The sequence below is a fragment of the Chiloscyllium plagiosum genome, unplaced genomic scaffold (assembly GCF_037043375.1).
Source record: "Chiloscyllium plagiosum isolate Xiang-an unplaced genomic scaffold, Cpla_swu_hap1 HiC_scaffold_17, whole genome shotgun sequence".
Lineage (NCBI taxonomy): Eukaryota > Metazoa > Chordata > Chondrichthyes > Orectolobiformes > Hemiscylliidae > Chiloscyllium > Chiloscyllium plagiosum.
The window spans coordinates 29,621,121-29,884,846 of record NW_028270155.1 but is presented as its reverse complement, the minus strand read 5'-3'; the positions used below and the strand labels follow the sequence as shown (position 1 = coordinate 29,884,846).

Here is a 263,726-nt window from a genome sequence, read left to right as displayed (position 1 = left end):
CATGACAATCTTTGGGGAATAGTGTTGCTTGTGGAATTCCCAACCTTGGAATTATTCTTACAAACAATGTAATTATATGGCCTGTCCAGTTCATTTTCTCGTCAGTGCTAACCAGATGTTGAACTTGGGTTTAGCAATGGTAATGCTGTTGAATGTTAAGAGAAGTTGGGGGGAAGTGAAGGGGAGTGGAATTGGTGGGGAGGGAGTGGGGGGAGGGGAATGAGGGTGCCAGGAGTGGAGGGGGAGGGAAAGGCTGCAGGGGGAAAACGGGGGAAGGGAGTTAGGGGAGGGGATTTGGATCTTAGATTACATTACAGTGTGGAAACAGGCCCTTCGGCCCAACAAGTCCACACCGACCCGCCGAAGTGCAACCCACCCATACCCCTACATTTACCCCTTACCTAACACTACAGGCAATTTAGCATGGCCAATTCACCTGACCTGCACATCTTTGGACTGTGGGAGGAAACCGGAGCACCCGGAGGAAACCCACGCAGACACAGGGAGAACGTGCAAGCTCCACACAGTCAGTCGACTGAGGCGGGAATTGAACCCGGGTCTCTGGCGCTGTGAGGCAGCAGTGCTAACCACTGTGCCACCGTGCCACCCATCATCATCTGTTGGAGATGATGAATTAATGCCACTGTCCGGAATTCAGCTCTCTTGTCCATGTTTGGACCAAGGCTATAACTGCCACTCTAACCTTTATGAAATGGGCTTCTAAATTTAAAAGCAATAGCTTTTGATTAAACTTCTTCATTTTTCTTAAGTCAAATATTTCAAATGCTGTGACACCTGTCTATCCTTTCTGCACTCAAACTTGTGTTAGATAATTTTAGTGACCACATGCAGCTTAGATTTGGTATAAGTATTAATATTTGAATGAAATATAGCATTTTTCAACCCTGTTGACCTCACCTCCAATGAAAATTGTTATCATGGTTTCCTGGAGTTTGTTCCTTGACCTATATCAACTGTAGGTTCAAGTGTATACATTGTATAGCGCACTTAGAAAATCTGATGAAATTAGATATCTTACCTAATTCTAATGGTGACTTTCCAATATATGATTTCCTACTTTTTAATTCTTTTTGGTGGGGTAATCACTTTCAGCATATAATCATTACAGGAACCTGCCTTAGCTCTTCCTTCAACTTATTCACTAACTCTCTTAATCTAGCCTTATTCAAATAATCTAAAGTAAAAACAATGACTGCAGATGCTGGACATTGATAGTGGGAGATTCATTGATGGAAATACCACTGAATGTCAAGGGACAATGCTTAGATTATTTGATTCTCGATTAGAGTGATGCTGGAAAAGCACAGCAGTTCAGGCAGCATCCGAGGAACAGGAAAATCGACGTTTCGGGCAAAAGCCCTTCATCAGGAATAGAGGCAGAGTGCCTGCACTGTGGAGAGATAAATGAGAGGGGGGGGGGGGGGGGTGGGTGGGGAGAAAGTAGCATAGAGTATAATAGGTGAATGGGGGTGGGGATGGAGGTGATAGGTGGGGGAAGATAGCAAAGAGTACAATGGGTGAATGGGGGTGGGGGTGAAGGTGATAGGTCAGAGAGGAGAGTGGAGTGGATCGGTGGAAAGGAAGATAGGCAGGTAGGACAAGTCATGGGGACAGTGCTGAGCTGGAAGTTTGGAATTGGGTGAGGTGGGGAAGGGGAAATGAGGAAACTGGTGAAGTCCACATTGATGCCCTGGGGTTGAAGTGTTCTGAGGCAGAAGATGAGGCGTTCTTCCTCCAGGCATCGGGTAGTGAGGGAGTGGCGGTGAAGGAGGCCCAGGACTCCATGTCTTCGGCTGAGGGGGAGTTGAAATGTTGGGCCACAGAGTGGTTGATTGGTGCGGATGTCCCAGAGATGGTCCCTACAGTGCTCTGCGAAGAGACGCCCAGTGTCCCCAATGTAGAGGAGACTGCATCGGGAGCAACGGATACAATAAAGATATTGGTGGATGTGCAGGTAAAACTTTAATAGATGTGGAAGGCTCCTTTGGGGCCTTGGATGGAGGTGAGGGAGGAGGCGTGGGCGCAGGTTTTGCAATTCCTGCGGTGGCAGGGGAAGGTGCCAGAACAGGATTTCCAGCACCACTCTAATCTAGAATCAAATAATCTAAGCATTGTCCCTTGACATTCAGTGGTATTTCCATCAATGAATCTCCCACTATCAATGTCCTTGGGGCGAACATTGACCATAAACTGAGCTGGAATAGCCATATAATAACCGTGTGGCTCCAACAGCAGGTCAGAGGCTAGGAAGCTTGCAGTGAATAACTCACCGCCTGACTCCCTCAAGACTGTCCAATATCTCTTAAGACATGAGTCAGGAGTGTGATGAAGTCCCCACTTGACTTGAACTCAGCTCCAACAACATTCTTCAAGCTGGGCACCATCGAGGACATAATCACTTGCTCGTTTGGCACCACATCCATAATGTTCATTCCCTTCACCATTGACTATCCATATTAGCTGTACAGTCTACAAGGTGCCCTGCAGAAATTCTCCAAGGCTTCTGAGGCAGCATCTTCCAAGACCATGAACCCAAAAGGACAGGTGTAGCAGATACATGGGAACACCAACATTGCAAGTTTCTGTCTAAGCTGCACACCAGCCTGAATTAGAAGTATATTGTCACTTCAGTGTGGCTGGGTCAAACTCCTTTCCTAATGTCAATTTGGGTTTCCCTACAGCAAGAAAATATTTGAGAAAGAAAACTAAAGCAATGCTGACCTTTATATCTAGAGGACTGCGGTACAGATGCAGATGTATTGCTGCAGTTATACAAAACCCTGATTGGATCCCACTTGGAGTACTGGGAGCATATATGGACTATGCACCTTAAGGATATATTGGCCTATGATGGAGTATAACGTAGTTTACAAGAATGATACCTGGACTTAAGGTGTTAAGTTATGAGAAGAGGTTATATAAATTTAGGCCTGTTTTCTCTAGGATTTTGAAGTTTAAAGGGTGATCTGAGTAATGTGTTCAAGATATTAGCAAGACAGGGCAGCTAAAGAGAAAATATTTCCCCTGGTCAGCGTTTCTTGACTTAAGGAGATGTCAGGAAGCACGTCAACAAAGGGTTGTATATGTTTTGAACTTTTTTCAATCAGTGACGAATTATTAATTTTAAGTCTGAGACTTTTGTTAAGCAAAAATATTAAGAAATATGAGCCAAAGGCCGGTTTGTGGAGTTAGGCCACAGTTTAGCCATGATCTCATTGAGTGGTAGAACAAGCTTGAAATGCCCATTCTTGTTCTCACTTTCCTAAATGGATTGCAGGAGTTCAAAAAGACAGCTCACTATCATCATCATAAGGGCAATAAATGCTGGCCCAGTCAGCGAAGTCTACATCCTAGGAATGAATTTATTTTTAAATTACAAACTGATATTTTTCACTCTGTACCCTAAGGTTCTGTAGACCTGATTGTGAACTCTACCCAAAAGGGTATTAGTGAGCTTGATGAGTTTTATGGTTCCAATTACAGGCAATAAAATTTAATATTTAAATTTGGTTATTTAATTAATCACATTTAAATTCTTCAACAATATTCACATTTGAACTCATGTCTTCACATCATTAGCTTAATCAGCATGATGCTACAATATTATCAAACTGTGATGCTAGTGAATGGAACTGTTTTCTTCAATTTTTGTATTTGTAAATAAAAGATTGAAATTTATGATAGAGCATATGTGACTAATATATTAGAGAACCAAACATGAATTTATGGTGATGACAATTTATCCTCATTAAATCAAATCTCTTTTAATAAAATTAAGCTATGAAGTGTGAGTAATATAAAATTAGGACAAAAAAAACTTTCAGACTTGTTTTAGTTTATAAATTGGGCTTTTTTTTTTAGTTTTCAACAAAAGATTTATGATGGATCTGAAAATGAAGAAATCTTGCCCTCTACTGGATCAAGTTTATTCAGTGTTCTCCGCATTGAAAGGTACAGTTGACTGCAGTGACAAATTGAGAACATCCCCATCCTAGAGCTCTCAAATAGAGAATTCTTACACATTATGAATGTAACATTTTGATAGATTGAAAGCAATGGATGTTGTATGCTAGTTTCAAGTGCTATGTTTCATAAGACCATGAGGTACAGAAGCAATATTAAGTCAGTCAGCTGTCACAGAGCTATTCCCTTGTTTTTTCTAAAAGCTGTTCCTTGGCTCAAGGAGACCTTGTCCTTGATTTTTCTCAGGGGGGCAATAAACTGGGCTGGGCTCCAATCAGTCTGGTTTGGTACAAGAGATGAAAAGGATTTTGAGAGGCCTTTTCTTTCTATGTAAGCAGATGAGACTTCAGGCCAAAGTGGTTATGTTTTGGAAGTGACCTGTATAAAGAAAGGGGAGTGGTCAACTCTATCTAATCTATCTCCGGATAATGTTCACTGTACACATATTCAGACAAATTGCAAGTCCTGGTCTGGTGCTGCCTGTTTAAGAATGTTTTGAGTCATCTGGCCGACTCCATAACATAGCCCATCAAGTTTGTTGCACCATTGATCAAGACTGATGTTTATCAGCCCCTTTCCCCGCCTTCTCCTTGTAACACTTGATCCTGTTACTAATCAATATCCTATCTATCTCTGTTAAATACTTTCAGTGACTTGGCTTCCGCAGCCCTCTGCAGCCATGAGTTCCATAGTCACCATCTTCTGGCTGAAGATATTCTGCCTCATCTCAGTTTGAGAGGGTTGGCCCTTCAGCCTGAGGCTGTGCCTTCTAGTACCTCCACGAGTGGTAACATTTTCTCTTCATCCACACTATCAAGGCTTCTCGGTATCCTGTAAGTTTCAATCAGATCAACCCTCATCCTTTTAAATTCCATCGAGTACAGACCTGGAGTCCTCAACAGCACCTCATATGACAAGCCCTTCATCTTGCGATCATTCTTGTAAACCTCCTCTGGATCTCCTCAAACCGCAGCACATCTTTCCTTACATACAGGACCCAAATTGCTCACAATATTCCCAATATGGTCTGGCCAAAGCCATATACAGCCTTATCAGTACATCTCTGCTCTTGTTACCCAGTTCTTTTGAAATGACTATTAACAGTGCATTTGCCTTCCTAACAGCCAACTGAACCTGCATATTAACGCTAAGAATTCTGAACAAGGACTCCCAAATCCCTTTGTGCTTCAGACTTCCAAAGCCTTTCCTGGTTTAGAAAATAGTCTGCACCTCTTTTTTTTTCCCTACTTTGCATTTTGCCACATTGTAATCCATCTGCTTGTTTGCTTACACCTCTCATGTCCTGGTACTTCTGTAGACTCCCTACTTCCTCAACACTGCCTGTCCCTCCACCTATCTTTGTGTCATCAGCAAACTTAGCAACAATGCCCTCAGTTCCTTCATCCAGATCATGAATGTGTAGCATGAATAATTGTGGTCCCAACACCAATCCCTGTGGAACTCTACTAGTCATCAGCTGCCATCCTGAAAAAGACCTGTTTATCCCCACACTCTGCCTTCTGCCAGTCAGCTAATGCTCTATCCATGCCAGTGCCTTGCTCCTAACGCCAAGGGTTCTTAGCTTATTTAGCATCCTCTTGTTCAGCAGTTTGTCAAAGGCCTTTTGGAAATTCAAATAGACCACATCCACTGGTTGTTTTTGTCCAGCTTGCTCATTTCCTCAAAGAATTTTAACAGATTTGCCAGGCATGACCTCCCCTTGTGAAGTTGTGCTGACGCCATCCAGTTTTACTATGCATTCTCTAATAATGAACTCTCAAATCTTAGAAACAACAGAGGTCATGCTAACCAGCCTTTAATTTCCTGTCTTCTGCTTTCCTCCCTCCCTTAAACATAGGTGTTACATTAGCCACTTTCGGTCCTCTCGGACACTCCCCGACTCCAGTGATTCCTAAAAGATCACCACCAATGCCTCAAAATTTCTTCAGTTGTGTCTTTCAGAACATTGGGTTCTAGTTTGGGTTATTTATCTGCATTCAGATGTTTCAGCTTCACCAGCAACTTCTCATTAGTGATAACCACTGCACTCACTTCTGCCCCTGAATCTCTTGTGTGTTTCTGGTGTCTTCCACTGTGAAAACTGATGCAAAGTACCTATTCAGTTCCTCTGCCATTTCTTTGTTTCCCGTTGCTACTTCTCCAGCTTCATTTTTCCAGCAGTTCAAAGCACCTCATACATTTTAAATCTCTAAAACAGAAATCCTCATTGTTTTTCCCGTCAACTGTGGCCTTGCCGAAACCTGTATTACTAATACAAAATAAGTCATTAGTTCCAATCCCCCACTTCTAAAAATAAACGAATTGTAGATTCCACACCCTTTCCATTAGGTTTTCTGGAAGTAAACTACAATGTGCCTATTGAGCACTAAAGTGAAAAGGAAAATTAGGTGCAATCCCTCAAATTGATTTGTGCTCATCCACTCCATTCTAAAAACCCTTATCACCTCCATGGAACCAACTTCCCTGATCACCACTTCATCTTGGAGTCACAGAAGTTCTTTGACACATTGAGTCTGCACCAGTCAAAAACAACCACTGAACTATTCTAACCCCTTTTCTTTCCTCTTTCTGCACTTTGACGAGGAGGTGCCAGTGTTGGACTGAGGTGAACAAAGTTAAAATAATAGCACTAGGTGATAGTCCTGGAACTTTTGGACTGCTCAGATTTAACAGCAATCTGGTTTTGTTCAATACATTGCATCAGTTGTATGACACTTTGATCTTTTGCTATAAATTATGTGTCCTATGATTCTCCTCCACTGGCTACCTGATCAAGGAGCAGCACTCTGAAAGCTTGTACAGTACTTGCAAATAAACCTGTTAGACTATAACCTGGTGGTGTGATTTTTAACTTTCTGCACTTTGTCATCTTTACACCTTCTCTTCCACCCACACACTCCCTCCTTCCTTCCTTTCCAATCTGATCCCTTCTCCATCCTTTCTTCTGCCTATTTCCCTTGCCTTTTACTGTTTTTCTCCATTCTCCTTCCACTGGCTGGTTTCCACTTACTCTCCTTTCTCCCCAGCCCTCCCTTCCCCCGCTCTCTCACAATTATTTATTTATTTCTCTCTCTCTCTCTCTCTCTCTCTCTCTCTCTCTCTCTCTCTCTCTCTCTCTCTCTCTCTCTCTCTCTCTCTCCCCCTCTTTGTTTCCTCCTTTTCTCTTTTCCCCTTTTTCATTGGTTTTTCTGCACTCATTTTCTTTCCATCTCCCTTGAAAATATTCATTTGTGTAGAGTTCATAGTCTATACATAGGCCTGTCATCTCATTCAAGTAACTAAACTGCTTGTGTGACTCTCCAAACTGTTGGAATGGCCTCACTTCAAACAAAATCAAATGGAACTTCACGACCGAGATTAATTTGAGAATTCTATGGTGGGAATGTTAATTGGTCACTGGGGTCAGTTGTACCTTTCCATATGTACAATGCTGAACAAATGCAGTCCAGCAGAGGGCAAGATTGTTCACTTTTCAGATATGAAACTTTATTGCTGGAACAGCACAGCAGGTCAGGCAGCATCTAGGGAACAGAAGATTCGACGTTTCGGGCACATGCCCTTCTTCAGGAATCCTGAAGAAGGGCATGTGCCCGAAACGTTGAATCTTCTGTTCCCTAGATGCTGCCTGACCTGCTGTGCTGTTCCAGCAATAAAGTTTCAGCTTTGATCTCCAGCGTCTGCAGACCTCACTTTCTCCTCCACTTTTCAGATATGTCATACACATTTTTCTAGAAAACTACAGTGAAGCCAAACTTATGAACCAAAAGCCATTTCAGTTACCTGATGACAGTATCAGGTATTTTATTGTCCCCACAATGAGTTGAAGCTAATGTAATTGATATGCATTTGGGGGAGCATTTGATATTCCATCAAACTATGACTATAGTCAAGGATAGTAGTGGGAAGTTGCGGCCGCACCAGAGTCTTATACAACTGCAACATGACCTCAGGACTCCGGAACTCAATTCCTCTACCAATAAAAGCCAGTACGCCATATGCCTTCTTCACCGCACTATTTACCTGGGTGGCAACTTTCAAAGGAGGCTGAAGAGATTGGGGAGACACTGAATGAATACTTTTCGTCAGTATTCAATCAGGAACAGGACATTGTTGTCAACGTGAGTACTGAGTCACAATTAAGTAGAATGGATGGCTTTGAGGTATGTAGAGAAGAGGTGTTGGAAATTCTGGAAAGGGTGAAAATAGATAAGTCCCCTGGACCTGATGGCATTTATCCTAGAATTCTCTGGGAAGCAAGGGAGGAGATTGCAGAGCCATTGGCCTTGATTTTTATGTCCTCGTTGTCTACAGGAGTAGTGCCAGAAGATTGGAGGCTAGCAAATGTGGTTCCCTTGTTCAAGAAGGGGAGTAGGGATAACCCTAGTAACTATAGGCTGGTGAGTCTCACTTCTGTTGTGGGCAAAATCTTAGAGAGAATTGTAAGGGATAGGATTTATGAACATCTGGATCGGAATAATGTGATCAAGGATAGTCAGCATGGTTTTGTGAAGGGCAGGTCGTGCCTCACAAACCTTATTGAATTCTTTGAGAAGGTGACTAAGGAGGTGGACAAGGGGAAAGCGGTAGATGTGGTGTATATGGATTTTAGTAAGGCGTTTGATAAGGTTCCCCATGGTAGACTACTGCAAAAAATACGGAGGTATGGCATTGAGGGTGAGTTGGAGGTTTGGATTAGGAGTTGGCTGGCTGGAAGACGACAGAGGGTAGTAGTTGATGGTAAAGGTTCATCTTGGAGTGCCGTCACTAGCGGTGTTCCGCAAGGATCTGTTTTGGGACCATTGCTGTTTGTCATTTTTATAAATGACCTGGAGGAGGGGTTAGAAGGTTGGGTGAGCAAGTTTGCGGATGATACGAAAGTCGGAGGAGTTGTAGACAGTGAGGAAGGATATGGCAGGTTACAGCGGGATATAGATAAGCTGCAGAACTGGGCAGAAAGGTGGCAAATGGAGTTCAATGTAGCTAAGTGTGAGGTGATTCACTTTGGTAAGAGTAATAAAAAGATGGGGTACTGGGCTAATGGTCGGATACTTGGTAGTGTGGATGAGCAGAGGGATCTTGGTGTCCATGTACACAGATCTTTGAAAGTTGCCACCCAGGTAAATAGTGCGGTGAAGAAGGCATATGGCGTACTGGCTTTTATTGGTAGAGGAATTGAGTTCCGGAGTCCTGAGGTCATGTTGCAGTTGTATAAGACTCTGGTGCGGCCGCATCTGGAGTATTGTGTGCAGTTTTGGTCGCCATATTATAGGAAGGATGTGGAGGCACTGGAACGGGTGCAGAGGAGGTTTACCAGGATGTTGCCTGGTATGGTGGGAAGATCGTATGAGGAAAGGCTGAGGCACTTGGGGTTGTTTTCATTGGAGAAAAGAAGGTTTCGGGGTGACTTGATAGAGGTGTACAAGATGATTAGGGGTTTCGATAGGGTCGACAGTGAGAATCTTTTTTCCACGTATGGAGTCAGCTATTACAAGGAGGCATAGCTTTAAATTAAGGGTGGGTAGGTATAGGACAGATATTAGGGGTAGGTTCTTTACTCAGCGAGTCGTGAGTTCATGGAATGCCCTGCCAGTAGCAGTGATGGACTCTCCCTCATTATGGGCATTTAAGCGGGCATTGGATAGGCATATGGAGGATAGTGGGCTAGTGTAGGTTAGGTGGGCTTGGATCGGCGCAACATCGAGGGCCGAAGGGCTTGTACTGCGCTGTATTCTTCTATGTTCTATGTTCTATCCTCCGAAATGACTTGATTTGAAGTCACGTCATGAGGCTGGCAAGTTTTGGAGCTGTTATGACTCTTCTGTTAATATGGTGAGAGGTGACCAATAAGCAGCTGGCAAGGCTACTTGATTTTAAATAACTTCTCAGGAATGTGTGAGGCCTGTCTAGCATTGACTGCAGGGAAATCATAAAATCAGCTGTCTGACTTTCTGATTTATGAAGATAGTTTTCGTATTCTATGTTTTTTTTTACCCTCAGATAATGTGTCCACATTCCAGTAAAAGTTACAGGCATGTGTCGTGGCCATAACAAGGTCCATAAGATTATATTGTAAAGCAAGACCTCCCCGACCACCCCCAAAAATATACTGACACCAGCTCTCCCCTAGATTCAAGTACAAATTAAATATAATTGCAATGTGCAGTCTGCTTTATAATATGTTCAGAAGGCTTTGCTTTTCATTTACCATCATTAATGTAGCCATTGAGTACCATTTATAAAATTGACGCTTCTTTTCAAGCACAGAGGAGGCTAAAGATAACAATCTTTTCTTCAATCAGCTCATAGAGTAACATGAAGATATAAGTCATGCTTCTCAATGGATTGCATAATTTCTAGTTCAGCAATAGGATCTTTTTGAATGATGTTTGTTTAAAATGTGTATTTTACAGGTGCAAAAGACATTGAGTAGGATTAATATGCAGCAAAGATGAGATAAAAAGTTAATAATTTCTTAAGTTGTAAGTTTTCTGCTTGTGGGAATTCTCTATACATCACTGCAGTAAAATGTCTGCGCAAGGTGCTACATTTATGTCCGTGTGTATTGTTCTGCTTGTAAGTGGAACATCACAAAATACCAAGCCAATAAGTGGTTCCAGTGAATCTGGTACTTTTCGTGGTGCTGATCAATATGACTTTTCCATCGTTATCTCAGGAGGTGAGCAGGAATGTTTCTGGCATTATGCAGACAAGGCAGGCTATTTTTACTTCAATTATGAGGTAGGATCTTACCTTCCTGATTTTGTTGTTACTTTCAAATAAGACTTGGTTGAAGTAAATTTTAAGAATTCTTGTGATGATTAGGTTAAAAGGTATGATGTTAAATATTCCAACGTATTGAAATTTTAAAGTAAGATCTTGCAAATGCTGGAAATCTGAAATAAAAGCAGAAAATACTGGGCAGGTCAGGCAACACTGTAGTATTGGTGGCTAAACATTCCAAGCACCGTTATGGAGATAAGACCTTAGAGTTTAAAATCTGGAGATTTTATTACCTTTTGGCTCTTTTTATAATTTTTTCTGTTTTTATTTAATACTAGTTTTGTAACCTAGATGGTGTCAGAGAATGGCACCTTTGTACACTTTTCACTGTACTCATGTATTCCTATACTTGAGTACATGTGGCAATGAAATCTAATTAAAGCAACATTTCAGATTGATGAACGTTTATTTGCAGTTCTGATGGAATGTTCTCATCCTTACATATGAACTTGATATTTCATTCCACAGTTGCTCTCTGACCTGTTGAGTATTTCCAGCATTTTCTATTTATTTTGAATGAATATAATTTAATGGAGATCATTTGAATCTATTGTTGTGATTATTAAGTTATTCTGTTTAAATAATTTTGTTACTGACAAATTAGAACTTTATTTCTGACATCCAAATAGCGTTGATACATAAAAAAGACAAAAGAAAGTTACAAAATGAAAAACAAGCTGTGTCAATAATTACCCTCTACATCAGTAAGTCATTTGAATCCCATTTACCTACCCTGTTTCCTTGTTCATCAATTTCTTTTAGGAAAACCAATCTGTATCCTGACCCAGACTGGCTGACATGTGACTGCAGATACACAGCAATGTGTTTGAAATTTATTTGCCTTCTGAAATTGCTTCGCGAGCCACTCTGCTCTACTGAAGCAATACAGAAACATTAAAAATAAAACTGAAGTTACAGAAGAATCATCCAGCATGTCTAGCCACTGGGAACAAGGGCACACCCTATCCGATTGATTTTACCAAGTCCTCTGTCTTAATATTAAGGCAATTGTAGCAAACTTGGGGGAGCTGTCTAATAGACTAATTAAGCAGCAGGCTGGCAGAGTTGTACGCTGAATCATACTTTATAGCCAGTGGGCAGACCCTTCAATTTGTCATTCCTGGGTTTGTTTCTACCAACTGACAGGCCAGACCACCAGAAATGCAACTATAGTAATGAGCAGTGAGGAGCAAGTTGATGTAGGAGTCTTCACACTAATGTTTTAGCACCAATGTGCTTGCTGTAATCATGTGAACCTTGCCATGGCATTTGGATGGGGACATTTGTTAGAAAGGGTTTAGAGGGATATGGGGCGGGTGCTGGCAGGTGGGATTAGATTGGGTTGGAATATCTGGTCAGCATGGACGAGTTGGACCAAGGGGTCTGTTTCCGTTCTGTATGTCTCTATGACTCTGAGGCACTGAGTGAAGGTGTCCATTTTACAGCAGTTCAGTAATGACATCATAGTCGTGTTACATTTGGGTCTTGGTGAGGGTCATTTTATTCTGCGTGAGGACAAGGAATTGACTCTACTACAATCAAACACCCAAACTGCACCCTTCCTCTAACCATCTCTGGCAATTGAGCAGTTAGTTTGGAAATTATGCAGAATAGCTATTCTGCGTAATAAATGCAAAATTTGTAGATGCTGGAGGTACTGATGATGTATGTGAAGCGAGAAATAGAGTTAATACTTCAAATCGGGTATGACTGTTCTTTAGAACTGAAGCTGTAAGGAGTTGTCTGGTTTCTTGTTTAACTATGACTTTTGACTGGCAGTTTGCTTCCAGAAAAACACTAGGGAGCTCAGGCGAACAGTGGAATCTTGTGGTGCTTGTCCACACATCCCTGAAGGAGGCATAACAGGTTAATAGGGTAGTTGAGAAGGCATACAGAACACTATCCTTTCATCAGTCCTAATATTAAATGCTGGGAATACTCAAAAGGTCAGGCAGCAAAATGGAATGAGAAAGAGTTCATCTGTAAGGATGAGAACATTCCATCAGAACTATAAATAGAAGGTCATCAACCTGAAATGTTGATTTGCCTCTCTCTGGAGTTGTTGCCTGACCTGCTTAGAATTTTCTGTTTTTACTTCAGATTTCCAACACCTGCAATATCCTGCTTTTAAATTTGGGTTAAAATGTTTAATAAAATTCATTCATGAAATAAGCTCAGCCGGGACTGATGTAAGGAGATAAGAGCTAGGAGGTCATGTTGGAGCTGTACAGAACTGTGGTTAGGCTATAGCTGGTGTTCTGAGTGCAGTTCTGGTCACCACACTATAGGATGGATGTGATTGCACTGGAGAGGGTACAAAGGCAATTCGCCAGAATATTGCCTGGGATGGAACATTTCATCTGTGAAGAGAAGCTGGCTGGTTGTTTTTTTTGGAGAAGAGAAGATTGAAGAGGCTCCTGTTCGAGGTGTTTAAAACTGAGACATGGACAAAGTGAATAGAAAGCAGCTGTTTCCCTTAGTTAAAGGGTCAATAACATGATGCATAATTTTAAAGCAGAAGGTAGGAGGTTTAGAGGGGATCTTTGGGAAAAATCTTTTCACCAAGAGGGTGGTATGGGTCTGGAATACTCTGCCACGGATGGTGGTTGAGTACTGTAAATTAGTACAAATAATAGATTGAATTCAAGGCAGGATTGTGTTGGTAGGAGAGATGCTGCCATGACAGCATGTCTACTAAAAGTAGAAACGTCATCACAGAAAAGTAATTGACTTATGCAGAAACACTGAGCTTCTAAATCAGCAACTTGAGCATATTTACACCAGAACGGACCAGGCCATACGGTATCCCAATAGACATTCCAGGACAAAAAGGCAGAATGATCATCGACAAAGGGCAAATTGTGAATAAGTTTTGTACACAAGTATTGTGCTAGAAGGAAGCACAATGAGTAGGTACAGATTGCCACGGGGGCGATATCGGCAAATGGTACTGACAGTTCACACTAGACCTTACATCAGGTTGGATCAAAACGTATAAGAAGGGATAAATGATTTATGACTTTTGGAATGATGACTGCAGAAAAAAAAGCATCAAGTCAACATAGTGTCAGGTATACACCTGTGTATCATATAACATCGTGTAGATCTCTGTGTTATAGTTCAAGATCGTGATCCAAAAAAGAAGTCTGCAAAAGTAAGGCTGAGGCTATATGATGACATTGTACTCTGAGAAACAGATTTCACTGATAGCCAATCTATGAGTTCCAAATCATAGATAGTAAATAAAAGCCACTCACCTTAGCCTGAGCAATTCTAAAACTGGTATCCATTAAGTACCAGAATAAGTTTGTAACACATTGCAAAACACAAACCATTGTTTATGAAACATATGCTAGAGGAGCACAACAATGTGTTTACAGGTTTAAGATGTCTTCCTGGAAAATATAATCTCGAATGTCTGCTAAGGTAAGTTCTAGTTATCCTCAAGGCCAGACTGAAAGAGAAACAGAAGAATTGGTAAAGAAGTGATTAACTAATAAAGTGATAATCCAGTTCATAGAAGTTATCAGCATGGTAGCAGTAAAACAACCTGGAAAATATGCACCGACCCAAAGGATCTGAATAACCTCTGAAGAGATCTCACTATTGCATGCAAATCATCTCAGCGATTTTGACATAATTTGCAAAGGCAAAAGTTTTTACTACCCTAGATGCACTGGATGATTATTGACTACATTCTGGATGCAGTTTGAGAGACATAGGCAAGTGTGAATGTCCTTGGCATTTCCATGGCTCCAGCGGAGTCAATGCAGACCATAAAAGATTTGATATTTATTCCTAGAATCTAGAGTAGATAGTTTGCTAGCGTATAGATGCAGAGATACAATGGATAAAGTTTTATTGCTGACTATGACACACACACAAATTATAGTACAACTATTAGAGTGAACTTTTCAGATGTACATGAAGTTGAACTAGAAAAAAGTGCCATGAAGGATGCCTGAAGTGAAGTACATAGGTCATGTATTGATAGCAAAATGTCTTCACCCAGCTGTTGCAAAGGTGAGAGTTGTCGCAGTAATCTAGTGAACAACAGATATAAAATTAGTGCACTGATGTTTTGGATAAATTGGCAATTTGACAACAATCTTGCTTGAATTGTCACCAGAGTGTAAACCATTATGCTAACCCACTGCCAATGCCATTGGGACATGGAACAAGAAACAGCATTCATTGAAATAAAGCAACTAGGGGGGATTCAAGATGGCGGCAATCTAACAAGTCTGCCTTGTTGAGCTCTGCACCATAAACTCAGGCAAAATGGTGCTTCCCCACCCCACCCCCCTCCCGCCATATTTTAGATATTGTGGGAAAAGTTGGTAGTTTTAAGTTACTAGAATCACTGTATATCCTTTTTTTGTGAATTGCGAAGATGACTAAAGGCAAAGGGCAGTATGGATCACAACAGGTAGAGCACTCCCCTGCAGTGATGGATGTACCTGCGGCCACAGCGTCAGCCTCCATGGAAACCCAATTGAAATTACTTACTCAGCAAGGCCTGTCTTTGGAGTTTCTTAAGCTCCGAGAAAAGATCGAATCAATGATGGAAGAGACTTGGGCCAGGCTGGTACCAATCTTGGCCATGCTGCAAAAGCATGTGGAGGAGGTCGAATGGCGGACTGTGGCATCAGACATCACAGCCAAATCTTTTGCAGGATGGATCCAAACTTTGGAAAAGCTGGTGCAGGCCTTAATAGAGAAAGTCATCGACCTTGAGAAGGGGATCAGTTAGCCAGCTTTTTTGAGTAATGGCTGCTGCATTTTCTGGGATGGAAAGCCAAGGCGGGCCAGGTGTGGGTTGATTTAAGTTCACCGGGTCTCAGTGCGCAGGCCCAGGTCAGACTAGCGTCCCTGCCTGGTCCGAGTGCAATTCCAGTCCTATAAAGACAAGCAAAAGGTGTTGGAAGCTTCCAGAATGCTGAGGAAGGATCCACATGCCCTGATCTATAAGGAATAGAAGGTTATGTTTTTTGCAGGACTTTTCTGCGGCCGTGATCCGTAAGAGGAAGACCTTTGAGGTAAAGAAGAGATTGAGGGATCCGGATATCCAATAATCTGTAAGGTACCCGGCAGTGCTTCATTTCAGCCACGATGGTCTGTGTACGTCTTTGACTCAAAGAACTTTTTGGACACTTTAAAATAGACTGGCTGGCTCAAGCAATATGGACAATAATGGTTTTTTTTGTTGTTTCTTTCATTGTTTTGTCCCTGTGTTTTTTCTCTCCTCCTCTCTTCCTTTTTTCACTTTACTGGTTTTTGGGAAGCATTGTCAGAACTTTGTGGGTTTTTTTCCAGCAATAATGGAGGTCAGTGTTTGGGTGGAATGGGTGACATGCCCACTTTTAATTTTTATGCTTGTAAGAGTTAGGTATTCTTTACTTTTGTTTTGTCTAGGTTTTGGGCGGGGCTTCAGTGAGAAGGAGCCATGGAAGTGTATGTGGGTAGTGAGAGTGCCCCCTAAGGGCAAAGGGTAAAGTCTCCTAATATCTGTTTTTTTGTATTGGTTTATTGTAACTAGTTTTTAAAAGTTTTTTTGTTTTTCGTAGTTTTTGTAAATGTGTTCTTCAGGCTCTATGAGTCTTTAAATTGTCTCCACTCGGCGTGTCATGAGTAGGGTTTTTCCTCTCGGGGGTTCATGGGTTGTTTAGATGACTATGGCTAGTTGTTCTTTCAAATGGTGCACCTGGAATATTAAGGGAAGTCAATCACCAATTGAGAGAAAGAAAGTACTTTCAAGTCTTAGAAAGGGGAGCGTTGATGTCACTCTATTACAAGAAACCCACCTTGATGACAAAGAACATCTAATGTTGCAGCAAGTTCGGTTCTGACAGGGTGTTCTTTTCATCATTCAACACTGAAAGCAGGAGAGTGGCTATTCTGATTCAGAAGAATCTCCCATTCCAGTTGCGAGATCAAATTAAGGATGAATATGGGTGGTTTGTGATTCTCAAAACTTTAATACATGTCAAAGAATACGGTATTCTGAATGTCTACTGTCCCCTGGCACACCCCATTAAATTTTTGACGGATGTGCTTTCTAGGTTGATTACCCTTGAAATGTGCCATACTATTATTAGGGGAGACTTTAATTGCCTCATGGATCCCACAATGGGTAGGATGCCCAGGGGTTCTCAGGACACTTCCCCACAATCTAAACAATTGGTGGACTTATGTGTGGAGTTGGGATTGGTGGATGTATGGACATGTCTTCACCCAGCGGGTATGGATTTCACGTTTTTCTCCAATCCACACAAGTGCTAGACAGGATTGATTTGTTTCCTGCTCCATTGGCTTTTTTGGATTCAGTGCTGTCCTGTAAAATTGGGAAGGTAGCCATTAGGAGGTTAAGACAAGGGGCAATGGGGATAGGTTCATGTCATTGGAGCATGGATCCCTTTCTCCTTAAGGATAGTAAGTTTATCAAATATTTCTTGTGGGAGTTTAAAGTGTTTTTGGCTATCAACTCGGACACAGCCAGTAACCCGTCTGAGCTTTGGGAGACTGCCAAGGCCTGTGCAAGGGGTATAATCATCTCTTACTCAGCTAGTCATAAACGACAAAGGGGAGAGCAGCAACGTCTGCTTAAGACCTGGCTGAAGACTGCCGAGATTGTATACTTTGATAGGCCATCCGTGATTAAATTACTGCGAATCACAGCTCACTTGGCTGCTCTGAATGCCGCACTTACTCAAACAGCAACGAGAGAGATTCTTTTTGTGAAATAAAGATTATTTGAGTATGGGGACAGGCCAGGTAAATACTTGGCATTTTTGGCTAAGAAAAAGAGGGCTTCCCCCCCCCTCCCCCCCCAATCTATCAGAGAGGGCACTGGGACTCTTAGTTGCGACTCCAAAAAGATTAATATGGCTTTTTGGAAATTTTACTCCACTCTGTATCGGTTTGAGGGCTGTGTGGACAGGTTGGTGAAGATGGAATCCTTCTTTAAGAACCTGGACCTGCCAGGTGTGATTTCGGAGCAGGCATCCCTTTTGAATGCTCCCTTGACAGTGCAAGAGATACAAGAGGCGGGAAGGCAGCTCCAAAGTAGTAAGGCAGATGGTCTTCCGAGTGAGGTTTCGAAGGAATGTATGAATATGTTGGCCACGATGATGCTGGTAGAAGTGCTGTATAGTGATCCTATGACAACAGTCCTTACTAATGGCATATGATCTCATAATTTTAGTATCGGTAGAGGCAGCTGACAAGGTTGTCCCCCCTCACCGCTGCTGTTCATGCTGGTGATTGAGCCATTGGCAGAGGCTATCCAGAGCGACCCCTCTATAATTGTCCCGGAGGTGGGTTCAAGGATGCATAAGATCACACTCTATGCAGATGATCTATCTTTCCTATCAAACCCAGCAGTGTCTGTGCCTCATTTGTACCATGTATCAATTTATTTGGCTCTTTCTCGGGATGTAAAATTAATTTTATGAAGTCGGATGCTATGCCCATGTGGTATGTTGGGGAAATACCTGATCTCGAAGGTGAAATCCAATTCCCTTTTAGGTCATCACAGGCAGGTTTTGTGTACCGAGGCATTTTCATTAATCTCACATTTGACCAGTTATATAAGGCTAACTTTGTGCACTTGCTCGATAAGGTAGGATCTTCAGCGTTGGGAGGTTCTTCCAATATCTTGGTTAGGCCAAATAGCTCTTATTAAAATGAATGTTCTTCCTCACTTATTATATCCATGCAAATGCTCCTTCTAATTTTGCCTAGGCTAACATTGCAGAGACTCACATTTGGCATCACATGCGGCCTCTCATTAGGTTTGCCAAATTGCAGCTTCCCCAGGGAATTGTTGGGGGTGGGGATAGACTTTCCAAATATTAAGAGGTGTCAAATAAGCTCCCTACTATCCTTTGTGAATGATGGGGCTTGTGAGAACCCGAGTAAATATGGCTGGATATAGAGCGCTCCCAGGCGAAGTGCCCCCTTATTAATCTGTTATTCATGGATAAGATGAGGACAGTCACAGAGTATTGTCAGAACCCAATTGTCATCAATATGGTTAAAGCATGAAGAACGATGGCGACAAAGCAAGGGCAGTTTATCTCAACCCTCCTTTCGGCCAGGGTTGATGGACTCTGATTTTACATTATGGGCGTCCAGGGGAGACAGACTTATTTGAGGGGGAGGTCATGATGTCCTTCTATCAGTTGAGTCGCAAGTACGAATTGCCCAGCAGGGACCTCTTTCGTTACCTTCAGGTTAAGAACTTTATCCAGAAAAAGACTACATTTCTGATTGATCCTAACAGGTCTGACATAGAGACGAGAGTGCTTCGGACTACAGATACTCCCCGATTAGCGCCCTTTACCATTTACTGGCAGGTGGCACCTTGAAAGATATTGAGTGGCTCCATGGGATCTGGGAGCAAGAGTTGGGAGTGGAGATTTCGTCAGAGATATGGGAGGACATTTGGGAGAATGTGGGAAAGATCTCAATCTGCAACAGAACACGTTATGCAGCTGAAGGTCCTTCATAGGGTTTATCTAGCCCCAGAGCAGCTTGCGAAATTCAAAAAGGGAGCATCTCCATTATGCCCCACATGCAAAATAGGTATTGGCACTGTTACCCATTGTGGTCCTGACACAAGCTTTGCAAGTATTGGGGCACTATAGCAAGTGTCATATAGCGGATCCTGGGAACTGAGGTCAAAGTAGATCCGCTGTCTCTTCTCCTGTGCCTGCCAAAATTGCTTTTGTTAGATGAGAATGGGATAAAGCTGTTTAATATTCTTACATATTGTGCAAGGAAGAACATTTTCATGAATTGGGACTTGGAAAGCCCTCCAGACCTTCAGGATGGCATAGATTAGTTAAGGAATACATCCCCCTGGACTTCCTTACAAGTATGGTGCACCAGAAAACAGAATCTTTCTACAAGATGTGGTGGCCCTTTCTGCACTATCTAGAAGCAGATTTGTCAGCCATCTTAACTAGGGCTTTTGTATAGCCATGAGACCTGGGCCTGATGAGCCATGTGCCATGAGAGCAAGAATCCCGAATAAGTACAGGTATGCTAATTGATACTTCCCGTGATGGGGAGCTTTGGGGGTGTTGCACGAGTGGAGTAATTTAATTAAATTAATTTGTTCAATTATTTATTAAAATTTTTTAAAATTTTGTTTGTAAAGTAGTTGTTTATTGTAATTGTTATACTCTTTATATTTTTTGTAATTTTACAATTTCGTAAAGAATAAAAATCTTTTCAATAAAAGAAAATCAAGCAACTAGTCATGGCCATTCAAGTATTGAAATACTATGACGTAAATATTAAGTCATCCTGCATTGTGGTACTAGGAAGACAGGATTTGCAGCCATTCTACTGAACAAGGACAACTAATCACATTTGCATCCTCCACATTCAATCCAAAAGAACAACATTATCCTCAGATGGAGAAAGAGTAACTGACTGTTGTATTTGCTTGTGATCATTTTCAGTAATATCTGCTTGGCAGAGATATAGTAAAGTTTGACTGCAAGCCACTTCCAAGCATTTTTTCAAGTCTTTATTAACTGCTCCAAATTATTTGCAGAGAATGTTATTCCAGATACAGAGTACCTTCTCGACACGAAATACAAATAAGGTAAACAGATGGACATCACTGAAATGCTGTCAAGTACAACACTCCCTATGAAGAAACTATAAGCTGCTACAACAAAATATGAAATTTTCCAGATCCACTTTAAAGCAGCAGCTCCACATGCTCTGCAAGTCATCAACCTGACAGAGACATTAAATATAGCATATTAGTGCCTCAATCAAATCAAGCAAGTCTCCAACTCTCCAAGTTTTGAAAAAGTAGTGATGAAAGGATCATTTGAAATCATCAAGGATTTTTCTGTGGTCGCAACAGCATATTGGGCATACAGAGATGAAAGCACAAGATGGCATTTTGTACAAAGGAATGAGTTAATATCCGTAGTGAGTTGGGAGTGTGCAAGCCATCAAGGAATTGAGTCAATTCTGAGGAAGGCAAAATGTGCTTTTTTTTTTTCTTTTCAGAACCTTTGACACTCCTGTTTATTTTTAAAAAGTATTTTCTTTTTTTTCCCCAGCACCCATGCTATGTGTGTGCAGGTGTGAGACTCTGTGAAAGACACAAGGTGCACAAATCTTTATTCAATTTCCACCACTAGGAAGAAAGGAAACACCTAAGTGGCCAGTGACAAGCTTGATATCAAAGGGCAATGCTGTGTGATCAAACAGTGAAAGGGAGGGCAGGGATTAAATCAAAATAGAGTTAGGGGGGAAATAATGCACTCCACTCCCTGCGGCGCCCACCTGTCCCTGAACAACTCCAGCGTGTTGGTTGACACCGTGTGCTCCTTCTCCAGAGACATTCGGGCTCTAACGTAACCGCGGAAGAGGGGCAGGCAGTCGGCCCTAACAACCCCCTCCACGGCCCACTGCCTGGACCTGTTTATGGCCAGTTTGGCTAGGCTCAGGAGCAGACTCACGAGGAGGTCAAAATGTGCTTTATTTGCTGCACATGAGCGAATAAATCCGGGACCAAGGTTTAACAAGTACCATGCTAAACAAATTAAAGAGTTTCTGATGGCATATGACACCCCAGATAGACCATGTGTTATAGACCAGACCAAACCCCCCCAAATAGCCTCGACCATAACTTTTATCTCATTTAAAGGCAAGTATAGGATGTTGTGTTCCAGATGTGATTCAATTAATCAAACTACTAGGCTTTAAGCAAAATACACTTTATTCTTACACTATATTTAAAATATTAACTGAATTAAAGCTATGTCTTTTTTCTATCAATGTATTTAAGATAATATACATTTTAATTATTACTCATCAGCTGTTCCAATATAGCAGCATCTCATAAATACACCTTTAGCAAAGGCAAATTCAGCAAAACAGATTTTCCTCACTTGCTATCTCCCCACTCCAGGCGAAGCAATGAATGAATCTAGCAGCAGGGAGAGAACTCAAGTTTTAGCAACTTCAACTCCAAACTCCCAACTTCAGTAACTGAAAAGTAAAACTAAACCCTTGGTCTGTGAGAGCCTGACACCACCCACTCATGCTTCTTTTGTCTAATTTTTAAAAATGCTAAAGCTATTCACTCTGCTTTCCATGGAGCAGACTCCTCTTCATCAGATTTATGACACCTCTCTTCAAGAGAACCAGGACAGACAAGTCCCTCTTAAAGACACATCTCATCACACATGGATGAGGCTGGGATAGCCCTTTTCAATCTCATAAGGACTCTTCATCTTGACACCATGGACTATTTTATATAATGGGAGGTAGATCGGGTGACTTCATCTGTAACTTATGAGATTGTGGAGTTCCTGAAAGCACACTTTGGTCATTGCAGCATTTCAAGTATTCTGATGAATGACAACCTCAATTCCTGAGTAAGTACAGTAGCCTTGAAGGACTGGAAAATTCAACACCACACACCATCTTCACACTATCCCCAGTAAAGTGGAAAGTTTGAAGCAAGAGTGAAACCACCAAATGAATCATAAAGAAATCAAGCCTATTCAGACTGCATTCTGTCCAGTTTCATTCTGGCTATTCACAATTGCAGCTTGATACAACTGACTGGTTTTCAGGGCCAGTTACAAATCAGTTACATTGGAAAGGAACTGGAATCAGAGAGATCAAATCCCACAAAGACTGGGGGTTTCTTTCACTAAAAGGATATGAGTGAATCACTGGGATTCTTTTTTTCCAAAGTCAAAGATATTTATGGTCTCTTCTGGTGATTCTAGCCTCTTACTTCCAGACTCTTAAAAATATAATTCAGATTTTCAATCTACTTTGGTGGGATTTGAATGCATATTCTTTATTAGATAAGCAATAATGACCATGCATTTATTATTTTGCTTATTTCACATTTTGAAAAATTATCATACTGGTACTGCTCAGCATCAAATGGCCTTTATGGTGCACTGACTTGCAAATTGGTTGAAAATCAGATCCATCCGTAGTTACTATATTAATGTATAACTATTGAGGATTTCTGCTTTTCATAATCAGAATTGTGTCTTTCATATGTTTGAAATCTAATTCCTACTAGGTTCAGTGGATGATGGGATTACAGAATAACCGAGCTATAACTGCCACAGTTAATGCACCCACTGGGCATTTGATTGATACATCCAGAGAAGCAAGTGGCCAAATTAATTTCAAAACAAATGAATCAGGTATATACAATGATATTATTTCAAGTAAACTACTGGTAACAGGTTCATTATTGTGCTGTGTTAAATCTGTCTTTTGTATTTTTGTACCATTATTATACCATAGTTAAATAATGAAGCAGCTTGTAAAATTGAATATTCCATTCTATGATGGGGTAAGTTGGTGATGTACTGTGTAGCTTATGGAGTGAAATATTTCTTGATAGATTGCTCAAATTTATTAGCAGAGACATGGGAAACTCTGTTGAGAGTAAGGAGGTTTTTATGAGAAAAGCAGAAACATTGAGGTGGGCAGACATGGAGACGACATGAAGAATATGTTAGGTTCTTATTTTTCATGCAAAATGATCACTTCCTTACTTTCACAAATTAACACTTGTGGTTAATAAATTATAAAATTTAGTGACATTTAGTTATTCCTTTAAATAGCCTGGGCTTCTTGCCTTTAAGGATTGAATCACAGTATTCCTTATATATCTGAATGAAAGCAGTATTTGGGACTGTAACTTATGAGTGAACTTGGAGAGATAATGTGTTTTCCACACGTATTACAATGTAACTTCGCAAGAAATGGACGGAGAGAACACTTGGTAAGACAGGGCCAATATGAAACACTAAGTGATTTTATTTCCCAGTGAGTCAACGGCAGAGCAACAGTTTTGAGTATATTTTCTTGGTTTAATTGGCAGAACTTATCACAGAATGCCTGCAGTGCAGATAGAGGCCATTTGGTCCACAAAGTCTGCACCACACATCTGAAGAACATCTCACCCAGACCCATCCAGGCCTTTCCTCCCTCACCCTGGCCCCATCCTCATAACTCCACATTTATCACATATGATTCTATAATCCACATAGCCTACACACCCTTGGACACGAGACTGAAAAGTAGCATGATGAAACTAACTAACCTGCACATCTTTGGACTATGGGAGAGAACCAGAGCACTGGCTGAAATCCACACAGACATGGGGAGAACTCCATACAGACAGTTGCTCGGTTAGTAGACTAGCACAGTGGTTAGCATTGCTGCCTCACAGTGACAGGGACCTGGATTCAATTCCAGTCTTGGGTGATGGTCTGCCAAATGGCCTCTTTCTGCTCTTTAGGGATTCTATGACATTTCTTTATCTAATCATGCAGAAATACTAAGCACAGTGCATTTCCCCATATGTGTTTTAGTCTGGCGTAGTTCACCATCACCGTCTTCTTTCAGTATGCTGAGCCTGTTTAATTATCAGTGGTAGAGAATAGTCAACTGATCAGTCTAAACAAAAGAGGCACTCGCCTTAACTTGCTAGGTATAATTACTCAGGACATGATGGAGGGTATTCTCCATGTGAAGACAGGACTTGGTCTCCACAAGGACCAGTGGTCACTCTTATCATTACTGTCATGGACAAGATGCATCTGCAACTGGCTGATTACAAGTCACACAGCAAGGAAGCAGACCCTTCAGTCAATTTAGCCAAGACTGGGCATCCATAAGATATTGTGGGCATCAGCAACAACAGGATTGTACATCAACACAATCTGCAATCTCATGGCCCAGCATATCATCACTCTAAGGTGAAAGATTTAAAAAGGACAAGGGGCAACTTTTTTAGAGAGAGTTGTCCATGTGTGGAATGAACTGCAAGAGGAAGTGGTGGATGCAGGTACACTTACAATGTTTAAAAGACATTTGGATAAGTTGATGAATAGAAAAGGTTTGGAGGAATATAGGTCAAATGCCGGCAAGTCGAACTAATTTAGTTTGGGGACATGGTCGGCATTGACGAGTTGGACCGAAGGGTCTGTTTCCATGCTGTATGACTATGACTGTTAGGAGCTGTGCGAGATATATCTTCTGCTGTAAGGAACTCGTGCAGAATTCAACTGCCTTTACCCAAAGACTGTATGACATCAGATTAAGTAGAACTTAATGTAACATGTATATTAACTCCTTCAGAACTATTAGCTTGTACAACAATTAGTTGCTCAACTTGCTTAACGTAAACAAGTGAAGAAAGGCAATTGATCTGAAACACTGGATGCGGTGGAATCTTTTATGCATCTCCGGTGATGCATTGGAAGTGGAGAAGGGATTTCGTTGGGCCTGCCACCATTGCACTTAAGTGCAGGGACAGGAAAATGTGTGGTCGACATTCCCGTCCTGTGCCAATTGATGTATTTGAGCGGTCAATTAATTACCACTCAAGGATCTTGTTCTGCCACCACTGGTATTAATGCAGCTATAATTAGGCTTATGTCATGCAACGTGCACTTGCTTGTTGTCTCCTAGGGTGCAGGCCTCTCTCCTTCAAGTGCACTTAGCGTTTGATCAACAATCATGGCATTTTTAAAGGGAGCCCACTGAAACCAACCCACTGCCGTTGTCACTGACCCACCTACGCCCTCTACTCCGTGAATCCCATCCCATCAAACCCTCCCACCCAATACTTAGCTGGGACTTTGATCACTCCATAATCCTGTGTGTCCGATGGAAGCCCAAATTGCATATAGTTGCCCAACAGCTGATGTCACTGAATTTTATCATGCATTAACTACAAGTATCAAGTTGCAAAAATAAAGGAAATAGTCAATTTGAAGGGAAAAAATGTTTTCTGTCTTAAAATTGCTGAAGAAATCCAACAAATTGTTGTTGATACTACAGCAAGATTTTTAAGAACTGATTAAAACAATATTGCATTTCGCAGACAATCATGTTTTGATTTCTTTCAGGTTTTTATCAAATTTGTTTGAGCAACTTTTTGTCGCGCTTTGGATCAAAGCAGATCTTTATCAGTTTTGGAGTTTACTATGATGGTTTTGGTGAGAAAACAGAAGCAGAAAATAAAGCAAAAATTCAATTGAATGATACACTTTCTGCTATTCGGGTGAGAAACAATGATCAGATTAAGATATCAGCATATTTAATACTGTCTTCTTCTCTTCCCTTCAAAGCAATCACCGCTACTGTTGTAAACATTTTCTTTCCTGGCCTGATGGATTAAGAATACAAAGTTACTATATGGTGTTATACTGTCTTATTTTAAAATAATTTTAAAGTAAGGGGCATTACATTTGCAAACTTTGATGAGGCATTCCCCAACAATTTTGATGGCAAGAAAGGGACTTGTTTAATTTGACTATTTTAGTCAAAACTGAAATTGGTAGGCTTCATTTATTCCTTTTTTATAAACTGTTGAATAAAAATGTACATTTAGCCTTCAATATCTTATTTTATACAAGTCAACCTTGGAATTAAACAGACATTGACACAGAGTCAAAAATGTCAATTCACTGATGGCTCTGATGGGGAAATAAGTACATAGTTCATCGTTGTAAGTCGACCTTTGAAACCTCAGCAATCCTTCCAAAAACAGGGATCAACTTGTATGCTATGTACAAGTTGTAAAATGTTTGTGTTAGTGTCGGTGGTCGTCATTTTGAAGTGTGAAGAAAAGAACATGGTAATGCAAATTAAAACAGTGTGATGCATATATAGAAACATGGAAAAGAGGAATAGACCATTCAATTCTTCAAACCTGTTACATCATTTAATATGATCGTGGTTGATCATCTAACTCACTACCCTGTTCCCACCTTAGCCCCTACCCTAAATGCTCTGCTTATAAATCTTTTACCATGCACTCAATATTGATGTCAGGCCATCCGGGCCATATTTTCATCTCTATTTCCTTTTCCAAAATAATATTGCTTGAATTATTCCTATTCTGATATGCCTGACTATATTAAAGCATTCAATTAACTGTGAAACTCATTCTCTTCACCATCCGATGCAAACAGTTAATCAAATTTGTTTTGATTCACTTTGGTTATGGCATTCTTATAAGGATTCCACTCTGGGTCAGATTTGTTGCTTTTGCTCCCAGAATGATCCTGCCACAACAAAACATCTTCCTCTCCATCCACTTAATTAGATATTCTGTATTTTTCGAACAATCTCAAGTCAGTTTAATAGCATCTCATAATTTGATGACAAAACCACATAAAACATGAATGGAGGAGCATGCAAATTTCCATTCTCTTGGCAACTGGTTTTTCTCTGTTAAACATCCATTTATTTCATTCAATCTGGACATGATATTTAAAAGGCTTGTTGAGGCACATATCCAATATTAAACTATAAATGTTATATCCCTGTTATAACTACAATTTAATGTTAATCTATTGATTTCATTGTTTATCTCAAATCTGAACATCTTGTTTCCTGATAAGCCCTATTTGGATGCAATATCAACCCACAATTTCACTCCATCTTAATTCATTTAGCCATTTTCATGTACAGTTCATCAAAGTCCAAAGAAATTTTAATTCCCTTTCAGATCCAGATGTTGTCTCAACTATTTCTTTCCAATTCTAATCCTGTGAGCTGTAAGGCCTTTTCCCAAGACTATTCACATCACTGTCAGCTAATACATCCACAGACATTTAATAATCCGCACTGTTTCAAACAAACATTCCTGGTTTCAAGGTTTTCACAAATTACAACCCCTACATATAGATAACTTATTCCTTTAACTACTCTGAACAAGTTCCTTTTCTAGGAGAAGCCATTCTTACACCCGACTTGAGTCACGTCTCTTTTGAACTGAATTTCAAAGTTTTTTAACTAATGTTTTAAGTAATTGTTTTTCCATCCTAGCTTCTGCTGAGATAATGGTTTAAATGTTTGTTTTATTTCTTTCTCCTGTTATAAAACCCCAAAATATAAACAAACTTCTCCATTAATCCTCAAGGAGGCCTTCAGTATTCTTCTCTTTGGCATATGCTGACTTAAACTCATGGTTCCAAAAAGACTGACCTAGTTAATTTTTAAACCACTTCACAGAAATGATTAACACTCATTCATCACAAGTTTGAAATCTGAACTCTGAAAAAGAATTTTATTCTATATTATATACACACACACCTAAATCATACACCTTCCATCACATTTTAACCTAATCTTGAGAAGTAATTTGTATTGGAATGGGTCCTTGAAACTCTTCAGAATGTTTATACTACTACCAGAAATATAATGAACATATATGTACTGGGCCAAATTAAATGCTAAGTTTAGCAAAGATTTGAAAGCAAAGCTAGTTCGTGAAGACAATTTATGGAACAAAGTAGGTTAGTTGTGCAGATGAACAAATGTCTCAGAGACTATCAAAGGATTTCAATGCCAAAATTGTATGTTTTTGATGTTACTTCATCAAACAGTGGCAAAAATGAGTATCCATTGTTACAGCAATAGCATAGGTGAAATGCCTGTGAATTTTGATATTTCAAGCAAAACAAAAGGTGCAGTAAAAAGTTTGAAAATAGTTCTAGTGAAAACCAAAGGACAAGGAAAAGACAAGGTTCACAGTGATACAAGTCTGCATGGCTAACAAAATGATATTAAAATCATTTTTAATTTAGTTTTCAAATATAAAACCATGTCACAAACCAAGTTCCCTACAGGAATAATTGTCCATGTGTATGAAAATGGCTAAATGTATTAAGATGGAGTGAAATTGTAAGTTGATATTGCATGGAATTAGGGCTTATCAGTGAGCGGAACATTCAGATTTGAGATTAAGAAATGAAATCAATAGATACCAGTGATTTAAAAAAAAATTATAGTTATAACAGGGAGTCTAAAGTTTGTAGTTTAAACTTTGGATTTTGTTTTGCTAGGTGTTTGAAATATTCTAAACTGTGTTATGATTAGATTAGATTCCATACAGTGTAGGAACAGGCCCTTTGGCCTGACAAGTACACACTGACCCTCCGAAGAGCAACCCACTCAGAACCATTCCCCTACATTTACCCCTGACTAATGCACCTAACACTATGGGCAATTTAGCATGGCCAGTTCACCTAACCTGCACATCTTTGGTGCTGTGGGAGGAAACTGGAGTACCCGGAGGAAACCCATGCGGACACTGGGAGAATGTGCAAACTCCACACAGACAGTTGCCTGAGGTGGGAATTGAACCCGAGTCCCTGGTGCTGTGAGGCAACAGTGCTAACCACTGAGCCACAGTAGATAGCTTGGTTTCTTTTATCTCATTTTTCCTTTTGCATTTGTGGGCGGCACGGTGGCACAGTGGTTAGCACTGCTGCCTCACAGCGCCAGAGACCCGGGTTCAATTCCCGCCTCAGGCGACTGACTGTGTGGAGTTTGCACATTCTCCCCGTGTCTGCGTGGGTTTCCTCCGGGTGCTCCGGTTTCCTCCCACCATCCAAAAAGATGTGCAGGGTCAGGTGAATTGGCCATACTAAATTGCCTGTAGTGTTAGGTAAGGGTAAATGTAGGGGTATGGGTGGGTTTCGCTTCGGCCGGTCGGTGTGGACTTGTTGGGCCGAAGGGCCTGTTTCCACACTGTAATCTAATCTAATCTAATCTAATTATGAATTTCTGTTCTATTGTTAAAACCAAATCTGCAGCCTGGTTGTTCATATGTTTCAGTGCAAGATGACCATGTTAATTAAGAAGAACAAAATATGATGTATTAAGACAAATTTAACTCTGGGATATCACCTGTCCAGTGTGTCATTATAAGAGGTGGGAAGACCTTGTTCTCAAAGTGCGTTTATCTTTGACATTTTATTCAGGGTACATTCTTTCTTCCTCCACGCTTGCATAATTTTCCTTTGTTCACCAGCAGAACTCAATCCTGCAGTACAGTTATTTGGTGAGTCAGCAAATGTTAGCTTGAAACCGGCTTTATACTTCATTCAGATGAATGGCGTATCCAGGAGTAATTGAAATATTTCATAATGCACTAAGCTATAATTACTGCTGAGTAATGTTTGTTGCCTTTGAAAAATACCTTTTTACAAGTCTTGTTCTTTTGTAAGAAAATTAACTTTAGAAGTTCTGTCTTTCTCTTTTCCTAATCTTTACATAATAATCTTCAGATATTAATAAAGAATGCACCCTGAATAAAATGTCAAAGATAAAATGCACTTTGAGAACAAAGACATCCCACCTCTTATGATGACGCTACTGGACAGGTGAAATCCTAGAATTAAATTTTCTTTATAGATCATATTTTGTTCTTTCTTAACTTAACATGGTCATCTTTTACTGAAATATATGAACACTAGGCTGCAGATTTGGTTTTAACATTAGAACAGAAATTCATTATGCAAAAGAAAAAAAATGAGATGAAAGAAACCAGTGGGCGGCACGGTGGCACAGTGGTTAGCACTGCTGCCTCACAGCGCTAGAGATCCGGGTTCAATTCCCGACTCAGGCGACTGACTGTGTGGAGTTTGCACGTTCTCCCCGTGTCTGCGTGGGTTTCCTCCGGGTGCTCCGGTTTCCTCCCACAGTCCAAAGATGTGCAGGGTCAGGTGAATTGGCCATGCTAAATTGCCCGTAGTGTTAGGTAAGGGGTATGGGTGGGTTTCGCTTCGGCGGGTCGGTGTGGACTTGTTGGGCCGAAGGGCCTATTTCCACACTGTAATCTAATCTAAATCTAATCTAAAACCAAGCTATCTACATATAACACATTTTAAAATATTTTAAATGCCTGTCAAAACAAAATCCAAAGATTAATCTATAAACATTAATATTAGATTTCCTGTATTGTTCTTCTTGGTTTGGACTCTACATGGCTCAATGAGGATACTTCAGTCTGATGGTTGAAGAACTTCATTGTTACTTTCCCTGCTGATATATGTTATGAATGTCTTTTAGAGGTCTCTGCATTTGTAACATGGATTAGAAAAAATCTCTGAACTAGGAAAACGTGTGGACTGCAGGCAATGAAATGAGTGGCAATTGCCATTCCTTTGTTGCTGAGAGCCTATCTCGAATCATTATGTTTCCCCCATCCCCACACTTGCATAGAGATATTCCTTTAACCTCTAACTTCATCTTTCCTTCCAAGTCATACAGATACTTTTTCTCCCGCACCTCAATGGAATTTGACATTCTCTCTTCCAAACCCGTTTACGTGGTGTTGTTTCCCCCCCTTCAGCTAAGTTGATATTCTTCACATTGATTTGAAACTCTGCACACATTGGCTGTCAGCAGACACATGTAAGAACTCACGTATTTTCATACATATGTACAATAAGATTCTGCGCAAATTACAAAGACATTTAGGAGTGTGAAACAAGATAGATCTGAGGGAATACTGGCAATCAATGTGAGATGCTGTTGGCTACCATATGTTAAACATCATCAACACTGGATGACGATAATAGAGCAGAATTCTGTACTGAAATATGTTGAATGCATCAATGGTTTAAACAAGGAAGCAACATTTTCTGAATCAAATTATTTGATGGATTGAAACCTTTATGTCCTTCCAAACTAAACAGTTTAAAACTGAAAATGATGCATCAATATATACTGTTAAGCTGCTGTTAGTACAAAAACTTGCTGAAGACACACCTGAAGAGAAAATAGAGTAGGTACTCATTCTAGATTTTCTAGGGGTGTAGATGTCGGGTGGAAAGTGTCAATGATGCAAAAGAGCTGATGTCGAATCAGCCACCCAGGAGACACTGAACAACAATTTACAGAACTGAAAATGAGGCACTGTGTATAATGGGGTGCTTAATCCACTACTGCCTGAGAGGAATTTCCTCAAGTCTTCCATATTATCAATTATATAACTTCTGCATTATACTAATTGATAAATATAGGCCAATGTGGCAGCTAATGATCACACAATAAATCCTATGAACAGCACAAATTTATTTTTAGTGAGGTTATTTGAAAGAAATATGATATTAGCTCTCTACATTTCTTTGATGAGTGCTGTGAGTTATTTTAGTATCCACCTGCTCCAAAGTCGAAACTTTTGTTTTAATGTGTCATCCCAAGCCCACCACCTCCACCAGTAATAGTCTTTTATGATGATTATTATTAGCAATTTATTCCATAATTTTTATTAATTGAACTTAATTTTTCCAATTACCATGATAAAATTTGAACTCCTGTCTCTAGTGCATTCTTCCAGGCTTCTGCATACCTAGTCCAGTAAATTACTAGAATGCAGCCTGCCAGTACTCATTACTGTACGTGGATATAAACCTTGGTTTTGTGCTCAATTACCTTCAGATTTAGAAGTAAGTGTCATGCTAATGGAACCAAGCTGATCCATCAAAAGGATTGAATGTCATACTTATTTGCCCCACTGTGAGCATATGATATGAAATAACCAGCCACACCAAAATCCTGTGAACGAATGAAAAATTTATCACCATAGATCCATTAAATTGAGAGTTTTGGTTAACATTGATTAGATTACTTACAGTGTGGAAACAGGCCCTTCGGCCCAACAAGTCCACACCGACCCTCTGAAGAGCAACCCACCCAGACCCATTCCCCTACATTTACCTCTTCACCTAACATTACGGGCAATTTAGCATGGCCAGTTCACCTAACCTCCACATCTTTGGACTGTGGGAGGAAACCGGAGCACCCGGAGGAAACCCACGCAGACACAGGGAGAATGTGCAAACTCCACAACAGACAGTTGCCAGAGATGGGAATTGAACCCAGGTCCCTGGCTCTGTGAGGCAGCAGTGCTAACCACTGTGTCACCGCCCCAAAACATAATCTCTGAGATTTACCTAGGTTTTGCAAATGATTATAAAGTCCAAAAATGACATTAAAATCATGTTTGACACTGACTCATTAGTCTGTTTTCCACTTCACATTGCCATGCATTTGAAGCTTCCCATTAATAATGCAACCCAGACCATGCTGATCCATAGCCAAAGTGGCCAATGTATGTCCTATCCACAAAAAGCAGGAAAAATCCAATTCAGCCAAACGTTGTTTCAGCAGTCCACTCTCCATTCTTAGAAAAATACTGGTAGTGTTGATTATCAAATGTATCAAATACATTTCCTTATTAATATCCTGCTTTCTCTTCCTCAGTTTGGGGTCTACCAGTACCATTTAGCTCCAGACTGCATGACAGCCTTGTTCCAAACATTTACAAACGATATAAATTCTGGACGTAAGGATAGAATGATTGCACTTGATACCAGGTGGCATTTCGTGGGATATGGCATCAAAGAGCAGGAGTCATATATCACATAAATGAAGATGGTCATAGTTGTTGTACAACAATCGTTACAGCTCCAGGATGTCTCTGGTGCCATTCCTTGGGGCAATGTCCTGAACTCTTTGGAGATATTTTTAATCAACCTGTTCCAGAAATGATATTATGCAGCCCTGGAGCAGTTAGGACTTGAATCTCGGTCTTCTGGCTCAATGATGCTTAATGAATTATTTTACTTCTATCATTATTTCCTGATGATTACACAACATTCAATTCCATTCATAAGTCCTGAGATATTGCAGCAGTTTGGGGCTGTATGTGAAAAGACCTGAACAGCATTTAAGCTTGGCCTGCACATTTATGCCACAGAAGTGTCGGATGGTGACCATCTCCAACAAGAGAGAATCTAACTACCTACCATTGACATTTAATGTTGAGTATTTACATTCCCCACATAAAAGACTATGACTGTCAGAGATGGCAAGTTTCAGAATTCACATCCATCTCTATATTACCAGAAACTGAATTGAACCAACTATTTATATACAGTGACTGCAAACAGAAATTTGAATCAATCCATTTGAGTGGCAGTATATAATCTTTAAATATTCAAGACCTTCACCATTGCTGCACCCTGGTAGTATGTACAATTTGCAATATGTACTACAGCAACTCACCAAAGCTTCTTTGACAGAAGCTCCCAAATCTATTATCCCTCCTACCTGGCAGCAGGCACATAAGAACGCCAGCAGCAGTCTGAGCATAAAGAATCTTTCAGCTTTTCTGTTGGAAATCTTGGAACTCTATACTTAACCCACACGTTGGGAGTATTTTTACCAGATGCACTGCAATGGTTTTAGGTGCTGGCTTACCATCACATTCTTCAAACAAATAGGAATAGGCAATAACTGATTACATGCCTCCAATGCCCAAATCCAGTAAATTAATTTTAAAAATGTGAGGTTTGCATAGCCAGTCTGATTTATCTTCTCCCAAACAGAGAGGAATACATGAGATGACTAAGCATGGATCATACATGTGCACACACATTTTTGCAATCAATTACAAAGAATACAGAAACATTCAATTTTCTCCCATTTCCTGCTGATGTTGCTGATTCTTTTCAGAAACCGAGAAGTCCTAACACATCCATTCCACATGAGCTGAATCGAGGCACCAAGCAATGATAGGCTGGCTGAGCCTGAACTCTTTGAAATGTAGCACTCCTTTAGACTCATTTTCTGGTCAGAGCCAAGGACCCGAGGGCACAGCTTCAGAGTGAGATGAGGAGGAATTTTTTTCAGCCGGGGTGGTTAATCTGTGGAACCCATTGCCACAAAGGGCTGTGGAGGCCAAGTCATTGAGTATATTTAAGATAGAGATAGATCCTTGATTGGTAAGAGGTTCAAGAGTTATGTGGACAAGGCAGGAGAATGGGGTTGAGAGTCATATCCGCCCTGATCGAATGGTGGAGCAGACTCGATAGGCTAATGTGTGTAATTCTGCTCCTATGTATTATAGTCAAAAAGGGTGCTGCTGGAAAAGCACAGCAGGTCAGGCAGCTCCTGGCCTGCTGTGCTTTTCCAGCGCCACACTTTTTGACTCTGACTCTCCATAATCTGCGGTCCTCACTTTCTGCTATGTATTGTGGTCTAATGAATAGCAATAAATTTCTCACTCCCATCCCACAACAGGGAAACTGAGGTAAAAGGGGAATTTTCCCAGGCAAGGAAGTGGTTTTCCGTGCAATAATTAAATCCCCTAAATTTTTTGACAGTCTTATACACTTTACTCATCTTCAGCTGCACTTCCCTGTTCTTCAGCTGCACTTCTGTTATCTGCCTTCGCTAGGGCGTAGATGAAGTTTATGTAGCTCTGACTTGCATCTCCTATAAAAAGCAAGAGGAGTTCACCACTCACAGCAACTGCAGCAGCTGTCGAAGCAACACAGTGGCAGCACTAACTGCCTTCTCCTCAGCCACATGATTTTCGATTAGACAAAAGGGAATGGAGTGGTGTAGTGCTAATGACATTGAACCAGTAATGCAGCATCTCAAGCTAATGTTCTGGGAGCTTGGTTTCAATAAAAATCTGGAATAAAACTTGAACAATGTAATCACTGTTAATTACTACAATAAATCCATCTGGTTCATGAATGTTCTTTGGAAAAGGAAATCTGCCTTCTTACCTGGTTTGGACACATGTGACTCCAGACCCACAGAAATATGCTTGCATTAAAAACTCGCCTCTGGCCTGCTAGGGATGGTGAATAAATGCCCATATCCAATTAACTAATTTTTAAAAATAAAAACTAGCCATTTCCAGCCAGGCAAGATATAGTCTACAGACAGAAAATTAGCTCTTTCAACATTGCTGAGTGGCATTGTCTCCAGAGGAGCAGATTTCATGGCAGGGCATTGCCAACTTCAACAACCTCCCCGAACAAATCCTCATTCTGAGTTGGTCAGGTGTGCACACATTGCCAGTAGCATTAAGATGCTGCTGCACAATTTTAAACTTCAGGAACACCAAAGCCTAATGTCCTTTTGAATGATTGTAACACATCCTGGTGTCAATTTATTTCTATTTCCTTCCTTTGACAGAATCAGTGTGTCATCCCACCAACTCTCCTAGATTGGCCAGAGAACTTAGATGTAGAATGCAAATGCTATGAATTCACTAAAGATCTTCAACAAAGCCTGCTTAAGCTGTCAATGAGTTCATGGCCCACTAGGTGTCCTGTCATTTGGGCACTAAACAAGTTCAGAAAATTTCACCCATGCGGCATGCATATTCATTGGTGGGTAATTTATCATTTTTAAAGTCTGTCTTACACCTAATTTAACATCCACCTTTTTCCTTTTCACAGGATACTACCATCAAAGTACAAAGCTACGTCTTCCACATGTGGAGATACTATAACTTTGCCAGGATGCGCAAAGGAGCTGATTATTTTATTGTACTAGCAAGCAATAATTATGTGAATCGGTGGTCATTTGCCCAGAGTGTAGTCATTGTTTCATCTGGTGTATTACAGCTTTACTTTCTGAAACGTCTATTTGCTGTGCGAGCCACCACCGCAAGTGAAAAATCCAGATGCTAGATGTAGTTAAATTGAAAAAATATCACAGCTAATTCAAGTGGATTACTAGAAATTGACAAATTTTAAACAAGCTTTATCCTTTCATCTAATGTTAACTTCTCACAGACCATTCAGTACTAGTTTATTTAGTTTCCTTGATGCCTGAACTGCCCTTGTTTTAGCCTCACAAAACAATAAGGTGAATCTGCCCACAAATGGATAAATATGCTTGTCTGAAACTTGTGGATGTCTTTACCATTTTAGTAGAATGTGGATGCCCAAAACTGCTGATTTCTGATTATTGTTTATATTCAAATTTTGAGGGAGATTTTATTTCCAGAGATGACACAAACAAAATGCATGGGAAAATGATTACAACCAACACTTATTCCTTTATGTTTAATTCAGTTTCCATTTAACGTTTTCCTTTTCCTAGATTCAAATTTTGTTTATCTTGAAATCTCTATAACACTAAATTGTTAAAATATAAGACTGTACATTTATTAAATTAAAATTACTTCTTTCAGCAATTTTCAGAGTATTTGAACTTTTATGTTGTGCTAAGTAGGCATATGTTTTTTTAAAAGGGCATCTTGGAAATAAACAAAGGTCAGTCTAACCTTAGGGGGATTTTAAATACTAAAATTGGTCTATAAATTCAAATGTGTCCATTCTTGGGCACAAGACCAATTCAGGGAACAATCCTAGGAATGAATTGTCCATTAGCTGAGTCACTAAATGCTCCTGAATGTTAATGTCCTGATTCATATGTCATGGTTAATGACTTCCTTTTATCCAAAATTGATTAATGGTAGTAAGAGCTAGGTTTTTCAAAGCAAAACTAAATACTTGCAATCCAGCCAGGTAATCTGAGAAATTATGGGGGTAATTTTTAGCCTCAAAGGCATGAGTTATTTGAGAATGGATGGAGATAAAAATGACTTTTTTTTGTGTAAGAAACTCAACCAGGTTCTAATGCATCCACTTCTAGGTTTAATCGAGGTGCATTTGGAGGAGATGTGTGATATCTAACAAAGTTGCAGTTGCACCTCCAGCCTTCTCCTTCTTCACAATAGCCCTAGGGGTTCCACATCTATAACAAAAAGAGCTTGGTGCCAATTGTACCTGCCAACTCAGACTCTTCACAATTGACCCTGCCAACAGTTCAGTGTAAGTTCATATTGTATTTTGCCTTCCTTCTTCAAGGCACGACACAAAATCTATTTTGGTTTATAATGCCCTGTAAAGTATTTACATAGTTTTATTTGTGGCATCATAAATATAAGTTGTGTTCTTTCACCCATGTCTCCTCAATATATAGATGAGGAAGGTTTGATCCTGAATATGCTCTGGGTTAACTGATGCAAGGCTGTTTTAAAAAAAAAGCTTGAAGTGTGGAAAGCCTCAAGATGAGAAAACAATAGTTAGGGTGGAATCTTCTCGGCCTTTGAATAACCTGGGCCATGGCAAGAAAATTGCATGAGATGGCCAATAAGGAGCTTTTTGGCCTCGAGACCAAATAATCAAATTTTCTAGCTAAATGCAAAACAGCAAGAAGAGATTCTCACCAATGAGCAATGTGGCCTATTAGCATATCATTATTAGTTAATCTCTCCTCATTAACATAATTGTTTATAATCTCTCTAATTGACATACAGTGGGATCTGGGTGTGCACATTGACTTTCAGCGGGATCTGGGCGTACAGGTCCACAGATCTCTGGAGGTGGCAATGCATCTAGATAAGGTGGTCAAAAAGGCATATACAGCATGCTTGCCTTCATTGGCTGGGGCATTGAGTATAAAAGTTGGCAATTTATGTTACAGCTGTACAAACTTTTAGTGAGGCCACATTTGGAATATTGTGTACAGTTCTGGTACAATAAGGATATGGATGCTTTGGAGAAGGTGCAGAGAAAGTACCAGGATGTTGTCTGGTCTGGAGCCTTTAAGTTATGAACAGAGGTTGGATAAAGTCGAATTGTCTTCACTGGAAAGACAGAGGTTTATACAGATCTACAAAGTTACGAGAAGCATAGATAGAGTGGATAGTCAAAGGCTTTTTTTTCTAGGGTGGAAAGGTCAAGTGCAAGAGAGCACAGGTTCAAGGTGGGAGGGGGAAAGATTGGGGGAGAAGTGCAGGGAAATTTTTTTTTTCAGGCACCCACAGAGAGTGGTGGATGCCCGAAATGCACTGCCATGGAGGTGGGGGAAGTAGGCACGTTAGCAACATTTAAAGTGTATCATGGTAGACACATGAACAGGAAGTAAACAGGGGGATAGGAACTGCACATGGGCAATAAGTAGCAGGTCAAAATAAGCATTAGGAATCGGCGTAAGCTTGGTGGGCCAAAGGGCCTGTTCCTGTGTTGTATTGAATTATATTGTATATAATTGTATCGAAGTGCAATTACCCATTCTTCCATCCACTGGTGGAAGACTAAGAAGTAGACGATGACAGTCCTCAATGTAAAAGTCAAAGTGCTTTACTGGTGACCTTAGCTCGTTGTTTGCTCCTCTAGATCTATATCATGGGCACACAGCACCAACATCTCAAGGCATGGTCTATGGGCAGAGATGACACTCACCCCTCAGACCATAGACCTTGGCATCAGAAACATACCAGCCTCACTGTATCATCATGGCAAATTTCCGATGCATTTGCTCTGTGATTCAGCACTTCAGTGCTACACTTTGGAGTGCACTGGCACGTTTCACTGGAATGCTACATTGAAGAGTACTTAACAAAATGGCCCTAGAAATATTGGATGCATTGGTAGTTATCTTTTAAGATTCTATACACTTTGAAACAATTCCTCTGGATTAGAGTGTAGCTAATGCAATCTGTTTTAAAAAGGTGGTAGTGAGAAAACAGGGAATAATAGACTGGTTGACTTGACATCAGAATAAGGAAACGATAGAGTCCATCATAAAATTTTAACAGCAAAGCACTTGGAAAATAGTGATAGTATCAGATAGAGTCAGTATGGTTTTATGAATATTTGGCAGTACTATGGCTTTAAGAGGTATATTTTGTCCTGATTTTTTTGAAGAGAGGTTTTAAGGCAGAGGTTACGAGCTGTCTATTGAAAGCCCATCAAGTAAACAGCTTCTGAGGCCTTAGGTTTTTCTTTAAGTTGGAACAATAGAAGTAATATGAATGGGTGGGGCAAGCTAAGATTTTTAGTTATAGATTTTCAGTAGCAGTTGTTGCTGGGGTCTTGAAGTTGAGTTTGGAAGCTGCACTACATTGATATTTTTCCTTTTCCTCTGGACTGGAGAATTGCCTGTGAGTCAAGCGATTTTGCTGAATTTGCCTTTGCCGGGGAAGTGTTTGTGAGGTGTTACTATATTGGAACAGTTACTGTTTAGTAGTTAAATAATCTATTATTCTGTTAAGTTTTCCAATAGATTAATTATTCCAATCTCTTCTTTCTTTTGTTGTATTTTAACTACAGTGTAAGAATAAATTGCGTTTTGCTTCAAATGTGGTAATTTGATCAACAGAATGGCATCCAGAACACAATGTCTGGCAGTTGCCTTTAAAATAATAAAAACTTAGAGTCTGGGTTATCATCTTAATATATTTTGAGGGGGTTTGATCTGGTCCATAACAAATGGGAAATTATACTTGACAAATCCACTGCAATTTTCAAGGATGATAGAACATAGAACATTACAGCGCAGTACAGGCCCTTCAGCCCCCGATGTTGCACCAACCTGTGAAACCAATTTGAAGCCTGTCTAACCTACACTATTCCATTATCATCCATATGTTTATCCAACGACCATTTAAATGTCCTTAATGTTGCCGAGTCTACTACTATTGTAGGCAGGGTATTCCACATCCCTACAACTCTCTGAGTAAAGAAACTACCTCTGACATCTGTCCTATATTTATCACCCCTCAATTTAAAGCTATGTCCCCTCATATTAGCCATCACCATCTGAAGAAAAAGGCTCTCACTGTTCACATTATCCAATCCTCGGTTCATCTTTTGGAGATATCGGTGTTGGACTGGGGTGTACAAAGTTAAAAATCACACAACACCAGGTTATAGTCCAACAGGTTTAATTGGAGCGACGCTCCTTCATCAGGTGATAGTGTGTGATTTTTAACTCTGTTCATCTTGTTTGTCTTGATTAAGTCATCTTTCAACCTTCTTCTCTCTAACAAAAACAGCCTGAAGTCCCTCAGCTTTTCCTTGTAATACCTTCCTCCATACCAGGCAACACCTTGATTCATTGGACTCCTTTCCAATGCTTCCATGTCTTTCCAATAATGCGGTGACCAGAACTGTATGCAATACTCCAAGCACGGCTGCACCAGAGTTTTGTACAGCTGCAACGTGACCTCATGGCTCCGAAAATCAATCCCTCTACCAATAAAAACGAACACACCATACGAATCAACCCTATCAACCTGGTGGCAACTTTCAGGGATCTATGCACATGGATACAGAGATCTCTCTGCTCATCCACCCTACCAATAATCTTACCATTAGGAGTATTCTCTATTCCGATGTAACTATTAGAATTGAAAAGTGGGATGAACCAATGGTTATCGTTTACTAGGGCTTTCAAAAGACTTTCAATAAGGTCCCACATTAGAGATTAACATGGGTTTGGGGGTAGAATACTGACATGGATAGAGAATTGCTTAGCAGACAGAAAACAAAGCATAAAAACAAATGGGTCTTTTTCCGAGTGGCAGACAGTACTGGTAGGCTATTGCAGGGATCAGATCTTAGATTCTATCTTTTCACAATATATTAATGATTAAGATGAGGGAACAAATATGTGATATCTCCAACTTTGCAGATGACACAAAGCTGGGTGGGAGGGCGAACTGTGAGGAAGGAGCATGTAAAGATGCTTCAGTGTGATTTGGACAAGTTGAGTTAGTGGACAAATGCAGGACAGTTAAAGTATAATGTGGATAAATATGAGATTATCCATTTTGGTAGCAGATTATTATCTGAATGGCAGCACAGTGGCTCAGCGGTTAGCACTGCTGCCTCACAGCGTCACGGTCAATGTTCGATTCCAACCTCTGGCGACTGTCAGTGTGGAGTTTATATGTTCTCCCCATGTCTGCATGGGTTTCCTCTAGGTGTTCCAGTTTCCTCCCACAGTCCAAAGATGTGCAGATTAGGTTGATTGGCCATACTGTCCAGGAATGAGCAGATTAAATGGATTAGCCATGGGAAATGCAGTGATAGAGGTGGGATGCTCTTCGGAGGATTGGTGTGGCCCCGAGGGGCTGAATGGCTTGATTCCACACTGTATGGATTTTATGGCAATAGATTGGGAAAGGGTGCAATGAGAACTGATGTCCTTGTACATTCAATAAAGCAAGTACACACTCAACAGGTGACGACGAAGACATATGTTCTCTTGGCCTTCATAGCAAGAAGATTTGAATACAGGAACCAGAACATCTTGTTGCAATTGTATAGACCTTGGTGAGACCACACCTGGAGTATTGTATTCAGATATTGTTCACATTTATATATTTATAAAATCCTGAGGGGCATGGATAGGATAAATAGATAAGATCTTTTCCCTGGTTTGGGGCAGTCCCGATCTAGAGGGCAGAAGTTTAGGATGAGAGGGGAAAGATTTAAAAGAGACCTCGGGCAACATTTTCATGCAGAAGGTGATGCGTGTATGGAATGAGCTGCCAGAGGAGGTGGTGGAGGCTGGTACAATTACAACATTTAAGAGGCATTTGGATGGGTACATGAATAGGAAGGATTCAGAGGGATATGCACCAAGTGCTGGCAAATAGGACTAGATTAATTTAGGATATTCGGTCAGAATGGACAAGTTGGACTGAAGGGTTTCTTTCCATGCTGTACATCTCTCTGACTCTATTATCTGAGAAAGGTGCTTCTGGCTATGGAGGGAGTGTAACTAAAGTTTTCCAGACTGTGAATGGTCGCACTTGTAAATAAAGAAAGCCCGGATTACTGAATCGTTTAGGACTTTGGAAGAATTGGGGTGGGTAATGAAGTTCTAACAGGACTAAATAGGGTAAACACAGGAATGACATTCCCATTGACCAGGGATTCCAGACTTAGGGATTACCATTTATTGATATAGGGTAGGTCATTTAGAGCTGAGATGAGGAGAAAATTCTTCAATCAAGGAGAGGTGAGCCTGTGGAATTCTGTGCCACAGAAAGCAGTTGAGGCCAAAACATTGAATGTTTTCAAGTAGGAGTTAGACATAGTTCAGAACTAAGAATCAAAGGGCATGGAGAGAAAATGGAATTAGGGTAAACTGTCAGATGATCAGCCATGACCGTAATGAATGGTGAGGCAGTCTCGAAGAGCTGAATGATATATTCTCATTTCTAAGTTCCTATGCTGCTCCAAAGACATTTTAAGCACAGGGACAAGCAGCTGTCTCATCGATTGGACTGGGTGCATCTCAGGGTTGCTTGCTCTCTCTTAGTTCCCATTTATTTTGTGCTTAATTCGATGCTCAAAACACCCCTGCCTTGCCTTGTGTTTTGGCACTTTGCTGCCTTAGCCAGAGCCTAAACATTCATTATACTTCTGTCTTGACTTCCTGTTTAGAGCAGACACAAAGCCAAATGGCTTGTCATGGTTGTCTGCATCGATCAATCAAGACAGTGCCCATGTTACTGTATGACTCCATACTATGAGAAAGTGAGGACTGCAGATGCTGGAGTACCAGAGTTGAAAAATGTGGTGCTAGAAAAACACAGCAGGCCAGGCAGCATCCGAGGAGCAGGAGAATTGACGTTTCGGGCATAAGCCCTTCTTCAGGAATCAGCACCACATTTTTCCAGCACCACATTTTTCAACTCTGGCTCCATACTATGTCAATCTCATACCTACAGAATGCACTAGCAGTGTACATAGCAAACACACCGTTGGTTCAGTGCAGTTATCCCATCAGTGCAAATTTCTTCTGTTTTGCAGTAATATACAACTAGCATTACAAGCGAACTCTAAGTATGTTAATTACCTAGGAGGAAATGAAAGGCCGAATAATGTATTGAGTTAGAATATTTACTGAAGTTATTACTGAAAGAACTATGGACTAGTTTTGAATATATTGTAGAATAAAGAATACATTTATTTCCTTCTCAATATCCACATTTTTATCTGTGTGGCTTGCCAACTGTATGTAAGGTTTTCAAACATTCATTTGATTTTAATTGGTCAGCCAAGTGTCTGACCACTGCAAAAAACCATTACCATGATAAGAACTTCCAAGCCAAGCTAATGAGAATGGAATGTCTGTTTGCCTGATTTGAAGTGCACATCCTTTCTGTATAATACACACTCCATTTATTGACTTCCAGAAAGTCTACCAAGAGTTCAGAAATTCTCAGAGTGAATAGGTGTTTTACATGAACAAATGAAAAAGGAACAAAAGTAGTGCTCTTCAAGCCTGCTCTGATTTTCAATATATTGATGGCTGACCTGATTTTAACCTCAACTCTACATTCCTGCATACTCCCTATAATCTTTCAACACCTTGGTAATTAAGAATCTATTCACCTCTACTTTAAAAATATTTAAAGATTCTGCATCCACTGCCTTTTGAGGAAGTGAATTCTGAGAGCCTTCTGAGAGTCTTTTTTCTTCATCTCTATTTTAAATGGGCGGCCTCTTATTTTTAAATTATGACCCCTAGTTCTATATTTTTCCATAAGCGGAAACATTCTTTCCATGTCTATCAAGTTCCCTCAGAATCTTTTTTGTTTCAATTAAGTCCCCTCTGACTCTTCGAAACTCTGGAGGATACAGGCCTAATTTGTCTAGCCTTTCCTCATAAAGTAATCCACTCATTTCAGGTGTTTGTCTAATAAACCTTCTCTGAATTTCCTCCGGGTGCTCCGGTTTCCTCCCACAGTCCAAAGATGTGCAGGTCAGGTGAATTGGCCATGCTAAATTGCCCGTAGTGTTAGGTAAGGGGTAAATGTAGAGGTATGGGTGGGTTGCGCTTCGGCGGGGCGGTGTAGACTTGTTGGGCCGAAGGGCCTGTTTCCACACTGTATATAATCTAATCTAATCTAATCTAATCTAATCTGAATTGCTTCCAACACATTAATGTTCTTCTGTCAGTATAGTAACCAGTACTGTACACAACCTTCCAAGTGCAGTCTCACCAATGCCCTGTATAACTGATGTGGTTAAGGATAATATTAACAGTACGGTTCAACTCAACATTTCTGGTAAGATAGACATGAGACCTGCCTCCTCATCCACTCCGAGAGTGGTAAAACCACCACTGTCAAGGAAATAGCTTTTGATAATGTATCAAAAAGCAATGGATCAAGGACCTGCTCTTAATCTGATAATCTGAAGAATGCCTTAACCTGTAGAAGATCTGTGCATTTGAATGGATGCTACATTTGACAGATTTAGTTGTGAAAACATGGTTAAGAACTACTATTACAACTATATTCTGGCGAAAGGACAACTGAATAGTTCAATACTAGTACATAAGAAAATCAAATGTGCGAAAATTTAACTTTGATCTTTTCCTGAAGGATCTCATTTCATATCCACAGGATCTTTGCATGACGTGCTTTACCTGTCTTAAACAAAAATAGAAATAGCTGAAGCAAATCAGCTGGTCTAGCAGTATCTGTGGAGGGAAAACAGAGTTAATGTGTGGAGTCCAGTTTGATCTTGCCTCAAAACTGATTGTATCCAGGTTGGTATACATGCTAAAGATGGAATTGGAGTGGAGAGGCTTGGAGTAGGGAGCAAATGGTGGGTGGAGGTGGAGCCCAGAGAGAATGAACACTTGGAGAGGCAAAAGAATGGGTAATGGTCAGCATGGGAAAATCAGCTGTTGCTAATGGGGGCCATTTGTAGCTGACATGCGTATTTGAGTTGTTTGTGGTAGCAGCCTGGTGTGTAGGGGTTGAAGAAGGACATGGAAAAAGGTGCTTAGGCCCTAAAACTGTTGATCTCGACATAAAGTCCTGAAGGTGCAAGGTCTCCAAACGGCAAATGAGATTCTGTTCTTCAAGCTTGCGCTGAGCTTCAGGGAAGCACTGCAGCAAGCCTGAGACAGAGACATTGTTCAGGAAACATGTTGGTGTATTGAAATGGCAGGCAACTGAAAGCTCAGGGTCATTTTTGCGGATAGAATATAAGTGTTCTGCAAAGCCATTGCTCAGTTTGCGTTTTCTCTCCCAGTATTGAGATCACATTGAGAGCAGCAAATAGAGTAAATTAGACTGAGTGAAGTGCAGGTAAATTGCTGTTTCACCCGGAAAATGTGTCTGGGGCCTTGCATATTGAGGAGCAAGGAAGTAGATGGGCAGGTGTTACATCTTCTGCAATTGCATGCGAAGGTGCAGTGGAAATGTGGGGAGGCATTATGATTGGAGAAGTGGGCCAAGGTGTCCCAGAGAGAATAGTTCCTGTGGAAGGCTGACAATAGAGGCAAGGGCAATATATGTCTGGTGGTGGCATCCTGCTGGAGGTAGCGGAAATGGTGTCTCATGATCTTTTGAATATGGGGTGGTAAGTGAGGACCAGGGTGACCCTATTGGTGCTGTGGGAGGGAAGACAAGGGGTGAGGGCCGAATGTAGAAAAAGATGAACATTTTGGAGGCCCCTTTGTGAAAGCTGGTACATCAGGATAGATGTGATGGAGATAGAGAATGGAATGGAATCTTTGCAGGAAGCAGGGTGAGATGACGTATAGTCCAGGTAACTATGGGGGTCAGTCAGTGCGTAGTGGATATTGGTGGCCAGACTATCCCCAGAAATGGATACAGATATGTTGAGGAATGGGGTGGGGGGTTGCAATCAGAGATGAACCAGGAGGTGAGAGCATGATGGAAATTGGAAATTGAAATAGATAAATTTTTCTAACTCCGAAAAAGAGAATGGAGCAAGAGAAAGAGTTGTGGAGAGGAACCTGAGTAGGATCGGAACAAGACATGTTCCACATCTGCTGTCAAGAGACAGGCATAACTGGGCCCAAGTGAGTAGCCATGGCTACACCTTTGAGCTGAAGAAAGTGAGAGGAGCTAAAGGAGAAATTGTTCAAAGTATGGACAAGCCCAGCCAGGCGGAGGAAGGTGGTGGTCGATGGGGGCAGGGTTCAAGACCTTTGTCCAGAAAGAAGTGGCGAGTGTCAAGACCATCCTAATGGAAGATGTATAAAGTTAAAAATCACACAACACCAGGTTATAGTCCAACAGGTTTATTTGGAAACACTAGCTTTCAGAAGCACTAGCTTTCAAATAAACCTGTTGGACTATAACCTGGTGTTTTGTGATTTTTAACTTTGCACACCCCAGTCCAACACTGAAACCTCCAAATCATGACGACTGATGGAAGATGGATATGTAAGGGGATTGCATGCCCCTGGCAAAGAGGTGGCAGGTGGAGCTCATGAACTGGAAATTCTAAAACTGACATAAAGCATCACAAGGATTGCAGATGTAAGTGGGAAGAGAATGGATAGAGTGAGAAAAAAAATTGAGTCGAGGCAAAAAGAGATGAATTTTGTGGGGCACAAGCAGGCAGATACAATGGTTCTGCCTGGGCAGTCCTGTTGTGGATTTTGGGAAGGAGATAGAAACGAGCTATATGGGATTGGGGGACTATAAACCTGCTGGCACTTGTGGGTGGGGGAACATGCTTAGTGGGGAGATCACTAGATGAAATCAGTTTAGTGACTGTTGTGGACACAAAGGCCTGATGCTCGATGGTGGTGTAAAAGTCTGGGGGGCATAGGAGGAGGCCTTTGTTTTCTGATTTTGTGACCCCTTCTTATTACATATCCACAAGTCACCAAGAATGCAGGTATAGGTAACATTGAAAACATTACCTATACCTGCAAATAAATCCCCAGGGATCTGGAAGAATGGCACAATTTTTCCTCAAGCTTCCAAGTTATTTTGATCTGCACAGCTCTGTGACTCTATGAACAGCAGAGCTGCAGCTGGAGTGACTTACTCTGCTGCCATCTTATTGTGTTTGTAATTGGGGATAGTACAATTAGGGCAACAGACACTGTTCTCTGCGATCAGGATTATGAGTCCTGAAGGCTGTGTTGTTTGTCTGTAACATGATTTGGAGATGCTGGTGTTGGAATGGGGGTTACAAAGTTAAAAATTACACAACACCAGGTTATAGTCCAACAGGTTTAATTGGAAGCACTAGCTGTAACAAACATTGGAAGTGAAAGAGTTAATATTTCAAGTCTAATATGGCTTCAGAACTGAAAAAGAGTCATATTGGACTTGGAAAAGTTCTGAAGAAGAGTTATATCTCAATGTTTACTTTCCACAGATGCTGCCAGACCTGCTGAGTTTTTCCAGTCTTTTGTGTTTGTTTCAGATTTCCAACATCAACAGCATTTTGCTTTTATGTCAGTTTTTCCAGCATCTTTGCCAATGTTCCTGTTTGAATTCAACATCTATGTCCTCCACAATCACCTGACGAAGGGGCAGCGCTCCAAAAGCTAGTGCTTCCAATTAAACCTGTTGGACTCTAACCTGGTGTTGTGTGATTTTTTTTATTTGTCCATTCCGGTCCAACACCAGCATCTCCAAATCTGAGTAACCTGTCATTGATTTTTCTGTCCAGCCGTGGCAATGTGCAGTTTTGCCGCAACACTTGTCTATATAGCAGTCATACCTGCACTTCAACAATCATCGATTTGTTGTAAAGCACTTTAGATCATTGGCAGGGCATCACAATGCTAAGTTTTCCACTACATGGTACTGGATTCCACTCGCTAGCGACATTTTTATAGCAAATTATAACAAAGTTGACTAAGACACTTGTCGAGGTGTTAAGTTCAACTGCTTCAATAAGGGAAGATATTGTATGGAAGATCAGGCTCAGGTGGGTCAAACAATCTGGTTACCAAGGCCTGGCTCCAGTCTGAACCTTAATGTTGCTAGGCTGCAGAACGACTTCCGGTCAGGTGACAAGTCAGCTGACAGTGGAGGCGGAAGTGGAAGCGACGATTGAGGTAAAGTGGTGGCTGATGGCCGCTGATGTGACTATTTATTAATTGGGGGGAGGGGGCTTGGACTTTTAGCAGTAATTGGTTTAATTAATCGTTTCAGAGCGCACGGTGCGAGGTTGTAGGTGGGCTGTGTGTTCGGTCTAGCGAAGCCCGTAGCGCTGTCACTTGTTCAGGGTTTCCAGTCGGTGATAAATACTAACAGCGGGTTGTCGGGGCAGCTGCCGGGGGGTTGGCTCACCTCTTCCGTCTTCAGATCTTTGAACGCAGACCCAGGAAGCTGCTGGAACACTGGGCACCCTCACATTCCACTTTCCAGAATATTCGCTTAACCTGCCTTCCATTAGATAACACGTCGGACTTTAAATATCAAGATAACACTCCTGTAGAGATTTTAACGTTTAGTGAAATTTCATGATGAATGTTTTAAAATGCTGGGCACAGACTCTTAAATAGTTTTACTTCTCCCCGAAGCTGGAGAGGGATTGACTTGGGTGCATGTCCATACAGTTTGTGTTTTGTTTTTGCCTGAATCCAGACTGACTGTCTGTAAGGATGGTATGAGCCGCCTGAAGGAAAGAGTCCTCCCTTCCTTTGGGAACTTGTTCATAGCTTAATGCGCTGTATTTATATCCAGGGATCTGTACCCCACAACTTGGGTAAAGCCTACCGCGGTGTTTAATCAAGGTTGGAGTTTTGGTCGTAACTGAATTGCATATATAAATTTGTTATAGCCAAATCTCCCCGGCTTCCCTACTGCACTAGTCTCAAAGTTGGAGAGTTTTTTTTCTACATACAGTATAAGGTTCCTTCCCGTGCGCCTGCCCGGAGGCTTTCTGCAAATTATGGCCAGACTTTCCTGTTCAGTTTTATTGTAATTGAGTTTTTTTTTAAACTCAGCGTAGTCTTTATGTTTAATGCGTCTTTGTAAAAACTTACCCCCGCCTGTAGATTCAACTAAATGGCGTCTGAATAAGTTAAAACGTTAAATAAAGAAAAAAATGCTGCTCATCTTATTCTGATTTGGTTTATGCCCACTTTGAGTGTATTCTGAGATTTGGCGATAAATCGGTGTGCGTCAGCGGGAATGGCTGCATTTTTGCGTCGAGGATTTGATCATGCCTATTCAGGAAATTCCAGGCTCTTGTTTACTATTGATGCAAAACTGAAAGTACCCGATACCACTGCTAAGTTTACTGCATAAGACACACCTCACCGTTTATGCTGATTGATGGATAGTGGAGGAATTTTGCAGTGAGTATTCATGAGAATCCAAAAGGATTTTATAAACACATTAAGGGCAAAAAGGTAACTTGGGAGAGAAAAGGGCTCCTCCAAAGGCAGCCTTTGTGTGAAACCACAGGGGATGGGGAATATACTAAATGAGTGTTTTGCATCCGTGTTTACTGTGGAGAATGACAGGGAAGATTATACAATGTGGGGAAATAGATGGTGACCTGTTGAAAAATGTCCATAATAAGGAAGAGGAGATGCTGAATGTCTTAAAGCACATGAAGGTGATCAGGGCCTGGACTTGATCTGGTGTACCCTAGCACTCTGTGGCAAGCCAGGGAAATGATTGTTGGGACCATTGCTGAGATATTTGTATTATTGATAGTCACAGGAGGGATGACTGGAGGTTGACTAACATGGTGCTACTATTTTAAAACAGGTAGTAAGGAAAAGCCAGGGAACTATAGACTAGTGAACCTGATATCAGTGTTGGGTGCTTTATTGGAGGGAACCGTGAGGGGCAGGATTTACAAGTATTTAGAAAGTCAAGGACTGATTAGAGATAGCTGACATGACTTTGTGTGGGAAATACTGTCACACTAAGTTGATTGACATTATGTGGAGGACCAGTGTTGGACTGGGGTGGACGAAGTTAAAAATCACACCACACCAGGTTTATAGTCCCATAGTTTATTTGGAAGCACTAGCTTTCGGAGCAATGCTCCATCAGGTGGTTCTACATAACCTGGTGTGTTTTTTTTAAACTAAGCTGATTTAGTTTTTTTTAAATAAGTAACTAAGAGAATTGATGAGGGCAGAGCAGTGGACATGATCTATATGGACTTCTGTGAACCTTTCAACAAGGTTCCTCATGTAGACTAGTTAGCAAGGTTATATCTCATGGAATATAGGGAGAGCTAGCCGTTTGGATACAGAACTGACTTGAAGGAACAAGACAGGGTGGTGGTGACTTTTCATCATTTATATAAATGATTTTGATATGAACATAGATGATATAGTTAGTAGGTTTGCAGATGACACCAAAATTGGAGGTGTACTGGACAGCGAAGAAGGTTACCTCCGAATACAATGGCATTCCTGATCAGATGGGCTGAAGAGTGGTAGATGAAGTTTCATTTAGATAAATGTGAGGTGTTGCATTTTGGAAAGGCAAATCAGGGCAAGACTTATACACTTAATGGTAAGGTCCTGGGGAGTGTTGCTGAACAAAGAGACCTTGGAGTGCAGGTTCATAGCTCCTTGAAAATGGTGTCGCAGGTAGATAGGATAGTGAAGAAGGCATTTAGTATGCTTTTTCTTTATTGGTCAGAGCATTGAGTCTAGGAGATGCAAAGTCATGTTGCAGTTGTATAGGATATGGTGAGGCCACGTTTGGAATATTGTGCACTGTTCTGGTCTCCCTCCTATGGGAATGATGTTGTGAAACTTGAAAGGGTTCAGAAAAGATTTACAAGGATGTTGCCAGGTTTGGAGGATTTGAGCTACAGGGAGAGGCTGAACAGGCTGGGGCTGTTTTGCCTGGAGCGTCGAAGGATGAGGGGTGACCTTATTATTGTTTATAATATCATGAGGGGTGTGGATAGGGTAAATAGGCAAGGTTTTCTTTTCCTGGGGTGGGGGAGTCCAGAACGAGAGGGCACAGGTTTAGTGGGAAAGATTTAAAAGGGACCTAAGCAGCAACTTTTTCACACAGAAGGTGTTGTATGTGTGAAATGAGCTGCTAGAGGAAGTGGTGGTGGCTGGTACAATTCATTTACCCATCTGGATGGGTATATGAATCGAAAGGTTTTAGAGGAATATGGACCAAGTGCTGGCAAATGGGACTGGATTAATTTAGAGTGTCTGGTTGGCATGTACGAGTTGAACCAAAGGGTCTTGTTTCTGTTCTGTCCATCTCTATGACTCTGTAAAGTTTCCAATTTGTGAATATTTAATTGTATGTATGTACTTATTGTCAGAAAGATGTTGGACTACCTATCTTCCTTGTGATAATTGTGAAGATTTGATACAATTGGAACAGCATTTTATTGAAATGTGGATTCTTATACATACTGTTACACTTTAAGATGTTTCTGTACTTCACATGGCACGTTGGCTTCCCAAGCAAAACAGAGCTCTTGTAGCCTAGAATATTTAACATACAACAAAAGGAAAGTATCAATAAGATCAGTAAATACAGAGAAAATGAATTGTACATTAATTCTTGACGTGAAGCATTAAAGAAAAGCTTTTTTAAATATTGTAGTTGGGACCTCTATTTTTAAAATTTATTTATAGGAACATAGGAACAGGAGTAGGCAATTCATTCATCAAGCTGTTCCACCATTCAGTGAAGTCATGGCTGATCTGTGGCTTAAATCCAAAAGTCTGCTCATATTCTTTAATACCTTTGCTTAATGACATGGTGTTGCTGTGGTTAGCACTGTTCCCTCATAGTTCCAGGGACCTGGGTTCGATTCCAGCCTTTGGTGACTGTGTGGAGTTTGCATGTTCTTCCGTGTCTCTGGGAGTTTCTGCCAGGTGCTTCAGTTTCTCTTAAGAATCCAAACGTGCAGGTTATGTGGATTGACTGGCTGTGCTAAATTGTCGAGAGTATCCAGGGGTGTAGGCTAGGTGGATTAGCCATGGTAACTGAAGGGTTTCAAGGATAGAGTTGGGGGCTGGGTTTGGGTGGAATGCTTTTTGGAGAGTTGGTGCAGATTTGATTGGCCTAATATACTCTTTGTGCACTGTAGTGATTCTATGATTCAATACAAGTGTTAACAACAATATGTATCTCATATCTAAAATTAACAACTGATCCTGCATCCATTGCATTATTTCAGTTTATGAAGGATAAAAATTGGAGAAAAGAGAAATCCTCATGTGGTCAGGGAAAAGGAAATCTCATTGAAGATAGTAAAGATAGTTTACCACATGGTAAAAAGGAAACCCATGAGGGGGAAATAGAAGTAAAAAAGCTCACGTGTTTTCACTGCAATCAAAAAGGCCAAATGAAGTCACAATGTTCGTGATTTAGAGAAAGCACTGGAAAGATGAATGTGAGCAAACAGGATAAGTCAGTAAATTTTGTTGGTAAAGGAAAGCACAGTGAAGCTAAAAAGTTGCAAAAGAATGTGCAACCTGGTCAGGGTTTGTTGAGAAGGAGATGCCAGCTTTCTTGAAAGAATTTACTTGAATGAGTAAGGTTTACTTGCATTCTGGCAGGAGTAGATAATGAAATTAAGATTTTGAGATATGGCAGTAAGCCAGTCTTTGAGACATGAGGAGTTACTTAATTCAGAAGGAGAATTGCAAGAAAAGGTAGCGATATGAGGAATTCACGGTCAGAAGAGCAGAGTTCCATTATATAAAGCGAGGTTTGAGATTCCAGTGAAACGTGGGGAAATGGTGGTTGGAGTAGTAGAGAAATTCTCAATTCCGGAAATACTGTTTATCCTTGGTAATGATATCGCTGGATCACAGATGGAAGCGATGCCTAGTGTGGTTGAAAAACTAGTGGAAAATCATGCAATTGAGGTGTTACAGGAAGTATATTCTGGCATTTTACCTGACTGTGTGGTAACCAGGTCACAAAGCTACAGATTGAAGCAGAAGGGGAAATCAAGGAATAAAGATAAGGAAGTTGAAGTTCAGTTTATCAGAAACTGTTTGATCAATTGGTTGAGGAAAAAAACAAGAATGATGGAGGGCAAAGTGGATATTTTTAGTTCGGGCAAATTAGCTGAATCAGAAGAGAAAGATGAAAAAATGAAGTGGTTGCATTAAAAACCGTACACAAGAAGAATCTACATGTATCCCAGAATGTTATTATCTTAAAACTGAAATCTTGATGAGGAAATGAAGACTATCATATTCAGGTGGATGAAAAATGCGCAGAAATTCATCAGGTTATGTAGTGGTGAGTTACAGAGAAGGAGGTTTTGGGTAGCACACGAAATACCAGGTAGAAGGTTATTTGGGAATAAGGAGATCTCAAGTCAAAATACAAAAAACATTTTTATTGGCCTGAACTGCTTAAGGATGTGGTTGACTTTTGCTGGACATGCTTTGTCAGGTAATTGGAAATCCTCAGGTCGTGATAAAATCAGCATCCTTAATACCAATTCTCGCATTCGAAGAACGTTTTACAAGATTCTGAATTGATTGCGTAGGATCCCTACCTCAAATAAAAAATGGGAATCAGCATTTGTTAACTCTAATAGATGCCTCTACGAGATTTCCAGAGGCCAATCTATTGCGCAGTTTCACGACTAAAAGAATTGTAGAAGAGTTATTCAAATTTTTTTTAACTAGATATGGACTACTCAGAGGTACAATCAAGTCAAGGGTCAAATTTTACATCAAAATTATTCAAGAAAGTTTTGGACAGCTTAGAAATAAAACAATTCAGATCCAATACATACCACCCAGAATCGTAGGGAGCATTTGAGTGGTGGCATCAAACTTTAAAGATCTTGTGAGAGCTTATAGGTAAGATTGTCCAAATGAATGGGATAAAGGAATTCCGTTTGTATTTTCCACAATTAGGGATGTATGAATTAATCAACTAAATTCAGTTCATTAGGACTAGTGTTTGGATATGATGTGAGAGGACCACTGAAATTAATTAAGGAGAAATTGGTGACACAGAGTTCAGAGGTGATATCTTTGGACCATGTATCAAAGTTTAGGGAAAGATAAAACAGAGCGGGTGAATTGGCTTGAAGCATGTAAAATTAGCACAGCATGGGATGAAGCAGGAAGTACACCAGATCAAAAATTCACTTGATCAAGAAGTCACTTCACCTGTTGAAGGAGCAACACTTTGGAAGCTTGTGATGTAAAATCAACCTGTTGGATGATAACCTGGGGTCATGTGACTTCTGACCTTGTCCACCACAGTCCAACACCAGCAACCTCCACATAATGTTTTTAAGTGATGGAGGCATGATGATACAATGGCTTTTAAGTGTGATTTGTCCTTTTTTTATGAAATGAGGTTGAGACAGAGGTAGTGAATGGTCTGCTTCATGCCAATAAAGTAAACAACTTGTGAGGCCCTGGGGCATTTTAAAAAGTTGGAATAATAGAAGCTGTCTGAATGGGTGGGGTCAAGCACAAAAGCAGGATTTTTGATTTAGCTTTCAACTGTTGCTAGGTCGTGAATCTGGATTTGGAATCTGAACAAGTGTATCCCAGGACATTGTGGAGGCTAGGGAAGAAATTGCAGGGCCCCTAGCAAAGATTTATATCATTGATAGCCACGGGTGAGGTGACAGAAGACTAGAGAGTGGCTAATGAGGTGCCATTATTTAAGAAAGGCTGCAAGGAAAAGCCAGGGAACTATAGACCAGTGAGCCTGACATCGTAGTGGGTAAGTTGTTGGAGGGTATTCTGAGAGGCAGGATCTACATGCATTCGGAAAAGGGAGGACTGATTAGGGATAGTCAGCATGCTTTGCGCTTGTGAAATTGTCTCCCAAACTTGATTAAGTGTTTTGAAAAGGTGATCAAGAAGATAAGTGAAGGCAGAACAGTTGATGTAGTTTATATGGAATTCAGCAGGGTGATTGACAAGTTAGTGCATGGTAAACTGATTTAGTAAGGTTAGATTACATGGGATCCACGAAGAGCTAGCCAATTGGATACAAAATTGGTAGAGGGTTGTTTTTCAGTTGGTGGTCTGTGACCAATGATGTGTCACAAGGATCAATGCTAGGTTCACTGTTATTTGTCATTTACATAAATGATTTAGAATGAGAATATAGAATGGCATGGTTAATAAATTTGCAGATGACACCAACATTGGTTGTAAAGTGGACAGTCAAGAAATTTTATCTAAGATTGCAACAGGATCTTGATCAATTGGACCAGTGGGCTGAGAAATGGCAGATGGAGTTTAAATTTACATAAATGTATTTTGCTAAGACAAATCAGTGCACGTTTTACACAGTTAATGGTAGAGTCCTGGGGAGTCGTGTTGAACAGGAAGACACCTAGGAGTACACTACATAATTCCTTGAAAGTAGCATTGCAGGTGGACAGTAGTGAAGAATGCATGCTTGCCTTCATTGGTCAGAGCATTGAGAACATGGGTTGGGACATCATCTTATGGCTGTACAAGATATTGGTAAGGCCACGTTTGGAGTACTGTGTGCAATTTGGTCACCCTGCATTTGGAAAGATGTCATTAACCTGGAAAGGGTGCAAAAAAGAATTATTGGGCTATTACCTAGACTAGGGGATTTGAATTAAAAGGAGAGGCTGGGACTTTTTTTTCGTGGAGTGTAGAAGGCTGAGGGGACCTGATAGAGGTTTATAAAACTACGAGAGACCGAAGTAGGATAAATAGCCAAGGTCTTTTCCCCCAAGGTAGGTGAGTCCAGAACTAGAGAGCTTAGGTTTAAGGTGAGAGGGAAAAGATTTAAGAGATGTGAGGGAAAACCTTTTCAGAGGGTGGTGTGTATTTGGAATGAGCTGCTAGAGGAAGTTGTAGATGCGAGTACAATTACATTTAAAAGACGTTTGGATAGGTGAATGAACAGGAGAAGTTTGGAGAGATATGGGCCAAATGCAGGCAGACAAGACTTGTTCAGTTTAAGAAACCTGGTCAGAATGGACAAGTTGGGCTGAAGGTCTGTTTCTGTGCTGTCTGACTCTATCACCCGACTTGATGAAAATGTTTTCGAGACCTTGCATCGATTTATGTTGGGACGTTTTTTGGAGGGGCGGTCAAAGGAAGGAGAGAAAATAGTTTGATTAGTGTTCCTACTCTGGCTGAAATCCATGATCTCTCTTCTAGAAACAAGAGTCTTGCCAACTGAGATAATTGAGCAAATTTCAAGAGAAAAGCCAAGTTATGTATTGTAGGTTGGAACACCAGCAAGTAATTAACTAAAACAGTTTCCTGCTTACTATTTTGATAGTCATTACAGATTAATCACGTATGTTTCACTGCTGCTTTTAAAACACAAGGGAGAACCCAATTACACTGTTCTGGGAAAATAACAAAGCTTATGCTTTGTGCTGCCCTGAAAAATATTTTGGACAAATATAACAATCTGTTTTAAAAAAGCAAAGTCTGAAAATGGCTATAATTTCCATCTTTCCCATAATATGATGCATGATGAAAAAGCAACAATGCTGCTGGAAAAAAAGATAGGTTTGACAAAATAGTGGTTCAGTACTCTTGGAAACTGACGGTTTTTATTTCAACAGGTGAAGTGAAATAGACAATTTAATGTCTTGTACTTAAACTTAATGTGGGCTAATGAAACTGCGAGAAGTAAGTAGTAATAAGAACATAGACATTTTAAATAGATTGATCATTTGGCTTGTATATATGTGTTTTGTATAAAGAAAACAAACTTTCTATAGACTCTGTTGACATTGCTGTCAAATGGCTTAAGGACTAATAAATGCAACAAAGTATTTGAGTTAGAGTAATTGTGTAGATAATTGCGCAACTCCTCTACACAAACTAAGACTAAAAAAAGGCATAGCTGATCTTAATTTTTTGAGTTAATATTAATTTAGGGAAACACATCCTGCTGCACTTGGCGTAGAGTCTCAGGATCCTGAACAACGTAAGTCACCAAAATGGGCAAATAAGAGTGTCAAGTAAAAAGTGAGGACTGCAGATGTTGGAGATCAGAATTGAAAAGTGTGGCGGTGGAAAAGCATATCAGATCAGGCAGCATTCGAGGGGCAGGAGAGTTGATGTTTCGGCGTAAGCCTTTCATTAGGACATCCAGGTCTGGGATCGGCAAGACACTAATGAAACTGCTACTAATAAGTCACATTATCTAACTGTTCTGCAGTCCTAAAAACTAGAATGCTTTCTGGTGGAAATGATTGTCTCATCCGCTACATGTGTGATTGAGAGTGAAAAGCTCACCTGTTAAGTCATCTGACGCGATAATGCAAAGACTTCCCTGCTTTTCATTTCAATGTAAATTCTTATTTGCAAAAGAAAACAGCCTTTAATTTGTTTAAATGTCTTGAGTTAATGCTTAGAAAGTTTCTGGCTAAATTTTGAGATTTTTCCAATACTGTACAAGGCACTAGTCAGAACACAGCTGGTATACTGTGAACAGCGTTGGGCCTCTTATCTGTGGAAAAGGTATATGTATACTGGCATTGGAGATGCACAGAAGGTACTCTAGGCTGATACTATGATGATTTTACTGTCTTTAGCAAAGGTTGAGTTGATTTGGCTTGTGCTCAGAATTTCGATAAATGAGAGGGGATCTTATCATACAAGATTGTTAGATGACTTGACAGAGTAGATGCAGAAGGGTTGTTTCCCCGGTGAGAGAGTCGAGGACTAGAGGACATAATCACAGAATAAGGGGGTCGCACATTTTAAGACAGAAATGAGAAGGTTTTTTTTGAGAGTAGCGAACCTGTGGAATGCTTTACTATAGAGGGGCATTAAGTATATTCAAAGATGAGAGAGACAGCTTTTTAATAAGTAATGGAGTCAAAGATTATAGAGAGAAGGCAGGAAAGTGGTATACTGAATTATTAAATCCAGCCATGATCTTATTGAATGGTGGAGCAGACCTGATAGGTTGGATTAGAGTGGTGCTGGAAAAGCACAGCAGGTCAGGCAGCATCCGAGGAGCAGGAAAATCGACGTTTTGGGCAAAAGCCCTTCATCAGGAATAGAGGCAGGGAGCCTCCAGGGTGGGGAGATATGTTGGAGGGGGTCAGAGAGGACTTCCTGGACCTCTCCATCTCCATTAATGATGACCGACTTGACACTGACATTTTTTACAAACCCACCGACTCCCACAGCTACCTGGATTACACCTCTTCCCACCCTACTGCTTGCAAAAATGCCATCCCGTATTCCCAATTCCTCCGCCATATCTGCTCCCAGGTGGACTAGTTGCACCACAGAACACACCGTTTGGCCGCCTCCTTCAGAGACCACAATTTCCTTTCCATGTGGTTGAAGATGCCCTCCAACGCATCTCATCCACATCCCGCACCTTTGCCCTCAAACCCCACCCCTCCAACCGTAACAAGGACAGAACCCCCCGGTCCTCACCTTCCATCCTACCAACCTTCGCATTAACTGCATCATCTGCCACCTCCAAACGGACCCCACCACCAGAGATATATTTCCCTCCCCACCCCTTTCCGCAAACACCGTTCCCTCCGTGACTACCTGGTCAGGACCACGCCCCCCCCCCCCCTCAAAAACCCACCCTCCCATCCTGGCACCCTCCCCTGCCACCACAGGAATTGCAAAACCTGCGCCCACACCTCCTCTCTCTCATCTCCATCCAATGCCACAAAGGAGCCTTCCGCATCCATGAAGTTTCACCTGCACATCCACCAATGTCATTTCCTGTATCTGTTGCTCCCATTGCGGTCTCTTCTACATTGGGAGACTGGACGCCTCCTTGCAGAGCGCTTTAGGGAACATCTCCAGGACACCCGCACCAATCAAGCCCACCACCCCAACATTTTAACTCCCCCTCCCGCTCTGCCGAGGACATGCAAGTCCTGGGCCTCCACCACGGCTCCCTTACTACCCGACGCCTGGAGGAAGAACGCCTCATCTTCTGCCTCGGAGCACTTCAACCCCAGGGCATCAACGTGGACTTCACCAGTTTCCTCATTTCCCCTCCCCCCAGTTCCAACCTTCCAGCTCAGCACTGTCCTCATGACCTGTCCTACTTGCCAATTTCCCTTCCCACCTATCTGCTTCACTCTCCTCTCTGACCTATCACCTTCACCCCCATCCCCATTCACCTATTGTGCACTTTGCTACCTATCCCCCTCTCCCCCCCCCTCCCCCCCCCCCCCCCACCCCCAACTTCTCTCTCCACCCTGGAGGATCCCTGCCACCATTCCTGATGAAGGACTTTTGCCCGAAACATCTATTTTCCTGCTCCTTGGATGTTGCCTGACCTGCTGTGCTTTTCCAGCACCACTCTAATCTAAACTCTGGTTTCCAGCATCTGCAGTCCTCACTTTTGTCTAGACCTGATAGGTTGAATGCGGGTCAAGAACGTCAAGTTCCTAGGAGTGACAATAATCAACAATCGGTCCTGGAACTCCCATATAGATGCAAAGGTCAAGAAGGCGCAACCACGTTCTCCTCTTCCTCAGGAGGCTGAGGAAATTTGACATGTTTATAAGGACCCTCACCAACTTCTACAGATTCACCATAGAAACCATTCTATCTGGATCCATAATCACTTGGTATGGCAATTGCTCTGCCCAGGACAGTAAGAAACTACAAAGTTGTGCACCTACCCAGACCTTCACGCATGCCAACCTCCCATCCATGGACTCTATCTAAGTTCACATTGCCATGGAAAGGCAGTCAACGACATCAAAAACCCCTTCCCATCTCCGTAATACTCTCTTCCAACCTTGTCCATCAGGCAGAAGATATAGACGCTTAAACACACATACCAACAAGTTCAAGAACAGCTTCCCCATTGTTTTTAGACTGTTGAATGGATGTCTAATTTCAAATCTAATGTTGTTATTACTTTTGTGCACCTCCTGGTGCAGCTGTAACTTTGTATGTCATGCTCTGTCATATACCCTATGATTTACACGTATGATCTGCCTGTACTGCATGTGAAACAAATCTTTTTACTGTATTTACAGTAAATCAAATAAATTAAATGGCCAACTTCTGCTCCTTAAGTCTTAATCCAATCTACATAAAGATTAAAGGCATCAATGTTTAATATTTCATGCTATTATCTTCAGATGTGTCTTTGTCCCTCTGTTGGGGGGCTACAGACTACTCCTCCCCTTCCCCTCTGTATTTGAATTGAATTTATTGTCACATGTACCGATGAACAGTGAAAAGCTTTGTCTTGCAAGCAATACAGGCAGATCACACAGTTAAATAACATAGATAAGTAAACAATAGGTAAACAGCGGCAAAAACAAAAACACAGGTACAGGCGAAGGTTAAGCATTTGTGAGTCCATTCAGTATTCTAACAACAATAGGATAAAAACTGTTTCGAAACTATCTGGTGCATGTGTTCAGGCTCCTGTACCTTCTCCCCGATGGTAGAGGTTGTAGAAAAACATTGCCAGGGTGGGCTGGATCATTGAGAATCCTGGCGGCCTTTCCTTGACAGCAGGCCTGGTAGATGGATTCTATAGATGGGAGGTTGGCCTTTGTGATTGTCCGGGCTGAGTTCACCACTCTCTGTAACTGTCTCCGATCTTGAATGGTACAGTTGCCATACCAGGTAGTGATACATCCAGGCAGAATGCTCTCTCTGGCGCACCTATAAAAGTTGGCAAGGGCACTCGCTGACATGCCAAATTTCCTCAGGTGTCTGAGGAAGAAGAGACGTTGTTGGGCCTTTGTAACCAGTGCGTCCACATGAAGAGTCCAGGAAAGCTTGTTGTTGATGACCACTCCTAGGAGCTTGACACTCTCCATTCGTTCCTCCTCTGTGCTGTTAATGTGTAGGTTGGCATGAGTAACATCCCGCCGAAAGTCAATAATGAGTTCCTTGGTTTTGCCGGTATTGAGGGCTGGGTTGTTCTCAGTGCACCGTTTTTTCCAGGTCTTCTTCCTCCCGTCTGTAGTCTGTTTCATCGTCATCTGAGATTTGACTATGATGGTGTCATCAGTGAACTTGTAAATGGCATTAGTCTGGTATTTGGCGACGCAGTCATGGGTTTACGTGAGTACAGTAGAGGGCTGAGTACGCACCCCTGGAAGGCTCCAGTGTTGTGTTAGTGAGGATGAAATATTGTCCCCAGACTTCACTGTGGCCTGTGGGTCAGGAAACTAAGGATCCAGTTGCAGAGAGTGGGGCTTAGTCTGAGACCACTAAGTTTAGTAATCAGTCTCGAGGGGACAATAGTGTTGACTGCAGTTCAGCCTTCAATGAGTAAGGTTCTTCCTAGCTGTTCTTGGTGTCAAGATGTTCTAGGGAGGAGTAAAGAGCAAGTGATATGGCATCTGACATGGATCTGTTGGTCTGATAGGCGAATTGGACTGGATCAAGAGTAGTGGGGAGGCTGGAGTTGATTAATGCCATATGCCATGACCAGCCTTTCAAAGCACTTCATGACCATCGAAATTGGGGCCACTGGGCGGTAGTCATTGAGACATGCTGCATGAGCGCCTTAGGCACAGGGATGATGTTGGCCCTCTTGAAATAGGCAAGGATAGTGGCCTGCTGCAAGGAGAGGTTGAAGATGTGCTCTGCCGGTTGATCTGCGCATCTGAGTGCACAGCCTAGTACTCTGTCTGGGCCCATCGCTTTACTTGGATTCAAACGAAGGAAAATTGATCTGACCTCTGATGCAATGACTGTTGGGATAGGTTCGTAAGGACTTGTTGGAATAGGTGTTACCTCCCTGCCAAAATTCTGCTCAAAGCGAGCATAGAAGGTGTTGAGATGATCTGGGAGGGATGTGTCATTGTCTTCTATCTTGCACTGTCTCTTTTTAGAACCTATGATGTCATTTCAGTCCTTGCCATAGCTGTCGGGTGTCTGTCTGGGTCTCTAGTTTGGATCGATATTGGTCCTTGGCTGTCTTAGTGTCTCTGCAAAGGTCATATTTGGATTCCTTATACTTGAGTGGGTCTCCTGATCTAAAGGCCTCATACCTGTTTTTTTTAGCAGGTTCTGTATGTCCTGACATCCAGGGTTTCCTGTTGGGGAACACCTGGGTTGACTTCCTCGGTATGCAGTCCTCCACACACACACTTGCTGATCAAGTCTGTGACGGTGATGGCGTACTTGTCCAAGGTACCTGTGGACTGTTTAAACATGGCCCAATCATATTTTGATACTTGAATATTTAACTTCATATGAAAGACCTAATGGAATATCGGACAATGGTTTACTCTTTTGACTGGAGCCATGGATTTGGGGAATTTATCTAAAAATGTGGTGCTAATGTGAGATGCTTTCAAAGTGATCGCTTTAAAGTCTGCTCCTCTGCCGCAGACCTTTATTCTTGTTAAATTCGGGAGCAGTGAGTTCTCTGACCGTTGGCTTTAAATATGTTCAGCAGTTGCTTTGTTTTTGAGGTAAAAGTCTTTTGTGCAGTCTTGTTGATTAAATTATTTGGGTATATTGATTGTGTAAATTGTTTAACTGGTTAGCACAAAGCAATGTGGGTTTCTAACTGCATCTGTATATAACTTTATTTTAATCAGATTGAAATTTTAAATATTCTGGTGAGCTAACCTAAGTGATAATATAGTATAGGAAGAAATTTAATTGATTAAGGCAGAAGCAAAGTACTGTAGATGCTGGGGATCCGAAATAAAAACAAACAATAATGAAGAACTTCAGCAAGTCTGGCAGCATCTGTGGAGAGAGGAATGTTTTGAATACAAAGAAGTGATATTAGACTCAACATTATGCTGTACAATAATAGTATTTGACTATTAGGATTGATTTTCAGTGGCACATTACAGGATATTTTCTTTCTGGTTGATTCCCTCTGATTTGTACTTGGATCGGCTACTTTCCCAAAGAAAAAGAATTTGATAATCAAGTTAGTTTAGGTATCTTGACATTCATTAAATCCATGCCACTAGTACATTTGATTGACCAAAGAGAAGAAGAATGGTTTATCCCTTTGACATATATTTTTCTTTCTTTCCAATCAATTTCCCATTTTGTTTATAAAGACCATGAACATTCTTTGGTTCAAAGAACACGCATTTGATTTTCTGTCAGCCTGATGTGATTGGGAAGACAAGCAAACAAACTCCAGCAATTTTACTGCAACCAACTCATTCAGCAGCATAACCATAATCATCTAAATCAACTCTTTTCTAACAATACATCAATCATACTGCATCAAATAATCAAGTTACAAAACAGATCTTTTTTAAAAATTGCTTAAGGATCTCTGTGGAAATTGTGGTGGCTGATGCTGTAATTTTTCAAACTTCCTTAGATGCAGGGGTGGTGCCAGGAAACTAGAGGATTACAAATGTTACACACTTGTTCAAAGATTTGTTGTGAGGATATGCCAAGCAACTGTGGACCAGTAAGTTTAACCACTGGCAAGGGCATCTTTTAAAAACTATTTACATAATGAGAAGACATTTTGGTAAATGTGGGTTAGAGAAGGAAAGCTGATATGGATTCGTTCAGGGCATGTTGGGCTGGAATGTTTCCGAGACTTAACAGAGACAGTTGATGAAGATAATGTTGTTGATATGCACATGGACTTCCAACAGGCAGCTGGTGCGTTCTGCATAACAAACGTATGAGCAAAATTACAGCTTATGGAATAAGTGGAACAGTAGTACAGAGGTACAAAATTAATTGACAGGAAACAGTAGTAATAAACTATTATTTTCAGACTATTGGAACATTATAGTGCAGTTCCCAGAGGTCAGTGTTCAGACCCCTGCTGTTCCTGATAAATGTTAATAACTTGGACTTCATGTGAAGAGCACAACATCAACATTTGCAGATCGTGTGAAACTTGGAAATGTTGAGAAGAATGAGGAGGCTTGTTTTAAAATTTAAGACGACATGTTGTAAATCATAGCCTACAAGTTGATCTGGTGTATTTTGACTAAAAGTCAAAACCCATTTTTCTAATCCCAGAAATTAGTTCTCCATATACTTGGCACCCCTCTTCTTTTTTTTTTTAGCTATATGAGTTGATAGTCAGCCTCAATTTTTCACCCACAAGCAATTTACTTTCGTTTGTGGAACCTTAAGTGACTGCAAGTGATCAAACAGGTGAATATGGGCTGCATTTTAAAGATACATGATAGTAGACTTGCTTTCAACTGTAATCTTCCCTCTAAATTGTACAGCCACTCGGAGATTTCTACGCAAGCCAATTGATTATGCTGATGCTGTTCCCAACATTGACGTCACGTTTCAGAGGCCACTGCCATGTACAGACTGAAAAAAATAATTAAGGGGACTTTTAGCACATTGTTTTGGATGTTGATATTTCATTGGTGATCAGGCATGCACTGTTATAACCAACAAAATCAACCCCTGGTCTAGGAATGAACTTTTGATCGACTGACTTGTCTACCATAGATGTCAGCATACAGGTCTGGAATGGACAGATAGTATAATACAGAGAAATGTGAAGTGATTCATTTTGGTAGAAGAAGATGCAAAGACTATACAAAATAAAGGATACAATTCTAAAGGAGGAGGAGTAGAGGAATTGGAGTGTATCTGTGCATTAATCATGGAAGGCGATAAGGCAAGTGGAAAAACCGGTAGTAAAGAAGTGGGATTTTCAGCTTTATAAATAGGACACAGTGAACTTTGTGTCCGATTCTGGGTACCATAAGAAGCTGTGAAGACAGTGAGAGGGTGCAGAAAAGATTAATTTAAGGATGTGGAACTACAATTATACTGACAATTGGAGAAGCTAAGACTGATCTCCTTGAAGTAGAGAAGCAGCAGTGGACATGGAAATCTCCTTTACATAGCAGGTGATTAGGATCTGGAATGCATTACTTGTGTGATGGAAGCAGATTCAATCATAGCATTCACAAAGTAATTAGATCATTACCTGAAATGGAAAAGATTGCAGGGCTAAGAGGAAATAATAGTGTATTTGGGTCTTGGTGAGGTGATTTTGTGAAGAACTAATGGTGAGCTGAATGTGGTCCCCTCTGTGTTTTGACTATTTTATGATTCTATGGTTGTCTCGAGCAATTGCTGTGTTTGGGAAAAATGACTTGCAGCATTGCATTCTTTAAAAAGAAAAGAAAATCGATCCAATATGAGGAAACAGTTTTCTCGTAAAGTATGCTGAATATATTGGAGTTTGAGTACAATCACAGTCAATGGACAAACAATTTCCACCTGCTTTTAATGACTAATTTTTAAAAATTAATTCACAGAATTCGGGCATCACTGAGCCGGCATTTATGTTGGATTTGAAACCAGAGCATTACCCTGGGTCTAAGGAATGGTATCCAGTGATAATACCAGTACACTATCACCTCCCCAAGGACCAAGCTTACCAAATACGAGCTGTTCATCTTACATTCGTAAGGAAAAAACTCAATGCCAATTTCAAGTTGTCATTTTTACATGGAAAAGGGTGCTGATTGCTTGGTAAATTGACTCTGACTTCTATATGGCAATGCCCTGGAGAAAACAAAAAGGAATTATGGGCTCCCAAGCTAATTCAAAATGGAGTGAGACTTCAATATATTTTGTTTGCAGAGAACAAGTCCCTGTGTATGAATAAATGTTGCATCTAGCAAGCATAAATGGGTCACTTTAGAAGCCATAAGTTAAATTGGTTGTTAGTGTAGCTACTCATAATTTCAGGATAGTTCAACAAGTACTGCAGTCATGGAACATCATGTAACAGAACGTTTATTTTGGATTTTTCAAGTGTGGGCATTGTGTACAGTCAGTACTCTGCCTAAAGCAATATGTTTGGTTTGAATAGCCAATCACTGAGGGGTATGGCCTCTCTGCTTGAACCACATGAATATTGTGTGTTAGTGTTAGAATCCTTTCTGATTTTTCATTATTTAATTTTTATTAATATTATCATTTTTGGTTTGGAGTTGAGACCTGAAGTGACTGTTGCACTGAGCAGCAGCTTGTTTTTTAAAAAAGGAACAAATACCTGATGTACTTATATATGGTATGATTTGTCTGATTAGCATGCAAAACAGTACTTTTCACTGTCTCTTGGTATATCTGACAATAATAAATTGAATCAAATTAATCAAGTAAATCAGGATCAGAATGGCCATTGTCCTGCAAAATATCTTTAATGGGCTCCTTGCAAACTTGACACAAACAACTAGGGCCTTTTTCCAAAATTGCTGGTAAGGTCAATTTTATAATATGCAGAGTTGTACTGATTTGATTTCAAAACGTGAGCATGGTTCAGCTGCTGATGTATCACCTCTGAACCAGAAGTTTTTAGGTTGGAGCCTTAGTATAGAACTTCAGTACATTATCTTGATTGACAATTCAATGAAATTTGAGATTCAGAACCTTGATTTAATAGTTAAGCTGATGTGACCTCAGTTTTTTAGGTTAAAATGACATCGCTGATTTAACTATTTCAATAGATGCATCATGCTGATATTGCTGTATGTTAACTTGCTTTAGTCTTGTCCTCGCTCTACTCTGCCAGAATGACTTTTTCAAGTAAGTGTTTATACATCAGCAGCTGAACCATGCTCACGTTTTGAAATCAAATTGGCATTTATTGCCAGTCCCCAGTTGTCTTGGAGGTGGTCATGAACTGCCTTCTTGAACTGCTGCTGTCCATTGGGGTAGACTCACTATGCCCTTAGGGAGGGAATTCCAGGGCTGCCAACAATACCCATACCCCAGGAGTGAATAAATAAAGGTAGAAAATGGATAAATGCAACTAAAACAGAATCTTGGAGCCTATTAAAGTTTTGGGGCCATGTGCTTTGAAAGTTTAAAGGCTAATAAAGTTGGCAAAAAAAAGTGCATTCTGGAGAGAGATTTTTGTTTTAGGAAGTAGAGCTAAATTAATTTTCAGGGTAGATCACATGGTATACAGGGAGAATTTGCCATTTGAATACTAGATAGGCTCAAAGGTAGGTAACTGGTGGTGGTGGTGGAGCGTTGCTTTTTGCACTGGAGGCCTGTGACCAGTGGTGTGCTATAACAATCGGTGCTGGGTCCACTGCTTATTGTTATTTATATAAAATGATTTTGATGTGAATATAGGAGATATGATCAGTAAGTTTGCAGATGACACCAAAATTGATAGTGTGGTGGACAGTGAAGAAGGTTAGCTCAGAATACAACAGGACCTTGATCAGATAGGCAAATGGGCTGAGGAGTGGCAGATGAGCCTTAATCTGGATAACCGTGAGATGCTGCATCTTGGAAAGGCAAATCAGAGCAGGACTTATATATTTAATGGTTAAGGCCTTAGGGAGTGTTGCTGAACAAAGAAACCTTGGAGTGTAGGTTCATAATTCCTTGAAAATGGAGTCACAGGGTAATGAAGAAGGCATTTGGTATGCTTGCTTTTATTGGTCAGTGCATTGAGTATATGAGTGGGGAAGTCATGTTGTGGCTGTTCAGGACATTGGCTATGCCACTTTTGGAATACTGCATTCAATTCTCGTTTCCCTGCTATCCCAAAAATGTTGTTAAACTAGAAAGGGTTCAGAAAAGACTAACAAGGATGTTGCCAGGTTTGAAGGTTTGAGCTATAGGGAGAGGCTAAATAGGCTGGGGCTGTTTTCCCTGGAGCGCCTGAGGCTGTGGGGTGACCTTCAAGAAGTTTATAAAATCATGAGGGTCATTGATAGGTTGAAGAGTTACGGTTTCTACGGAGTTCAAGACTAGAGTGCATAAGTTTGGGTTGGCAAGAAAGGTTTAAAAGGAACATAGCAGACAACCTTTTCATACAAAGGGTGGTGCGTGTATGGAATAAACTACCAGAGGAAGTGGTGGAGGCTGGTTTAATTACAACATTTAAAAGGCATCTGGATGGGTATATGAATAGGACGGGTTTAGAGGGAGAAGGCCCAAATGTTGGCAAATGAGACTATAGATTAATTTAGGATGTCTGGTTGGCATAGATGAGTTGGACTGAAGGGTCTATTTCTTTGATATACCTCTCTATGACTTTGTTCAGTAAACCCATCAATAAAGAAATTGGAAATTAATTTAATGGTCAGTTTGAGGACAATCTAGAGCAGGTGCCATGATCCTGGAGTTGTGTTTTCTGTTGTTTGCAGAAAGAAGTGAGAATTATAAAATCCCTACAGAATCAAAGAAACAAAGAAAATGACTTAGTTCTTTACTCCATTTACAGATCTAACTTCTTTAACCTTTACTGAATTTCACAAAGTTAATCTCTTTATGAATCTTGTGAGAACAACAGATGGAAGATGAAGTGAGTGAGTGGCAAAATCTATAGTCGGCCTTGCACCTAATCACACATTGTTTCCGGACACTTTACATTGCTTTTGGGTGGGATTGATGGGGGTTGTGTCTTGTGTGCATGACTGACTGATACAAAACCCTGTATAAAGGAAGGATGGTTCCCTTGTTCAGGGAGCCTCGCTTGACACGCTCCGCAAACATTGCGAAGAATGTTAAGTGATCCTCCAAAAGCTTGGACTTGCTTAAGTAAACCGTGGCTGTTCACAGAAGTTGGTGTGTTGCAGTTGCATCAAGCACGAAGGAAACCTCACAACTGCTACCTTTTTGTGCAGAAGCACAATCAAAATGTCTATTACCAACAGGTTTCTAACAATGAGAGAGCAAGGATTGCAGATGCTGGAAATCAGAGTGAATAGATGTGAAGCTGGAAGAGTACATCCAGATGCTGTGACCTGCCGTGCTCTTCCAACTTCATATCTATTGACTCAGGTTTCTGACAAAGTTGTGAAGAAACGCTTACAGTTGAAGCAACTGTTTGATGATTCTCTTTTAACTTTTTTTCTTTGCCAGTGCTGCAAGATTACCTGAAGGTTCATTATGAGCAGAAATTAATTTCCTTAAAATTACAATGCTGAGAATTAGCCAAGCCCAATTTAAAAACAAAGTTAAAGAAGTCAATTAGATTCCTAATTGATTGATTGAATATCTGACACATATTGTTATGATTCTTTCAGGGACAATTATTTTTATAAGAAGAAATCTGAACACCCATATGCATTATTTGGCAGAATAGCACAAGATTTCATGTTTGCATGTTTGGTAAACGAAAGCTATACACAAAAAAAATTTTGAAAAACAAGCAGTACTAACAATGCTAAACTTACAAAGAATTAAGTTAAACTTAGTTCTAATTTTCAATTTAATTCACCCTCCCCAAAGAATTCCCTTATTGTATGAAAACTTGGAAGTTTCAAGATTTGTGTGACCAACCCAAATGATATCCATAACCCTGTGGAATTTACTTTAATTCTCATAATACAGACGTCATCTGAGGTAAGATTCAATGGCCTTGTCAGCATCAACTTTTTGGCTATTTTCTCCTCAGCTTCTTGGCCTTGTTAGCAGATAACTCAATTGTCTTTACATAGCTTTCCAATCTAACTTTTTGTGTAAGGCTCTGTGAGGACCATTGTAGTTTTCTTTTCCCTATAAACTGTGAGAACAAATCCTCCAACTGCTTTTTCCTAACAAAATCTAACTGAAGCTCCACCTGCATTCCACATAGCAAGCAATAACATTGTTTTCTTTGCATTAAATGCAGGTGTAATTAACATTTTTTTGACTGTTCCCCATTTGATGAATTGAAACCTGTACTTTGACCAAAACTGCAGTTGCCTAGCCGTTATCAAACTGAGCTGCTTGCTTTTGTCTGCCATTTGACAGATCAATAAAGTCTTCCACTGCTAAAGTCACAATGATAAGACAGGCTTAAAGACGCAAATTCTCTTGGAAATCTGATTAACTTATTTGACGAATGACACGGTTCTTTGGTTCTCATAGAATCATAGAATCCCTACAATGTGAAAGCAGACTATTTGGCCTGTCGAGTTCATACTGACCCTCCAAAGAGCATCCCACCCAGACCAAGCCCCCTAACCTATCCCTGTAACTTCATACCTACTTTGGCGAATCCACCAAACCTATACATCCCTGGACATGATGGATAATTCAGTATGGCCAATCCACCTAACTTGCCAATCTTCTGGATTGTGGGAGGAAACCAGAGTGCCTGAAGGAAACTCATGCAGACACGCAGAATGTGCAAACTCCACGCAGTCACCTGAAGCTGGATTCGAACCCGGGTCCCTGGCACTGTGAGGCAGCAGTGCAAACCACTATGTTGCCCCAGTTCTGTAACCCAAATTAATTATTCATAATTCTCATGAGTTGTTATGACTGTTTCCGAGAATATATAGCTTTGAACTTACTTCTGAGATAATGATGAATACTTTGGCTCTACTCAAATATTCAGCAATGGGCCTTGCATTGTTTGTTGTGTATTATTAACTCTTGATCTAAGACAAGCACAGGTTAATTAACTTAGGCTTTTTAGATTTTTCTTCAAATTAACAAGCAAAATTAATTTAAACTCCATGTCTTAACCAGCATGTACGATTTAAAAACATTTAGTTATTAAGCTGTATTCTAAAGCATATGAATTATGAACTATATTTTTGCAATATTCACTTGAATTAATATTGTTTAAATGGAGTGATTCCAAGGAAAATGTTTCTCCTATGTTTTTTTTTTAAACTAATGACTGGTTCCTTTTTTGGGAGAAATGTATCTTCAGATTAAATGGCTTACATATGAGGATAAGTGATTAAACTGTATAACTGTGCTGATTTATTCAATATATTTGGAATTTTTTATTTGTAATACAATCCAAACCTTATTACATTGTTAACAGATCATTGTTTGATGTAGAATTTGATAACTACCACTTGTAAAGTTGCACCAGTTTGTTTTGTGTTGATAAGAGGTTTTTCATGGTTGCCTAAGCTATATCTGGTTTACAGGTCATAACAACCTACACAAATATGACTTATGAAATGGGGTTTGTGATACATTTTGTTGAACATTGGGCTTGAGCAGAAGAGAGAAATTGGCTGTTGCTGAAAACTATTTTTGCATTCATTTGGTGTCTCTGAAATGCTTTTAACAATTCGTTTGTTACGTGGTCTGATTCAGCAGCATTGTGTACATAAATTTACATTTGATTTACGCAGACTATTATTCTGCATCCTATCTTGTAATCTGTATGAGCAGTTGGTAATTTGGTTTACATTCAGTCGAGCAATGCATGGAGAGAAAACAATGTTAATCTTGAAGTAGAAAGAAAAGATTGTGCATTTGTACTGTAGAAATAGCACAAGTGATAATTAGCTACCACTGCAAATGTAGGCTGGAGAATTTAACAAATTTAGGAGAAAAATTGAGAGGTCTGAGAATTTTTTTATAGCAACAAAATACAATCCAAAGCTGGTATGAATAATATTTCATTTAACTGGATTTTTTCTTTTTTTTACTCCCTTTAGCGTGGTGTGACGTCATGGCAACTGCCAGTTCTAATGCTGGTGGGAATGACCAAGCTTTCGAAAAGTCACAGTTGATTATAAAAAGTAAGTCAGAGTTGGTTAATGTTACAGTTTTACAGTTACAGTAACCTCTCCAAATATCTGCCTTTTACTTTATTGTGGGAAAAGTGATTGGTTCTGGACATCATAAGCATGGACAAATTTTATTTCTCTGGATTGGTTAAACGCAACTCTGCCAACCTGGAGTGGAATTTAGTAGAATCGCCGTAAATTAATATTGTTACAATAGTCATAAAATGAGTAATAGGAGTAGGAGAACCATTCAGTCCCTTGTCTCTGTTCCACCATTTAATAAGATCATTTTTGCTCTGTGGCCCGACTCCATGTGCCTGCCTTTGGTTCATATCCCTGAGTACCTTTGCTGAACAAAAATTTCTGTACTCAACAAAGGTCTTAGTTTTATCCCTCTGCAGCCCCACATTAATGAATTTCAGGCACAACATGACGTTGAGCTCTCCTTCCATCGCCTTTGCCTCCATGCCCATTTCTTTGGACAAGAGTCGTCTCCCCATCGATCAGACCCCTTTGCCCACCTCCAACACTTTCCCTCCAACTGGACCCCTCCCTCTGGCCTTTTACCTGCACTCAACCTGTTCATCGATAACTGTCAATGTCATATTAGTCACTTCTATTTCTTTGCACCTGTTCCAACTTGTCTCCCCCTGAACTGATTGCACACCATGGTCTCCGATCCTGACTTTGTAATTAAGCCTGTTGATATGGGTAGTGCAGTTGTTGTGTAGCAGACAAACCTTGATATTGCAGAGGTTGAGTGCTAGCTCTCAGATAGCTCCTAGAATTGCACCGTAAACAATGATCCCACCATGGAACATCAGGCTACCGTGTCCATAACAGTCACTAACCACATTTCATCTGGTGATCTCCCCTCCCACTGCCTCCAAGCTCAGTCTCCCAACCACTCAGCACGTTTTCTACCTCCTTCCCAAAATCCACAAACAGAATTGCTCGGGCAGACCCATTGTTTTTGCTTGCTCCTGCTCCACAGAACTCATCTCTTCCTATCTCATCTCAGTTTTCTCTACCCTTGCCCAGTCCCTTCTGACCTAGATCTGCAATTCCTTTGTCAGTTTCAGAATTTCCAGTTTGCGGCCTCAGGCTGCCTCCTCTTTACCATGGACGTGCAATCCCTTTACACGTCCATCCCCCATCAGGATGGACTCAGGGCTGTCTGCTTCCTCCTGGGGGAAAAAAAAATTCTGAGCTGTCCCCATTTTCCATCACCTTCCTCTGCCTGACCAATCACTTTGAACCACTTCCCTTTTATTCCTCTCACCTTCTTCAGGTCAAAGGGGTGGCTATGTTACCCGCATGGGCTCCAGTTAGGTCTGTGTCTTTATGGAATATGTGGCAAATTCCTTGTTCCAGTCCTATTTGGGCCCCCACCCACAATATGTCAATGTAAGCATCGTTGCTGCTTCCCTCTCTCTTCCTGAATTGGAAAGGCTTATCAATTTCGTTTCCAATTTCCACCCTGCTCTCATCTTCACCTGGTCCATTTCTGACTTCTCCTTTCCTCGACATCTCTCTTTCCATTTCTGGGGATAGGTTGTCAACCAAGCTCCACTGTATCCTCACCAACTCCCACACTTGCCTTACCTTCTCACCCTGCATCCTGCAAAGATTCTATTCCATTCTACCAGTTCCTCCATCTCTGACGCTTCTCTTCTAATGATGCCAACTTCGACAAGGGGGTCTCTGAAATGTCCCACCTTCTTTCTCAACAGAGGATTCCCCAGCACCACAGTTGACAGGACTATCAGCCGGGCCTGACCCATCTTCCACACATTAGATCTCATCCCCTCTCTCCCTCACATAACAGCAATTGGGTCTCCCTCATCCTCAACTACCATCACACCAGTATCTGCATCGAGAGCATCATGAGTCGCCATATCCACCACCTCCAACAGGATGTCACCACCAGAGACACATTCACTTCTCCTCTCTTGTCAACCTTTGGCAAGGACCATTGTCTCCAGGACATCGTGGTCCATTCCTCTTTCACTGTCAACATCCCCTGCAGTCCAATTGTACCTTCTCCTGCAACCACAGAATGGATAACACCTGCCTGTTTACTTCCTCCTTTTCAGTTTCATGGGCGCAAACATACCTCCCAGGTGAAGCAGCACTTTACCTGCACTTCACCTCCCCACCCATTTTCGCTATCCGCAAAGACCATTCCCTCCGTGACGACCTGGTCAGGTCCACGCACCCCCACCAACCCACCTTCCCATCCTGGCACCTTCCCCTGCCACCGCAGGAATTGCAAAACCTGTGTCAATATCCACCAATATCATTTATTGTATCCGTTGTTCCCGATGCGGTCTCCTCTACATTGGGGAGACTGGACGCCCCGTAGCAGAGCGCTTTAGGGAACATCTCCGGGAGACCCACACCAATCAACCCCACCGCCCAGTGGCCCAACATTTCAACTCCCCCTCCCACTCTGCCGAGGACATGGAGGTCCTGGGCCTCCTCCACCGCCGCTCCCTCACCACCCAACGCCTGGAGGAAGAACGCCCCATCTTCCGCCTCGGAACACTTCAACCCCATGGCATCAATGTGGATTTCACCAGTTTCCTCATTTCCGCTTCCCCCACCTCGCCCCAGCTCCAACCTTCCAGCTCAGCACCGCCCTCATGACGTGTCCTACCTGCCTATCTTCCTTTCCACCTATCCACTCCACTCTCCCCTCTGACCTATCACCTCCATTCCCACCCCCATTCACCCATTATACTCTTTGCTACTTTCTCCCCACCCCCCACACCCCTCTCATTTATCTCTCCACTCTGCAGGCACCCTACCTCTATTCCTGATTAAGGGCTTTTGCCCGAAATGTCGATTTTCCTGCTCCTTGGATGCCGCCTGACCTGCTGTGATTTTCCAGCATCACTCTAATCTAGACTCTGGTTTCCAACATCTGCAGTCCTTGTTTTTATCTTCACTCTATCTATTCTACTCTGTTTGCTGTTCACAATGTGGTCTCCTCTACATTGGGGAAACAGTGTAGACTGGGTGACAGCTTCACAGAACGCATACATTCTGTCTGTAAAGAGACCATGAGCCTCCAGTTGCCTGCCACTTCAACAGACCACCCTGTTCCTTGGCCAATATCTCTGTCTCAGGCTTGCACAATGCTCTGCTGAAGCTCAGCACTTGAGTGCCTTTCCCTACACTTTCCCCCACTCCCACACATCAGGTCTTATTATCACATGGTTTGCTATTACACATAATCCCAATGGTACACATTAGCAACTATTTGTTCTCCTAGGCTTATCACTCCATGTATCTGTTCAACTGTTTTTCTCTGTCTTTGGCTCTATCTCTACCTATTTCTTATTCCTTACCTCCTCCCACCACTTTATCTTCTGCATCAAAGACAACCTTTTCCTTGTTACCATTAGTTCTGAAAAAGGGTCACTGGACCCAAGATGTTAACTCTGATTTCTCTTCACAGATCCTGCCAGTCCTGCTGAATTTTTCCAACAATTTGTTTTTTGTTCTGGATTTATAGCATCTTGCAGTTTTTTTTTCACTTTTAAAGAAATGTCTTTCTGAGATTTAAAATTAACAACTGATCCAGCATCCACTGCGTTTTGTGGCAGATAGTTCTAAACATCTACCACTCTTTCGGTGTAGAAGTTCTTCCGAAGTCTCTCCTGAATCCCCAACCAGTGGATCTCATTTATCTACCCTGTCTTCTCCCATTAGTATATTGAACACTTAGATCAGGTAACCCCTTAACCATCTAAATTCTCAAGAAAACAGTCCTAATTTATGTAATCTCGGTTCATAATCCTGAAGTGCAGGTATCATTCTTATAAACCCTCATTGCACTCCCTCCAAGGCTACTATATCCTTCCAAGGTGTGGTGTCAAGATCTGCTCACAGTACTCCAGGTGGAATCTTACCAGAGTTTTGTAGAACTGTAGCATAACTTCTGCTTCCTTGTACTACAGTCTTGTAGATATAAAGGCAGCATTTCATGTGGTTGTTTGAACACTTTCTGCACCTGCAACATTTTAAAGATCTATGCACCTGTACACCGTCCCTTTAGACATCCACTGTATGCAACTTCTAGAAAGTACCCTCATCTATCTTATTTCAGTCCAAACTGGTTAACCTAACACTTGGTTACATTGAACTCCATCTGTCATAATTTTGACCAATAACTTAGTCTGTCAGCATCTCTCTGTAATTTTATGCTGTCATCTACATTGTCTACAATGCTGCCTAACTTTGTCATCAGTAAATTTGGATATATTTTCTATACCATTGTCCAAGTCATTAATAAATAAAATGAATAATGAGGGCTGAGCACAATTCTTTGAGGAACACCACTGGTCATACCTTGCTAAGTTGAGTACCTACCCATCATCCCTACTTCTGTCTGTCACTCAATCAATTTCTCAGCCATATCAGTAATTTGACCTCAATTCTGTGGTCTCTTACTTCAGTTAACAGTTTCTTATGTGGGACTTAATCAAATATCTTCTGGAGGTCCATATGAACAATGTCCATAGACACTTCTTGTTCAATACCTTAGTCACCCCTTCAAAAACATTCAGTCACTTTTGTCAGGTGTGACCAAGCTGTCATGAATCCATGCTGACTCTCCCTGATTAACTGAAAATGTTCAAGAAGTTCAGTTACCCAATCCTTGAAGAAGTAACAAAGAGGATTGATCAGGGCAGAGCGGGAGATGTGATCTATATGGACTTCAGTAAGGTGTTTGACGAGGTTCCCCATGGAAGACTGGTTAGCAAGGTTAGATCTCACGGAATACAGGGAGAACTAGCCATTTGGTTACAGAACTGGCTGAAAGGTAGAAGACAGAGGGTGGTGGAGGTTGTTTTTCAGACTGGAGGCCTGTGACCAGTGGAGTGCCATAAGGATCGGTGTTGGGTCCACTATTTTTTGTCATTTACATAAATGATTTGGATGTGAGCATAAGAGGTACAGTTAGTAAGTTTGCAGGTGACACCAAAATTGGAGGTGTAGTGGACAGCGAAGAAGGTTACCTCAGATTACAACAGGTTCTTGACCAGTTAGGCCAATGGGCTGAGAAGTGGCAGATGGAGTTTAATTCAGATAAATGCGAGGTGCTGCATTTTGGGAAAGCAAATCTTAGCAGGACTTATACATTTAATGGTAAGGTCCTAGGGGGTGTTGCTGAACAAAGAGACCTTGGAGTGCAGGTTCATAGCTCCTTGAAAGTGGAGTCGCAGGTAGATAGAATAGTGAAGCAGGTGTTTGATATGCTTTCTTTTATTGGTCAGAGTATTGAGTACAGGAGTTGGGAGGTCATGTTGTGGCTGTACAGGACATTGGTTAGGCCACTGCTGGAATATTGCATGCAATTTTGGTCTCCTTCCTATCGGAAAGATGTTGTGAAACTTGAAAGAGCTCAGAAAAGATTTACAAGGTTTTTGCCAGGGTTGGAGGATTTGAGCTATAGGGAGAGGCTGAACAGGCTGGGGCTGTTTTCCCTGGAGCATCGGAGGTTGAGGGGTGACCTTATAGAGGTTTACAAAATTGTTAGGGGCATGGATAGGATAAATAGACAAAGTCTTTTCCCTGGGGTTGGGGAGTCCAGAACTAGAGGGCATAGGTTTAGAGTGAGAGGGGAAAGCTCTAAAAGAGACCTAAGGAGTAACGTTTTCACGCAGAGGGTGGTACGTGTATGGAATGAGCTGCCAGTGGAAGTGGTGGAGGCTGGTACAATTGCAACATTTAAGCGGCATTTGGATGGGTATATGAATAGGAAGTGTTTGGAGGGATATGGTCCGGGTGCTGTCAGGTGGAACTAGATTGGGTTGGGATATCTGGTCGGCATGGACAGGTTGGACTGAAGGGTCTGTTTCCATGCTGTACATCTCTATGACTCTATTGATTGAAAACCAACAATTTCTGCACCATTGTTAAGCTCAGTGGAGTGATGTGCTATTTTTCAATTCTGAGGAACGACTCCTGCATCTAGGGAGCTATTAAAGATTATAGTTAAGGCATCTACAATGTGCTCCCCTACGTCCTTTCATACCCTCACATGGAAACAGTTAGGTGCTGGGATTTGTCACTCTTTAATTCCTCATTAGCTATATTTTACTCGTGTTAATTTTATTCTCTTCCTATTCCTGGTCACTGTTCATTTCCTCAGGACTTTGGACAAGTTTCCTCCTTTTCTACTGTAAATACTGAGACAAAGTAATTATTTAAGGTGTCTGCCATTTCCCCATAATTATTGACAATACTCCCACTTGCAGTCTTCAGCAGGTCGACATTGCTCCTGACCACCACTTGCCCTTTATTAAAGAGTGACAAATCCCAGCACCTAACTAAACCTTCTTATTTTGGTGACCTTGGCAAGTTTCCTTTCATAATCCTTCTTTGTATCTCTTATAAGCTGCTTTGTGGCCCTTTGCTGGCCTTTGTATCTCTCCCATTCATCAGGATTGGTGTTGTTTTTATTTGTACTTCTGTACCTTTTCAATTTTATGCTGTTCCTTATCTCTTTAGTTGTTCTGGCGGTTTTTCTTTCTGTAAAATGGAGCTTTTATCCCTCAGAATTATAAATTGGCTTTTTTAAAATTGTGATAAATATTTCTTTACAAATTCTCCATTGTTATTCACTTGTTTTACTCATTAGTAGATTTCCCAGTATATTGAGTACAGTGTCTGTCTCGTCACCTTAAAGTTGGCCTTACCTAAATCTAAAACTTCAGTAGCTGGATCATGCTTTTTGCTTTCAAATGCTACATTGACCTCTATCATGTTATGACCACTATTTGATAAATATTCATACATCGTTAGTTTAGTCATTAAATCCGGCTCATTACTAAATCTAATATTGCTTGTCCTCTCATTTGTCCAAGACATATTGCTGTAGAAAAACTACCCTGGACACACTCCAGAAACTCACTACCTTTCTGACTTATCTATGTTCAAGTTAGAATCCATTTATAAATAAGAGGAGATGGTGGCCGCTGGTATTATTGCTGGACTATTAATCCAGAGACACAGGTAATGTTCTAGGACAATGGTTTGAATCTTGCCAGAGCAGATGGTGGAATTTAAATTCATTAAAAATCTGGAATTAAGAGTCTAATGATGACCACGAATCCATTGTGAATTGTCAGAAAAAACCCCATCTGGTTCACTATTGCCCTTTAGGGAAGGAAATTGCCATCTTTACCTGTGACTCTACCTCATTCCTCAACATGTGACTCAAGACCCACAGCCATGTGGTTGACTGCCAGTGAAATCTTCATCCCACTAATGAACTTTTAAAAAAGCAGAATCACCTCAGAATTGCCACCAGGGGATCTGTACACAACTCCCATTACAATTTTAAATCTTTTGCTGTTTCTCAGTTCCACCTATGCAGTCTCCACTGAAAATTTCACCTCATTATTATCTTCTCTCACTATTTGAAGTAATTTTGTTTCTAATCACCAAGACTACGCCATCTCCTCTGTCATTTTCCATGACCGTCCTGTAAACCTTTTGTATGAAGCAATGTACTAAATTGGTATTTTTTGTGCCCAATCCTGATGATCTTGCAGCCATGTCTCAGTAATGGAAACTGTGTCATAAACTCCAATTTGAATTTATGCTGCAATTCCTTTAAGTTATTCTTTACACTCCATGCGTTGAAATATAGAACTCTTAGTTGGGTCATACACCTGTCCATCAGCAGTGATGCTTTATTCATCTGTTTATTGCTTCTCTCTTCTGGTTTAATCAATTGCTTCTTACAGTTTTGCCATTACCTGCCAGAACTGAAATAGGATTATTGACGGTTTCTTAACTCTATCATGTTACTTGATTTTGAAACTTTATTGACTTCCCCTGACACATCACCTCCCCAGTTTACTAGTTTAAAGTCCTTGTGAACTACCCTATTTAGCCTTTTCGCTTGGACATTGGTCCCTGTAGTATATTTCCATCCTGTCCCAATACTGATGCTAAATGGAAATGGAACATCCCTTTCCTGCCACCACTCCTTTAAATATGTGTTTACTTCCCTAATTTTCTTATCTCAATGCCAATTTGTTCGGGTAAGAATCAGAGATTAAAAACTTTGAGGTCTTTTTTTTTATTTTTCTGCCTAATTCCTGATATTCTCTAAACAGGACCTTTTACTTAAGTTGTTAGTCTCAACACAGACCACACAACTGGATCCTTCCCCTCCCACTCCAATATCCTTCTCAAGCTGGTTTGAGATGTATCTTACGTTGGCATCAGGCAGGGAACACGCCACGGTGTACTCTCGATCCTGCTTACAAAGGATGTTATCTGAACCCCTAACAATAGAATCCCCTACTAATACCAAGTCTCTTTTTGCCTCCCCTGAATGGCTCCCTGTTCCACGGTCAGTTTTCTCATCTTCCCTGCAGTTCTTTTCCTCATTCACACAGGGAGCAACTACCTCATTCCTGTTGGACAAGGTCAACAGGACCTTGTGACTGTGTCAGTGTGCCTCGAGGATGGGTGCTGGGTCCACTATTGTTCGTCAGATATGTAAATGATTTGGATGGGAATATAGGAGGCATGGCTAGTAGGTTTTGCAGATGACACCAAGATAGATGGTGTAGTAGACAGTGAAGAAGGTTTCTCGGAGTACAATGGGATCTTGATCAACTGGGCTAGTGGGCCGAGGAATGGAAGCTGGAGTTTAATTCAGATAATTGTGAGGTGTCGCATTTTGGTAAGCCAAACCAGAGTAGGACTTACACAGTTAATGGTAGGGCCCTGGAGAGTATTGTCAAACAGAGAGACTTCAGAGTGAGGTATATAATTACTTGAAAGCGGCGTCACAGGTAGACAGGTGGTGAAGAAGGCAGTTGGCAATTTTGCCTTCTTTGGTCAGAACACTGAGTACAGGAGTTGGGATGCCTTGTTACTGCTTAACAAAACATTGGTAAGGTCACATTTGGAGTACTGCGTGCAGTTCTGGTCCCCAGGTGTTATTAAACTGGAAAGGGTGAAAAAAGGATTTACAAACATGTTACCAAGTTTGGAAGATTTGAGTTAAAAAGAGAGGCTGGATAGGCTGGGACTTGCTTCACTGAAGGGTAGGAAGCTGAGGGGTGGACATAGAGAAGGTGACTAGCCAAGGTGCTTCTCTCAGTGTAGGGGAGTCCAAAACTAGAGGGCATAGGTTTAAGGTGAGACAGAAAATATTTAAAAGGGTCCTGAGGGACAACTTTATAACACAGAGATTGTTGCATATATGGAATGAGGTGCCAGAGAAAGTGATAGAGGTGAGTACAATTATAACATTTAAAAGACATTTGGACATGTGTGTGAATAGGAAGGGTTTAGAGGGATATAGACAATTGCAAGCAAATGGGACTAGTTCAGTTTAGGAAACCTGGTTGACATGGATACATTCTGCCAAAGGGCCTGTTTCTATGTGTTCTGTAAAGCAGTGTAGTAGATATAGCATACATGGTATTCGCGAGTTTTGAGAAGATTTGTAGCTCATAGTTGAGTTTCTGGATGTAGGTTTACTCACTGAGCTGGAAGGTCGAGATGTCTTTGCAGCCACTCTCCCCTATGTCAAAGACATCTCTGAAACGACTGCCAGACTACTTGTGATGACCCCTTGGCATCATGGTAGCCCACAAACCCACCAACACACTAAAACAGTAGCTAATGAACTTGAAAGACCCTATACAGACAACAAAGCAAAACTAATGTCATTTACAAAATACCGTGCAAGAACTGGAACAAACACTATATTGGACAAGCAGGCAGAAAACTGGCCATCAGGATATGTGGTCTTGTCATAACTCTATCTCTGGGTCAGAAAGTCCAAGTTCAAGACATACCATGTGATAGCTACAGACATGTGTCATAACATGTCTGTACATGCTTTCTAAAATGAAAGTTATTTGGTTTCTGTTTCACTGGCTTGGAGCTGAATTGATAATGGTAGTAGTGGAAGATTGCCTAAATGTGATGATTGGAAATGAAGAATTATTTCCTGAGAGAAGATTATAATTGGTGTTACTCTGGAGAAGAATGGCTGAAACTAATTGTTAAAAGTCGGTACATGACTCTCCATCAATATTTTATCAAGCTGAATCTTTTGGTGAATAGGAAGTGAAGTGGCTCTGTGACATGAGTTACATCTACGCCAAGAAGAAAGGAAGGTATGACCCTTGCACTGTTTCTTCACACTGGAAGCATTATTAGATGTAAAGTATTCCTGGAGCTGTAGTCTCAACAATTAGAAACAGAATGGGTGGAAATTCTATTTAGAAGTATAGACAAAATTATAAGAAAGGTGACTTATTAAATGCATATGAGGCATGGACAGAATATTATACATTGAGAAAGAACAGCTATTCTAAAGCATATATAATAGCATTTGGCAGAGTAGATCCAAAATGGCAAAAAGCTTATAATTAGATGTTCCTACTTCAATGCTTGCCTTAAAATTGTTGGACTATATTATGAGGTTGTACTATAAGCGGCATTCCCTCTAATTTCTTTTCTTCTATGTGGATCTCCAAACTCTGGGTGCAGCAGCGACTTTTGGAACTAGAAGTCAGTGTTGCAGTCCACACCGACATTGGAGCAGCTTCCTGTGCATCCACGCACCTTACAGGGAATGTTGATTATAACATTAAAAAAATTGAACTCTTAGTTCAAGGATTGTGTATATCGGCTTTTAAAATTTTTACTTAAAGAGAAGAGTAGAATTTATTAATAAAAGAACGGCGGATGCTTTAAATCAGAAACAAAAATAGAAATTGCTGGAAAAGCTCAGCAGGTTTGGTAGCATTGGTAGAGAGAAATCAGAGTTAATGTTTTGGGTCGAGTTCTGAGGAAGAGTCAGTTGACCTGAAACGTTAACTCTGATTTCTGTCTACAGATGCTGCCAAAACAGTTGAGTCTTTCCAGCAATTTCTATTTGTTTAGAAGTTGTAAATATTGCAAGGTGGTGATTGGAGTTAACTAATTCACTGGCTAGATCTCAAGGGAGAACAGGTCAGATGCTAATGGTTGGAAGGAGCTGTAAGATTTAGCAATTAATAAACTATCCGTAAAGAAAGTTGTTTTGTCTTCTGTCTCACTGTCTGGCTTGAATCTGAATTGACACGAGATATTTAATAAGATGCTTCATAATAGCAACTTGCATTTATCTCTTGTCTTTAATTATAAAAAGGTTTGTTAGAAAAATCCACCATGGATAGCAAGTTGATTGATGGATTAGCAACAGAGTTAAAGTGTATGGATTCTGAAGAAGGGTCATTGGACTCAAAACATTTACTCTGTTTTCTATCCACAGGTGCTGCCAGACCTGCTGAGTTTTTCCAGCTATTTATTTATTTTAGACTACATTGAAGTTGCTCAGTCTAGAGAAGTTTTGAGACTGGTGCACCCAGGATCAGTGTTGGTCCTCTTTTGTACTTCCAAATGTATATATTGTGGAGTGGGTTAGAGTGTAATGGTGTTGCAATCTGATGACAGAAAGGAGGGAATTGGCAAATAGTAGGTTTTTTCAACAATTATTTCTTAGTCATCATTAGATTTTAAATTCCACATAGGTAATAATTCACCCTTGGTTTATTTGCACATCACTTCAATGTATAACTCTTGTTCTTTTTTTTCTTTCACAAGCAGGAACAGTTCACCTTAACTACTTTAGCCATTCAGCTTGTCATTTTCTCTCCAGGGAGAACATTCCTGACTTCAATCTGTCCTCAAACCTCAAGTTTATTGTACCTGGAACCATTCTAGTAAATCTATTTTTGCTCTTTCCAATATGTTTGCATCTTTCCTACAATGTGGCACCCACAACTGTACACAATACTCCAGCTGAGACCTAACAAATGCCTTGCACAAATTCAATATCACCTCCTTGCTCTTGTACTCTATATTCAATAAACGAAGGTCAGAACACAGTGGTCTTTATTAACTCCTCTGCCCTCCTAGCCTTGCGAGTGACTTCATGTTCCTTACAAGAATAAGAAAAAAAAGACACTGATCAATTTGGATGCTACGCCATGGTTGAGACCAAGAATTTGTAAACTGCCTTAACTACTCTTTGAGGTTTGGGGAGTACAGGAATTAGAGCAGGGGCTGATGCATCCTAGACTTGGATACGCTGGAAAATAAATGATGGAGTCCTTGTGTGTGATTTCCTAAACATTACAATTCATTTTGAATAGTTTTAGACATTATTTGGCTAACACACACCAAAGGGATTTCAGTCCTAGCAATGTAAGATGAGGAGCAGATGCTCCATTTTTCTCCAGAGACATCGCAAAAGAAGACGCTGAAGATGGTGACCAGCCACTAGAGGGCATCCTGGACAGTGGTTTGCTCGTTCATAGAAGGAAATAAGTACAGAATGTGTTCATTTACTAGAATCTGAACCTTTGGATTGAAGTGACAATGTTCCTGAAAAACCAGTTGCCTCTTTTGAGGAGAATTTGTCCTTTCTTGAAGATAAAGAATTAAAGTTGTCTCCCGCACAGAACCTATGAAGGAGATGCAGCAACAGCAAATGCAGTCACGCTAAGATGAAAGAGTTTATTTTGGAGCTTGTTGATTTGGGAGGATTACACTATTTGTCTCTAATCCTCCTGCTCCACAGGTTACACAGATTTAATTAATTAATTACTGATTTATTATAAAACACCTCTGTCAATGAAGATGTGAAATTCATTTAACACACTTAGTTTGTAAGATGAAAGAATAAACGTTTACCCCTCCAAATAACCTGAAATACAAACCAACAAAACACTTGCATCAGGTAATGGAATTAAAAAAAAAGAATCCCATGGATGTCATAAACTAGGACAGATAACTCTAGGATCTTGGGAGATGTTGTATGCTCAGGAAATAGTATCTTGAACTTTTCAGGATCATTCAGACTGGACCAGGACCCCTGGTGCCATATAGGTTCCATACATGAGATTTTTAGGAGAACTGGACTTTTCCTTCCCTAGATTAGCCCCTAACTGAAAAATTCAAATGATCTCTAAAGCAGAAGGTGAAACCTGACAGTTGTAAACCCAAGCTTGGGGTATGCAGTAAACAAACAGCTTTCATAAGACTTGTAACTTGCAAGTAATGCCTTGTTAAAAAATATTCCACCGCTCTTTCATTCATAATTTTTTAAAAAGGTGCCTCAATGATATTTCAAGTTTGAGTCCTTAAAAATTATTAAATATGAAGTGTTTATAACAGTAAACACATTGTAAATGCAACACCATTCAAGATGCTGGGTATGAAACAAGAGATTGGGAGCTCTAATGCTCTTCAGCTATCTGTGCACTGTGGTTATAGTGTGTATTATCTAATAGATTCACAGTGGTAGCTCACCGAGGCTTCTTTGACAGCATTTGCATGCCTATGACCTTCATAATCTCTAAAGACAAGCAGTATACAGGGACATAATCCCCTGTAAACTGCATATTTCATGACCATTTCATCGGTATCCTGGAACACTGAACCTAACAGCACTATTCACAAAATTGGCTGCACCTGTCCATGAAGACACTCGCCATGAATCATGAGGGCAATTAATAATAAACAATAAATGCTAGTCACATCCATATCCCAAGGAAGAATTATGATTAAATTGCATTTAGGCTTGGGTAGTTTCAAAAATATCCCTGAGAAGAGGATCTCTTAATATTTTTACCACATCTTTTTGAAGAAGACTCTGGTATTCTAGAGCCCTGGTCAGCATGTGTCATTCAACTAGCATCACCAGTACATCATTTTTTATAGTACTAACAGAATAGTTATTATGAACCCCTATTTCAATTATGTTTGCAGTTAACATCTATTATTTCCATGATCAATTTATTTTCTCGCATTTTTCCTAATTTCTGTACATTTTCTGTAATACATTGATCTTTACATGACTAAATCAATTGTATGTTTTTGAACAGTTTTTGTTTCTCAGAATACTCTTTTTCACACCCAGTGTGGGTGGAATTTTAACTTGGGCCTTCTGGCTCAGAGGTATGGACATTAGCACTGTGCCTCAACAGCACAGTGTTCCTGCCTGGTTTCGAACAAGTGAACAATACATAATCACAAGTTACTATTAAAGCCAGGTCAATTGCAGAAAGATTTTAGATTAATATTTGAAGAAAATTAGAAAGCGTGAGAAGAGAGGCAAATTAAATTGAGGATTAATAAATAGTTTTGCAGAGCTTCTGATGATGCAGAATCCAAAATATACAATGTCTTTTGCACTGATGTTCCATTTGTGACATGAGAAGTGTTATCTCTGAAGTTAGCCTCATCATCCAGGACACACTGAGCCCTCTGTGGTTCTGTTGGGACTGATAAATGCATATATTATCTTCACAGGAGGTTTGCTAATTGGGATTGAACTGTGGAATTGGAAGAGATTCCTTGCAGTTAATCAGAAGCATCAGTATAACAATCAGATTGGATTGTCTGCATTCATGCCAATTCTGGCTTGAGTTCTTCAAATTCACATTGCTTGTCTTTCTAAGTTTTTTTGAGTCACAAAATAAACAGGAAGAATGGTCCAGTAAGAGAGGAAGAAATAGAAAACTTACAGGAATACTCTAATTCCATTTGTTGCAAGCAGTAGGTGGGCCTACCACATGGTCAGTGAGTTGTGGATGAATTTAGCTCATTTAACCCTATTTCAGCTTGTAATGATCTCTGATAAAACAGACCATCAATCAAACGTTTGCATAAATAAGTTAAAGGTTAGTTTATTAAAAGTTAATACTGAAGGTTTGTAAAGATGGACAGTGTTATTAACAAGAAATTACATATACCAAGTTTGAAACTAACGAAGGCTCCAATATGTCATATATGGAATGAGCTGCCAGAGAAAGTGGTGGTGGCTGGTACAATTGCAACATTTAAAAGGCATCTGAATGAGTATGAATAGGAAGGGTTTAGAGGGATATGAGCCAAGTGGTGGCAAATGGGACTAGATTTGGTTGGGATATCTGGTCGGCATGGACGAGTTGGACCGAAGAGTCTATTTCCGTCCGGTACATCTCTATGACTCTGTCAGTCATATACCATTTGAAGTCATTGCTCAGGTTTTGTTGTTGAAGTGAAGATGTTAACTCTTGAAATCAGATCCAACAATTGGGATAACTTCTGTATTTGATTTATTATTATTTTCCTGGAGGGATGGGCTAGCCAGGTTTTACAAGGCAGATGATCTGCACGTGTGGCACATTTAGCTGCGCAGTTACTTATCAGTACATCATGGGCTGTTTTGAGATGTTGCTGTGTTACCCCTGTTCTCTCTTCCTTTCATGCTCACTCCATCTTTCCATTTTTTTCTCTTTTTTTTTTCAGTACACTCACATCTTGCTTTCTTTCCCTGTCTTTAACACTTTCTCTTTCTTTCCAGTTTTGCTTTTTCTTTCCCCCAGCACCCCTAACTTCCTGCAGCCTCTTTTGCCAGTAGGTGTCCATTGTCTTTCCTCCCGGTTCAGCTCTCTTCTTTCCTCATCACTATGCCTAGACATTCTTTTGCATCCCTCCTGTGCTGTATCTAATTTAGTGAGATTTACAGAGCTGTTGTGAAACAATTGTAAGATCTGTAATAGCACTGAATGTGGAATAAGCTGGTTGCTGCACTCTTCTCAGAGGGCACAACTTTTGATGTGGGTTCCCATAATTGTCTATATGTTATTTCTGTATTACCATGAAGGTAGTTTACAGTTTGCAGCGTCTTTTTTCAAAACTGATATTAGGAGTGTAATTTTCTCGATACTCTATACAGTTAATACCTAAATTGTTTAAAAAAATTAGTTCTCACACTCACCATGCATCAGCTCTGTTGGCATTGGTGCCATCTATTGACGTAATTTGAGCTAGAAATGAGACAGACTTGTTTTTTTTGGCACTGTATGGTTGCAGTTATAGGACAAACTACAGAACCTTGTTATGAGTCATAATGTGATCAACTTTGGAGAAAAAAAGTCCATGTTTTTAATGGCAAACGTTTTTTAAAAAGTAGTACAAGCCATGAGTTGTTTCCTTAAAGGATAGTTTTGATGTTTTTTGAAATTTATTGTTTGTATTGTAACTTTGTTTAAATTCTGTGACATGAAAGATTTATAGCTTCAGACTCATTCTAAGTGTGTTTCTAATGTAGCCACCATACATACAGGCCAAGAGCTGATTTTGATCTATGCCGTTAACAGATTTATGCCAAGGTAGTAGTGAGAGACTTGCCCCCCCAATGTTAGGAAGGGAATAATAAGCAGTTTTCCCATTCTCCATTGCTTTTTAGAGATCCAAGTTAAAAGTATGTATTTGGTTGCCTTGAGAACTGTATCAGATTCAGCCGTGATGTATTTTGGTGCAATGTTCAAGCTGCATTTGATGTCTAGATTTGATCTCTTAGCATGCTTAGTGTCAGTATTGTTTCTGGAGCACTAAAGAGTCAGTGTCGTCAGTATGAAGGAGGGGTTGACTGGTTGAACTTGAGCTCAAATACTGCTGGAGTTGCTGGCTAGTTCAGCATTTTGAGACTTTCTAGCCAGAATGGGTGAGTACACCATTCTGTGCTTCCTGCTGTAATTGAGCCATTTATCTTTGGGATTGGGATTGGGTGGTCGGTTAGATCAGTTGGCTGGATGACTGGTTTGAAATGCAGGATGATGCCACCAGTGTGGGTTCAATTCCTGCACCAGCTGAGATTATCATGAGGAGTCCTCTTTCTCAAACTTTCCCCTCATCTGAGATGTGGTGACCCTCAGATTAAACACCACCAGTCATCCCTCTAACCCTAACCGTAGCTCTAACCCTTTTGCAGTCCTATGGTCTTGTAAGACTATGGAGACTTTACCTTTTTATCTTTGGGATTCCTTACTGTCCTTTGTGGCGCCTTGTGGAATCTATATCTTGGAGTACTTTGTTTTTAATTTAACCCAGACCATTAAAGCAGTTACTTCTGCCACCACAATAACACTTGAAACAAAAAGCATAGTTAGCATAAAAAAGCTGCCAGGGTGCTTACAAAGATGTGATGAGGTAGGGGGAGAGATGGAGCCAAAGGAAGTAATGAAAGGAGGTTTACTGCAAGCTTAGTCAAAGAAAGTATTTTAAATGAAATCTTGAAAAGAAAAGCATGTGGAGAAGAAATTTTGGGAGGTAATTCTGGAGCATGGAACCTAATGTCTAAAAGTGTCAATAATGATACACAGGATAAAAAAGGAAATTCCAGTCAAGTCTGGAATCCGAGGGGTTGTTTGAGGTTGTACTGGAGGAGGAGATTACTGAAATTGGGGTGAGTTTATTCAGTTATCTGAATAAGTGGACAACAATTTTACATTTAATGAACTAGAAGGGGATGGTGGGTGCAGACTGCAAAGTTTTGGATGCACAAAGTTAATGGACAGTGAAGGATAGGAGATGTGTGGGGGAAGGATTGGAATAGTCACATTTGGGTGGGACAGAAGGTATAGTTAAAAACTTTAAAATTTATGCTAAAGACAAGAATGATATGGAGGTGGAAATAAGTGTCTTTCTGATGAGCAGAGGCTCAAATTGGCTTTGAATGTGTGAACAGTTTGGTTTAACTTGCAATGATAACTAGGTTAGGGATAGAACTCTGGTTTGGATTTGCCAGTTACAGATGTTTGCTGTTCATCAAGTTGCACCATAGTATTTTTCCCTGAACAAAGTTGGTTGCTTTCTTCTTTGATACAAGTGGTTTGAAATAAACCAGGTGCTTCAGGCTTGGGTACTTTTGTTTTGCCACATTGATTGGAATCAACCCAAACTATTGGCATGAATTTGCCTCAGTCTGCTGGCAGTGAAGTGCCACATGTGAAGTTGTTCTCACTCAGGTTTAGAGTGGATGTAGATCCACAGCACAAAATGGTGCACATTTACACACTAGTTGACAGCATTATTGAATTTCTTGCATGGGGTGACAGGATTACTTCTGTGTGGAATGTTAAGATGTCAAAATCTTGAAATGAAGCAGTTTACCATCTAATTATAATAATTGTGCCTAGGAGCACTTGATGTTGGTTCTAATGACCTGGGATAGAAAGACTGTGTCCCTCAGTATTAACATCCCTCTTGTTGAGTACAGAATTCAATTATTTTTAAAGTAAGAACTGTCTTGAAGTTATTCAGCCTGATGGTTTGAAAGGATAGAGTTAGTGGAGAGCACTAATACTATTAAAGTAGATCCTTCAGTTGTACTGAACAAATTCATTTACCATCATGGCATTAATGCCTGTATGTCTATTTCCTCTCATTTCAGTCAGAAACAGGGACATCTTGAAAGATTATAGAGCTGGAGGAGTTCAATGATGTGGTAGGGTGACGCTGTGGGGATGAATTTGTCAACAAAGATGAGAATTTTAAATACAAAAAGTGAACTGACCAGGTACTAATGTAAGCCACAGAAAGATGAGTGAAAGGTTTACAAGGCTTGAGAATTAGCATAGAGCCAGGTTGAGCCCAAATTTATGCTGAGTAATGGATGGTAGGATTGTCAGGAGAGAATTAGTTTAGTCGAGTGTAGACTTAACAAGGCATGATGGTTTCATTAATTGAGGCAGTATCAGATGATATTCCACAGATGAAAATAAGTTGTTTTAGCAATGATATGGATAGGGGACCAAATATGACAGCGTGGTTGCTAACAGTCTGATTCAGCATCAAGTTGCTCGGGAGATGGATGGAGTCACTATCTCAGAAACAGCTGATGGTACACAGGATGTCCAAGACAGTGTTTTTGATCTTCCAGAGACTTTATTTGGAGGCTATTCATGGATATATTAATGATTTAAGACTTGAATGTAGGAAGGTTGATCAGTGAGTTTCCAGATGATCTGAAAATTGGTGAGGTGCTAAGTAGTTAAAAGAATAGCTTTAGATTACAAGAGTCTTTAGATGGGTTGGTCAGATGAACTGATCAGTGGCAAATGGAATTCAGTCTGGATAAGTGTGAAGTGAGGCACTTGGGCAGTACAATCAAGGGAAAAATATGCAAAATGACTAGTATGACCCTGGGAATCACCGAGCCTGAGAGGGACCTTGATATGTATGTCCACCGGTCCCTTAAGGTGGCAGGATAGACAGATAAAATGGTTAAGAAAGCATAGGGCATACTTCACTTCGTTAGCTGAGGCATACAGTTTAAGACTAGAGCAGATTGGCTGGAATTGTATAAAACATTGATTAGGTCACAGCTAAAATATTGTGTGCAGTTGTGGACTCCACATTATAGGAGGGATGTGATTGCACTGGAGAGGGTGCAGAGAGCATGTATCAGGATGTAGGATGGGCTGGAGACTTTATTATGAAAAGAGATTGTATTGACTGGTTTGTTTTTTTTGAAGCAGAAGAGACTGAGGGATGGCATGCTTGAGATGTATAAAATTATGAAGGGCATAGATAGATTGGACAGGAAGGAACTTTTCCCCCTTAATGGAGGGATCAATGAATAGGGGGCATAGATTTCAGGTAAGGAATAGGAAATTTAGAGGAAATCGTTTCAACATTTACAGCATACACTTGAAATGCCAAGGCATACAAGACTAAGGGCCGAGTGCTGGAAAATGGGATTAGAATGGTCAGGTGGTGGTTTTTTGATAACTGCAGACTTGATGGGCTGAAGGGCCAGTTTCTGAGCTGTAGATCTCTATGATTTTATGACTTTGTTGTTCATCCAGCACAAGATGTTGGACAAGCATTTGGAGGGGGTCTAAAGAGGTGACAGTATAATGTAGCTAGGTGTTTTTCATATGAACTTGATGTACGTGAGGGTAGCATGTAGATGAGAAATGGGTTTGGACCACCTGAGATTGCAGATGAAGTGAAGCCAATGCAGGCAATTCTCTGGCTGTAACCAAAAAGGTAAAGATTGTCACCTTAGTTTTAATACCCAATTTGAATATCTGGAAGATTTGAAATAAAAATGAAAAGTAGTCCCAAAGCTGGCAGCTGTTTGGATCCTCCTCTGCATACAAAATTGTTTGGAGCGCTACTCACTTCAAATTGGAGTTAGGAGGTAAGACAAAAGAGCAAGTGGTCATAGTAATCAATACAGCACCAAAGACTCTGAAAGTATACTCACTTGGCTTTACATCAGGAATCATCTTTTTGCAAGTTATTTATGCTAAAGGGAATCCAAAAAAAAATCCAATATTAGGTTTTAATGTAATTATCAAAGTGAATTGAAATATTAATTCCAGGGGTGAAAGTTGATGGTTCTTAGAAAATTAGTGATTTGTGGAAAATGCATTGTTAATTTTTTTAGAATTTATTCTGAAGTCTTGGAACCAGTTGTTTCACCAGTTAGAAGCTTAAAATATACTTGTAATCAAATCTTTGTTAAAATGAACATGTGTCTTTTTTTTTATAAAGTCATTTTCACTCTTCTTCTGTTTTTCCAATGGCTTATTTGATTTGGCATTAACTAAGCTTGCAGTTGTTGAATCCGAGACAGTGAAACTTGCTCGTGGAATGGATTGTATTTGGAATATATTTTTAAATGGTGATCTCATGTCGAGCTATTAACCTTGTTTGTGTAATGTCTGTGCACCAATGTAGTGTTCCATTTTATGTTTCCATCAATTTTGCCCTCTGTTGAGGATGAAAAAAGACTTCAAGGTAGTGGCAATATCAGAACAATATTGAAAGACAAAGTTAACCCCCAACGCTAGCTGCGTTGGGGGTTAACTGTTGGCCGGTACATGGGAATAATCAACTAACTAGTCTCCCTTCCTCTGCCAATGTGCTGTCTTGTGCCTGCTGTCTGCTGTGCCTCACCATGGTTGTGCAGCTAAATACATTTTAGGTTTTTTGTATATTCTAGTCAATATGTGAAATGTAAACATGAAAGGAACTTTACTTAAAGCTGCAGTTAACAAGGCCTGCACTGAACTATCTGAGTGAAGTGATGCTTTTTTTTATTCATTTACAGACAGGGCCAGCATTTATTACCCATCCCTAATAACCCTTAGCTGAATGGCTTGTTAGGTCATATTTAGAGGGCAGTTAAGAATCACTTCCATTACAATCAGGTCTGGAATTACAAGTCAGCCAGACTGGTGGGATCAGCGGGTTTGATTCCCTGTAAAATATTAGTATAGATTGGTTTCTGCAATGATCCAGAAGTAACACCATTGATTATGCTTGCCTTTTATTCAAGTTTTATCTGTTGGCTGGCTTTAAATTCCCAGCTGCTGTACTTGGACTTGTAATCCGGAAGCATGGGTTCAAAACTGATAGCAAAACCAGAATGCTGCTGGTTAACTTCAGAGTGCTATCCATTAATACACAAATGCTGTATACGTAGTAATTCATTAAGTTTAGCTCTCTCCAAGCAAGGGCTGATCTTGTCACATGCTTTTGCTTTGAAAATATACTTTTGACTTTCTATTACTTTTTAATCTATTTTAGGTTATGAAATGTATTTTGTCCCAATGCTCATCTATAAATAAAATGACCTTGCTGGTTTAATTTTGAAATACTGTATGAGTGTTCAGATTTTATTTTTGGGTGCTTCTAGTGATGAGAATTGCTACTGCAATTGTAATTACCTATTTGTAATTACTTTAAAAATACAGGTTTTACAACAATTTAAACATTTTTTGTTTTAGTTTTGAAAGCAAAGCTGAGAGTCCCCAAACCAACAAGGATCAGTTGCTACGTTGAGGTGACAGTGGATGGTCTGAACAGTGAAACTAAGAAAACTGGAAAACGAAATGGAAACCTCCATCCACAGTGGAATGAGACATTGACCTTGTAAGGAAAAACTACCATTTTATTATTTCCTGTTGCATACAACTCATGGATTCAACACAGACAAAATGTAATTTAATGCAGTCTCCTTGTGAGATGAAGCATATTTCTTTGACAAATTGTGTTTTGTGCCTGAATGAGATTAGAAGTAATATAACAGAGATTCATTCCGTGGTCATTTTCTCCAGAATTAGCCCAGGTTGAAACCTCAACCCACAGTGTTGAATATGTATCATGTATAAAAGTTTTACATTTGTCTTCTCATTTAAAATTTTTGATTGATCCCTATTTGTGTACCTTATTTGATCCAAAGTAATGTTTTAAATCTGTTGCTAAACTCTTCCAAATTGCCATCTTAATTATACAGTGAATGGATTAGATAAGCTTCTTTGTACATGGAATCATAAAACCACTGCAGTGTGGAAACAGACCCTTCGGCCCAACAACAAGTCAATACCGACCCTCCGAACTGTAACCCACCCCAACCTATCCCCCCTACCCTAATGCATCTAACTACACATCCCTGAACACTATGGGCAATTTAACATAGCCAATTCACCTAATCTGCGCATCTTTGAACTGTGGGAGGAAACTGGAGCACCAGGAGGAAACACACGCAGACATGGGGCGAATGTACATAGTCAGTGTATTGCCAAATATTTTGATTCCATCACACGCATGAAAAGTTTAAAGCACTGTAATGAATCCTGGATCATGTGAATGATTCCAGTTCACACGTCAATATACATTACACTGGTTCTCTAAACACTTGGAGATGTGAATTTGATCTTCTTGATGTAACGAGTGAATGAAATGATTCGATTTGGACATTTATGTAAATATAGCATGGTGCAAAGCAAACTGCTTTCTCCAGTGTGAACAATATTGTCTCTTGCTCTTTATTTCATTTTTCTCCTGATCTGTCATCTCGTCCCTTCATAATCATTTTCATTTTTCAGGCTGTAATAATTGATTTTACAATGCAGAAGTAGAGTCAGAGAATCACTACAATGGGAAAGAGGCCATTCAGTTCATTGAGTCTGCACCAACCCTCTGAACAGCATCTGACCCAGAACCAGTCCCTTCTCCTTTCTGTGCAATCCAAAACTTACCGTGGCTAATCCACAGAGCCTACACATTCCTGGAGACTACAGACAATTTTGCATGACCAATCCACCTAACCTGCACATCTTTGGAGTGTGGGAGGAAGCCAGACCACCTGGAGCAAGCCTATGTAGACACTGGGAAAGTGTGCAAATTCCACACAGACAATCACCTGAAGCTGGGTCTCCAAGTGTTTAGAGAACCAGTGTTATGCATATTGACGTGTAAACTGGAATCATTCACATGATCCAGGATGCATTACTGTGCTTTAAACTTTTCATGCGTGTGATGGAATCAAAATAGAGCTGGCTTTCTGAAAGAGCTACGCTCTAATCCCTTCCCCTGTTAATTCTGTTATCATTTTGATTTGTCTGGTCCATAAAGGAACTTTTTAAGCAAGTGTCAGATAATCTTTAGGTCTGGCTGGTTTTCCCTTAAGCTTTTATCCTGTTTGGGAAAAGTGCCACTGCTGCCCAGGCAGACACCAGATTAGCATTGCTCAGCCTTGGCAATGACTTGGTAATGGCCTGATCTGCATAATTTAACAGTGCCCTCTGGTGGGAGACCATCCTGCTTGAACATTAAATCTCCAGCCAACCATAGGTCAGCTGAAGAGAATGGGTCACAGAGTCATATAGCATAGAAACAGTTGAAACTTTATTGCTGGAACAGCACAGCAGGTCAGGCAGCATCCAGGGAACAGGAGATTCGACGTTTCGGGCACAGGCCCTTCTTCAGGAATGCCTGAAGAAGGGCCTGTGCCCGAAACGTCGAATCTCCTGTTCCCTGGATGCTGCCTGACCTGCTGTGCTGTTCCAGCAATAAAGTTTCAACTTTGATCTCCAGCATCTGCAGACCTCACTTTCTCCTAGCATAGAAACAGGCCTTGGGTCAGATTGCAGCTTCATTTAACTGCTGTGATGATGGTTTATAATATACTATTTTATTATTTGGGAACTTGGATTCTATAAGAGAGTTAAATGAAATTTTAGTCTTCAATACTGAAAAGCTCTGATTTTTGGAAAAGGGTCAAAGTCATTTGGAATGGTAAGCTAAATACAACATTGCCAGAAATCATATGATTTGATCTATGTGACTCAACAAGCTATTTGATGAGATAATTGCTGCTTTATGTTGACTTGTACTTATATGGCCCACAAAAGGGAAGGCCAAAGCCCGAAGGAAGTCACAGTTCAGCAGAAAAGATCCATACCAGCAGATACGCTATCTAGCAATTTAAAAGTAGTCAATGTCTTGGGTTTGTTTCTTAAAGATCATTCAGAAAAGTCAATGAACTAGCCTGGAAGATTGTATATCTCTGGGACAGACAAAAGCAGAGACAATCACATCTGTTGAATGTGCACAAAGTTGCAGACATTTGTAATTTCAATAAAAAAAATTTTATGTGAAGGAACGTAGAATATTACAGTTCAGTACAGGCCCTTCGGCCCTCTGTTGCACCGATCTGAAGCCCGTCTAACCTACACTATTCCATTTCATCCGTATGTTTATCCAATGACCATTTAAATGCCCTTAAAGTTGGCGAATCTACTACTGTTTCAGGCAGGGCGTTCCATGCCCCTACTACTGAGTAAAGAAACTATCTCTGACATCTGTCCTATATCTATCATCCCTCAATTTAAAACTATGTCCCCTCATGCTATCTGAGGAAAAAGGCTCTCACTGTCCATCCTATCTAACCCTCTGATTATCTTATATGTCTCAAATAAGTCACCTCTTAACCTTCCCTCTAACAAAAACAGCCTCAAGTCCCTCAGCCTTTGCTCACAAGACCTTCCCTCCATACCAGGCAATAAGCCAGTAAATCTCATCTGAACCCTTTCCAAAGCTTCCACATCTTTTCTGTAATGTGGTGACCAGGAAGGAGTGATACTTCACTGAGTTTGTGTGTCTTGAAGGATATTGTTAGGAAAATGGGTTGAATCTTTCTTTTTGCTGTTTCCATATTGTCCTGTAATAGCTTTTTTGAATTTACTTTTGTGTAATGAACATGTATTATTTTACCAAAATTAGATTGAAGCTAAAAGTGCATTGACAGCCTTATATGAATATTTTTTGTGAATGGTCACCACAGTAATCCAATTCCCAAGCTGGCTTAAATTCTGGAATCTGACTTGTTCTGTGTTACCATCAACTAGGATCATAACGTTGTTCCAGCCCCTGGACTTGTTCTTTGCCTGATGATGCTATTATCTTGGAGTTAGAAACAGTAACATTGGGCCATAGGTTAATGTGGCTCCTGTGTTTGGTGTGTGGATGAAAAGATGCCAGTGAGACAACTCTATGAAGGAGACAGAATTGAAGAGTCTTTTAGAACCCAATCAATGGGGCACATTCACCAGTTTTCTATACTTAATCAGAATTATTATTTATTACAAGTAAATAGATTTTCAATACAGAAGTAGTTATCATTGATACAAAACTGAGTTAAAACTGTAACCACTTTATAAAAGTCGCCCTGTACCTGTCCACATATATATATATATATATACACACACACACACACACACACACACACACACACACACACACACACACACACACACACACACACAAAATAAATCAATGTAATGGAGGGAAGGAAGTTCAGTGTCCCTTTGCTGATGATAACACTATTTCTCAACCTTCCGTCTTCAGATACATTCACTCTAGGAGGCACAGGGTAACTGTTTCCTATGTATGCAAGTCCATGATTTATAAACTAAATGTTATAAGCAACTGGTGAGGGAAAGTAAATTGACCATGTTCAGACTTATGATGTTTTTTACTGTAGGAAAAGACAGCTCCTTTCCTTCCAGAGGTCTGAGGTCTTCTACCTCAAGCATTAACCCACAAGCTGTTCAAATAATTGTTGGCCAGCAGGAGGCCTTTGTCATTGGTCTGTGGAATGGCGACCAGTTTACAGTTGGCTCCTTGTTGCCAGCGAAATTTCCATTCGTCCGCAGCCTCTTGTCTCCAGCTTATCTAAAACTAGGCTTTCTCTCTGCTTGAACCATCAGCTGTGTAAACTCTTCTAATGAGTGTCAGGTAACTTGCTTTTAAAAAGTGTAGTAATCCTTGGCTTTTTAAGTAGCTGTTTTCCCATTGTAGAAGAAAATTAAACAATGTTATCTTTACACTGCAAATTCTTATTGGGGATATTTCCACTGAATAGATAGAAATAGAAAGAGATTTAATAAAGATCTATAAAGTTAAATCAATTTGCAAGCGAATGAAGGACTATTATGTTTGGGGAGTCATAGGCGAAGGCTGTTTGATTTAGTTTTTGTTACTGGCCATTATACCTTGTCAGTGATCAACAGGAACTGAAAGGACTGCGGATACTGTAAATCAAAGACAAACATAGAAATTGATGGAGAAGCTCAGCAGGTCTGGCAGCATCAGAGAAATCAGAGTTAATGTTTGGGTTGAGTGACCCTTCCTCAAAAGTGATCAGTACTTGTATGTTTGAAGCACTTTGGGGTAAAAGCAGAAGAAAAATGCCAACACAGATCTGGATTTTTTTCATTATAAGTATGGTGGAATTTGGGAGGTGAAGAAAAAGCACTAATGGTGCAGTTGGTCCCGTGCCTTGCAGCTGATGAAGTTGACAGTAGTGCCTGTGATTTACAACAAAAAGCACAAACATACTGGCAGTCAGGTTAGTTCTGCCAATGGGGTAGGTCAAGAGATGTGGTTGAGTTGGAGAAGATTAGGAAGCAATCTGGATACACTGATGTGGAATTATTTTTAATAAAATGGAAATGCATAGTTAAACATGCAGTATCTGTTTTTAGAGTGGGAAAGGCAGTTTAATGTTTTGACTGGTATTGTAAGACTTCAAGAGAAGATGCAGAGAACAACTCAGTATCTCAAATCCAATTTTCTTTTTTTCCCTCTGGTGAAATGCTTTGCCATATTGACTTGGAAGAGCACCTTCTGTTGAAAATGAATCCTGTTCAGGTTATGTTTTCATGGCAGCATATAATTGAAGCAAGCAATACAACATTTAAAATGACTGACTCTGGGCTGAAGTCCAGTCTGTTGTCGATAATCTTAGTGGCTTACTTTGGGCAACTAAGTTCGGTAAATCTGGGCAGTATATACATAGATTTTAAGAACCTGTGCTGGGAATTTTGAGGGGTTTTTATGTATCCATATTAGCTCTGAATTCTTCTTTTGTAATGACATGTTTTTCATCTTAGGAATGTAACGCCACAGAGCAAATTGGAGCTGAAAGTCTGGAACAGTCATGCCTTGAAAAATGAACGCTTTGGCAGTGTGACTCTTGATGTCTCTGACATTTTAAAGAAGAACAATGGAAAGTGTGAGTTCACTTGCTGTGTATTTTTAAAATTAATTTTATCATGCAAGGTTTCAAAATCAACATTTTCATTATCTAACTAAAGTCATTGAAAAAAAATGGATTGCTGTGTTTGTTATTGTATTTCTTTCATTTATCCGTGAATAAAGAAGAAGAATGCAATTCGTATTCTGTATGTCTGAAAAATGGAGAGAAATCTGGCTGCTTTAAGTTGGCAAAAACTACCTAGATCTCAAAGACTTGATTATATTGTAAGACTTGCTGACGCTTACTTCAGTACAAGAGACGAATACTTGGAGAGGAAACATGAATGTTAACAGTATTGGTGCCGGCATTTGAAACAGTGTGGCCGATGTAGTCTGTGCCTAAAGACACAGCATATGCATTACCAGAGTTGAAAAAGCATAAATGCTTTGCTGTTTTACACAATATTGTTAACTATTTGGAGAAATTAGCAATGTATCTAACTCCTTTCTCAGTTACATATTATTGTACTTACTAATTAAAGTGATTTTGCTTCAACTAGAAACTTATCTGGAGTCTTGAATGATTGAGAAAGGCGCAAGTGCATCTGTGATAAGGCTCATTATTGGTGTTTTTTAATTACAGAATTCCACAGGAATTGAAAATTTTAAATTAGAAAGGAAAAGAGTTTTAGTTTTGGAGAAATCACTTTTAAAGACTGCTTTCAAAATTATTGCATTCCTAATAGAAACAGTACTTATTGATTCTTCATTATACAAATATGCGATAGAACTATATGCAGTGCTGGTCGCCACATAGTTCGAAGGACATGATTGCACTGGAGAAGGTGCAGAAGTGATTTTGCAGGGATGTTGCCTGGGATTAAAATTCTCATTATAAGAAGAACCTGCATATGCTGAGTTTGTTTTCCTTGGAGCATAGGAGGCTGAGATGGGGTTCTGATTGAGGTGTACAAAGTTATGAGAGGAATCGACAGAGTAGATTAAGAGAATCTCTTCCCAGTGGCAGACATGTCTAAGACCAGAGAGCATAATTTTAACCTGAGAAGCAAGTGGTTTAGAGGAGATGTGAGGAAAAAAAAATTACCTAGTTGGTGGTGAATATATAGAACGTGCTGCCTGGGAGAGTGGTGGAGGGAGGTACTCTGGCAACATTTAAGAAGCATCTGGATGCATACTTACAATACCAAGGCATAAGGTTATAGACCAAGTGCAGATAAATGAGATCAGTGCAGTTTGGTATTTGTTAGCCAGCATAGACTTCGTTGATTGAGGGCCTGTTTCATTGTTGTATGACTTTATAACAACTGGTATTGTGGTTATTTCACCTCAGGTTTTTATTGTTTTCACTTCTGCACATCCTTTAGTTTTTGCACATTTTGAGACAGTTGAGAGAATAGACATGCAGGTAATCTTCTCCTGGACTTCTGACACTGCTGTTTACTTTATATTTGTTCATGGGATGTGGGTGTTGCCAGCATTTGTCGACCACTTTGCTTTGGGTCTGGAGTCGCATGAATGCCAAACCAGGTAAGGTTGGCCGATTTCCTTCCCTAAAGGGCATTATTGAACCAGACGGGTTGCAACAATCAACCATTCTCGTCATTAGGCTAACTTGCTAATTCCAGATTGTCTTTTAAAAAAATTGAATTGAAATTTTCACCGTTTGCCATGATGGGATTCGAACACATATCCCCATAACACTAAACTACAGTTCTGGATTACTAGCCCAATGACATTACCATAACACCACATCTTTAATCTTAGCTGATTGCTTGAGTGTGTGAGGGTAACATATTCCCAACTTTTTTCCAATGTTCCCTTGTATTATGGGATTGGACCTGATACTTATTCAACAGATCTCCCTGATCACATTGCTGAGATCAAAACTTAAGAATTATGGACATTGACCCTGCTGTATTGATCCATAAGTTGAAATTTGGGAAGCCATCTTCTGTATGCTGTCCACACTGAAACAGATTACTAGCTGCATTTCATCTTGTTAGCATAAGTTTTTACAGAAAAATGCAATTGTGCTGTGACTCAGTGCTAAGCAGTGCCATAAACACAAAGAAAGATGTACTTCAACAGGACAGAAACAAAAGCTGTATCCATAATATTTGTTCTGTGGGGGACCTTAGGCATTATACAATGGTAACTAGCTACAGAGAAGGAAGTGCTGGATGTCTTGAAATGCATCAAGGTGGATAAATCCCCAGGACCTGATCAGGTGTACCCTAGAACTCTGTGGGAAGCTAGAGAAGGTTTTGCTGGGCCTCTTGCTGAGATATTTGTATCATCGATGGTCACAGGTGAGGTGCCGGAAGACTGGAGGTTGGCTAACGTGATGCCATTGTTTAAGAAAGGTGGTAAGGACAAGCCAGGGAACTATAGGCCAGTAAGCCTGACGTCGGTGGTGGGCAAGTTGTTGGAAGGAATCTTGAGGGACAGGATGTACATGTATTTGGAAAGGCAAGGACTGATTAGGGATAGTCAACATGGCTTTGTGCGTGGGAAATCATGTCTCACAAACTTGATTGAGTTTTTTGAAGAAGTAACAAAGAGAATTGATGAGGGCAGAGCAGCACATGTGATCTATATGGACTTCAGTAAGGTGTTCGACAAGGTTCCCCATGGGAGACTGATTCGCAAGCTTAGAACTCATGGAATACAGAGAGAACTAACCATTTGGATACAGAACTGGCTCAAAGGTAGAAGACAGAGGGTGGTGGTGGAGGATTGTTTTTCAGACTGGAGGCCTGTGACCAGTGGAGTGCCATAAGGATCGGTGCTGGGTCCTCTACTTTTTGTCATTTACATAACTGATTTGGATGTGAGCATAAGAGGTATAGTTAATAAGTTTGCAGGTGACACCAAAATTGGAGGTGCAATGGACAGCAAAGAAGGTTACCTCAGACTACAACAGGACCTTGACCAGATGGGCCAATGGGCTGAGAAGTGGCAGATGGAGTTTAATTCAGATCAATGCAAGGTGCTGCATTTTGGGAAAGCAAATGTTAGCAGGACTTATACATTAATGGTAAGGTCCTAGGGAGTGTTGCTGAACAAAGTGATCTTGGAGTACAGATTCATAGCTCCTTGAAAGTGGAGTCGCAGGTAGATAGGATAGTGAATAAGGTGTTTGGTATGCTTTCTTTTATTGATCATAGTATTGAGTACAGGAGTTGGGAGATCATGTTGTGGCTGTACAGGACATTGGTTAGGCCACTGTTGGAATATTGCGTGCAGTTCTTGTCTCCTTCCTATCAGAAAGATGTTGTGAAATGTGAAAGTGTTCAGAAAAGATTTACAAGGATATTGCCAGGGTTGGAGGATTTGAGCTATAGAGAGAGGCTCAACAGGCTGGGGCTGTTTACCCTGGAGCGCCGGAGGTTGAGGGGTGACCTTATAGAGGTTTACAAAATCTTGAGGGGCATGGATAGTATAAATAGACAAAGTATTTTCCCTGAGATGGGGCGAGTCCAGAACTAGAGGGCATAGGTTTAGGGTGAGAGGGGAAAGATATAAAAGAGATCTAAGGGGCAACGTTTTCACACAGAGGGTGGTACGTGTATGGAATGAGCTGCCAGAAGAAGTGGTGAAGGCTGGTACAATTGCAACATTTAAGAGGCATTTGGATGGGTATATGAATAGAAAGGTTTGGAAGGATATGGGCCAGGTTCTGGCAGGTGGGACTAGATTGGGTTGGTATATCTGGTCGGCATGGACGGGTTGGACTGAAGAGTCTGTTTCCGTGCTGGTAATCTCTATGACTCTATGACTTTATAATTGTTAAATCTTGACTCTTGCCTATTTATAATTGTTTGGTTTCGATGATGACTCATTTGACTCATCAGTGAGTAGGAAGTAATGTTTTCAAATCTCATTCCAAGATTTGATCAAAAATAAATTCTGAGCTACATTATTGGAGTTAGAGTTGATGTTTTCCAGATGAGATATAAACAGTAAATCCTGTTGCTGACCGAAAAGGAGTCAGGAACGGTTGCACGTCCATACTTAGTTCACATTGTGGCCACTTGTATATGTTACCTGTCTGTTTCTGCATGATAGGTACCCACGGCTGCAGAGCACCAAATCTCAGTTCAAATCTATGACCAACAATAAGGCCGAGGTCTGGCTGAATTTACACAGCATCGCAGATGTTGTTTAAATACAAATCCTCTGAAGTAAGTTGGGAAGACTTTGTTGAGCTATTTCCCAGCTAGGTCCATTGGTAGTTCAGGACTCTTAGCCCAAAGCCATAGTCTTGAATCCCACGTTGGGTGGTAATTTTGGTAAACTTTAAAATTTAAAAGTTGTTTTGTTGCAAATGATAAAGTTCAAGAATAATTCACTATGATTTGCTCTGTACGTGTAGAGCTGTTCCCTCTGCACAAATAAACACAGTCCAAACTGAATCTGTCTGCACCCTCAGGTGGGTTTACTAGATCCCAGGGCACTCTTTTGAAGGAGAACAAGAGAGTTATTGCTGGTATCCTGGATGAATGAAACTTTGTGTGGACAAACATGTGCTCAGGTGTTTAGCTTGTTTTGACCTGTGATTTACAAGAGGGCAAGTTGATGATTTACTCAAAAAGTTAAGCTTAATGCTGTAAGTTCATTTGTACTCAGAATTACAGATATAAAATGGACACACAGTAAAAATGATTTGATTTAATGGGCTGAGAAAGATGGGAAAAGAGCATTTAAACCAAGCACTTTGCTACTGTACTCCCAGAAAACAAATAATTCAAATGTTTCTAGCAATATAATGCTTAAATGTTGCCTGAAGTACTTCATACATTGGTCCAAAAACAGCCAGATCCTATTTAGAGATGGACCTGTATTGTATAGATTATATTTTGTCCAGTGAAGTTGTTCTTTAAAATCAAATATCCAAAAATATGCTGAGTTCTTTGTTTTGGCCATAAAGTTTGAACCTGCCCAGAAATTGTCCATCTTTCTTTAGTTTCCTCCCAGTGACCTTCTGTTATGCAAAGTCCTTTGTAGTCAACTTCACAGGTAAGGATATTTGGACAGCAGAATATTAAGTTCCATCTTATTTATTTAATACAGTTTCCTAGATTTGTTCCTCATAAATGCCAGAAATATCTCCAAATACCAAGTCTTTCTTTGTCAGCACTGTCTGCTCTTTCTCCATTACATTGTTAGCTTCAAAATTCAGAAGTAGGCCATTCAGTCCACTAGATCTGCTGTCATTCAATGAAATCATGGCAGATCTGATAATCTTCACTTTCTTGCCTTGTCCCAATAAGCCTTGATTCTCTTACAGATTAAAAATGTGTCTCCTAGCCTTGAATATACCTCTAAGAGGAGAAATTCCCTCATCACTGTCTTAAGTGTGCATGAGCCCCCTTATTATTTATTTATTTTTCTAATTTATTCCTAAGAATTTGTACCTAGGTACCTTGTACCGAAGATGGCATGAAGAACTGTAATACTGAACTTTTTATTTCTTTATTTTTCTAATTTATTCCTAAAATCCTGTCACCTAGGTACCAATGATGGCGCCATAAGTGGTGGCTTTGTAAACTATTCACTGCACGCATGTGAGTAGATGTGACCATCAACTGAATTCGAATTCTAATTCTCCTCTGAGATTACGCTGTCTGGTCTGAGACACACTCACCTTTCAACACCTATCCTGTCAAATCCCCTAAGAATCATGTGCATTTAATAAGATTGCTTCTTATTCTTCTATATTTCACAGCATACAGCTCCAAACAACTACTTTTAAACAGAGGCAAATGGGATTAGTTTAGTTTGGGAACATGATCGAAGTGGACTGGTTCAACTGTTTCCATGTTGTTTGTCTCTATGACTGAGAACAAGCATTTGTTATAATAACACTGCACACTTTTCAATGCACAGTAGTTAATTGATCAGCCTTCTATAATAATTGTGCTGTAAAAGTCCTTTCCTATTCTGGATGGCTACTGGTTACCCTCAATTGCCATCACAAAAGCTGATTATCTGATGTTTATCATATCTCTGTTTATGGAAGCATGCTATGTTGAAATTGGCTGCTGCATATTCTAAATCATACTGTGACGACAATAGAAAAGTAATTAAATAGATGTGAAGCACTTTGGGCTGACATGCTTATGCAGTATGTTATATGAAATACAGATTATTTCTTTCACGTTAGTTGCCTAGTTTTTACCTCTTAACTGTAATGTTGCAGATACATACTTGAAAAATTGGTTGCCTTGTCTATTTTATCTTCCACCTAGAGCAAAGGGAGCCCTATACTTTGAAAAAAAAAATCTTTTGTGCATGGAAGGCAAGATTGGATTAGTTTAGAATGGCTTTGTGATCGGCTATCATATGAAAACTTTGCATTTTAACTTAATAATCTCCATAAAATTAAATTATTCATAAACATGAGTTCTTTCTTTCATTGTAGCATCTTTCATGACCCAGGGACATCCAAAGTGCTTCACAGTGAATTAAACATTCTGAAATATATTGGGTGGCATGGTGGCACAGTGATCAACACTGCTGCCTCACAGCGCCGGAGACCCGGGTCCAATTCCCGCCTCAGGTGACTGACTGTGTGGAGTTTGCATATTCTCCCCATCGGTTTCCTCCGGATGCTCTGCGTGGGTTTCCTCCGGATGCTCTGGTTTCCTCCCACAGTCCAAAAATGTGCAGGTTAGGTGAATTGGCCATGCTAAATTGTCCATAGTGTTAGGTGAAGGGGTAAATGTAGGGGAATGGGTCTGGGTGGGTTGCGCTTTGGCGGGTCAGTGTGGACTTGTTGGGCCGAAGGGTCTGTTTCCACACTGTAAGTAATCTAATCTATATTACTATTTTATTGTAGGAAATGCAGCTGCATTGTTAACTAACAAGGTACCACAGAAGAAATGATCAAACAATCTGTGTTGGGATTGTTTTGAAGGATAAATATTAGTTAGGATGTTAAGAGAGCACTCCTGCTGCACTTTAAATAATTCTATTGGATTTTTATCTCTACCGAGAAGACATGACTTGCCAATCTCCATTTCTAATAAAAAGGTTCCTAAGGTCAGTTTAACTCCTCATGGAAGATGGCACCTCTGATACAGCACTTCCTCAATGCATAGGAGAGGAAGGCATTCAAAGTAGAAGCCCATGTTTGTGCAATAGTACAGTCTTATATTGTGACTGTTCCCAAAAGAATTTTATTAAGTGACTGTAGTATCAGATCAACTCTAGTAAGAAGGCAGCAACTGGATGGAGACTGTGAGTACTTCATTCAGCTCCTACAATGTCAGTCTGCCCTCCGAGTCAACACCTTACAGTGTTCAATAATATATCACTGTTATATGAAACTTTCACGATGTTTATCAAGTTGGCTACTATATTTCTTAGCCTAACTGTTGAATAATTCTCCTTTGTACTCGAATTCAGATGAACAGGAGCTCCTTGTGCAATGGTCAGCTTACTTAACATTACCTTATGTGAGAGTCCTTTAAAGACCAAATTTGAGACTGTAATCTTCAGAAGGTAGGCTGCACTTGGCCTAGCCAGTAATTCCCATTTCTCGTATACAACTGGCTACAGATATGCATATTGCAGTTCATAATTGTACAGATATTCACAGCTTCAATGATCCTTTATGTGCTAGCAGACTGAATTGCAATTCAATGGATAACATTTCTTAATGTATATTTTGTGATGACTGTGCTTTTCAAAAACCCATTTAAATCCCTTCAGCACTTAAAAGGTGCAGAAGAAATAATGGTTTGGAAGACACATTAGTAACCTGCCTCAGCAATGGCTTTTACAAATAAAATGCTTTTTAGGTTCTCAGGTTTTATTGCAATTTAGTTTATTTTGCCTGTCCATTGCCTTCACAATTTGAACTGTATTTTCTCAATTTGTTGTATTTCTCCAAGACAATAAAAACAGTGATCTGTTTCTAGTCTTCACTGAATGTTGTTTTTGTTCAATACAGTTATGCCTGGATTGGTTTATTGTTTTTGAATTGTTTGGTATGTTTGCTGACTCTGATTAAGGGAATATTTTGACTTTGGGATATGGTTGCAGTGTGTGCCATCTCCAACAACATCTGTAAATAACTGTATCAGAACTTTCTGAATTGTTCCTTGTTGAAACTTCTTGAATCTCAATATTAATTTGTCACTAACATTTTTAATATTTTCTTTTTCTCCTACTCTCCTACTTTGATAAAGTATGATAAGAGAATGTAAGAGCAAGAATAGGCTGTCGAGGCCATTATGCTTGTGCGACCCATTGAGTTTTGGAACTGTACTGATGGGACGGTCTCCATCTGAACTGATCTGGAACCAGTGTTCTAGCGAAAAGGATAAATAGTATGGTCACTAGGACTATAAACTTGTGTAATGAGACAGGAATAATGACCTCATAGTCAATGATCCTCTTGGAAGGAATGATAACAGTATGGTTGAATTTAAAATACAGCTGGATAGTGTGACGATAAAATCCTATACCAGGGTACTGTGCTTGAATAAGGGGGACGATAGAATGAGGGAGGAGCGGGCTAGAGTAGACTGGAAACAGACACTTTACGGTGTGACTGTTGACGAGCAGTGGACGACCTTCAGAGAAATTTTTCGAAGTGCTCAGCAAAAGTATATTCCGGAGAGAAGGAAGGACTCTAAGAGGAGGGGTAATCTGCCATGGGTATCTAAGGAAATAAGGCAGGCTATCAAAGTGAGAGAGAGGGCATACAGAGTGGCCAAAATCAGCAGGAGTCAAGAAGATTGGAAAAACCTTTAAAGGTCAGCAGAAAGCCACAAAAAGAGCTATAAAGAAAAGTAAGATAGAGTTTGAGGAAAAACTAGCACAGTATATAAAGACAGATAGTAAAAGTTTCTATAAATATATAAAACGAAGAAGAGTCGCTCAAGTAAATGTTGGTCCTTTAGAGGATGAGAAGTGGCAGTTAAGTTATGGGATATGATGAAATGGCTGAGGCACTGAACAGGTACTTTGTATCAGTCTTCACAGTGGAGGATACTAATAATATGCAGTAAGTGATGAAGGGACAAAGATATGTGAGGACCTGGAAATAATTATTATTATGGAAGAGTTCGAGTTTGAGTTAATGTTGGATAGATAAGTCTCCTGGCCCTAATGGAATGCATCCCAGGGTACTAAAAGAGATGGCGGGAAAAATAGCAGGTGTACTGGCATTAATTTTCCAAAATTTGCTGGACTCTGGGCAGTCCCAGCAGATTGGGAAATAGTAAATGTGATGCCACTGTTTAAAAAGAGAAGTAGACAAAGGATGGAGAATTATAGACCAGTCAGCTTAACCTCTGTAGTGGGGAAGATGCTTGAATATATTATCAAGGAAGAAATAGCAGGACATCGCGATAGAAATTGTCCCATTGTACAGACGCAACATGGGTTCAGGAAGGGCAGGTCATGCTTCACAAATCTTTTGGAGTTCTATGAAGACAGTTCAAGCAAGGTGGATAACGAGGACCCAGTGGATGTGGTGTACCTAGATTTCTAAGAGGCCTTGATAAGGTGCCGCACATGAGGCTGCTGCATAAGATAAGGATGCATGGTGTTAGGGGTAGGGTATTAGTGTGGAAGAGGATTGGTTGACTGACAGGAAGTTAAGAGTGGGGATAAAGGAGTGCTATTCTGGCCTGCAATCAGTGACTAGTGGTGTGCTTCAGGGATTGATGTTGGGACCACAATTATTTACAATTTATATAGATGATTTAGAGTTGGGGACCCCGTGTACAGTGTCAAAATTTGCCAATGACACTAATATGAGTAGCAGAGCAAAGTATGCAGAGGACTGTGAAACTTTGCAGAGGAACATAGAAACATTGAGTGAGTGGGCAAGGATCTGGCAGATGGAATACAATGTTAGTAAATGTGAAGTCATACATTTTGGTAGGAGTAACAGCAAAATAGATTATTACTTGAATGGTAAAAAGTTGCAGCATGCTGATTTGCAGAGGGACCTGGCTGCCCTTGTACATGAATCACAAAAGGTTGGTCTACAGGTATAACAAGTATTTAGGAAGGCAAATGGAATTTTGTCCTTCATTGCTAAAGAGGTTGAGTTTAAAAGCAGAGAGGAGAAAGTGAGGTCTGCAGATGCTGGAGATCAAAGTTGAAACTTTATTGCTGGAACAGCACAGCAGGTCAGGCAGCATCCAGGGAACAGGAGATTCCTGAAGAAGGGCCTGTGCCCGAAACGTCGAATCTCCTGTTCCCTGGATGCTGCCTGACCTGCTGTGCTGTTCCAGCAATAAAGTTTCAACTTTAAAAGCAGAGAGGTAATGTTACAGCTGTGCAAGATGCTGGTGATGCTACTCCTGGAGTATTGTGTGCATATTTGGTCTCCTTACTGAAGAAAGGATGTGCTGGCACTGGAGGAGGTGCAGAGGAGGTTCGCTAGGTTGATTCCAGAGTTGAGGGTGTTGGTTTGTGAGGAGAGGCTAAGTAGATTGGGATTATATTCATTGGAGTTCAGAAGAATAAGGGGGGGGGAATCTTCTGGAAACATAGAAAATTACGAAGGGAATCGTTAATATAGAAATAGATTGGATGTTTCCACTGGTAGGTAAGACTAGGACAAGAGGGCATAGCCTCAAGATTAGAGGAAGCAGGTTTAAAACTGAACTGAGAAGGAACTTCTTCACCCAGAGGTTGTTAATCAATGGAATTCCTTGCCCAGGGAAGTAGTTGATGCTACTTCAGTAATCACTTTTAATGCTAAGGTCGATACTTTTTTGAAAAATAAAGGCATTTAGGGGTGTGGTGAAAATGCGGGTAAGTGGAGCTGAGTCCACAAAAAAATTAGCCATGATCCTATTAGTGGCGGAGCAGGCTCGAAGGGCCGGACAGCCAACTCCTCCTCCTAATTCTTATGTTCTTATGACTTACCTTGGTTTCATTACTCCTAAACCCTTGTCTAAGAAAAATGTACTAATCCAAATTTTGGGGAAACAACCATTGTCTTTGTTCACCAAAACTCCTATTCCCGAGCAATTGACTCTACTTTTCTTGCTTGCATAAATAGCATAATTTCACCGTTACCATCACCCACCACTACTCCATCTCAGTTGAAAGCCTCATTGATGTCTTTTGTTGTTTTTAGACTTGCCTATTCCAGTGCATTTTTGACTGAAATCCCATCTTTCTTTCTGTGTAAGTTTAGTTATCTATGGCTCTGCTATACCTGTCCTTACTTTTACCAAGTCTTGTATACCCACCAACCATTTTCACTGACTTACATTAGCTTCTAGTTAAGCAAATACATGATTTTTAAAAATCTCGTCTTTGTTTTCAAATCACTTCATTCCCTTAATCTTTCTTATCCCTGCATTCATCGAATTCTGGGCTCTTGGACATCCCTGATTTCAAACTCAACTTCATTGACAGCCACATAACTTCAGCCACTGAAGCCCTAGTGTCCATTGTTCCTTTCTTATATCTTCATGTGCCTCGACACCTTTCTTCCTTCAAACCTCTTGAAACCAATTTATTCATCCTTTTGGCATCCACCCTTGTACGTGCTTTTGTGACTTGGTTTGTCTCGTTTAGCAACAAACGTATTTAACTCTGTATAGGTACAAATTAGGGATCTGTGAGATTTTCTGTTGATTTGCCATCCATCAATAGCTATTTGTGGGGGACAGTTCCAAATTTCTTGTACTCTTTGTGCAAAAATATTTTCTGATTCCCACCATGTATGTAGACTCCAAATGGTATTTGGTAAAATAATGTATACAGTATTGTCAGCAAAATTGAAGCCCATGGAATTAAAGGGATAGTCTCAATGTGGATATAAAATTGGGTTTTAGAACAGAAAATAAACTCGTCCATGCTGATCAGATATCCTAAATAAATCTAGTCCCAGCATTTGGCCCATATTCCTCTAAACACTTCCTATTAATTTACTATCCAAATGCCTTTTAAATTTTGTAATTGTACTCCCCTATTCCTCTGGCAGGTCATTCCATGCACAATACCACCTTCTGTCTGAAAAAAAATTGCCTGTTAGGTCCTGTTTAAATATTTTTCCTCTCACCTTAAACTTATGCCCTCTAGATTTGGAATCCCCCATCCTGGAAAAAAGATCTTGTCTATTTACCTATCCATGCCCATCGTGATTTTATGAATCTCTCTAAGGTTACCCCACAGCCTCCAACGCTCCAGGGAAAATAACGCCAGCCTATTCAAACTCTCTCTATAGCTCAAATCCTCCAACTCTGGCAACATCCTTGTAAATCTTTTCTGCACTTTCAAGTTTCACAACATCCTTCCTTTTCGTAGAGAGACCAGAATAATGTGCAATGTTCCAAAAGTAGCCTAACCAATGTCCTGTACTGCCGCAACCTGACCTCTCAACTCCTATACTCAAAGCAATGACTGATAAGGGCAAGCATCCCAAACACCCTTCTGACAGTACTGCTCCTTTAATGAGTTTATTCTGTCCTTAGTTTTTTTTCAGAGGGATTGTAAAGACAGAGGTTTCCAATATGTCTGGAAATACCTACTTGAAGAAGCTTTTAAGTGATTTTTTAAAACACTTGTACAGTGAAAAGGGTGTGGCCAGTTCTGTCAGTTCAGGGTTTGGTTTGGTTTTAGCAAACTGTTTTATTTGCAGCTGCTAGTCAAAGTTTGGCTGGGAACCCAGAAAAGCTGCTGAATTCCCAAAGAAGCAGTTCCACGCTGATCCCCTCTCTCCCTGCAATCTCTCTCCTGTAAAACCTGTATTTGAATTTGCCTTTTTGCCAATTGGGTGTTTATGGGGATGCTGCAAATATTTGGAACCGCATCATTAAATTGTGTTTTTGTGTTGGTTAGGTTTTCAAGTAGTAGTTATTCTAAATTCGGTTTTCTTTTGTTTGTGGTTAAATAAATTCAGTTTTGTTTCAAACTGAGTGGTTGGACCAGCTACATCACTCCTGAAATATCCACTCTACACCTGCTTAAAACGATTGGAAAAATTAGGGTCTGGGTTATTTTCTTGAAATGTTTTGAGGGGTTCTGACCTGGTCCATAACACCACCTTCACGATCCTATCTACCTGGGACTTGACTTTCAAGGAACTATGAACCTCCATTGAATTTTGTTTTTGTTTTAATAATAAAATTGTGATTATGTTTGCTAAGAAACTTGATTGGTAGGTCTTTTTCTTTAAAACTGATATAGACAAAGTAGTTAATTGATCATCGTGGTCACTGAAAGAAAACACTTTGTTTTGTGTTGCAGCCTGTGTAATAGTGGAGCTAGAGTGACATTGCATTCCTCCAATCACATTTGTGACATTGTGCAGGTTACTGTTCTAAAATTTACAGATGAGAAAATCTGGAAGCATTGTGAACTATGAGGAGAGTAGTGAAAGAATTGACAAAGCTGTGAACAGATTGATACAATGTGCAGATGTCAGCTGAATTTTAAAGTAGTGTCATATGAATTGATATGTTTTGGGAGAAAGAAAGGAAGTGTGACAACATAAGAGGCTGTAGGAACAGAAAGATGTGGGCCTTTATGTCTGTCAGGTGGTAGGGCAGGCTTATTATAGTCCGAAACTTTTAAAATTGAGATATAGAGTGTAAAAGCAAGTAGGTTTTATTGAATCTTTCTAAACATTGGGCCTCAACTGGAGCACTGAGTTGAATCCTGGACACTACTTCCAGAAAGATTTTATATTAGAAAGAATCAGAAAAAATTTAAGAATGAGGGACTTCATTTATGTGGACAAATTGGAAAAGCTGTATTATTCTTCTTTGGGAAGAAAAAAGTGAGAGATTTGATGGAGATGTTAAAGATCCTGAGAGCACTGGACTGAGTTGAGCACGATAAACTTTTCCCATTGAAACGAATCAAGAGCCAGAAGGGAAAATATTTTTACTGAGTATATGGTTAGGGATCTGAATGCATTGCCAGTGTGTGGAGGCATTTTTAATTGTTGTAAAGGGCATTGGATTGTTACAAAGAAAATTTGCAGGTGTATGGGGAGAAGTCAGGAGAATGGGACAACCTAACTTCTCGAGAGCTGTCAAAGAGTGAAGCTTCATTGAATGTCTTATCTCTCCTCTACCTCTTTATTACCACCTTTAAAATTCAACTAGCTTTGTTAAACATGACTTCCTGTTGCAAATCCATGCTGGTTTTCTAGTGGCTCATACCTGTCCAAATATTCAGTCACTCTGCCCCTGTTAATGGCTCAGATGACTTGCCCAAAACTTAAGTTTATATGCCATCTTTAAATGATGGAGCAAATAGATTGTGTTTGGACGATCGTGTCTTAATGCATGGTGTGTTTAAGTCATCAGTAAGTTAAACATCATTGTAGTTTTTTTTCAAGAATACAAATAAAAATGAAATCACAATGATTTTATTGGAGATAAGGTGGCACAGTGGATGCAAGAGTGCCCTTCATTCCTAATGCCTTTATTACATTCCAATTCTGATTGGGATGAAAGTTTTCTCTTTGACATTAAAGGCTGAAGTAAAGAAAGCATAACTTTGATTTTAAAAAGTGCTGCTTAATCTTGGTCCAATTTCCAATGAATCAAACTCTTGCACAAAATGAATGTCCTATCCTCATAGAGCAATGTATTCAGGAATTTTTAACTTCTAATGTTTAAGATCAATCTGAGGTTGAATTCAAACTTAGCTGCATTAAACCAGTGTCACACCTGGTCTGGAAAGTCTTGATTCTGCCACAGGATTTACAGTAGAAAGCAAACTCTCCTGATGAATTATGTCCGCTGTTTTGATTTCAGAAATAGCCAGTCAGTATTTATAATCGAGGTAGAGATCAGCATGCTGCTGGACATCCCAATAATCTGAAATGTTGCTCAAGATTAACTTGATAAAAATAACTCTATTGAAACTAGTGACATTCAAGTCAAAAAGGAAAAATGTTGTTAAACCTGAAAGGGTTCAGAAAAGATTTACGAGGTTATTGCCAGGGTTGAAGGGTTTGAGCTATAGGGAGAGGCTATATAAGTTGGGGCTAGATTCCCTAGAGCATCGGAGGCTGAGGGGGTAACCTTTATAGAGATGTATAAAATCATGAGGAGCATAGATAGGGTGGCAAGATAATTAGCGATTGTGTGATTGAACACTTTTACATATTTTCATCAGATTAGAGGGCATCAGTATGAATTTACTAGAATAATACTTAAGCTTCAAAGATTACGTTATGGGAAGAATGACGTCAGTTGATACTGTTTGCAGCTTGGAAGTTTGAGGTGATTTACGTATGTTTTCAAGCTATTAAGGGGCACAATTAAAGTAGATAAATGAAGGCCATATCTGCTCACTGGAAAGTCTTTAACCAGGAGACAGGATTGAAAATTAGACCCACACCTTTCTGGATTGAAATTAGGAAACATTTCTACACACAAAGGGTGGTAAATATTTGGAGCTTCTGCAAATGGAGGGTGATGTTATATATTCATTGTAAATTTTAAAATGTGCTACATTTTTGTTAATGCACGGTATTAAGAGATATGGAGCAAAAGTGAGCTTTTGGGGCGAGGTTGCAGATCAGTTGCTATCTCATTGAATGGTGGAACATACCTGAGGGGCTGAGTGGCTTGCTCCTGCCAGTTCTCTGCTCCAAAAAAAAGGTAGCTGAAGTAAATTGGTCTAGTAGGAACTATATATAATTGTGGGATTGCTTGATTGAAGAATCTACATAAGTTACAGATAAAAGCTGATGCAAGTGTCGAATAAGGGACTCGTGGCATATTTAATGACTGCTGTAACACACATTTTTATTTATTTTAATGTTTGGATACTTAGTGAGTTCTTATTCAAAGGTAGTTGTGGAAATGGTAGAAACAGTTGGACTATAAAATTGCTCGTGCAAACCAATGTTTTAAGCACATTGTCTGTATTCTCATTTGAACACAATTTCTAGTTTTAGCATTTCAAGTCAAACTGCTATAAGTGCCTAAATATGATAGTGAATTGTACGAACTGTAAAATATAACTAAATCCATAATGCAAAAGTTAAATAGATATATACAGTTCTTGCATGTAAACTGAAGTAGGGCAGTTATAAAAGTTAATGTTGTTAATTGTCTTTCCAAAAATGTTTTTTTTTTAGATTAGATTACATTACAGTGTGGAAACAGGCCCTTCGGGCCAACAAGTCCACACCGACCCGCCGAAGCGCAACCCACCCATTCCCCTACATTTACCCCTTTACCTAACACTACGGGCAATTTAGCATGGCCAATTCACCTGACCTGCACATCTTTGGATTGTAGGAGGAAACTGGAGCACCCGGAGGAAACCCACGCAGACACGGGGAGAATGTGCAAACTCCACACAGTCAGTCGCCTGAGGCGGGAATTGAACCCGGGTCTCCGGCGCTGTGAGGCAGCAGTGCTAACCACTGTGCCACCGTGCCGCCCACAGGTTATGCATTAATGTTATTTCATTAATGCATAACCTGCTCTTTGTTTACTGAGCTTGATGTAACAGCACTACTGTCAAGTTATGTGTGACTCAAAATAAGTGAAATGCTTTAATAATTCAATTTCAGCTAGTGCATTTTACTATAGTATACAAGATAGCTTGATGTCTATAGTTTGTTTTTTGTACAGAAAGTTTTGTTCAGAAGAATGCCAAATTTTTTACTCATTTGTGTCCTTGCCTTCTCTGTTTCTAGTCACCTCTTCTGTTGGTCAACTGAATTGTGGTTTCATGGTAACTTGACAAACAGTGCTCACAATTCATTTTCATGGGGGAAGGGGAGGAGAATGTGCCTGTCTTCCAGCATATCTGGATTAACAGAATCACAGCCAACTTTTTTTTTGTCTGTACGTTTAAACACATATGGCAGGCAGATTGCAATGTCAGATGAGAGTTGAATTTCAGGCTGTGAACAGACATTGGCTGTTTCTTCTGAAGAATTACAATTTGTTATAATTTACCATATGCTTTCTCAAATTCAGAGTGTCACTTGGAAGTTAAACTAGGGAATAAATCTTTAAGTCCTGCCAAGTGAGATTTTTTTTCTGTTTGTATTATGTTCAGGATAATTGCAAGTGCACCTTTCTTCTGATCAATAATCACTTCAAAGAAGTGTAAATAGCAGTTGTTTGTAGTAAGAAATAGTTCACAGTTACGCTTGCTTGAGTTTTCTCCAAAAGTTACAGTTTCTGCAATGAGCCTTCCTGAATGTTGGACTGGAGTCTATGTCATGTGTTTGAGTTCTGTTTAGTTCAATAACTTTTGAGAAAAATTTAGTCAAATTTATCATGTGGTACACTCCCCTGTCTATTGTCAAGGTTATTTACTACCACCATAATGTATGATTGGCTTGCATCCTATTGAATTTTTTAATTACATCAACATTAGGGCTGTATTCACTTTTTTGGATTCTTTGCGAACTACCATTATCAATGGGAGCCTTCAGTGAGATTTGTCGGTTTACTCAAACCTCAAGGGTGTGGTGGGAATGATCAACATTCCTGAACCCAGTTAGCTCCTTTTCCACTGACTATGCTGTTGCTCATCCATCAGCACTTTTTCAGTTGTGATCAAAGTGGTTATCCTGCTAAGTATTTTCCTATCTTCACTAAAATAATTAGTGTCCTATTTACTGTCTTCAGCTGCAATCAGCCAACCAACCATTAAGTGACCAACAACCTAAGTTGTAATACTGTTCTATGCATGTCTTGAGCAACGCAATAACACTCTTGTGAATACTAAATGACAGAAAAGTGTTTTATAAGGAGCTTAAATTGTAAAGATTGCAAATTAATATATATCAGACTCATTAAAGCTATTTGGACTTAAGATAACCAGATTATAAACTTGTAAATAAAAGAATGTTTCCCAAGGATGAGTAAAATATTTAATTGTCTGAGCAATCTATACCAAGAAATAGTCATCATTGGCATCCCAGCTACAGGATGTGGTTTTACTTTGTCAACGCAATCACCTAAAATAGACCGGGAAGCATGAATGAACAATCACTCTGTTGTTCATCTGAAGGGTTCTACTTCAGCAGTCCTTAAGGGTCTATTAAAGCTGTATTGCTGTTTCTTTCTAAACTTATTGAACTTGCACTCACTGCTGTACACTTATGTTCATAAATTAGTGGACCTTTTTTTGCAGTAAAATTATAACATAGTCTCTAATTGTTTGCGAGAATACAACTTGGCCCATGTATTAAAATGAAATGTGCAGAGATAGTTTTAACCCTTAAATGATTTAGAGGAAAAACTGTAAGATCTGGTATTTTCTGCTCAACTTAAGTTTTTTAGGAAGCAGGCTACTCACATTTATGTTTCTAAATCTAAAGACAATTCAGATGGGCTTGGCCTGTGGAAAAATTCAGTTACTACTAATTGTCATCACTTTTAAGATGATACAGTACATGCTAATGTACTCATTCAGCCATGATTTATTGGATGGAAGTCGTTGTTTCACAGCATGAATTTGGTGAGAATTGAACAAAAACGCTTATGATTGTGAGAAAACTTTGAATATCCAAAACACTTGCAACATTTTGTGATCCATATCAATCCAGGACATTCTTGGAAATACCCCACAGCTATTACAGAATTTGCGGAAATTTGAGAAGAGTGCCAACTACCACTACCTGCAAGGCAGTATTGGATGGGCAATGAATGTGGCCAGGTCAGCATTACACATAGAAACACAGAATGTAGGAACAGGAGTAGACAATTCAGCCCTTCATTCCTTCTCTGCCATTCGTTATGATCTCAGCTAATTGGACAAGTTAATAGCCTGTTCCTGTTTTTGCTCATATCCTTTAACCTCAACTTTTATATCCAGCTCCTTCTTGAAATCATACAGTTTTTTGACCTTGACTGCCTTTTGTCGTAGCGAACACCACAGGACCACCACTCTTTGGGTGAAGAAATTCCTCCTCATCTAAATCTCTTAGTCTGGAGTCTACTGTCAGCAAGAACATCCTTCCTGAGTGTACCCTGTCTGGTCTTGTTAGAATATTACAGGTTTTAGTGATTCCTGAAGAACGGCTTATGCCCGAAACGTCGATTCTCCTGTTCCCTGGATGCTGCCTGACCTGCTGCGCTTTTCCAGCAACACATTTTCAGCATCTTGGGAATCAGCCTGGTTGAATCTTTGCTGTACTGCCTTTGTAGCAAGAACATCCTTCCTCCAATAAGGAGACCAAACCTGCATGCAATTTTGTAGATGTGGTCTCACCAAAGCCATGTATAATTGCAGCGAGACAATCCAAGAACAAACTTACATTATTCATGTATCAATTTAGAACACTGTCGATATAGCATGTTGTTCTCACATTGGAGGAATTATTCTTAAGTACATTGTGGACAAGCACTAACAGCCATCTGACAAGAAAGTTATATTTCTATAACACAGGATTAGAGCATCTCAATCAGAGGAAATATGATAAAAGTAGCAAAATGATGGTCTGATGAACAAATGGAATACTCTAAACATGGATATTACACAATTTATATACTCACTAACAATAGATGGTTTTACTTTGGGCTTTTATTTTTCAGAAGACATTGTGTATATTTCAAACTTAGTCTTGAACTTTCTATTCTTGGAAATTTTTAAACAACAGCTATAGAGTTATCCTATGAGAAGAAGGAGCAGCCCATAAAGATAGCATGAAAATTGCTCTCATTTCTTACAACAGAATAGTAAGATTGAATTAAATTCCAAATTATTAAAATTCCAACAAGGCAAATTAAGTCAGAGTTAATTGCAGACAAAACAAAATTGTTTATTTTTAAAATTGTCTGAAACCAAAATAACTCAAGTCAAGGTTTAAATTTGGAAGTGGCACAACTGTGGAATACTTCAAAAATGGAGGAATTACACTAATAAATTTCACTGGAAATAAAGGTTAATAGTAAAATATTGCAAAAAGAGATTTGACAAATGTCCTATGTCTGAAATCTAGTGGAACCCTCTAAGAGCTGACTGAAACCACAATGCGATGCAGATAACGGCAATGAATTTGATCTGTGATGTGTTCATGGTACAGTACGGACTGGACTGCACATAATCCAGAAAATATTTGAATGGAAGATAATGCACGTGCACCCTTTCCAAACAGATCCATAATTTCTGATTGCCACAAATGCAGTTGGCCTGGTATGTTGCTGTTGATGGTGCAACATTTTCATCTTTCATTTGCAGGTAATCACTGGTTGATAGTTCAAGGCCGGATATTGAAACTGTGGTCCACAGTCTATATGCAACTTTTGAGTCGTAGTTATCAAGGCTACATAGACCAGCTACATTTCTGTGTCCTAGATTTCTCATTTAAATTTTCTTGAGGTTAGCATGGATCTTCTTGGCACAAGGCTATTTAATGTATTCCTCGTTATCAATGGATAATTTCTTTCTGACATTTCAAGTCCTTGACATGTAAGTAGAAGATGTATTCAAAGCATGAAAGGAAAAGTAATTTTGGTAATAGGAATAGTGATAATTGAGAAACCAGTGGGAATCAGGATAGTGGCATGAACACAATATTGGCGCAAGTAGGCCAGTTAGAATGGCACCTAAGACATGGTGAACATCATTCAGGAATGAGCACATCTCTGTGAATGGGGACAGGGAATGTGTGAACCAAAAATTTTGAATGAACAAACTGACAGCAAAGGTTGGCATGAGTAGTAATTAGTACCACAGGACCAGAACACCAGGAAGAGCTGAGCATGAGTTTTTGTTTAGCTTGCCTTCCTTGCTTTTGCACTCTATTTTACTAGTTTAGGAAATGCCATTTTTTAACAAACTTCTCAGCTTTTACCTTCTTCCAAACTTAAACACGGCATCCATGTTTGCTGTTGCTGCACCCACTTTAAAATTGAACAGTTCTGTTCATATTGCCTTTCATCATTTGTCTTGGCAAAAAGAGAACACTTTTCTGTGCAAAACTTCATTTGCTGGGTGTTTGTACATTACTGCAGATTATATCTTCCTGATGTTTGTGGCCAACCTCTTCATTGTTTTACAAGTTTCATTTCATCTGTTAACTTTGAAATTATATTCACTATGCCTAGGCATGACAAAGTCATTAACATAGATTAAAAAAGAGTTGTGGTTTTAATTCTGAACACTGATCAGTCCCAATCTCTAGATTGGTGAAGCAGGCTTGAGAGGCTGAATGACTACTCTTGCCCCTATGTTGCACATTGCCTGAGGAAATACGACTATATATTTCTGTCCACTCTGGGAACGAATTGCTTACTTCTACTCTTTTCTTTCTGTCCCTTAGCTACTTTTGTATCTAGGTTATTTCACTGTCCTTTCTTAAGGATTTAAATTTTCCTGTATGGTACTTTTTGAGAGTCTAGTACACAATATCAAAAGCATTACTAAATGCGTGTCGATCTTGACTCTCAGAATCTCTTCCAACAACCCACCACTAATGTTAGGCTCACTGGTCTGTAATTCCTGGATTTCCCTTGCAGCCTTTAGTATGCTTTCCTTTATTGGTCGGAGTATTGAGTACAGGAGTCAGGAGGTCATGTTGCAGTGGTGCAGGATATTGGTTAGGCCACTTTTGGAATATTGTGTGCAATTCTGGTCTCCTTCCTATCGGAAGGATCTTGTGAAACTTGAAAGGGTTCAGAAAAGATTTCCAAGGATGTTGCCAGGGTTGGAGGATTTGAGCTATTGGGAGAGGTTGAATAGGCTGGGGCTGGTTTTCCCTGAAGTGTTGGAGGCTGAGGGCTGACCTTGTAGAGGTTTATAAAATCATGAGGAGCATGGATAAGATAAATAGACAACGTCTTTTCTCTGGGTTGGGACAGTCCAGAACTAGAAGACATCTGTTTAGGATGGGAGGGGAAAGATTTAAAGGGATCTAAAGGAGCAACTTTTTCCTGCAGAGGGTGTGGTGTGTGTATGGAATAAGCTACCAGAGGAAGTGGTGGAGGCTAGTATGGTTACAGCATTTAGTTACAGCATCTGAATGGGTGTATGAATAGGAAGGGTTTTGAGGGAAATGGGCCAAGTGCTGGCAGATGGGACTAGAATAGGTTAGTATATCTGGTTAGCATGGATGAGTTGGACTGAAGAGACGTACAGCAAGGAAACCGACCCTATGACTCTATGATAAGACAAACCAGAGCAGGGTTTACATAGTTAATGGAAGGGCTCTGGGAGTGTTTTTGAACAGAGAGACCTGGGGTTGCAGGTACATAGTTTCTTGAAAGTGGCTTATGGATGGGAAGGTGGTAAAGAAGGTCAGAGCATTGAGTACTAGAGTTGGAATGTCGTGTTTCAGCTGTACAAGACATTGGTAAGGCCACATTTGGAGCAGTGTGTGCAACTCTGGTTGCCCTGCTATAGGATAGATGTTATTTAACAGGAAAGGATGCAAAAAGATATACAAGGATGTTACCAAGACTGGAAGGTTTGAAATATATGGAAAGGCTGAATATGATGGGTTTTTTTTCACCTGAGCGTAGGAGGCTGAGGGGTGATCTTATAGAAATTTATAAAATGATGAGAGACACAGATAAGATGAATAGGGTAGGGGAGTTCAAAACTAGAGGGCATAAATTTAGAGTGAGAGGAGAAAGATTTAAAAGGGACCCAAGGGGCAACTTTTTCACGCAGCAGGTGTTGCAAATATGGAACAAACTGCCGGAGGTGGTAATGGAGGCTGGTACAATTACAAAAGATATTTCAATAGGTACATGGATAGGCAACATTTAGAGGGATATGGGCCAAATGCAGGCAAACAGGAGCTAGTTCAGTGTAGGAAGCTTGGTCAGCATGGACAAGTTTGGCTGAAGGGTGTTCCGTGCTATATGACTCTATGAATTTATGAAACTACATTTTAACAAGTTGAGTCAATCAAGCATAATTTACCAGAACCAAATCTGTAGTGATTTATTTATTAAGAATTTATTTTGGGGGGCGATGTTTGTATAGTGGTAATTTTACTTTGCCAGAAATCCTGGATGTCACGCTAATATCTTTGGGATAGATGTTTGACAAATGGTGATGTTTGGATTCAGTAAAATAATCTGGAATAACCACCGTCAATTGTTGTAAAAATTATTTTGGTTCACTAATACCTTTTTAGGTAAGGAAATCTGCTGTCCTTACCTGGTCTGGCTTTCAGACCCACAGTAATGTCTTTGACTAATAACTACCCTGGGTGTCATGAGGACTGAGCAATAAATGCTGGTCTGACTGGTGATACCTGCATCCCATGAACAGTTTTTAAAAATTCCAAATGCCAATTAATTTTATCCCCAGACTGGACTTAAGTTACAATGTTTATCCACCTTTAATCTTTTTCAAATGGGCATGTAGCATATGCAATCCTCTATCATCCTCCTATTTAAAGAGGGTTGAAAGATTGTGGCAGTCAGCAATTTCTCCTCTGCTACATTTGGAACATCCTTTTGTGAAGACAGGTACAAAGTACCCTGCTGAGACCTCTGTCATATGCTCTGCTTTCACGAAGTTTCTTTATTAGTTTCTTAATTATTACCCGATTACTATTTTAATTTGTAAAAGACTTTTGAGGTGTCTTTGCTGTTAGCTACTGGTCATGAAGGAATCAAAAAGGAAAATGAGGGAAGGAAACTGATACTCCCACTTTCACACAAAACTAAGATCTCATAGATTGGAAATCAAACGCCTGGAGGGACTTAAACTGGTTGAAAGTATATAGAAAGGACACAAACATCAGCATAGATGAGTATGGTCCCAGTGGTGCTGTTTGGGCAGGCTGAAAAAGACAAGCTAAATCCAGAAACTGACAATTCGGCAAATATACAATTGTTACAGCTGTTTGTGTTGGTTGAATCTAACAGTGATCTACGGCATGCAGACTGTAGAATGGGAGTTCAGGAGGTTCAACAGGCAATCCATTTTTTGTGATGTCTGTCTCAGTGCAACTTGGGTTGTCAGTATTGCTGCTGTGAGCTGGAAATCTGGCTAAATCCTAGAAGAGTTGAATTTTTTTGTTGGGAAGTCAGATTGATGACATATGGGACTGACTGGACAGCAAAGTCAATTTGTAAGATCTCTGTTAGATGTATATGCCATTTATTGTGTAATTTATAGTTTATGATTGAACATAATTTGCCTGTTAATACATGTTTAACTTGTGTTTAGATTTTAGAGTACATGCGGTTACCCAAGATGATAATATTTAGTGTTAGCTTTGATTTACACTTGTATAGTAAAATTTAGTTTGTTTTAAACCACAGAATCTTGTGGCTTCATTTCTTTCAGTAAATTACTGGGATTACAAGTTTCTTCTTTTCCATAAGAAGTTATTGATGTCAACCAAGATTCCAGCATATCTATTCTGATATAATAAAAACAAAAATCTGCAGATGTTGTAAATCTGAAACACAAAGTACCGGGGAAACTCTGCAGGTCTGACAGCATCTGTAGAGAGAAAAACAAGATTAACATTTCGAGTCCAGTGACCCTTTGACACATATTCTGTTGTAGCTCCTCTTGTTTGCTTCTGGCTGTGCTTCCTATATTCAAGTCTTATGAATTATCATGAGCATTTTTCTGTTTTCATTTTAACTCATTTCAATTTTTTTTAACTCACTGAAAATTGGTCTTCCTCCAGGAATAATTTTATGCTTGATTTTCCATAATCATTCTTAACCTAATATTTTGCTTACTGTTTCCCAAGTGTTCTGTCTTGAAATCAGACTCCAATTACCCCATTCATTCCTCAAAACTTCTTTCATCATTGGGCTGAAACACCTCCATCAAACAGAGTTCTGTAACAAAATCAAAGTGCTGGAGAAACTCAGCAGGTCTGACAGCATATGTGGAGAGAAAAACAGAGTTAATGTTTTGAGTCCAATCGCCTTTTGTCAAAACCAGAAGCAGCTGGGAAAGAGATCTCAGATCTCCAGCATCTATTCTTTGTTTTATTTGTGAAAGCTTTCTATTGCCCTGAATTTAGTGGACATTCCCAACAACTACTTTCATTCCTTTCTCGAGTCTTGGTGCAGATTGGCAATTTACTCGCTGATAATTCTTTTGGAACGTAGGTTCTTGTCATGTATAACCAGTTTCTTTTACATCTCACCAAGACTTTCAAAGAATCTCCACACATCCCTCAATCTCCTGATCCATTTTGTACACTCACCTTTTTAAGAGCATTATGACAATGCAAATATAATGGTGTGAAAATTCATAGCACACCTTTAGAAGTAAAAGTTGCATTATTTCATCTCGAAATGATATGATGTACATTCTCAACATGTTCTGTTTTTAGTTTAATTTTGAGCATTTGTAGATCTTGTCTGGTAGACCTCTAAGAAGCAATGGACATTTTTTGTCAAGATGCAATTCTTGTAAAATCACTGAGGCCACATGGTAGGATGTTGTTTGCTTCAGACTGCTGTGTGAATGTGTTGATTCAAGTGGCCTCTTTCTGTATTAGACACTTCCTACACTCTGTTTAGAATTGTACCATAAAGTCCATCATGTGGCTGCCTTGCATTTCTGTTAATAGTAACACCTCATTATTCTCTACATTAACTTGGCTATGTCACTTGTCTGTCCATTTTATTCATCTTTTTATATTCTGTTGCAAGCAATTTGTATCATTCTCACTGTTTGTCACTCTTCCATGTTTGGTGGAATTTAGAAATTTAGTTGAAAATCTTCTTCCATATTCCAAGATTCAGGTAAATTATAAACAGCAATAGAAATATCTTAGTATTGATCATTAGGGAATACCACTGTCTATCATCCTTAAGTCTGAAAAAAGAACCATAGTGGGGTGCCACAGGGTTTGGTCCTTCGACCACTGCGATTTAAAATCTACACAATGACTTGGATGCGGGGAGAGAAAGTAATCTAGCCAAAATTGTAGATTGAACCAAAATAAATTAGAGCCTAAGTTGCAGTGAAGAAATCAGAGATTTACAAATCGCTATAAATTGGTTAGATGAATAGACAAAAATTTGGCAGATGAAGTTTAATGTCAGTAAATGTGAGGTCATCTATTTTGGTCAGAAGAATTGAAAGACAACTTATTAGCTAATTTGAGTGAAAATACAGTGTCTTGGTATAGAAATCACAGAAAACTAGTATGCGGGTATAATAAGTTGAGAGTTTAGTGCTGAAAAAGCACAGCAAGTCAGGCAACATCCAACGAGCAGGAAAATCAATGATTTGGGCATAAGCCCTACATCAGGAATGATTCTTATGCCCGAAATGTCGACTCTCGACTCTGACCTCTAGGATCTGCAGTCCTCACTTTCTCGTAGGTAACAAGGAAGACAAATGGAATGTTGGCAATTGTAAAAGTAGGGAGGTGTCGCCTCAAATGTTCAAACATTAGTGACTCTGCACCTTGCGTATTGTTTACAATTTTGGTCCCCTTCCTTGAGGAGTAATATAGCTGAATTGAAGGCAGTTTAGAGGAGGTCCATCAGATTGTTTTCAGAGATGAGGGTTTTTTTTTAATGAAGAGAGATTGAGTGGTTCAGTCCAAACTCTTTCGAGTTTAGAGGAATGAAAGGAGATCTAATTGCGATACATAAAACAGTAAATGGCATTGACAAAGTAGACGTTGAAAAAGGTTTTCCTCACATGGGGCAATCCAGGACAAAGGATTTTAGGATAAAGTGTTAGCGATTTTTGAGAAGGTTTGAAGCTCAGTTTAAGCTTCTGGATGTAAGTTTGCTTGCTGAGCTGGAAGATTTGATTTCAGACGTTTCATCACCATAGTAGGTAACATCATCATTGAGCCTCCGGTGAAGCGCTGGTGGTATGTCCCACATTCTATTTATGTGTTTAGGTTTCTTTGGATGGGTGATGTAATTTCCAATTTTTTTCTGAGAATGGTGAGGATGATTCTGAGGATGATTCCAAATTGATTGTGTTTATTGATAGAGTTCGGTTGGAATGCCATGCTTCAGGAACTCATGTGCATGTCTATTTGGCTTGTCCTAGGATGGATGTCTTGTCCCATTCAAAGCATTGTCCTTCTTCATATGTGTGTAAGGAGACTAGTGATAGTGGGTCATGTCTTTTTGTAGCTAGTTGATGTTCATGTTTCCTGGTGGCTAGTTTTCTTCCTGTTCATCCAACGTAGTGTTTTTTACAGTCCTTGCAAGGTATATTCTAAATGACATTCATTTTGCTTGTTGTTTCTATGGGGTCTTTTTAAGTTCATTAGCCGCTGTAGAAGTGTGTTGGTTTGTTTGTGGGCCACCGTGATGTTAAGAGGTCTGAGTAGTCTGGAAGTCATTTCAGAAGTGTCTTTGGTGTAGGTTAAAGTGGCTAGGGTTTCTGGACACGTTGTATCTGCTTGTTTAGGTTTGTTGCTGAGGAGTCTGCGGACTGTGTTTATTGGGTACCTGTTCGTCTCGAATACACTGTATAGTTATTTCGCTTCTGTTCGTATTCCTCGATGCTGCGAGGTGTGTGGTGGCTCTCGTTGAAATAATGTTCTAATGCAGCTTTGTTTGTAGGTGTTGGGATGATTGCTTCTATGGTTAAGTGTGTTGTTTTTCTGTAGATGCAGGTTTCAAGCTCCGTATTGAGTGTTCGCGCTACAGTGACATCTAGGAATGGCAGTTTATTGTTGTTCTCCTCTTTTGTGAATTTTATGCCAGTGAGGATATTATTGATGGCGTTTTAGGTTTTCTCTAAATTGTTTTGGTGATGACAAAGGTGTTATTCACATAGCAGACCTAAGGTGGTTGGGAGACCTGTGACATACCAGCCACTTCACATTCAATAACAAGACCTACAAACAAATCAGTGGAATGCCCATGGGATCAACAATATCAGGGTTTGTAGCAGAAACAGTTATGCAGAGGCTCAAGAAACAGTTCTCCCAACCATCCAACCCAAACTTTGAGGTCTGCTACATGGATACCTTTGTCATCACCAAATGAAACAAATTAGAGGAAACCTACAACACCACCAACAATATCCTCGCTGGCATAAAATGCATAAAAAAGGAGAACAACAATAAACTGCCTTTCCTAGATGTCATGGTTGAGCGAATACTCAATATGGAACTTGAAACCTGCATCTACAGGAAAACCACACACTTAACTATAGAAGCAATCGTCCCGAACAAACAAAGCTGCATTAGAGCATTAGTTCAACTAGCCACCACACACTGCAACACCGAGGAACTACGAAGAGCAGACGAGAAATACCTATACAGTGTATTCAAGAAGAACAGTTACCCAATAAACACAGTCTGCTGATTCCTCAGCAACAAACCTAAACAAGCTGCCACTTACCCTACATCAAAGACACCTTTGAAATGACTTCCAGACTACTCAGACCTCTTGGCATCATGGTAGCCCACAAATATACCAACATACTTCAACAGCGGCTAATGAACTTAAAAAGACCCTGTAGAAACAACAAGCTAAATGAATTTCAATTAGAAAATACCTTGCAAGGACAAACAGGAAGAAAACTAGCCACCAGGATACATGAACATCCTCTAGCCACAAAAAGACATGACCCACTATCACTAGTCTTCTTACACACAGACGAATAAGGACACCACTTTGACTGGCACAAGACATCCATCCTAGGACAAGCCAAACAGAGACATGCATGAGAATTCCTTGAAGCATGGCATTCCAACTGGAACTCTATCAATAAACACATCAATTTGGACCCCATCTACCATCCTCTGAGAAGAAGAACTGGAAATGACATCACTCACCCAAAGAAACCTAAAAACACGAATAGAAAGTGGCACATACCACCAGCGCTTCACCAGAAGCTGACTGATTATGTTATCCAGTATGGTGATGAAACATCTGAAAATAAACCTTCCAGCTCAGTGAGCAAACTTACATCTAGGATAAGGTGTAGCAGATTTAAAACAAATGAAGAGAAATTATTTCTGTGCTGTGAATCTGTGGAATTCACTAGCCCAGTGTGCAATGAATGCTGAGACATTGAATAAATTTAAGAAGGAGATAGACTGATTTTTAGTTATTACTGGGTCAAAGGTGTATGGAGAGTAGGCAGGGAAGTGGAGATGAGATCAGCAATTATCACATCAAATGACAAAGCAGGCTTAAGGAGCTGAATAGCTTACTCCTGCTCCTATTTCTTATGTTTTAAACCAACTGAATATCAGCCTTGGTATTCCATAAGCCTTATTTTTTTTTTGTCAGGCACTTTCTTAAAATCCGTAAATATAAAGTCAATTCCATTCTCCTAATCAGAGAAACATAGAAAATAGAAGCAGGAGCAGGACTATTCTGTCCATCCTTGGATTTAGAAAAGGAATAATAAAAACATTTTGCTCAAAATATTTATTAGTACAGATTGGAACATTTAAAAAGCTCTGTTTCAGTGCATCCAGGCTTACACTTAAAAGTTTTGAATTCAGGTGTACTTTAACAGAAGGTCTTTGTCTGCAGAAACCTGGTGACCTGAAAACTGCCCATGGTATTTTCTCACTTGTGAGTGGCAGAGAAATAACAAACTCAATCAAATCATTTTTTTCTTTAACTTTTTCTTGTTCACAGTGGAGAACATTCAGCTAAATTTGAACCTTCAGGTGGGAAACAAAAGTGGTGTTGTGTGCAGCGGTGAATTGACTGTTTGCCTGGATGGCCTTAATGTTGACTTGGGAAATTTGCCTAATGGCACCATCATGACAGAAAGTAAGTACTGCACACACATGGTTCATTCTGATACTTCGTTTGAGGGTGATGGGTCATACATAAGAAATTACTTAATGCTTCTTAATTGATTTGCAGCTCTTCAATGAGAATGTGTGTTTTTATAGTTAGTATTAAAACGGGTAAGTTTGTTCTTTAAAAGTAATTGTTTCTTGTTGGAATTGCAAAATCCCATTTCATGAATCTATATTAATAACTTAATTTCACAAAGTCTGAGGTGTTATCTATTGCTTGTTTTAAATTGATTTGAAAATGATGACCATAATTTTATTACTGTCTTAAAATATGGCTCTTATTTATAAGCATATAATAATAGCAACTTGTACACTACGGAATGCTCTGTGTAAACTTACTGTATTCTGGTGTATGTTATACTACAAAACAGTTAGTTTTCAAGCAATCAAATTTTGTTTAATGTTTGTCATTTCCATTTGGTTTTCACCTTAGTATTTATTGAAAGTTAATTTTAGGTTGGCTGAAAAAATGCAGGAAAATTTTAATTACATTGGCACAGTCATTTATCAAAATCTTGTAACATCTAATTCTTCAATCTTTTAAAAATATTTGTATATACTTAATTGACTTTTATTGACAGCACATTGCAGCACTGTATAACAATGACTTAAGCCAAATGAAAGCCATGTTTTCCTTTAGGAAATTAGTCACCTGTTATTTACAGCTTCTCTAATTTCATTCCAGGAGTAATTTAATTCATCCTAATGACATGTCTCATGACAAATGCTAGCTTTTCATCTTCATTTCTAGATATTGAAAATATTTTCTTGGGTTTATAAATGTATCATATAATATTGCACAGAGGTTGCATGTTGAATTAAGAATGCACTAAATTTGTTAGAAATCCAAAAAGAAATTGGAGCATGAATACAATTCATAAATAAACTAAGAAGCACCACTAAGTTTTTTTGTTGCTACAGTACATTGAAATGTTTGAAAAACAGTGCAAAAGTCTATGAAAATATTATACTTAAGACTTCTTAAGCAACAAGTTGATGAGATCCCTGCAGAATTTGAAGTCCTGGCCCCCTCTTTCTCTGACCATGAGGAGATAATGAGCTGTTGACTTTGTGAATTGCTTTGTATATCTGTTTTCTTTGCATGCTGCTCATAGTTCTGCTATGTCTAATAAAATGCTGAAGATGATTTCTAAAATATTTATTCAAATTATTTTGATTAGAATGCTTTTACAGTATGGATTGCATTAAAAAGTTTCTAACCATATTTAAAAGAGATATTTATAATTATTCAGTAATCATAATAGACCAGAAAGTTTTGATTCTTAATGTATGCTCTTGAACTTTCTGTTTTAGTACTGAATATACAATGCTAGATTTGTGCTGTGAAAGACAAGTCTGTTTTAAGGAAATTTTGAACCCAGGCTGCTTTATCTTCATAAAGCATTGGGCACTATTTGGAGACCTCTGTGGTTTTATTAACTTCATATTTCATCTGGGACTATATAGGAGCAGGAGGAAAGCATTTGGCCACGGGCCTGTTCCATCATTTAATTGGATCATGGTGCATTTCTACCCCAACTCTGTACAACTCTATTTATATGTTTTTTCATATTCCTTGATACACTTATCCAATAAAAATCTATCAATTTTAATTTCAATTAAGCTGGAATCCACAATATTTTGTGGGGACACATTTCAGATTTCCATTACTGTTTGTATGAAAAGTGCTTCCAGATTTCTCTTCCAAAGATTTAATTCTCATTTAAAGGTTATGACCTCTGGTTTGAGGTCCTGCCACCAGAAAAATTAGTTTTTCTCAATCTATACTGTGAAACCTTTCTAATTTTAAATATATGAAGAATTCGCTCTGCAACCTTCTAAACTCAAGAGAATAGAAAACAAGTTTGTGTAATCTGTTTGATAATTTAATCCAGTTATCATTCTGATATGCTGCACCGCTTCAGGACCAATGTATCTTTCCTGAGGTTAGATGATCAGAACTGAGTATTGTAGACCAATTGCAAACTCTATGACCAAAATTTTCCTACTATTGTATGACAAATGCCTTAAGAAAAAGACCATGATTTCATTTACTTTTTGAATTTTGTACTAGCTTTGAACAATTTCTTTTACATGAATGTTTGGGTGAAATGCAGTTTCCTCCAATTAAATATTGTGAAGTCCATAACTAATAACTATAGTTACTACCAGAAAGTATATACACTTCCACCAATTCTCTTTCTCCTTATCAACTGTCTTGGACAAAGCAGATGGTTTGCAGCCTCAGTGTGTTTTTGGATGTCGAGCTGACCTTTTTACCTCACCCTTGCCATCACTAATACTGCCAATTTCCACTTCCACACAATTGCTTGCACCCACCCTACTGTGACTTACCCATGGTAGGAAAAGTCGTACATATCTTTGTCACCTGGCAGGACTCCCAACCTCCATCCTTCATAACCTTCAAATTTTTTGTACATTCCTTACCAAACCTAATTCTACTCACTCATCATCCCTGGCCTCATTGAACTGCATCCTCCTTGGAATATAATTGAAATTGTCATCTTGATATTGAAATCATTCCAGTTTTGTCTCACCTCACTTCCTCTAGCTTTACTGGGATCTGCACCCCCTAAATCCGCAAACTATTTACAGTTGTGCCAGACCTGTCTGGATGCCACTCTTGATTGTCTCCCTTCGTCCTTCTGTGCTGTCCTTCCTTAAAAACCTTTTCAAAACCCATTTCTTTCATTATAGCTTAGTATCATATTTTTAAAAAAGAAATCTGAGAAATACCGTAGAATGTTCTTCTATACTTAGGTATGATGTAAATATACTTAGGTTGCTCCTTCTGTTTGAGAGTCTGACACAACGTACCATTTGGAGGCCCAGAATGAGAAAAAATACTTGGGCAATATTCTTTCAGTTGGTGCTCAAAGGATGTGAACTAAAGCACACAGCTTTTATTGTCAATCTGCTGAATGCATATCAAGTTTTATTTTTTTTCTTATGATCAAATTAGTCTTTGCATGGTTTTGTCCTCTTTCTGCAGCCATCTCTAGCCTAGTAACCCAGTGCACAACCGCAGTCATTCAACTGTGAATTAATTATTATTTTCATTCATATTTGGGGAGGGCCTTTCAAATTATTTCAGACTTGCTGCATTTCCCACATTTAAAGGTCCCTTTCAAATCTACCTTTTTTTGACAAGCCCTTCTCCCTCCATAAACATTTTTATTCAACTTTTTAGAATTTACCTTTTGTCCTTTGAAGAATTTCTAATGTTTACATGGCAGTGTTCAGGCAGAGTGGAGACCATCATGGCTGCACAAAACAACAGAATGCGCCATTCATTACTCAAAGCCTGAACTGCTTTTTTTCACCAGTTGCAAGTCCAGACCCTGTAAACTGCTTGGGGAATCAAAATATGAATTTATTAGCCTCAATTTCCAGGTTTGACTTGTCTAGCCATTAAGAGAAGTACACATGGTCTTGTCTGATTTTGCCATAGGTCTGATGCTTTCCCATCATCATAATCATACCACACTAGTCAAGAGCAAAGTTTGCCTGCAGTAACTCAGCCCAACTTTGCAATATGTTCACATTGTTTTGCATCCGATCAGTCTAGTTTTGATTATTCGCAATCCTGGCCATTTTCAAATTAACACAGTTGGAAAAATTCAATTCTTTGTCTCTGTCCCAAATTTGAAATTATTAATAAATAATGTGAAAAAGAAAAGCCTCAGAACTGCTGTTTTGGTATCCATGATAGTAATTTTACCCAATTCCAACGAAGTTCCATGTATGACTACCTTCACTGCAGCCAGTTATCATTAGTCCATTTCAGTGTACTGTCCACTTGTTTTATGCATAGCAACAGTACAGATTAATCTCCAGGCATATCTGTTGACTCTTACAGCAGTTTACATCAACCCAAGTGTCAGTGTCACTGGTTTGTTGAATAGTGTGGAAATAAAAGCTGTCATAAGTGTCCTCCTTCTAAAGATTGCACAATTTAACATATGAACATACCAAAATCTGAATCTTTTATTGCATGAAGACAGCTCAAGTCCAGTACCTGGTAAAATCGAGCTTAAGTTGAAAAATTTAAATTGTTACTCATATTTATTTGTAGTATACATCAAAATCTGTTCAGCTATTACTAATGACTGATTTTGGTCTTGACCTAAATATGTGGATTATTAATTAATGAAATTGGAGCGTAGGCTTTTAAACATAACTATTTAACTTCTATCCATTGAGGTAGGTTTGCTCGCTGAGCTGGAAGGTTCATTTTCATCAGCGAGCAAACCTACATCCAGAACCTCAACCTGAGCTACAAATCTTCTCAAAACTCGATTCTATCTATTGAGCTGGAACTGGCATTGAGATTACTCCTCAGATTATATTCCAAAGCAGTTGCATGTAATGATGGTTTATGTAATTATTAGTTCCAAAAGTAATGGTACAACTGCAAATATTTAAGGGGTGCATTTGAGGAGAAATTTCAAAGAGATAGTATGTTTATATAATAAAATTCATGCAACAGTCACATGGTATGACAGAGCTTGAGTATTGTTAGAGTAATGCTGTTATAGCTTTTCCTCTTGCATTTATTACGATAGAATTACAAGAGTACGAAATCTCAATGTAACAATTTATACTGTATGAGAAAAGGTGCTGACCCATTGGCAAGTAGACTCTGATTAGTAGAAAGGTTGCCATGGAGAATACTATTAAATTTTTTGTTTAAATTCAAAGCAGGCAGGTTCCATCAGCTGAAGGGAAATAGTGATGTATTGTTCATTAGGATCCATTAGTGGTTGGGATATATGTCCTTCGTACATGGGATCACACTGGCACTGGAATTCACGTATCTCACTTGTCATTTGTGTCATCTTTTTGGCTTTACAGCCTGTTACTGAAGAATTGTTCTCATGTTGCAACTGTATAGTAGCAGGACAAAATGGCTAGCTTCGTCTGTTGTGCAAACCCAAGGTAAGTTGAGTACTTTTCAAGGCCAAAGCCATTTGCTTACCGTTCAAGCTTAATGCTGCACAAGGGTGTGTAAGAGCAAACCTGAGGGATATGGTTACCCTAATCAGATTATTGCTTGCTGTTTATCCTGCAAATTTAGGAATGGGCCTAAGGCTGCAATATTTTGTCCTGAAAAGTATCTAGTTGACCTCAGATCACCCAGGAAGGGCAAGGTCTCTCAGAAATGTGAGCAGCAGGTGAAGCTACTAGACATTTCCATGCTACCATTAATCAAGAAAAACTTGTTCGTGCTAAGAATTGCACTTGCAACCAATATAAGACTGTCAGTGGGCTCTCGGTGTGGGTTACCATAAATTTTCTGGAAGTTACATGTGTTCGCATACAGGGTGCTGCTCTTTGTGAACGGAAAGGATAGATCCATGCACAATGCCTTTTTAAGCCAAATAAAAGCTTGGGTCCAGACACTTCCTGGTGCATTCCCCATGACAGTGCCTTGACAAATCAGAGTTGACTTGCGTCGTTTAAATTTTATTAAAAACTTGGCAGTTAACTGCTCCCTGATGTATTGTCCATGGAAAATGCTCTCCTGCTCTGCATTCAATTGTCAACCAATCAGCACCCTTTTCTCATGCAGTATAAATTATTGTGCTTTATCAGATTAGATATTCATGCAATTTTATATTGATGAGTGAAAAATATTAAACTCTGGCAGGTTTCCTTTTTTCAACAATTTATATAATGCACAATTCTCAACGGTTTTGTTTGGAAATGGTGCAGTTTTCATAATGTGTAAGTGGACAAATAATTTGGGAAAAGAACTGGCAGCAAAGTGCTATCATTCTGTAGCATATATGCTCTCAACTTCTCTTGTTGTGGAGTACTCAATTAGCTCCATGGACAAAATAACCTGTAGCCAGTTAATGATTTCAGTTTACAGTCGATTATGAAGAGTCTTGAGCTTAGCTGACAATAATGCTGTCACCATTTTTTTGTCAACATAATCTCTCAATCAGATGTTGTCAGTTCAAAAAAGGACCCCACGTAAATCAAAAAAAAAGAATTGTTTTAGTAAATCAACAAATGCCAACAATTGACTCTGACTAATCTAATCTCAAGAATTAAGAGGCACTAAAATTTTAAATTGGAAAAAGAGGCATTCTTTGATAACTTTTAATTGATGTCAGGTATTCAGTACTTTTGATAAATGTTGTGCAAGACAGATGAATACATTTTAATTGGTTGTATATTTGCTTGAAATGTTTTCTAATGATACAGTCTTTGTTTTGAATTTGTTGTGGAACATTTTTCAAGTTTTAGATTGCATCTTCAGTTGTCTAATTAGTAAAGTTTTGGAATAGTTGATCAGAAATTAGGCATTTAAATTGAATCTTGTAAGTATTGAAAATTGTAAGCACGAGTTTTTTTTTACATACTTAAGACGCAAGGCTTGGCAATAGGAACTTTGAACACTCATACGGAAAATGTCTGACTGCATACTTAACTCCTTGCATGATCACGGTGACTTGTGAAATTTGCCAACCCAACAACAAATTAAACAGTACTTTTGACTGCTCACATTCTTATATTTCATGTCTCCATTAACTTTTGTTTGATTTGTTAAACCTGGTATGTATGCTTGTTCACGAGATTATGGGTAAATTTTACATGGAGCTGGTATGTTTTTTATGAGATCACCTCAAGGGTATAAGTTAGTGGCCTTAAGTACAACTTTCACTGAGGTAGCTGAGTTGCTGTTCTTTTTGTCCATGATATATTTTACGGTTAAAAAGTTAGGAAAAAAAATTACTGATTAAACAAAATTGAGTCCATCTGAGTCAGTTCTGAGCCGATTGGTAGTTATGCATTTCAAGCTATTTTATATCGAGAGGCCAGGCTCTTTGCCAATGTTATGATGAACTGGTTGTTATGTCTGCTAGTTTTTATCTCTCTGTGTTTCTTCTATAGAATTTCAGCAGAATGGTAGAAGTCATCAAGCTGATGATTCACAGTGTTCACCCTCACGTACCAGTGTTTCCCCAGACAGAGTGAGGTAAGAGATGGAATTATTCAAAACACTATTTTTCGACAGAGCTTTATCTACTACAAATTATTAATCTATTAAGATTCTGGGTGGATGAATTATATGTACAAGCTTGAAGTGCAGGGTTTTAGTGTTGAACTGGTAATTCAGACAAGTGGTGAATTATTTTCCTGTTGGCTACGGCAGAATAATCATTTGTTTAAAGTGTCTTTTGTAGGATTATCTTTGCAGTTATTTGGGAATTGCATATGTAGCACAAGAGTTCAGTACTTTTTGATAAAATGTACCAGAAACCTATGAGTATCCCGATGCACTGCATAGAGTTTGTTTTTTCTTTCAGAAATTAAATATTTTTGGAACTAAGGTACTAAAATGTTAGAGAAAGTTAAATGTTTGTCTTCTATATTTTTCACTTCGTTTAGAAGTTTTAATTGTTTAAAAATTTATGAAAAGTTAAAAATGAGATTGAAAACTTGGGTTTTATATTAGCTAGATTTGTTAATCCAGATCAACTATTTGTAAATTAAGTATAGAAATAATATCATTAATAACTATGTAATTTGAACTCTGCAGAAATAATTATTAGCATGCACAATGTAATACAAGCAGTTGGTACTGGTTGGTTTAAAATTCTGTCTGAAATACATTTGTTTTGAGACATTTATGATTGTATGGAAATATTTGAGCTGTATTGTTGCATATATTACCTTGCAATATTATGCATTGATCAGGCAATTTTTCTGAATAAGATTCAAATCGGAAGATAGGAGACTATAACATTTATGTTGAATGTAGAAGAGGGAAATTCCTGTGCTTGTGATTAGCTAATCTGGTTTATTTAGTGGAGTGTCTCAACCAGAGCCTCAGACAGGCCTGCACATAGTGAACCCAGAGCTCAAGCTCCTGTCCAGAACCACAGCAAGCATTGATGACCGAGAAACATGTCAATCAGGATAGACTGAGTGCCAGGTTTGGACACTGCTAGAAGGACTGCAATTATTGGTCAGAAAAGACACAAAAATTGAGAAAATTATTAACTGTGAGGAGAACAGTGTAACATTTGAAAAAGTACGTTGACAAGTTGGTGATGTGGACAGATTGGTGGCAAATGAAGTTCAAAGGAAGTGGTGGAGGCTAGTACAATTGAAACATTTAAAAGGCATCTGGTTGGGTATGTGAATAGGAAGGGTTTGGAGGGGTATGGGCTAGTTGCTGGCACGTGGGACTATATTGCGTTGGGATATCTGCTTGGAATGGATGAGTTGGACCAAAGGGTCTGTTTATGTGCTGTACATTTCTATGACTCTTTGATTCTGATGATATGACACTGGTTAGATTTTATTTGGAGTTTTGTGTACATTCTGTGCACCACACTATAGCAAGGATATAGGACAGAAGAATTTTATGAGGTTCAATTATGAACAAAGGTTGGAGAGGTTAGGGGTATTTTCATTGGAGAGGAAGACTTAGAGGAGATTTGATGGAAGTTTTCACAATCTTGAGGTGTCCCGATTGAGTAGATAAAAATACTATTCTTGCTTGAAATATCAGTGAAAATTGACACCAAGTTGAAATATTCAGAGAGCCAATGCAGACATGATGACCTGAGGCTCCTCCTTCTGCACTGTAACAATTTTTTGATTCGCTGACATGCTGGATACCCCTGTCCCTTCAGTCTCTCCTTGTGAAGAAAATTTAGTTTGTTGGGGAAAAGTGGCAGGTTTTGTCATAGAGGTGGACAACAAAACATGTGCTTTCTTCAGACCTGGAATGCAAGGTATACATGTTAAAGCACAGCTTTTTGCAATACTGACTGCTTTAAATAATGTCTAGCTCAGAAAATCACAAATACATTTAAAAATCTGTGGAGATAAAATACTATGATTGCACTGAGACATAATGTGGCCTGACCCCCCACATTCTGCCTCACCACTGTCCTGTACTTGCATGATGCCACACTGAGTACTGCCTGCCACTGGATAGCTTTCAGGCAAAGATTCTTTGCCCTCATTGGTCTGTGTATGGGAGAGGAGGATTCACTCCCATTTATGGAGCATCAACTGGCAGTCCAGTGGTGATCAGATCATTCAGCATAGAATCTGATGAGGTCTTTCTGGCTGGTGCCTTCACTGATTCTGTCATGAGGGAACTACAGAGGAATATCGATTATCCAGCATTCGATTATCTGGCAAGATTGCAAGGTCCCGATGCTCGGTTAACTGTTACCTGGCATTCGATTATCTGGAATTCGATTAACCAAATGAAATAACTGCCTCCCCATGTCCTTCAGTTAATTGAGGTTCCTCTGTACCTTGCAATTTGTCTTAATGTTTCACCTCTGCATTGAGTTTCTCTGAGACTTGAGGAAGGAAACATTCCTAGACCCCTCAGTGCTAGAAGGGAGTCATGTCTAGTGAAATGCTGCATGAAAACTGAGGGTGTGCTTTATCCTCTACGTGTGACAATTAAACACTGGGACAGCCACTTGTATCATGCACCTGGACTTTCAACATGATCTTCAGGTGGATGAGGCTTCCCACTAGGATGTTGAACTCTTTCTCTTCCTGTACTCATGGGGATTTGCACACAGAGTAATTACAGTATATCCTAAATTGCTATGCTACTGTTAAGATCCCTTCCCCATGCTAAAATACTCAATATTGTTTGAGTCCCGTAGCGAAAAGTAACTTGAACAATATACGTATTGGTGCCAAAATCTTTATTTTTCTGCCTCACAACTCACCGCATAATTGATTGTTTGGTGGGGTGTTTGCTTGGGGTAATGGAGTTGCAGGTCTTGTGATTTTTCTCACTGACCTTGATCTGAACCATCCTGATCGGCCAAGTCTGATCTTTGTTATGTTAGTTGGCTAATAACTGACTAGTCTGACATTGCAACAGTGATTGCATTTAAAAACAAAAGTACTTATTTAGCTGCAAATGAATTTTTAAATTTTTGGTCATAGGAGTGCTACATTTAGGGCCTCCTTTTTGGAATGAGGACAATACAACAAGTTGAGTTGCTGCTTTTAACGACTATTTAGTGATTCCTGTTGGAAATAATTGTATTAGAATTTTCGAGAGGTGAAGATTGGACTTGAATGTAAAACTTTCCTGTGTCTGAATACCATTTTGAGATTTATATTTAATGAGGCATGACAAGTTTGAGAGACCGAAGGTTGCTTGAAGCCTACAGAACTATTTCTGCTTCAGTAAGTCAGTGCATTCAAGGAAGGACTCTGAGAGGGAAAGGCACAAAATTATCAGGAGAAGAGGGAATTGTTCCGAAATCCACATAGACATATGCTATTAAAAATAAATACAGCTTTAAAGTAAAAGCAGATTTTATCAAAATAATCAGCTTAAAATAAAACTGGAGCACAATTACATAAGTTCATTTGGTTAATTGCTACATTTTTTTGTGGACAGAAGCAGAATCTTCCTTTGATAAGTTGCTGATATTTGCTCACCAACTCTTTCAAGTTTCAGTCAGTGAGCCAGCCTCTTAAGCATAGGTTCAAAAATTGGGAGCAGCATTTGCGAGATCTGCAGAGTGGAAGAAAGTATCTTTAAATTACAGGATGCAAACAAAATCTCCTGGAAAATTCAGATGAAATTTCACAAATGATAGTGTTAAGTTCGAAGCTTTGTTTTCTTTTTTTTTCTCTTTTTGAGATTTGACATTTCTTCAATTTTAGAAAAGATTTAGCAGATTCATTAGCCAAGAAAAGCTGTATTATAACAGAGTCCATGACGTGTTCTGTCTGGATATTTGTTACTTGCTGCAATATTTTCAAAAGGAAAGTGAGACGTGTCTGACTAAACTAAGTTCTGTAATCCAGCACCAGACAAGAGGGCTGTAATCTTCATCAGCGTGGTGATCTGATACAGAAGACAAAGCTGCTGAAGTAGAACCTTAAAGCTGTCAGATTTTTCTGAAACTAGATGGAATGACGATATTTCCTCAGTTCCCTTGTCAACACTTAACATTAATTAATTTATTATACATTATATGTTAATCGGCAGCACAGTATTAAATCATTGTGGGCTGAATGGTCTAATTCTGTTCCTACATCTTGTGGTCTTACTATTCCCTTTAAAACAGCAATTATTGCAGTCACACAGAACTGTGACTTTTTACATCAGCATTTTGGGGCATTTTCTATGTTAACTGTATTCTGCAAATATATGTTTTATCTTCCTCACGGAAAACATGATTTCAGTCAGTGTGACAAGCTAATTTGGATGTGAAACCAAATCTTTTAGTTGTGCTATTTCTTGTGTTCTCCTTCCATTGCACAAAATAGAAAATATTTTCCGAGTGATAAATATCTTTAACAAGCTAAACTGCCTCCAGTGTCTCTTCCAGTGTCATTGCGTTATTGATTTCTAGTGATACGTGTATGACTGGTGTTGGGTTATTACACTATCACTTTGTTCTCTTGAAGCTGAAGTTAAGTCAAAGTATCTTCAACCGCCTTAGGTCGACATAAAAAATCTCGTGGTACTACTCAAGAAGAGCAGGGGAGTTTTGACAGTGCGGTAGCCAAGATTTACTCTTTAGCTAACACTACAGATGATCTGATCATTTACCTCCATGCTATTTGAGTGTCCTTGATATGCAGTATTAGCTGCTGTGTCTCTTCACATCAGAACAATAACTGTGCTTCAAGTGTAATTCTTTGACTTGTGAAACGTATTGATAAGTCCTGAGGTGAAAGGTGTTGTATAAATAGAATTGCTGTCTTGTCATCTTCTCCCACTGGAAATATATTGTATGGATGCAAAAATACACTAAGCCAACAGGTGAGAATTTAATTCTGTCAAGAATGTTTTGTTATGAGACAAGCTATTGGAGCAGTTAAAAATATTAGTTTGATGCAATTAATCCACATATAGGTTACCACGACAACATTGATATTATAATAGAATTGCTGATATTTATTGTTTTGAAATATGCACTCTGAATGGCATTATGTTTAAGCTTTGTGGATTTCTTGAATTCAATCTGTAAAAAGTATACCAATGAGTTAGTGGACAGCTATATTTTGTAACTTCATCAAAAAATTTATGAACAAGTGTTGCATAATTTAGCTTGCATCTGATAATAATTCTTTGTTAATACTTACAATCTGATGTTTAATTTTTTTGATTTTGCTATATTCCTTATGTTTAATAGCTAAAATCAGGGTCTGAGTAACTTGACAGACACTGTGGCACACCCCAGAATTAACAAATACCTCATTGTTTTCTTAACAATTTAACTGCAGTGGTTCATTACATTTCCTAAAAAGCAAACACATGTATGACTGCAGTGATTAAGTTGTTAGCCATTGATTAAAACCAGCACTGGAAATCTTGCAGTACTATATCTCTGGGGAGCTTTTGTTGGACAAAGTAAAATAAAAATGTTGCAAAGTTAAAAGAATATTTTCATTTAATCACACAACTTTTGCCCTACCTTTTTCATTGTGTACTTTATTAATTTACAGGTTAACCAATGGGGAAGGATGGTAATCTGCAATCATGTGCAATTAATTATACACCTTTTCAGAGACTGTGTATGCAAGTGGTTAGCTGTTTGGCCATACAAATAGATGTAGAGCACTTCATGTTAATGTATACATGTTGCATGCTTACTTGATTAAATTTTTTACATCTGTAGCTACAAGGATGCTGATTGTAGGATCACCAGATTCTGTTAAAGTGATGGTGTTCATTCGACTTTGAAATGAGTCAACAGCAGGTAGATTGATTAAAAGTCAGCAGTATTATTGAATTTAAACAGGATGTACAGCAACACGAGCAACTGGAACAACTGAAAATAAAAACAAAGTTAGACTTATGGCAGGCTGGTTGTATAATGAAAAGAGCATTGGATTTGCTTTCAGAAAAGTCCGTTTATATATAAAGCTCAACAGTTTTTCAGATTTAGTTCTAGTAAATGGGTCAGTTCCAGCAGCTGGATGTGCTCCTTATGCAACAGGAGGCTCTGCCTTATTAAGAATGAAAATTATAATGTTACCTGGCCTGCTTTTAAAACATCTTCCAATTGATTGATTTTGCAGTAGACCATCAATAGTGGCATTGTTCAAGAAGTGGAAGGCAAAAACTATCTGTTCTTGTTGAAGAGAAAATTAGGGTTATCTGAAGCATTGCTTAGGATTTCAGGGGGATAAAATCAGTAAAATAAAAATAGATTCAAGGCATGAATAAATTTCTCTGCTAAACAGGTATTTTTCCTGTCTGCCTTTGGGGGGCTGTTTCCTTAGAGCTCATAAACTGAAAGTGAATGACCCCCTACCTCCCAAATTCCATCAACTGGAATTGATGGTACTGTACCATTTGGACCATGCTGATTTCTTGGATTTTGGGTTTCTAGTACAGAATAACATTTATGCAAAACATGTGGCATCATCCTGCAGAATGAGAGTGTGGTTTAACTGCAGGACATTCATAGAACAGTACAGCATAGAAGGAAGCAGCTTGGCCCATCGAGTCTGTACTGACTTTTTGAAAGAGTGGCAATTAGTGGCGCTCCCTTGCTCTTTTCCTCTATTTCTATAATTTCTTTCTTCAAGCATTTATCCAGTTTTCTTTTGAAGTCTATCATTGAATCCCCAGCAATCGTAATTTATATCGATTGGTGCATTCCAAATCCTATAGTTATTGTGGAAAACATTTTTTTCCATGTTACTTCTAGTTCTCTGATCAATTCCCTTTAAATCTGTGCCCTCTGATTATCAACCTTTCCACCATTAGAAACAATTTTGCTTTACTTTATCTAAGCTACTCATAATTTTGAACGTCCTCTTAGTAGTGGATGCTCTTCTTGGTCATCTCTTAGAAGCGCAATCCCAACTTCTGTAATCCCTCATCCCTTGTCTATCCGTTCTGTGTCCTTTCTGAACACTCATTCTTTCCCAGAATTCTATACTTAAATTTGCTTCATATGGTCCTGAATTAGTGGTTTATATAGGCTTAACATAACATCATATTTGTATATCTCTATTTATGGCCCCATGAACTATATATGTTATTACCATTGCCAATATAAATAAGGTGTCCATCCTTGGAGCCATCTTGAAAGCTACCTGCATCAGTTTATGCAGTCTTGTGTTTAGAATACATCCATTTCAATATATGCAGCTACACAGTGTATAATGTTTTCCTATGTTGTCATTCATTTTGTTGACTAGTTACAAATATTTAAGTTAAAGGAGAACAGAAAATGGTGTTCAAAAATAGATATTTTCATTAGTTTTCGAAGACATTCTTGACAGCATGAGGAATATTTGCTCAGTAATGTGATTATTGGTGCATCTCAGTCATAGGGCATTTTGTCCAGAAACCGTTACTGTAAAATCATCTTGATCAGCTTCCATCAGTACACTAAACACAGCAATTCTATATCTGCACCACTTCCCATAATCACTTCTATGCTGTCAGACTGCCTGATGGTTGGCAAGCACCTTGAGTTAAAAATTTATGTCCTGACTAATGGGAAGTACGGTGGTTCAGTGGTTAGCACTGCTGCCTCACAGCATTAGGGACCCGGGTTCGATTCCTGTCTCGGGCGACTGTCTGTGTGGAGTTTGCACATTTTCCCTGTGTCTGCGTGGGTTTCCTCCGGGTGCTCTGGTTTCATCCCAGTCCAGAGATGTGCACGTCAGGTTAATTGCTCATAGTGTTAGATGCATTAGTCAGGGGTAAATGCAGGGTAGGGGAATGAGTCTGGGTGGTTTACTCTTCGGAGAGTTGGTGTGGACTTGTTGGGCCAAAGGGCCAATATCCACACTGTAGGGAATCTATCTAATCTAATCTTGACAGACCTGTCTCCATGGAAATGACTCTGGCATGCATGGTTTTGGGTCTATGAATAGAGACCAAGAGCATGATCAAGTCAGGCCTCCGTTCAGAGGCAGCCATTGAGACGAGAAATTTCTTCACCCAAAGAATCCCTGGAGTTCTCTGCCACAGAAAGCAGTTGAGGCCAAGCCATTGAGTGTTTTCACAGAGGAGTGAGATGTAGTTCTTAAGGCTAAAGGGATGAAAGTGTATTGGGAGAAAGCAGGAACAGGGTACTGAACTGGATGATCAGCCATGGTCATATTGAATAGTGGAGCATACACTTAAGGGCTGAATGGTCTAGTCCTGCTCCTGTTTTCTATGTTTCTGTGTCTAGATGGCCTGGTTAGAAGGTACATTTCAGTTGACTGAAACTTTAGTCCAGCTTTATAAAAGGTTGTTAAGCCCTATAGCCGTCACCTCCATTTCATAACTTAGATATCACCCTTGATAGATGTTACAGTCTCCATCCATGTCACTTCATATGCACCCACCTAGACCACAGGAGCCATATGAAGATGAAAGAAAATTATTAAACTTCTAATAGTGCTCTCATTCAGAGACACTTGATACTGAAAGAAAATTAATTCATTAAACCCATTCTTGTGTTCAATCATTTTTAAAAACTAGCAAATGTTTATACATCAGAAGCTGCTAAGTCTTTAGCTTCTTAAACCTGTCAATGAAATGTGAATTCACCCCACAAGCCAGCTGAGTTGATTACTCATGGTCCTTCTGAAACCCAACCAAGCATTCATAATATGTTCATCTATAATAACAGCCCCCGGGAACAGTCAAGAATAAACTGTTGAAATTACATGAATGGATAATGTGTTTTTCTAAGCTACACTGGTTAGCCTCACAATCAATGTTTTTCAACCAAGATTTTTTAAAACTCAAACCACCATAGCTTCTTTATTTTTCATGTATAAAGAGTTAAGTATTTAAATAACTTTGGATCATGACATTTAAGAGCTTTTCTCTACCCTTCAAATGTGATTATGTCTGCTGTGTAAATTTGTGATCCTAAAACTGCAGTCTATAAGCCTTTAACAGCAAAAAATGGGATCTGGTTGAACTCTGAACTAATCTTAAAAGGTGCTGTTGAATTCAGGTTTCCCTCCTGTGCGATTCCTTGCCACCAGCATCCTTCTGCTGGAAAAAATGGGACTTTTGATAAGTGAGATCTGGATTTAGATATCGAGAACCTGTCCGCCATTTTATGGGTCTCTGGAATTGGTCTGACTCTATGAAAATCTCGCCTGATGTCTTGAATCTAACGACAAATTCTTCGAGTTGCATTTCGGGAAGATTTTTGGCAGCTTAAACTGTGCTTCTTAATAATTGGCATTTTCACCCTTCACCATAAGATTGGACTGTGGAGCTTCAAATCCTACATCCTGTTGATCACAAAGACTGCTCGATTCTTCTATCCTCTTCTGCCTAACTCCCAGTGCCACTTAAACCATATCTATGATTTTGTTATGTCTGGAACTTGACTTTTTAAATCTGCTCTACTTCATCCATAAATCTAAGCATGTTTAAAACATAGATTCCCAATCCTGTTCTCACATCACCTGTGCTTGCTGATCTTGACTGTTGCTCTTATATGTCGAAGCAGCTAAATTCCTCAATGTACTCCTTCTATCCCAACTTTATAGCTTGCTCCAGCTTTATATCTTCCCTGAGGGTAAAGCGCTGTCTGATATAAATCTTGTACAGTTGTCACATTACCTTAGAATTAGAATCCCTACAGTGTGGAAACAAGCCCTTTGGCCCAACAAGTCCACACCGACACTCCGAGGAGTAACCCATTCCCCTATCATACTGTATTTCCCCTGACTAAGGCACTTAGCCTACTCATCCCTGAACACAATGGGCCATTTAGCGTGGCCAATTAACCCAACCTGCACATCTTTGGACTGTGGGAGGAAACTGGAGCACCCAGATGGTCGCCAAAGGTTGGAATCGAACCCGGGTCCCTGGCGCTGTGAGGCAGCAGTGCTAACCACTGAGCCACTGTGCTGCCACCTTGTTCCTAAAATTCCTTGATTCCCTGTGTCCCCAGAAAATCTAAGTTAGTTTTTCATTGTCAACATCAAAATCTGCTTCAAATGTGCTTAAATCTGTCCAATCTGTATTAGTTATCCTCAATTTTTCTCTAACCAGATGACTGCTGCAGCTCTAGCCTAATGCAAATGCATTGTTGTTTGAAAAAACTTGATTTCTGGATGACAAGATGTGTATAACCAAAAATGTTAGAGAAAATGTTGGGAGCTACGGTTCCCTATTCCTATGTTCATCGGTGATCAATGCTCCTTAACTGGAATTTTAGACCCAAATCACTTGATTCCTAAATCACTGCCTTCAAAACCCTTGCAGTTGCTTCTGGAATTTTTTTTAACTTGGTAAGTATCCCTCTTTGCACTTAAGAAAGCACTCTGAGCTGTCATTTTCACATGAGGATTATGTCATAAATCTACATTAATGATGTTGTTACATTTGCAATTCATAACATTTCGTACGACCCTTCTCTGGCACACCCTTCTCTGCTTCAGACTCTTATCTTGCTCTCCACAATGAATGCATTATCTTTATCATCCTGCTGGATTGTTTTTGATAATTGTTAATGTACGTATGATGCCCATTTGATGGATTCGCCAGTTTGATCTTTAATGGTTGAGTTAACTCTTCTGCCATACACTATGTAGCACAGAAGGAGTCTGTTCATCCAATCATTGCTTGTATCAGCTTTTTGAAAAAGCCACCAGGTAGTTGCACCACCCTCCCCTTCCCTATAGCCTTGCAAACTTTTCCTTTTTAATTCAGTTCCCTTTGAAAAGTTATTATTGAATCTGGTTTAGTTGGTGTTTTAGCAGTAATAGTTTTTCTAACTTTGGAACAAGTTTCACGTCTGCTATATTAATCCGGTATAATTACCAGTTAATGTTAAGGAAGAGAAGTGTTCTGATTGGAATTTTTGTTTATGCTTTCTTTACTAATCAAATGGATAGAAATGGAAGTTAATGCTTATGATAAGCTAATAATTTACAGTATTTAAATTCATACAAAAGATCTAAAGCCAGATTCATAAGCAACATCCAAAAGTTACTAGCACTTTCACCCTAATTGTCTTTTTGATAAGTTCCAAATTGTTTCCTTTAACTTTGAACTAGTTAGAAAATTCAAGATAACAGGGCCAACTAATATGTGTTTTCATGTATCCCTGACAGAAGTGGCAGTCCTAATGCCATGTGCCTGCCCTGTTCGAAAGTCCGCATCTTTGTATATCCTTCAAATCTCTCTATTTTAAAAAAACTCTCCATGTTCTTAATCTCTTCCATTTAAGCTAGCTTCTCCCCTCTACATTGGTAACAGTCAGGTTTTATGCAGAATACTGCCAACAGCATAAGTGCAATTCCTGCACCAACTGAGATTACCATAAAGGACTTTCTCAAATTTTCCCCTCATCTGAGAAATGGTGACCCTCTGGTTAAACCACCAACAGTTGTCTGCCTCTCTCTGTCTAATGAAAGATCAAACCCCTGTCCACTTGTAATTTTAAACACTTATACCAAACCAACCTATAATCATTGTTGTAACCATAAACAATCCATTGGTGCTGCCATTCTCTTCAATTGAATAGTTTTTCCTTCGTCTTGACCTATTGCTTTTCATTTTGAAATGTAACAGACATTTCTGCTGATCATTTCTTAATGTGCTTCCAAAGATGTTTTCAAGCTCTAGCATGAAATGATATGCAATGTGAGTTTCCTTGTGTTTTTCTGCTCTGGCAATTTGCTACTAGTATTGGCTGTGTTATTGTAAAGAAGAATCTCTTAGTGATTGCCAAAGAGGAAGTAACCGGTAGATAAGTTATCATTAGCTGCTCTTTTCTTGACTTTGGCAGAGAGCTCAGCAGCATTTTAAAAAGTTTACTCAAGGGACATGAACATTGCTGATTAAGGCACCATTTTTGCCTATCTCTAATAACTCTTCAGAAAGTAGTGGTGAACTGTTGCCTTGAATCATGTTTAGTCTGTGCTACTTTAGGAGTGAATGAGGCTATTGGGATAGTATTATCACAGCGGTGTTAGGAGGGGATTTGCAAGATTTTGATCCAGTGATAGTGAAGTAGGTGATATTGTTTCAAGTGTGTGGCTTGGAGGGAAATTGGCAGGTGGTGGCATTCCCATGCATCTACTGTTCTTGTCCTATTCATGGGTTTGGAAGATGCTCTTGAAGGAGCTTTGGCGAATTGTTGATGTTACTCACTAATGCCACTCTGTATTGGCCGTGAAGAGAAAGAATGTTGATGGTAGATGATGGGGCTGTTTTGTCCTGGATGGTGTCAGACTTCTTGAATGTTGTTGAAGATGCAGTCATCCAGGCAAGTAGAAGTTTTCTATTGAAGTCCTGACTTTTGCCCTGTAGATGATGAAAAGGCTTTGGGGCATCAGGAAGTAAGTTATTTATCTCAGAAATCTTAGCCCTGTCTGCTCTTAAAGCCATAATGTATGTATGGCTAGTTCAGTTCAGGCTCAGAACAATGGCAGCATCCAGGATATGGATGGTGGGGAGGGGGGTCCATTGAGTGTGAAGAATATAAGATGTAGGAGCAGAATTAGGCCATTCAGCCCATTGATTCTATTTGGCCATTCAATCATGGCTAATATCATTCTAAGCCCCATTATCCTTGCCTTCTCTCTGTAGCCCTTGGTACGAATTAAGAATCTATCTATCTCTGTCATTAAGACACTCAGTGACTTGGCTCCACAGTCTTCTGTAGCAATTAGTTCCACAGATTCACCGCCTTCTGACTGAATAAATTCCTCCTCATCTCAATTCTGAAGCACCGTCCTTCACTCTGAGGCTGTGCCATTGGATCCTCATATCTTGTATCAGTGGAAACACCTTCTCCACTCTACCCAGGCATCTCAGTATTCTGTAAGTCTTAATAAGATCTCCCCCATCCTTCTAAACTCCATAAAGTACAGACCAGAGTCCTCAACTGCTCCTCATATGTCAAGCTTTTCATTCCCAGGACCATCCTTGTGAATCTTCTCTGGAATCCCCCCCCCACAAAGGCCAGCGCATCCTTTCTTCGATACAAGGCCCAAAATTGCTCATAATATTCCTCAGTAGTACATCTCTGCTCTTGTATTCTAGTCATCTGGCATGAATGCTAATATTGCATTTACCTTCCTAACTGCTAACTGACCTTGCATTTTTAAGTTAGGAGACCAAGTTCAGGATTCTTAATCCCTTTCTGCTTTGGATTGCCAAAGATGTTCCTCATTTAGAAAATAAGCCTCTATTCTTCTGATCTAAATGCAAAACCTCAAACTTTCCCACATTGTATTCCACCTGACACTTCTTTTCCCACTCTCTTACCCTTGCCAAGTCCTTCTGCAGTCTCCCCACTTTATCAACACCACCTGTTCCTCTTCCTATCTTTGTGTCATCTATGCCAGTACCTTGCCTCTAACCCCATTGCCTTTATCTTATTTAGCGGACTCCTCTGTGGTGCATAGTCAGAGGCCTTCTGGAAATCCAAGTAGATCACGTCCACTGGCTCTCCTTTGTCTAATTTGCTCATTACCCCCCCTCAAAGAATTCTAACAGATTTGTAAGGTATGACTTCCCCTTGGTGAAGCCATACTATCTCTGCTCTATTTTACTCTACACTTCCAAGTACTCCACAATCTAATCCTTAACAATGGACTCTCAAATCTTACCAACAGCCAAGGTCAAGCTAACCAACCTACAATTTTCTGTCTTTTGCCTCCCTCCCTGCTTAAACAGTGGTGTTACTTTAGCCATTTCCCTGTCCTCTAGGACCCTCTGTGACTCCAGATCACCAACAATGCCTCCACAGTTTCCTCAGCTACTTTTTCAGAATTCTGCAGTGTCGTCCATCCAGTTCAGACTTTTCAGCTTCCCCAGTACATTCTCCTTAGTGATTGTCAGTACATTCACCTCTGCCCCCTAACTGTCTCTAAGTTCTGGTATGTTACTGGAATCTTCCACTATGAAAACTGATGCAAAGTGGTTCCTCTGCCATTTCTTTGTTCCCCATTACTATTTCTCCAACCTCATTTTCCAGAAGTCCAATGTCCACACTTTCCTTTTTCTTTCTTTTTATATATCTAAAAATTAACTCTTGGAATCTTTTTTATGTTACTAGCTAACTTACCTTCATATTTTGCCTTTTCCTTCCTTATTGCTTGTTTTAGTTGTCCTATGGTTTTTAAAGTTTCCCAATCCTGTGTTTTCCCATGAATCTTGACCACATTTTCTTTTGCTTTTATACTGTTCCTGACTTCCCTTGTCAGCAATGGTTGCCTTGTCTTCCCCTTTGTATGTCCTTCCTTGGGTTGAATTTCTGCTGTGTCTCCTGAATCCCTCCAGACACTTCTGCCATTGCTGCTCCACTGTCTTCCCTGCTCGTCTCCCCTTCGAATCAACTGTGGCCAGCTCCTCCCTCATGTTTTTGTAGTTACCTTCTGCTTTTCAAACTGCAGGGTGAATTCTGTCATGTTATGGTTACTGCCAAATCCCGGATTGCTTATTCCCTTGTGGCCTGTACCACAAGCTGCTCTAAAACAATTGTCTTCATAGACATTCCACAAGGTGCTTTCTTGGAATTGCTGCCAACAATCCACCTCAATATGATTCTCTTGTTGGAGATTATCATTGTCATTGTTTGTCACTGAGTGGCATGCATATTTCTTGCCACTTAACATCCAAAATTGTCCAGGTCTTGTTGCATATGGATATAGGCTGCATCAATATCTGAAGAGTCTCAAAAGCAGTGAACAGTATGAAATCAGTAAATACCCCTAGTCCTTATGATGGAGGGCAGGTCTTTGATGAAACAGCTTGCTCCTATTAATAATGGACTCTGGCAATGTTATCTGTATTCTCAGTTATTAATTCAACTCTTCATCTATGAGGAACTTTTACAAAGTATAAAATGTATGAAAAGGATTACTTTTCCTACAAGATGGTGTGTGATCTGGGTAAGGGAACAGTAGATGTACATTGTAAAATGCAGTGTGAGGTGTTTCCTTCAATATATTTTTAAAAAGCTCCAATGTATACCTTATTACATTTGATTTACAAGTCAGCCATTTTCAATTTAAGCAAGATCTTTATACTTGAATGAACTCCAGAGCTGAGTTCCAGAGGGGAGGTGAGAGTGACTGCCCTTGATATCAAGACACCCTTTGACCAAATGTGACACTGTAACAGAATTGGAATCAAAAGGAATTGAGTAAAACTCTCCAATGGTTGGAGTCATACCGAGCACGAAGGTAAATGGTTGTGGCTATTAAAAGTCAACCACCTCAGCCTGAAGACATCACTGCTTTCCTCAGGTGGTGCTCTATGCCCAGCTGTCTTTAGCTGCTTCATCAGCATTCTTCTGTCCATCATAAGATCAGAACTGAGATGTTTGCTGATGATTGCATAATGTTCATCATTCATGCTTTGCCAGATACTGAAACAGTCCGTATGCAATAAGACAGAGACAATATCCAGGCTTGGAATGACACGTGGCCAGTAATATTTTTGCCATACATAACTGGCATTAACCATCTTGAACAAAAGAGAATCTAACCATAATCCCTTAATGTTCAATGGTATTTCCACCACTGCCCCACAATCAACATATATTGTGGCTACAAGACCAAATTAGTAGCTTGGAATTCTGTTTTGTGCAACTCACGACCTGACTCAAAGTTTTGTGCACCATTTGCACACCATCACAAGATGGAATACTCTTGCCTGCTTGGATGAGCACAGCTCCAGCAGCACTTCGGAAATTTGACATTTTCCAGCACAAAGCAATCCATCACCAACTTCAATCATTCACTGACACATTCACTGATAGCAACATCTACCACCTACAAGATGCACTGCAGTAACTCATCAAGGTTCCACCCATAGCAACTTCCAAACTTGCAACTGCTGGACCTAGAAGGACAAGGGCAATAGATGCATGGGAGAATCTCCAAGTTGCACACCTTCCTAACTTGGAACTATATCACCATTCCTTTAATGTCACTGGGTCAATGCCCTGGAACTTCCTTGCTCAGAACATTTAGGAAGTCCCTGCACCCCAAGGACAGCAGCAGTTGACATCTTCTCCAGGGCAATTCTGGATGAGTAATAAATTTCAGTGACATCGACATCCAATGAACGAGTTAAAAGTAATTAAAAAGAAATGTGGAATGCACTGTACAATACTTAATAAAAAAATGTAAATGACTAAGTCTATCTTCAGGTATAGCTTACTATCTTTGGAATATGACTATGCTGTCTTTGAATTCAAAGTAGTTGTGATAGAACCTTGTTGACCCATTACTGCAATTACTTTTCAAAGATATCAGTGTCTTGAGTACACAATGTAGCATTTTTTACCAGGAAAACAAATTCTTTTATAGTTATTGGGAATGGAATATGAAATTTCTATCTTGTGATAAATCTAAACTTTGAATTTGGCAAGTTGCTGTAACATTGGTTGAATCTGTGGTTGATATTGTCAATCAAGAATGATTGTAAGTTCTGAAATATGTGTGGCTCCAAAACAAAATGAGGGGAATGATACAACCTTTCACTTTTAAGTATGAATGTACTTTGACATTACCTTAAATTGTCTTGACTGGGACTTGACATTGTGGAGCTGCCATAGGGTTGTACAGTATGGAAACAGACCCTTCGATCCAACTCGTCCATACCAACCAGATATCCTAATATTCTAAATTGATGAACAAACATTAATTTTCATTTTGTAACCTTGTAATTCTGTAACTGTTCTAATTTACAGCTTACAAATTGAAGATAGTTTGTGTGCTAACATTTTAAATGCTTAGTAACGAATTCAACTTAACAGTTAACAGCAAAGTAAACAATGTGCTTAAAACATTGAACAATACAAGAAGTCTGCCCTTTATTCTGAGGCACTTTGCTAGAAGAAAGCAATTGAATCATGACTAGTGTTAATTATTTCATATGGTACTGCTTGATACATAATTTGATCATCAGAACATTAAGTTCACCTGCAAATAACTATACTTTTACATTTCATAAAGATTAAATTCCTGGATATGCTTTAGTAAAAGGCAACTTTAATAAAATGTCCCTTTTGAAAACCATTTTTGTTAACCAGCTGTGGGTCTGGCTAAACATCCAATGTATCATTCTTCACCAGTGTGTATATAGCATGCTGAAGCTTACTTCACAAAAGCATGAGTGTCTGGTCATTTGAGTAGGATTATGTTGTGTTACCTGGACACTGATGTTGCTTTTTTCCTCCCCATATAGATTCAGCTTTTAATTCATAGCTGCTTCACTGAACACATTGGCTTTGGGATGGGTGCTGGAACCTGACTTGGAAAAAGTTGTTTCTTGGCACCAGCCTGGGCTGTGAAGTTACTCAGTTAAGAGTTTAGCTGTACAGAGCAGAATGTTCTCGTCTTAACACTTAGTCAATGCAAAACTTCGGTAACAGCAGTTTGGCGGATGAAGGGAGATTGCTGATGGGGTTCTTATAAATGACTTCAAACTCCACAATCAATCTAAGGAAACATCAATAAATATTATTGAGCACCACTGTACATAAATAGGCAGTTAATCGCCAAGCGTGTTTCAATATAGGTGTGTGTGACGTGGTGAATCTTGGGATGAGGGATAAGAAGGCTATCTACTGCTTGAATAATGAGGATCTAAACAGGGACTAAGGAACAGAGGAGTCCAAGAGAACAGGTAAACAAATTTGTAAAGAAGCTTTGCTGATTAATAAAGCTACAAATTGAATGAATACATTTTTACAGGATAGAATTCAAGCAGGTTCAGGTCAAACCTGTATAGTACCTTGGACCTTATTTGCAATAATGAGTACAGTTATGATGTCTGTAATTCAAAAAGCAATATAGAAGGATTGTAAAATTATAAATCAATTTCAGAAGCAATGATAACAGGTCTGCAAAGATATGCCTGCTAGAGCAACAAGACCACTGAAAAGACTGGTCTGTTTTTTTTTATAAGAGATTGGAACACTGAGGAATGATTTGATAGAACTCTTTAAAATAATGAAGACATTTGATAGGACATGGATATGATATTTTCACTTTTTGGGTATGTCACATTGAGATCATAAATACAATGTGTAAGGTATGAATAAGGAATTCAGGAGAAATGTCATTACCCAGAGAAGTAAAGATGTCGATGCTAGTGCAATAAATGGTTTGTACATGCATAACGGCCATTTGGATGAGTTAGACATTCTGGAACTTGAGTTCTATTCCCAGATAGTGCAGTCTCAGGATAAAGGATCAGACATTTAGTACTGAGATAAGGTGAAGTTTCTCATTTAGAATGTTGTGGATCTTTGGAATTTTCTACGAAGTGCATTGTGTGTATTCAGTTGTTGGACGCGGTGGGGGGGAGTCAAATGATTGCAGGCAGGGGGAGGTGGATGGGTGGGGGATGGGAATGGAAAGAGGAGAAAATTGGCCAGAATAATAAAAAAAATCACTTTCCAGAACCTAAGTTGGATAATGTGATTTTGCTGATGGGCCTTATTCGTGGTCATTTAAATCATTTTTAGAAATGAGATACAGCTGTATTTTTTGAGTTCTATGCATGGTAAAGAATTTTTTTTTTTAAATCATTTGGTTGCTATTTTATATGTTTTGCCTGAAGAGGTTGTGAATTTCAATGGAATTACTTTTTGTAAAATAATCATAAGTACAACTTCTTTGTAATCTTTTTTTACGTATGTATAACTTTGAAACTAACTCACATTCATGGATTAAAAGGCTAGGCTGTATAATTAAAACTTTTGCCTCAGCATTAATGGTCTTTCGGTGAAAGCCTAAAATAACTCTTGATCGTGAAAAAGAATGTGGACCTGCTTTGTGTATAATCCTTGGAACTGGTATAGTGAGACCAGTGTTGCAAGGAAAGTTCTGAAGACCAAGGCTCATAAATGATGGCAAACTGAATATTTATCTGTATAATGGGCAAACACATCCAACAAAGGGCCCTTTTGCAATAGATGGTGGGGAATTTAACAGCCTCCGGCTAGTTTCTATTTGTCTTAAACTTGGACTGATTTTCTGTAAATATGCTTTTCTTTGAAAGGGTTGTGTCATTAGATCATTTCACCTGAAATTTTCTGGCTTGCCTAGAACATGTATTGCAGCTGCCCTTACTTGACTCTTCTGGAAATTTAAATTTCAATGTCTTTAAGTCATCTTGGTGTCATTAGTATAGTCTTCCCTCAGTATATTAATGAACCAGGTTACTTAAGTGTGTTTTAATTGGTTTTTGCATGTAACAATTGTAGATTTGATGACATGGAAACAGAAAAGCAGGAGTAGGTAATAGAAACATAAAAACAAAGAAGATAGGTACGAAGTAGGCCATTCAACCCTTCAGGGCTGCTCTGTCATTCACTATGATCATGGCTGATTTTTGAGCTCAAGATCCTAACCGTGCCCTCCCCTACAGTATCCCTTGATCCCCAGCTACATCTACCCCGCTCCTTGAAAACATAATGTTTTAACCTCAGCCTTTTTCTGGGTAGTGAATTCCATAGGCTGCCCATTCTCTGAGGGAAGAAATTTCTCCATATTTCAGTCCTAAAAAGTTTACCCTTGTCCTTAAACTACAACGTCCTCAGGTAGTGGACTCCTCCACCATCAGGAACATCCTTCCTACATCTAACCAGTCTAGTCCTCTTATAACTTTATAGGTTTCAATAAGATCCTCTCATCATTCTTCTAAACTCCAATAAATAAAATCCTAGCCAACTCAATGTCTGCTCCTGTGTCAGTCCTGTCATTTCTGAAATCAATTTGATAAACTTTTGCTGTATTCCCTCAATAGCAAGAGCATCCTTCCTCAGATAAGGAAACTAAAACTGCCCACCATATTCCAGGTGTTGCCTCACCAATGCCTTATACAATTGCAGTAAGACCTCCTTGTTCCTGTACTTGAATCCTCTCACCATAAAAGCCAACATGCAGTTTGCTTCTTTAGTGCCTGCGTTGCACACCTACTTTCTTGACTAGTGCACAAGGACACCCACATCTCACTGTACATGACCGTCTCTCATTTACAGCCATTCAAATAATAATCTACAAAGTGGATAACCTCATATTTATCCACATTATACTGCATGCATTTGCCCACTCACTCAATTTGTCCAAAACATATTGAAACCTCTGTAAATCCTCACAGCTCACCCTTCCACTCAACTTTGTGTCATCTGCAAAGTTTGAGATATTACATTTCGTGCCCTCATCTAAATCATTTAACATATGCAGTAAATAGCTGTGGTACTTGCAATGATCCCTGCAGTATCCCACTAGTCACTCTCTGTCATTCCAAAAACATCCATTCATTCTAACTTGTTTGTTTCCAGTCTGCTAACAAATTTTCTATCCATGTCAATGACTACCCCCAATTCCAATCACTATAATTTTACATATTAATAAAGTCTTCTGAAGGTCCAAGTAAACTATATCCACTGGCTCCACTTGATCAACTCTACTAGTTACGTCCTTGAAGAATTCTGAAAGACTTATCAAGCATGATTTCCCTTTTGTAAATCCATCCTGACTCTGTCTGATTCTGTCACTGTTTTCTCAGTGCTCTGCTATAAAATCCTCGATAATGGACTCTAGCATCTTCCCCACAACCAATGTCAGACTCGCTGGTCTATAAATTCTCTGTTTTCTCTCCACTTCCTCTTTTAAAGAGTGGAGTTACATTATCAACCTTCCAATCTGTAGGAACTGATTCAGAGACTAAAGAATCTTGAAATATGACCACTAACTCACCCACTATTTCTAGGGCCACTTCCTTTGAGTTGTTGGGCCCTTGGGAGTTTCAGCCTTCAATCCAATCAATTTCTTCAACATCATTTCTCTACTAATATAGATTTGCTTCACCTCTTCCCTCTCAGTTAACCCTCTGATCCCCATCACTTCTGGTACTTTGTTTCTGTCTTCACAAAGGAGGGCACAAAGTATGAATTTAGTTTGTCAGCCATTTCTTTGTTTCTCATTATAAATTTTTGATTCTTAAGCTTGCTCACTACTCAAACATTGTTATAATGTCATAGAGACCAATAATTCCTTTGAAGACGTGAATTTCCCAAGAACCAATACAAAGAACTGAATGATAAGATTTCACTTAAGGCTTTTATTGCAACAAACAATCTGAAATCCATACGTATTAAATATTGGTTAACAGGCAACTAATAAACTAAAGAAAAGATATTTTCGTTTTCATGAATGCAACTGAAATATGCTTTACACAATCATTTTATTGTGTGCCACTCTTCTGGCAGAAATGTAGCATTAAAGGAACAGTGCCAAAGCAATTCCCAGCTCACAGTGAAGGTTCACTTCTCCCTGCCATGTCAAGTTGAAATTTCCAGTGTCCTCTGACAATTGTGCCTCTGAGTTTCACCATCAAAGTGAACCCTGACACCTTTCTTTCCTTAAATCTTTAAGAGTCCCATCTGTTATGTTTCTTTTTTTTTGGCAGAAACAAACTCTTAAAATCATCCAGTTTGAACGTAAAAGCTTATTCCTGATTATCCATAGCAGTAGTTTCTTTGCTGCCGTATTTCAACTGCAGCTGGCTTTGTACCATGAGTAACTGTGAAAGGTGTTAAAATTGCCACACGACCACAATGAGTTTCTTTTGAATTTCTCTTCTTTTCATAATTGAACAAATGGACATTTCTCCAAAGTGAAATGTGAAATCTTTTGCCAGTATTCTTTTTTCTTTGAACTTTGCATTAAAGGTACGTTTCAAAATGTAATAATCTTATAAAGTTCATGAAAACACACGAAATATTTTAAATTGCTAATGTTGGATGGCTAGTTAGGCTTATGAATATGACCAATAGTTTGTGTTTATCTGAAATGCAACTATATCATACAAATGCATTCAAGATATCCCAAAATTAATGTGTATGGTAACTGTTTAAAATCTTATTGAAGATTTGATAAGAAGAGTGAGTTTGTGTATGGGATTTTTTAATGCAAGAATTAATACTTTGTGACGTCCAACTTTTTATTATTATCTCCATTGTGAAAGAGTATTCACTTGCCTTTATTCAATTTCATACAATCATTGTAGTTTGAAGTTTGGTCTCAGCTACAGTTCTGGGAACGAATTACACTCTGGAGTTGTCAACATTGTCAAGGATACTGCTAGAAAAATATAACACATTACTTGTAGTGTGAGAATTTACTGTTTTCTTGGCCTTTTGCTAATTCTTCTGAATGGTCTTGAAGGTGGAATGATCCAACTGATTGATAACTCTTGTGTTAATTGTTCTGTGTTTGATCCACCAGACAATATGTTTGAGATGTGGAGTAAGAAACCCCCCTTCTTCCTATATATTTTTCCATTGGTTGACTGCTTAGAATTTATGGGAAACTTGATTGATTGTGTTCATGAAACTTGTCAATAATCTACGGTCACTGCTCCAAGCGTTGTTGCTGCTGTTTAGTTTTAGCAAATGAGGTTGAATATATACTTGAATTCAACATTCTACGCCAAATTAGAATAATTGGAATTTCTTAAAATACTCTCCTCTTAATTGTTATCAGCATTGTTTGATAAAATATGATACTGTAGCTGCACACTAGGGCAGTGAAAAAGCAGAACAGGCTAATTAATCAGTTCTAGCTCCACTTGCCTTATCTCTTAGCTGTCAATGTTAGTATGATTTTAGTGAAAAACAGATACAATTCAAATTCCTCATAAGTGCGAAATCACAGGTAAACTACTAATTTTACTCTTTCAATAACTAACAAACCACTAGATTGAAAGATTCTGCATTGCTATCTTTGACATTAGTTAGCTTTTTTAAAAAATGTGACTGTCCTTTCAATTGTTCTGGCATCCTAGTTTTCAGTAGTGCTGTATATAGATTATGTTTTTGCAAAAGTCAACATTAATTAGGACTGCTTGCTTCAAATAGCGTACACCATTAATTATATAAGCCCTACCCTTGTTTGTTGTACCAAAATGCAATATCTCCCATTTATCCAGATTGAACTCCATCTGCCATTTTTCAGTCCAATGACCCATTTGATCAAGATCCCTTTGTAATCTAAGAAAACCTTTTTCACTGTCTACTATGCTTGGTGTCATCTACAAACATACTAACCATGCCTTCAATAATCTTATCAAGAACACTTGTATAAATGAGAAACAAAAGAGGTTGCAGAACTGATCCCTGTGGCACACCTCTGGGGACAGGCCTCCAGTCTGAAAAGCAACCCTCCACCATCACTGTCTCCTGCCAGTTTGTAGCCAATAGGTAAGTTCACCCTGAATCACGTGATCTAAATTTACCAACTAACTGGAGTCTTACCATATGAAATCTTGTTGAAGGCTTTACTAAAGTTCAAGTAAACAATGTCTACTGCTGTGCAATCAATCCTTTTGGTAACTTCCTCAAAAAACTCAATTAAGTTTGAGAGACACTATTTTCCTCGCACAAAACCATTTCTATGGTTTCGGTACCAATCATTATCTTTGAAGTAAAGAGTCTCTTGTTTAGAGGAGCCATGGTGTTCCTAATGCCATTTCAGTCCTCTCCTCCTCTTCCCCCGCCCCTCCAAAAGAAGATCAGATTTAACCTGGTGCAGAGTCTTCTCCCCATTAGCAAATCTGCTAGAGTTATCCGTGTAGTTGCAAGAAGAGTGATCCAAATTAATCAAATATGAACCAGGACAATTTGGTATCAATTGAAGCTGTAGGTTTTGTTTAAGCCTTCATTCAAAGTTTGAACTGCTCTTCTCGCCAGATTATTGGGCGATGGATGGAATAGGGCTGTCCTTATATGCTAAATGCCACTCGACTAGGAAATACTCCAATTTCTTGCTGGTAAATGACGGTCCATTGTCTGTGACGAACATTTCAGAGAGTCGGTGTATTGCAAAAGATTGAGATCAGGTTACATATGAACTTTCCATAATATTTCACTTATCCAAGGAAAAACCCAAGCTCCAACACCGACGTGGGAGCTGGGGCACCTTTGATTACCCTCACTGTCTTCCAATGGGTGTTAGCTGGCCTTGCCAACTCTGTAGCCAAAGTAGGTCATTTTAAGTGCTTGGAACATTTTCCCTTCGAAGGCATATGCTCACCTTGGAGAAATGTCTAAGGACTGTGTCCATGTTCTCTAAGTGCTCTTTATTGAGCTTTCCTGTTATTAGCGGGTCATCGAGATAAATGGCAACCTGGGGTAGACCTTGTAAAATGTTCTCTATCAACTGCTGAAAATGGCAAAGGCTGATGATACCCCAAATGGTAGTTTCATATGTTGGTACAGACCCTTATGGATATTATTTGTAGGATACTTCTGGGAATCCTCACCTAACCAAAACTGCAGGTATGCATGGATCATGGCCAGCTTTGTGAAGGGCAGAATCTTCCTCCGCCCCGCCCCACCCAAAGCTAGTTTTGTGTATAATCCTCTATGCAAGGGTTTGGGTATTTATCCAGCTGCGAGAAGAGGTTTACAGTTAATTTAAAATCCCTGCAAAGGCGCACCCACCCATTGGGGTTGCACATAAGCAGCCTCCTGATTTCTGCCTTTATGTTTACACATAAGGCCAAAGGCATTTGGCAGGCCTTGCAGAATCATGGAATTGCTTTCTAGTCAACATGCAAGGTGGCCTTGGCTCCTTTAATAGTCCCAAGACCTTCCTGAAAAACCTCTGGGTATACAACTAGATCTTCACTCATGCAGCAATTGAAAATGGTTCAGCCAACCTTTCTCAACCAATTTAACTCCAAGCTTCAGCCCAAGCCTTTTACTACAATCAGCGGTAATTGAACCAGCTGTTTCTCATACAAGCCTAGAATTGCAGTTGTACCCTTAATCTGTAAAAGGTTCTCAGTCTAGCTGCAGTCTTATGGAAACTTAAGTGTTAGAGTCCAGAGTGAGTTTTGTTTAAGATTGGTTCTCTAATCACTGATACAGCTATGCCAGTATCAACATCCATTAGAACCAGGAGACCATTTAACCAGATGCATATTTTGATTAGTTCTGATTTGGATGTTGGTCAGTAATTTAATTGTTCTAAGCCAGATGTAGGTGGACTTTCCAAGGTATGCACTCTCCTGGATACCAGTCTGTGAGTTCTCTTACTCAGCTCAGGCCGATTGAGACTTTTGCTGTCTCAGGTCTACAGACCAGCAGCAAGTACAATGGGGTTTTGCTGAGTCTCTCTGCTAATGATATATTGAGTGACACCAAGCAATTGCCTTCACTCAAGTGGTGTCCCCCAAACTTAGACAGACTAGCAAGGGTGTTCAGTTCTACAATATATCCTGTAACACATATGCTCCCAGAACATAGAACATTACAGCGCAGTACAAGCCCTTTGGCTCTTGATGGTTCCACAGGTCAGCACAACAATCTAAAGCCCATCTAACCCAAGTGTTCCATCATCATCCATATGTTTATGGAGTGATCATTTAAATGCTCTTAATGTTGATGAGTCCACTACTGCTGCAGGGGAGACATTCCACACCCTTACCACAGAGTAAAGAACCTACCTCCAACAGCTACCCTATATCTATCATCCCTCAATTTAAAGTTATGTCCCCCTTGTTCTAGCTATCACCAGAGGAAAAAGGCTCTCACTGACCACCCTATCTGATCATCTTATGCCTTTATTAAGTCACCTCTTAACCTTCTCTCTAATGAAAACAGCCTCAAGTCCCTCAGCCTTTCCTCAAGACCCTCCCTCCAGACCCTCCCTCCATACCAGGCAACATCCTGGTAAATCTCCTCTGTACCTTTTCCAATGCTTCCACGTCCTTCTGATAATGGAACATAGAAAAATACAGCACAGAACAGACCCTTTGGCCCATGATTTAATCCTAATGTCAAAAATATAGTAACTTAACCTACACACCCCTCAACTCAATGCTATCCATGTGAATGTACAGCAGTCACTTAAATGTCCCCAATGACTCTGCTTCTACCACCACAGCTGGCAATGCATTCCATGCACTCAACTCTCTGCATAAAGAACCTACCTCTGACATCTCCTTTATACCTTCCTCCTAACATCTTCAAACTATGACTTCTCGTATCAGTCAATTCTGTCCTGGAGAAAGTCTCTCGTTATTGATTCTATCTATTCCTCTTATTTTGTACACCTCAATCAGGTCTCCTCTCTTTCTCCTTCTCTCCAGAGAGAAAAGTCAGCGCTCTTCAACCTTTCTTCATAAGGCAAGCCCTCCAGTCCAGGCAGCATTCTGGTAAACCTTCTTTGCACCCTCTTTAAAGCCTCTATCTTTCCAATAGTAGGGCGACCAGAACTGGACTCAATATTCCAAGTGTGGTCTCACCAGGGACTTGTAGAGCTGCAGCAAGACCTCACTACTTTTAAGCTCGACCCTCCTGTTAATGAAAGCCAAAACACCATGTGCTTTCTTAACAACCCTATCCACTTAGGTGGCAACTTTGAGGGATCTATGTACTTGCACACCCAGATTCCTCTGTTCCTCCACACTGCCAAGAATCCTGTCTTTAATCCTATATTCAGCATTCAACTTCGATAATGTGGTGACCAGAACTGTACATAGTTAAAAGTGCTGTCACACCAGAGTTTTGTGCAGCTGCAACGTTACCTCATGGCTCCAAAACTCAGTCCATCTACTAATAAAAAAGTTAACACACCATATGCCATCTTAAGCACCCTATCAACCTAGGTAGCAACTTTCAGGGAACTATGCACGTGGACACTGATCACTCTGCTCATCCACACTACCAAGTGTCTTACCATTAAGCCCAGTACTCTGTATTCCTGTTGCTCCTTCCAAAGTTAACCTACACACCCCTCAACTCAATGCTATCCATGTGAATGTACAGCAGTGTGGGCAGCACGGTGGCACAGTGGTTAGCACTGCTGCCTCACAGCGCCGGAGACCCGGGTTCAATTCCTGCCTCAGGCGACTAACTGTGTGGAGTTTGCACGTTCTCCCCGTGTCTGCGTGGGTTTCCTCCAGGTGCTCCAGTTTCCTCCCACAGTCCAAAGATGTGCAGGTCAGGTGAATTGGCCATGCAGGTCAGGTGAATTGGCCATGCTAAATTGCCCGTAGTGTTAGGTAAGGGGTAAATGTAGGGGTATGGGTGGTTGCACTTTGGCAGGTCGGTGTGGACTTGTTGGGCCGAAGGGCCTGTTTCCACACTGTAATGTAATCTAATCTAAAAAAAAAATCTAATCTTAATCACCTCACATTTCCACACTAAACTCCATTTGCCACCTCTCAGCCTAGCTCTGCAGCTTATGTCCCTCTGTAATCTGCAATATCCTTCACTGTCCACAACTCCACGGACCTTAGTGTCATCCGCAACATTACAAAACCATCCTATGCCCTCATCAAGTCATTTTGATAAATGACAGTCAGCAGTGGACCCAAAACAGATCCTTGCAGTACACTACTAGTAACTGAACTCCAGGATGGACATTTCCCATCAACCACCACTGCCTGTCTTCTTACAGCTAGACAATGTCTGATCTAAATCGCCCTCAATCCCATGTCTCCTTATTTTGTGCAAAAGCCTCCTTTGGGGAACCTTATCAAACACTTTACTGAAATCCATATCCACCACATGAACTGCTTAACCCTCATCCACCTGTTTGGTCACCTTCTCAACAAACTCAATAAGGTTTGTGAGGCACTACCTACTCTTTTTTTAAAAAAAGTGTTGATTATCCTAATCAACTTATTCCTTTCTAGAGGATTGATAATCACATCTCTTACAATTCTTTAAAACTTTGCCCACAACAAAGTAAGGCTCACTGGTCTATAAATACCAGGGTTGTCTCTACACCCCTTCTTGAACAAGGGAACAACATTTTCTATTCTCCAGTGTTCTGGCAGTATTCCTGTATAATGACGACACTTTCCAGAATTGCTAACACCTCCTCCTTATGAACCTCAATTATGTCTAGTCTCATAGACTGTATCTCCGTATTCTCAACAACATTGCCTTTTTCCTGTGTGAATGCTGATGAAAAATATTCATTTAGCACCTTTCCTATATCTTCAGACTCCACACACAACTTCCCACTACTTTCCTTGATTGGTCCTAACCTTACTCTGGTCATTTTTATTCTTGACACGACTATAGAAAGCTTTAGGGTTTTCCTTGATCCTACCTGCTAAAGACTGCTCATGTCCCCTCCTGGCCCTTAGCTCTATCTTTAGGTCCTTCCTGACTAACTTTTAACTCTGAAGCACCCTAACTAAACCTTCATATCTTCTCTTGCCACATTTTCTAATGACAAAGCCACTTGTAGTGGCTGTTTGAAGTCCAGTTGAGCTTCAGCTAGCAGGTGCTTTTGCATGGTTGCTTTTGCACCATTAACTCCCACAAACCAAATGGCCTCTCAGCATCTCATTAAGGGTTAAATCAAAGTCACATGCCTCTGCCAGTCATCTTTACCTCATTAAAAATCCCAACATGGATTCCCCTGGACCTTGAACTTCCAAGTGAAACCAATAGCATCTCAGAATTAGAGGAATCTTGGGCTCATAATATTCCTTAACTAAATCTATGAACTATTGAAAAGTTTTAGTATCTGGTGCCTCAGGAAATGTTAGGATCCTAATAACTGGAAAAAGCTACAGGTCCACATGCTGTCAGGAGAATTACTTGTTGCTTTTCATCTGTCCCAATGTCATTTGCCCAGAAAAGATAGCACAGTCTTCAACAACAGGATCAAAAGGATCAAGCTTCCCAAATAACATGCCCAAAATGCTTATCTCAACTCAAGGATGACTGTTGCAATCGAGTTTCTTCAGGAGCATATTTTTTAAACTTGTCCCCACTGAAATAACTCCAGAGGCCGGCCTCCAATCACCAAGTCCACGTGTATTTATATATGCGTTATACTCGACACTAGCCCAGCTTCCTCAGAGCCAGCTCTCAAAGTGAGTAGAACAGCTGACATTTCTGTGTTTTTGTTTCTCACATCCTATTTATTTTTTTTCAGGGATTAAATAACCCTCTTTATTTATTTTTTATTTTTTCTTTTTTTTAATTTTTTATTTTTTTTTATTTTTACCCCCCCACACTACCACCTAACCACGGTAGTGCTTATTTTATCCCCAGCACCCATGGTGTGTGTGTATACGTGTGAGACACAGTGAAAGACACAAAGTGCACGAATCTTTATTCAATTTCCACCACCAGGAAGATAGGAAAACACCCGGGTGGCCAGTGACAAACACTGCCCTTCACCTCAAAGGGCAGTGCTGTGTGATCAAAACAGTGAAGGGGATAGTAGGGACTAAATCAAAATAGAGTTGGAGGGAGAAATGATGCACCCCACTCCCTGCGGCGCCCACCTCTCCCTTAAAAACTCCAGGGTGTTGGTGGATACCGCGTGCTCCTTCTCCAAGGACACCCGGACCCTAACGTAACAGTGGAAGAGGCACATCCTGTTTTTTTTTCTTTTACGGAAGAGGGGCAGGCATTAACTCGCATTTATTTTTTTTCTTATTTTTTTTTTCCCGGGTGGCCAGTGAAAAATCTCCTGTTCACATCCTGTTTATTCTCTTTTCTTTTCTTTTTTTTCTTTTTTTTTCTTTTATTTCTTTTATTTCTTTTTTTCTTTTTTTTTCTTTTTTTTCTTTTTTTGTCTTTTTTTTCTTGTGACAAGCACTGCCCTTCATATCAAAGGGCAATGCTGTGTGATCAAAAAACAGTGAAGGGGAGGGGAGGGACTAAATCAAAATAGAGTTGGAGGGAGAAATGATGCACTCCACTCCCTGCGGCGCCCACCTCTCCCTGAACAACTCCAGGGTGGTGGTGGACACCGCGTGCTCCTTCTCCAAGGACACCCGGGCCCTAACGTAACCGCGGAAGAGGCACATCCTGTTTATTTTTCTTTTTCGGAAGAGGGGCAGGCATTAACTCTCATTTTTTTTTTCCTATTTTTTTTTTCCCGGGTGGCCAGTGAAAAATCTCCTGTTCACATCCTGTTTATATCAGTCAGTGAAGGCCCCCTGACTGGACCAGATTAACAATCCCAATCAGGGAACTCATTTTCTATGACATCCACCTGGCTGACCATTATAATCATTACACACTGAGTTTCCCCTGGAAGTATATCAAGTATGCAATCCTTGGAGTGAATTGGTGTGCAGTGCTGTCTTGACACACTTGTATAGCTCAGCACTTCAGGCTGTCTCACCTCAGAACATTCGGAAGAAGGGTCATTGAACTTGAAACTTAAGTCTGGTTTTTCTCCACAGATGCTGCTAGATCTGCTGAGTTTCTCCAACAATTTCTGTTTTTATTTCAACTTTAAATGGTGCTAGCCACTCTCAGTATTGTTCTCCTTGCTGACATAGCCAATGAAAAGTGCAGCTGCATATCGTGATATTCCAAATGAGCTTGCAGAACAAATTTGGCATGCTGACTGCGTTGCAATCAATGGAAATGGAGTAATCACTTAGGATGATCCCAGTGGTAATTTTCAGAACTCTATTCAATTTAGTCTGTCTAGATTTTGGTTGAGGATTGATGTGAATCTGCCTGCTGACCTTTTTGGTTGGTTCTTCCAGAAAACATTTAATAATGAAAGTTTATGTTTACTGGATGTTTCAATACAAAACATTTTTAAAATAATTTAAAATTATTTGTTTTGTATTTCCCACAATGGAAAATCATGTTTATAGTGTGTGAAAATCACTCCATCAATGCCCTTACACATCTGCTAATATATTTCTACAGACATTGTACATTCTTGGCCCTTGAAATCTATAAGCAAGAATATGATATGTTTTTTACAAGTGTGAAATGTCCACAGTTAGTGAAGTTGCCAAAAGCACAGCTTGGTTACATTTGGGTCTATTCAGTGTTGAAGGTTTCAGCGGGTGTAGATTTGGTTTGTAATCAAACTGTATCTACCAGTGTAACAAGGGAAACATGAATTAGAAGTATTGTTCAGTGTTTTAGTCACATTATAAGTTGAGCTATTTGTGCACAATGTTTTGCCATTGACAAAATTCACAACGCAGTAGAAAAGGGTTTATGGTAGTTTCCTTAACAGTAAATTCATCATCTATTGTGGATTAATTTTTCAATAAAAGACTGTTTGTTTATTTTTGCATGTATTATTGATACCACCTTTTGCTGGCAGAGATGTGAGAATATGTCACCAACCAAGCTTCTTTGGGCATTGACGTGAGAATATCTAATGAGAGGATTTAAAATTTGAGATCAATGGCAGCAGAATGGCTCAGTCGTTAGCATTGATGCCTCACTGGTGCCTCACAGCACCAGGCACCTGGGTTAGATTCCAGCCCTGGTTACTGTCTGTATAGAGTTTGCATATTCTCCGTGTCTATGTATGGGTTTCCTCCAGGTACTTCAGTTTCCTCTCATAGTCCAAAGATGTGCAGGTTAGGTGGATTGGCCATGCTAAATTGCCCATCGTGTCCAGGGATGTGCAGGCTGGGTGGATTCGCCATGGGAAATGCAGGGGTACAAGGATAGGTCGGGTGGGGGGGAGGGGGTCTGGGTCTAGGTCTGGGTCTGGGTGAGATGCTCTTCAGATTGTCAGTGTGGACTTGGTGGGCTGAATAGCCTGCTTCCATACTAAGGGATTCTATGATTAAGTTAAAATGAAAGAACAAAAGTTTTCTATTAAATAATTCAGTGGAAGTCATTCAGCCCATCATGATCTGTTTTTTGGAGCAGAAAAGCTAAAAAGGAATAAAAGTTTCCAGTTGGTGACTGCCATATAACTTGATGCATTTTCAATTGTGACTTTGGGTTAAATTGAACAAAATCATTTTATAACCTGAGAAGTGACTACGATATCTAATCATTAACCTATTATTACGAGGTCAGAAAATTGCAAATTAGAAAATTGCTAAGGTTTCTCACTATTATCAGAATTCCTTAATATCCCTGTTGAATTTATGAATCTTAAATTACCTGTCTGATATTTGATGACTAATTGTTTGAAAGAAAGGAAACTACTGCTCTATCTTAATCAGTCTTTCGTCTTTCTAAACGCTCTTGCAAAAATGAATTTTCTCTTATTGGGAATTCAAAAATCAAGACTTATTTGAAGGTGTGAATATCTTTTTAACTTTTTGTCTACATGTTGGTCTAATGATTTGTACTTTTTTTAAACCTTCTTACTCTGAGTAGTTTGACCTCGTTGAGAGATTAGTCATAAAAGTGAATCTTCATTCCTTTTGTCATGTATATCTCCATTCATTCTAAAATAAACATTTCTGTATATCACTTCAGCTAGTGAATCTATCTTTATAGTTCCATGGGTATTTAATTCTTCTGTTGGCAAATGGTACAGCGTCACAACATTAAATTCAATTGATAGTTAAAATTTATCGAACAATAGAAGAACAATTACATGTGTAGCCTTTACGAATGTCGATGTGCAAATCAACTTCAAGAGCAATACTTGGTCGCACTGAAGTGAAAAGAAGTTCCCTGCATTGTATTGTACTTCCAATTGATGGATAAGAAGGTTTGACCTACTTTTACAAAGATTCCAAATATGTTGACTGAGTTGAATTTGTTGAACCATTCAACTTATAAAATTTCTCCTGAAACCATTTGCTGTAATTTCTTGAATTGGAATAACTGACAGCTGCAGTCAAAAATAACTGCCAATCATCTAGAAAACTGAGCAGTCCACAGAACTTCGAGTGGTTTGGCTCCTCCCCCAAACCTCAGAGACACTTGCGACTTAGCATTGGTGTGAGGGTGTGGTGTCAATGTCACTGGAATAGTAATCCAGAGACCTGGGCGAATGCTTCAGGGGCATGGTTTTAAATCCTATTATTGCAGTTGATGGAATTTTCAAGTCAGTTAATAAAATCTTCAACTGATATTTCGTTAGTGTTGACAATGATAATTATCATCAATTGTTAAAAGAAAAATATCTGTTTCACTCATATCCTTTAGGGAAGGAAATCTCATTTTGACTACAGCTGTTTATAAAGTATTAACTCTCATTTTCAAGTTAAAATATTGTCTACTAGAATTTTGTTTCCCATGATATTTTTCTATCGCAGTGAATAAAGTACAGATAGCAGTTATACATTTCATTTGATAATGTACAGACAGTGAGCCAAAAACTGGTAGTTTGCGAGTTCTAGCCTTAAATATTTGATGATCATTGAGCATTGCTGATATCGTCACCTGATGAAGGCAAACCTACTATTACACAACTCATCTAAGTTAATTTACAGTGCTAATTGGCAGAGAGCTCCAGCTTTGCATAGAAAAAGATTAACCTACAAACAGGGAAGAAAGATCATGTCTGAAAGGGGGAAAAAGTACACTCATAGACAAGTCTTTTTTTGTACAGAATTATTGCAAGTCTTCCAAAAGAGACAAATTGAAGAAACTAGAAATACATTAAGCCTGATGAACCATTTAAGAAACTTATTGTCTTCTGTGTCTCTCCTCAGACCACATAGGCAAAATGGAGTTGCTGTGCAAGAGCCTGTCAGTAATGAAGAGAACACGGCAAATGGGGTGTGTGATAGTGGTAAAAGTAAGCAGAAGCATGCATCCAGAGTATCTTCGCATTCGCCAACTCTTAGTGGAATAGGCAAGTGCTAACCACTTTCATTTGGTTTTAACGCACTGCTGACTGTGCTGATAATTTTCCCAATTGCTGATATCTTAAATACAGTGATTATCTTTGTTAAATAAAGACACATTTCATGTTATCTATCCTTTAATCATGAAAACGTTCTGGAAAGTAATCCAGTCCTCTGAGAAGTAAGAGGGCATATTTTTCTTATGACCAAATAGTAAACTATTTACCTGTTGGCTAATTTTAATGTCTTGTCCACAAAATGCATTTCTTGTTTTTCTTCAAACTATATCTAACCATTGTACTTTACAAAATGTGTTAACATAGTTGCAGAATGCAGAAGATCTGTTGCAGGAAGTGGTTTTGGATGAGTTCTGAAGGAAAATGCACAAAGGTTTTTGTTTCGAATGATCATAGAAATGAAACTTCTGGATTTTGTTGAATGCCCTTTTTGAGGCTATAAGGCCCATAGGTGTTTACTAAAATATAATTTAGGGGGTGGAACATGGAAAGCCCATTGACAAACTTCAATTAGTTGTTTATTTTTCCAAGAGTTAAGTAGTGATGTGTAACTGTCTGACTAATGTTGCTAATTCACCACCTAAATATAACTGAAAAATATTAATCCCATTTGATCAAAGTCTGTGTGAACTGACTTTCATTAAGCATTTTGACACTCCAGAATGGATAATTAGAACTCTCCCTGCTTGTTACTTTGATTTCACCAATCCACACTAAGTTTAAAACAGATAATAATATTTTAATTAAGCATATTGCAGACTAATGTTTGAATGGATGTGTTAGAAACCAGTGTTGTTCAACTTCATGTCCAAGGATTTTATTTTAATTAACAATGTCGAAAAATTAAATTTTTGACAAATATGGTTTCATTGTGCTAACTTCCTGTTTTCTTGCAGAAGTGAATTTTTGAAGCCATGAATACTGTTCCATCACTTTAGTAATAGCTATTTGCACTACTAGATTTCATCTTAGGTCTGACATGTCAGTCTTTTTAGAAACAAGAAGCCTTGTCTGGAAATCAAGTTTAAAATCTGTTTAAAAGAGTAATGCACATGCATGTTTTATAATTTGAAGAAGCCAGGGTATAGAATTTTTAGGCAAGATGGTGGGGAGGGGTTGTTGCACTATGGAATGGGACTATTTGGCGCTGCCCTTTTGGCGCTGATCATTTGGCCCCGCCGTTTTGGCTCTACACTGTTTTGGCGCTCATTACTTTGGCGCCAATTCAGAATAAAGAAAAGTCTTGTAGAGCCCGTAAGAAATTCGTTTTTATTGCATTATAAGAAATAAATCTAATTCTTTTTTTATTCATTACTTTTAACCTATTCATTATAAAAACGAATTTCTACATTTTGCCACATTTATCAAACACATATAGATAACCATCGTGAGAAAATTTTGGTTTGTCTCTCTTGCTTAGAATGTTTTCAGCCATTTCTGGTATGGGCTCTACAAGAAAATAGAAAGAAAATTGTATTACAGCTGTGAAGACAGAAGGGCTTAAGTATCATCAAGGCACTGGATGACTATTAACAATTATTAAATGAGAAAATGATTACAAAACGAGATTTAAATCTACAGAGGAACATTTTTGATTACAGCTTTGACTATCAACTCTTGCTAGTTGAGAAAATTACATCGGGTCGTTAGTCATCCTCTCTTCTTTAACCAAACAAGACTTTTTTTTATTCTGAATTGGAGCCAAAGCAGCTCAGCACCAAAGTAATGAGCGCCAAAACGGCGGGGCTAAATGATCAGTGCCAAAAGGGCGGCGCCAAAACGTACCTGACCTAACTATTGATGAGGAATCAGTTACGAGAGTAAGGAAGGATGATATCGCAGAGGCCATAAAGAGGCCATGTGGGCAGAACCTGAAAAAAAAGGGGGCATTCCCTTCACTGGGGATGTCCTTCAGACCCCCAAACAGTCAGGGAGAGATAGAAAGACAGAGATTAAATGTAGGAAATCTTAGAGAAGTGGAAAAATAATAGAGTAATAATAGTAGAAGATTTCAACTTCCCCAGTATCAACTAGGATTGACGTGTTAAAGGCCTACGGAGGACAGAATCCTTAAAATGTATCCAGGAAAACTTTTTTTTTAAGCCATCGTGTAGGAAATCCAACAAGAGAGGGGCCAATGCTGGAGCTAATATTAGAGAACAAAGCCAGGCAAATCGTAGATATGGCACTGGAGGAACATTTTTGATTAGATTACTCAGTGTGGAAACAGGCCCTTTGGCCCAACAAGTCCACACCGACCCTCCAAAGAGCAACCCACCCAAATCCATTCCTCTACATTTACCCCTTCACCTAACCTGCACATTTTTGGACTGTGGGAGGAAACTGGAGCAGACACGGTGAGAATGTGCAAACTCCACACAGACAGTTGCATGAGGTGGGAATTGAACCCGTGTCTCTGGCGCTGTGAGGTAGCAGTGCTAACCACTGTGCCACTGTGCCGCCCATATGATAATGATCATAATTCAGTTAAATTTAAGGTAATTATAAATAAAGATAGAACAAAAATAAAAATCTGGTAGACTGATTAATTTTACTGAGACAAGATAAGGCCAAAATGGGTTGGAAGCAGGTATTTGCAGGAAAATCCATATTGGAGTAGTGAGAGCATTCTAAAGGTAATACTGAGCGTGCAGGGCCAGCATGTTCCATAAAAGTGAATAATGGGATCAACCAGGTCAGAGGGCCCTGGACCTCAAGGGATGTACAAGATTGGATAAGATTAAAAAAGGAAGCGTATGGTAGAGGCTGAACCAGTGGATGGTTTAGATGAATATGGAAAGTGCAGGGGTTGCTTAAAAAAGAAATGAACAGAATGAAGAGAGGACATAACAAAACACTTATTAAGGAAAATCCAATGGAGTTTTACAAGAGTATTTGAGGCAAGAGAATAATCAGGGAAATAGTAGAGCCTATTAGGGATCAAAGTGGCAATGCATGTGTGGAGTTGGATAACATGACTTAGGCTTTAAGTGGGTATTTTGTATCGTAATTCACATTTGAGAAGGACAGTGTGAGTCTAGAAATCAGGGAAAAGGACAGTGATATGCCTGAGCAACTTAGCATTGAGAGGGAAGAGGTTCAGGTTGGGTATCCTTTATTTGCACATTCAAAAACCAAAAAGACCTAAAAACTGAAAGTCTTCTTGTAAGTGGATCCAAACAGACCTGTAGACATACTGATATTGGGCCCTTTAGAAGGAAAAACTTTCGTTTGGCCTGAACAGACTTAAAGACAAAGTTTGCTTTCCCCCAAAGAGCCAAACTCAGCATGTCTACAGGTCTATTCATGCCCTTTAGGAAAAACACTTTACTTTTAAATCCATTTATGCCAAGTTGGTTTTTTTTTCCCCAAAGCCCAAATGGATCGGATCTAAGTCATAAGTGAAGCAACAAGTGAATGAAGAGATAATTTTAAAATGTTTACAGATACCATCAGGTTTTTTTATAAAAATAATGTGAACCCAACAGACTAGATTATAATGAGTTCACTAGTTAAATTAATATTCTGCTTTTGGTTGCGAGACGATTGATAAAAGATCTTAGAAGGTAAGGTAAGTGGGTCCGAAAGCCAAAAATATCCTTCATATGAAAATACCTTTCATTCAAAAGCAGTTGGACTTGCAGTTTTCAAATAAAGAATTCTGACCTGTATGAACAAATTTTGCAAGCATGAAAGTGGTTAAATTCCAGGTTCAGGTGGGATGTATCCAAAGCCGCTTTGGGAGGCAGAGGGGCAATTGCAGAGGCACCAACATTAATTTTTAAATCCTCTCTGGCCACAGAAGAGGTGCCAGAGGCATGGAGGACTGCCACTATCATGCCATTATTCAGATGACTGAGGATATTACAGGCTCTTGAGTTTAACACCTATGGTAGGGAGACTATTGGAAAACATTCTGTGGGACAGAATTACTCTGCACTTGGAAAGGCAAGAATAATTAAAGAAAGTCAACATGGCTTTGTCACGGAGATCTTGTCTGACAAATTTGATTAAATATTTTGAGAAGGTGACTAAGGTATATAAATGATAGTGTATTTGATTATGTATATATGGACTTCACTTGAGCATTTGCCAAGGTTTTGCATGGTTAACAAGCTAATAGCTCCTGTGTTTTCGGGCAACTTGTCAAGTTGATCCAAAATTGGCTGAATGGCGGGAAGCAGAGGATGATGATTGAAGGGTATTTTTGTGACTGAAAGCTTGTTTCCAATGGCGTACCACACAGTTTGATGCTGGTACCTTTGCTAGTTGTGGTACACATTAATGTTATAGACATGATGTAGGAAGTATGATGAGTAAGTTTGCAGATGACATGAAAATTGGTGGTGTGGTAAGTAGTGTGGGGAAAGTCTTCAACTACAGGATAATACCGTTGGGCTGGTCAGATGAGCTGAACAGCTAGAATTTAATCCTAAAATATGTGAAGTGATGCAGTTTGGGAGGACTAACAAGAGAATACATGTTGAATAGTTGGATATTAGGAAGTACAGAGGACCAAAGGGACTTATTGTACATGTTCAAAGATCTTATGAAGGCAGCAGGACAGATAGCTGATTATATTAGTCAAGTCATTACATACAAGAGCAAAGAGATGTATATTACACTAGTAAGGTCACAGCTGGATTAGTGTGTGCTGTTCTGGTCACAACACTGTAGGAAAGATGTGATTACACTAGAGAGAATGCAGAAGAGATTCACCAGGAGATTGCCTGCATTGGAGTGATTCAGCTAGGAAGAGAAACTAGATCGGCTGGGATTAATTTCCTTAGAGGAGAAAGTGAGGTCTGCAGATGCTGGAGATCAGAGCTGAAAATGTGTTGCTGGAAAAGTGCAGCAGGTCAGGCAGCATCCAGGGAACAGGAGAATCGACGTTTTGGGCATAAGCCCTTCTTCAGGAATCTATTCCTGAAGAATTTCCTTAGAGCAGAGAAGACTGCGGGGACATCTGAGGAGTACAAACCTTTGAGTGGCATGTATAGGGTTTTCCTAGCAGTAGAGGCGTCAATAGCTAATATGCACAGTTTTAATGTAAGGTGCAGGAGATTTAGAGGAGAAACCTCTTTACTTTATATGTCTCTGAAATTCACTGCCTAAAATGGTGGTCAAGACAAGAACACTCAATATGTTTAAGAACTATCAAGATGAGCATTTGAAATGCCATAGCATACAAGACTATGTGCCAAGTGCTAGAAAATGGGATTAGAAAAGATGGTTGTTGGATGACTGATATGGACATGATGGGCCGAAGGCCTCTGCTGTTAAAAACTCTATACGATAGCCAACTTCTTATAGTTTGTTTAAAATTGAGCTCTTTGAGTACCTGTTTTTAAGTAGTTCAGGTAATTATCCTGAATCGTCTCTTCATGCTTCTTTTTGGGGCTATGAACCTGAATGTGCTCAGTTTTGCTTTTTAATTTATTAAAATACATTAGCAAACCAAAGGAAGTTCTTAAGTGACTGGAATGGTGTTAGTACACAGATAGTCCTACCATAGATTACATAAACAAGGTTACAAAAATACTGTATTTTGAAAAAACTAATTTTTTTTTGAAAAATGCTCATTCGGTGGTGAATTTTCAAGCTCATTCTTTTCATAGTGCATTGTTACTATTTATTGATACATCAAAATCAAAGTAATTATGAAAATGATTAAACAGTTCCATTCACTTTTGCAGGTTTATCATTGATTAGCCTGCTGGAGGTAATGTAAGGTATGTTTTCTTGAACAAGTTACCCATTGTGTTTTTGATTCCTATAATTTCAGAAAATGGAGAGATTCCTTCAAATGAAGGTGACAATGGGAACTGGAGTAATGGGTTAAATCCTGCCACCCCACTAGCTGTGGCGCTTCCCTCAGCCTCAGTTGCAAGCTCATCGACCACCAGCACTGCAAGTCCCTCCATATCGTCTGCAGTTGGAGAGACATCAGAAGTCACTCCTACCTCGACAGAACAGTCTCAGACATTAACCCAAAACTTGGAAGCACTGCCTCCTGGGTAAGGATGTAGGAAAGTTTTTTTTATTATTTAGCCAGTCTTCACACTTTACCATTCACTGGGAAATAAACAACTATCTATTAATAGGTTTGGTCAGTAAACGGAAAAATGTCAGCAGTCATGTTATACTTAGCCACTGGGTGATAAAAGTACTGCAGTATTACTCAGAGGATATGAGGAATTTTCACCAATTAGATGATGAATACTGCATTGTACTGTAACAGAACAGTAAGTCTCCTGAATAAACAGTCTAAAGTAATAGTTCATTCAGTCTGCTAATTTGATCTTTCATTTTTTTAAAAAAACTAAACTTGTGAAAAATTAATTATCAGATTAGGGCTTTGCCTGCAGGGGCAGCACATTCTATGTTCTAGTTTTTCAGAATGAGTGACAGTGGTTTTCTTGAACTGCTGTTGTGCAAGGGTTGTAAAACTTGCTAAGAACTCAGGCGACTGATTGTGTGGAGTTTGCACGTTCTCCCCGTGTCTGCGTGGGTTTCTTCCGGGTGCTCCGGTTTCCTCCCACAGTCCAAAGATGTGCAGGTCAAGTGAATTAGCCATGCTAAATTGCCCGTAGTGTTAGGTAAAGGGTAAATGTAGGGGTATGGGTGGGTTGCGCTTCGGCAGGGCGGTGTGGACTTGTTGGGCCGAAGGGCCTGTTTCCACACTGTAAGTAATCTAATCTAATCTAATCTAATGCTCAGAGGACAGTTAAAAGTCAACTACATTGCTGTGGACCTACAGCCACCTATAAACCAGACTTTTTTTTCCTGAAGAATGCTAATGAATAAGTTGGTTTTTGACAATTCAACAACTTTGCAGTCACTTTTATAGATATATAACAGTGCAAGTATTCATCAAAATATTGCGGGGGGGGGGGGGGTGCAGGTGGAAGAACCTCCCAATTTGCCCCCACCCAATCTTGTTCTGTTTGTCATTTCTTTGTTTGACTCGAAGGGTATGCATTCGGGTTTCACAGTTTTTGCAGTAGTTTGCAAAGAAGACATTTATAATCACACAAATAGTGAAAAAAGTGATCAGAAGAAGTGTGAGGCTGATTCAGGCTCAAAAGGACGCTGAGGTTCTAAATAAGTCTTTTGCATCGCTTTCCCTAGTGAAGTGATGCTGCCAATGTCACAGTGAACAGCAAAGAATTGTAATAATTAAAAAAGATAAAAGGATTTATAAAGGTTTGCAGTCCTCAAATTAGAAATGTTATTTGGAGTGGATAGAATGTAGGCTAGGTTGCTGACGGATGTAAGAAGGGAAATACAACAATCTTTGGTCACAAACTTCCATTTCACCTCATGGTGAAGGGAATGGTGTCAGAGGATTGGGCAATTGCAAATGTTGTAGGTATTTTTAATCAGCCTGTTTAGAGATTAGATTAGATTAGATTACTTACAGTGTGGAAACAGGCCCTTCGGCCCAACAAGTCCACACCGCCCCGCCGAAGTGCAACCCACCCATACCCCTGCATTTACCCCTTACCTAACACTACGGGCAATTTAGCATGGCCAATTCACCTGACCTGCACATCTTTGGACTGTGGGAGGAAACCAGAGCACCCGGAGGAAACCCACGCAGACACGGGGAGAACGTGCAAACTCCACACAGTCAGTCGCCTGAGGCGGGAATTGAACCCGGGTCTCTGGCGCTGTGAGGCAGCAGTGCTAACCACTGTGCCACCGTGCCGCCCTTACACATCTCTGGGGCAGATGGTACTTGAACCTAGACTTCTGGTCGAGAGGTAGGGACATAATACTGTGCCACAAACTGTCTTTTGCAAATGTCCTATCCTTTTTCAAAGAAAATGCAAATGATAAATCCAGCATTATAGGCTAATCAGCTTAACGCTAGTGAGAGAACAGCGTTTTAGGAAGATTGGGAAGGCTTTAGCTCATTTAAAACTCGACCACTCGGATGGGGTTAAATTCAGGTTTGTTAATCTCTGACAAAATTAAATGACTTTGGAAAATTGTGTTTTTATAATGAAAGCTAGGAGGCAAATCATGGTTCACAAACTTAATTGAGTTCTTTAAAATATTGACAAGGATAATGTGGTTGTTAATTTGTCCATGGGCTTTCAGAAAGTTGGTGCAATGTTGACAACAAAATTGATGTTCCTGACATTAAAAAGATGACAATGTTTTGGTATGAAATTGGTTATCAGTGGTGAAAAGAAAGAAAGAAAAAAATGGTGGCAGTGATTCTCCCTAGGAGCCAATGTTGGAGAACTGCTGTTTTTGATATAAATAATCTGGATTTTGGTAAGTAGCACATAACTAGAAAGATTATAGATGAGATAAAACTGTGAAAATGTATGGAAGATGTTAATACACTTCAAGAGGAAATACTCCAGTGAAATGACAGATGAAATTTGATACAGTATGAAATAATATATTTTGGTGCAAGTGTGAGAAGAGGCAACATCAACTAAGTAGTACAATCTCAACAGGGCTTCAAGAACAGAGGAGCCTTTATCTGAATGTGCACAGGTCTTAGGTGCTAGAACAAGTTAAGAAAGCTGTTAGAAGACTGTCAGATAGAGATGTAGAATTCAAAAGGTGGTTATTGCACTAAACCTTAATAAAACATCAGTTAGAGCCCAACTGTAGTTCTGTGGTTATTTCAGGGCCCCATATTTTAAGACCATAAGACCATAAGACATAAGAGTGGAAGTAAGGCCATTCGGCCCATCGAGTCCACTCCGCCATTCAATCATGGCTGATGGGCATTTCAACTCCACTTACCCGCATTCTCCCCGTTGCCCTTAATTCCTTGTGACATCAAGAATTTATCAATTTCTGCCTTGAAGACATTTAGCGTCCCAGCCTCCACTGCACTCTGTGGCAATGAATTCCACAGGCCCACCACTCTCTGGCAGAAGAAATGTCTCCGCATTTCTGTTCTGAATTTACCCCCTCTAATTCTAAGGCTGTGTCCACGGGTCCTAGTCTCCTCGCCTAACGGAAACAATTTACTAGCGTCCACCCTCTCCAAGCCATGTATTATCTTGTAAGTTTCTATTAGATCTCCCCTTAATCTTCTAAACTCCAATGAGTACAATCCCAGGATCCTCAGCCGTTCCTCATATGTTAGACCTACCATTCCAGGGATCATCTGTGTGAATCTCCACTGGACATGCTCCAGTGCCAGTATGTCCTTCCTGAGGTGTGGGGACCAAAACTGGACACAGTACTCCAAATGGGGCCTAACCAGAGCTTTATAAAGTCTCAGTAGCACAACAGTGCTTTTATATTCCAACCCTCTTGAGATAATTGACAACATTGCATTCGCTTTCTTAATCACGGACTCAACCTGCATGTTTACCTTTAGAGAATCCTCAACTAGCACTCCCAGATCCCTCTGTACTTTGGCTTTACGAATTTTCTCACCGTTTAGAAAGTAATCCATGCTTCTATTCTTTTTCCCAAAGTGCAAGACCTCGCATTTGCTCACATTGAATTCCATCAGCCATTTCCTGTTCCACTTCTCCAAACTGTCTAGATCCTTCTGTAGCCTCCCCACTTCCTCAGTACTACCTGCCTGTCCACCTAATTTTGTATCATCGGCAAACTTCGCTAGAATGCCCCCAGTCCCTTCATCCAGATCATTAATATATAATGTGAACAGCTGCGGCCCCAACACTGAACCCTGCGGGACACCGCTTGTCACCGGCTGCCATTTTAGTTGGGATGTCAGGGCTTTGGAGAGGGTGCACAGAGAACTCGAGCATGCAAACAGACTTCAGTTAAATGGAGACAATAGAAAAACTCTGCTGTTCTTCTTAGAGCAGAGAAGGTGAAAGCAAGTTTGGATCGAAGTGTTCAGAATTATGAAAAGGTTCTGATAGAATTTTTAAAAAAAGGATTTTGAAATCATTGCAGTTTTCATTCTGTAGTTGATCACCAGGGAATACAGATTTAAGATTTTTGGCAGAACAGCTAAAGGTGACACACTGAAAAATGTTTTTACACAGCACATTATTATCTGGAATGCACTGCCTGGTAGGTTGGTGGAAATTAATTCAACAAATGGGCGGCACGGTGGCACAGTGGTTAGCACTGCTGCCTCACAGCGCCAGAGACCCGGGTTCAATTCCCGACTCAGGCGACTGACTGTGTGGAGTTTGCACGTTCTCCCCGTGTCTGCGTGGGTTTCCTCCGGGTGCTCCGGTTTCCTCCCACAGTCCAAAGATGTGCAGGTTAGGTGAATTGGCCATGTTAAATTGCCCTTAGTGTTAGGTAATAAGGGGTAAATGTAGGGGTATGGGTGGGTTGCGCTTCGGCGGGTCGGTGTGGACTTGTTGGGCCGAAGGGCCTGTTTCCACACTGTAAGTAATCTAATCTAATCTAATCTAATCTAATCTAAAAAAATAATTGCAAAAGAGAATAGGATAAGAAGAGGTGGGAAGGACTAATTGGAAGTCTGTTTCTTAGTTCCTGCAGAGGCCCCATTGGATTGACTGTCCTCCCTCTATGCTTTAATATTTTTGGATTCTATGAACTGATGCTTGGCCAGCAGGGCTACTACTTCCTGTTGAATTTTAAATGTCCCCCTATCCATGAAATGAATGAAATGCATCATTCTGAGTTATTCCATCTTGTGCTGAACAGAAAAATGTTTGTTTGATTTCCAATGTTCAGATTGAAATTTGCATTGGAACTTTTGAACAGGGATCTTTTCTTTTTTAGAAATTATATCAGATGCTCGATCCTTAAGTTACTTACCTGTCAAGTGAGATCCATGCCTGACATGAAGTCTTGTGATTGTTCTTTAGTCTTTTGAGCCCTGCAATAATATTATGATATTCTGATTGAATGTCATCTATGCACTAACAATAAATCCTGACTGCTTAAATCTTAACTTTAAGTTGTATTTGAAAATTTGGCTTGGATGCTGCAAGCACCCTTCGAACTCCAAAATGTGTCTGATACATCGACACACTGATGTCACAAATCATGATGTACACCACCTTGGTGCATTGCTCAGAGATATATGCAGTCAATCCTGATTAGACATCAGCAATGCTGTTCTGGAGCTCAGCATTCTCTCTCAAATATACACAACTTAAACAAAGATTAGCAGCAGAAAGGAACTCAACACCCCCACCCACCCCAGTGAAATTCTGTATCCTCAGCTTCCTCCAGGCTCGAGGTGGAATCTGTCGTCAGCATCTTGCAATCCACATCCACTGCTGCCTAAGCAAGGCTCCTTCTTCAGTGCCAATTTCTTATTCAGTAAGAGTGCCAATCTTCTGTCACCAATCATCATAGTGTACACTTGAACACAATACACAAATAAAAATCAACACAAAACAAGCATTCCAAATCTATTTATTAGTTAGATCATGCATTTGTGTACAATAGCATAGTCATAATCCTTTTGCATTCCCTAAGTGCACTTTGTGGGTGTTACCCTAGTGGCTGCAGCCTGGCTGGTGGGGGCCAACTGCTTTTCAGTGCAGGAGCATGTAAATGCCCTGGAGAAATGATTCTCAATCAGCTCTGGACCTTGAAGTCCCAGTGTCAAACTGTGCCACCTTGACTGGCAACAATAAGGACACTGGTTCTGTGGGCACTTTTGAAGAAAGAACAATGAAAGGTGTAAGGAAAAGCCAAGGAACTATAGACCAGTGAGCCTGATGTCAGTGCTGGGTAAGTTGTTGGAGGGGATTCTGAGGGGCAGGATTTACATGCATTTGGAAAGGCAAGGACTAATTATGAATAGTCAACGTGGCTTTGTACATGGGAAATCATGTCTCATTAACTTGAATGAGGTTTTTGAAGAGGTGACAACGAAGATTGATGAAGACAGAGCAGTAAACATTGTCTATATGGATTTCAACAAGGCGTTTGACAATGTTCCATATGGTAGACTGGCTAGCAAAGTTAAATCACATGGAATCCAGGGGGAGCTAGCCAATTGTATACAAAATAGGTTTGAAGGTAGGAGACAGAAGGTGGTGATAGAGGGTTGTTTTTCAGACTGGAGGCCTATGGGCAGCGGTGTGCCACAAGGATCGGTGCTGGCTCCACTGCTTCTCATCATTTATATAAGTGATTTGGACATGAATATAGGAGGTATGGTTAGCAAGTTTGCAGGTGATACCAAATTGGTGGTGAAGAAGGTTACCTTAGTGTACAATAGAACCTTAATCAAATGGGCCAATGGGCTGAGGCGTGGCAGATGGAATTTAATTTAGATAAATGTGAGATGTTGCAATTTGGTTAGGCAAACCAGGGCAGGACTTATACAGTTAGTGGTAGGACTCAGGGGAGTGTTGCCAAACAAAGAGACTAATGGGTGCAGATGCATAATTCCTTGAAGGTGGAGTTGCATGTTGACAGGGTGGCAAAGACGACGTTCGGTGCACTTGCCTTTATTGGTCAGAACATTGAGTAAATGAGTTGGGCAACATGTTGTGGCTGTACAGGACATTGGTGAGGCCACTTTTAGAATACTGCATTTAGTTATGGTGTCTCTGCTATAGGAAAAATGTTGTTAAACTTGAAAGACTTCAGAAAAGATTTACAAGGATGTTGTTGAGATTGGAAAATTTAAACTATGGGAAGATGCTGACTAGGCTGGAGTTTTTGCACTGGAGCTTCGGAGGCTGAAGGGTGACCTTATAGAGTTTTATAAAATTATGAGGGGCATGAATGGGGCAAATAACCAAGGTAGGGGAGCCCAAAACTAGAGGGATTAGATTTAAGGTGGGAGGAGAAAGATTTAAAACTGCTCTGAGGTGTAACTTTTTCATGCAGAGGGTAGTGAATGTGTAGAATGAGCTGCCAGAGGAAGTGGTGGAAGCTGGAACAATTGCAACAATTAAGAGGCATCTGGATGGGTACATGGATAGGAAGGTTTGAGAGGGATGCAGGCCAAATGCTGGCAATGGGACGAGATCAGTTTAGAATTCTTATGAATAATCTTACATGTAAATTTTAGTTGGAAAATTTAGGTTTTTTTGAATGGAATGCACAATAACCATTGTTATGTATTTAGTAAAACCTGGTACATGTGTTAATCAGGCTTTTTCGCAATTCATTGCAATGTTAGAGCAAAACTGAGTTCAAGAGGGAGATTAAGGTATGCCTGTCAGGAAATTCTGAATTAATAAGGCACAAAACTGTTTGTTTAGTTTTGAATTCAAGACCATAAAGCCAGGCAGGTCTTGTACAGTAGTCACAGATCATTGCTGTTTAAAGGTCAGTGTTCCTTAATGTGGCATGTGTATGTTACTGTTTCCTTAGTTGTCAACATCCTGGCAGACACTGCAAACCTCAATGTTACACTTAGTCTCAAACTGGTTTTTATTCTTTAACTTATAGAACTGATATTTTCTTCATTATTATTGAGTCTAGGAAATGGTTCTTTATTTTCATATATATTTATATTCACATAAATTGCAGTCTGCATCTGGCTTCATTACTGAGCACCTCAGTTGTGTGGTTTTTATATCTGTTTGCATACATTGATGTATGAATTGACAAGCGTTTCTGAAGGTGACAATTTGATGAACTTCCTTTCTACCCTTGTTTTGTGTTGATGAAATTGTATAAAGCATTCAGTTTTTTATTTCAGATTTTTCAATTTAAAATCACAACAATGTATCCAAGTACTGACATTGGGAATGTTAAGCTTATCCAAAACTCTTGCTCATACTTTAACTCACCAACATTTGTTCACCTTTTAGCTGTATGCTCACTGACCTATAGTGCCTTAAATACCTCATCTTAGTGTTCAAATCATACCATTCTCCCAATCTCTGCAATTTACTTCAGTCCTGCAACCTATGTTTCTATGCTGATTTTGATTCATTCATGGGAAGTGGTCACGTCTGGCTGGGTCAGCATTTACTGCTCATTCACAGCTGTCCTTGAGATGATAGTGGGGAGCTGCCATCTTCAGCTACTGCAGTCTTTTGGTGTAGGTACATCCACAGTTGTTTTATAGGGAGTTCCAGGAATTTAATTCAGCAACATTGAAGAAATGGCGATATATTATCAAGTCAGGATGGTGAGTGGCTGAGAAGGGAGCATATAAGTGGTGGCGCTTCCATTAATCTGGTGTTACAGTGCATCAGTGGTGGAGAGAGTGAATATTTGTGTATGTGGTGCCAGTCAAGCAGGCTGCTTTGTTCAGGTTGTGGTCAAACTTCTTAAGTGTTATTGATCAGGCAAATGGGACAATTCCATTACACTCCTATTCCTATCTGGTGGACAGGCTTTGAAGAGTCAGGGGATGAGTTACTCACTGTAAATGTCCTAGCTTCTGATCAGTTCTTGATGCCATGCTAATTATATGGTCGGTTTCTGGTTGGTGGTAACCCCAGTGATGTTGATGGTCTGGGATTCAGTGATGGTAATATGAGGAGTGATGTTTGGATTCTCCCTTGCTGGCGATGGTCATTGCCTGGTACTTGTGTGGCATGAACGTTACTTGCCACTTGTCATTCCACGCCTAAATATTGTCCCGGTCAGGATGAATTTGGGCATGGATGACTTCAGTACCTGAGGTGTTGTGAATGGTGTTGAAAATTGTGCAATCATTAGTGAACTTCCCCAGTACAGTACTGACCTTATGATAGTAGGGAGGTCATTCATGAAGCATCTAAAGATGTTTGGACCTCAGCCACCACCGTGAGGTACTCCTGCAGAGATATCATGGAGCTGAGGTGGCTGATTTCCAACAACCACAACCATTTTCCACTGTGTTAAGTGTGACTCTATAACTAAGAGAGAGATTTCCCCATTAGTCCCATTGACTCTAATTTTGCTTTGTAAAATCTGGCATTCTTGTCAAGGAGAGTAACTATCGCCTCCACTGTGGAATTCTGCAGCTTCAATTTCTTACTCGTCATTGGTGACCATACCTTCAGGTGACTTTGTGCTGAAGTTTTGAAGTTTACTTCTTCCACTGATCACTGTTTATAAGTCAACCCCATGAGTTAAGGTAATCCCTTTTTATTTTAATTCCATAAGCCATGTTCTTGCATGTATCCAGATGAAAAGATGATTCAGATTTGAGCTTTGAAATCTGTATTCTGTCAGCCTTAATGTTTTGTCCCAGGAATGCATGTTTTATGTAGCTGATCCTGTAAGTCAGCACATAGAACTGAGTAGATGATACAGGCTGTGTTGCAAAGATGATGCGTGGGAGTTTAAGACACACTGTAAACCACACAGAAATGGATCCTCCAAGAAATGAATGAAGCACAGTGCTGGTTTCAAGGTGAAAGTTGTAACTTGTGCAAACTTGTCGAAATACTAAGCTGTAGCAAGAGAATTGAGTGTTCATGAAAAACTGGGGCAAGAGTGGAAGAGAAAAGTGATTTCATTATTCAATCATTAGTGCATAGAGTGCCATTATATTACTCAAAAATGCAGAATATACAATGGCTGGAAAGGAAGATGATTTGCTGTGAAGGGATGAAAGTGAAAATGCTATATCTGATCTAGAGTGAGATCCTTATGGTGATGTCAAAATGAGTTGGAATGAACTTGATGGACTTTATTGGATCCAGAGACAATGAATTTGACAATTTAAAATGCTTTGATTGTCATTAAGGGTATTATTGTGCAATTAATTCATTTAATAAACTGTTGTGCCGTAATTTGAAATACTGGTGCGATTTTCATTTGTTTTTCAAACAGCAACAACCCAAGCTAATTGTTCACATTGTATATTTGGTGTGCAAGTTGATCCTGTCCTGATTTTTTAGAAGGATTTCTGGAGACTTTGGGGATGAGCTTACATCCCCATTACTATTACTGATTTATAGTTTTGATAAACAGTTAAATAAATTATTTTCTCCCAGATCCGATGCCAGTCTCAGCCCAACTGTGGCAATGGCATCTTACACTAAATAAGACCCTGTTTCTGCCTTCAAAGTCACTGAGACACCCTCACTACGAATTGAAGTTTTGTCTGTGGACCTTTCCTTATAAATTAAACTATGCTTTTGGTATTTCTCTCTGTCCACTATGGCAGACCAGTTGTATTTTCATCTGTGAATCCACAATTTGTGTATTAAAATCCACCCCGCACACTTGAGCACAAAATTCTTTGCTGACACTCCAGTGTAATACTAAGATATCTTCTTCTGAATGAGGTATTAAAACTATGTCCAGGACTCCATGGCACTATTTTGAAAATAAACTCGAATTATTCCTAATGTCCTGGCCAATATTTACCTTTCAATCAGCAGTACTATAATAATAATAATAATAATTTTATAATATAATCTATACATCAACATATTGCTTTTTGTAGAAATTTGCTGTGACTAAAATGGCTTCCATGTCTCCTACATTCCAATGATAACTATAATTCAAGAGTACTTCATTGACTCTAAGCAGTTTGGAATGTCTTGAGGTTGTGCAAGGTTTAGTGAAAATGTGAGGTTTCTTTTTAATATTCCCATATACATGGTTTGACACATGTGTTTGTAAAGCCACATTGAGACTATTATTTATAATGTAGCTGAGAATGATGTTTAGACCAGAAGATCTTTGCATAAGAGAACCCCTTGTGAAAAGTTTCAATGAAAAATAGTCCCTTTTGTGAACGGCATTCATATGTTTAATGCAAACTACAGCTCATGTTATTTCTGGTTCTTGATTTCAAGCAATTAATCCTTAAAATCTGGTATTTTGGTTCTATTTGTGCATCAATGTCTTAGTGGTCCTAGCTAAATTTCATCAAATGGGGTTAATTTCTTGGTGTGCAGTATTTATCTCAGTTCTAAATTAATCCTAAACGTTATTAAAAAACCTAAATATATTGGTACCCAGTCTAAAATTAATGGGAGGGTTGATTGAAATTTTCCTTTATTTATTAACTGCGAAGCATTTTGAAATGTCTCTAAGTTTATGTAAGGTACTGTATACGTTCAAGTTCAATCTAATTTTTTTGTATTTGCAATGCTCCATAATCTTCACCATGCGGCACACAGATATTTAAAGCTTGTGTGCTTCATGATTAATGATTTGAAATTAGTTTTAGTTACCTTTGCCTAGAATTCTGGACTTAATGCTTCTGTGTTCATGTTGTATGCATATGTTGATGATAAGGTGAGAACGTAAGTTGTGAGAATAATATAGCAAGGCTGCAGGAGGACCTGGACAGATGAACATAGCAGATGAATAATAAAGAAGTGTAGAGATATTCACTTTGATAGAAAAAGCAGAAAGGCAGAATAGTTCTTAAATAGTGAGAGTTTGGCAAGTATGTGTGTCCAAAGCGATCTGGGTCTGTGAGTCATTAAAAGCTAGCATGCAGCAGCAGCAAACAAATAGGAGGGTACAAAGTATGTTGACCTTCATTTCAAGGGTTTTTGTGCAGGAGTATAGTTTCCATGTAGTAATTTAGAATCTTGATGAGGCTGCATATGGAGTATTGTATACAGTTTTGTTCTCAAATGAGGGATATATTTGACATATAGACAGTGTATTGTACATTCACTAGATTAATTCCTGAGATCTTGGGATAGTTTTAGATGGAGAGATTGAGGCACTGGATCTGTATTTCCTAGAGTTTTGAAGAATGAGATATGATCTCATTGAAACTTGCAAAATTCTTAGAGAGCTTGACAGCTGGATATAGATCAGTTGTTTTCCCTATCTGATGACTCTTAAATCAGGGGACATAACCTGAAGATAAAAGAGAGATCATTTAAGACTCAGATGAGGAGAAAAGTAATGAATCTTTGGAGTTCTCAATTCCAGAGAAGTGGAAGCTCAATCTAGAGAATGGATTGGGTTCACTTACTCCTAATCTATGTGTATGTCAGTTGCATTATTATTTATTCTCGAAATTAGTAACTAGTATTCCTCACTGCTTTGATAATTCAAAACCCGGTTAAATTGGGTCCTTTTTAAAACATGAATTCATTTAGTTTGGGAGGACAGGATCCTTTTAAAATGAATCTTGGAAACAACTGACAGTAAACTGAAGTAAAGAAAGGGAGCCAGTTCACCCTTGTCACCTGAGACCTGAACAATATGGGGAATCCTGTCTGGAATAGGAACAAATTATGGAATGTCACACATGGTCTGATCATAACAGGTACTTATCTACATTAACCCATTATAGTCCATACGTCATTTTAAAATGGAGAGATAGAGAAATGGAAATGTAAGTCCCATTTTTGTTTTGTCATTAAGCAGTTTAGATTAGATTAGATTGCCTACAATATGGGAACAGGCCCTTCGGCCTAACAAGTCCACACCGACCCTCCGAAGTGTAACCCACCCAGACCCATTCCCCTACCCTATATTTACCCTTGACTAATGCACCTAACACTATGGGCAATTTAGCATGACCAATTCACCTGACCTGCACATCTTTGGATTGTGGGAGGAGACTGGAGCACTCCGAGGAAACCCACGCAGACACTGGGAGAATGTGCTCACTCCACACAGACAGTCGTCCAAGGTTGGAATCGAACCAGAGTTGGAGCCTTTTCCTTATTTAGAAGTATTAAAATCTGGTGATTTCTAATCAGCCAAGTTCACTTTGGAGTACTTGTTGAACATTTATGTCTAGTGAGTTTGGATGCACTTTAGGAAGTAGTGTCTTGAAAACACAGGTACAGAAAATGAAGGGACATGAATGAAAGTGTAACATTGGAGCAGGAGTAGGCAATCAATCCCCCAAGCTGGCTTTGCCATTCTAGATTACCTGTCCTGACACATTACCCTACCCTTTGATATTTAGAAAGCTGCTGTCTCTCTCTTGGACATATTCAATATTCGAGCAACCACAACCTTTCAGAATGCAGCATTCCCTTTTCAGTAATAAATTCCTCTTCATCCTTTGAATTGCTTGTCCCCCTTTTTGAGACTTCTGCCTCAGGTAATGGACCCCTCCCCTCCCTCTCTTTCTCTTCTTGCATTTAAATTAATTAATAATGTGTCAGTCAGCAAATTGTTAGCATCACAAAGTCTAAGCATTAATCTGAGAAGTCAACGTCATTTGTTAAAATTCAAATAGGTTTGTTTTTTAAGGAAAGAACAAACAGTTGATTTATTTTTTAGAGACTTTTTAAAAATAATGCAGTTGATACTAATGCTTTTGTCAGCAATGGTTCATCATGAAATTTTAAACTTTTGTTTAACAGCAATCTAAAGTGCTAGTGAGAGACTGTTTTGGACCCCAGAAAATAATTTTGTTCTGAGGAAGTCATTCGACCCAAAACATTAACTCTGATTTCTCTCCTCAGATGCTGTCAGACCTGAGCTTTTCCAAAGATTTCTATTTTTGTTTCTGATTTACAGCATGTGCAGTTCTTTCAGTTTTTATTTAATAATTTTATTTCTCAGGTTGTAATAATGCAAGTTAATTGTGATTTGGGGCAACATTATGAGAAACAAATACTTCTGAGACAATCAGAAATCTTAAAAATGAGAAATAATATAAGTGAGCATATTTTAGTTCAAGTAGATAATACAAGCATCTTAAGTAATTTTGGAACATCCAATGTTTGGTGTACATTCAGAAATCGCTGGAACTCAGTCTTTCATTGAATACCCAAAATTTTAACATTATTATGTGGTGTATGTTTTATTGGAAGTAATTTAATACTGAAGTCTTATTTAGACTTACGGCTTATTTTTCAGATGGGAACAGCGAATGCTTCCTAATGGAAGAGTGTATTATGTGGATCACAATACCAAAACTACTACATGGGAGAGACCTCTACCACCAGGGTAAGTACAGGTCCACTAGGTATTATTGTATAGTAGAAATACTTCTTTAGAGCCACTCTATGAATCACAGTGAAATGTCCATTGCCCACCAGATGGACAAAACATGAAGCCCTGAAAGATTATCAAGACTTGTTGAGAATTAAGGATTCATTCTGATAACTGTGGGTGTAGCTGGCTGGCCCAACATTTATTATGTTATGACATGAAGACTGAGAGCCAAGTCAAATCAGCCTCCCTGTCTTCGCAGCACAGTAAAAGTAAAAAATTCAATGACTCTCAAAATTGACTCCAGTGGTACCTAAGCAGACATTGTGTGTAATCAGTACCAGACTTCATGAATAACTGAAACCAGACATCTGGTTTAAAAGTGTAAACAAAAGTTTTTAAAAATTTATTAATAATACTGTAGCTTTAGCAGAACAAAGTTAAGCAACAAGGTAATCTAATTAATGCCTCTGATTTAAATCCAATTTTCTTTGATTCTAGCCCCTACTCTCACAAAGGCAGACAGAAAACAAAGTTAAGAGATAAATCAAAAGAAAAACAAATGAGATGTAACTGTCCAGTTCTCTTAAGCAAACTCCAAGATCTGTAACATCATAGGCACATAGGGTTATATTTTGCTTGATTTCTGAAGACTCTAATGTATACGGATAGCTTCTGGTAGGCTCTGAAAAATGTTCATTTAATTCTTATAATTGAGATTCTATTCTCTACATTTTGGATAAGCTGATAATGTGTCCCAGAACTTGCTGCTCCCTTAACCAAACTGTTACATTGTGGAAATTTGCTTAGGCACATCGTATACAGAAAAAGCAGGCCAATTACCACCCTATCAGTCTTCTTTCGATCATCAATAAGGTGATGGAAGATGCCATCAACGTACTATCAAGCAGCACCTGCTCAACAAAAACCTACTCATTGACACCCAATTTGGGTTCCATCAGGGCCACTAAGCTCCTGACCTCACTCCAGCTTTAGTTCAAACATGGACAAAAGCGCTGAATTCTAGGTGAGGTGAGAGTGATAGTCGTTGAAACTTTATTGCTGGAACAGCACAGCAGGTCAGGCAGCATCCAGGGAACAGGAGATTCGACGTTTCGGGCACAGGCCCTTCTTCAGGAATGAGCAGAGAGTGTTCAGCAGGAGAAGATAAAAGGTAGGGAGGAGGGACTTGGAGGAGGGGAGTTGGAAATGTGATAGGTGGAAAGAGGTCAAGGTGAGGGTGATAGGTCGGAGTAGGATGGAGGCGGAGAGGTCAAGAAGAAGACTGCAGGTCAGGAAGGCGGTGCCGGGCTGGAGGGATCCGGCTGAGACAAGGTGGGGGGAGGGGGGATGAAGAAACTGGTGAAGTCCAAGTTCATCCCCTGCGGTTGGAGGGTTCCCAGTCGGAAGATAAGACGCTCCTCCTCCGACCGTCGGGTTGTTGTGGTTTGGCGGTGGATGAGTCCAATGACCTGCATATCCTCGGTGGAGTGGGAGGGGGAGTTGAAATGCTGTGCCACAGGTTGGTTGGATTGGTTCGTCCGGGTGGCCCAGAGGTGCTCTCTGAATCGCTCCGCAAGTAGGCGGCCTGTCTCCCCAATATAGAGGAGGCCACACCGGCTGCAGCGGATGCAGTAGATGATGTGGGTGGAGGTGCAGGTGAATCTGTGGCGGATATGGAAGTTTCCCTTGGGGCCTTGGAGAGAAGTGAGGGGGGAGGTGTGGGCGCAAGTGTTGCACCTCCTGCGGTTGCAAGGGAAGGTGCCGGGAGTGGTGGTTGGGTCGGTGGGGGGTGTGGATCTGACAAGGGAGTCGCGGAGGGAGTGGTCTCTACGGAAAGCTGATAGGGGAGGGGAGGGAAATATATCCTTGGTGCTGGGGTCTGTTTGGAGGTGGCGGAAGTGACGGCGGATGATGCGCTGTACATGGAGATTGGTGGGGTGGTAGGTGAGGACCAGTGGGGTTCTGTCCTGGTGGCGGTTGGAGGGGCGGGGCTCAAGGGCGGAGGAGCGGGAAGTGGAGGAGATGCGGTGGAGGGCACCGTCGACCACGTCGGGGGGGAAATTGCGGTCCTTGAAGAAGGAGGCCATCTGTGTTGTACGTATTTTGAACTGGTCCTCCTGGGAGCAGATGCGGCGGAGACGAAGGAATTGGGAGAATGGGATGGCGTTTTTACAGGGGGCAGGATGGGAGGAGGTGTAGTCCAGGTAGCTGTGGGAGTCGGTTGGTTTGTAGTAGATGTCCATGTTGATTCGGTCGCCTGAGATAGAAACAGAAAGGTCTAGGAAGGGGAGGGAGGAGTCCGAGACTGTCCAGGTGAATTTGAGGTCGGGGTGGAAGGTGTTAGTGTAGTGGATGAACTGTTCAACCTCCTCGTGGGAGCACGAGGTAGCGCCGATACAGTCATCAATGTAGCGAAGAAAAAGATGGGGGGTGGGGCCAGTGTAGTTGCGGAAGATGGATTGTTCCACATACCCTATGTGGTAGTGATAGTCCTTGACATCAAGGCAGTATTTGTAGTATCAAAGAGTCTTAGCAAAACTGGAATCAATGGGAATGTGGGGGAAATGTCTTTGCTAGTTGGGGTCACACCTTGCATGTAGAAAGATGGTTGTGGTTGTTAGAAGAATGTCATCTCAGCTCTAGCACATCTCTGCAAGAGTTCCTCAGCGCAATGCCCTAGGCCCAACCATCTTCAGCTGCTTCATCAATGACCTTTCCTCCATCATAAGGTCAGAAGTGAGGATGTTCAGCAACGATTGCACAATAATCAGCACCACTCATGACTCTTCAGATACTGAAGTAGTTCATGTTGAAATTATCCACTTGTGGGATGTGGGCCTCACTGATTGGCCAGTATTATTGCCCATGTTAGTTGCCCTTGAGAAGGTAGTGGTGAGCTACTTTCTTGAACTGCTGCAGTCCATATGCTATAGGTAGACCTACTTTGTCCTTAGAGAGGGAATTCCATGATTTTGATTCAGCAACAGTGAAGGAACGGCGATATGTTTCTGAGTCAGGATGGTGAATGATTTGGAGTAAAACTTTGAGATGGTGTTTCCATGTATCTGCTGCCTTTGTCCATTTATATGGATGTGGTTGTGTGTTTAGAAGGTGTCGACTAAGGATCTTTTGTGAATTTATGCAGTACATCTTGTACATGCTGCTGCTACGAGTGGCGATCTAGCCAATATCCAAACTTGGACTAACAAGTGCTAACATTCGTACCACACAAATGCCAGGCAATGACCATTTCAAATAAGAGACAATCTAACCCTTGCCTCATGATGTTCAATGCTGTTACCATCTCTGAATCCTCCACTATCAACATCCTGAGGGTTTCATCAACTAGAAGCTAAACAGGACTCAAACGCATAAATTCACTGGCTACAAGAGCTGGTCAGAGGCTAGGAGTACTGCAGCGTGTAACTCACCTCCTGACTCCCCCAAAGCTGTCACCCATCTATACAGAACCAGACAGGAGTGTGATGGAATACTCCCCACTTGACTGGATAGATGCAGCTCCAAAAACACTCAAGAAGTTTGACGCCACCTAGGACAAAGCTGTCTGCTTGATTGGCACCACACGCGCTAGCATACATTCCCTCCACTAAAAACACTCAGTCACTCAAATCTGATTTAAGACATCAATGCTGTTTCAATATTCAAGTTTTTCTAAAACCTCTTATACTATTTGGCAGGAGTCAAAAAGATTTATGTGGTGAGATGTTCTTGTTCGATACAGAACTTGATTGTATATCTTCAAGTGCAATGAATCAATCTTCATTGCATATACTGTTGTCTTTGTCTCATTAATGCTGCCATGATTGTTGTGAATGGAACTTTCCCCAATCTTCAATATTATGTTCTTTATCTCTCCATTTCGTCCTTTCCCTGATCATGTACTGTCCTTTAAAATCAATTTGACGACATCAAACCCTCAATATCAGATTTGCATTGTCATTTTCTATGGTGAAATTGTGTTTTGCCATTTTGATGAGGTTTCTCGGTTGAAAACAGCATTAAACATTTAATACATTTCATTTCATGTTTTGGAATGGATCAAATTCCTGCGATAGATTATAATTTAGCATAATTCAGTATTGTATTAAACGTCTTCAATAAAAGCAAAATACTGCAGATCCTGGAATTCCGAAATTGAACAACAGGAAATGCTGGGGAATCTTAGCAGGTCTAGCAGCTTCTGTGGAAAGAGAAACAGAGTTAACATTTCAAATCCAATGTTCTGAAGAAGAGTCACTCCACTCAGTATTAACTCTGTTTCTATCTCAGATACTGCCATACCACCTAAATATTTTCAGCACTTCCTGTTTTTATTTTAGAGCTCCAAAGTCACTCTAAATTGTGAATTCTTCATTTTTAAAGTTGGGAAAAACGAGTAGATCAACGCGGCAGGTTTTATTACGTGGACCATAATACTCGGACAACAACATGGCAACGGCCAACAGCCGAATCTGTTCGAAATTTTGAGCAGTGGCAGTCACAAAGGAATCAACTTCAGGGAGCCATGCAGCACTTCAACCAAAGGTTTTTATACCAGGTAAGATGAGGTGTGAGTTTAAATAATTTTATTTTCTTCATGTTCTTATGCATTTTACATATTGCCTTTTGCTTTTAACTCTGAAGCACTTGACATTTCTTTTTCCCTATATTGGATCATATTCAGTATTTTTATTATTTGCACTCTATGAAAGTAAGCAATGGATTTTCTATTTTTGAAATTGAGTGAAAAGTATGTACAGAACTGGTGGAATTTTTCTGCGTTATCTATCTCCTTAGTAAGCTGAAAAATCAGTTACTGCAAAATATTAGACTTGATTTTGAGCAAATGCTGCAGTTGTAATCTTGAGAAATTTAGCATAACTGAGTATGATACTATATCTAAATATATTAGCATAATTTGTTCAACCTTGTGAGCCTTCATAATCCATACCATTTGGAACTGAGAAGTCAATCACATTACCTGCTCCTAGACCTTCATTCCAGATACTTTCTAGTCACCTTGTTAAATGATGAATACACATCTCTGGAGCAAGTGGGACTTGAACCTGGTCTCCTGACTCAAAGATAGGGATACTTCACCACAAGAACTCCTATGTATATCTATCCTATCATTAATGTGATTGAGAACAACCTGAAGCAGACTGATCCTCCAATATTTCTCTTGATAGGAAAAGCTTTGCTCATTTTAAGGGAATGAAAGTAAAGATGCAGAATTGTGGATCAAGCATTGCATAACACTACATAGTATTTTGATATTTTATATGATTCATTACTCGCTCAGCAGGTTTTGAAGGGGATGTCATTCAGTCTAATGGTTAAATTTATTGAGGTGTAGCCTTTTGAAGTAAAATGTTATCCATACCGTGAATTTGTCTTGGATACCCATCAGATGTTAGTGAATAAGGGACTATTCATGTTTTCGTACCTCTATTGTTTCTTACACAAATCTTAGAAATATAGAAAATAGGAACAGCAGTAGGCCATTTGGCCCTTTGAGCCTGCTGCAATATGATTGATTGATCTTCAAGTTAATATCCTATCCCTGCTTTCTCCCTGTACTCTTTGATCCCTTTAGTTCTAAGAATTATATCTAACTCCTTCTTGAAAATATTCATTGCTTTGGACAGAACCACTTTTTGTGGCAGAGAGAATTTCATAGGCTAACCACTCGCTGGGTGAGGAAAAGTTCTCCTCATCAGAGACCTAAATGGTCTACCCCGTATCCTTAAACTGTGATGCATGGTTTTGTACTCCCTGACCATTTATACATTTCTGTAAAGTTTCCTCTCATGCTTCTAAACTGCAGTGAATATAGTCCTAACCGATTCAGTCTGTCTTATGTCAGTCCTGCTATCCCAGGAATCAGTTTAGTAAGCCTTTGTTGCACTCTCTCCATAGTCGGAACATGCTCCTCAGATAATGGGATGAAAACTGCACACAGCACTTCAGTTTGGTCTCACTAAGTCCCTGTACAGTTGCAGCAGTTACTCCTGAACCCAAATCCTCTCGCTATGAACGCCAAAATACCATTTGTCTTTTTCACCACCTCCTGCATCCACATGATGTGGAGGTGCCAGTGTTGGACTGGGATGGGAACAAAGTTAAAAATCATACAATGCCAGTTTATAGTTGATAAGATTTATTTGGAAGTACAAGCTTTCAGAGCGCTGCTCCTTCATCAGTAGCTAGCTACTGAAAGCTTCTACTTCCAAATAAACCTGTTGGGACTATAAGCTGGAGCTGTGTGATTTCTAACTTTACATCAAAATGATTACTATGAGCTACCGGTGTACAAGGACACCCAGATCTTATTGCATTTCCCCTTTCTCAATCTATCACTGTTTGCTGCCAAAGTGGATAACCTCACCTTTATCCACATAAGGCTTGATCTGTCAAGCACCTGCCCTCTCACTCAACCTGTCCAAATGAAGCTGAAGCATCTGTATCTTTCTCATATCTCACCCTCCCATCCAGCTTTCCAAACTTGAACGTATTCTATTTAGTTTCCTCATCTAAATCATCATGAATAGTTTGGGTCCCAACTCTGATCTATGTCGTACCCCGCTAATCACTGCCTGCTACTTGGAAAAAGACTCATTTATTCTTACTTTGTTTCCTGTCTGCTTACCTGTCCTCTATTGATGTCAGTACACTGGTCCCCAGTTCGATGTGCTTTAAGTTTACATACTAATTTCTTACGTGCAACCTTATCAATAGCTTTCTGAACCACATCCACTGGCTCCCGCTTATTAACTTTACTAGTTAGATCCTCAAAAAAAAAATTCCAGTAGATTTGACAAGTGTGGCTTTCCTTTTGTAAATCGATGCAGCTTATCCAATCCTGTCACATTTTTGCAAATGCTTTGCTATTAAATCATTTATAATGGATTCTAGTATTTTCCTCATTATCAGTGTCAGGCCCTGTTTTGATTCTACCCCTTTTTAAAATAATAGGAATACATCAATAATGCTTCAATCCATAGTAACTGCTCAATTCTATCAAATCTTGAGAGATGACCGCTAGTACATTCACTATTTCTGGAGCTAATTACGTCAGTACTCTGGAAGATAGATTATTGGATCCTAGAGGTTTATCAACCTTTTAATCCCATCAGTTTCCCCAACAACATTTTCTTACTAACTTAAAAATCACACAACACCAGGTTATAGTCCAACAGGTTTAATTGGAAGCACACTAGCTTTTGGAGCGCCGCTCCTTTATCAGGTGAAGGAGCGGTGATCCAAAAGCTAGTGCTTCCAATTAAACCTGTTGGACTATAATCTGGTGTTGTGTGATTTTTAATTTTGTACACGCCAGTCCAACACCGGCATCTCCAAATCATTCTTACTAACCGATTTTGTCAGTTAGTCCCATGCACTGTGTTCACAACATTTTTGAGATGTTGTTTGTACCCTCCTTTGTGAAGCTGAATGAAATAAATATTTAATTGGCCCGCCATCTCTCTCAATTTCCTGTTCCCCTTGATCCATCCAGTATCCACATATCTTTGCTTTCCTTAAGTGGTTGTCGCTCTATGATATCATTGATATTGTTGACTGTGTTGTTCCCCAGTTCCTCCTGGGGTTTACTCTTGAAGTCTAGTGGTAGCCTGAGAATATCACACATAAAATGAAGTCGCTTGCCTTTAAACATTTCCTTCCTTCTATCCTCATGCCTTCCTGTACTTTGCTGTCTTAGACTATAATTGTAATTTTTTTGATTAATAAACTGTTATAACACCTTCACCTTCTGTTGTATCTGGCTTCCTAATTTGTGAACATTCCACAGCAAGCTCACTTTTTCTTGTTAAGTTTTCTCGTTGCCATGTTTTAACTGAATTATTTTGTTCCATCTTGCTTTTGCCTGGTGCCTTTTTAAATTTGTGCTAGATTTTAAAAAATAAAGGCTGTACACCTACAGGTCTTTTTTTTTTCATTTCTTTGGTGGTATCAACTAATCTAATAGGTGTTTTCTTTTTCCTTCATTCTTCTCCACAGCATTCCATTCACTATCTTGAATTTCAAATTTGCTTTTGTCGTTGCTGTTCTTGGAGGAAAAAAATACCTAGAGCTATCAAACTACTTTTTGCAATCCTGTTATTTTACTTAATTATCAAAATTGTTCAAGTGGTTTTAGAAAATCAAACTTTCTTAGTAGCCAAGTACTGCTTTTTTTGTTTGCAATCTACTTTTGTGACAGATTCAGATACCTCACACATTGTCTTATTATGTTGCTACTGATTGACTGACTGCAATTTGTCTTCTGGATTACTCATTATTATTGTCAACATTTGGTGGAGGCTTCTTGGATGGCTGCCACAGTCGGTCAACTGAGGATATTGAGGGCTGGTTGACTGGACATCTATCTTTGGATGTTGGTATAAATTCAGTCTAGACAGAAACAGTAAAGATATTCTATGATTGTTGCTGATATCGAGACTGGCAATAACTAAGCTGTCCAAATAATAATATATTTCACAAAAGAATAGTTAGCCAACAGAAGCATTTGTACTGGAAGTTAGTAGCATATAATGAACTCATTGCAAACTGATTTTGTACGTTCATATGTAATGTGAATATTTTTCTTTAGTTTTGCTATCCATTTTCATCATATAACGTGATATGGCTCTCCTCCTAGAACATCAGAAAAATGTGTTGCAATAAATGCAATTTGTAACTTCAAAGAAATAAATATATCAGTAACCAAAATAAAAATGAAAATTATAGTTATCTTCACCTCAAGAGAATGCTTTCATCTGTTATTATTTGCCCTCTTGTTATTTCACCTTTATGATTAAAACTGAGATTTTAATTGATAGCCAAATCAAGGATGCTTGGGGATCTGCAGCATAATAGTGGATTCCCATTTTGAAAGTATAATTACAAATTGCAGTCCGAGTTATATGTTTTCCTTCAAACAGGTAGGTTTTTCAAGCTGTCAAGTCTGATTTTATTCAAGCAGATTTTATCTGGCATGACATAGTATGTGCAATAGGATTCTGCTGTGTTTACTTTTTAATATTTGAGAAAGAAAACAATATTCAAGTTTTCTTTTAGTCTTTTTGGTTGCTACAGAACCTTTATTATAAAATAAATATTTGCGGTGGTATAGTAGACTGTGGAATGCATTGGTTGTCCAGTCTGCATTAGTGAACAAAGGAGATATTGAAACTTGTTAAAAAGTGTAGTCTGTTGAGGAAAGGCAGTTTGGTGTAATGGGTGTTGCCACTATGAGCATGGTTCTATTGGGTCATGTTTTGATCCACTTATGTTTAAGGTAGCATTAGAAAATAGAAAAACGTTGGCTGGTTCTTTGTTTCTCTGCTTTCAGTTTCTCAACATTTATTTGAATGGGTGGAAAATTATAGACTGATTACCACAATTACAAAAAGACCTGGTGATGTAAAGGTGTGAGATTGAAATTACAGCAAAAAGTTTTCGGATGTGAGTGTGAAGATGTCTTACTGCACTTGAATGGAGCTTTGATTGGATGGCAACTAGAATACTGTGTACATTTCTGACCTTCCTTCCTACCAAAGAATGAATAAATGTGTTTAATCACACTGTTTGGACATGTTAAGACACACTTCTGGGGCAAATAGAAGTTGAACCTGGCCTCCCTAGCCCACCGGTAGGAACATTGCCATTCTACCACAAGAACCTGAATTAACCACATCTCTTAAGGCACACCTAGGTTTGAACCAGATGTTTCTTGATCTTTAGTTACACACTCTGTCGCTGAACTATAGTCACTTCCAAAGGAACAATATACATATTGTGCAGGACAGGGTCACTGTGAAAATTCATATGATTTGGGAGGATTTTATTCTGAGGAGAGATTTCTACCAACAATTTAGAAGAATCATGGGTGATTTTATTGAAACATTTAACCTCTTAAGGCAGATGTTGGGAGGATGTTTTCTGTCACTAAGAGTTTAGAACTTACTCTCACAACAAGGGATTGGCCATTTTGGACTGAGATGAGTGGAAAGAGTGTGGATCTTTGGAATTCTCTACTCAGCAACAGAGCCCTGGATACTCCATTGTTGAGCATATTCAAGGGAGATTTTGTTATATTTTTGGGTATAAATCGGTATAAGGATAATACAAGATTATGTTGTTGAGATGCAATCAGTGATCATATTGTAAGGTAGTACAGGCTCGACTGGCCAAATAACCAACTCCTACTCCTATTATATTCCTGAGCTCTGATGCAATAACAAGCTGAACCCCTTAGGTACATTTTGCTTATTATTTATTTCTGCTCAGTTGTATTATGATCAATGTTGCTGAGTTGTACATACTACTGTACATTTCCTTTGGTTTAGAAGATTTGAGATGTAGTTTTATTCTGTTTCTCTTTTAAATCATTTTCACTTTAATTTTGATCTACTAATTGTGGAAAAAGCTTCCAATAGAAGTTTGAAAGTGTTTAATTTAAGAGTTATGTTGCAACTCAGACACCATGCTTCACTGTGTGCTATTTTACAGAATTATTGTCATGCAGAAGGAGGACATTGAGTCCATTACACTTGTGTCTTGGTGACCAAATCACTCCTTTTGCTAACAGCTTAGTTAGTTTTAACACCTTTGAAACGAGATGATTTTTGGATAAATTTCTTTGTGGTTATGGTGAATGGCTTGCAAGGAGTACTATTTGACTTGCACTCCAGTTTTATGTTCTTATTTCTGACAAAGCATTTGAAGGTGAACACAGATGAGAGGAATGATATACCACTGGAGGCCATGAACTTGTGCACCTTCGTAGCAATTGCTATTAGCATGGCATTACTTTACTTTCTTGGTATGGCTTGAGGGTCAAAGGGCCTGTACTGTGCTGTACTGTTCTATGTTCTATTTCCACAATCATGTTTCTCAGTGACTACTCCATTGAAAAAAGTAATTGCAGTAACCATGTTTCTTTGGAGCTAGAGGGAATGAAGCTCAAAATGCTGAAAATCTTTTCAAGAAGCTGCATAAAATACCTGATAATTGATTTACAATTGCTCAAATTTATATTTTTGAATTAAAATAGTTTAAGAACTTGCATTTTGTGATAATCTTTGGAAATTGTTCTTTCAGAAGTAAATGTCTGAGCAACCAATTTCCTTTCTAACCCCTTTTACTCCTCCAAAATGGTATTTTTCAGAAAATTAATGCTAAATATTGGTAAACACAAGTAATTGCAGGACTCCTGAGGCATATTTCTGTTACAAGCAAAGGGAAATGGAAAATTCTTATCTTGTATTTCTGCATCCAGAGTTCAAAAGCTGCCTCATTAATCATACATTTTATTCAAGATACTGGATAAAAAGTTTGGGATTGATTTCCTGAGGAAAATTGTATCAATTTTGCATTTAATTTTTAACTCTCCTCTCTCCCAGCCATTAATTGTTAAACCCTCTTGAGAATTGGCAAACAATGATAATGAAAGTCCAGAAATATAAAAGTCAGATGTGTTCTGACATTTATTACCCACTTACTTGTGAAGTTGTCCTTGCCAGAAGTTGAGAATCAAAATCTGACAACTGTCTGTCAAATACAAGGAACATTTATTTTACTCTTGATTTCTTCAAAGTTTGCCTTCTTAATTCTTTAATGGACAAAAGCTGGGATATTGGAAAACATCCTAACTGAAAACCTTTTGGAACTTATTTATTCAACCATGAATGTGCCAACCATACAAGCTTATATTTTGAAGATGGAATATCCAAGTCTAACTGCAAAATGTCCAACATTCTTTGGTAACTTTTCCATGAAAGTGGATGTTTTTAAAATCCTGTAATGCTGTAATTGAGATAACTTATTAAATGCAGCAGTGTTCAAGAAAAGGAAAGAACCCCCTGGTTTCTATAAAGTTTTAGTGTTTCAGCACAAATTTTAGTTCAATTTATAACACTTGATGAATTGGGCAGTGGTTAGAGTGGGGAGTGTGCATATAGGCAGCAGACATTGATGTTGCTCTTGGCATATGACCTGTGCAATTCCATTTGACTGGCTGCCTGTCTACGTGATAAATGGAACTTCTGACACAACTCTGCAGACCTATTTCAAGTAGGGATGCACCTCTAAAACAGCTAGCACTCTTCCACTATAATGTTTGCTTGTAGAAGACTGGGGAAGATTGCTGTAGTGCAGTTAAGTGATTGGCTGATTTTTTTTTTAAACCTCTGGTGGAGGAAATGAGGGTATGGATGGAACAGATGTTTCCCAGAAACTGCAAGAACAACTCCAAGGTCATAACATAGCAGCGCCTGACAGATCACTGTGATCTACTTCATCCGGATTTGAGTTCAATTTGAAGAGGCACCACAACCTTAAACAGCAAAGAGGAATAGAGTTTTGCAGCAACATCTGATCGTTTATATCATGGACAAAGACCAATCTGGCAACTTGCTTGAGTAGGATGCCTGGCATATTGTTTGTGATCCTTTGTTTACTTCAGCAAAATTCACAACTTTTACTTGAAGATGTTTGCCTTTATCTGCTATTCTAACTTCTGTCTTTTTTCTCTTTCTTTCCTACATTCTACTTGATAGCAGAACAGCTCTGCATGGCAAAACACATCCACCAAAGAATGGATGCAGTATTTGCACACAGCCTGTTTAGAGATGTTATGATACATCAGGTTTCCTGGTTCAGAGGTATCACTGCGCCACAATACTCTGTGAATGCAGTGTTATATACACAGTTGTTTCCAGGCACAAGCAATCATCATCACTAAATAAACCAGAGGAATTTGCATATGATTAAACACCCAGTATGACTGGGCAATACCAGATACTGACAGCAGGGTCAGCATTGGAGACATTTTGAACAGACTGCAAGATCCTCTTCCTACAAAAACAGAAAGTTCTGGAGAAATTCAGCAGGTCTGGCAACATCTATGGACAGTTAATGTTTCGGTCCAGTGACCCTTCTTCAGCTCTGCTGATGAGTTTGCAGATCACACAAAGCATAGGAGACTTGTAATAGAGGGTCCTGATTCTGAAGGTTTTGCAGGAGTAGAGAAACCTGTGTGTATATGTCATTAAATGTGGTTGGATGAGTATTGAGAGTGGTTAATAAAGCATACAGTATTCTGGGCTTCATTAATTGAGACGTAGAGTATATGCACAGGGACATTATTATGCATTTTGCAAAAGAAGCAAATGTGAGGTGAGAATTTATTTTCGTACAAAACTTAGGTTAGGTAAGAAGTGCAGTGTCTGAAAGTGTGGTTTTTTGAGCATATAAGAGGGCACAGGATCATTATTTAAATAACACAATGTGTTAGTTGCAGATAAAAAGACAGGAAATTGGCACTGCTAAAATTTTTCCAGAGCCAGTGCAGACATGACAATCCAAATGGCCTCTTTCTGCACTACAGTGATCTGTGACAGAGATGAAGAGTTCAGTTCCTGAGAATATGTGAGGCACCACATGAAATATTGTAAAAGTTTTAAGATTTCTGGTTGGAAGTGTGCAGGTGTCAGTCTCTAGCCTGTGTTGTGCAACTTAAAGTGCAGCATCAGCACCCTGCTATCTACTTTGAAGAATGTGATCACTTCCAGAAATACTCAGCTAAACTCTCTAAGAAAGTATAGGTCTTTGCAACTTTTCTGAAATTTTAGGACTGCAATCATGCTATGGTTTCCACATTTGAGAGACCCTGAGTAGTGGACTGATTAATGGACTGAAAAGATGAAGTTTTTAAAAAGTCAAATCACTTGCAATCAGAGATTCATGGGATTAGTGAGTCTTACATGCATGGGATTAGCAATGGTGTGATAGAGGACAAATATATTGGTCCCTGTCATAATGCAATCATATCTATTGGTTTTCCATTCTCTGAACCATTATCCACTATAGTCTGAGTCAGCAACCTACCGAGCAACTTCCAAGATTTTATAACCTATAATCCACTTCTCACAATCCCAAGCACTTAAATTGTTGGCTGCGGCATCTCAAGGGACTCAATATAATAAACAGCAGCCTTCTACTACTTTACTGAGGTTACCAAAGGAATAAAAACACTCGAGTAAGAAATGAATAAAGACATGACTTTTGTAAGTAAATTCATCATGTGTAACATTTTGCGCTTTAATTTTCATTGTGGTTTAATAGCAGCAATATTATTATCATTGGCATAGAAATGTTTTGGATAGTTTGTGTTCTTTCATGCAAAATGAAGGCTTTGTGTTCTTTCATACAAAATAAAGGGAATGGTGAAGTTTATGAGGAGATTTGCAGTGCAGAAGGACTCAATATAACTTTTCAGAACAGGAAAGTTATCTCGTCTCTGGAATCATTGAGTCCTCAGATTTCTTAATACAAGATCTGAAGTGGACCTTCTCTTCCTGCTTTTTCTCCTTCAACCTGGTCTAGATTCTGTAATGAGCACTACTGCTTTCCATGGCCTCGTCCAAATGCACATCGCTTTAATGCCAAGTTATGCATTGTACCACATATCATTACAAAGCAAGAAACTCTGGCTGGGGTATGTTGCGGACAATCCATTGATACTGATCGAAAAATTAATCCTGTCTTGGCCTCTCCAGGGTGCATTCAATAATTATCCTGGTAGTCCCCTGGCTACAGTGCTATGTTATATCTAAGACTTGGACAATTTTGGGTTAAAGAAGGGTGTTCTTAGTCATCTCTATGGGAAGTAATCCCCTCCACCATTAGCCATCTAGATGCATTCTGAAAGAGTAGAATGTTAGGGGATAGTTGAGGCTTGCAGGATAAATGAATCCTGTCATCATATCAGTACCTGGATAAAGACAAATGTGGTGTTGTTTCTTTAAATTTCTAGTAATTGATTATGGTAGCTTTTCTGGTGACAATTCCCAATGGCTGGATTCTGGTGTACAACAATGTTCGGGCAGTATGAATTTGACAGCCCCTTCCAAAATATAGCGTCTGTATTCAGCAGGCAGTAGATTCCATTGTAGAAGTCTGTCAAAGTTTATGATAACCTGATTGGAAAACATAGCTCCCATTCAACACTGGTCTTTCACTGGATTCAAGAAAGTGCCTGGCATGGGCATCACTAGGTTACTTCAGATTTGCAGCTTTGCAAGATTCTTTGCTGCTTGTTTAAGCTGCTACTTCTGTTATATTTCCTGTTACATTTTTTCTTTTCTGTGTATGAAACTAAGAATAGGTAAAACCATAATTAAGAAAAAAGGATGATAATGCAGAATAAATGTTCAAAAAGCAATCTAGAATCTAGATACTTTCCCAGAAAACCATGCAAGTCATAGGCAATGACAATTTCCAACGAGAGTGTCTAGGTATCTCCCTATTACTACCTACACTACAGAAACTGAATTGGACCAACCATTTAAATACTGCAGCTACAACAGACTGGAAATTCTGTGGTTCTAACTCAGCACTCACTCGCTGTAACCTGTCCACCATTCCACAAGACACAAATAGAATAGAATAAAGCACAATGATAGAATACTTTCGACTTAGCTGCATTCATGCAGGCAAGTCAAAAACTACTCTAAAGGCTCAGTACAAACCTCATCCACCATCTATAAGTTCACTCCCTCCAGTAATGGCACACTGCAGCAACTTACCAAAGCTTCTTGAACAGCACCTTTCAAACCTACAATTTTGACCAACCAGAAGCACAAGGACAACATATGCAGGCAAACATCTCCAAATTGCACACTATACTGTCTGAGAATTATATTGCTACACCTGTCCTATTATTGGATAAATCTCTTGTAACTTTCTGCATAACACAATTGTGGATGTTCAAGAAGATGTTCACCAACACCTTAAGGACAAGTAGAAATGACCAGCAAAAGGGGAACTTGCTGATGATGCTCACATCTTGGGAAAGAATTTTTAAAAAGACAATCTTACTATCCAATAAATTGCAATAAGTGCCTCATTTAAGTACATATACAGTGGATCTGAGAAGCCATTTCCACTATAGTTCATGGGTAGATCAGGGACTGCCCAGAACTTGTCTCATTTTGATTTAAAATTGGATTTGGGTCCTCTATATATAATAGATGTTTATCAACTTATGAAGCTCCAACTGCTGGAGGGGAGCAACATTTCTAAACCAAACACTGAGATTTAAATCATGACGGCAAGATTTGGAGCAGTAAGTGCCAAAAATAAATTTAGTTTAATTTTTGCAACAAATTTTAATTTATGCAGGCATTCAACAATACAAAAATAAAATGACACATACCTAGGAATACTAAAGGCAATATTTTCTTCATGGACATGTAAATAACTGAATAATCTTTTCAAATCATTTGTTGTGTTACTATCAATTAGGTTCTCAAACAACATTTACTGCACATCAAGATACAGATTATATTGACAGTACATAAAATGTGAATTTGTTCAGAACTCTCATTGAGAAATGTGTCAGAAATCATTTTCAGCTTGAAATAGAAATATTTTCAATTATATACTTAATGAACTGCAAATGGAAGTTTGTGATTTGGATTCGTTACATTCTAAGAACCACATTTAGTGTTTACTCCAAGTAGTTTCTGCAGTTTGCAATATGAATTTATAGAAGAACATACCCCAGCAGAAGTTTCATGGATATCACCATTTAATCCTGGCCATAATGGAATCAATTTGGGAAATCCTTGTGGATAATAGACCTTTTACAGGGTGTCTTCACATAGGTTTTTGTTACATACTTGGAAATCATGAAGTAAGTGAAAAGACTTTAAGTGAAACATTGATTTCTTGAGGAATTGATGTTAAAACCAGAATTAGGTTCCTTGAGTTTTCCTTATCAGAGAAACAAAATCAAAACTTTGTACCCTCTAAATTGCAATGCAGTGCTTTAAATGCCTGATTTCTGTGTTGGTAAATTAAGTAACTGTTAATGTAAAATAAATATAAAAGCATTGAAGAAAAATGTAGCATTCTACTAATAGTAGAGTACTAATTTAGAGTACTTTCTAAGTATTTGACCTAGGAAACATCCCAATCATTATAGATATGAGACATAAGGGAAAGAATAAAAATACACTGAATAACTTAGCTTTTAACTTATTGAAACAGTTTTTTATAATTAATTTTTTTGTTCCTGTTACCCACAAATTCTTTCACTAATCTCCCAACTGAGTACTTTTGCTATCTCACATGTCATTTGAATCTTTACTGTGTTCCCCTCTGTATAAGAAAACTCTCTGTGATTGATCAACTAGACTGGAATTCAGTTCATCAAAGGATTCAGTCTATTTTCCTTCCTGATAAGAAGGCACTGAGCATGCATCAGCTGAGAGTATCAAATTTGAGTGATCCTCAAAGTAGCCCTTGAAATCCTAAATTGGAGATCTGGATTGGAGACAAACAGTCAAATATTTGAGCAACAAAATCAATCCCACCAATTCTTCTAAGCCAAGTAGGTAAAACCAATGATGAAGTCCATGGGACATGAGGGGAAGCTTAGGCCTAGTGGTATTATTACTGGACAGTTAATCCAGAGACCAAAGTAATATTCCAGGACCCCAGATTTGAATGTAGATGAAGGGCAGTGATGTGGCTGCTCTGCCCCAACTATGATTTGGAGCTCAGAATAAAGGCAACTGATCATGACTAATATTTTGGCAGATGATGGAATTTGAATTCAATAAAAATCTAGAATTAAGAGCCTAATGATGACCATGAAGTGAATGTCAATTGTTGGGAAAACCCATCTGGTTCATTAATGTCCTTTAGGGAAGGAAACTGCCATCGCTACCTGATCTGGCCTACATGTGACTCCAGGCCCGCAGCAATGTGGTTGACTCTTAACTGTATTCTGGGCATATCAGGATGGGCAATGAATGCTGGCCTCATCTGTGATGAATAAAAAAAAAGGCTAATATGTTATGGAAGCTCTTATCTAATACAGTGGAATTAAATTGACCATTTCAGTATTCATGATTTCAATGATATTTCTGTAGTATATTTGTGAAAAAAAAGTTCAAAATGGCTCACCCTAACCAATGCCAAGTACTTGTGGCGCAACACTGTGCTAGTAATGTAAATACCAAAACATTAGTCATGATCAGTTTCCTTTACTCTGAGCTGCACAGCTTGGTTGGGGCAGAGCAGCCACCTCATTGCCATTCATTTACATTCAGAATAAAGGTGCTTTTGTGAGCATGAATAAAACATTCATAGTGGGGAAGGGCGTCTGTCTGGAAAGAACATGAATGTCCCCTTAGTTATAATTTACATAGCAGCATACTGCTTACATTAACAGCACATTGAGAAAGGTTGAACACACACTGCAGGCAGGAAGCTTGGGCGTACACACCATGCAGTAATGATTTCATTAGAACAGCCTGTGATTTCTGTGTGTAGATCTTGGAGAGAAGGGGAGAGACGCACAGCAGCACAGTGCGATTTCAACTGACTGAGCCAACAGTATCAGTCAAAGCGTTAGGACAGTTAGTGTTCTATAATTGATCCATGAAAAAGTTTTAAATTAATTGTCTCGATCTCTTATACTGTGTTTTAGTGATTTGATTGCTTTAGAAAACCCAGCTTTAATTACATTTGAAAGATGAAGATTTCTGCAGCAACTAAATTTGAAGAATTGATTAAAAAAAGAAGAGACCAGTTGGGAGATACTCAAAAAAAAACACATTATGATGTGATAAAGCGGTCTTAATATCTTAACCATTCTGTCGAATAACAATGTGCTGGATTTCTATTTTTTTTGTTATAGCCATCTGGAATCTCTACTGACAATGATGCTCTCGGTCCTTTGCTTGCTGGCTGGGGTAAGTAGTCGTGATTAGAACTTCATTAAGCTGAGCTTTTTAATTCTATATAGTATTAAATTGATTGAATTTTGTAGCTGTGTTTGCAACTTATGCCAACAATTGTAAACCAGAAGAATTTGATATTGTTTAGTAGTTACGTAAATGTTTTGAAATTTGGTGAAGTAGTTTCCTTTTCTGTGCTAAAAATACAATCTCTGTCTTGATTTTCATTTATTTGTAAAATCAGCTATGGCAGGCAAGCCATGTGGTCATGAATTATTTAGTGAAAATTACTAATAAGAGTTGTACTTTGCTTTTCACTTCAACATTTTCAGTTTTTTTGTTTTAGATGCTATTTTAATGGAAGTGTTTATTTGGTGCATAAATTATATGTACCCATATGAAATGCTGTGCAAAAGAGAAACTAAATTGTAACTCTGCAAGAAAAATCCTAATGCTTTGTCATTCACAGGAAGGAGACAGGAATAATGATAAATGGAAATTCATCATGTAGCCCTAGCCTTTATTGAAATATATTGATACTAATATATTGAGACCATAGCACAAGTTTCCAAGAACATATTAATAGACAGGGAAATCTACTCATGCCTTTCCTTTTTTTTTCAATGTTGTGCAGTTTGGTTTGGTGTTGAACCTTAGGTCCATTAACTCATCCTATGCATTGTCATTTGTTGCTGCTGCTTAAGAGTATTAGCAGGCAGATCAGAAATGTTTAGCGCCTAATCGTATATTTTTTTAAAGTTTGGAGATGATTGTCATTTTGATTTTTATAGCCTGTGGGAACATATCTGCAATTTACTAGGGAGCTTCTCAAACCCTGTGACAATGTTAATGACATTGTGATCTTGGTGTAAGGGGAATCTTTCAAGTCAGCATAGGGAATGTTTGTAAATGGAAATTTATTTTAATGATCTGTGAGGCATACTACAATTCAAGACAACTGGTAGTGTATCAGTGTGACATAATGCGATGAACCACTTAGGACTTGGGCTCTTCCTAAAGTGTGTATTCCAAGAATGTCAATTTCCTGATTCCTGCCCTCCCCGTACTTTTTAAATCCCTTACAAATAGGTGCACATAGCCCTCCCAGCTTAGAAGGTACTTTGCTTTGATTTTCTTTCTATTTTTAGCTTAAACATTGCTGTCTCTTTCAGTATAAAAGAGCAAAAAGAATCACATTATCATATCCCATGTGACATACAAACTTTACAGGTAGACCCTTGTAGATTTTGGACAAAACAAGTTAATTGCCTAACCTTGTCTTGCCTGTAAAGCAGTGACTTTTCATTATGAATTGGCAACAGGAGGTATGATTTCAGTCGGGTACACTGCTGAGTATTATTGTATTTTTCTTTCAATTTTCCCATAAAGTATGAGACTTCTTAGCTCCAATACGTCCAATTGTTGTAAGCTGAGAGCGATTAGCTAAATCATATGCTATTAGTGTTATTTGGAGTCATGAGTTGAAATCCCAGGACAGGCCGATGCACTGTATTCCCCAGACTATTTAGCTTTGTTTATAAGGTACATGGATTTCATTACTTCTGGCTTTCTACAAAAATCTTTGTATATAGTTTTAGGGAAAAATGAATGATTGCAGCTACTTTTTTGACGACTGCAAAGTTCATACATGTTTGTATCTTTCAGTAGTCATTATTATAATTTACATCTGGAGTTGATTTGCTTTAATTAAAAGCACGAGTGTATAAATATTGAATACATTTTAACTGCATTGAACAATAGATTATTGAAATAAATGACAATTTTATTAGCGAGTGGGCTGGATCATTCATTAATTTAACTTGGTTGTTTTTCTCAAAGCCAAATATGTGTGTTCCACAATGCTAGAAAATCACAAAGTGGGTGGCAAGATAGTTCTCTTGCTTATAGCAAAAAGAAGGCAATAATTCAATCATTTGCTGGGCTTAGTGAAGTTATTGAACTTTCCATGACTTTTCTTATGATTCTCAAAGTAGACATTTGGCTTTGTGTCTGATAAATTGCCCCTTTCCTCATGATGATAAAGAACAGTTTCATTTAAAGGAAACTAGTAGATCTTTATGAAGGTACAGGAGACATAAGCATCAGCTGTGAATTAACTATAATGGCAGGAGAAATGCATTTTTTGAGATTGACTTTTAAACATTGATTGCCTCATGCACCACTTCTTTCAAGTCCTGTTACCTGAATCAATCCTTTGGAAGAAAGAATTTCAAAGGAACAGTAACAAATCGTTAAGTTTTAAACCTCACTGACTTCAAGCACCTGTGGTGTTCAGTGAAACAACTGGCAAGAGGCTCAATTTTTCACACCATGGGGCAGGTTTTATTTCCTCTGAGGTGGGACATAAAAGCTTTCAAGCCAACTGTGACAATTTTGTGATAATGGACAATGTTAACCATCGGCCTGTCCTGGGATTTCAACTCATGACTCCAAATAACACTAATAGTATATGACAGTCTTTACTGGTGCTTTAGTGTCCTTTCACAGATAAAGTAAATGTTGCCTATTGATTTGCCACTTGATTAGACTTTCTGATGATGCACTGTATTCCCCAGACTATTTAGCTTTGTTTATAAAGTACTTCAGATTACCTAATTATATAATTGGAAATTAATAAAGTAGCAGAAAATCCATTGAGTAATATGCGTATATTTGTAAAAATCTTTTCTATTTGTATTGCCAGATTGATAAAATGTCTGATCTTTTCCTTTCCCCAGAGAAGCGGCAAGATAATGGACGAGTCTATTTTGTTAATCATAATACAAGGACAACTCAGTGGGAGGACCCAAGAACTCAAGGGTAAGCATAGATAAAATTTTAAAGTATTGAAATAGGTATACTTAACAATGGGTTGCCTTATTCTGGGGAAGTCTGTTTCAATGGTATTTCATTTTTTAAAGAATTTATTTTCATTGCAGCAAAGTATCCTGTCTGTCTGGTAATATCTAATTAAAATTTATATAAAACATAATATATATCAATCATTAAGATTTACAACATTTTATCTGAATGTGTATTTATAAATATATAAGGAGCATACTAAGCATTTGGATCTCGGTCACGTTGAGAGCAAATATTGTACTGTGCTGTTTCCGGCATAATTAAATCATACTTTGAATTTAATTTTTTTTTCCCCATTTCTTTTGAGTTTTTCATTTTTATCCCTATTTTTGAAGTAAACTGATATTTTTTTCAATTTTTCTTAGACTTTCCCTTAGTCATATTTAATTTTGCAGTCTAATATTGGAGTTCATTGCATAAGAATTGACCTGAGAATGCATTTTGATCTTTAAATTTGATCAGTTCATGTTTATATTCATAACCATTCTTTAGCTTTATCGATTCTGTACCTACAACCAGTGTTATATTAGAGTTAGTGCCAAGTACTTTATGGGATGGAGCAAAAGAAACTCAAATGGATAATCTTCACCAGGCTGAACCTGAGCACCTCCTGGCACATGGCTACAAGCAGCACTAGAGGTTTCTGAGAAACTGGTTACGTATCCCATCTCTGACAGCCATAGGATGTGTGTGCACTGAGCGAGACTAATGAACAACAGAGTAACAGATCTTAAAAATAAAATGTAAATTCTGATCCTATACCTTCTCTGAATATGCAAGGAAGCTGGGTTAGTTGGAACCATTGCTAACTCAGTAGGTAAACATGTAAATCCTTTTGCTGAGAACATTTACTTCTAAATGGAATTGGACACATTTTTAACAAGTATCCATGCAACTAGAAATATTATTTATGAAATCAATTCAGCTACTTACAAATGTTTGCATGACTTAGTATTTTTTACATTGTATTGTTAATCTGTTACTTTTGTTCCAATATTACCACCGCTAATCTTCTATTGTTCATTATGTACTTAATTTAGCCTATGCCACATGTTCTAATTATTTGCTGCAAACTCTGAAATATAGCATTTGAAATGGACAGTTTAATTGGCTGCTGCACTGAATCATGCACCACTGTCAAAGAAGAGTTTAGTTCAGTTTAGATCTGAGTTATAGATGACCACTCTCATCTGGTTAAAAAGGAAACCTTTAGTATGTAGCTGCAACATGTATCAAAGACAAAAGATGCAAGAAAACAGGTTAACCAACCTTTGAGAATCCGATAATAGGGATATTAATCTGTGTTACTCACATAGGCATGAATCCACTAATATATATATTTAGATTTTAGTGCATTTTAAGGACTGTGAATAAATACTGTGTCTACATTTAGATTTACCATTGAATATAAAGAAATAATCTGCATTTGCCAACTTTTGTGCTACTTTAACATTATTGGCATATCTCAAAAGTTCTTCACAGGCAATGAACTCATTTTGAAATGGAGACACGGTTATTCTCCGTTTTAAAATTAAACTTATTTCTTACAGTGGTTCCCTTAATGTAACATCACACAGTGTTAGTGTTAGTAAATGTTTAATTTTCAATTTAGTTGATGCAACCTATTTAACCATAACAGACATTTAAAATCTGAGTTCTCAAGTGATTTTTATTTTGCCCCCAATGATGATAACACTCATAAGCTTCTTAACTGAACACCAGGGGATCAAGTATGATGAATTAGTTCTTCTTGTTCTTTCATGCTGGCAAGGTCAGCATTTGTTGCTCATCCCTAGATTGGTTTTCTCGGACATTTAAAGGGCAATTAAGAGACAATCACATTGCTGTGGTAACGAGCTGGCTACAATTGACATCAGATACCTGGTTTCAGAATAGGTTTCGGAAGGATTTCTATCCTGACTGCTATCCTGTAGTCCTACAGGAAGTGCCTTATGCAGTGTGTAGAAATGTGCCATTTTTTTGATCGTTAATTCATTTGTCAGTTACTTAGGCCAAAGTTACTTAAGGAGCTATATGCAATCAAGGAGTCAATGCTTAGATCAGAAAGAGATATGAGGGCAACTGATAAGAAAAATGGTTTGCCAACACCAAATCAGGACATTAGTCTTAATAAATTGCTGTTTTTGTTTGCTAAACTAATATTGTCTAATCAAAAATGTTTGTTCTGTGATCAAATAAACGATTAGAAATCAAGTCACCAGCACCATTTATGTCAGTTATGTAGTATTAGTTCATGTTTTATTAACCATAGCACGATGAACTCCACATAGAATTGTGCATAATTTCTAATATGGTTTATGCTGAGCAGACAATTTCAATTAGTGAATTGCATATCACGGTTAGTAATGCAGTAATGGAGTTCATTGTTGATGTTGACTAAATCTATGCATGAACCTGTTGATTTCAGTGGCGAAAATTTCGGTCACCTTTAATAGAAAATGGTAGACAACTGTGGGACATGGCTTATTCACTGCACCTTAAAAGAAAATACTGCAGTGAAAACACATTGGAAAATTAGGTCCAGTAAATACGATTAAACTTTTGCAGAGTTAAAAATATTTAAACATTTTTGGCAATGTAAATATCTTGGAGTGGATTCTGTGCATAATGGTGATGCAAAGGTTCTTGCTTCTGACCATGAACTAAGTTTTGCTGTGAGATGGAGTGAACACAGTGGAAGGACTTTCAGCTCTGTGCAAAAGTAATGTAACTTATTGTAATACTCTTTATGGTGCATTCATGATGTAGAGCAGCCAGTCATATTATGGGATTTTCACAATGCTCAATCAAGGTAAAAAAACACTAAAAATCTGTTGTTTGTTTAAATTGAGAAAATTGAAGTTTGGGACGTAAGTCCAGAGTGAAGGTAGAAGCTAAAGTATTTTGAAAACAAAATTTATCAAAAATTAGGTATTAGCTTAAAATATATTTGTATTTCACCATTAAAGGCACTGCATGATTATTGCATTTGTATTTCTGTTCTGTTGATTATTAAGTTTCGTCAAACACATTCCTGCTAAAAGCCCAGTGATATGTGATTAAACAAGATGTAACTTTTTCAGGAATTTCAAATGGTGACAAAAGGTTGGGGAATTTGAAATGCTCTCCAAGTACAATAATGACAGAATCTAGGGATATTGGGGGTCCATTCAGGGACCCGAGTGATGAATTGCAACTGCTATAGTCAGTTTCTGTAGAATATAGGGTTGAATAATGATAGTCTGCTACTAAAGCTCTTCAACACCACCCCCCCACCCCCAAAATTCACACCAATTTTCAGAACTAGAAGTTTCATTATTTTTAACAAGTAACACATTTTTAACAAATTTTGATCAGAATATGCATATTATGAAGTGCTATTTTAAAAATCTGACAAATTATTCAGAAAAGTAATGGATTTTATTCTTTAATAAGATTATCAGACTTTTAAAGAAAGTGGGACTGGCAGGTGGGACTAGATTGGGATGGGATATCTGGTCGGCATGGACGTGAAGGACTGAAGGGTCTGTTTCCATGCTGTAAATCTCTATGACAGTTAAGGGTCAACCACATTGCTGTGGGTCTGGCATCACATTTAGGTCTGACCAGATAAGAGCAGCAGATTTCTTCCAGTCTTTAACAAAGGACATTGATGAGCCAAATGGCTTTTTGTGACAATTGATGATGGCTTTATGGTCATTGTTACCAAAACTAGCTGTTAATGTGAATTTTAGTGAATTAAATTTGAATTCCACTTGACACTTTGGGATTTAAGACGTGACTCCCAGATGGGCCTCTGGATTACTAGGCTAGTAATGTTATCACCACATCACCAAACTCCTCATCTCTCCAATTAATTTGTAATTTATGGACATTTAACATATATTTATACTGTTTCCATAACTTGCCATTTGACGTAGTGTCCATGGGTGTGGCATTGGTTGACCTGACACAACTTTCTAATTTGAGTGTGATTGTGTGTACATTCACTCATAGTTGTGGAACCGCCCAATATCCAGTAACAGCAAAGGTTGAAGATGTCATCGTTACTGTCATCAAAAAATCTGTCCTGTTGCGTTTGGCAATATTTTAAGTTTAGCAAAACAGGATCTTCCTATAAGTATCTTGGTCCTTTGAAATTTATATTCTGCTTAAGAATACCACATTCACTGTGCCATATTCCAGATTATTCATACATTATATCCCAAAATTTTGTTATTGGAAATAAATCAATTTTTTTTTGTTTTGAATCAATATTTTCCGCTTCTGCTAGCTCCCAAGGGAACTTTTCCAACACAAAAGTAGTGTTTCCTCAGATTTGTTTTGAATTTACTCTCCTTAAAACGTTGCTCAGGTAGAAGGGAAAGAATCAGCCCACGTTCACACACACTCTGGTGTCTATTCATTCGGTAGAGTTTGCTGAAAAATGCACTTGTGTTAATATTAGTTGAGGATAGGACTGAGCTTTCCTAACATGTTTCCATTATTAGATAAACTAAGTATTGGTAAGCTGTCTGGATTTACAGCAGTGGACCAAGGTGCTAACTTCTGCCATGTTCCTGCATGAATCATTGCCTTTCAAAGGAAGTTAGAGAAAAAGTAGAGGCAAAATTAATTGGAATTTGGTTGGAATCAGTATAACACGTAGCTACTAGTTATAAGGGCTTAATATTTGAGGGCTGGGTTTGATGAGCATGAGCAAATTTGGTTATTTTAGAGTAATCAGTTTTTCAGGTATTATCTCTGGCTATTAGTTTGGAAGTTATACTGCTGTTAGAAGGGAAAATAAAGCAGGGAACTTAAGCAGCAGGTCTACAAATGTATGCAAGATAGCACTCAGGTTTACTGTGGAGAAAACTATTACTCAGATGTTCTTCGAATTTCTCATATTGAAGGGAAATGTATGGAGGTAAAAATTTGATTTTAAAAAACGGGGTCTTTGAAAAAGTCAAAACAAAGCTTGTGATTTTGTACAGGAGTGCAATTTCAGAATCCAGAGGAGAATAGATTGAGGCAAGGGCAGTGATCGACCAGAACTGAGTAGTTACTGTGGCAGTCTATGATGATGTGGTCTAAGAAGGACGAATTGGCACACTAAAGGAATTAAGGAGTTATGGTGAGCGGGCAGGTAAGTGGAGCTGAGTCCACAAAAAGATTAGCCGTGATCTTATTGAATGGCAGAGCAGGCTTGAGGGGCCAACTGGTCTTCGCCTGCTCCTATTTCTTATGTTCTTATGATGAAAAGTAAAATTACTGTCAAAACTGTAATTTCTTGGTTTTAATTATTCTGCTGACAAATCTCAGAAAGGTTGAACTCATCAAAGTAAGTCATTGTACAAAAGGGCTCACTTTCCTATTCAATAACTATTCAGTACTTGTGTGAGTCAGTTTAAAATTTAAATTTGACAACCAGCCAAGTGGTGGCCAATTGGCTGTGATTACCAACAAAAAAAAACATGATTATCTCAATTTGCCTGTCAGATCAACAGAAATAGCAACAGCAGTTATGACAGCATTGCAGAAGTATTTTATAGCTATTACTATTCATTATAAATACCTAATCAACATTTTTGCTTAACTAAATCGTGAATGGCATTTAAACTTCCCAAGATTCTTTCATAGTGTTTGCTCTATGTAGGAAAAGGGTGTTAAATAAAACCTATCTTCTTGTTTGTAGTTAAATGCCTAATGCAACTTCTGTGAAACTGCTGTTGCTTAAAAAAGAGAGGCAGCATGATTTCTCAGTGGTTAGAACTGCTGCCTCTCAGTACCAGGGACCTGGGTTCAATTCTACCCTCAGATGACTATCGATTTGCTCATTCTCCCCCAGTCTGTGTGGGTTTCCACTGGGTGCTCTGGTTTCTTCCCACTGACCCAAGATGTGCATGTTAGGTGGACTGGTCGTACTAAATTGCTCATAGTGTCCAGGGATGTGTAGGTTAGATGGGTTAACCATAGGAAATGCAGGATTACAGGGATGGGGTAGGGGATGCCTCTGGCTGTGGTGGGTTAGTTAGGTGGACTCATTAGGCCAAATGGCCTGTTTTCACACTGTAGGGATTCATTGGAGTTTCCTATTGTTATCCAAAGAAAATAACTAACAGTCTGGATTTTAAGCTTTCACGCTGATTAGTTTGAAGATGAGGTCATGTAAAATCCACTCATTGGCCTTTGCACTACCTGCTCCCAACCTGTCTGACCTTTATAGAGTGCAAAGGGAGAGAGAAGAGAGGAGTCAGGGGACCTCCAGCCTGTCTGTGCTTGTGCCTATTGAGGTCAAGAAGTACCCAACGAATACTATTTTACTCATGAGGTGATGCCATATAATTTGGGTAGTGTGGCAAATTCTGCGATATGGGCTGCTGTTGAGAAACAGGGGACAGAAGAGAACTTCTTTGCCCCATGTGTTTGATTATCTTATGGTTAAGTCCATTTCTGGATGTGAGATTTCCTTGTCATGCAAGTATTATCTTTTATAATACTTTCCTTTTTATCTTCACATTTCCGAACTTTTGATCTGCTGACCATTGGGACTTTTCAAATAAATTCTTAACATAGGCCTTGCAAAATCCAGCCCAATGTTGATCAGTGCCTATTGGGTTGCAGGACCTTGATCTCTCATCAGATGGAGGTGCCAGTGTTGGATTGGAGTGGACAAAGTTTAAAAATCTCACAACACCAGGTTCTAGTCCAGCAGGTTTATTTGAAAGTACAAATTTTCAGAGTGCTGCTTTTTGATCAAAGTATAATGTATCTGCAAATATAAATGCAGATTCACCCAGAGATTTATATGTCTGCATGCATGCATATGGTGTGTGAGGGAGAGAGAGAAGTGTGTGTGTGTGTGTGTGTGTAAGTGTAGAGTGTGGTGGGGTCACCTGTAGCCTGTATGTCCTTTGTACCTGCCCCACTAGCAACCTGTTGAGCTCCAAAAACTTGTACTTTCAAGTAAACCTGTTGGACTAGAACCTGGTGTTGTGTGATTTTTTACTTTGACCTCTCATAGCAGCACAAAGACCATCACAGTGTGTTACTGTACGTCATCTTTAGTGTCAGACAGGAAACAGTGACTTTATGCTATCCTGCAAAAGTTGAAAACCATTTTCTATCAGCAGTTAGGGGTGTCGATGATCGCCATGATTTGGAGGTGCCGGTGTTGGACTGAGGTATACAAAGTTAAAAATCACACAACACCAGGTTATAGTCCAACAGGTTTATTTGAAAGTACTAGCTTTCAGAGCGCTGCTCCTTCATCAAGTGATTGTCACCTAATGAAGGAGCAGCGCTCCAAAAGCTAGTACTTCCAGATAAACCTATTGGACTATAACCTGGTGTTGTGTGATTTTTAACCATTTTCTAAATAGTCTTGAGGTATTCTTTGTTTCCATAGGCAGTACATTCCTTGGAGTTGTGCAACTACTATGTCTAGTGGACATTACGAATGGCTTACTCTTGCTCACTAGTCATCCCCTTGAGTTCACATTATGGGGATCTTATCTTAGGTGGAACAGGATGCCAAAAGTAGGCTCAAAGATATGTAGATAGATAAACAGTCTGCGTGAATTCAAATTAACCACAACACTTTGATAAGGATTGTCAAAGGAAGTAACAAGCAGAAAATATAGAGTTCACTTGGTGCCAAAAGGCAGAATGTGAACTTTCAGTTTCATGTTGGAAAAGACAAACTCATGTATTGTGTCGCAGTGGGATTTTACTACTTGTAATAGAAATGAAAGCAAAGTAGAAACCTGTTTTATTTTAGACACTTGTGTCAAGCACATTAAGTGCATTCAAGTTTAGCATGATTACATGCAAACAAAAGTTCCCATTGCCCTGCCTCAATTTTGGATCACAGGAAGAACTCTCTATTGTCTCAGCATGATGGTTTCATTTCCACACTGACAGTACTATGACCTGAGTTATACTGGAAATTGGGACAAATTTTTATGCTGTGGTCCACACTCAATGGTAACTTGCTTGAAATGACCAAAGTATTTCAAGTCATGGTCCCAGAGGCGGAAACACAGTGCGCTAACTTGTTGCCAAATCCATCATACTGTTTATATTAATTCATGTATTTTCAAATGTCTTTCTGTACTCTTTCAATTTCCAAACTTGAAATATAGTTGAAAATTTACTCCCAAGATTGTTCCACTGATCTCTCTAACTAGTCAATGCAGTCAGAAATGATTTACTTGTACTTTATTTTTATATTAGGCTTTCAATAACCTTTTGAGAGTACAGATTTCACAAGCTTTGAAGGCTGCCCAGTGTCGAAGAACTTCTGCTGAGTGAAACCTACAACAAAAGTCTCAGTTACGATCTCCAGTGTTTGCTATGTTGGCTGACCTCAATTAGGATGGCCATAGAAGACTAAGTGTTCAGTGGGAAAGTTTGTAATTCTATTCCGACCCAGCAATTCCTGCAGAAAATGCGAATGTTGGGTGAGAACAGAATTGGCCTTAACTCCCCCTGCAATTGTGTAGCATGGTGGCATTTATTGTTGACGATTTTGGATAAGGTATAACTCCATCTGCATAGCACCTATGGAATCATTCCCAGCAACTTACTGCTGACAGAAATTGCTTTTTTGTAATTAAAATTATTTTAACCTTTAAATTATATTGCCAACAATATTCATAAGTGGAATAAAATTAGCCAGCAAATTGCAGTTTTTATCAGTCAGTTTTAAAAAAATTAATTAGATTCCCTACAGTATGGAAACAGGCCCTTCGGCCCAACAAGTCCACACCGACCCTTCAAAGAGTAACCCACGCAGAACCATTCCCATTCCCCTACCCTTTATTTACCCCTGACTAATTCACCTAACACTGTGGGCAATTTACCATGGCCAATTCATCTCACCTGCACTTCTTTGGATTTTTGCAAGGTTTGTGAAAGTTTGTAGCTCAGGTTGAGGTTTAGGGTGTAGGTTTGCTCGCTGAGCTGTAGGTTTGATATCCAGACATTTCATTACCTGGCTAGGAAAACATCAGTGGCGACCTCCAAGTGAAGCGAAGCTGTTGTCTCCTGCTTTCTATTTATATGTTTGTCCTGGATGGGGTTCCTGGGGTTTGTGGTGATGTCAATGAACAGGAAATGACATCACCTCAAACCCCAGGAACCCCATCCAGGACAAGCATATAAATAGAAAGCAGGAGACAACAGCTTCGCTTCACTTGGAGGTCGCCACTGATGATGTTACCTAGCTAGGTAATGAAACGTCTGGATATCAAACCTACAGCTCAGTGAGCAAACCTACACCCTAAACTTCTTTGGATTGTGGGAGGAAACTGGAGCACCCAGAGGCAACCCACGCAGACACTGGGAGAATGTGCAAACACCACTCGTACAGTCGCCCAAGGCAGGAATTGAACCTGGGTCCCGGGTGCTGTCAGGCAGCAGTTGCTAACCACTGAGCCATCGTGCCACTCTAAAGCAATGACAAGCATCGAACCTGTGACCTGCAAACCCCAATGCTACACTTGGTCAGTGTGGGGATTGTTGAAGTTAATCTGGTACAGTTCCAAAAGAAGCCTTGGCACATTCTCTATAAGATTACTGTCGTGGATGTTTTAAAATCTGATTTTTGAAATCCTGTGAGTTTGCAAATCTCCTAACTCATTTAATTTGACAAAGCCGAAAGCTATATCACTTATCATAACATGACTAATCATCATTTTCAGATTTGTTTCAATCATTTCAATTGATTCAGTTTCTAGTTGGGCACAATCCTATTTTACTGGAAGCTGTATCAGAAAAAGAAATTGCAGGCTTTGTTACTTATCCTGTTTCTGGTTTACCCTCCCTCTCAACCATGAAAGGTGATGTTGGCGCCAGAAGCATGAAATTGCGGTAGTGCATAGAATAGTTTAGGGCTGAGAGAGAGGTCATCAAAACAAAGTAGCATCTTACATTGTAATTAATCGGAGTGCCTTTTCTCATGAGTGCAGAGGGAGGAAGAGTCCAGTGTTACTATCCCAAAGGGAACCCTTATCCTCCTTGAGCATATTAGGAACCCAGTGCATGGTGCAAACGGCTCTCTGTTTTTAACAAATGTTCATATATTCTGACGATAATGCACACCTCTAGCTTTCACACAATATTTACAAAACCAGGGTCCTCTTCAGCGGTGAGGGGTGAGGAAATGTTATCTTCCACAAATGCTTTTTGCAGATAAAATCTGTGCATAGGTGAAACATAAATTTGTAATGTAATTGCCTCTTGACACAGTCAGTGAAAACTTCATCCAACTGAGCTGGACCAGCCAGCAAGCAAGATGACATCGCAGTCCATGCTGAATTATTAGCTGACCATTGCTGGATAGGGAGTCAATGTTGCAAAAATGGCCATTAATCCTCTGTCTCTCCTGCACACAAACACAGACCAGGGAGGATAGAAAGTACTTGTATAACAGCTATTCTATGGCAGACACTTCACATAATGTGGTACCAAGCAGGGACAGAGGAGCTGGAAACTTTGAGTTAAGAAACTGCGAGGCAGCACGTGGGGTTTAGGCTATATTATTCCTCAACACAACAGCAACATTTTACCTGTGCAGCAGGGTCCTGGTTGTGATTTTATAAGTAGGTACTGTTGAAAATGCTCAAGTTCTCTGACCAATAGATAAATGCAGGGACAGGTGTGTAAATTTGTTTGCCTTATGCTGCATGTCTGAAAAAATTGCCTGCACTATCTTCCACCTCTACAAGAACAAAATTTGCCATGAACTCTCAATAAACACAGCTTTGCAGATGGCAAAGAAGAAAGGAAGGACAGGGGATTCTGGCACATCTTGATAAATAAATGTCTGTTGTTTTTAGCAGAATCTGAAGTAGCCATTCTGGCTTGTAGATGATTAGATCGACAGGTTACTTGTCCAGTGAGTGCTGTTGTTTCTGGCAGTGTGTGTAAGACAATTAATTTTTAATCTCAAGGTGTGGATTCAAACGTTCTGTACTTACAGCATGATATTATGTAGCCTGCCATGTATCAGTCGCCATATTAAGGCTGTCTTTACAAGCAAAAACTAAACTGCTGGTGCCTTGGTACAGTGTAGACTAAAAGGAAAAAATGTATCTTGAAGTGATAAAGATTATATTTATCTCTTTCTTTGGCGGCCTTTGTTTTGATTTTCCTCAGCCCCATCTCAATTTCCTAATGGGAAATATAAGTAAATTCAAAAGATCAATGTTGAAGATATATTTCAGTGAAAATTATCTGAACTGTTAATTTAACAATGTAATCTCTAGCTCTTGGTATGCAGGATATGTATCAATATGGTGACAAGAATATCAGCAATGCCTGGATTCTGAAATTAAAAGTCAATATTCTTGTTTGACCCTGAATGACAATTTCACCAAAACATACTTTTAAATATGTATTGATTTCAATGTAATTAAAATGTGCTGAATTGAAATTTTGGCAACTGGTGAAAGTGAAACCCAAATGCAACAATGGTATTTAATGAGGAATTGTTATTAGACAGGTAGTGTGACTGTAAAGAGCATGGACTTGTGTGTTTCATCATTTGAAATATGCATCCCACTTCGTGCATTCAAATTATTCTGTTCAATAATGTTGAAGTACTTTGTATTAGAATTTGAGAAGTGTTAATAACTGCTAAACAGTTCTGAATTTTGTTTTACTTGGAATAACTCCAAGCTTTCATCATTTTTAAACTTAAAGAAACTTAAATTTAGAAATGCTACCACAATTCTCGTAGGAAACCTGGACAGCCTTGGATGAACTAGATGTCAGTCTACATTGGTAATCACTCAGCTCCTAATAAATGAAAAGCAGTTCTTCCTGCAGGGGGAAAAAAAACTGAGTTATTCAGGAAGTGAGATGCTTTCGAGCAGATCTTAGTCTATGCAGTACACAGTTATGTAACTTTAAACAAGTTGATATTCGATATGCCTAATTTTAGTCCAGATATTGTGCAAAGATATTCCTATAACATGAGCTAAAATTGGGTTTTCATAGGATGATCCAAGAATCCCCGCTGCCACCTGGATGGGAGATGAAATATACAAATGAAGGTGTTCGATATTTTGTGGACCATAACTCTCGATCCACCACCTTTAAAGATCCTCGAACTGGATTTGATTCCACTTCTATGTAAATATGATTTCTGTTTAGGTTTATTGCAATTTTATATTTGCACTGTGCCAAAATTATGAAAATATGAACATTCCAGCATATTTACACATAAATTGGATGATTTATTTTTGTGACTTATATATAATGGCATTCTTTGCTATGCTGTTATTACCAAAGATAATTTGCCATTTAAAAAGGAAAAGCATTGATTGGAATGGATTGAGCCTTGTAGTAAATTTGGTTTAAGGAGAAGCTGAAGAAGTATATTTTACCTAACATGGATATACTGTCTTATCTTTGATATTAAATAATAGAAATTACTGCTTTAGTAATTAAGTTTTTTTCTTTAAAATATTCCATTCCCAAGATCAGTCATGCCTATATTACCAGTTAATAGACTTCATAACTTTTTTTCTGAAGTATTAAAAATTCCCTACCACGCTTGATATCCTTGCAAAGCATCTTATTATGAAATTAATAAAAGGTGTGTAGATTTATGATTTCATGTTTACATACATAAAGGAAAAATGATACATCAGAAGGCAAAATTACTGAAGTTCATTAAAACCGCAATGTGCATTTTTACAAGTTATAAAGTTATGGAACCATATAGCATGGAGACAGATTCTTCAATCCAACCAGTCAATGCTGAACATAATCACAAACTAAACTAGTCCCACCTGCCTGCACTTGGCCCATCTCCCTTCAGATATTCTTATTTATGTACTTCTCTAAATGTCTTATAAACATTGTAACTGTACCTGCATCTACTGCTTTCTCTGGAAGTTCATTCCACACACGAACCATTCTCTGTTTAAAAAAGAATTGCTCCTCACGTCTTTTTTTAAATCTATCTTCTTTCACCTTTAAACATATGACCCCTAGTCTTGAAATTCCTACCTAGGGAAAAGACATCTGTCATACACCTCACCTCGTGATTTTATAAACCTCGATAAACTCAATCTCTTACGCTGCACTGAAAGAAGTGCCAGCTAATCAAGCCTCCCCTATAAATCAATCCTTCCATTCTTGGCAATATCCAGGTAAATTTCTTCTGAACACTATCTCTACCTTGATAATATCATTAATCATCAACTTTCATTGTCAAGCTGATACCTGAAAATTGCCCACTTTGCATCCTTTGACATCAATGTTTTTGCTTTCAAAAACAATTAAACAATGAAAGTGTGTATGACAATTCAGAATTGAAATTGTAGTTTCTGTAGCTGTTTTCCTTTCCCTATTATTCTCCATTAAATAACCTCTTAGTCAGTATCAAGTTCCTCAGCTGGTAGTAAACTCATGCACATCTTCCGATGCCCCTGCCTTTGTTGCAGTTATAGAGGCAGATAGCAGAAGAATGTCTGGATTTAAATTTTTGGATTTTAATGAATGATATGTTTCAGTAGTGGAGAGAACTATTTCACCAATCTACCTTAGAACTAACCTGATTCCTATGGACGAGCATCGTCTGAGCTCTACAGCCATTCTGTATAAGATTTTTTTTATACTCTTCTACTATGTTGACAATTAGAATGTAGAAAGTTGGTGTATATGAACAAGAATAATTTATTAACCAGTGTAAATTCATTTAATAAATTCTACAAAAAATAGATTTCAGATAAGTGACTTCTGCTAGTTGACATTTGTGTGGTGCAAATTCATTTAATAGTCTCTGTAGTATAGTGGATTTTATTATAGTGACATTTGCAGGCTGAAGCATTATTTTATACAAAATCAAGAAAGATACTTGAAAGACTTGTAAACTTAATGCTAATTTCACTAAATTCATTCATTGTAGCATTTCATATTTTCATTATTTTGTCTAAATTAGTGTGCATGGACATAAATTAAATAAATGCTTTTAAGTTTCACTGAATTACCACTGAGAAATTAAGTGGTTTTATGTTAAGTAATAGCTGGTGTGAAACTTGTTATGCAAACCAAATTGAACTTCAGTTTATAGTAACTAGTTAATGTCATGACAAGGCAAACTTTTTAATAATTACAGTTCTAAAAGTGGATCTCCAGCAGCATATGATCGAAGTTTTCGATGGAAATATCACCAGTTTCGATTCCTTTGTCATGTGAGTATAATAATGAAAGATAAAAGAAATAGATTTCAATATTTTGATATTTTTATTTATTTTGATGTTTACATGTTTTCAATAATAAAATAATATGTAAGTCATTGGTATATAATGAATTATGCTAATAGGGTCATCTAAAATTAGTAACTAGAGGATACAGTTTCAGTTTATATTTTCTCTAATGGTAACAGCATGCGCTTATTTAACTAGATTATTCAGCTCACAATATGATTGCTGGTTAAAGAAAAATCTTCACACTTGCCATCTTATTGATGTGCAAAGTGAGTTATTTTGACATTTATTTTCTTTTACTTCTGGCTAATGTGAAACAGCTTTGTCAAAATCAGCTGACCAAGTACTAGTTTCCAGCTGCCCTAAAATGATATTTTAACAGCCTTTGGAGCTGAAACCAGTTTTTTTTTACTTGAAGACACAACCTGTACATGGCATGTAAGATAGGGGCAAAATATCAGTAAAAGGTTTCTTTGTCTTATTTAAAACTGATTTTCCACTTCTTTGTAACTGGGATGGAAAACATATAGCAGACCAAGGCAGAAATTTTACACAACTCTAACTGCAATTAGAACGCCGAAAATATAAAATGATTTTTATTTTCATTCTTTTAAAACAGAATTGTATTCAAATGAAGAAATTACATTATTTAAAACCACCTTAATAGTTTTTTTCTATATGCTGCAGAACTAAGGCGCAGCATAAATTTCCTTCAAATACCCAGCCATAATCTGGAAACAAATGGATTTTAATTTTAAAGTTCTGTATTTCTGCCTCAAATTTTGAATTTATTCTGTTCTCTTATTTTGGTGAATTTTGATTGTTGTTTCAGTCTAATGCATTACCAAGTCACGTTAAGATCAGTGTCTCCAGACAGACCCTATTTGAGGATTCTTTTCAACAGGTAACAAAATTTAAAATCTAAATGCTGGAGGTAAAGGTATCATATGGAAAAAGTACGAATTAAATGCATTTTCATTCTTTTCCCAATAAGCAGAATTACTGCTAAGACTGAAAGCAACGTTGTGTAGCCATTTCTTTTCAATTACACATTGGGAAGTGCAAAGATGTGTAGATGAGTCTTAACCCATCTGCTGCCACTGCTATTTTTCCCAAATCTGAAAGGCGCCTATCCTGATGAGACTTGTTCATCACAATAGGTTCAGACTGCTAAATTATGTCAGGGTTCACCAGGTATCTGCCATTGAGGATCCTCTCTTGGAAACATTGTATTGAGCACCTCTATAGCAAGTCCGGAGTGGATATATTCCTGATATTTGATTACATGGCAACCCTCCACAGGATGCTGTTATAGTCAGGCACATACACTGGACACTTTCTTAAACTGTTTGTTCTGAGAGGAAATCCTTGTACTGTAGTTCTGCATACCTGAGACTTAGTTGCCTGTCATTTCTGTTAGAAACATTTGTCTATTTGTAGCCAGCTGCAGCTGCTGGAAACTCACATCTTCTGTCTTCACTTGCTATTACTGCAAATACTAATTTTCAGTGAGCAATCCATATTTAAGCTATGGATTTGTATCTTATATCACATTCAAATTTATTTCTAATCTCGTCATTCTCTTACTCGATGTGAATATCAATAATTTTTCTTTGTCAACTTGTTGCTTGCAGTTGTCCTTAACTTGTCAAGTTTGCTTTTTCTTTGTTTTAACTAGTGTGTATCATTACTGCATATCACTTTGTTTCTCGAATCAATTGTTTTCTGTATCCATCTTATCTCTAGTCTTAGTCACTACAATGATTTTCTTATCTGAACAATCTGCATAATAGAATAAAGATATTGGATAAGACTAAGCATGAGGAGATGCTCACAGTTGACTTATTTGTTTCTAGCTTTGTTTTGCTTTTATCGTTTTTGTCGTGTGCATTGTTTGGGCTGGGATGTGGTGGTTGGCAGCAAAACCCAGCTTGAAATCATTGCAGTAAATGAAATGCTACCTTACGATGACTTGAAGATCTTATTCAGTAGCTGATACAATCAGTCAGTTATTGAGATGTACAGAATGGAAACAGACCCTTCGGTCCAACTCGTCTGCGCTGACCAGAATTCTAAACTGATTTAGACCCATTTGTCAACATTTGACCCATATCCCTTTTAATCCTTACTATTTCTGTAGTTATTCATTAATAACTTGCAAGGGCTAACTTATCTGAATTTAATTGGCACCAGTCACTTAAAAAAAAACACTCATTTGAACACTGGAGCTTTCCAAATGTAGTGCCTTATATAACATCATCAGCAATCATTGTTGAGTATGTGTAAAATGTAAACTGACTGAAAAAGGCCTTCACTTTTTCCCCTAATTGATGACTTTGAAATATATTGAATTATTTAACATACAGATAATGAACATGAAGCCCTATGATTTGCGTCGTCGGCTATATATCATCATGCGTGGAGAGGAGGGTTTGGATTATGGAGGTATAGCAAGGTGAGTAATACTAAACTAAAACAGTTATTGGGATGGTAGCTGCTGCTTTCTGCTAGCTAAATAATGAGATTATGGTTGCAAGACTGGCTACAGACTTGGGCACATAATGAGGGATTATGATATGGTTGTTGTTTTACATTTGGATCATTTCAGGGAATGTGTTCCTAATTGGGTGGATACAAAAAAGCACAGGGCACTAATTGAAAGACAATTATGACTTTATAAAAGTATTCTCATGCTTAAATTTCCTGTACATGAAAGAATACAGAACAGAGTGTGTGCAACTTAATATGTTAATCTTTATAGGAAATATAATTAAATGAGCTTTTTTTTTAAAAGGGACTTTTTATAGTGACATTCTGGCTAAGCAAAGGTGCTCTGATTGTGAACTGTGGTTTCATACAGTTTCTGAATAAATACAAAACAGTGTGACATCTGCAACAAACTATAATGAGGTCTTAGTTATCCTTTTGTATTTGGCTTATGAGGATTTTTGTGATGATGAGAATCGAGGTACAGTTAAAACTTGCTAGATAGCAAAGCCTTTTAACAGCAAGTTGAGTTGTCATTGGATTAGTGGATCAATCTTCTGTTCTAGAAGCTTGCATTTCCCATATGTCTATTTGTGATTTCACATAGTGGATTTGCCATAGGTCAAAGTAACCTAGCCAAATCGTAAGCGTTCACTCAAAGAGAAACCAGCCGTGAGCACCTACTTGAGATGAACCCCAATAACTTTGTGCTTGTCTTTTCACATAGTCATTCAGCACAGAACAGCCCTTTTGGCCCATCAAACTATTTACAGTAATCAACAGTTTTTGGCATGTGGCCCATAGCTTTGAATGTCATATCATTTCAAGTGCTCATCCACAAGCTTTTTAAAGGTCGCGAGGTTTCACATTTCTCCTGCCTCTCAGGCAGTCCATTTTAGATTCCCACCATTCTCTGGATGAAAAACATTTTCCTCAAATCCCCTCTGAGCCTCCTGCCCCTCACCTTAAAACTATGCCCCGTCATTACTGAACTTAACTAAAGGTAACAGCTGCTTCCTATCCACCCTTCATGTATGCCTTTCATAATCTCATATAGCTCAATCAGGTTCCTGTCTCAGCCTGCTCTAAAGAAAACAACCCGAGCTTATCAAGGATCCCTTCATAACTCAGATGCTCCAACCTAGGCAATATCCCAGTAAATGTCCTCTGCGCTTCCTCCAATGTAATCACATCCTTTGACCAGAACCACACGCAGTATTCCAACTGTGGCCTAATCAAAGTTTCGTCAGGCTCTAACATAACCTCCCTGCTTTTATAATCTATGTTATGACTGAAAAAGTGTCGAATATGCCTCCTTATCTAATCTACTTTCTTGTCCTGCCATCTTCAGTGATCTGTGGACAAGCACCCTAAGATCGATGTATTTCTCTGAGCTTCCTTGTGTCCTCCCATTCATTGAGTACACCCTTGTCTTTTTACTTCTTCCAGATTGCATCATCACCTCGCACTTTTCAGGGTTAGATTCCATCTGCACATCTAACAAATCTCAATATCAGCCATAGCCACCTGACCAATCTTTGTGTCATCTGCAAGCTTAATTTATCATCCGCCTTCCAACATTCTCATCATCATTTATATATATCTTGATTGATAAGGAACTTAGTTCTCTGTGATATGCCACTGGAAGTCAACCTCCAGTCATACAAACAGCCATATACCACCATCCTCTGTCTTCTACCACTAAGCCAGATTTGGATCCATTTTGCCAAGTTACCCTGTATCCCATGTGGTTTTACTTTCTTTATCATTTTCCCATGTGGGACCTTGTCAAAAGCTTTGCTGAAATCCAATCAATTAAATCAACTGCACTATCCTTATCTACACATCTGATTGTAAGACCTTAGATATAGGAGAAGAATTATGTCATTTGGCCCATCAAGCCTGCTCTGCCATTTGATTGTGACTGATATGTTTCTCAACCCCATTCTCCTGCTTTCTTTCCATAACCTTTGATCCCCTTACCAATCAAGAATTTATCTACCTCTGTTTTAAATACACTCAATGACTTGACCTCCACGATCCTCTGTGGCAATGAGTTCCACAGATTAACTATACCTGGCCTCACCTCAGTTCGAAAGGCTTGTCCCTTCACTCTGAGCCTGCGCCGTCAGATCCTAGTCTCTCCTACTAGTGGAAACAACTTCTCCACATCCACTGTATCCAGGCCTTTCAGTATTCTGTAGGTTTCAATCAGATCCCACCCCCAACATCTTCTAAATTCCACTGTGTACAGACCCAGAGTCCTCAACCGCTCCTCATATGACAAGCCCTTCATCCCAGCTATCATTCTTGTAAACCTCCTCTGGACTCCCTCCAACACCAGCATATCTTTCCTTCGATATAGGGTTGGCCCTAAACTGTTCATAATGCTCCAAATGCAATCCAGAGCACCACCTGGAAAAACTCCACCAGATGTATTAGGCAAGATCTCCCTCTGACAAATCCATGCTGACTATCCCTGATCAAACCTTGCCTCTCCAAGTTGAGATTAATTCTCTACTTAAGAATTTTCTCCAACACTCTGTCGTTCCCTGGCTTATCCATACCACCCTTCCTGAAAAGTAGAACTGCATTAGCTGTCCTCCAGTCCTCCAGTCCCCCTCTCCTGTGACCATAGCCAAATTAAAAATTTGGGTCCGAGCTCCTGTAATTTCTTCCTTCACCACCCACAACGGCCTGGAATGCCATTTGTCCATTTTAAGCCCACCAAAATCTTTAATACCTCCTCGGTCCCGATGTCAATCTATTCAAGACTCCTCTTCCCAAATTCTGTACCTACATCCTCTTCCTCTTGAGTGAAGATGGAAGTGAAATACTCATTTAACAGCCTACCAATGTGTTCCAGCTCCAACGCTCCACCAGTGTCCTCCACCTTCAAATGCTGTTGACAGCTTTTATAATAGTGTTCTCAACAGAGTTGCTTGCCTTAAAATCAATTGAATGTATGTGTGTAAATGTGTTTGTGTCATAAGAAGATGACACCTGCATGATCAGAAATTGCAGCATCATAGATCTACTGGTAGCAGTAGATGAACATGCTCGAGGTTGCTTAAGGTGACAGCACCGGTCAGGAAGATGGTGCAGTCAACCATATAGACCAGTTAGGGGTGGGAAAAATAATTGAATTTTCACATATAAAATAATTCTGAACAGTTTTGAAACATGCTATGATGGTTTTCAAATGGTATTGTTTCACTAGCAACTCATGTTTTGTAACTTTAGTAGGAAAGGTCACAGTCCTCAATAATAGTTATCATTTAATCACAATGTCCCCTTTATTCTCATCATCATTGTTTGCTACCCCATGCTTTGTTATGATTCCAATTGCCCAATATGAGACCAATAACCTAAAAGAATTAAACTTGCCAAACAACTCCAGCAGAAGGAACAGATGGACAAGATTGCACTTTGCCAACAAACCAAAATCAACATATACGAAATAGGAGTTCACAGACCATTTTTATTCACTAGAAACTACAAATCACAGTTTACGTATCCAATGTAACAAACCAAGATCTCTCAAATTTACTATCAGTCCCCTTAGCATGTGTAGCCACAAAGTCCTTCATAACTCTGTCTTCCTCAGGTGGAGTTAAAAATCACAGAACACCAGGTTATAGTACTTCCAAATAAATCTGTTGGATTATAACATGGTGTTGTGTGATTTTTAACTTTGTCCATCCCAGTTCAACACTGACACCTCCACAACATTCCTCAGATAGAGTTCAATCTCTTTTCTTCAGAAAGTATTTTGTCATCAAATGATTTCCAACTATATTAGATTACTTACAGTATGGAAACAGGCCCTTTGGCCCAACAAGTCCACATCAACCCACCCAGACCCATTCCCCTACATTTACCCCTTCACTTAACACTACAGACAATTTAGCATGGCCAATTCACCTAACCTGCACATTTTTTGGACTGTGGGAGGAAACCGGAGCACCCGGAGGAAACCCACGCAAACACGGGAGAATGTGCAAACTCCACACAGACAGTTGCCTGAGGCTGGAACTGAACCCGGGTCCCTGGCGCTGTGAGGCAGCAGTGCTAACCACTGTGCCATCGTGCTGTCCACTGTGCCACCGTGCCGCCCACTTTACTTCATCTGCGTTCTATGTATATGGTCATCAAAGGGAGTACTTTCCAGAACCTCCTTAACTTTGCTCACAAGAGTATTAGATTTTAATTTTTCACAGTTGTCCCACACAAATAAACTTGAACTCCCCATACCTTGCCTGCCTAGAACTCCTGCTGATCTCTGAAAGTTTTGTGCTTTTCACAATCCAGTTTCCATTCTCCAAAAACATGAGGTCACAGTCTGGTGTCATAGCCATGTATCCCTTCTTTCTCAGAAATCTGAAGTTTTGGTTTCTCTTTTAGAGCCTGTCTTAAAAAATACAAACTTTGAATTCCAGAGTTAGTGCAGATCACAACTTATGCATGGTTCCCATTCGTCTCACAAAGCAATGAATTTCATCACAATGTTCATATTCTAAGTTTGTTTTACTCATCTGTTTTTTTTATTCTTGATAAATTGCCTGTGCAACAATGGAGCAGTAGAGAAAAGACTTGAAATAGTTGGAGAAGTTAGCTACTTGACTAAATATTTCCTGTGCAATAACTTGATTGGAGTTGGCTCCTTGCACAGTGCAAGAATATCTGGTAAATGCTTATGCCTAATATTGCATTGTCATAGGATGTAAACAAAACTTGTTTTCAGGTCTTTTTTGAAATACATCATCACACACACTCTTAACTGATATCAGAAAACTGCTCAAATTTTAGCACCAACTTGAGAGATGGTGTGCATTAATTTTGAAAGCAAAATATATGACATGTACAGCATTTTTAGTTTTAGGTATAAAATTGCACACTGAACTGTAGCAGGTGGTTGGCTGCATGAAATCTTAAAATCTTCATTAGAAGCTGCAGCTGACAATTAAAATTTCAATTGCCACTGTTATTCTGAGATACATTAATCTTAAAGAAAATTCTAAAATGGCATGGACAACAAAAGATATTTTTGTGTAAGTTACATTATTGTATATTTTCTAAAATGGTGCAGCTTTTAATGCAGGCTTGCTTAAGTTTCTGATGTTTTGCATTACCTTTGTATAAGAAAGTTGATTTTCAATATTGCTATTCTTTCTTGGTGGATGAAGTTTCTGTACTTAGAGTCTCCATCATCGCTTCCTGCAGCTGCTTTCACTCTGTGTCCTACCAGTGGTTTTACCCTATGGTAGGTTACGTCATGCTGTTCTACCACAGGGTAGAACCACGGACAGGCTGCCGAGACTCTTCCTGCATCAATGGAAACCATTTGTCTTTGTGCTGAGGTTCTTTCTTATTCTGTACCTTTTTGGTCTGAACATATGAGCTGAAACTGCAATTTGCTGTATAAAAATTCAGGTTAAGTATAACTTGATTCCAGTTATCTTTTCCGTCTGATTCCAGATGAACTGAATGATGCAGTATATCATGCTTCTCTCTAATTGAAATTTGAAAAGATAATTGTCGTATTTTGTTTTTGAAAAAAGAAGTAATTATGATTCTGCTTGCACCTATCACAGACTTTCAGTTGTCCTGCTCAAATTACTCTTGCAGTGTTCTGGATTGACATTCTTTTCAGCGAGATTTTATATCTAGGGGGCACAATCTGAAAATTAGAGCAAGACCGTGCAGCAAAGTTTCAGGAATAGAGGTTTAAAGCTGTCTTCAACAAATAGCAGTTCGTGTTAGATTGGTTGTTAGTTTTAAATCTGATATAGATGCACTTTTGTTCAGTAAAGGGATAAAGGGATATGAGCCACAGATCACTGATCTCATTAAATGGTTGAACAGTGCTCAAGGGCTGAATGGCTGACTCCTGAACCTATGAATGGGCTAGGTTGATGCAATCTTGATCTTCTTTCCCTTCGTTTGGGAAAGAGACTTAGTTCCCCTAGTGGCCTCTGAATTAGGGCTTTGGACTGCATTGGACAATTCTGAGGAAATCTTGCGCGCAACTAGGTCTATATGTAAAGCTATACCAATAAAGTCAGTCATCAATTTTAATAAAATGCAATGTGATATAGAACCGTGTGACATGGTGAGTGGAGCAGTCTGTGCTCGCAGGCAACATCCCACCCAGGAATGAAAGTTTACTTGGGAATGAGATGGGCTAAATTGTCAGGTTTATGGTGGAGTATTTGTATAAGAATAAACATTGTACCATGTGCTTTAAGTTTGAAATAGAGAATTATCTAAAAAGGAACATGTGAACTGAAAGGGGCTAACTTCAATGAGTTGAGAGGGGATCTAGCCAGAGTAAAACAGAACCAAAAATATTCCGGCCAATTGGAGAATAGTGGATGATCTTTGAGGAGAAAGTATTTTAAGTACAGACCAGGTACATTCCAATAAAGGCAAAAGGTAAGCCAACAAAATTCAAGGCTTCTTGGATAATGAGGGGAAGAAAATATTATGAAACAGCAAAAAGATAATGTTTGATAGACTTCAGGCAAATTCTTCAAAGGATGATTAGGCAGGACACTATAATTTGGTAGGGCATGTGAAGAAGAAAATAAGACTGTCAAAATGAATATGAGATCAGAATGGCAATTAACACTAATGGGAAGTCGGAATTCTTTGTTTTGTGAACAATAGATTGTAAGAGATGGTTGGGGTCTTCATGGGAAAAGAAGGTGATATGCTTAGAATTCTATTTGAGAAAAAGTGCTCAGGGCATTCCATATAACCAAAGACCAGTCAGTTCATCATCAGTGATAGGTAATGTTAATAACAGAGGGAAAATAAACAGGCATGTAGAAATATTTCAGTTAGTTAAGGACAATCAGTATGGATTTACAAGACAGGTAACACTTGATTAATCTAATGGAATGTTTTGATGAATTAACAGAAAGTTGATGTAGGGAAAGCACAATTGTCTATATTTAACAAAGTGTTTGACATGCATCATGGTTAACAAAATTGAGGCTTTTGGAATAGCAGTGTCAAAGTCAAGGTGAATCAAAATATGCCTGGAGGAAAGATACCAGCAAGTTTTGGTAGATGTCTTTATAGTTTTGGATGCAAGAATGCTGTGAGGTGGGTGTTTTTGCACAGCAAGTGGTGATGACTAGAAGAATAATGGAAGCAGAGATGATGAATGATTTTACAAATGAATTGGATGAGGCTTTAAGGGTTCTGAATTTGCAAAGCTACAAAGGTAGAATGGGGTATTGGACTCATGGAGGCATTGCTCTTTCAGGAGTCAACATAAATTTGATGGTCAGGTGGCTGTGAAAATTTCATTATGAAATTGCCACAATATTAACATATAATAATTTGAGTAAAACATTGAAGGTAGTGAAACAAAACTTTCTTTGATTCCATGGTGGGAAGTTACAAATTCTGCTCATTGTTCATGAGCATCTGAGGTTGGAGAAGAGTTATGATTTGTTGACTATATCAGGAACAGTGGGATGGTGAAAAATCTGTTCACTTTTAAACATGCATTATCATTGCATAATAGTATGAAAGTTGTGTTTTGAGCATACAATTTAAGTTGATAAAATTTCAATTATTTATTATTTGAGTTTACTGTTATTCCATAGAGAGTGGTTTTTCCTACTTTCCCACGAAGTTCTCAATCCAATGTACTGCTTGTTTGAATACGCTGGAAAGAACAATTACTGTCTGCAGATAAACCCTGCATCATCAATTAATCCAGATCACTTGACCTATTTTCGTTTTATTGGAAGGTTCATAGCAATGGTAAGTCTAAAGATGGATATAATTTAAATATAGTGTATGTAACCACCTGCATTCTAAATAGCCACTGTCAATTCCAAAATACACATGGTCAAAGTTGTGTTAAAATAATTTTTGGGATTTCAACTTTAGATCTGGAACCTATAAATTTAGATATTTGCATCATTGACGTTCCATTTATGCCAATTTAAATGCAAGTCTCCCAGAAATACTTGGAAACAAGCATGTATTTCTATAGTCCTTTCATAAATTAAAGCACCAAAGCATATCAGAACCAATGAAATACTTTGGAAGAACTGTTGTAACATAGAAAAAACTGGTAGTCAATTTTCATATAGATAATTGCTTGGTAGTACAGAACTTAACGATCGCTGAAAAGAGACAAAACGTGGAAGCATTTTTTTTCTGCTTCTTTGAACTAGAATACAAGAAATCATACTGCCAGAAGAACACTAATTTCTAGAGTAGAAGGCTCTGATTGGTTGGGCAGTTGTTGGCAAAGATATAGCAGGAACAGTTAATTGTCAGTTTTAGTTCTCAGACCTGGCAGGTAGACTTTAATTGGTAAAGGGTGTTGTCATAAAGAATTTGTGTATATATATTGTACTTGTATAATTGGAAAAGAGATGACAGAGACTGACAAGTTTTTCTACAATATTTAATTTCTCCACAGCATATTTAAGGCATTTATTTAATTTTGTGATGTTGATTGAACCATAAATATATTGAGATCTCTGTGCCCTTCAGTTTCAGCATTTTGTGCACCCTTGCTTTTAATCACTCTACCATTGGTGGCCAAGTCTGTAGCAGTCTGTGCCCTATGCTGATGAACTTTCCCATAAACTCTACTCTGTACCCTTCTCTCTTCCCTTAAAACTAATCTCTTTGACAAGTCACTTATTTTATTATATGACTTGGAGCCTAATTTTATTTGATAACATACCCAGGATGCGCCTTGAAATGTTTTATCACAATTAAAAATGCAATATAAATGCAAGTTGTTGTCGTTAGAACATAGGAATGTGGACCATCCAGGCCCTCCAACATTTCCATACCTACAACTTGCTTTGATCATTCTGCCTTGGTTCCATGACATCAGTACCCTGGGGAGAAGGCTTGTTTCAGTCTTCCACTACTCTATCTGAAATAATGATTTCTGACAATTGCTTGGTTTTATATGACCTTGTTCTGATTGTAAGATTATGCCCCATTGTTTGGAAATCTCTCACCAGAGAAAGGAGTTTCTCTCTCTACCCTATCACATTCTTTGATTATCTTAAATGCTTCAATTAGAGCACACCTTTTTCTTTTATATTCAGGAGAGTACTCCCTGAGATACATCCTGTCTTCACAACTCTTATAACTCAAATGCAATTCTAGCTATTTCTCTACTATGCCCAGCCCTTTCTTGGGCCTAAAGTGCACTTTACACTGCTGCTTTGAACCCATTGGCTGTTGTTTTCCCCACTAATTTATCTCGCAATATCTCCACAATTTTCTCCATCTAGCCAAACTATTTACTAATCAAATGAATTGATGTTGTCAGCAAATTTATATATGCCCCTCTGTTCTTTTATCTGAGCCACTTATAAATACAATGAGAAGCTGAGGTCACAGTTCATATCCCTGCGCAATTCTATTTATTGTATTCTGCCAACTTGACTGCATACCCATTATCCACCTTCTGTTTCCCATCCAGGCAAATAGTTGCTTCCACATTTTTGGGCTCTCATTGTTACTGTCAGTCTCTCCACTGGAATTTTCTTGAGTATCTTCTAGAAGTTCATATAAATATATCCCTAGACACACCCTTATCAAACACGTTTGTTAATCCTTCAAAAAATTCAGCTCGTTTCTATAAGAATAGGAAGAACATCCCTTTAGAGATCCATATTGACTCTCCCTAATCAAGTCATCTTGGACAATGGACTAACCAATTGCCCCAAATATGGTGTTACTTCTTTGTCTGGCACAAGAGAGGATCTCAAAGATATTTTTGAAAGATGACAGTCTGCTTATTTCAAATATTCCTTATGACTACTTGGAGGTCTTAATGAGTGCTACTTTCAGCTTTCTCAAAGCATTTCTGTAAGCTGTAATGTGAAACCTTACTTTCGCTTGTTTTGTTTACTTCTAGGCTCTTTACCATGGTAAATTTATTGATACCGGATTCACATTGCCATTTTATAAACGTATGCTGAACAAAAAGCCGACAATAAAGGACTTAGAATCAATTGATCCAGAGTTCTACAATTCTCTGCTGTGGATCAAGTAAATATAACTTTGTATTTGAATATACAATGCATTTACTTACTTGTAAAATGATGCAAATGTATATTCTGATGTTTGTGTACAGTTAACCTTCTAGGCATTTTGAATTTAGTCATTTTAATTTTACGTTTCAACCAGTCTCCATTGTTTTGGGAAAACACAGTTGAAGCCAGTTAACAGAGGGTATATACAAGTTTGGCATTACTTCTCAAAAATTCGATGTAAAATTGAATGAGCAAAACACTGCAGCTGTCTAAAGATCTGAAGTAAAAATGGAAAGTGCTGGAGAATTTCAGGTTTGGCAGCATCTGCGGAGAGAACAACAGAGTTATTCTATCACGTTCAATGTCTGCTTTTTGGAACCTGTTTCACTCTTCACATTTGCTGCCAGATCTGCTGAGTTTCTCCATCATTTTCTGCTTTTCATTAAAAACAGAAGACTGGATGGTATTAGTGATTGTGTTGTATTGCATTTTTTTTCCTTTTCAGGGAGAATAATGTTGAAGAGTGTGGTTTGGAGTTGTATTTTGCTCAGGATATGGAAATCTTAGGCAAAGTTACAAGCCACGAACTGAAGGAAAATGGGGAAAATATTATGGTCATCGAAGAGAATAAGGAGGAGTACATAAGGTTAATGATTCTAAATATTTTATACAATCTTAATTTAGATATCCATTTTTTTAATATATAGACCATGGTAGGACAAGTGTATACTCGTCAGATTGTGAAAACAATTACTTAAAGCTGCTTTCTATAAATATATTCTGTCAGTAATATTCTTCTGTAATACTACAGGGTTATGGAAGTTTTCTACATTAATCAATATTTAGACAGTATGGTTTAATATTTTTCAGAGTTATGTTAGCCTAGGTCAAACTCAGTTTTCAATATTATATTTCAAAGAAAAAGTATGTAAAGAAGGAGCTTCTGTGAACACTGAATACAAAACAAGACACTAGGTAATCACTTCACTGGTATTTGACTGATTTCATTGAACCTTGCACTGTGTAGTAAATCATGACTCAAATTCATCATTTGATCTATTATGAATAGTACTGCAGAAAAATGTTTTGTTCTATTTATAACATGTTGTAAACATTACTGTTAGTCATGATACAATTCTATGATGTGATGACTGTCACATTTCCACATGTCACTTTGTGCACAACTTTTTGATTGCCTTAAATTTATCATGGCTTAAGAACCAACAAATTCCGCACCATAGACATGAGTAACGAGACGAGGGATTACTGACTTCTTTTATCCTACTATTACTGTATGCCAGTTAGGAGTAATATTGCCAATAGCGACAGAGACAGACAGTATTAAATTATAAACTGCTCACAGATGATCATAAAATTTGTTTGTTTGTTAATAGGTCACATCCAGAGTGCAACAGTTATTGACACCGTTATCTTACTAATGAAGGTGGTTGGGGATAATATTTTCTCTCCTGCTTGCTAGACAGTACGTCTTTAAGCAACGTATCTTAGATTGAAATCTTTCTGTTAGCATTTAATTTGGTACATTTGAAACCTCTCTATTAGCATTTAACTTGGCACTCAGATTGGGAATGGCCCAAAAAGAATTGGGTTTTTTTTGGGTGAGGATGTGACTCTGGATCTGGAACCCAGAAATGTTTTTGAGGATCCATTAATGTTGGGAAATAGGGAAAATTGATTTTTCTTATCAAATATTGATGGCTTTTCAAAGGATGTTATTGCTTGTTTTCGAATGTTGAGGATTGTCTCAGCTGCTGTCGTGGAATTTAGTACATCTGTCAAATTTGAGCAGAGTTTTCAGAGCATGGTGTTGGGGTTGTGAATTAGCTGAAGCCTTTAGTAAAAAGATTATTTTAGCTTTGTAATTACAGAGCTTTATTCAGGCAGGGAAGTTTCAATTTTTTTTAATGGTTGTGCATTAGACAGTAAATACCATATCTCTGGTCTGCAGGGCTATTTTTTATTGTCCAAGGTTGACTAAAGAATTCCTGACAAATTGCAAAATGAGTGAGTCAGCTTCTAATTTTATGAAGTAAACATGGAACATTTAAACCATTGCCTCAAAAACCTGTCTATTGTCAGCATTTACAAAGATACATCAGTCTTAATCACTTTTAAATATTCGCAACAATGTACATTCAATTATTATTTTTTTAACTGTAGGCTGCTGACAGACTGGAGATTCACTCGTGGAGTTGAGGAACAAACCAAGGCTTTCTTAGATGGGTTTAATGAAGTGGTACCATTAGAATGGCTGCGATATTTTGATGAAAAAGAACTAGAGGTAAGAAACCTGTTTTGAAGTCTCTTTTGTGACTAACTACTTACACAGTATGATGCAAGGTGTGCACAATGAAAAATAGCTGGAAAACTGGTTGATTCCATCTCTCAGGCAAATTGATTAGGATGGAAATATTTTAAATTACTCTGGTGAAGAGATGTTCCAGAAACCCCTCAAAAACCTGTACGCTGATGCATTTTAAAATCAGTGACAATTCTACATAGTTTTAAATGAAAACAGCTTAACTTTAGTTTCTTTCATTTCCCTAGAGTCATAGAGTCATACATCATGGAAACAGAACCTTCATCCAACTACCTATTTGGAGGGAAGGTTGCTGTTAGGATTATTACCTGTTGGTTAGACTGGTCAGGGTCAAGATCAGTTGTGTCCTTGAACAAGTAAAAGGTATAATATTTTCTTTATCCCATTGAAAGAAATGGTAAGAAAGGAAAACATAATGATGTGAGTCAGCCACTGTACTGTGGAAAAGCTGAAGGTTCCAAATAGAAATTTAGGTATGAATGTTGATAAATGGGAGTGAAATCATCCACTAAAAAATCTTAGTTGACTGGTCAATGGAGAAGATTACTTTGCTGTAATAATAGAAAAAAGAATGAGGGTGAACCGTTGAGCACAAAGGAAAATGGAGCAATTTCATTACCAACTGTCTTACTTGTGGAATGTCATATAATGGCAGAGCATGTAGATGATGTTGGTGCCAGACTTCACAGAAATGTCCGAGATGATGGATGAATCATCTAAGTCATCCTAGAAATGTATAATATGTGAATAAAGTAATCAGTAGAATAACTATTTAAAAACATTTAAACACAGGTCATTAACAAGTCCGCATTCTTTGGGATCAACCAAATGGATGGGAATGATGTAGTTCCTATCAACCTGTTTTGGAGCTAGGGGAAGGCTAATCAAGCATGTCTTCTGATGCAGTATGGGTAGCTATCATCTCCGAATCCCAGGAGTTTTCCTATGGATGTTTTATCTCCACCAAGAATTATAATTACATAGTTATGATTACATAACATTTAATATGTTATAATTATATAACATTTATAAACAGTAAGGTTGAACAAACTGAAAGATTTGTGTTTGTATTGATGGGGCCAGATGATCTTTCCTTGCCATTTCATCTGGATTAAACTAGAACTTTAAAATGATGGATAGCTTGAAAGTTGGTAGCAGCTTTCATAACTTTAGAAAGAACTGATGTCAGGATAATCAGTTTGAAGGGTAAAGAAGAACACATTTTTTGAAGTTAAACTTTCAATCTTTGGTTTCACCTTCTCAATGAAATTCACTTCCTCCTTATCTTTCACTTGAATACTATATGCATGTATCGTCATATCTTAATTAAGTTCAGCTTGGAATCTTTAACATTGGAATAGTTGCTTTTTAAAATGTAGCGTAGCATTTCTATGCTATAAACACACAAAACACAAAAGATTGATATCTTGAATTGTTTCTTGATTGTATTATGATTTAAAGTACATTCTTTCAAAATAAAGGCAAATTGCTGGACATAGGAATTCTTTACTTCTTGGCCAATTCTGTTTTTTTTTCTCCATGGAATACAATAATAGAAGAGCTTATTTAACCCGTCATTAAGTAGTGTACTTGTAAAATAAACAGCTCACGACATAAAAATGGCCTATTTGCTTCATTTTGTACCTTTTTATTACAAATTCCCATTCTTCACTTTGAAATGAATGATGGTAATGCTGGACAAGTCAGATCCCAGTGACTTTGCTTGGTAGATAAAAAAAAATTGAATTTTAATGAGCCAGATTCTTTTGGATAAATTTGCAGTTGTTTATAGTCATGGTTAGCATTTTCTCTAATTTTTTTTTCTCTGCATGGACCTTTGAAATCTATGTGTAGTAGTAACCTCCAGAACCAGAAGTCAATGTCATGATCAGCATTAGAGTGCCGATCACCCTGCACAGAATCTTGGAACAGCTGCACACACACGCAGCCATGTAGCTTAGACATATGTTGGTGGTGGTTAGTCACTGAAAGTTATTCACAGAAGGCTGGATATGTGTGACAGTTTAGAAAGGTCTTAATTAAACAGCAAATCAAAATTTCAACCTGTTTCCTAGTAATATGCTTTAGATATGCTCAAATCCCAGAGAAATATCCTTTTGCTTCTAGGATAGCTAAACAGTTTTATGACTTCTTTCCAACTTTACTTGCCTTGACTTCCTTTAAATTCTGTCAACTTGAAAATCTCTATACAAACTCTGTCAGCTTGGAGACTCTACAAAACAAAACTCTACTTCCAGGGTGAACTAAACACCTGATTCTTCTGAACAGAGGTTGAGTGGAGGAGATTACTGCGAGCAGTATGAATGAGTGGAGCCATCACCAAAACCAAAACAAAACAACAGGAAATTACTGAAATAAACACATTTTAAAAGTTAATTAAAATTCCATGAAAAAAACATTAGCTGTTGTGCTTCAACCTCTTTTTCTTTTTCTTTTTTGGAATCTTATAGTTTCTGGAAATTGGTTCATACCACACTGTAGGGTTGGATTGGAGTCATTTTAATGAACCAGAATACTTTCAGGGTGGGAGATTGTTGGTGAAATAGTAAAGAAATTCAGACATACTTTTATTAGACATTGAACACTTTATTTTTTGCACCCAAATTTTCTTATTCTTTTATGCAGTTTTTTTTAAACACCCAACATGTCTCCTGTGTCTCTGGAACAGAAAATTGTTCATTTCAAACAAATAGCAGGGTTTCTGTGAGTTCTTAGTATTTGTCCCTCTGTGTCTGTTATCTTGATTTTCAAAGATATGACGTGTTCAGTACTCTTAAATGGTAATACCAACATTTACCACTTCTAACCTTGCCCTTTTTGCATTTTCCTCAAACCTCTGATTTAACTTAATCCCTCCTTCTGTCTTTCAAGATTTACCCTAATTTAACTTTGAACTCTCTGTTCCATTTACTGCAGGTACAACATTCATCCAAATCTCATCATATTTGTCCACTTCTAAATAATAATCATTTTTCTACTTCTTTTTACATTGTGTTCCATGGACACTTTTCCATAGCAACCTCTGTTAAATCCATAGGGTATACATTTCAACAGAGCTGTTTCTAATAATATACTGCAATGTATTCAGTTGCTGTATTCTTGACTTTTGGGAATTTTGTTCTTAACTTCTATCCCTTCCTCAAGTGTAACTTCAAAGTGTTTTACTCATTAGTCAGGGTATTTTTACCTGTTTTGAAATCCATTATTTCCTCTACTTGTGACCAGTGAGCCTTACTTCAGTTGTTGGTAAAGTGTTGGAAAAGATTATAAGAGATAGGATTTATAATCATCTAGAAAAGAATAATTTGATTAGAGATAGTCAGCACGGTTTTCTGAAGGGTAGGTCGCACCTCACAAACCTTATTGAGTTCTTTGAGAAGGTGATCAAACAGGTAGATGAGAGTAAACCGGTTGATGTGGTGACTATGGATTTCAACAAGGTGTTCGATAAGGTTCCCCACAGTTAGCTATTGTAAAAATGCGGAGGAATGGGATTGTGGGAGATATAGCAGTTTGGATCATTAATTGGCTTGCTGAAAGAAGACAGAGGATGGTGGTTGATGGAAAATGTTCATCCTGTAGTCCAGTTAATGGTGGTGTACCGCAAGGGTCGATGTTGGGTCCACTGCTATTCTTCATTTTTATAAAAGACCTGGATGAGGGCGTAGAAGGGTGGGTTAGTAAATTTGCAGACGACACTAACGACGGTGGAGTTATGGATAGTGACGAAGGATGTTGTAGGTTACAGAGCGACATAGATAAGCTGCCGAGCTGGGCTGAGAGGTGGCAAAGGGAGTTTAATGTGGACAAATGTGAGGTGATTCACTTTGGTTGGAGTAACCAGAATGCAAAGTACTGGGCTAATGGTAAGGTTCTTGGTAGTGTAGATGAGCAGAGAGATCTCGGTGTCCAGGTACACAGATCCTTGAAAATTGCCACCCAGGTTGATAGGGTTGTTCAGAAGGCATACAGTGTTTTAGCTTTTATTAATAGAGGGATCGAGTTCCAGAACCATGAGGTTATGCTGCAGCTGTACAAAACTCTAGTGCGGCCGCATTTGGAGTATTGTGTATAGTTCTGGTCACCGCATTATAAGAAGGATGTGGAAGCTTTGGAAAGGGTGCAGAGGAGATTTACTAGGGTGTTGCCTGGTATGGAGAGAAGATCTTAGGAGGAAAGGCTGAGGGACTTGAGGCTGTTTTTGTTGGAGAGAAGAAGGTTGAGAGATGACTTAATAGAGACATAAAAGATAATCAGAGGGTTAAATGGGGTGGACAGGGAGAGCCTTTTTCCAAGTATAGTGACTGCGAGCACGAGGGGGCATAGCTTTAAATTGAGGGGTGATAGATATAGGACAGATGTCAGAGGTAGTTTCTTTCCTCAGAGAGTAGTAAGGGTATGGAATGCTTTGCCTAGTAGATTCGCCAACTTTAGGTACATTTAAGTCGTCATTGGACAAGCATATGGTCGTACATGGAATAGTGTAGGTTAGATGGGCTTCAGATTGGTATGACAGATCGGCGCAACACCGAGGGCCGAAGGGCCTGTACTGCGCTGTAATGTTCTACGTTCTATGTGCTTTTCCCAAACTACATGGTAATAGTTTGCTATTTTGTTTTTGAGTTACCAGCTCTTTATTACCCTTTCATTCTTGTGTGACCTCTTGCCCTGAAACATATATAAATATTTAGTTGTGTTCACTTTTATATCTGTGTAAATATGAACATTTAAAACAAAATTATTTGTCATTCTGAGCTAAATAACAGCTACAGAAAGGATTAAGCATTAAAAACCTACATAATTTCAAGTGTCACAATTTTGGTCGACTTTGTAATTCAAAGAATACTTTTGCTTACATTGAGTTTAGCAAGAGATGGCAATTAAATAAAGTTATAATTTATTTCCAGTTAATGCTTTGTGGAATGCAAGACATTGACCTATCTGATTGGCAGAAAAATACCATCTATCGCCATTACACAAAGAACAGCAAACAAATCCAATGGTTCTGGCAGGTGGGTAACAGTTAATTCAATTACAAAATGAGGCAGCGCAGGACTGAGGATATAATTTGTGTTGCTGAAGTTAGTTTATAGCAGCTGCCTATAGTCTGCTTTGAAATGACTTCTATTGCAAAACTACAATTTAATTGTCTAATTCTTGCTGAATTAGCTACCGCATTTATCGCACTGGAGCTGGGTTGAAAGCTGATTCGTAATACTAGCAATAGCTTGGTTGGGCAGTACTTTGCAACTAACTATAAATAGTAAAATATTTAATTCTGAAAATTTTGAGTTTATGCCATTATTCTGTTCCTTTTTCTGAGCATCTTATGTTCTGTTAAATTATAATAGTCAGTTGTTAAATATACATTTAATAGTTTTAAAATCAGTAAATTATGAATGAAATATTTCTTCTCTTTACTATGTATAATATTTAACTTCTTACAAAGTCAGAAGTCACACACGCCAGGTTAGAGTCCAATAGGTTTATTTGAAATCACAAGCTTTTGGAGTGCTGCTCCTTTGTCAGGTGACTTCACCCAATGAAGGAGCAGTGCTCCAAAAGCTTATGATTTCAAATAAACCTGTTGGACTATAACCTGGTGTCGTGTGACTTCTGACTTTGCCAACCCAGCCTAACATTGGCACCTCCACATCATACCTTACAAAGAACATATTTACCATTTAATTGTCAATACCACAAAATGAAATCTGCCTTCAGCACGATGTAGACATGATGGCCTGAATCTCCCATGAGCAACAATCACTATCAAATTGTGGCTTTTGTTGAATTTAAACTGCCACGTCTGTAATTGCTGGGCCTACCTTTCCAACATTTTTGAGGAAACACGTAATGTTTGTAATTCCCCAGGTTTCCAGCACCATGTTCATAGCCAGTGCTTCTGCAGTTTCCACTCTTGTTTCTATCAATTTCCATTCTCAATTCCTTCAATTTCCACTCTCACTTACTTCAATACCATTGGATGCTGAAGTCCATCAAGTACAGGTTCCTTATCAAATATAAGTATGAACAGCTTATCCAATACTACCTCCTTTTCAATTTTAAACCTTCCAAAGACCAGGTTTTCTCATCTGTCACCACAGCTTGAGCAGTGTCTGCCTCATAGGTAAAGAATAGATGCTAAGTATTAATTCAACACCTCAGCCATTCCTCTTGCCTCTATGTATAAATCCCCTTTTTGCTCCCCAATCTGTCCCATTTGCTTTTACTGCTGCTGTGTTAGAGAAGACTTTGATTTCTTTTCATGTTCGCTGGCAAGTCTTTTTTTTTTCAAAATCTCTCTTTACATGTTTTATATGCTTTTCCACCACACTTCTGAACCTTCGGTATTCAACTTAGTTTTCAATTGTATTTACTACTTGACACCTGACATTAGCACACTTATTTTACTTTCTATCTTATCTTCTTCCCTATCCAGGGAACTCTGGATTTGTTTGTGCTACATTTACCTTTTGAGGGCATATACCTTGACTGTGTTAAAACCATCTCCTAATTTCAGAGAGCCAATTATTCAGCTGTTGCTTTCTCTGCTACCCTTTGGTTCCAGTCTGTCCTGCTCAGCTCTGTTAAGAGCCCCAGTAAAATTAGCTGTCCGCCAGTTGATCATTCTTACTCTGGATTGACCAATATCATTTTTTACTGTCATCCTAAACAATGGTCACTGTCCCCTATATGTTCTGTCACCCAGCAAATCATCTACTCAGCCCATCTCATTCCCAAGAATCAGGTCCAGCAATGCCTTCTTTCTTGTTTGAGTGGATGCATTGCTGTAAGAAATTCTCCTGAACACAACCCAGGTATGCTTCCCTCCCTGCTCCTAATGCTACCACTATATCATTTGATATGTGGATAATTAGTCCTGCACTATAACTACTGTGATGTGTTGCACCTCTCCGTAATTTCCTTGTGGGTTAGTTCCCCTACATCCTTCCCACCAGCTAATGGTGTGTATGTTGTACCAAGCAATGTAGTTGTACTCCTATTCCTTAGTTCCAGCAAATTGATACAAAAGCAAATGCTACATTTTTTTTAAATGGAATATGGGTGTCTGGATATTTGTTGCACATTCCTAATTGCTTATTGAATTGAGTAGTCATTTCTGATAGCAATTAAGGGTTAACCAAGTTGTGAGAGTCTGGAGTCATGTGTCGGCCAGACCAGGTAAGGATGGTAGGCTTCCTTCCCTAAAGGACATTAGTGAATACAATTGGTTTTTACAACAATCATCAACAGTTACATGACCACCATTCCTGAGAGTGGATTTCAATTTCAGCTTTATTAATTAAATTTAAATTCCATCAACTGTTATGGTAGGAATTAAAAGCATGTCCCCAGAGTATTAACCTTGGCCTCTGGATTACAGCTCCAGTGTAAGTGCCACCGCACCACATCTCCCCTTTAGTGGCCAGTGAATCAAAGTTAGTATTTCAGGTCAATGGTCTTTCTGCAGAAGCTGACCTGAGTCCCATTTTACTACCGTAAGTCATAACATACAAAATGCGAATTGAACTTGGAAATTTTCTGCTCCATCTGGCTTAGAATTATGTTGGGCAGTATTTTCAGTCAATGAGGCTTTGGAGCAGTCCATTATTGTGAGGGTTTTGTTTCATAATTTCATGATGCTTTAACTAATGGAATTGCAATGTCCTAACTTGATATTAACATTTAAGTGCTGGAAAATGGGATTAGAATAGTTAAGTGCTTGTTTTTGACTGATGCAGACTCAGTGGACCAAAGAGCCTTTTTCTGTCTTGTGGACTGTTATGACTCTATAACACACAATATTTGGCGACTATGTCTTTAGTTACTTTGTGCCTTTTACATATTCTCTTATTAGGTTGTAAAAGAAATGGACAACGAGAAGCAGATCAGATTATTGCAGTTTGTCACGGGCACATGTCGTTTGCCAGTTGGAGGCTTTACAGAATTAATCGGTAAGAAGTTTTGTTCCAAGGTTTTAGGACACTTCAGTTCAGTTTTTGCAGCTTTGCTTTACACTAAGAACACTTTTTTAAATGGAGTTTTTTTTATCAAAGCCCTTGATTAGCATTCTAAGCTATTCTGACTTTCAATTTAAATGTTTTTTGACAGTAAGACATTGAATACTCTGTCTTCATCTGATCTCTGGACTACTAAAAATGCCTACTGAACGATGCATGTTGATGACTGTGGTAAAGTGTTCCCAACGCCATTCATTGTTCATGCCCTCTACTATTCATTCACTGTAGAAAGTAACTGTCCTCTTCTCGAAACAGAATTGACATCAATGAGAATGAGAATTAGAACTTGGCACACTGGGATATGGAGGAACAATAATTCCTTCTGCCATTTTGTATGCTGGTGATCCCCAAGTCCACACCGATCCTCCGAAGAGCCACCCACTCAGACTCATTCCCCTACATTTACCCCTTCACCTAACACTATGGGCAATTTAGCATGGCGAACTCACCTAACCTGCACATTTTTGGACTGTGGGAGGAAACCGGAGCACCCAGAGGAAACCCACGCAGACACGGGGAGAATGTGCAAACTCCACACAGACAGTTGCCTGCGGCGGGAATTGAACCCGGGTCTTTGGCGCTGTGAGGCAGCAGTGCTAACCACTGTGCCACCGTGCCACCCACTAAGTTCTTTTAATACTAACTTAGGATCTTTTGAAATTTTAAGTATATTTGAAGTTGACTTTCCACTGTGTAGCTCAGCTTTTAATTAAGCTTCTCACCAATATTGGGTTCCATTTTTGCATAGCTTAAGATATTCAGATTTTGAATCTTTGAACATAATACATAAAATTTAGCAAGAGTTAGTTAATAATTGAACAGCAGGGACGAATCCCTGATATTTAAATGTTGAACCGCAATATTTTATTCATAGAATGTGCACTTTATTTACAGGAAGCAATGGGCCACAGAAATTCTGCATTGACAAGGTTGGAAAGGATTCTTGGCTTCCAAGAAGTCATACTTGGTAAGTAACAATGAATTAACCTGTTCATGAAAAAAAAATTGATTTTTTTAGCCCTTGATCAGTCAAATGTAATTAAGAAATACTGTAATTTATATGTGAACAGTGGTTTATTATTGGTATTGTATTAACCTGATACTGTTTCTAACAATTGCGTAAAGAAGGTGAATCCAATTTGACATGTATGACTGCATCCCTCAATATTAATATTGCAATGTAATATTAGTAAATAAATTATTACTACTTGTCTCAACATCCCTTCACGTAATAAATAAAATTAGTAATTGTCTTGCCTTACAACTGCCCAAGTAATGAAACAACATGAAATGGAATAAAGGCTGGATGAAGACTTTCTATTTGGATTCAGCTTGGCATTGATTGTGTGGTAAATTATGCATGTTAACAACTTCTATCCTTAAACCTAGAAAATGTCCCAATGCACTTCACAGAACTGTAATCAGTCAAAGATGTACGCCAATTCAAAGAGGATATATTAAGGCAGGTGACTAGAAATTTGATCAAAGAAGTAGATTTTGAGGAGAAAAAGGGTCAGGCAGATAGTTTCTGGGCTTAGAGGATATACAAGTTGCCTGAGATGGAAAAGCACAGATACTCCAGGTTTGCAAGGGTGTGAGTTTGCAGACACTGGAAGAGTGATGAGTGAATGGAACTTGGTGTGAGCTAGGGTACAGGTCGCATAGTTGTGGATGAGCTGGATTTCATGGAGATTTGAGTACCAGATACTAACGAGGAGAGCACCTAAATAGTCACATCTGGAGGTGGTAAAGGCAAGAATGAGGGTTTTGGATGAAGAAGCAGGGGTGGAAAGTAGGCTGTCTTTCTGTTGAAGAAGATCTGGAGTGTAAAACTCAGCTGAGTGAACCAAAACTGTGAACTGCAGGGAATGGCAACACTGATTTGCTATTCCCTAGTTCAGGCACTTGATGGCCTGTTTTCATACATTTGCCATTGCTTTACTGGTAACTAACCAACCACAGAGTTTGGATTTTAAAACATCAAATGTTCTATAAGTTCCATTGTTCTGGGATATTTAAATCAAATGCAGATGTTTGTACTAATACAGCTGAGATGTAGTTTCTCTAATGTCAGGCAAATTTGTCATAGTTCACATTTAACTCACCTTTGCATACAATTGTGAGAAAGTGAAGACTGCAGATCCTGGAGATCAGAGTCGAGAGTGTGGTGCTGGAAAAGCACAGCAGGTCAGGCAGCATCGAAGGAGGAGAATTGACATTTCGGGCATGAGCCCTCTTCAGGCAGCATCCTGAAATGTCGATTCTCCTGCTCCTCGGATGCTGCCTGACCTGCTGTGCTTTTCCAGCACCACACTCCCGACTTTGTGTAAAATTGGTTTGCTCTGGTGTACAATTTACCATGGCAATTTATTCTGTCATCAAGAGATGTATAACCACTGGGAATGGAATTTCTTCACAGTGATCATTGGCATGTTCTCAAAGTCTGATCCCAAGGCAAACAATTCATCTTTAATGAAAGATGACTAAAATGTGATAATTTTTATCATATAAATTACCTCAACAAAAGTTGAGTCTATAGTACTATTGTAATAGTTTTGTAGCTTCAGCAGTTGCCCCATTCCACTGCCTTTTTAAATAATTGATATTTTAAATGGTATTGCTCCATCCAAATGTTCTACATGTTTTTATTAATCACTTTAGGGGCAGCACATTCAAAGGATACTTTTTCCTGAGCCATGGAGTTCTGCAAGTTTTCAATTATTCAATGTTACTCTAAAGGATGTTAATGTTGACTTATCATACTGGCACTTAAAATACAATAGTAATACCAATAAATTAATTCTAATTGTTTCATCATCTGTTTCCCTTATTATTCTTACCTAATGTCTCCCTACTAGAAATAACTAAAAAAAGCTATTGCCATTTCTTTTTCATCCAGCTGTTAATATTTTGGAATTGGAAACAACTTTAATAAATCTGTGTTTGCATAGGATAAAAATGAGTTGAAAGATAGTGAATGTTCTGAAGGTAAAAATGCATCAGAAGCAAAAGAATTGTGATAAATATGTTTATCGCCCCACAACACAACATTTTCCAAATGTATAATGTCACCTGTGGTATACATATATGACCCCTCTTGAAATCTGTGTATTTTTCCCTTTTCCCTTTTCTATTTTGTTATTCACAAAATATCAGTGCAGAAAGTTCATTTTTTAATGATTCTGTAGTGTTTGACTATCTGAACTGAGCAATTTTCTTTTCATTTTCCTTTTGTCCACCGTCCTGTAATGTTAAATGCTTATTGCTACAATCAAATGCTGAAAACAGTTGCACTTACACTGTACCTGAATGTTGTCGCTCTGTTTACATCATGACAAACTTAGGACGTGCTGCACTATTTACTAAGACAGACTTTACACTGATTCAGTTCAGTTTTTGCTTGAGAAGGATTCAGTTTACAGGCAGATTGACATAGGGAATTAATTGTTTGAGAACAGACACCTTTTGTGAAAGAGGGATTTTTGAAATTATTTTTGAAAAATCAAGATATTAAAATATGGTTGGTGCATATGATTGTTGATTGGGTTTTTACAGCTTCAATCGCCTGGACCTTCCCCCTTACAAAAGTTATGATCAGCTAAAGGAAAAGCTACTGTATGCCATTGAAGAAACAGAAGGCTTTGGTCAAGAGTAATGGGTTATTTAAGTGTACTTACAGCAAGCTACAGAGAGAAGCCATCAAACAAAGCAATTTTGCTCAACTTTCAGAAGACTGTGCCTACCATGAAGAATTTATAGCTTCATTTTGATTCTATATATTTGTTTTAAGTGGACTCCAGGGAACATTGCATCTTTTTCTGTTGAGGCTAGCATTCATTGGATTTTATGAAGAATAATGCACCTTTATTTGTCAAAATTTAAGTTGTACTTTTTTAATCGATTATATGTTTAAATGTCATAACTTCTTTGTGCTTAATCTGAAGTCTTTTTGATAATGTTGCAATAATCTTGTAATGGACAGTTTCCCTTCTAATTCAGATCAAGGAAACTGAGGTCAGTAATTGGATCAATTCAACAGTGTGTAAAGGGATCTTAAAGTCTCATTAATAAGGAAATGATGATTTGACTCCAGTTGTTTCAAGGTCACTGTAAAGTATTCTGATGATATACTACAATTACAATTATGATTTTTGTTTTAAAGATTGCAGCCAAGCTATAAATATTTTATTACAAGGATTGTGATAACTGTTCGGAAAAAACAAAGTGACATGTTTTAGTTTGCTTTAGCAATTATGGGTAAATCATGTTGACCATCAACGAACATTTCATTCTCTAATGGCTGCTTGAAAACTTGCTATTGTAATAGTTTTGTAGCTTCAGCAGCTGTCCCATTCCACTGCCTTTTAAAATAATTGGTATTTTAAATGGTATTGTGGTACCATATGTAGAATGAATAATCATTTTTATTTAAAATTCCATGACATAATCAATATACTACATTACTTTCATGTTCCAGAAGAAAATGTGAAATTTCGGACGGAAGTGAAGACAAAATCTTACCAAAAAAAATCATATACTTGGAATAAAATTTTAATTTAATAGCTTTTCAAAATTAAACTTATTGGAAGCAGCAAATATAATTACTAAATGAGATTCTTGAGATCATTTTGAGATCGGAATTGTTCATTGCTGATGCCCTCAATGCTGCTTCCTCATTTCAATCCATGTGTATAACGTACTGGCTGTGGCATCAAAAGGTAAAACTCAGTAAACATTATGTCTAATTTTCCTAAATAGTATTTTATGAACATATTTAAAATTTCAGTCTGTCAAAGGTTTGTTTTGTTTTATCTTTTGCCGAGCACTAATATGTTGATAACTTTGCATCCTTTGGTCGAAAAATATTCAATATTTTACATAAATTACATCTATTGTACAATCAAGAATGCAGGACAAAATCCTGGAAACAAGATTTGTTTTTTCAAACTGGATAAAATATTGTGTATTAAAAACTGTATATTTGTCTTTCTGGAACAATAGCAAAACAAATCAAAGATTTTATGGATATGTTGTAAGTAATAGCTCATGTATGTTGCAGAAGTGTGGTAAACGATTTGTGGTTTTCTAACAGCACAGAAATGAAACATGGTGCATAAGTCACTGTGCTGAACTGTAGCTAGATATTTACTGATTTTCAAGAGACAATGATTTTTGAAATGAATTGTTCATGACATTTCCCAGTTTTGAATTGGCTTGTGAATTATATTTGAATTTTCAGTTCCTATTGTATTTGTTGATTTTCCTCAAGTCCAGATGAATTGAACTCTGTTAAATAGCAGTCATTTTCAAAAATAAAATTAATTAATAGATTTAGAATATTGCCAAATAAAATCAAATTTTTCAGGAATAATTATAGTTGTGAATATTTAAAAATACAAGATTTTAATACATCCAAAAATTTTAAATTTATTCTGATATTGTGTTGGATTCATGCAAAGTATTCTGTGCAACAGCAGCATGCTTTTGTGCTGTAGAGTGAACATTTCTTGGTATAAACCTTTAAAAATATTTTAACAGAAATTCTTTGTCTATCAGTACCTTGTCCTATTTTTCTTCATTGCAGTCTTTTTCCTCACAATTAGCTTTAATCTATTCTTTCAGACAACTTCTAATTTTTTTTAATCATTGTTTTAACCTTCTTGAACAGGATGTTGCCATTTTTGAGTCCGGAATTAAACTATGTTCTGCAATCCCCATGATTAGAATTTGTTTGAAAGTGGTTTCCCCCCAACTCAACCTCAATATGACCTGTCAGTACTGTGTGGTGTGAGACATAGTAGCAGGTTGCTGTGTGGCATTGCTGCACTACAGATTGGTACAAATCAAGCTACTAGGTTGTAAAGACATTGGAAATAAAATTTGGTGGACATGAATCATTTTACCATATTAAATGTAAAAACATTTAAGTTTGATCACAGCCATATTATATATGTTTTTCAGAAGTTGTCTAAAATATTTTAAGTGATAACACAACAAAATATTAAGTGCAATTAGTCATGCTAAAAAGTCAAATATTACTTTTGAACATAGTTTATCAGACTTTTAAGACAAATTACTTTGTAACAACAGTTATCAGAATTTTTTTCTGATTTGTTTAAAAATCCATTCATGTTAAAACAAGAGTAAAAACCTGATTAGTATTGCTCAAAGTGTTAAAACTAGTGTGAGAAATCTTTAAAAATATTAATATAAAACATAAAATTTCTGAAATCTCAACACATTAAAAAAATCTTAATATCATTTGTTCGAACCCATTTAACTTTTCAAAGATCTTTTTGGTGTGTGCTTTCACCCTAAATATTCATGAAAAGAGTATAAACTCCTTAACATCTGGAAATGCCAGATTTCGAGGTCTTTGTGTAGATCCTTTGTTGCCACTGAGCAATTTACATATATTCCTATTTAAATCTACTGCTGAATAACAGAAGTTGCAAGGCTTTGAGAATAGTGTAAATTAGCCCAACACACCTTCCAATTCTGCATGCTACATCACAATGTGCGACCTCCTTGTCCACTTTGACGTTTAGTAATGATGATGATGAATACTGTGAATTTTATTGATTAAATATTTACTGAAATGTTATGGCAGAGGACTGGTGGAGAGATAATAATCCCAATCTTCCGATCTGCATCCAAGCAATTCTGTCCAAGGCAACTCACAAGAAAATATGCACGCATACTTACCAGTATCTTTTCAGGCCAGGTGTCCAATGCTAGCTGATTCTGGAAGCTCTATCATAACAAATTGTGCAGACCTTGAGAAATTGCAGGACAGGCTAAGGCACACCATATTTTATGATACTAAGAACATAAGAAATAGGACCAGGAATAGGCCATTTGGCCCCTCATACCTGCCACACAACTTAACAAGATCATGGCTGGTCTTGTGCCTCTTCATCATAGCCATCAACTTCTTGATATTTAAAAAATCTATCTACCTCCACTTGAAATACTTAGTGATCAAGTCTCCACAACACTAGGGTAGAGAATTCCAGGTATTCTCTACTCTAGAAGAAAAAAAATACTTTGCATCTGTTTTAACTAAATATGCTCTAGTCTGAGAATTCCCCACTAGTGGAAACACCTCAACATACACTCTGACAAGCCTCCTTAGAATCTTGCATGATTTAATAGGATTCATTCTCCTAAACTCTAGTGAATAAATGCCTGACCTGTTCAGCTATTCTTGATATGTCAACCCCATCACCCCATGAATCAGCCTAGTGAATCTCTTTTGAACTGTCTCCAATGCCAATGAATTCATTTTAAAATATGGGGAGAAAAATTGTACAGCACTCCAGGAGTGCCCTAACCAACACCCTGCATAGTTTTAACAAGATTTCCATGTTTTTGAACTATAATCCCTTCGTAATAAAGGCCAAAATTCTGGTTGACTTCTTAATCACTTGCTGCACCAGCATACTAGCCTGTATTGCATGTACAAGAACACCCAGATCCCTCTTCTCTGCACCTTTTTTAAATGTCTCTCTATTTAAATAATAGTCTGCATTTTTATTCTTCTTCCTAAAGTGTATGACATCACACTTTGATCCATTAAAGCCCACCCACTTACTCAAACTATCTCTACCCCCTTGCAGATTCCTTATGTCCTCATCATAACATGCACTCATAAGTATTGTGTCATCAGCAAATTAAGATACATTATTCTCTGCTCCCCTTCAAGTCATCAATACAGAAAAGAAATAATTGAAGCCCTAGAACTGCTCCTCATAGCATTCCATTAGTTATGTCTTTCCAACTGGAAAAAGAATAATCCCAACTTTGTCTTCTGTGTGTTAACAAATCCTCTATTCATATTAATTCACTACTCCCAATATCATGAGCTCCCATATTGTCCAATAACCTTTTATATGGCACCTCAATAAATGCCTTCTGAAAATCCAAATTACACTACATCTACCAGTTTCACTTCAACTCTGCTTGTTATATCCTCAAAGAAGGTGAGAAAATTTGTCAAACATGGTCTCACTTTCACAAATTGTTGACGCTCTTTGAATTACTAAATGTTCTCCTATTTCTTCTCTAGTAATGAACTCTCGCATTTACACAATGACAGATGTTACGCTAACTGCCCTATAGTTTTCCTGCATTCTGTTTCCCTCCCTTCTTGTACAGAGTGATCATATTAGTGGTTTTCCAATCCACTAAATCCCTCACAGAATTCAGTGAATTCTGGAATGTTTCGACCAATGTGTTCACTATCTCTGCAGACACTTCCTTTAAAACCTTAGGGACATTTAAATGACTCTTGGATAGGCATATGGAAGTTAGTAGAATGAAGGGTATGTAGGTTAGTCTGATCTTAGAATAGAATAGAAGGCTGGCACAACATCGAGGGCCAAAGGGCCTATATTGTGCTGTACTGTTCTAAGTTCTCTGTATAACCCTTGACTGAAGGCCATAAAGTCCATGTGACTTGCTTGCCTTTAGTTCCATTACTCTTTAAAGTACTTTGTCCCTCATGATTGACTGATGAGATCTTTCCTTCCATTATATTCCTTCCTTCTCTGTTCTCTTTGGGATTTTTGTAGGGTCCCTCATGAAGATCTTAGCAAAATATTGGTTTAAGTTACCTGATGTACCTCATTATCAATTCCCCAGTTGCATCTTCCAAGGGTTCCACTCTTACTTTAGCCAGTCTCTTCTTATATATCCATAGAAGCATTTGGTGTTTGTTTTTACATTTCTTGCCAATTTACTTTCAGAATTTTCTTCATCATCCGCTCCTGGTTCCTGAATTCCCAATCCTCTGACCTACCACTATTCTTTACCACTTTAACGCCTTAGTTTTTGATTGGTTACTCTCCTTGACTACTTTGTTAGCCAGAGGTGATTCATCCTACTCAATGAGTCTTTTTGACCAGAGTAAATGTTTGTTGAACATTATGTAAAGTCTGCCACTGCTTATCCACTGACTTTTCCACTTAGTCTATTTTCCCACATGCTTTAGACAACATTTTATTCATACCTCTGTAATTACCTTTATTTAGTTGGGGACTTTGATTTGGGAGCTGAGTTGCTCTCCCACAAACTGAATTTCAGATTCCACTATATTGTGATCCCAACCCCATAGAGGATGTTTAACTCTGAGATCTCTTATTACACATCATTAGATCTAAAATAGCCTGCTCCTAGCTAGGTTGTGCAGCATACTGCTCTAGGAAGCAATCCCTGATGTGCTCTAGAAATACGTCTTCCATGTCACTCTTGCCCGTCTGATTTGCCCAGTCAATATGCAGATTAAAATCATCCATTACAATTGTAGTAACTATATTATAGAACATAGAATGTTACAGTGCAGTACAGGCCCTTCGGCCCTCGATGTTGCGCTGACCTGCGAAATTAATCTGATGCCCATCTAACCTACACCCTTCCATTATTATCCAAATGTATGTCTAATGCCCATTTACATGCCCTTAACATCGGCTAGTCTACTACAGTTGCAGGCAGGCCATTCCATGCCCCTACTACTCTCTGAGTGAAGAAACTACCCCTAATATCTGTCCTAAATCTATCACCCCTCAACTTAAAGCTATGTCCCCTCGTGTTAGCCTTCACCATCCAAGGAAAAGGGCTCTCAGTGTCCACCGTATCTAACCCTCTGATTATCTTATACATCTCGATTAAGTCACCTCTCAACCTTCTGTCCAATAAAAACAGCCTCACTTCCCTTAGTCTTTCCTTGTAAGACCTTCCTTCCAGGCAACATCCCAGTAAATTAACTCTGAACCCTTTCCAAAGCTTCTACATCCTTCTTATAATGCGGTGACCAGAATTGCACGCAATACTCCAGATGCGGCCTTATCAATGTCTTATACAGCTGAAGCATGACCTTGTAGTCAGAAACTCAATCCCCCTACCAATAAACACCAATATGCCTTCTTAACAACCCTATCAACCTGGATGGCAACTTTCAGGGATTTATGCATCTCGACACTGAGATCTCTCTGTTCATCGACACTGACAGGGAGTTTACTATTAGCCCAGTACTCTGCATTCCTATTACTTCGTCCGAAGTGAACCACCTCACACTTTTCCACATTAAACTCCATTTGCCACTTCTCAGCCCAGCTCTGCAACTTATCTATGTCCCTCTGCAACCCACAACATCCTTCGGCACTATCCACAACTCTGCCTATCTTAGTGTCTTCTGCAAATTTACTAACCTATCCTTCTTTGCCCACCTCAAAGATCATTTATAAAAATGACAAACAGTAGTGGCCCCAAAACAGATTCTTGTGGTACACCATTGGTAACTGCGCTTCAGGATGAACATTTCCCATCAACCATGACCCTCTGTCTTCTTTCAGCTAGCCAATTTCTGATCCAAACTGCTAAATCACCTTCAATCCCAAAACTCCGTATTTTGTGCAATAGCCCACCGTGTGAAACCTTATCAAACACCTGGCCTATAGTTTTCCTCCCATTATGTTTCCCTCACTTCTTGTACAGAGTGATCATATTAGTGGTTTTCCAATCCACTAAATTCCTCACAGAATCCAGTGAATTATGGAATGTTTCGGCCAATGCTTTCACTTTCTCTTCAGACGCTTCCTTTAAAACATTAGGGATGTTTAAGTGACTCTTGCATAGGCGCATGGAAATTAGTACAATGAAGGTTATGTAGGTTAGTCTGATCTTAGAGTACGATAGAAGACTGATACAACATTGAGGGCCGAAGGGCCTGCACTATGCTGTACTGTTCTAGGTTCTTAGTGAAGTCCATATACACCACATCAACTGCCCTACCTTCATCCACCTGTTTTGCCACCTTCTCGAAGACCACAATAAGGTTCGTGAGGCACGAGCTACCCTTCACAAAACTGTGTTGACTACCCCTAATCAAATTATTTCTTTCCAGATGATTATAAATCCTATCTCTTATAACGTTTTCCAACACCTTACCCATAACCAAAGTAAGGCTCACTGGCCTCTTATTACCAGGGTTGTCCCAATTCCCCTTCATAAACAAGGGAACAACATTTGCTCTCCTCCGGTCTACTGGCACTGTTCCTGTCAACAATGATGACATAAAGATCAAAGCAAAGGTTCTGCAATCTCCCTGACTTCCCAGAGAATCTGAGAATAAATCCCATCCAGCCCCAGGGTCTTATCTATTTTCAGATCTTCCAAAATTGTTAAAACCTCCTCTTTGTCAACCTCAATCCCATCTAATCTTGGAGCCTGTATCTCCGTATTCTCACTAACATTGCCCTTTCCCAATGTGAATACCGACAAAAAGTGTTCATTAAGCACTTTCCGTGTCCTCAAATTCCACACACAACTTTCTACTACTATCTTTGATTGGCCCTCATCTTACTCTAGTCATTCTTTTATTCCTGATATACCTATAGAAGGCCTTAGGGTTTTCCTTGATCCTATCCACCAACAATGTCTCATGTCCTCTCCTGGCTCTTCTTAGCTCTCTCTTTAGATCTTTTCTAGCTAACTTATAACTCTCAAGCTCCCTAACTGAGCCTTCACGTCTCACCCTAACATAAGCCTTCCTCTTCCTCTTGACAAGAGCTTCCATTTCTTTAGTAAACCATGGTTCCCTCTCTCAACCTCCCTGCCTGATAGGTATGTACTTACCAAGGACCTGCAGTGGCTGCTCCTTGAGAAGCTCCACATTTCAAGTGTATCCATCCTCTGCAGTTTCCTTCCCCATCCTATGCATCCTAACTCTTGCCTAATTGCATCATAATTGCCTTTCCCCCAGTTATACCTCTTTCCCTGTGGTATATACCTATCCCTGCTCATTGTTATTGTAAACATATGGTCACTATTGCCAAAGTGATCACCTACCTCCAAATCTAACACCTGGTCAGGTTCATTCCCCGGTACCAAATACAATAAGGCACCGCCCCTTGTTACATACTGTGTCAGAAAAGCCTCCTGCACACACTGAACAAAAACTGACCCACCTAAACTACTTGAACTATGATATTCCCAGTCAATATTGGGGAAGTTAAAATCCCCCATAACAACTATCCTGTTACTCTCGCTCCTATCGAGAATCATCTCTGCTATCCTTTCCCCTACATCCCTGGAACAATTCGGAGGCCTATAGAAAACTCCCAACAGGGTGGCCTTTCCTTTCCTGTTTCTAACCTCATTCCAAACTATCTCAGTGGATGGGTCCTCAAATGTTATCTCAGTTGCTTTAATACTACCCTTGATTAACAATGACAGCCGCCCGCCTCTTTTACCATCATCTCTGTTCTTACTGAAACATCTAAATCCTGGAGTCTGCAACAACCATTCCTGTCTCTCCTCTAGCCATGTCTCTGAAATGGCCACAACATCGAAATCCCAGAAACCAACCCATGCTGCAAGTTCACTCTCCTTATTCCGGATGCTCTTGGTATTGAAGTACACACGTTTCAAACCAACATCCTGCTTGCCGGTGCCCTCTTGCGACCTTGTAAACCTATCCCTGACCTCACTACCCTCAACCTCCTGTACAGTGAAACTACAATTCAGATTCCCATCCCCCTGTTGCATGAGTGTAACCACCGTGCCCCCTCCACCACTCCCGAACAGCATTAGCAAATTTCACCCCCCGTGATATTGGTACCCCTCAAGTTCAGGTGAAGACCATCCTGTTTGCCGAGGGACTTTGTAGAGTTTTTAGGGAGTTCCATTCCAGTAATTAAGTTTAAATGTCCCTGAATATTTTTATACATTTGTGGGCATTTGCTGGCTGGCCAGCATTTATTGCCCATCCCTTGTCCTTGAAAATGTGGTGGTGAGCTGCTTTCTTGAACTACTTAATTCACAATACCATTAGAGAGGACTGTCAAGATGTTGACCCAGTGACTCAGAGAGTGGCGATATACTTCCAAGTCAGGATAGTGAGTGGCTTGGAGGGGAACTTGCAGGTAGTGGTATTCCATATATCTACTGCCCTTGAGACCTTCTTGGTGGAAATAGTTGTGTGATTGCGTTGGTGTGAGTGAGTAATTGTATATGTAATTGTTTCTGCATAAAGTTTGTGAGCAGAGGAAATGGTGTCCAGATATGGTTGCCCAGGAGTTAGAACAGCATTTCTTTGATCTCATTTCCAGGTAACTATCTAGGTAAGTAAGATCAAAGTCTCCAAATCTAATCTTCTACTCCAAGTCAGAGTCAGGAGCTCTTTCCAAGAGGGTGTCAGACAAGGGGTTATTGCCCATTGGAAATTTAAGCTTCCCTTATATTCAATGTCTCAGGACTTCGGAGGAGTTCCAAGGTGTAACTTAGTGTATCTCATCTTCCCAAGTCATGAAGAGCAAGAATGGTGCAATTCTCAATTTTATGAATGGAGTTGGATCAAATACAAGAAGTGAGAATCTTTGAAGGATTGAAAGGGAAGTTGAGAAAAAAAGATACTTAACCTAAAAGAAAGTGTAAAAATATGATTTATAGGGTGTGCACTAGTTACTAAAACATACAAGAAAAATCTCTTCTGAGGTTGGTTTGAATGTGAAACTTACTGCCACGAGATATATTTGAGGCAAATAATCATACATGGGTTTAAGGCAAAACTGGATAAATACGTAAAGAGGAAAATAGGAACAGGATGTGCTGATACAAATGAATAAAAGAGGATGAGAGTGTGGGAGATTAGAAATGTTTTTGCAGATGGGTGAGGGGGTGTTGGGGGGAGGGGAAGGAGACATTATACAAACGGTCGCGGAATTCTTGTAGCATGTAGCATACTCAAGGCTAAGATTTTAATGAATATAGAGGGTCTTTTAAAGCAAATAGTTTTAAGCTAGGAAATAACTTTAAAGTGTTGTAGTTGACCACAAAAAGAAGCAGCAGGGGCATTTCACAATAAAGCTTATAGAGAAACTGGATAAAAGAACAAGCTGTAACAAACAAGGAACAAAGAATGCAGACAAGGACAGCAGGATGGCCACATAAGAAAATAACTAGGCTTATGATAGGATGGGAAAAGGGAGGCGTGATTCTGCAACTTGTAAACTGAATAAGAATGCTAACAGGCTCTGTTTTCGCGCGTATTTCTGCTTGATTGCAGAAGCGTCCGGTACTTGCAAGGCTGTAATAAATTGTTCTTGTTTCCAAGGCTTTGTCTCAGGCTGATGGATTTGTGAGTGAGTTCTGTTTCTCACAATTGGGGGCGTTGTTCAGGGATCCAAAACGCCGACCGCTCGACACTCTTGGGACGATGGGGGAGGTGCACCTCGCTGATTTCGGTGATCTCCGACTCCCTTACTTGTCGTTCGCGGTTTGGGCGAGTACGATCCGGACTGGGAGACCCTGGAAACAAAGCGGGCAGACGCGGCGGGTTTGGTCGGGCAACTCTTGTGCACAAGACCCGGGTAGGGAAAAGTCTTAAAGGATATATCCGGGCGACCCCGGGCAGCGCTATTTGCTGCAGGAATTGCCACGGGACGGGGCGCACCGAAATGACCAGGTAACTCTGTGCACAGACCAAGGTAAGAAAAGAGACCTTTAAGTATTGCCTTGGTGGTCGGGGCGTATGAAAGTACCGGGAATTGGCGCTATATAGAATTAAGCATATGTCAATGGAAAACAGCCTGTGTCAGAAGGGCTAGTAGCTGAAGGGCTACTGAGGGTGCACCTCGTAACTAACTTATGGCCAGACGTCCAGAAGAATATTCAAAAGCTAGAGGAGTCGTTGCGGGAAGCTCAAAATGTCTGTGAGACACGGTGTCTGTGTGTGTGTGTGTGTGTGAGAGAGAGAGAGAGAAAGAGCTGTACAGCTAGTAGAAAGTTTAACCCTTTGTGATTCGGTTTGAATGCACATTTGTTTGTTGGTGATTGAATGTTTGTGCTTTATTTCCTGGAGCATGAGATCCGGGACTGTTTTGAATCTGATTTCTACTATGGAAATTTTAACATGATTTCTTTTAAGGTTAAGGATTTTACAGATTATGAAATAAAATGTTAACTCCTGTTCTTTTTACAGGTCATAACTGCCTTACTATCTGTTTCTAACTAATCTCTTTTATGCTTAAATAGAAGTGATTTATGGAGAACAGGTGAAGTCTCAAAAAAAAGCATATAATTGGTCAGATTAATCGGACGAGTACGGTGTCTAGTCAGGACCCTGAAGGGGATGTGGAAGAAGGTGAGACCGGACCTTGTTAAGATTAATTAAATTAGCAACAATGGGAGGCAAGGGGAGTTGCCTGGGTAACGATCGATCTGTAAATAACGTTAAAGGGGATATATCCTGCCCGACAGTTCTTTGGGGAGAATGTTGGGTAATTGGGAACACAACTCCTGGAAGCAGGAGAAAGATAAGGCTACAATGATAAACTATTGTTGTTTTGTCTGGACTAGAGAAAGTATTAAGGCGCCTGGTATTTTTTTTGGCCCAAATATGGGTCCGATGAGGATTGGCTGTGTCAAGATCTTAATATATATGTCAATCGAAAAGAACCATACAGTCAAAAAGAGTCCGATTATGCGGCTTGTTGGATAGGGAGCGCGGGAGTAAAATTACGGGGAGTAAAAATATGGGGGAATCGGGGAAAGAGCAGAAAAAGAATGAACAAGGGAAGCCACAATGGGATCCCTTAACACGTTTGCCACCCCCATATACTACTCCCCGGAACGACCCTACAGCTCCCAAAGTAGAACCGAATCCAGACTCAGAAAGGGGAACGGACTCTGAACTAAAAGATGCAGAACCTGGGGGGCTCAGAATCACTCGAGCCACCACACGTAAAGGGGGGACAGAGATAATGGAAAATGTAAAATTATGTCCCTTACGAGGGGTTCCGATTGAGGAAGGTGCAATCGGATATGTAAGCGTTCCCTTAATGAGCAGTGAAGTTAGGGTCTTTAAAAAGGAAATGAAAAGAGGATCCGGTTGGACTAGCTGAACAATTAGATCAATTCCTAGGGCTAATTTATATACCTGGGGAGAACTGATGGTAATTTTAGGAACGTTATTTTCAGGGGAAGAACGAGGTACGATTAGGAGAACGGCTTTACAGAAATGGGAAAAGAAGCACCCAGCTGGGGAATTAGGGGCCCCAGCAGAACAGAAATTCTCAAATGTTGACCCTCATTGGGAAAATAATGACAGAGAAGATAGGGAGTCAATGCGGGATCCGAGAAATGTTAATATTAGGAATTAAAGAGCGGCACCTAGATCACAAACTTTGTTAAGGCCTTTGAAGTACGACAAGAGAAAGATGAAACCCCTTCTGCATTTCTTAAAAGGCTCAAGGAGGCCACAAGGGAATGGATCCCAAAAATCCGATAGCACAGGGACTCTTAAAGGTCCAGTTTGTAACTAAATCATGGCTGGACATACAAAAGAAATTACAGAAATTAGATGGATGGAGTGAAAGACAGATGGAAGAACTGTTATGTGAGGCACAGAAAGTGTATGTGAAAAGGGAAGACAAGAAGCAGAAACAGAAAGCCAAAATGATGGTGGCGGCAGTAGAAGAAATAACAAAAAGGAGAATGGGATCAGAGGATAACAGGAAGGGTAGGGGAGGACACGAAAGACAAAGGTCGGACACCCGGGAAAGGAGGCAACAGGCAGGGTGTTACCATTGCGGGAAAGTCCGGCATTTTAAACGGGAACGCCC

At 39.0% G+C, this 263,726-nt stretch overlaps 2 protein-coding genes across 3 annotated transcripts; both read left to right on the top strand.

Annotated features, from left to right (window-relative positions):
• The first annotated feature begins 10,531 nt into the window (after positions 1-10,531).
• On the top strand, positions 10,532-36,601 carry tmed6 (transmembrane p24 trafficking protein 6). The gene is made up of 4 exons (XM_043707512.2): positions 10,532-10,743; positions 22,865-22,991; positions 25,713-25,867; positions 35,865-36,601. Exons 1-4 carry the CDS (start codon positions 10,555-10,557, stop codon positions 36,096-36,098), a joined length of 705 nt encoding a protein of 234 aa, XP_043563447.2. The 5' UTR covers positions 10,532-10,554; the 3' UTR covers positions 36,099-36,601.
• Positions 36,602-48,041: 11,440 nt separating this feature from the next.
• Positions 48,042-252,475, top strand: wwp2 (WW domain containing E3 ubiquitin protein ligase 2). 2 transcript variants are annotated; one of them, XM_043706703.2, is made up of 24 exons: positions 48,042-48,066; positions 71,253-71,336; positions 92,933-93,077; positions 98,384-98,505; positions 127,973-128,110; positions 135,067-135,151; positions 168,512-168,654; positions 174,449-174,680; positions 188,308-188,397; positions 192,769-192,943; positions 207,098-207,152; positions 209,876-209,957; positions 221,985-222,119; positions 224,113-224,188; positions 225,036-225,107; positions 226,570-226,658; positions 234,310-234,469; positions 236,604-236,737; positions 237,227-237,367; positions 238,903-239,023; positions 243,991-244,095; positions 246,942-247,038; positions 247,999-248,071; positions 250,660-252,475. In XM_043706703.2, exons 2-24 carry the CDS (start codon positions 71,267-71,269, stop codon positions 250,757-250,759), a joined length of 2,640 nt encoding a protein of 879 aa, XP_043562638.1. In that variant the 5' UTR covers positions 48,042-48,066; positions 71,253-71,266; the 3' UTR covers positions 250,760-252,475. The 2 variants fall into 2 exon arrangements, with proteins under 2 accessions (XP_043562638.1, XP_043562636.1); XM_043706701.2 differs by lacking the exon at positions 48,042-48,066 and adding an exon at positions 65,151-65,300.
• The last annotated feature ends 11,251 nt before the right edge of the window (positions 252,476-263,726 follow it).

Bases quoted from the DNA above. Each gene is read 5' to 3' on its own strand.
- wwp2 (XM_043706701.2), top strand. From the start codon at position 65,219: ATGGTATCCAGTGATAATACCAGTACACTATCACCTCCCCAAGGACCA. The intron at 93,078-98,383 runs GTAAGGAAAAAC...TTTTCATCTTAG, and splicing joins TGGAATGAGACATTGACCTT to GAATGTAACGCCACAGAGCA. The intron at 225,108-226,569 runs GTAACAAAATTT...TTTAACATACAG, and splicing joins TTGAGGATTCTTTTCAACAG to ATAATGAACATGAAGCCCTA.
- tmed6 (XM_043707512.2), top strand. From the start codon at position 10,555: ATGTCCGTGTGTATTGTTCTGCTTGTAAGTGGAACATCACAAAATACC. The intron at 22,992-25,712 runs GTATATACAATG...GATTTCTTTCAG, and splicing joins TTTCAAAACAAATGAATCAG to GTTTTTATCAAATTTGTTTG. The intron at 25,868-35,864 runs GTGAGAAACAAT...TCCTTTTCACAG, and splicing joins ATACACTTTCTGCTATTCGG to GATACTACCATCAAAGTACA.